Source organism: Panonychus citri, unplaced genomic scaffold, assembly GCF_014898815.1.
Source record: "Panonychus citri isolate SS breed McGregor unplaced genomic scaffold, ASM1489881v1 Contig00098, whole genome shotgun sequence".
Lineage (NCBI taxonomy): Eukaryota > Metazoa > Arthropoda > Arachnida > Trombidiformes > Tetranychidae > Panonychus > Panonychus citri.
Genome location: NW_026515503.1, coordinates 1 through 245,914, shown reverse-complemented (window position 1 = coordinate 245,914; position 245,914 = coordinate 1). Strand labels below are relative to the sequence as shown.

The window sequence follows — 245,914 nt, the reverse complement described above, 5'->3', positions numbered from 1 at the left end:
GAGAACGAGGAACCAATAACGAAGGAGAACCACCAGGAGCATCGGAGGGTTCAATTAAATCATTGTCCAACATTTCTTTAATGATTGTTTTAAATTCTTCACGACGTTTAATTGGACAACTATACGGCTTTTGATAAGGTACAGCTTGATTATCCAAATCAATATGAACTGGGCAAATTGAAGATGATACAGTTCCTAAATCATTTTTATGTTTGGAAAAGATATCTTGATAGAGATCGAAAAGATCTAATAATTGTTGTTCTTGTTCTTGATTTAAATCAGGATTAATTCGTGATTTGATTTTTTCCATAAGAGGGGTAATTTTGTGTTCATGATATTCTTTTTCAGTTAGAATATCGAGTTTAGCGATTATTGATTGAGGGAATTCTTTAAATTTAGCAGAATTAGTTGGCACGGAAATTAAGCTTTTAGTATGAGCGAGTTTGTTAGTGGAATTATTGATTGAGGAATCTAAGATGTAATCTGAGGAAGCATTGCCTGTGACTTTAATTGTCGATTCAATAATATGGTTAGTTTCAGCGGGGGTACAGAATCTAAAATAGAAATTCTGATTGGTTACTTCAGGAAGTTGGGTTTCTTTACTAATGATCTTAAATTGATCACCATCAGTTCAAATCTCATGAAGAAAAGATGCATAAATGCATTTCCAAAAGCAAAACTGGGTAAAGTTTTACAAACTTGAATTTTGATGATTCTTGATTCGTCCATGTCAGCGTGTTTGACGATTATAGGCGAAACCAGCAGCATCAACAAGAGAATTTGAGCAAATCCTTTGAGATATCGACCAATTGGAACACAATGAACATTGAGTTCCTGCGCCAGATATAATCGATTGCACAAGCGGAAGCACCAGTGTCGAGTAAAACTTTACCTTCTTTGAAAAGTTCTTTCGAGGGTTGACAAAGTTTCATATTAACTTGAGGCATATGTTCGATAGCGAAATTTCCAAGTTTTGTTATTTGAGGAGCATCTTTGGTAGTTGCGAAACTAACGGATCCATCACGAAGAGCACATTGAGCCGGTTCTCGTAACAATGGATTTGTCTCAGGGACTGAGGTGAAGTTCTGAATTTGTTGAGGAACTTGTTGTGGAAGTTGTTGATTAAGTTGTTGAGGAACTTGTTGATTCAACATTTCGGTAAAATTAGCAGGCAAAATAGCGGGAATATTATTCGGACGTTCGTTGGGTGAACTTTGTTGATTTTGATTTTGATTTTGTAATCGATGAGCAGTTTTACACTCATTGGTGTTGTGAGTTTTCGACTTATGGAAAGAACACCATTTTGATTTAATCTGTTGTTGATTATTGTTACGGTAATTTTGTTGAGGATTGTAATTATTGTTGTTACTATTATTACGGTTGTTGTTGTTGGATGAAGATGTGGATGTAGACTGACCATTGAAATTGGCACTTTTGAAAAGCTTATTATTCGGCTTGTTGTCGCTTTTATTAGCGTTGTTGTTGTCCCGTTTTGGACGATTGTCTTTTTGTTTTGCGACTTGATTGTCGAAATGTTTTCTCGTAAGAAAATTGAAGATCTTGGTTCGATCATCATTAATACCTAAAGTATATATATCATCGCGGATATACTTTGGTATGTGTTGAAGCACAAGAGAAAGAAAAACTCGATCATTAACATTACCTAATGATTTGTTCACTAATCGTTTCATATCTGAAAAGAATTTTTCAGGATGTTCTTCAGGATTGAATCTGCATTGTTGAAGTTCAAACTCAGCGGAGTATTGACTTTCAGGGGTTCGAAGTTTTTCGAATAAAGCGGATACATAAGAAGAATAATCATCGATTGATTCCAAATCAGTTGCTGATGACTTAATTTCATAAGCCATAGCTTTCTGAAGCAAACGGAGACGAGTCGGATCGTCGACATTTTCTTTAATAATCGATCTCGAGTTTTGTAAGCCATGAAAATTGATCTTCACCACGGGTGAATTCAGGAACATGGGGATCTTGTTTCAACTGTTTGAATATTTCTAAAGATTAGTAGCATTCAAAATTTCATTCAGGGTTGAATGGGATGTTGATTGTGAAGTTGAGACTGGAATTGGGTCAACTATATTTAAAATTGTTTTGATCTTTTGATAGATCCAAGAGATAACGGAATTTCTGACAATTCGTTATTTGTTAGGCCAAAGATTATTGATTCATCAGAACCAATGGTTTGGATGAAAGTTTGTATCTCACCTCGTTAATATCTTGATTACGGAATTCCAGAATCCAATCAGGATGGATTGATCCTTGATGTCACCAAATGTAAGATTAAGAACTTCTTCAGAAGTCAAATTTTCACCGAGCAACAGGAGATTAGTTTTAACCACTTCGGTTAATTTCTTCTGAGCCAGGGAACGTATTGGAATGGAAACATGCCATTGTTCAAATAGAAAATTTGTTTCATCGAAGTTAATATCTTTAAGAGATTTTTCATTAACACTAATAGCATTACGAGTAGATCTCTGAGGAAGGTGTGGAGTAGCTGGTGGGTGTTGAGATGAAGATTGAAGTTGTTGTGGAAGTACCGGTGTGGCATTGATGAGGTATCATCGGAAACTGAAGTGACTGTGGTGGATTACGAGGTCTACCAAGTCGTTTAGGTAATTTTTAGGAGCCATTTCGATTAGCACGTGAAGCACAGGTGAAACACAAGGAAATCTTGGGTAGTATGAGCTATGGGATGAATTGACTATCCTGCCTGGGTCGCCAATATTGTGGGGTTTAATCGTGAAAGTAGATAAATTGAACTGTGTTGAGTTCGTGGTGAGATGTGTATATCTCGTGGAGATTGAGAATTTCAATATTCTCAGCAACTTATGTGAAGTTGAAGGGGAATTCAGAAGATTAATCTGCCCACTTAATCAGATTGAACAGATTCTTTTAGGATAGCCAATACACTAACTCGTGTTACCGAAAATTTATCACTCAGTGATCACTAATTTTGAAATGGAACTAATTGAACTTCTTAAAGAACTTTTTATTAAACTGAATTAAGAAAACTTAACTATTTGATGGTCAAGAAAAACTTAATTGAAAACTTGAATAAGAGTAAATATTCAACTGGAATTGAATGAGTATTAGACTTAACAGAGTTATACCAAGCATTCAACTGTAAGAATTGGATGTAATTTTCAACTGAGGTTACAATTAGTTGAAAGGATGATTAAATGTGGATTAATTGGGGGTAACAAATTTGATTACAAATAGGGGAAAATCTTCTTAGAGATTAATTAAAATGAAACAAAATTAAATGATGAAATGGGTTAACATTATTATAATGGAGACACATTGGGCAGACAAATCATCTTTTGATAATCTGGGCTCTTGTTTTTTAACCAAGATAACAATGTAACAGGTTAAACAAAAGGATGAGGAAAAAGGTAACTTGGCTTAAATAAGCTGTAAGAAAAAAGAAAGCAAAAGAAAGAAGCAAAGAAAGAGAAAAGTTTTTCCTTTCTTAAAGTGACACTTTTTTGTGTTCTTAATTTTAACATAGAAAGAATAGGAAATTTTGGTTAAATAGGAAAATTAGTTAATTGTTAATCAAATATTCTTATAGGAATATAATTAATTAATTGGTTAACTAATTTTGATTTCATATAGAAATTCGGGATATTATTAATTCTAATTGGTTAATGAAAATTTGGTTAATTGTTAAATAGAAAAGGGATAATAAAAGTTTGTATTGTTGAATAGGAACTAAATTTGTTAATTGTTGAGTCTCAATTGTTGATGATTAAAAGTATATCACTTTAGTGATCAAAAACAATTAAGGTTGATTAATTAGAACAATTAAGCGAATGAGTAAATTGTTAATAAAAGCAAGTTAAAATGAGTAATGTAATTAAAGAAAAGATTAAATAAGCATAAATCGAGAATTCAAATCATTCTAGTGATCCAAAATTCTGGATTATCGGGGACACGTTTTATACCTTCACTACAAACCAGTTAATCACTTTCACTTTAAAATAGTTAATTTAGTTAATCTAAATCCAGTTAGAAACATTTATCTTAACTGATTAAGTGTTGAAAATCAAGATAAAATGTATCAGCACGTACAAACATGATTAACTAATTGCAAAATCATCCTCATTATGATAGACGTAAAATTAAATTGTTACCTGATTGATTTAAATGTTGATCAACAATTAAAACAAAAGGTGATTTCAAGTTAATTTCAATATGATTGATTGTTAATTTAATAAGATATTGATAATGATAAGGAATCAAATTTGTTAACCCATTAAAACAAATTGATTGTTGAACTTGATTTAGTAGAGATAATTTGTTTTTTTTCTCAATCATTAAACATCAATCAATTTAATGGTTCAAATTTGTATTGATTGTAAATTACTTTTGATTAAGATCATTTGAGAGTAAATTTGATTGTTTATCGCTAATTAAATTAAGTAGTAATTAAAAATCATCAATCGACAAATTGTTTATTTGTTTATTTGCTACTTTTGCCAAATTGTGTCAAAGAAAATGAAAAACTTCCTCAAGTTTAATTATATCTAATACGTTAGTTTAAATTAAATTAACACTAATTATCAATTTGATTCATGATCAGTTTGAAAATAGTTGTTGTCGTGAAACAATTTAGGTGAAAGTTAATTATTAACATGTAATTTTGTTTCTTCTCAATTTTAATCCAATTGAAACAATTTAAATTGTCAACATAATTTACTTGATCAGAAAAATAAAATTTTCCCAATTGTCAATTCACCTTGCGGGTAAATCTTGTTACCACTCATCATTTCAATTAATGTATTGTTGATGTAAACTAACAGTAAATCAAGTAAGAAGTTGAAAATGAAGATGAAGATAAGACTGAAAATGAGGATGAGGATGAGGATGAAGATGAAATTGAAAGTGTGCTCGTGGTGAAATTGAATTAAAATGACCTCACGTATTGTTAAGCATAAAAGATTAGGCAAGATAAGGATGATAAGTACAGTCCAGTTCTTGAACATGATGATGAAGATGAAGATGAAGATGAAACAGGTAATGAATACTATTTATTTCTCCATTATCTTCATCATCTTCATCATCCTCATCTCTTTTCCTCTCTAAGTTTAAATGATCAACCAGACATTAGTACACTGATCATCTTCCGGTCATCTTCAAAATCATCATCATCTTTTTATCAAATGTATCTTCTAACGACCTTTTCTCCCACTAAAAATAATAATATCATCAATATCAGTGCGAAGGCGATAAAGACTATGATGATGGCGATCATGATGATAACAATTTACGATTAGTAAATATTAATACAAAATTTAATCTCGATAATCAAAAGTCTAATATCCTCAGGGTAATTTACTATTATCTAAAATCGCGTTTAACTTAATCAATATATTAATATATAAATTGATTCTGATATTAATCAAATATTATAAGAAAATGATCTAATTGATTTTGGTTAATCAATTGTGATACATATTTGTTGCTGTTGTTGTTAATCTAAATTACAATTTGTTGCCCAATTAAGCATCATGATAATCAAAAAATGTTATGATACAATTTACTTTTGTTTTAATCTCTCAATGATTGTAAACATTGATTACCAATTAATCCACAACAAGTTTGACAAGTTTAATTATCTCTCATCATAATCAATTAATATTCACTTAATCATGACAGTTTCCATCAAACTAATTAGTTTAAATAAATGAATTTAAAATTAATAATAATATTTCTCATTCATGAGTTAATATTATCATTACATCACAAGATTAAGATTAAGATTAAAAAAAAGTTATCATGATAATATAATACATGATAACCGTTCTGGTTAAACATAGATACCACGATAATATCATGATATATATATTTACCGTTATTTTTAATCTTCTGTTGACTTTAAATTATTATTATTAATTTGTTTTCGTTGGTCACAATTTAATTTGATTAGTTTCAAGACTTTATAATCAAGATTATCATCTCATCATCATAGGAAATTGAAATTGAAAAAAGTTCAGCTTCATTCATTACCCAATCAGTTAATTTTAGTATTAACAATTAACTCATTTAACAATCAATGGAAATTTTTGTTTTTACAATTGATTAATTGTTGTTGTTTCAATTGGTCCATCCGGTTACATCTAAATTCATTATTATTAATAAGAGTTAATTTGAGTTAATTAGTTGTCTTAATGACACCTTAACAATTACGATCTGTAATTATTATATTAACTTTTATTGAGATTAATTGTTGATTAGCACTCTCATTGGGGCTAATCGATGGGATAATTAGTGTATTTAAATAATACATTACAATTATCTAATTGAATGGAGAAAAAAAAAGAAAATATCAAGTAACAATTAACTGACCACAATTAGATTTGATAATTGATCATCTAACACCAAAGTTAATCCGATAATCAATCAATATTGTTATTAAAATTATTCACACTCAATCAAATTACTATTAAATAGACTTTACAATCTTAAACCTAATTTCAACAATTTAAATTTAAAGATTATCATAAATTTTGTTAGAAATCATCATCATCAATAATAGACAGACAATTAATAAATTGTTACATTCAAACTTTAGATTAGCCAATTTAAATTATTACAATGAACAAAACATTACACAACTAACGAATCAGAGTAAAAAAAAATAAATAAACTTTCAGAATTAGTTTATTTTTCGTAACAATTAGACTAATCATCTTGTTTATCGTTTCCAATTTAAATTACCATAACAAAGTGAAAAGCAACAATTAAGGTAATTGTTGAACAAGAAACTGTATTTACATTTTATTTATATAAATTCAGGTAAGGAAAAAAAAAACGGAAAAGAATCTGCAAAAATCATTTGGCCTATCGCTTTAAGGCCTGGTCACTTAATGGTCAAAGCCTAAACAAGGTTGTCTGGTCTCTATTTATAAACAGAAAATTGACCATTTCAACCCAGAATCACGAGTAGTAAACAGTTTCACTTTCAAATGATTAAAGAAAAACAATCTAATTAACCTGAAAGATATCGACCCGAATTCAATAATAATAATAATAATATCGAAGATGAACAAAAAAAAACTCGAAACAATAACAAAACTTTTACTCGATAGTTAATTGTTGTTGTTGTTGTTTTAATGATACTAATTATCGACTTGTAATCAACTCTAATCTGTATAATCTTAATCTGCTTACCTTTTTACAATCAATCAAATCAATGGAATTAGATTGTTATTATTATTATTATTATTGATGATGAAGGTCATTTTACCGATAATCAAGGAATCGTATTAGATAATAGAATCAATTATTTTATCAACAACAGAAAAGTTAAATGTAAATAATAATCTTATCGGAAAGTAGGTCAACTTTTCATTTCATTTCCTATGATTAAACCTTACAATTTAAATCGTGATAATAACATTAAATCACAAAATTATTAATTCCTAATAATTAACTTCCGTACAAATATATATATATAAGATATGTATACTTGGAGTGTTTAACAAAAAGTCAATTATAACTGACCAATGGTCAATAAAGTACATGGATAGATGTAATTTAGTTTTGACCAGCATGAGTTAATTTAACTATTGTAAATGTAAATCAATTGATTAAGTTTGCTTGTTTACTACTACTACTACTATTGATTTATAATTAACCAAATGACCACAATTACAATTTACCTGACAACCTATTGACCGGAAAAGGTAAAGTTTTTTTTTATTAATTGAAATTGTTAATTTAATCACAGAAATTGAGATAATAAGTTTTAGAAACGTGATTTAAAATAACAATTGATTATTAGCTGTTCATTATTTGTTAAATTGTTGACAATTTAATACTCATTTAAACCCTGCGATTGACAAAAATTAAATTAGATGACAGTCTTTAAATGGTTAAGCCCATTGACTGATTGATTGATTGATTGATTGTTGTTGTTGTTTTCATTTTTCATTGTCAATTGTTTCAAATTGTGTTCATTTATTTTTAATCAAAATGTTATTTTAAAATCAAGTTCCCATGTTTTAATTTATGATCATGAAGAAACTGGATTAATTGATTGTTCATCGATTCATCTAATACAATTAATAGTAAATCCAAAACTTAAATACCTTTTTACTGATTATCTTCCTACTCTCATATTAAAAAAGGTATCACCAAATATTGTATTTAAACATCAATCTATTGGAAATTGTAAAAGAAAACCAATATTTAAGTTAATTGATCAGTTTATTAGTAACACACAAAATCAATTTACTAATTGTATTCATTTAAACGTTGGAAAATGTTGGATAAATTTAGTAGGAAGTTAATTTTGAATTTCGATCCCATGGTTGACTGATGGCGAAGATGATGAAAGGTATATAACTGAATCAATTTGTGTTCTCAATGAAAAGGAAGAGAAAAAAAAATAAGAGTTAAATTAAATTGTTACAATCAAGATAAATCTATTTTCTTTTATGAATTACTGTTATTCAATCAAATATTATCGACAGTTGATTTAATGATCGATCATCTCTCTCAAAATATTTTTTTCGTAAACACAATTTCATTGATAAACTCAACTGATTTTGATTATATTAATTGAATGAGCCAATGAAATAACACATTTCATATCATAATCTTATTTTAAACAAGATGATTAACAATAATTTAGATATAAATTAACAGCAATTATCTGCTCGATTGTTGTAACTGGATTATCATTGGCGATCAGGACTTAATAATCCTTGGAGATTACAAATTAAAAGCATCATTGTTGAGCAATTTTCAAGAAGATACTAAAAGAATAAGATTCAAAAATATCGGTTACATAATCAAATAGATTAATATCAAAGGGGATTAGAGATAATCTTACAATAAGGAAAGAGTAATCGTCCATGGTGAAACTATCACCAATCGAGAATCCGATTTGATGTCCATTTGAATCGATAAACATTTCTAGTAAATCCAAAGACTATAAATGGATTAGAATTTAAAATCTAATCTTCTAAATGATTTTATCGATTTAATATTGAAGGATAATTTACCTTTAATTTAGATCTTAAATTACTTTGATAGTTGATGATGATGATTTTATGATAACCATTGTAAGACAATTGAATCTGTAGGTTTGCAAGAAAATTAATCAATTTTATTAGATGATTAAAGGTGAAAAATTATCATGGATTGAATTTCGTTTACTTTATCAATCATTTTCGCTGCTAATAGAGAGGCGATTGCGATAGTAGCGATAGTATTGAAACCAAGTATTCCTAGACCTCGGTCGACAAAGGGCATTCCGAAAATAGCAAAATATGAATATAACAAGGCCAGGTTTCCGATGAAGGTCACTGTGTGATAGCCGACAAAGAAAATGTATCTCATTGAACGATTCCTCAATTCAAGGCTTGATAGTAAGGCTATTTGTCCAGAATAAAATGAGTAAGTTGATAAACTTTTACACGATTCCGATTTCATCATTGATTCGGTCACATCCCATGAAGTGTTCAGGCGACAATGATAATAGCAGATTAAGATTGTTATCCAAAAGGCCAACCATAAAACCCCTGGAACTATGAATACGACCCCATAAAAGAGCGTTAAAGTCCAAAAGATAAATATCGCTAATGATGTATACGATTCTTTGGTAATCGGGTTAGTGATTACGAAATAAATACCACAGGCTAACCATACTGAACTATTCGCTGTGGAGATTAGAGGAAACTGTCGAGATAAGTAGACGATCAATTTCTTGAACAACATCAGATGATCGGGAGAAATTTCCAATAATTGGGCTGACAACGTTTTCTGTTGAAAAGCTGAATCAATTTGATTGTACCAATCGATAGATTTTGATCTGATTGTGTGACATGCGAAGGCTCGAAAAAATCCAAGGCAAATGAATCCAACTAAACCAAGTATTCGAAAAGCATGTTCGTGACTTAGGCCGATAAAAAAGTCACCCAGTAAAATTTTGGTCAACTTATCATGGACCAAACTGGTTAAGCCTAATCGAAGTGTTGAAATTACACAAGAAACATCAACACTTATCGATAAAATTATGAATAATCTGTTATGATCAGATGAACATTTTGTATCATCTAAAATTAGCAACAATCGACCAGACATTTTGAAACGATTGAAACATTTTCTAGCCAACGAATCACTCACATCATCTGATGGCCATCCGATTATTAGATGAAATAATTTCATCAAATTACAACTTATCATGATTTCTATCTAATGAACAATTATCAATACACTTTATCCAAGTAAAAGTTCATATTATAATATCTAAGACATTTACATATGTAAGTTGAATGATATCACGATTATTGGTAAATCAATTAAATTTTCATTCTAATGTTGAGATGAAAGATTAGAGTTCATATACAGTAATATTTTTAGAAAATACTTCCAGGTACTAATTAATTAATAAAGAAATTGATTTAGAAATTTATTATTAATTTGTCGTTCCAAGAAAATCTTAATACAATTGAATTACAATGAAACATAATCTCTAAGGAAAACAAACTAATTATTGTTATAATTTACATTAAAGGAAATCGTTGAAAGTTAATTGTTATATTTAGATCTTCAATGTTTCAATATTAGACGTGTTAAATTTTCGTTAGTTTTAATTATTGTTTTACTCTGATAACAATCTATGTGTTAATATTGTTACAATTCAATAATGTAAATAGTTTGGATCGATTATTTTTTTTATCGATTTTGTATGAACTTTTCATCTTATAAGTTGATTATTTCCTAATGAAAATTTAAGATTTGTGGTCGATTACCAGTGAATATTCACTACCAATCGTCTCTGAGTTAATTTTATTCTATTTCGAGTAACTTTCGATAACATTGAGGAAAAATTCATTGGAACTGAAAAGTTCGTGAATGGAAAAATCCGATCAGAAGCTAACGCCATCTATTGAGGAGAAAATAGAGAAAAATATTCAAGTTGATTAAAAAACTTTTCGAAACTTTTATCAACTCGATTAATTGAATTGAAAATTCCGATCAAAATGTTCACTGTCTCGATTAATATACAGAGAAATTTGCAATTGTAGATTGTAAAGAATCAATAGTTTTAAGAATTAACCGATTTTATCTTCTATTAATTATATTCTATTAATTTTTTGTTGCGTTAATCAATTGTTCAATAGAGGAAAAGTATATAATTTTGAATAGAAATATAATAATGCTGAATTGAATGGAGATATATTTTTTCTTAAATAATTAATCATGCGAATTTTATTCAAGACGAAACTTTATGAACATATAATGGACTATAACATTGTAATTCTATTGTGATAAATGTTAGTTTCAAGATAATTGTGCGTCTTTTTTTCCCCATTCTGGATGATGATTGATGAAGTAAATTTATTTCGTTGATAACTTGTCAATTCTTTGAGTAATCATAAGTAAAGTTCTTTAGACAGTATTGCTATTTAATTACTATGTGAGATGGCTGGACTGTCGAAAGTGTTTCCAATGTAACATGATCATAATTACCAATAATCGATCGATAATTGACAATTTTTTCAATCATTTTAACGAAAGCAATCGATTGACTTATAACGGAAACACCAAACCATGTACCAAGAATACTGCCGACAAATATTAAATAGTCAGCCAGAGTTCGTTCAGGATAAGCTGCATAAATCGATTCTGGTAGAATAGGATCTATAAGAATAACAAGAGCTGAGTAACCAGCATTTTCGTGAGAAACATCGATATCAATTCTATAATTAATTGTTCGGCATTCATTATATTTCGCTCTCTCCTTACAGTCAAGAAGATCGCTTTCAGGTAATGTTGGTTCTGATCCAGAAAATTTCATATCATTTGGATAATAGTTGAAAGGTTGAACCGTTGCATGAAATAGACTGGGTTTCGGCGAGTTGAGCGTTTTCTGGTTTAAACAATGTCCTTGTGTATATGCTTTATTGTAATCACGACAGTGAGATTCATATGGTGAAGGTAATGATTTGATTGTGTATTTGGTGAAACCAATGTTTAGGATATTCATAACTCCCGATTGTATTTCGATCTGATGATATTTAGAAATTCCAACTTCTATTGGACTAATAGCTTCACTCAATCGTAATCCGAAAGATGTGAAATTGAAACCGATCACAATCTCACTAAGTACTGAAAGTGAGCTACTTAAATCATCTGTATGCACTTTCAAAAGGTCAGAACCGTTCAAACATGATATTCTCATGTAAATCATGTAAGAATTGAAATATGAGATAGCATTACAATACTTTTCTACTTGGTCATCTTTTTCCGTGGCTATTTTGATAAATTTAATAGCTTTTTTAGGATTGAATAATATTCCGTGGAGATCTCCAGCATCCAGAGAATTGGAAATTACCGAGCTAAATACTTTACTGTTTTGTTTAATTTTGGTAATATTACATTTTCCATTTGAATTCATTCCTGTTGATTGACATAATTTATCTAATAACTTTGGATTTTTTCTTTCAAACAATTCGTAGTTCAAAACGTTTGGAATTGGAATAGCAAAATCTATCGCTGGAAAGTCAATCAGTTCAGGTGAATAGAAAGCTGATTCACTGCGAATTTTAAATTTCAGGAAAGAATCAGTTAAATGATGTAACTGATAAAAGCAACCAGAAAAACATAGTACATAGAAAATCACTGATAATATCTTTACCAAACGCATTTTAATACATTAAAAGTAATAACTGATAAGAAAATGAATTAAATTAAATACTGAATACTGAATATCGAATATCAATCCATCAAGAACTCAGAGTAAATTCAATTCAATATGATGACTATTCAATTGCAAACAAACCTTTCAATCAATTGGAGTCGATAATTGATCTAAAGATAATCGTAAATGACCAACTCTGAATGACCATGAGATGAGTTAAATTTCAGTTAATTGAAAATCAACCTCTAGTCACATCTATAGAGTAACATTTAATTCAGTACATTTGATTAGAGTTAAGATGACATTAGATTACCATTAACTTACAATCAACTTCTTTGAAAAAATGAATTAAATTGTAATACACCAAATTCAATCTGAAATAATAAACTATTAATGTTTATTGACAATGAAAGATTAAAAAGTTTACATCATTAATCTGACAATTTTAAGCTAATCTCTCAATCCGGGTAGTGAATAATTTTTTCAATGAATCTTAATGTTAGAATCAATTGATTTATAACCGATATACCAAACCAAGTACTGAGAACACTTCCAACAAATATTACGTACTCGCTGAAAGTTTGCTTTGGGTGTTCAGTCATAATCGCATTGGGTGTATCAGGTTGTAAGGTGATTGCTAAGTATTGAAGATCAGAATACTCAGAACTCATATCAATGAACGTTTTATAATCGATTGATGAACATTCATTGTATCGAGATCTAGATAGACAGTCGAGGTAAACTTTCCTGGGTAGAGACGATTCATCAAACGAAAATTTCAAATGTCCAGGATGAAGACCGAAAGGTTGGACAGTCGCATGGAATAGACTTGCGTTTGGTGCGTTTAACATGGCATCATTCAAACACTGTTCCATTGTTACTTGTCTATTGTAGTCGACACAATGAGACTCATATGGTGATGGAAGTAAGTTTGTCGTATACTTGGTGAATTCAATTCGCATCAATGTGATCATCGAAGGTTTCAGATTGATTAGCTTATACCGATCGAATCTGCTATCGATTCCAATATTGGGATGGCTTAGGCGAATCCCGAAAAATGTAAGATTAACATTAAGTCCGATTGATGCAAAAATCGAATCCGTGTTGATCAGATCATTTGCTTTAACTTTAATTGGAATTGAATTATTCAAACACGAAAATCTCATGAATACTGTTAAAGAATTGAAGTATCGGTCAATCTTGCAATGATTTTCCACCAAATTTTCTTTTGGTCCACTAACTACGTAATTAAGAGCATCTTTTGCTGTATCTATTGAAAGTTTCGTAATATCTTCAACGGTTATTATGCTTTCAATAGCCGGACCCACGAGCCTTGATTTTTTGAAAAGATTTTCACAAATTTTGACATTTTTTTTACCACCAACGGTAATTTGATTACATATGTCGTTTAATCTGCTTGGATACTTGGCTCTGAATGCGGTAAAATTCAGTACACTTGGAATGGGTATAGCAAAATCTATCGCAGGCAACTCGATTTCTCGAGGAGCTTTGAACGATGTTTCAGTACGAATTTTGTATCGAAAATAATTATTACTTATATGATACAATTGATAAAAACAACCACAGAAACACAGAAGATAGAAAAGCGCAGATAATATTCTAATAAATCGCATCCTTAGACCAACGAATATATTTTAAAATTAACTAACAATTTACTTATTGTTAATATGTACCATTCTCATCGAGCAATAGCCATAGATTATGATCTTTTTCGTTAGTTTATTTGAACTCGAAGTAAAAATTTCAACCCATAGGGCCGAGCAACAATTGACCCATAAATCGATAAATCAAACTACACATCGAGTCAGAATTTAATAAGTCCATGGTGTACTTTAAATCCGATAATCTATTTGAATATTTGAATGTTCGAAATTTGAAATTTTATGTGGCCATTGTAGAATCGAATTGTTCATCTTGAAAAGGAAGTGAATTAAGTAACAATGTTGCCAAGTAATAGTTTCGATTGGAAAAGAGAAATGAAATAAAAGCTCCAAGAGAAAACAAGTAGAGAAATTGTAACTCTCTTTCTCTCCTTCGAGTTGATGATGAGTATGAAACTGAGTCAGACAGAATGAGCTCATGATGGAATCGAGATGATGATGATGATGACGACGATGAGAAAATGAGAAGATGAAATCCAGGTTTTCATCTTCTTCATTCATTTGGCAGAACAGTTCATGAGTTTATTGCAATTCTCGAATTCTGTTTGTGTTTATAAAAGATAAACTGAACTTTATTGTTTTCTTTTCAACTCTTACAAGTTCTTGAGTAAGATTCATATCTATTCAATTTACATGTATTGAAACAACACCAAGAAATAGTTTTTTATATCTAAAATTAACATCATGTAGTTTGGTTACAACTACAAAACTAATAATGTGATATTGCTCTCGATTCATTCATCATCATTATGAATTCATTAACAACTTATGTACATTATTATTACATTTTCTTGTTTCATTTATTATCTTCCATCAAATCCGACCTAATGAACAATTCGATCCAATTAAATGCCAAAAATGACACTTTCAATGTTGGAATATTAATGGTTAAAAGATACGAAAAAGATGCTGTTCGATTTGATCTTGTACATATTGGACCAGCGATTGACATTGCAAGAGAAAAGTGTCAAAGATACTATGATATTAATCTAATAACGAAAGAAGGTAAGTTCGAAACAAGTTCGAAATCAATACAGACAAATTTCATTTCGATTATTTATTCCATCATCAAGATTAGATTAATTAACTCATATTATCAATAAAGACATGACATAAATAAGAGAGAGATAACAAATATTCCAATAAGTTTTTTCATCATAAACTAGTAAACATAATTTAGAACATAATTAGAACTAATAGAAAACGTTTGACGGAAATAATAATAAATTCGATGGATCATCAATTTCCAATGCAATTAACAAGCTAACAAAGGAACATGATAGTAAATCAACTTAGTAATTGTTACAGTCTCTCTCTCACACAAAGTGTTAATTGTTTCGAGATTATAATTGCTTGAACGCATTGATAAACACACAAGAATAATCAACGATCAATGTTAGCAAATAATTAATCAAAATGTTTAAAGACAATTGAGAATCTATTGAAACATATTTGCGACATGAACGAATTGGAAAAGTTAATTTTACTCTATTTCCATTTACTGGATTAATTCAGTTAATGGGAGAGTAAAAAAGTTGCACTTTAAGCAGAATTGTAAGATTAATGTTATTGCATTAGAAAAATTAAATACTATTAGTAGGAAAGTCAAACAATCGCTTATTTAATTCCAACATAGTGGTAAAGTTAATCACTTAATAAAGATTATCACGAACTTTCAGTGGTGGATCAATAATTTCGAACTTCGAACTTGTAAAGTGCATCAAATATTAGATCGAAATTTACTCTCGAAGTGAACCAATAGGATAAGAACTAAAGTTTCATTGGTTTGATTCTATGGTAAATTGAGCTTATCATCACCTCGAGGCGATTAACTGATTGTTCATTGATCTTGTAATCTTCTTCTGACCTTGATATGAAAATTCGTACTGCAGAATTGTAGACAGAATCTCGAACTTGATTAATCTCATTTTCTTTTATGATATTATTATATTGAGAATTTTCATTTTTTTTCGAAGATTTTTATTACATTGAGTTTCGTTCAGTTGTGATATTTGATAAATATTGAATTCTTGGGATGATAATGAAGATTTAATGAAAAATTCATGTTCGAAAATCATAACGGTAAACAACTTTTCTTTTAAAGGTTATTATGATGGTACATGTAAGGAAAGAGAAGCAATTGGTCGAGCTTATGATCTATTGGAAAAATACAAGGATAATCTTGTTGGTTTCGTTGGACCAGCTTGTAGTAATGATCTTCAGGTAATCGAAAAATTATTCACAATTTAGGTTCATACGGATAATCGAGATATAAAAATGAAAACGAGAATAGAAATTCACACTTTTATAAACGAACTTGAATATCATATTTTATCTTGCAAGGTTCGAGTTCATCAATAATCCAATAGGATCTTTTATTTTTTCAGTAAGTTTATTTATTCTCATGGATCTGGAATCCATCATTAGTCGATAATAGTTCAGAGAATAACGGAAAATGAAACACTTGAGTGCAAATGATGTATCCCTGAAGTTATCATTATGAAGATAAACACCATGAATATGAACTTGAATCCTTGACAGAAAATACAGTTTAAACAAAACTAATACCATTTTCCCCTCTTTTGATCAACAATTGTTTTCTCGAACTTTTTTTCTCCCCCCAAAAACGATAAATATTATTTCTTATCCAAATACTAGTCGGTCTCTCAACTTGCCGCTTATAAACATATTCCAATATTAACTGGACTTGGGGATATAATTTTGAGCCACAGGTCAGATTTAAATTCACTGATACGACTCTCATACGATATGAAGGATAAGGCTCGAGCGATATTGGCATTTCTCGATTATTTTAAATGGTCAACTTTTGGCCTTGTCTACAGATACGGTGACGTTTATTACAATACTTTAGCCGATGTACTTTTGAAACTTCTTAAATGGCCTAAATATTCACATTTTAAATGCTCTTGTCGTGAGACTTATTTTCGTGATTCTGATAAAAATATTCTTACAAATATTGGTAAAGTATTGGAAAGGATGACCACTTGCTCTCGAAGTATAAATAATAATAAGTTACACCTTGATAATAATTAGAATAGAGGTCAACAAGTATAAAGATAATTAAATTTTATTCTCTTCTTCTTCTTCTTCTTCTTCTTGACAGTTATCATTATTTTGGGTGGAGATAAAGATGTTAGAACTATCTTATTGAAAGCTCATCAACAGGGAATGACTCAAGGAGATTATGTATTCATTTATCCAGAACTAATTGAAGCTGAAGCTCTTGGAAATATGAGTTGGTCTCGAGGAGTCGGTAAGTTAATTATCGTTCATTTATATATGTAAACATTTCAAACTTTGATATTTTCCTTTTCAATAATAATAATCAAATAAATAATTGATTCCTAATCGTAAGTCGATTACTTCAATTTATTATTATTACGGTTAGAAAACAAATCTCCACCTCTTACCCTTGACCCAAGGTGAATATTTGTTTATCTTGACCATAGATTAATGAATCGATATTTTTAATTATTCATCTGTATTCCCATTTGAATGACCATGTTTCTTAATATACAGGGTACTTACTATTACTTATTTTGTGTATTAGCTAATGAGAAATACAATTGAACTGGAAAGTTTATCAGTTTCCTAAAACAATATAAACTTTTCATTTGTAAATGAATGAAAAAAAAAACAGCACCAATATTGATCTAATTAAGATTAATCCATGGTCATTGTTTATTGATTGTTAAATAAATAATTACACCTAATCAGTTAATCTAATTGAAAAGTTGTCTCGTTTTCTAATCATTTAGAAGATGAATCGATTGGTTCACAATTAAAAATTGCTTATCAATCTCTTTTAATTGTAAGCCTTAATCAACCTCCGGGTGACCATTATAAAAACTTTTCCGATGAAGTTAAATCTCGAGCTGATCGTGATTACAATTATCAATACAATGAACAAGTGGTAAGAATTTAAATCCAACAGATTAACCATTAAAAACAATCAATGTAATCAGATTATGTGATTAACTCACAGTTAACCAATAACATTATCAATTAAATTGCTAATGTACTTGACAATCATTGATTACCATTGATAATCATATCCAACAAATGATTGAGATTAAATTTTAATGGAACAAAAAAAAACCAAATTTCTTTTCATTTCTGTTTAATTTGATTTGGTTCTTCAATCAATCAACAATTAAAGGTAAACTATTTTACTGCAAGTTTCCATGATTCAGTTCTACTTTTATGCCGAGCCATCAGGGAAACTTTGAATGACCATCAGAATCCCTATGATGGTCAACTTCTTGTCCAGCGAATGAGAAACTTAACTCTTAATGGTATTTCTGGAGATATAACCATAGATGATGAAGGTGATAGGATAGCTGATTATGCTCTTCTTGACCAGACCAATATTGATAATGGATTATTTGAGGTTCGTCTTGTTCATTTAATTAACTTTCCAATGTTTGACAATTAAATTACCTTTTATCCCATTTCCTTGATAATCTCTCCATCAGGTAAAACAATGATACAACAACCTTAATCTACTTTTCAAACATCATTACCCTGGATCAATGTTTATTTAATCTTTGAAAAAGGTTACATGAATACATACAGGGTGATTAACTAATTCTAACTTTGACTCAATTAACCTTTAATCTTCAGGTTGTTTTACGCTATTATGGGGCAACCAAAAAGTTCACCAAAGAGAAAGAAATTAAATGGCCTCCGGGTGAATTTGGTGTAAAACCAATGGACATTCCCGAGTGTGGATTCAATGGAGATACTTGTGACCAGGGTAATCAATTTTTGTCCAATTTTCCACAATTTTTCATACAATTAAAATGATTCTTTACACTTATTTTACTTAGATCTACCCTATTGGAATATATTGTTGACCATTTTCTTGATTATAATTACACTTATTCTTACAGCTTCTTTGTTCATCTATCGGTCAGTAGTGTGGTCATTCAGTTGAATTTAATTTCTCTTGACCTTTTCAATTTGAATCTAATCTGATTTACTTTTTTTTTCCTTCTTTCATTGGGTTTATCCTTTAATCGTATTAGTAAAGTCAAATTGGAAGCTGCTTTGGCTAATATGTCTTGGAAAGTTCGTTGGGAGGACATTATTCTAGACCATGGTCCACGACAATCGTTCATGAGTAAAATTACAACATCAAGTCAGGTAAATAATGAAACAATTGTTGATTAATGTTAATTTAATTTCGTGCTTGTTGGTTAATATTGTTATTATATATTCAGGGTGAATTAAATGAGATGCGTTGTAATGAAGGAAAAATCTTATGTGCCCATTACAAGGTATTTAATTTTCTGTTTGTTATCATTAACCTTTTCGTATGATGATTAACTTAATTGTTATCAGAGATTAATCGTAGATTTCCAATGGAGAGAAAGATAAAGTATCATCTTCATCTCTTTATATTCAAACAAGATATTCACCTTTATCTTTGTTAACCTCTAAATTGACCTTGTGGTAAATTAGATCTCAGATTAGATAAGATTAACCATTTACCTGTGAAAATTGCGTCACAATCACATTGGATTTGCATGCTTACCGAATACCTATCATGTGGACATTATCCTAACCCCTTTAATAGGCCCAAAAGGATTATAACTCTAACTTTTGGCTTGGCTTAGGGTAATCGGGTCGCCATTAAAAAACTTCCTTCTCAAAGGATTGAGGTCACCAGGGAGATTCTCATGGAATTGAAAATTGTAAGTAAAGGATGAATTAAATCCATTAATCCAATTGATATTCTATTAAAAATCACAATCGATTCTTGATAATTTGTTAACTTTTACCATCAAATGATCATTTGAAACAATTATCTTAATCTATCAAGAATTTGATTCAATCCATTCCAATTGAACTATTCAATCTAAAAGAATAAAAAATTTTCGAGTTGAAAATTCAATAAAGAAAATGATTTTCTTTTTTTTTCACCATCAGATCAGTAGATTTATCCAATATTTCACCAAGAATAATAATATTTCCAGGATATATTAGATTGTCTTTTCTTTGTCAACTCATTTTGAAATTAATCCTTGATCGATGTGTTGAAACTAATTTCCTGTAGATGGCTAACCAATAATTCATGGATATTGGGAAATTCAGTTGACTTATATCAATTCTCTTCTTCTTTTCTCAATGAATCTTCACTCTAGAATTAAGTGATTCTGGAATCATGAATTAGATTTTATTGATTACCATTCACAGATCTGATTAATTAATTTCTCTCTTCACTTTTCGCTTTTATAAAAAAAAATCTATTTTCTAGATCAGGGAGACTTCCCATGAGAATTTGGCTCGTTTCATTGGGGCTTGTATTGATGTTCCAAATGTAATCTTAACCGAATTCTGTCCCAAAGGCTCATTACGTGATTTATTGATGAACTTTTCTCTTAATTTGGATTGGATGTTTCGATTTTCCTTGATTAATGACATAATCGCTGGAATGTGTTACCTTCACAGTAGCGAGCACATTTACCATGGAAGATTAAAGTCGACTAATTGTTTAGTTGATTCTAGATTTTGTATCAAATTATCTGATTTTGGTTTGGAGAAACTTAGAATCGCAGCTTCATCAAACCCTTCATCTCATGAACATCAACATAATCAGAATAAATGTTCAATCAAGACAATATCTTCCAACACTGAGCCTCATCTAACTGTCTCAGTTGAAACAAATGGTATCATTTCCAGCGGTCATTCTGACCCTTACTCGATACTTTATCTATCACCTGATTTACTTAACAAGGACATTAATACTAAATCGAATCAAAACTCAACTAGAATAAATGATGTAGAAAAGGCTCGAAATAGGTGAGATTACATTCGACACATGCATATACATGGAATATTTTCATCGAACATTTTTCTTCACCTGATTCTTGACCATTCCTTTTGTCATCTCTCACTTACTAGAACTCGGTGTAGATGTTCAGAAGTTTCCAAGTACAAACTGAGACGTTGTTATGATTGCGTTTATCGAGGACAAAAGGCAGATGTTTACAGTTACTCGATTATATTACAAGAGATTATCACTCGATCATTTCCATTCCATCCTTATGTTTTATGTATGGACATTCAGAGTAAGTTGAGAAGATAAATCATCTCGAAAACAGCATAGTTATTACAGTTGAACTTTTCGTTTGAGTTTCTCATGAAAAATTGCTTGTCATTAATGTAAATCGTTGAATCTGATGAACTTTTTTATAGCAATCGCAAATAATGTTGTTCGTCACGATCTTAGACCGGATGTACCTCTCGATTTATGTGAAAATAAGGAGCTTTATCATCATATGGTTCGATGTTGGTCTCGTGAACCTCATTCAAGGCCTGATTTTAATCAGATTAAGCGAGAGATCAGGTTAATCGCTCGATTAAGTGGTCAGAATGATGATTCATTGGAAAATGTTACACTAACGGAGAAATTGTTACAAAGAATGGAACAATATGCAAATGAGTTGGAGTCCATAGTTGAACAAAGAACTGGAGAACTTGCTGAAGAGAAGAAGAAAACTGAAGAATTATTATATCAAATTCTACCAAGGTAAAAAAATAGTTCGAAAAATTTTCCAATATCGATTTTCATCTAATCAACTTTGTTTTCCACACTGAAATACTCAGGATAGTTGCGAATCAATTGAAAATCGGAGAGAGTGTCATTCCTGATTATTACGATTCTGTGACAGTTTATTTCAGTGATATCGTTGGATTTACAGCAATGTGTTCTGATAGCACTCCAATTGAAGTGGTCAATTTCCTTAACGATTTATATACCTGCTTTGATTCAATCATTTCCGATTATGATGTCTACAAGGTAACACGATGAGAACCTTTAACAATCAATTAGTTGATTAGACTTTCGTGCATAGATGTTATTTGCTATCATGATAATCAACTAATAATATCTCTTTAATTACTACGAAATTTTTTAAAGGTTGAAACAATAGGCGATGCATATATGGTTGTTTCCGGTTTACCTGAAAGAAATGGACCGGAACATGTTCGACAAATTGCTCGAATGTCCTTACAAATATTACGATCAGTTGATGGGTTCGTTATAAGACACAGAAAAGATGAGAAATTGAAACTTAGAATCGGGATACATTCAGGTAAACAAATTGCTCGAAATTTTATCCAACTGAATGATATCAATAAATGACCACTGGTCTCTTTTATTAGGTCCATGTTGTGCTGGTGTTGTCGGTAATAAGAGGCCAAGGTACTGTCTGTTTGGAGATACTATTAATACAGCGTCTCGAATGGAATCGACGGGAGAAGGTGAATAATCAAGTTCCAGTCAAATTAATTGATTTGGATCATCTTGTTAATTTATTTTTTATTTTTCTTCTTCATGTCAATGAATCTTTTAGCTTTGAAAATTCATATAAGTTCAGCAACGAAAATGCTTCTGGACAAATTCGAGCAATTTATCATAGCCGAAAGAGGAGATGTTATAATAAAAGGTAAAGGGATCATGAGAACCTATTGGCTTCTCCATGAAGAGATTCCGATTAATCAGCAACATGATACTCAGCAATCAATTAATGGTTGATAATTTATTCCTTTGAATAACTTATTCTAAAATATTATATCATTAATGTGTATCTACGGTAAAGCTAACAAGAAATGATTAAATCTTTTTTCTATTCTTATCAAAGTATAAATAGTTTTCTATTGAGAAATTCTGATAACGATAATTTCTTGGATTAAATTCAGACCTTATATTAGACTGTGACTTTTAGATTCACATAATTGGTGTTGATTTAGAGATAAATTTAGGTATTAGTTAGAAATCTAAAGTTAGTTAATTGTTATTATCGGTTGAGGTTTGAATGTTTAATTCGCACTTGATTTAAGCTTCAAAATTGATTGAAATTACTAATGGTGAAAGAATTTTCTGTTCACTAAGACTCATTCAATTCTGTGGTTTGAATTGTATCACCATGATAATCAGCTGAAAGAGAAGAATGAAGAAAATCGTAAGACCTTGTTGTTGAGAAAATATCAAATATCTGGATAAACTTATTAATCCATAGGACTTTGATAAAGATTATTAAGATTCTATTGGAATGTTAAACGTCACATTTTGTTAATGACAATTCTAATTGATAGATGGAAGAGAAAAGTATAAAATGAACGTTAATTGTTAAAATGAGAGATAAATTTACCGTTAAGTCAGTTGATGATCGGCGGTCGATCAAGTCTACTTACAGTGTTAATTGATTGACGTGTGTTGAAATATATATATAAGTCCAAGTCCGTGTTAACCGTTATCGTCATTCATTCATAATTGTAATACCAACAAAAGGGTTGAAAGAAAATGGGTAAATTAAAATCGCTGATTGAAATTCTGAAAGATTCTCATATGGAATTTTTTTACCTGGTGTTCATGTATGGATTAACGGTTCAATCAACTGTTGTAACTCAACTGATTGAGGATAAAATTTGTCTCAATCAATTTGGATTTAAATTAAACGATTGTCTTGATGATAAATCAGATAATAAAACTATGATTCTAAAACAAGCTTCGTTAATTACAAGCTATCGATCGCTGCTGAGTAAACTTCCATCAATAGCTACAACCCTGTTCGTAGGTTCATGGATTAATAACTATCCGAATCACTTAAAGTTCATTATTACCATGCCATGTATTTCCAGTATTCTTCAGATATTCATACTCATTGGAAATGTAATCTTTTTCAAATTGGGTGAGTATTTTGTTTTCACTTCCTTTCTCCTAATTTTGAATATCCAAGACTCGAAAAAAAAAATCAAAGTCGAAAAGTTTTGTTTACAACTTTAAGAAGTTGACATTGATTTGATTCATTGAATGATGATCAACTTTGATTGATAATATTGATCTGATTTTCACCTAATCAAGGTAGATATAAATTCAAATGCTTGGTAGGCTTAAATTATAATCACAAGGATTAGCTAATCAGCTAATCCAATCGTTCATTGAAATCACGTACTCTCTATGTTCAGAAATCTGCTAGGGGACAGATCATCAAAAGAATTACATAATTTTCGATATTTTTTGTTTAGATCCGAAAACCGTGTTAGTTGTTGACCTTTTACCTTGGATATTTGGTACAATCCGAAATACATTTATGGCCCTTCAAACTTACGTTGTATTGACTAATCCACCAGAGAAACGGATTATTAAATTTGCTTCCATTGATGTTGCCAGTTTAACAGGTATTTAGTTAATTGTTACAAATCAATTGAGAAGATTTTAATTTTAATTTGATTTTATATTTGTTTCATTTACTTTTGATTAGGGTCGATTGCTGGTCAGTACACTGGAGGTTGGATTCTTGATCAGAAACCTTGGTTTCCTAATCAACTTCACAATTATCTTGGAGTGTTCATCATCTCATTGACATTCAAGCTAATTGCTGTTTTATTTTTCATAATTAAAGTACCAACGGTTTACAGGTTGAATGAAAAACGAGCTAAAAGAATCCTGATCATGCGAAACATAATTTACCTATTAAAACACAGAAATCGTTGAAACCCAAAATCTGAGGAATACGAAGGTCCAGTTAAAGAATTTATTTCGAAAGTTTTTCAATCGATGCTCAGAAAAACTTTTCGGAACATTGATCAAAGAGCGTGAAGGTGGACGAAGAGAGGTACTACTGCTTTTGTCGGTGCTGAGATTGTTTTACATATCGAAATGTCTCTCCGAGGAAATATAACCTTCCAGTTTTCTCAAAAGGCTTATGGTTGGTCAAATTACGATTATTCAAGGTATCATGCAATCGTCAGGGTGATTCCAGCATTCATACAATTGGTTGGCCTCGAGTTTTCATTCAGAGACTTGGAGTATCTGATATAAACCTTGACTAATCGCAATCGTTTCCCATGCGGCTGAACAAACAATCACCGGCTCCTGGTTGGCCACCGGTGGTTTTATAGCTGCTACATTATCAGGGTGTTTTCACTCTGTTCAATGCCGCTGTCAGATCACTTCTTTGTAATGTTGTCGATCGAGATGAAGTTGGTGGGGTTTTCAGTATGTTATCGGTATTCAGTTCAATTCTACCCTGGGAACCGATTGGGTTCTCATCAGAGTTTTCAATGCAACTTTGACTTCCTATCCTGGTCTATGTTTCCATATGTGCCTGTGCCGCAATTATACCTTTCAGCGTTTTCCTTTGGGTCAAATTTAAAAGGCCACATTTGGTTAGTAAAATTTGGTCAGTCTGATGGGAGGACCAACAAAGAAACCAGAAAGTGATAACCCAAATTCGATTGGAAATGGAAATGTAGAAATGAGCGAGAAATCTCATGCTAATGATCTTGAAAATGGCAAGAAAATCGAACCCGATAAATATCAATATAATTAAATATAATCCTAAACTTCAGGAAATTTCATCAAGTGAAAGCCTCTTGGTTAAACATTACGGTGTCAATATCGTTTTCACGATACAACTGAGCATTTATTCAACTTCATTTAATCTCATCTCATCTTATATTATTCATCATTTAAATTGTTGCCCAACTCTCATTGTTATTATCACATATATCACACATAATAATTTTTGTTGAATATATTGAAGAAATATATACCTTGTTACTTATATTATTAATAATAAATTTCAAGATCAATAATTAATGGTGGTCTTTTTTTCACCTCAATCAAAGTTAATTCCTTGGCTCTAAGAGGTTATCTTTGTTATATGAGAATAAACAATTGAATTGATCAGATTAACTGACTAAAATTGCACTTGTAGCATGATAGTAACTTTCTGAACACGTTTTCTTTGGGAAACTGGATGACATCAAACGGGCAGGGTTTTGATAAAAACTTGAAATAAACGACGATTCAATTGGAATAAATGAACACGAGAGAAAACAGGTTCGAGAATCTCGATTGAAGATACATGTAAATCGATGAATTATTAATATATAAACAGATCAATATTCTGTTTATTGTAGTTATGTTCACAATCTCAAACGGGGAATTTTCGAATACTCAAAGGTAAAATGAGGCCTAAGATAAAACGATTTCAAAAGAATTGATAGAAAAGGGAAATACACGAATCTAAGATTTCAAATTGGTTATCATGTGGCTTCCAACGAAGATGATTTGAAATGAATCGTTCGTAGACCGATTTCGATAAATTTACCCAACCACCATAACGAATTCATTAAATCTTCAGATAAGATTAAATTCTTTGTTGTAAATTACGTATTTTCAAATAGTTCTTAGGAATTGACATGATCGATATACTAAAACTATGCAAGAAAATTCTTTACTCGTATTATAACAACTTAAGGATTAACAAGGAATCAGTAAATCAGATAAATAACAAATAATAAAGACGAGGAAATAATCATCTGGAACTATCATTATTCTGAATTAATCTAAACAAGATTAAAGTTCTGATCCTTCCTCTGAATTTGGGTTTAACCAAAGAGTAAAAACCAAGAGAGAGCACAGGAAGGAAAAACTATGAGGCAACATTTTTTTTGGTGTCGCGAGGTGGAGCCACTAGTAGATTTGAAAAGAAAGAGAGAAAAGAAAGAGAAACATAGTAAACTCAATGCAGAACTCAAATCTAATTGTTTTTAATGATTTTAACAATTTTTATAAATTAATTGAGTCTTAATAAGTTCTACAGTTGGGCGATTTCTTGAATTTCATAAGTTATGCTGTTATGTGTGGTTTTATTTACTTTTGTTCATTCTTAAGTATACACTTACACATACACTACATCTATACTGAGATAATAAATCAATTGAATGGAACATATTAGCTCTGATTTAAATTGATCTTAAAGGTCTGATTTATAAGATTTGTTTAAAAATTCCTAATTAATTCGATTAAGTTGAATTAAATCATAAACGAAACAGATATTTCCTAGAAAAGTGCGTTTAAGACTTTCGGGCTGATTATTGTTACCGATCGTAAAAATTTACCTAATTGTTCTTAAATATTCGACGATTTGATTTTAAAAAAACTTTATTGTCCAAGACTCGAGTAACAATTAACCGATCAGTGTCCTTAAATTGTGGACGAAGAGCATAAAACCATTAAGAATTAACTTAATTAATTTATAAAAATTGTTAAAATCATTAAAACAATTAGATTTGAGTTCTGCATTGAGTTTACTATGTTTCTCTTTCTTTTCTCTCTTTCTTTTCAACTCTACTAGTGGCTCCACCTCGCGACACCAAAAAAAATGTTGCCTCATAGTTTTTCTGTTATGTGCTGTCTCTTTCTCTCTACTCTTTGGGTTTAACTATCGAGTGCGTATGTTTGTTACCAGCGATTAATGTTGACAAAATAACGATTTTTAATAGCGAATGAAAATCATTCCAATAGTCATCAGAATTTAACGAATCAAATATGTATATTCTTTTAGACTTCCAAACAATTGCACCAAGAATCCAATGACATTTATTTTTATTCATAGGCACTAATATTATATCTCTATTTAGAGCCTGATTCTCTTGAATATGTCGGACGACAGCAGATTTAGCCAAGATTTTTGTGGCAGTTGCAATAGCAAAGTGTAAATTGAATCGAATACGAAAATAACTTCATGTGATTTCCAAACATTCGAATAATGAATAAGAAAATCGTTAATCACAGTATCATGAAGGAACTTTATACTTTCTACTTACTTTTTTCAAACAGGTAACATTCACGTTAGCTACTTTGAATGAAGTAGGTACTGATTCCTCTGTGTAAGCTGCTTCATCAGGTATCTGAAGAGTATTTGCTTCAATTTCATCCCTATTTAAGATTAATTATTAATTATTAAAGATTATTTTTATCATAGGTTATGTTAGGAATATCAGCGGAGTAGGTTAAGTTAGTATTTTAACTAGGCTGGGGGCTGTACAGCGGTAATTCAGTTCCGTTACATTATGTCGTATATATACTGAAGAGTTATGAGTCCATTGCACTAGGAAGAGAAATTCTATCCATATTATGCGAGGCGAATCGAGCCAAAACAGTCAAAAAATAGAATTGTTCATTTAACCTTGCAATGACATTGACTAGTATATTTGACATTGAAAATTATCTTGACTAAAATCGTCCACTTTTTGTACAAGTTACTACTCAAAACAACAAGACATTGGAATGGAGATTATAGTTTCAATCTTATTAAATTATTTTCATAACTCGTGAATGCTCTAATTAAGACATAAAGGGCTATTCAGCTATTTTCGCCGATGTTTTTTTTTGCGATTTTCTCAGCAACTAAGAGTCAAAGAGACTCAAAGAGAATTATATTTAATTCAACTTGTATCTTATGGGGTATTTTATGGGGGTTTCCGTTATATTTAATAGATTGTTGATTGATTAATTGATATTGCATTAAAGGGTGTAAAGAAAGTAACGTTCATGGGTTTAAGATGCGTGAATTGATAGCAGTCCATTTGATCAATTTATTTCTATCGTCTGATTTTTACTTTGAGTTAAGAAAATTTTAACGGCTAATTGAGGAGAAAATAAACAAACTAATTCAAGGCAATCGCGCAACGGGAAAAATTCATCCCTTTGAACGTTACTTTCTTTACACGCTGTAGTTTTAAACAAAATTTAATCGAACATTAACAAAACGAAAGTAATATATCTCGAACTATTTCTTACCAAGATTTAATTTTTTCAGAATAATGAATTTAGAGTTTTCATTTCTAAATCTTTAGATTAATCAAAATTTGAAAATTTTCTTCTAGGCCAAAATTTAAAGTCCATGATACTGAAATCGTTTTTACTATTGAGTCAATGGACATTTCTTATTTTCATGGTGAACTTTGAATTTTCTTAAGAAAAAGCTAGATATTCGAGTTCAATTTTTTCTCTGATTATAAATATTTAATTATTGAAAATTTAAACAATTAATATTACATTTATTAAAAACATTGACTTCTCCAGAACCAGTGAATTTTGTGGAATAATCAATATTTAATATTGGTTTAATTTTTCGTGCAAAACTTACTCATCATAATAATATATAGCAGATCAACTTCATTTTAATTATGTCTAGTAAATTTAGAACTTCAACTTCGATTCATCCGAAAATACGATGAGATTTTAGTCAATTTCTGAACTTTTTTCCGTACAATGTAAGAGAAATATAAGAGATTTTAGTCTGAAAATTGCTTTCTCATGCTCATAAGTGTATGGGGGGTTTTCATGGGGGTTTTTAAAAAAGATAGATGCTGATTTATGTGAAAGAAACCTAGATTTACATGTGTATATTTACATAATTTCACGTAAGAAAAAAAGAGTTTTGATAAATTAAATTAAACTTTTAAAAAGTTACTTTTTAAAGTTCAGTTGCCTTTAAAATAAATTCGGTGTTAAGTCCATGTTGCAATATTATATAATTAGTGATTGACTCTCAACCATTGACGTAAAGATAATGATTATGATAAAAGAAGAAGTGAAAAACAAAACACTCAACTAAGATTTACCTGAAGATAAAAAAGCAATAGTACAGTCAAGTACCTAAAACTGTCCAAATTTTTTTTAGAGCGGGCAATTCGAAAGGGTTAAAATCTAAAAATTATTTCGATTAAAAAAAATATTTAACTAATTTTAATTTCTAAGATAATGGAAATTAAATAAAATATTGATTTAATTGTTTTAGACCGATTTGATGAGTTTAATTGAAACAAAATAATTATTCTAATTAAAACAATAGGGACTCAGTCACTCAAAGTTTATTCACTTCAACTTCAACAAAGAGACAGAAAGAAAGATGCAGACATACACGTTTGCTGATGAAGATGCGAATGATAAAAGAGAAAGAAGATAAAAATCGATATTATTATTATTGCAATAATATTAGTGAAAAAGTGAATCAAACTAGATTTACAATATACAAGTGACTTGGTTTTTTCTGCTTCCTTTGCATTCTTATTATCATCAAGTGTTTGTGCGAGTATGGCATTGGAAGATATCTATAATATACATGCTACATAAAAAATAACTTTACTCGATAAACATACAGATATTAACCACCTCATCTCACTCACCTTATCAGCTAGAAAAAAGATACACAATGTTTACAATGAATGACAACAGTGATACAATTAACCAAATGCTTAATATAACTCACGAAACAATAAACTTACATAGTAAATAATTGTGGAAATACATTCACTCAGAATCAGATAGGCACAATGTTTTTACATGCATATCCTATCACTTTCTATCCCTTGATTTTTTACTTGGCATGACAGTTCAATAATTAAAAATCAGTAAATCAACATGAGATAACAAATTGATTAATGAAACACTTAACCACCAAGTAACTAATCTAACTGAAAAAATAACATTTTCATCAACTAGTCCATAAACATTTCATATTAATATAGCAATAGTATATAGACTATTATTATTAATAGAAAATTATAAATTGCTAAAATATTTATGATTCTGAATTTGAAAACCATGATCATGATAAATGTTCACTGAATTATCAATGAATCAAAACTGTTGAAAAAGTTTGAAACTTTTGCATCACCAAGAAAAACATGATTACGATAAAACTTATAATCTTGTACAAACTTGAATTTAATAACAACGTTTGATTTATTATCATCATCATTATCATCCCTTAAGCTTAATGACAAATTAATGTAAATATCTTATCAATATAAATACAAAGAATGAGATAAATATTACAATTCAAGGCTCAGAACTTTTTTCACTTAAACTCTCACACCTACAAAATGATCTTCCACCTTACTGTTAAACAATTAACATCTAATGATAACATGATAATTAAGTGGTAAATAGTTTGCACAATAATCATTTGGATAATGAGATAATATCATTTTAACAATGTTCACAGCAAGAGATTTTCCTTTTTATTCCCTTCTAGCATTGAATAACATTCACCATAGTATGTATACCTTAGCTTTTCCCACCATGATAATAATACCACTGAATTCTGGTGAAACTTGACTGTGAAAATATAATAATCATCTTGATATAATAACATGATAATTGACCTTTGTTGAAAAGAAAAGGTAATTTAGTTTTCACAGTTTTTTATATTGAACAATTATCATGATATTGTTATTTTTTTTGACTCCTCTTCATGATCATCATAAACTCATCATGATAATTATGATTATAATGCTCATCATAATGATGCTAATGATACCGATAGAAGTGAGATTTTTTTTCTACTTCCCTGTCTCTCTTTCTCACTCCCACCTCCCACCCTGTTAATAATGAATGAAATCCATTTTATGTTATCATCTTCATCATCATTATCTTCAACTGATGACATGCAATATCATCATTATTAATTGTTTGTTCACAGGGAATTTCATTGTTCTCATTGTCAATTAATGTTCATTTTCAGAGCATTTAACTTTTCTCTTCTCCTTTTATTGTTTTAGATTTTATTGTTTTTTGTTTCTTCAACAACTCAACATTGTTTTATTACAATAATGATTTACTTAATCATCACCAGTTTATCATGATGAGGTTAATGTTTTAATTAAATCATAAACATGATTAAAAATGGCATTTGATTTGAATTCTCAATGAAATCCTATTTGCAAAATCAATTGTGATCCTGTTTTCCTTTTAATCTTCCACTTATTCAACTAATTAATTAATTATGATGAGGATTATGATTTAAAGGTCTCACGTGACTTTAATTATCTTCAGTGAATGAATGAGTGGTGTTGTTGTTCATCATGAAAATCAGAATCGTGATTAGATAATGAACAATAATTTCCAACAATGGATTAGGAATTTTTTTCTTCTTCTCTTAAAATTTGATAGATTACAACAGATTAATTTGATCACGAAAATTGTTGATCTTCAATTAAAAGATAATCATGTTTACAATCCATATTCGCACAAAAATGTATATTATAATATAAGTAACATCTATGTAATTAAACAGTTATCCATGATTATTTGAATCGTTTTCTTTTCTTTTTTGCAATCAATATCGTTATCATAATGATAAGTTATCAAAAAGAAAGGTTATCATGAAATGCTGAGTAAAATTTTTCACGAATAACCAATTACTGAAGTAATATTTTTTGTTTCTCTCCTGTTGTTTGTTCATGAGATATTTTTGAATTTTAGAAACAAAAAATTGTGTTTATTTTGAAAATTCAGCTTTTAAAAATAATATTACTCTGAAAAAGTAACGTAAGTTGATTGTATTATTTTCATGATGATTATATTAAAGTTCACATTTCAATTTTAACTCTGAATTTTGGTTGGTATTTGTTTTACATTAAATAACTGAATAGTATTGCTGACTGGTCACTATTATTCTTGATGACCAGTACAGTGGTACATTAATACAATGGTTAATATTATCTCGGTGATATATAACTGAGTATATTTAAGCCAATGGTTGTGAATACATAAAATCCTCATGTGATTTCATCTGTTTCCATGATTACCCTGAATCTTTATGTACCTTCAACATTGTCTCTGAAAGTTTCTTTCGTTTTCTCAACTTATCATGATAAATATTTTCTCACCAAGATTCTTACCTTTATCGTCTTTAACTTTTTAACATGATAACAGAAATATTTTCATTCTATGTTCATGGCTACTCACTGGATATTATATCCCATGAAACTATTGATTATTTATGATAATAATAATGATAATGATCGATGAATCTTTTTTGATAGATTGTGTTTGTTTTGTCCCAAAGGGGAAGTGGGTAGGAAGAGGTTGAAGGTGGATTACCATAGATATTGATGGTAACTATTATTATCTAACGAGATAAAGATTAACCATTGAAATTGTTGTTACCAGGGGGAAGAAGAAGAAACCTAGAACCTTTTTTTCATAGCCTCAAGGTAAATATTTAAAGATTATTATGAATGAAGATAAAAAATGATTTTCTCTTTTAGTTTTTTTATACTCATTCTGAGATCTGACAATATGAGTTTCCGCTTATTCTCATGTTACATTATCAACAAGAATATTGTTGATACAATGACCTACATTGACCAATTCAAAGACAGAACAGTTTTTGACCTTACTTGTAATTCAATTTCAATTTTCAATGTTATCTGATATCATGAATCACTGATTCTTTTTGGTTATCCACTGAGATGAAAACTTATTATCATGATGATGAGTAGCAGGATAATATTACCTTGTTTCTGAACAGAAGTGAGATAATCTGTTGGATTATCATGGAAACAAATTCAACAATATGACAAAAAGATCAGAATCTCATTTATTTTATAAGATGAAGAAGAAAAAACTAGAAAAGATGATGAAAGCAACCAAGAAAAAGTTCTGAAAACATGGGATAAAGTTCATCTGAGTAATCGATGAGTAGAATAAAAAGAAACCAAAAATAAATTTAAAGGAAGAGAAATTTATCTTCCATTGAAGACACACAAGGTATTAAACCTTCTGGGTGTTTTCATTTCAATAGAAATTCTGATTTCTTCCTTTTTCTCTGCTCATCCATCATATCATCATCTCTAATATACGAGAAATCAAATTGATAATGGATAATAAATTCAATCAAAATTATTGGGAATTTCTCATATCTGTCACCATTTATCGAAGCACATTTCCAACGACTACCAATTTGCATAATTAATTGTCAGCATTTTCTTTTAACTCAACGATTTAAATAGTCAATGAACGCACAGATTGTAAATAAAAATCCAATTCAATGTCTATCGTAATCATCGCCATGATAATTTATGTATTATGTTTATTATCATTTTTATCTTGGCTCTCAATTCCCAGTTGTAATATGAATTTTGAAAGGTTAAAATTCAAAGTTAAATTGTTTATCATCATTCAAAGTAACGGATGTTCAAGATTTTATTAATTTCCGGTTTTATTAAGATTTTTTTCTCTTCTCATTATCGTGTTATTATTATTTCAAGTACTAGGAATTGGCATGGGAGGAGATAGATAAAAGTCATTCAATTCAAAGAAACTAATCCAATTGTTTCCATTAGTTAATATCAGATTGTTGTTGTTTTATGATGTTTATTGGGAGTGAATTATATTGAATGTTACTCATACTTTGTGAGTTTTTATTTTCTTTTTTAGTTTTTTTTATTCTTTTTCCAGATTTTCTATCTATTTTTACTCAATTTCATACTCATTCCAATCACGATTCCAGAATAAATCATTGAATCTTGTTATTAGTTACAATATAATACAATCAGATATACTCACTTGGTGTAGATCATGATGATCATGTAGATATGCCATGAATCTAATGATTTCTGAACAGTTTTGACATTTTTTTCGTCGCTCTCTCTTTCTCTTCATATCAAGTTGTCACCATTAAGATGGTAGATTGAATTAAGTTCACATTAGTCACTTGAATATCTACATGATATAAATGAAGGAACAATCCTTGAATTGTCAATTGATCGAAGTCTGAATTTATTTGATCTGAATATTTATTGATTTGGTTAGTAAATATAATTTAATTATCAATGAAAACCACTACACATTTACAACTACATGTAGATGGAATCAGCTTGAGCTGTGTTTTATCATAGTAACTCACCATGTTAGGTCATAGGTTGGGTTCGGTTAGGTTAGGATAATAGTTAAGATAATGATTCAGATGGTCGACCAAAAAGTAAACAATAATGATCAATATGTCCACCGTGACTAATCATTGAATAAATTCACCCTAATAATCATTGTCATAAACTTGATTGTTAATAGTAAAGATTGAATAGTCAATCTGTCTCTTAATTGTTCAACTGTCAATCCGGTTTGTATCATTTGATCATTTTATCTAATTGACAATCATTTATTAGTCACCTAAGACAATTTTTCATCATCAATCAACTCACTTTGCAAAAAAAAGGGATCATCAACACCCTAATGAGCATCACATTCAGTTGATCATCAATTCTGTAATATAACAAGAAGCTCAAAATAATACTTTCGCCTCCTTCATGATATTATTTTCTCCCTTTTTCTCTACTCTTCCACCTTCACTCTGGATTGATAGAAGCGATTGAGATATACACCATTATCTTCATCATTTTCCTTTTATGGAATTTTCTTCAATCGTCTTATATTCCTTCTCTTCATCATAATCATTTTACTTGCACTTTCAATCTCTGTCACCTTAACACAATCTCTCACACTCATCTCTTTTTAACAGCTATTATTTTCCACGCATCAGAAAATTAACTTAAATTATCATCATCGTCATCATAATCATCCTATTAACTGATTATACTGCAGAGTAATTAGTTTATTCATGATCGATTTTCAATCATGGCAATGATTATCGATTAATCAAGTAGCAAGGGTGTAGTCTGTATGTATTCAGACAGAGACAGTTTGATTATCATGATTAAAAATCAAAGAACAAAAATATCGTTAATCTGAGAAGATAATGAAGCCAATAAATTTTCATAATGTTACGCTGGCACAGGAATAAAATCTTCCTGGATTAGCTTATACCAGTTCCAACTTTTTCAACTTTAAATTGGTTGGAATGAGCTATCTTGGGTCCACTGGGTATCTCGACCACACTCTTAGATGAAGATTTAATTGTAATCGGCTATGGCCGATTATCACCATGAGCGAGAGCCGTATAAAATATTTAGAGAGACCTCATAAAATAATGATTTTTATGAATTTGATGCAAATAATAACCGTGATGAGATATATCATAAACTCAATTGAATGTGAACAATGAAAAATATAAATGACAATAGAAAATCCCAAGTAATAAAATTAGTAATGATGGAGTCAGAAAAGATGATAGAATTTATTTCTCTTTGTTTCAGATTCTCATAGAAATTGACATGAAAAGTTACTAAAAAATTGATTCCCATGATGATTTAAGTTTGAAAAGATACAAAACAAACATGTTATTCAGAATATTCCATAAGAAAGTCCAGCTCACTATTTCTCTTTCATCTTCATTCTCTTCTGGTGAATGAATTTTTACTCCGATAACATGAAATTTTCCTAGATCATGAACACCGAGCATTTTAAATTGCTGTAGACAGATAAATTGAGTTGTATTATTGCTCAAACTCTTAAACCATAGTGGTAGATATAAGATGATTATTATCCCATGAACTTTTTTCTTCCATGAAAGTTCGGAAGAAAGATGAGGATAAAAGGAAAAGTAAAGTTCTCATCCATGGTAGAAAAAAATAGAAAACCAGAAAAATCTAATGAACCGTTTTCAAGAAAAAAAATCTTGTATAGATACTTTTCATGCTATCGTCCCATTTCATTTCCATCCACAGTCGATAATGATATGGACATTGGACAATAACAGACATTAAGATTATCATTTGCACCAATCTCAATCTTTCAGCATTTCCATTTTCATTTTATCATGTAGGTGAATACACGGGGGAAATAATTTTCTTCATTCAAATTAAAGGTTCTGACACAAAGCTTGTACATACAGTTAGTAAAAGTTATATGCAATTCTGTAAACAGGGTGGGAAATGGGTATTCAGAGATGAGAAATAAACTGAACAAAAATGAAGAAAAAAAAAATCATTTAAGATTAAAAAGAAGCCAGAATAGAGATGAAAATTGAAAACGATAAAGACATTGATTTGATTAGATTAAGTATCATTATCGCTCATGACGATTACTACATCAGTTGGTAAATCATAATGATTATTACTATAAATGAGAAATCATAATATAATCTAATCATATTATTATCATTATTCATTCATTAATTTATTTTTTGATTCTTTTTCAAATTCATTTATCCTTCAACTGAATAAAAATGTTCATTGACTATGAAATTTCATTTTAAATCTCTTTATTTATCCCATTAGTTTAAGGGAAATGAAGGTGTGGTAGTTGAGAGAGAAAGAGAGAGAGAGAAAGAAAGAGAGAGAGAGAGAGAGAGAGAGAGAGAGAGAGAGAGAGAGAGAGAGAGAAAGTGAAGGTGGTGGAAATAGTGGAATGGGTGAAATGTAATATACTTGAGAAGAGGGTGGAAAGATAGTTCTAGAACTGATGGATTGAGTGCTAATGATGCTTTTGGTTCGATACCTCTGAGAATATGTTTCTTACCCTAAGAAAAAAAGAGACATTTTAAGTTGAAAAAAAAGTTTTCTCTCTCTCTCACTTTTTCTATTTACTTATTATGTACTTTGCATACCCTCTTCTCACTCTTTTGTGATAAACTCGAAGTTTCTCTCACCTAATGAATACCTCACTTGATATCTGAATACCTCACATACTCTTTCGCTCTCTCACTTTGAGAATAATATTAAATATCTCTCTCTCTCTCTCTCTCTCTTTGTGAATTTGAGTGAAATTTTGAGATTTTTTCTTTCTCTTTTTTTCTCAATCTCATGAATTAAAGTCTTTATGGGAATAATTTTATTCTATTGAATATGAGAAGTGGAAGAAAAAAGTTCTGTGATTGTTGTTTGAGTCAAATGATTAATTTCTAATGATTCTTGTATGTTATTCATTTGATTATCAGATTATTTTCTTAACAAATTATTCATTTAATTCTCATGGCGAATGTCGCTGGTTCCCTGAGACTCAGATGAAGTTAATGTCGATGTTTTTTACCAATTTATCTGTTCATGTTATTGTTTTCCACTCAAACACTTGTACTTCACAATTCGTATTCCAATTTATTCATTGTTTATCTGAGTTTCACCATGTAAAAAGTTAAACAGTTTTCATTTCACTCCCTACATGGGAATTGATTCTATTCTATTATAAATAATCTGATCTGTTTAGAACCTCGGAAAGGAGAGAGAGAGAAGACAAGAGCAAAACTAGAAAGAAAGAGATAAAAAAGAAGATTTTGTATCTTTTCAAAAGTTCCAAGTTTAGAGTGAAGAATCATCTTTACTCCCTTGATCAATTGAACTTTGAACAAGATAAAATGAATTTATGAATTCTATGGAGACTTTTAAATCTCGAATATATATCAGGAAAAGAGAGATAGAATGACAAATGTGTTCGAACGACTTAAAGCTTTAAATTCTAAAGATTTTATTGGAAACATTAGCGGCTTTTGTGCTCATTTGAATCATGAATTTCCGTATTGAGACTAAATTTATCTGAGAAAACTTGAAAGGAAACAATTTTTCCATCTCAATTTAGCTGGCAAAATAATTCTCATGGAAATCTAATTATCTCAAATTGAGAATCTGAATTGATATCTCAACGATAGATAGCAGGAGTTCAAGAAATAGCCTTTAGCATGAGACAAATACTGGAGTACACTTGAAAACTATTGACCAGCACAAACTTTATCATTGGTTATTTGGTTGTTTATTTCAAATTCATAAGATTGATTAAGATTAATTAAATCAGCCTGAACTTGATTAACCTTGTAGGTGATCACCAAGTCAGCTAATTGATAAATTCAATCAAATGAATCATTCATTATCCATGAGTATCATGTTTCATGATAGGAAAGGAGAATCAAAATAATATAAACAATAATTGCATTTGACATTCAGGGTGATTACTGATATTTGATATTATGAATGCTTTCTGATAAAAGTGCGACTAAATTTCAAACTTTCATCGTGTTTTTAATTCATTCGTATTCACATAAACAGGATTGGATTGAATTTCTTGATAATATCAAAAAAAAGAGAAATCGAGAAAAATTCTAAATGAATATCCTAGTTTGATCATAATCATATGAGCTAATTTTCACCTTTGTGCATAAATCAATTATCTTGCTAGAAGATAAGCTGAGGCTTCAACTCTAAATCATGGATACCATGAGAGTAACAATTTAATCAAATGCTCATCCATCAGGTTGTATCAAAATCAACTAGAAGTATTCAAAGGGATAAAATTCAGATTGAATTGAAATATTTTAGAATAGAAAAAGAGAACTTCTTTTCATATCTCTCTCTCTCTCTCTCTCTCTCTCTCTCTCTCTCTCTCTTTCTCTCTATTCAGGTAAGCCAATTGTTTACTCTGTTTTTTCACTTCCGGGTTTTCTCATCCTCCATCGCCTGTTTACATTTTTCAAAGGTTTACAATGAACTGAATAATAATGATAGTTGATAATTTTCTGAACACTTCGAGTATAAAATCACTTGGAACATTTTTCTTTCTTTTTTTTGTTTTTTCATCTTCTTCTTGATCCTGAGATGATGAACCATCAGAATGGTTCTCTCATCCAACTCATGATAAATTCAGGTTGTATTTATACTTCTTCTCTCTTTCTCTTTTTGTGTTCTCCCAGATATTGAATATTGGCAAGAGGAGATAAACCAAAATTTTATTCTTGACATTGAAGAGAAATAGACGAGAACAATTTTCTCTTGATTATTTCATTCCTTTTTTCAATATATCATCAATTCATCATTAATCCTGACGAAAAAATAGCATGAAATATATTGAAAGAGATAAGAAAGGTGGATGATTCTGAAGAAGATAAAGATGAGAAGTTGGGTTATTGATATTAGAACATGACAATGGAAAGAAAAAAAGTGATTAGTGATTTTTCTTTTTTCTACAAATCTTACATTCTTTTACTCATTTGATTTTATCTCATGCTGTTGATTCAGATTCGGTGATTGAAAAGTTCAATCATAAGCTCACAAGCTCTCATACCATCGTTATCAACATCCAAACACATACACATCTTGGTTTCCTTGTTGAATATAAATCTGTAGCTGAACAGACTCTATGATTATGAAGGTGATGGAAAAGGATAAAAGATGAAAAAATTCTGAAGGTCAACATCATCTCACAGGCACTCCAAACTCATCATTATCATCATGAAGTCTATAGATCTTTGTGAAAATGATGGAAAAATGAATAGCTTACTGATACTTATTGAGCGTATCCCAGATCATCAATCAGACTAAATCTTTATCAAGAGTTTTCTCTCCGTTGGAACTTTTCTTTTTCTTAATTCTTAAAATCTCATCTCATTCTCATGAAAGAAAAAAAATTACGATAAAGATGATCGAGAAGAAGATGCAACAAAAAAAGCTCTGTACTAATCTTATGTTCATCAAATGAAAACAGATTAAATTGTTGATTTAAAAACGTTGCCATCATTAGATTGTGCTAATTAAACTCTTATTGACTTTCCAGAAATCAAAGGGAAAGAATTGATGATTTTTAGAAGAAATTTAAACTCGAGTTGATTGTGAATGTTTAAAATTAGCGATAATGTTATCAAGTGATTAGCGTAGCAAATTTGGAAATGATTTATCATGTTTACTAAAATTGAATGAAAGCAATTTAATTAACATGATAAACTTGATGATAATTGTGATAAATTAAATGGATCACTCATTGAATTAGTCTCTGTTTATAATTCATCGTCTTGATACAACCTTTTCTTACCTGTGTATGAGTATAATAATTTACAATTGACTGAGCAAAATACACTTGAATATATACCCTAAGGGGATTTGGTAATTCTGAAGAAGATGATAAAAGAAGTATAAAAAAAAGAGAGAGAAGAAGAGAGGGAAAAAGTTGTTTCTGTTTATTTTTGTTCACTAATTTGTTCCCGAGTCATATACTACATACACAAGAGGTAATTCAACAATGATAACAGATTCTCAGAATTATCTGATTCAGCAATTACCATGAATGAACTTGAAGCTCGTATAATATTAGATAATTAGGTAACTTTAACCATTGTTGGTTTGATTGATGGTGAAACATTAACCCCTCCCACCTAAACTGAGTATGTGATTGTCATGATAAAGTTCAGGTATGAAAAGTTGATATGTACTTGAATATAAGCAAAAATAATCAGGTAATCAAGTTAATCATTTAGAAATCATATTTATCTTGTTACTTGAGACAACTGGAGGATTATGATCCAGATTATGAAAAAATTGATAATCATAATGTATTGGCTCAAATGGTGAGGGTAAAAAAGATTTAAACAATTGAAAATTCAAGAAAGTTCATGGCAAGTTCAGAGTTTTTCCAACTCTAAATTTATGAACATTGTGATGATGAGCTGGGAATGAATAAAAAGCTCATAAAAAAAGTATTATGATTATCATGACATATGAATTGTGGGGGAAATTTTGATGAGAAGAGAGAGATTATCTTAGAAAAGATAGAGATGAGTAGAAACTCGGAATAAGTCGATAGACTTGGAGAATAAATCAAAAGATTATCGGTCCCACAACCGAATGAACAAGAACTTTCAGGATTGCCAATTGATTCTCGGTGACACAAATCACTAAGTGATAACTGAATTGATTCTGAATTAAACAATTTTAATGGAAATTAAAAGAGAGCAATTATAACGTTAATCAAATGAAAGTTAAACAATCACTAATATGATGAAGAGAAAATTTGTTCTTTTAAGAGAACAACTTAATAGGGGGAAACACTAATTTTCGTTATTAAGAAAAACACAAAAGGGGAAAATTTGTCCGTTGTTAACGAGACTGATGATAAAGGGTTACAATGTATCTTTTAAGAGATGATATGAAGAAGATAAATGAAGATGAGACAACCTTTTGGTAATCTATGGTTAAACTTAAATAAGCTTGTAGGCTTTTTAACGCTAAAAGAAAAGATAAAAAGAAAGTAAAAAGAAAGAGATGGAGAAAGAGAAATTTGTTCTCTTACTTAAATGACCATTTTTTAGAGATCTTTAAGAGATACAAATTTAACATAGAAATTGGGTTAACCATAATAAGGGAAATACAATAAGAATTAAACATTAATTGTGGTAATTAGAGTTACACTTATAAGTGTCAAAGATACAACAATTTGGTTAATCAACAATTAATCTCAATTGTTAATCGAGAACATCAATGAATTCAATTGATAACTAAATTAAGAAAATAATTGAATGAGCAAATCATCGTAGTGATCAGAAAGAAAGACTGAGGATTTCAATTTTCTACCCTTCAGTCCCCAGAGTTTTGATTGAGAACCATCTTCAGAATTTCATTTCTGATTCGACGAGGATTTGATGATGATGATGGAGATGAAGATGAATTAGTAGATTCCTGTGGTGGCTTTTCCTTGGAATCCTGGGCTTGAGTGGAATTGGTTGATGGTGAATTAATTGAATTTGGATCTTGGGGTGGACTTGGAATAGTTTCTTTGGGTGGAGATTCAGGGTTTTCTTGGGAATTTTCAGCTGATGAGAATGATGGATCAGGGACAATTTCAACAAGTCTATTTGCGACTCTAGACAGAATTTCACTTGAGGTGTATAATAGTTTGGGAGCTTGTAATTTTCTTGCAGGATTTTCTTGGGTTGGATTAGATGAGATGATATTTGAGTCTTTGGAACTTGATGGAGTTGATGATAATGATGTTGCAGGGCTGACACAATTAAATGAATTGTATTCAGGGGTTTCACGGTGATGATAATAATAAGACCAGTTTTGAGGCCATGATGACTTATTAGAGTCGACTAGATCACTGAAAGTTTTATGAAGTTTAGAAACTTGAGAATGACGAACATAATATTTGATTGATTGATTATGAATTCCATGACCAGTAGCAGCAACTTTGACTTCGATTTCTTGCCAAAAGGCCATATATAGTCGCATTGAAGTCAGAGCTTCGACTGATGGGGAATGAGGTTTAGCGCGAATAACATAACCAGCGAAAATTAAAAATGAAATTAATGATAAAGAGGCAGGGGAAGTTCGATATGGAGAAAAATAGATTGTTACATCTCGGAACTTCGGACGAAGAAAATCAATTTCAGAGGGTGCGAGTTGGAGGCTTTGAAAAAGGGTTAATAGACCAGAACCAACGATTTGTTTTGCACAGGCCATATAAACGAGTACTTGATCTCTAACGGAGGCGATGTGTTTAGCAAATTTGAGATCATTTCTTTGGAGTCCATGAAATTGAGAGTCCATATAATCGATTTCTTTATAATGTACAAGAGTTTCGTACACAATTTCACAATGACCATCAATTATAACGATCCAAACGGGATGAGGGGCCATAACTGTGGTACCATCGAAGTTCAATCTCTTGATTCTTACGTAGGCAGCGTGAATAGCGTAAGTGTTAGAAGGGTTGGGATGAACTTTAATATTTTCTTCAATCAATTCTTGATGATTTGGTCTTAAATCTTCGATTTCTATTGTGGTTAAATGATTGAAAATATTCGAAGCTTTATTTCTTCGATTTTGTCGATATTCAAGTCGTTGAATATTTTTGGTTGATGAGAATTTATCAAGAACAACTAATTCTCTGAGAGAAATCGGGAACCATTCAGATATTTTAGATCGAACTAAATTTTGTTCTTCTTCTTCTAAACGAAGAAGTGGATTAATCGCTGTAAATGGATTAATTGGTTGACCAGCATCACTTGATAATGGTGGTGATGAGCGGGAAGATTGTAATCGAACCTTCCTTCAGCAACTTGAAGCCATTCCTCCGAATCATTTATAAGATAATGAGGAATAGATTTACGATCTGACCATGTTGTGGTTCGAGGTCGAGAAGGAGCGGGATCATAAGGGAGAATAGAAGGAATCCTAATTGTTGAGTTAATTCCTCTTCTTCTGAGAGAGGTTGAGTTGGATCTTTCGATTTTTGGAAACTTGTCCAAAATCCAAGTCGGAGGTTAGTATGGGAACGAATAGCGGAATTAGATAAGTAAGGATCATTTGGATTATCATCTCTCATTTGTAATAAACAAGCGTATAATTCATACTTTTGTTTAACATCAAATTCATGAGATGAATAAGTGATCTGAGGTTTAGGAGTAGTTTTAATATGAGGAGGAATAAAATTCATTAATCTTTTCGGGGCAATTAATGATAATTCCTTCATTGAGGAGCCTTTATGGAAAATTGAAATTGTATTTAAATCAATTTCTTCTCGAAACAAACCTAAACGACATTTACTTTCATGTTCATTTAATAATCCAGGGCTTAATTGTTTGAGACACAAAGTATAACGACAAGTGAATTTACATTCACGATAGTGAACATAATTTGTCGAGTAAGCGACTGAACTGTACGTTGGGTAATCATCTAGAGATGCGAACATTTTGATACATGAGGGGAAAAGACAAATAAACTTATTCGATTGTAAGATCGGAGTTAATTGTAGGATCTTAATTAGTTCTTGAGAAAAAATTACACAATTGGTACAATACCAATGTCGACAGAAATCACATTCTAAAGGATTAAGAACAATTTGCTCACAAAAGAAACATCTTATTTCTTGGATGAATGAATCTAATTGTTCATGATGAATGGACGATTTTGAAATACCTTTAGGTATCTTTGGCAAGGGAATATCATAAATTGATTTATCTTGATATAAATTTAAATAAAGTTTTTCTCTTATCATTTTCTGATATTGTCTCTGAATAGCTTTAAATTGATCTGATTTTATCTTAACTAATTGTTGGATATGTTTGAAATTTTCGATTGAAAATCGATCAGGTAATTCAGAGGTTGGAAGCGGAGCAGGAAATTCAAAAGGTTCACCAGGAAACTCATTTGGTTTAGGATAATGATTCGGATATTTAGACGAAGGCATAATTGCTGAAGTTTCAGAACGAATTACAATTTTACCTTTTTCTTGTTCCATCGATTGATTTGGTTGAATCATTTTCCTTTGTTTCGGGTGTGAACTAGCAATTGAATCTAGAGATTCTATTGAAATCGATCGTTTCAATGATGTTCCAGGATGAAGATGATCAAAGTTAAAGTTAACTGGTTTCAACAATGAATTCGGAGATTCAGTTGATGTGCTTGGAATCGGAGAATTGTGAACAACTGAAGTTGAATTGGATTTTGATGGTTGAACGATTGGTCTTTTAGGGTAATACACACACGGAACTTCAATGTTAAAATCAGGATCAAGTTGAGAAATCGGATTTTTGAAGACTTTCAGTTTGTAAGGTGATGGTTTTTGATCTGATGTGGGCGAAGAAATTTTTACACTGGTAGGTGTGGGCGATGGAGAAGCACTGATTGAGTTGACGATGATTAAGATGATATTTAATGAAAAGATGAGTTAACCGGCAGCTTTTAGAAGCAAAAATGGCTACACTCAAACTATTAGAGTGACCAAAATAGCTTAAGCTATTGAAACACTTAAGATAACACAAAGTGTTGAACTTATAATTGAGATTAAATTCAATATAATTCTGAGAATTTTTGAACAATTGATTAAAAGACTTTAAATCTGTAGATTTCTGGGTGAAAACTGAATAAAATTCAACTGAAAATTTAGAATTTTCAACAGAGAAAATGGAGACTAAAACAAAGACAATGTTAATTGAAGGTGACCAACGGGTTGAATGTAAGACAATGAAGAAAGGCGGGAGAGAAGAGCAAGTGACAGTAACGCCGTCACCGTGGGAAAATTTAAACTTAGAAAAGTTGACAAGATGAAAAGATTTAAATTGTAACAATTTCATCTCATTGTTTAGATTAGAATAATTAAGAGAATTAGAAAAATTTTCGAAATCATTATAGTGATTAAATTCAATAGTCGATGGAAAATTGATTGAATCAAAATGTTGATTTTCTTCATTAGTTGACAATTGGAAACATGCAAATAAGATGTAAACATGTTGGTCTTTAAATTGTTTACGAGTTAAAACTCGAGATTGATTATTAATTAATTGTTTGTTTTGATTGATAATCTGTTGATCAGCGGTCTGATATTTTCTTTTTGGTTTAAGACTAATTTGATTAGGATTATCATTAGAGTGATTAAGAGATGGATTTAGAGATTGATTGAGAGATTGATTGAGAGATTGATTAGTAAATTCTATTTCAGAATTTTCATTGGTTTCAATTGGAAAACTTTTTATGAAATCGTTTAAATTTGGATCATTATCTTCAGTAGAAAATGAATCTTCTTGGTTAATATTATAATTATTCTCAATATCACTAAGTGATTCTAGATAATTATCTGTTTCTAATTCTATCTCAGGAAAGTTAAAATCTTCTATTTCTAAATAAGAATCGGGATTGAAAAATTCATCTCTTAGAGATGCCATTTGGGAATTGATTTTACCTGAAAACCTTTTCGTGTTTGAAACGTTACAAGTAAATAATCCAAAGGATTGAATATCTAATAATAATAATGCACCTTTTTTAAGGCCACAGACCAAATGAGGACCATGATAACGATTCTTAAGTTTCTTTGAGATATTAGGATCTATTGATTCATTTTTCACCAAGAGAAAATCACCAATTTTATATGGAGATGGAGGATAGAGAGATTTAGTTCTATTGATTTGATAAAATTGTTGAGATTTTAGTCTCGCATAAGCAAGTTTACGAGCTTGAACAACATTCACAGGGGAATTGTGATTAAGAGATAAGTAGTTATCGAGAGGCTTATTGGGCTCACGGCCGAAAACTAAGAAGTAGGGACTAAATCTTGTGATCTTATGCACTGACGAGTTAATTGCATAGAGTGAAGCTTGTAGAGCGGGATTAAGATTTTTTGTACCTTTAGAACTAACATACGTTCGTAGACGTTCAGCAATTGTTCGATTGCATCTTTCTACTATTCCTTGAGATTGAGGATGATAGGCTGTACTTGTATCATGTTTGATTCCATGATGATTCATGAATTTTGCAAATTCATCTGATGTAAAATTAGAACCTAAATCGGTTTGAATATGAGTAGGAAACCGAAGATATGAAAGAATGGAGCGAGGAAATTGATAACTGTTGTAGCAGTTTGGTTAAGAGTTAATTTCGCGTAGACGAAACGGGATAATACGTCAACGATTACCAGGATGTACTTTTTAGAGTTACCAATTGTTATTGGTCCTTGAACGTCAAGTTCGAAACGTTCAAAAATTTCTAATGGAATTGGTTTTGCCGATGGATCCACGTAAATGACATTAGAGGGTTTGGCAAGATTACAAACCATACAATTTTCACATAACTTTTTAACCTCTTCATAGAGATATTTACACCAGAAACGACGAGCGATGTTGAGATAAGTTTTTTCTGTGGCGAAATGACCACCAAGAGTAGATTCGTGTTCCAATTTAAAAATCTCTATTAAGATAACAGGGTCAATTACGAGACGTGATCCAAAGGGAGTTCGATTATCTTTACGATACAATAGATTGTCTTTCAGCACATATCGTTTAGCTGCAACTGAATTCGGATCATTTAGTTGAATGATGATTGATTGAATGTCTGGATTTTCACTTTGCATTTTCGTATTTTCTCTTTCCATTGAGAAAATTCTTTTGGTGATGATTTTGATGAAGGATGAAGATGAGCAATTTCCGTAGAAGTTGAGTAAAGTAGGAGAGGAGGTTCTTTGAGTTGTTCATAATCGAATACTGGAGATTCGAACGAGAGATTTATAATATTGAGACCAATATCATAAGAGTGATGAACTTCAGGGTCTTCTACATATTCAATTAAGAAAATTTTATCTAAAATTCTTCTTCGGGATCGATTATCTTTCGGTGATCCCATTCAGATTGATAACGGGAGAAACAATCAGGGGGGTGAGTTGAACCTTTTTTGTATATAACAGTAAAGTTGTAGGCGGATAACATGATAGACCATCTTTGTAGTCTTGAGTTCTTAAAATTAATTTTAGTTAGTTGACAGAGAGCATGATGATCTGTCTCGATGAGAAAATGTTCACCATCTAAGTAGTGAGAGTATTTATATACACCAACGAGGATTGATAAAAGTTCTTTCTCAGACACTGAATAGTGTAATTGGTGCTTGAGAAGTTTTTGAGAGAAAAATGAAATGGGTAACCAATCTCTTACATTTTCAATTGGAGTTTCGGGGTCGAAATTTTCGGACTTATCGTCTTCCTGGAGGAGAATTCCACCAACAGCAACGTCGGAGGCGTCAACAGAGATTTTTCGGCGTAATTGAGGATTGAAATGCACCAATAGAGTTGTATTGATTAAAGATGATTTAAGAGAATCGAGAGCTTGTTTGTCAGCTGGGAGTATTTTAAATTTTCGTTCCTTTGAGATGAGACGATAAAGTGGAGCGGCGAGAGTTGAATAATTTCTGATGTACCTACTGAAATAGTTGTAACATCCTAAGAGGGATTGAAGTTCTCTGACGGTTCGAGGGTAACGTAGGTTGATTAAGGCTTGAACCTTTTTAGGGTCGGGTCGGATTCCATCACCGGAAACCAAGTGACCTAAGAGCAAAATTTCGGTTTGACCGAAGTGACACTTTTCGGGTTTAACTTTTAAGTTAAATTTTCGAAGTCTATCCATTACTTGTTTAGTATTTTCGAGTAGATCAGGAAAAGTTACACCAACGACCGGTATATCATCGAAATAACCGATGCAATGAATATACTGGAGACCTTCAAGAACTTTGTTCATGAATCTTTGAAAGATAAAGGGAGCACCAGCGAGACCCATTGGAAGTCGTTTGTATTGGTATTTGCCGTCGGGAGTGACGAAAGCAGTTTTTTCCCTTTCAGAGGGTGGAAGCTCAATTTGGTGATAACCTTGAGCCAAATCGAAAAGATTGAAGTATTTTCCACCACGGACGACTTCTAAACAATCGTCTATTCGAGGCATTGGATGTCTCGGAATTTTAGTTAGACGATTCAATAGACGATAATCAGTTACCATTCGATAGGAACCATCGGAACGAGGGACTAATAAAGAGGGAGCACCACCAAGAGCATCTGAAGGCTCTATCAAGTCATGATGTATCATTTCGTTAATTATGTCGCGAAAAACACCACGACGATGGATGTTGCAATTGTACGGTTTTGAAATGGTACAATTTGATCTTCGAGATCGATTTTTACGGGACAAACCGAGGAGGAACGAATCCAAGGTCATGTTTGTGAACAGAAAAATATCTTGATATTGATCAAACAAATCAAGAAGTTGTTGTTGTTGATCGGGAGAGAGATCGGGATTGATTCGCGATTTTATCTTTTCATAGAAAGGTTGAATTTTGATTTCATTAACTTCTTTTTCGTTAACGAGTTCGCAGCGCGCAATTAGGGAATTTTCAGGAAAGTTTTTAAAAATTTTATCATCATCACTAAGAGGATGAATGATATCGAAGGGATTATTATCTATTTTTTCTGAGTTAGAATCAGTTGGATTTGAGTCCAAGATGTAATCAAAATTGGCATTGCCGGTTACTTTAATTGATGTTTCAATAATAGCATCAGTTTCAGAGGGAGTACAAAAACGGAAAAAGAAATCAGGATTGGTTAATTCTGTAGAATTGGAATCTTCCTTGCAAGTTATGTTATACTCATTACCATCAGATATTAGATTCATGAAGTAAACATGCATGAAAGCATTTCCAAGGAGGAAAATTGGATCGAAATTTTCACAAATTTGAATCTTTATGATTCGCGATTTTTCCATGTTGGAGTGTTTAACAATCGCATAAGCAAATCCTAAAGAATCAACATAAGCACCTGAAGCTATACCCTTGAGACTACGATTGAACCGAATAACATGAACTTGAAGTTCAGCGGCCAATCGAGCATCAATAGCACAAGCGGATGAACCAGTATCTAATAATACTTTCCCTTCCATGACCATTTGTTTATCGGGTAAACAAAAGGACAAGTTAACTTGGGGCATATGCTCAATAGAGGTATTACCAAGTGAAGAGATTTGTTTTATATCTTTAGATATGGCGAAGCTAACGGGATGATTTCGCAGCGCATCTTGTATTGGTTCAGGATTAGCGGGAGTGAAAATTGGAGCGGGTTTGGGAACCTGATTGATTGGATTGATTATATTGGTTGGATTGGGTTGATTAATTGGGTTAATCTGATTATTGGGATTAACTATTGTTGTTAAATTGCTTGGAATAGCATTTTGTTGAGGAGCAGAAGATTTACCATAAGATTGATTTCTTGGTTGATAAACGGGTTTGATACCTGCAGCTTCTTGGGCACGACGATGAGCAAGTCGAACACAATTTTCAATTGTGTGATCGTCACCTTTACAGTATCTACACTGTTTAGTTACATCTTTAGATGTCGATGAATCATTTCTTTGTTGGTTCAATGGTTTTGGAGGGTAATTATTGTTAGTTGATTTTAAGAGTTTTGAGACTGTTTTGTCATAAGGTTTATCAGAAGGTTTTGAATTAGTTTTTTGTTTTTCTTTACCTTTGTAAACTTTGTGTTCAAAATGTTTACGGGTCAAAAAATTGAAGATTCGGGTTTTATCGTTGTTGATGCCAAGGGTGTAAAGGTCATCACGAAGATAACGGGGAATATGTTGAAGAATTTGGGAGAGAAGAATATTTTCGGGAACGGAACCAAAGGCCTTAGTGGTTAATCGTTTCATTTCACTAAAGAATTTTTCAGGGTGATCATCGAGATTATAACGGCATTGTTGTAATTCGAAATCGGCGGAATATTGACTCTCTGGAGTTTTCAAGTTTTCGAAAAGAGCGTCAACATATTTGTGATATTCAGAGATATCTTCAAGACCAATAGCACTAGTTTTCATTTCATGTGCCATCGACTTTTGTAGAAGTCTCAATCGCGTGTCATCGTCAATATTTTCTTTGGAAAGACGATCTTTGGTTTTCATTAACCAAGCGAATTGATCTTCACCGGAACGGAATTCAGGAACATGGGGATCTGGTTTAATTTGTTTCATTATTTCCAGAAATGATGCGGGAGTAAGAACATCATGAGAGTTAATTGAGGAAGTAGCATTGGAGATGGTTGGTTGAATAATAGAAGCACCATGAGAGTTTAGAACATTTTTCATTTTGTTCAAGGTACCAAGAGAAAGTGGGAGAGAGTAAAGTTGAGAGTGGTTGATGGAGAGAATGGTTTCATCATCTCTACCGATTGAGTTTATAAAGGTTTGAATTTCGGATTCAGAGATCCCTTGAATTCGAAAATCCAATAACCAATTTGGAACATATTGTTCCTTGACTTCATCGATGAGAACTTTTAATAATTCAGTAGAATTCACAGTTTCACCGATAAGAAGAAAATGAGTTGACACGATGTCAATGAGTTTTTTGTTAGCAAGAGAACGGATGGGAATTGGAACATTCCACTTTTCGAAAAGAATGAGAATCTCATTAAAGGTTATATCTCTAAGAGATCTTTGTTCTTCAGTAACAGTAGATGCACGGGTAGGGGGTCGAGGGTTGATTGGAGTGGTGAGATTCTCATTAAGAGATTGAGGTGGAATTGAGATTGGAGATTGAGGGACAATTGTATCGTCCTCAGTTTCAGATGGAAGATGAAGATGTCGAACTTTTGTCTTCGCGGCCTTCGCGGCGCGTGCAGCAGCAGCGCGAGCAATACCAGCAGTTTTCGCACGACGAGGAGCCATTATTACTGTTTATAGACAGAATACTTCAGGGGAAATTAAATCACTTAGAAGGAAGAAGAGTACAGAGAATACTTGACAATCCTGCCTGGGTCGCCAATTTGTGGGGGAAATTTTGATGAGAAGAGAGAGATTATCTTAGAAAAGATAGAGATGAGTAGAAACTCGGAATAAGTCGATAGACTTGGAGAATAAATCAAAAGATTATCGGTCCCACAACCGAATGAACAAGAACTTTCAGGATTGCCAATTGATTCTCGGTGACACAAATCACTAAGTGATAACTGAATTGATTCTGAATTAAACAATTTTAATGGAAATTAAAAGAGAGCAATTATAACGTTAATCAAATGAAAGTTAAACAATCACTAATATGATGAAGAGAAAATTTGTTCTTTTAAGAGAACAACTTAATAGGGGGAAACACTAATTTTCGTTATTAAGAAAAACACAAAAGGGGAAAATTTGTCCGTTGTTAACGAGACTGATGATAAAGGGTTACAATGTATCTTTTAAGAGATGATATGAAGAAGATAAATGAAGATGAGACAACCTTTGGTAATCTATGGTTAAACTTAAATAAGCTTGTAGGCTTTTAACGCTAAAAAAAGATAAAAAGTAAAAGAAAGAGATGGAGAAAGAGAATTTGTTCTCTTACTTAAATGACCATTTTTAGAGATCTTTAAGAGATACAAATTTAACATAGAAATTGGGTTAACCATAATAAGGAAATACAATAAGAATTAAACATTAATTGTGGTAATTAGAGTTACACTTATAAGTGTCAAAGATACAACAATTTGGTTAATCAACAATTAATCTCAATTGTTAATCGAGAACATCAATGAATTCAATTGATAACTAAATTAAGAAAATAATTGAATGAGCAAATCATCGTAGTGATCAGAAAGAAAGACTGAGGATTTCAATTTTCTACCCTTCAGAATGAATCTAAATTGAAACAAGATAAAAAACTCATTTCATGAGATGAACATGAAAAAATTATGATTCATTTTATATTCAATTTAAAGTTAGATGAGATTAAAGTTGATCAACAATCAACTTTTGATGGTGATTTCGTTGTGATTACAGTTTTTTATCATCAGATTTGATCCTTTGAACAATATTTACTGATTTAAAGTTCAATCAGTTAAACTCAGGAAACGGAAATCATCCAATAAGATCAGTAGGTGATGAAAAATTTCAAAATCACTTTCTACTTCATAAGAAAAAAAATAAGAACCATTATATTTACAGTCAGCCGATTTTTCATCATGATAGCAGTAGGAGTGAGTTTATTATTACATGGAATCATTTCATTATTATCATGCTCAATTAAATAACAATCATGAATTAGATTCATTGATTGAATTTATAAATTGAATACATTTCAATTGAATGACATAAAAACTTGAATTTTTGTTTGAAAATTCTAGCTACAAATGGAATGATCATCATTTCCGTTTCCACCGATAAACAATATCATCATCTTCTTGTGATATTGATGGTAATATGTTGTATAATAAATGTCACATTTTCAGAGTAAACAGTGAGAATATCTGAAATCAAGAAATATTTTCCATTTCAACTGAGCTTTAACTTATTGACAGGATATTCATGATTTGTATTATCATGAAAAAATTGCTGATAATAGGTTTGAATGTTTCCTTATGTGTGCATAAACCCTGAAGGTTGACGTTACTCGTATAACTGTGCATTCAAATTGACATAATTTCATTAGCCTTAAGGTGAGTTTCCTTTTCCGGAACATTGAGAGAAAGAAACAACAACATAATCACAATACATTATCATGGAAATATCAATGAATTCTAAAAGACTTTGATAACTTTTATCACCAATAAAGTTCAAATGATAACGTGTTTACTTTTCCTCTTCATGAATTACATTTGCATACCAAAGCAGTTTTCCAATCGGAATTGATTATCTCATTAAATTATCGTTGACAAAGCATAATTTTCAAATTGATCGTTTGACCAGAGCTCTAAGGAAGAGGAAAAGCTTCAAATTCCGGGTTATGAGAAAGTGTCGCTCGATAATGAATTTTTTTCTACCAATAAAATGTAATGAATATTAAACTCTAATTATTATTGTTTGACCAATGGTCAACTGATATTCACTTTATTGGCCAAGGAAAAGATGAGCATAAATTTTATTAAGCATAAACATGATAGTAATCAGGTAATACCTTCGAGTAGTTTTAGGGCGAAAGGGGTGGTCAAGATTTGTTTTCAAATCTCGATGTTTATGTATTATCCTTTTTATTGTCATTGTTATTGTCCATTATTGGTATAATAATAGTTAATACTGTTACCAATAAAAAGAGAATGTATTATCTGGATAGTAAAGATATTTCAAATATAAAGTGTATTCTCTTTAGCCGATTTTACTACTTCAATTAATTCAAGATAAATAATCAAATGAACGATAATAAACTTGACCCATTCAGTAGAGAAAGAGAGAGATGGACACAGAGGTTGACCAGTAAGAGAAAAATTTTCTTGAACAAAACAAAAAAGTTTCATACCGATTCTGTTAAGACGAATATTGTCAAATTCTGGTGATGAAACGTTGTAATGTTCACTCTGGTTCATTAATATAATCAAGTGATCGTTTCTTAATTTGTTACTTTATAAAAAAAACTTTTCTACATATTTGGGTTCATATTGAATCTCAGAGAATCAGTGAATTCCGAAAAAGTCAGAGTTTTAAAGAGCATTTTTCTTTTTTCCACCATTAATATCTCTTATTGTATGTTTGCCAATTCTCACGTAATCAGGATTCCCTGCTCCTTATCATTTTGATCATCATTATCTTCATCTTAATCATGAGTTTAATCTTGACGATGCTCAACTAACAAGTATATTCTTTGCTCGATGTTGCCAGAGTTTTTTATTTTCTCTCCTCAAACAGAAAATGGAAGAAAGAAAGGGAACTGAATCCATTTTTCTTCTCTTTTTATTCATCTTGAATCGACTGTTATTGTTACTCAGATTCATATATCTTATTATTATTTTATCAGTTTGCAAAGATTAGAAATAGAGGGAAAATAATGTTTATGAAAAAATTCATTTTTTGCTCTACTCTGAATTTCTATCATGATATCTTTTTCCATGAATATGTTATATGGATGATACAATCAATAGTGATAAATACTCAGGGTGTTCGATGAAAAGATGAGATATTTTTTTTTCTGTAACGAAATTTTCTCAGATATTTTTCCAAGAGACACAATTGAAATGTGATTCTTGATTCAATATATCAAATTCAAATTTTTCTAGTTGAGAACCAATTGTGAGTTTTCCTGATTTCCATGATTCTAAACTAGACAAATAGAACAAAATTGGAACACAAAAGATCAAAGGATAGAGAAAATGTTACTATCATAGTATTACACAAGAAAATGAATAATATCTGATCAATTTTACTTTGACATTCGAAGAGAAAAAAAATTATATTAATATATACACATAGAAATTACTGTTAATAAATTTTGTTTTTTGCTCTTTTTCTCATGTTATCTTTTTATACTCTCAGATTCTGATGGAATTAATCAAATTGAAAGAAATGAAAGACAATTCCCTGGGATTGAAGTTCTTCAAGGAAGTGAACCACCATCTAGGCCAATTGTCCATTGGACTAACCCCTTGTATAAACCTTATTTTGATACACTTCCGGAAGACAGAAATGTAACTGCACAGTTAGGAAAATCAACATTTCTCAAGTGCAGAATCAAACAAATAACTGACGAAACGGTAAGTCAATCATTTACACATAAGAACGATAATTAAATCAACTGAGAAAAAATATAATAATTATGATATTCAGTTGACGATTCAGTACATGATTCGGTTTATTTTGTTAGTTGGAATAATGTTTCAATGGTTATCCTTTTACCATTGATTTCCTGAACTCTTGGACACTCATTATGACGACTTAACATGATTAATAAATTACCATGTAAATATAATTGTAACTATGGTTAACTAACTAAATAATAGATTGACCAGTTGAGCAATCAATAGGAATCATGTTTAATTTAATTTAATCCATCAACACACAAGTACACAAGAAAAGTGACCATTTAAACTTTTCCATGCTTCTGATTTCTAAATGAATTAGGAATTGATGATAAGACAGAAAAGATAAATAAAGATTGAATATTAAATAATATATTCAACAATCGAGATATGCAACTTTGATTGGAATGATGATTTATCAGGAAATTTGATTAAAATCATCAATATCTCAGAAGTATTGGAATCAAAGAATGCAATTAGATCAGTAGATATTTTTACTTGAGTCGTTATATTGTTATCGCTATTGTTATTATTAATGAAAAGAAACAAAGTTGATGGAGAGAGAGAGAGAGAGAGAGAGAGAGAGAGAGAGAGAGAGAGAGATGAGTGAGTAGTGGACAATTGAGTAATGAAAGGATAACTGATTAACTGAGGTCAGTCATAGGGGAAAAACGTTGGAGAAAAAAACATGAGAAATCGATTACAACATTAAACTGAATTTCGAAGATGAAAAAGAAAAAAAGAGATGATATTCTTTCCTCTCTTTTTCATTTTGTGTGCAATAATAATACTCAATTCTAAATGTGGCCAATGAGAATGTTACTGTTCAACTGTAAATACCGATTGAAAAAAGAGACTCAGAAAAGAAGAATGGAGATATCGATCAGATAAGTTCCAGTGAGTAGATGGTGAGTTAGAGGAAAAGTCTATGTAAGATATAAAAGGTTATCCATTTCCTTTTTATCTGTACAAAGATGAAGATGAAGAGCGAAAAATTCTTGTTTTCATTGTAAGAAGAAAAAGAAGAATGAAATAAAAAGAAAAAAGTGGAAAAAAAGCAACGAGAAAAAACGATGAGAAATGAAGATGAAAAGATGATGTTGATGTGAAATGGAAAAATAAAATAATAGAATGACTTATATACCGTTATCATCATCATCATTGTTATCATCCTTTAACCAGGGAATCACCACGGACCCTCCCAATGAGAGAGGAAAATAACTCCATTATCTTGGTAACATGATTTGGGTGGACAGAGAGGAAGAGGATGATTTCAATTCGTTACGATTTACAAGTCATCTTCATCTTCATCTTCATCTCTCTCTTCCTTGCTATCACCCTCTTTACTTTTACTTTCTCTTTCACTATCGAGCGCAGAGTTTCACTCTTTTTTTATCCACCTCATGATGAAATTCCGATGGGCATGAACATGAAGGTGTAAAAAGAAGAGTGAGAAAATTTCCACCTTGATGAAAGTTATCGAACCAAGAATTGAACCCTTAACTCGATCAGCTGAACAATATCATCAATAGATGATAACAAATTCATTTGTATTCCAGTCTTAGTTTGTTTCCATGTTAATCTAATCTAATCTAATCTAATCCTCTATTCATTCAAAGTTTAGATTTAACCTCTCATGGTTATCTTGTATATGGTATCACTTAAATTACAATCAAGTTAATCATCAGACAGAGTAATAGTTATAACCTTATTTACTTAATAGATTAAATTTGATCAAATTTAATCAATCAGCGAAAGTTTTATGATAAAGTTAATTACATTTTGCAATTAAATTCATTACCAGTAAAATTATTCAGATTATCATTATGAGCAAGTAAACAAACACTCATTTAATTGCTTTAATGTTTTTACCGTTAATTATGATTATTAATGATCTAAATAGCTGTAAAATTGTCAATCTAATTGTCACTTTCGGTAATCATGTAATAATCAATGTTAATTGTAACGATAAAACATGAAAATAAAAGTTTTCAAATCCCTTACACAATAATCATGATAATGATCACAATATAATGTTCAATTGTTGAAAAAAAAGGCTGATAAATCAAAGTGTAATGTTTAAATTGCAATCAATAGAAGTGTATGAGTTGAGAGAGTGTGTATATTACCCACCGGTGGGAAAACAGTAACGAAAAAAGAAGAAGATGAAAAAATAAAAACAGAAAACGATTATTTTTTTCTTCATCTTCAAAATCCAATTTTATATCAACTATTATCACAATCTATTGTCCTATTATCCTCAATCCTATGCTCCATTTGAAACTCATGGTTATTACTATTGTTATCATCTTTATATATCTTCAGTATTCCCTGTAATCATCATCTCATGTTATTATTATTATTATTATTACAATAAACTCATTGAACAGTTGATTGTTGTTATTACACGACGACAATCAATGGGTTAAGGTTTAAGATTAACCTTAACGTTTTTAATGAATCAGTTGAATCTTTGTTCCGGTTTTCTGAATTTTCCCTCTCCAACTATTACTAATACTCTCCCTGAAATTTCAGGTTCATGTTTCTCACTTATTCTCTCTCTCTCTCTCTCTCTCTCTCTCTCTCTCTCTCTCTCTCTCTCTCTCTCTCTCTCTCTCTCTCTCTCTCTCTCTGTGTGTGTGTGTGTGTGTGTGTGTGTCTCACATATTCTCATCTTTATCCTTCGATCAACCTTTTACCTTCATGTTTACACATCAGTTGACTCATTTGTCTATTTATTTCTCTCGTTTCTATTTCTCTCTTTTTTCATTATTATCATTTTCCATTGGCTACCAATAAATATTGAAATCATTGATTCTTTTCAAATGCTCAACTAAAATGAATTTTCTCCCTTCCCCTTGACCCATGGCTTTACACTTTCACCCAGATCTCTCAATCTCAGATATTTGATAGTTTACTTGGTATGGTTTACTCTTGGAAATAGCTGTGTAGTATTTTCATTACCACCATGACCTTGTTGCGAAAATTGGTAGAACTTTTTTTTCTCCAAATTCAACATTCGAAATGAAAAAAAACTAACACAAACATTTGGTGTGTTTATTGTTGTGAACAAATAAACTTTGTATGTAACCTCAAGATGAAACCACCGAGAAAACAGAATCAACAATAGTATCGAATAGCTTCTTACCCAGTGATAAAGGAAACCAGAAATTGATAGAGAGAGAGAGAGAGAGAGAGAGAGAGAGAGAGAGAATAGTTCTAACCAAAAATATTATCTAACATTGAAAATGGAAATTGAAAAACAGAAAATTCTGGTTAGAATATATTTTCCTCAATAACCCGAATTCGTGTTAACAATATAAATACATATCTGTTATCAGGCTAATCTCTTTTCTATTATTTACTCAGCATGATTCGTATAAAAATTAATCGATAATATATTTATATATAAAATCGTTCTGTAAATATCTCAACGTAATCACCTCAATTTCATGATGATCGAAAGTAAAATCGCTCTATTAATTGAATATGAATTTCTTCTTATTCCTTTTCCCATCAAGCAATTATCGTCAGAATCGTTAGCTTTTTTCCTCTCAAGTGAACTCGTCGTTGACGTCCTTATTTGCTCATTTACTCTCACGATATTAGGTTTCAGGGCTGTGGACATTACGAATGTAATAAATGATTGTTCAAAATGAATAATGGTATTCATAGAGATTGAAGAGAAAAAACTTTTGGTTCTGTTTTTTTTCTCCAAACTCTCTTTGGATTTTTTATTCGCTCTCTTTTTTATATCTCTCTCACTCTCATGATAAATTCAGCGAAAAATTTTGATAAATTTTCTCATCATTTTTCATTCTATTCGAAAGGCCATTCAGGGTTAAAACTTTTTACTCTTTTTTCCTTTGATTCTTCTATTTCAACAGATATTCCATTTGTTAGATAAAATAATGACCGATTATAATTTTAGCAACACTCGACAACTTAGTTGTCACAATCTGGCTACAATATTGGCAAAATCCAACATGGAGACAAAAAGGCAAAATAGGCTCTAGACACGACTAAGTTGATTTTCTTGGGGATTAATAAATGGACTTTAATCACAGTCTCAAATACGAGTTTGGGTCAATTACAATTAGTCACTAATTAATATAACAATAGTTCAAGACGAGACTTTAAGTGTTAATTGATTCACAATTAGATACAATGTGTGGGGTAGAAACTTAACCTTCTGAGAAGGACAATCTTAATGAGAGGAAGAGAGACAATCCCAATGAGAGATTCACAAACAATAGATTGACACTAAACTTAGTTTAGGACCTTCAGTACTACTTAATTAAACAATCAATTAGAAGGTATTTATACCATGAAAAGGAAGAGGAGTGAGAGGTCAAGAAGGTGAGAAAGGAAACAAGCAACTAAGTTGCAACAACATCAACAGTGATTGTAACTAAGTTAAAAGAAAAGGGGTTGTTACAAAATTACACAACATCCTCCCCTTCTGAAATTAGACTAATTCCTCTTGACGGCCAGTGATATCGATGTTCAGAATTCGACCATCTTCAACAGGGCGATTGATTGGTAAGGCCACAAGTTCGGTCGGTTTGTAGCAAAGTTGGTGTTGCTTTAATTTCTTATCATCTTTGATAACTGTGTGATCGAATCTCAAAATAGGTCCAACTTTGCATCCCAATCTTGTTTCAATTGCGTTTCTTAAGGTAGCACCAGTTTCATTCAAATCGATTCCAGCGATTCTGATTTTTCTATCTCCATAAGTAACAGCGAACTTAGTTCTCGGGATTTTATGATCGACGGCACTTCGGATATTATTTGAATGACATGAAGTGATTGGTTTGATTTCCAATTTCTTGATCTTTTCTCGGAGAAAATTAATCTCTGATTTCAATGAACTAAGTTCATCACTTTGCTTTCGTCTTTTACTATCTTCTAGTTCTCTGAACTTCTTAACACAATCAGTTCGTTTATGCCTTTGATCTGAGATCAACATATTACAGTGAAGACAAAATTCTGGATTCATTCTACATCGATTAACATGATGAGAATAATATCGAGCGGCTACTCTTTCTTGACAATCAGGGCAAAATAGCAAAGGGTCAATAGATCTCAAACGTTTTCCAATTCTTTCTTCCTCCTTCTTTCGGTAAAGGAATGAATCGAATATTGATTCGACTACATTTCAATGGACATGGAAAACGAGATCCATCAGATTCTTTGTAAGCTCGAAGACATGGATGAGAACACATGAGACAATTGCAATTAGAACAAATCATTGGTCGTTTAGCGAGATTACAACAAATACAACATTCATAATCTTTGATTGTCTCTTGATCAATGAAAGAATCTGAACTAAGTTCATTCAGTTTAGAGGTCGTTTCAACAGCATTGTTCGAAACCCATTCAGAGATTGTCGGTTGAGTTCGAGGATTCGGTGGAACAGCAACATGTAAAATTTCCACTTCTCCATCTTGAGAATCAATAAGAGCATCAATTGGATCATTTCTAATAGGAACTGGATTCCATTCCAAGTCTTCTGGTCGTAATCGATACATGATGAATATGAACTGAGTTCAACACAGAAATTAGATGATCAACAATTGACTAAATTCACTCAAAATTTTCAATAGAAAATAAACAAAACTTGAACTAAGTTCAACACAATGAAGGTTAATTGATTAACAAAATTAATTAGTTGATAAATGAACTGAGTTCAAACACAATTTTCAATAGAAAATGAATTAGAAAAATGAACTAAGTTCAACAAGTCAAGTAACACAATTAATCAATTAAGGAAAAGGAAACTTAGTTTCACCAATGGCTCTTAACAACGGTTGTTATGGTTGGACAGTGGCGACTCTGGTGTAGGTGTCAATTAGCATAATTGATTGATGACAATTGATCCCATTGATTTAATTATTAAAATGTCCCAATTAAATTTTCCATAGGGATTGTCCCATTAAATTTTTCATAGGGATTGTCCCATTAAATTTTACGAAAATTAGAAAAGTTTGTTACCAAAAAAATAATAATAGTCCCAATTCATTACACAGGGAAAACGAGTAATGATTTAAACTTAGTTTAAATTAACAGCAATTTAATCACTGTCAAAGATATCCAAAATTATATCTCGAGGTACAGTTTCATCTAAGATGATTTCTTGATTTTCATCTTCAGATTCTGAATCAAATTTCCTGATTTTAACTTTTCGTTTCTTCTTAATCAACTGAGTTGATGAATTTCTCTCTTGAATTGTTTCATCCAAGTCAGCATGATAAGGTTTCATTCTTTTTACATGACAATCAATCACTTTAATAGGTCCATCCAAGTTAATTAATTCATAATTAACATCATTAAATTTTCGATTGATCTTATAGGGACCTCGGTATCGTTCCATGAATTTCTTTGAAATTCCTTTCTTGAGTATCGGTTGAGTAACACAAACCAAATCTCCAACAGCATATTTTGGTTCGATCATTTTCTTATCATAATAAGATTTTGATTTTTCTTGAGCCATCTCAATGTTTTCTTTTGCTTTTTCTCTAACTTTATCACGATTTGATAAATCATCTTCGATCTTAGATCTTTCACTTATCTTCGGTACCAGTTTTAATTTTCCTTGCCATGGTGATCGTGCTTCGATACCATGAACTAAATAAAACGGTGAAAATTTTGTTGATCGATGAGGGGTAGTGTTGTAAGCAAACATAACTTGATCAAGGTAAGAAGGCCAATTCTTTGGTTCTCCTTTAGTCAATATCGATATACTTGTTCCCAAGTAAGAATTAAATCTTTCAGTTTGTCCATCAGATTGTGGATGATATGGAGTAGTTGTTCTATGTTCAACTCCATAGAATTCTAAGAATTCCTTGAACTCTTCAGAGGTTAGATTAGTTCCTCGATCAGTGATCAAAACTTCAGGTAAACCAAATCTATAGAACCAATTACTCACTAACGCAGTTATCACATCCAAACTAGTGATTGTTTTCAACGGTACAGACACAGCAAATTTTGATAATCGATCATTTATCGCCAATACATACTTATATCCTTCTCCACTTCTTGAGAATTCAGCTAAGTCAAGGGAAATTTCTTGAAAGATTCTGTCAGGTCGTTTAATTGGTATCATGAAACCTTGGTTAGATTTCATATACGGTTTTCTTTTCTGACAAGCATCACATCTTTTAATGAAATCGTTTATATCGTGATCCATTTTCGGCCAGAACATTTGTTGCTTGAGTTTCTGAGAAACTTTATTCATACCCAAGTGTCCTTCTTCATGAGCTTCTTTCATGACTCTTTTTCTTAATGGCAATGGAATGTAAGGAAGTAGTTCTTTACCTCTTTTACGATATAACAAATCTTCAACAAGAACAAATCTTTTGTTCAATCGTTTCTTTTTCCTTTTGGAAATGGATTCATTATCAAATAATGATCTTATTTTCATCACAAACGGGTCACTTCTTTGTAGTTCTAAGAACTCACTTTCTTTTATATCAACACTTGATACAAAACATTCATCGTCGTTTTCTTCGTTATCGTCTTCATCTCTCGGTAATGGATAACGGGATACACAATCAGCGTCACCATGTAACTTTCCTGATTTGTATTTTACATCGAATTCAAATTCTTGCATTTTCAAACTCCAGCGAGTTAATCTCGGCGTTAACTTCTTAGAAGTCATGAACCAACACAATCCACAGTGGTCAGTTATTACACTAAACTTTCTTTGAAAGAGATAATGTCGCAATTTGATGATACTCCAAACAATCGCAAGACATTCTTTCTCTGTAACACCATAATTCTTTTCGGCAGGACTCAATGTTCGTGAGATATAACAAACAGGTTTCAGTTCGTTATCATCATTTCGTTGGTACATAACAGCACCGATCCCATAATCACAAGCATCAGTATGAAGTTCTACTTCACCTTCAGTTTTAAAACAAGCTAAGACCGGTTTCGACGTAATAGCTAATTTCAAATTATCAAATGCTTTTTGTTCCACTTCAGTCCAAACGAATTTTGCTTTATCCTTCAGCAAAACATGTAGTGGACGAGCTACTTCACTGAACTTTGGGATAAATCGTCTAAAATAGGAACACAATCCAACAAAACTTCTAATGTCAGTGACATTTCTTGGTTCTGAGAACGCAATCACAGTAGCAACATTGGCTTCACTTGGCGATATTCCATTCACCGAAATATTGTAGCCTAAATAGTCAATGTTATCAACACCAAATCTACATTTTTCACGTCTCAATTTAATGTTGTTTTCTCGTAATCGTTGCAAAACTTTTCTTAAGTTTTCATCATGTTCATCTTCTGTTTTTCCAAACACTAAAATATCGTCGAAGTAAATGTAACAATTTACATTATTCAAACCAGCAAGAACACGATTCATTGTTCTAACAGCAGTGGCCGGGGCATTCTTCAGTCCAAATGGCATTCGAAAATTCGAATAGTCCTTGAGAAACAACAAAGGCAGTTTTAGATTGATCTTCTTCTTTCATCTTTATATGCCAATACATCGCAGCAACGTCTAGCGATGAGAACTTGATACAACCTTCAAAATATCTAAAGTATCTTCGACTCTAGGTATTGGATAAGGATCGTTTGTTGTTATCTTATTCAATGCGATAATCTACAGAATCAGGTTGATCCACCTTTCTTGGCGACCAAAACAATTGGACTTGCCCAAGGACTTGTACTTGGTTTGATTATTCCTTGTTCCAACATTTCTTGAATCATTTCTGAGATCTTTTCTCTCAAAGAAACAGGGACTGGATAAGGTTTAGCATAAATAGGTGGATGATCACCAGTATTTATCTCATGAGTAACACCTTCTATCCATCCAACATCATTAACTGATTTAGCAAAAACATCATCGTAATCATTTAGATCAACTAAATTGATTTCATTTTGAACTAAGTTCAACGCTGTAGGCTCTTCACAGGAACTAAGTTCTCTTCAACAGATAACGGGTTATTCGTAACCTTCTTGTTCAGCTTAATCACATCTTTACCTGGCTTGGTAATGTATTGAACGTTTAGCAAACAAAACTTCAACACCATGTGATTCACAAAATCAGCTCAAGGATCAATGGACGGCTCATTCTCAACATTACAATGAATCTAATTGGAATCAACAGATCATCAACCTTCATCCAGCAGTTAGTGTAACCGAAAGGATAATCTTTGTTTCCATTAGCCATAGTTAACGGTCCAAACTTCCAAGGTAACAGTTTTAATTTTACAGTTCTCGGCAATCATCTCTCATCAAACTGATTTTCGCTCGGTGTCTAACAATGCTTCTCTAGTCACATTGTTAATGTCGACATTCAGAACAGGTAACTTTGCACCAAAGTTAAATTCAACAGCAGAGATTGTCTTGACACTCCATAAATCAATCGATGATAAAGACAATTCTGGTTCAGATTGACTCGATTCAGTTGAATCTTCAACATGGTCAATACAATTAACAGGATTCTTCCTGAACCTTTTCTCATACAATTCTTTCTTATTCGTCGCAACACGAATAGGGTCAAAAGTCGTTTACAGTTGTTAACAAATGTCCTTTCTCTAGACAATTGTAGCTGATTACATCCGATGGGTCTCGTCTCTTCATTCTTTCCATCGAATTTTCTTTATCTCGTTCCTTCGAACGTGAACGGTGATTCCCCTCCTTCTTAGAAGGATTTTTATCTCTAAGATTCTTAGTCAAAACTTCGTTGTCACTTATATTTCTTACATGAACGGCCAATATCTTCAATGATGATGTACTTCCAAGTACAGTTGACAATGCGTTCGATTCATAGGCAACATGCCTCTCAGCACATGAGTTATTATCGTTTTATCTGGTAACTGATCGTCATAGTCACGGCACAAAGATAACATATCATGAAAATACGTTGTCAGTTTTTCATTATATCCTTGTCTTCTTTGACTTATCTTCATCTGAAGATCCAATTTATCAGCATCTCTTACATATGTTTCTCTGAACATTTCCTTGAAATTTGCCCAAGTGTTTCTCCTCGATTCACACTCGGAAGGTAGATGCATATGTACCACTTTCTAGCATCACCTTTAAAACAATTTACAACACCTCTGACAAGATCTTCTCCTTGCCAATTATTCACGGATGCACAAAACTCATAATCGATCAACCAACTAGAAGCTTTCTCATTACTTCCATCAAACGTTGGGAAATCTTCAAATCTAAGATTTGGTCGAACTGAGTTCGCATGAAAATGTATTCATCGTTGAATACTCATTTGGTCGTCTTTGATTCGCACTTGAATCATAAGCTGTACTAGTTCCTTCTAGTCCATCGTCTTCTTGATTCGTTCTTGAACCATAAATTCTTTGATTCGCTCTTGAACCATCTCGATTCTCACTTGAACCGATATTCAGAAAGTTAGATCCACCGCCACCATGACCTTCTAAGAAGGTAGACTGAATCGGAACAGTCGATTCCAAATTAGTCACTTTCTTAGCGAGCAGACAAACTAGTCTTCATGGCGCTATCTGAACGATCCATTTTACTTTCCAACTTTTTCATATTCTCCTGAATAGAATTCAACATCTTCATGACCGCTTCCAAGGTCGTCTCTGCTTTAGCTCCTGTAGCACTCGTAGGAGTTAAAGGGTTCGTAAGAAGGTCCACTCTCTTCTCTTTGTCCATTTTAGTCGAAGCACTTTTCAACTAAGTTGATTCTCTGGTTTAGTTTCTTATACAACTGAGTTGTGTTGGTTGAGTTCTTTCAAACAAACACACAAAAGAGCACTTTCTTTTGTTCACTACGATTGAGCACTTTCAATCTATTTCAACTAAGTTGAATCAATATAACACAAGACAAAAAGATTGAGCACTTTCAATCAATTACAAATGACGAATGGGAATCAGCACTAACTTAACTGCGACTTTAAATAAGGAAGACTCACTCCTCCCTCACTTAAAATGAGCTACAGATCGATGAGGCATCTCCACCAAATGTTAGATAAAATAATGACCGATTATAATTTTAGCAACACTCGACAACTTAGTTGTCACAATCTGGCTACAATATTGGCAAAATCCAACATGGAGACAAAAAGGCAAAATAGGCTCTAGACACGACTAAGTTGATTTTCTTGGGGATTAATAAATGGACTTTAATCACAGTCTCAAATACGAGTTTGGGTCAATTACAATTAGTCACTAATTAATATAACAATAGTTCAAGACGAGACTTTAAGTGTTAATTGATTCACAATTAGATACAATGTGTGGGGTAGAAACTTAACCTTCTGAGAAGGACAATCTTAATGAGAGGAAGAGAGACAATCCCAATGAGAGATTCACAAACAATAGATTGACACTAAACTTAGTTTAGGACCTTCAGTACTACTTAATTAAACAATCAATTAGAAGGTATTTATACCATGAAAAGGAAGAGGAGTGAGAGGTCAAGAAGGTGAGGAAAGAAACAAGCAACTAAGTTGCAACAACATCAACAGTGATTGTAACTAAGTTAAAGAAAAGGGTTGTTACAAAATTACACAACACATTCATGTTTACGAACTGATTGATATTTTTCTTGTTAATGGTTTTCCGTGAAACTTAATCAGCTTATTACATTATATTGTTAAACTTATTATCATTATCATCAGTAAACTTGACTTGGTCATTTCAACTCATGGTACATGAAATTTAAAGTTTGAAACTATTTTCATGATTTCCTTGTTTAGTTTTTTCAGGGTAAACTCATTTTCAAGCGTTATCACAATCTAACAAAATAATCATTATCTCCAATGAGTCTTGGAGGAGAAACAATCAGAGAAGAGAGAAGATGATGATGATTGTTTACCCATGTTAAATGCCCTCCTCTCAATTACCTCCTACTTTCCTCGTTCTCTCAATCCTTGACCTTCTTGGTGCTTTTCTCTCGGAGAAGAAAAAAAAGATTAGAAAATATCATTATAAGAATTCTGATGAAATCCACCCTGTAATTGTTTTCAATTCCTTTTGACTTTTCTCTCTTGTTTTTGGTCAATTGATGCTGATGATGAGAAAGAGAAAGAGAAAGTAATTTATTCCTTCATGTTGGTGATCTCTAACATGGTGAATATACAGAATCTGGGAGGAACTTGAACAAACTCCACGAACAAGTTGAGGAAAATGGGAGTGAAAATAACACAATCAGTGGACGAGAAAGACAACAAACAATCAGCAGTCAAAGAAGATGATGAAAACAATTACCGATCTTAGTTTTAAGGGTTAATTTAAATTTTCCCGCTAATGGATTGAATCGTTTATCCAATTTCATTGGATGAATCCTTTCTTTCACTTTCATCTTATCGTTTTGTTTATCCCTCTCTCCCCCTTTCTTTTTCACTCTTCCTGATGACTAAGAGAATTGTTTTCTCTTTTATATCATTCCAATCACTCCCTGTGGCCATAATGATGATGACATCGTTTATCATGATTTCCTTGATTCCAGAATCACTTTGGTCCTGATAATGAAAGATGCTGAATAATTAGTTGTTCTTGTTGTTGTTTATTGTGTTGACAACATTTTCCCTGTCAGAATTAACATTTCCGTAACTTAGTCATTGAAAATTATACTCAAGATCATAATAGTGCAATTCTGGGCTAAAATATTGAACAATAATTGAACTTTATCTTCTTGTTAATCATTAGAACATGGAAAGTATGAAACCTGATCCAAATCAGAACCATGAGTATGATCATGATTCTGATTAACTGAAGAGACAAATTGAGAAAAAAAACTTTCTTCTTTTTCTTCATTAACTCATCAGAACTTTTTTTTTCATCATTCTCATGAACATTTCTTAAGATGATGTTAATAACTGGAGATAAATGATAATCTTTATCATCATCATCAGGATGAAAATGAATAATAACAACAACTGAATAAATGAATGAATGAATAAATTTCAAGGTGTTGATGATAATTACATGGAAAAGAAGGTTGAACGAATTTCTGATGATTCAAGAAATTCAACATTTATCTCTTTCCACGATAATTAACATGTTAATAAATCTTATAAAATTTCCAGAATTCTGTCAGCATGATAACATAGTCCAGAACTTTTCAACTCCACCCACAAGGTATAATTAGAATCCTTGAGCTATTCAAATGTTTCCATGTTTTTTTATCATTTATCATTAACAAAAAAATAAATTTCTACTAGTCTCTAGAGCTCCAACAGAGAGTCACATGAAAATGTTGAATCAACACCATGATATTATCATGTAATTAGATATAATCATTCAGTATCGATCTCATTACCTCAGTATAATTGAAGAATTGAATTTTTGAAAACCCATTCATCCACATGAGTTATAAAATCAGGTTAAGAATCAGATGAAAATGAATAGCAATAAAAAACACTGAAAGTAAAGGGTATTCAGAATATCAATAGATGATAGTTATTATCATTAACTATTAAGATTCATATCAAGATTCTTGGAATGAAAGTTATTTGTTTATCATTAACGAAAAATGATTAAATCATAATTAGAAGGAAGATTTTTTCTTTCTTACTTTCCTTCATATTCCAAGCTGAATGTTGAGCCATAGTTGTTTCCTTTGGAGAAAAAAAACTTTTTGTATTTCTAATTGTATCCACCATGCAGAAGGAACAATAATTTACTGAACATTGTCTCGCTTTTTTTGATTCATTATCATGATTCAGTGAATGAAATGAATGACATATTAAGATAAATATAAATGTAACACTTTGGCTGAACTAAAATGATACATAGAATTGGAAACTTAAGAGAAAATAATTTTTTTTCTCCTTCATTTTTCCTCATCTTTCATGATAATTATTATTCAAACAAAGTTGAAACTTTTTTTTCACTTCTTTCATTCTGAACACCCTGAAAATCAATTCACTATGAAACATGAGTAACTTTACTGGATAACATTATTAAGGAACTAACTATTCATGATGATTTTATTATTCAGTGGGAGTTAAATTGAGATGGAACAATGGAAAATACTTGCAACGAATACATCAAATTGCTATTTTCATATCTAATTGTTTTCACATTCATTGAAATATTTACCATGAATGAAATATTATCCATCATGATAAATATTTTCTCATAAACTTTTTTTGTTTTCATCTTTTTAATGATGATGAAAAATTAGTTTCTCTCTTTTACTCTCTCCAATTGAGTGAGTTTTAATTCATTGATTTTTTTATGAATCTATTAAAATGAGAAATCAATTCTCACTATCTGAATAATTAATCTCATCATTAACCAATATGATTAGCTGATCAAGTCAATTGTTATCAATTTACCAGAATCACTAATATCATTCTTAATGATCCACATTCTGATTTAATTGTGGCTTTTAAATTGGTTATATTATTATGAAAAAAGGCAAATTGTTGTAATTATAAATTGTTACAATATTAGCAGCTATTAATTCATGTGGTTATCAACCATTATCATTATTATTTCACAATTGAAATGATGATGATTATGATCATAAATACAAAATCAGCAACTAAACGCATGTAATCAGCAATTTAACCAACTCACAATTAACTAACTATAATGCTAATTTCAAAATTCATTCATTTGTGTATATTAATGATAATGATAATGGTTAACAATAAAAAATATCTGATTAACACCCAATGATAAATATAAAAAAGGATTGGATATTAATTTATAAGGCAAGAATTGAAAATCTTGATGGTAAAAATTTATGTCTTCAATTGGTGTTCCTGAGTTGATGATAATTTCATGATAACTCTGAGATTTTTTTTTCAAGTTCTAAATCAAGTGTGAATACCCACCTTGAATTGAAAGCAATTTAATGGTTGGTATCATGATGATCATCATGAACAAATGGAATCTCTTGAATCATTAATCTTGAAGCCAAAGGGAAGAAAGTAAAATGAAGGAAGATAAAGTGAATTAATAGCAATTGATATATTGGCCAATTGGATGATAATGATGATAAAGATAATTTTATAACCTATTTTCAGCCTTTATGTATTAATGGATTGAAGTGTAAAAGGTGTAAAAATTGTTGAGATGATAAAGAAAAAAAATAATGCTCAAAGAGGATTGAGATTAGTTGGTTGATTGTTGGTCTCCATCGAGATGGAAAAATTGATTTATCACTCTATTATCATGTAATTTATTTCATTAAATTATCCTGATTATGATCATATTCACCTCCCAGATAGTTATCATTAGATAATGATGATAATTACAGAGCAGCTTGGTAATTGATCAATATCTTTGTTGTTGTTTTCTTCTGATTTAAATACGATTCTGTTTGAATTATCATCATGACCAAAGAAATAGAGAAATATTTTATTAGTCTACTCAGTTCAAATTGTTATTGGCGATGTTTATATGTATTATAATATATCAAATCTTTGGGAATTGATAATCATGTCCAAAAATTTTCGTAAATAATAGAATGATGAATATTGGTTCGTGTGAGTCTGTTAGCTGAATAGGGAGGGTATTTGAGTGGGTGGGTGTTGAAAAGAAGAAGCAAAACTTGACATCATTAATCTTATTCCAAGACAAAGTTTATAAATGAAATAAGTTCATGTGTGTGTGTGAAATATAATACTACTATTCAGTGAGTTATGACAATAGTGTAATAAATTGTTCACGAGCTGTACCTTCCCTTATTCATTCCGCCTTTTTCCTTTCCTTTTCTAGTATAATGTTCAAGACTCAACTCGAATCTTTTGATTTTGGAAATAACTTTCAACTTATAAAAAAGTAGCAATCATTTTCTTCTTGTATTCTGTTGAATACCTCTTAGCATTTTTTTCATCATTTTTTTGCTCTCTCCCTCTTTTTCTTTGTAATTCTCTTTACTAAAATAAAAAGACGATTCTATTTCAGTGAAATTTCAGAATTCTCAATTTTGTTCTTATTTATTTTTTGCCTTTTCTAATTGCATTCTTTATAACTATACATACACATTGATACAAATTCTACTGAGATAAACGTTACTCTTTTTTACCTGATAAATCAAAAAATAAGGATATTTTTAAAAAAATCCTTAAGCAGCTTCAATAGTAAATCTTTCATGATTTGATATTCTAACCTTATAATAGTTTCAAGAGCAATCGCCATGTTCTGAGGTCAAATTTCATTAAGTTTGCGGACAAGATTTGTTATAAGACTCGATAAACAAAATTATTAAAAGAAATACTGGTCGGATGGCTGCGAATCTATTAAGTTTCCGCCAAAATTTTCGAAAGGCGAATAAGTTTTTCTAACAATGAATTTGAAAGATTTTTTGATTAATTTAATAAATTATCAAGAACTTCAAGTTTTTGTTCCTTTTGGATTGGTCGACGGACTTTACTCATGACCAAATAACTAAAATGTTATGAAACAAAGCCACCTCGGTGAGAAATTGCACGATGAAAATCAAATGTGGCCCTGTTAAATAATCCCAACATGGAGCAATATCTGCTGATAATGCTACCTATTCTATTCCACGATAATACTAGACCTCATAAAGTGACGATAGTTGCCCGCTTTTTGAAAGGAAAAGAAATAGTTTAATAAAATATCAAGGAGAAGAATAGATCAAGTAATTGTTTTGTTTTCTACCTGAATGTCACCTTGTGCATTAAGAAATATTCTATCTGAGAAACTTAATTGTAAGCAAGCAGAAGTAGTTGATTTGAATAAAATCCATTATCTTGTGCTACCTAAATAGTAAACTAAGCGATTATTCAGTATTTTAGCCGCCCGTGTGAGGGAACTATTCAATTCTGATTAAAAAAACTCAGTAAATTAACTTCCTTTAACCTCTTTTCAAAAAAAACAGTAAACACACAGTACCGAAATCTTTCTTTCTCTCTTACACAAAACAGTAGTTAGAAAAAGGTAGACTCTGGACCAAGTTATGCTTCTGGACCAGAGTCAAGTGATGATTTTAAATCAAGTGAGTTTTCTGGACCAGGGGGTTCTGAACCAAGTGAGGCTTCTGGATCAGAATTTTTTGAATAATTTTTTTTGAGCATTTTTTTTAGCGGTAAATTTAAATTGAAATTTTTATTGAAATGATGATGAGTTTATGCAAATAGCTATACAATGAAATCAAGGCCTCTTCCTCGGCCATCGGGGTGAAACCATTGAGTTTTTACACCTAGTTCTGTCCCCATTTTGCGAATCACCCAATCAATGAATGAAAGTTCATTATCTTGATTTTCATTCTGCGATATTTTTAGAGCAGTTTTCAATGACCAATTTTCTGCGTACAATTTCGCATTTTTAGCCGCTTCTTGATTGAATTGGTCATCGATTTCAACACACAGTTGAATCAAACTATCAATCCTTGAATTAAGGTGATGGGTAATTTGTGTAGCTCGCCCGTTTATTAATCTTTCCATCGCATATTTTGAGACTTTTTTAACGATGAATTTCTTTCGATCACTCAGTGAGTGGGACATCTCAAGTAATGAGAAGATCAGGTCAATCTTATGTGTTACCAGTCCCCTTTGATTCAAAAAATCCCTGAAATAAGTACAATATATATGAAGTTAATTAAAAACAATATCATAGACATGAGAGTAGTAATAAAACTGCCCGGTCTGGGACAAAAAGAGCGCGAAAATCACCAGACCGGGAATAATTAATGACAATTCATTTGATTACTTTGATCAATTAATCACAAATGATTAACTTTTAATTGATGATTTCACAAAAAACACAAATCACTGGAGGGCAATGGTATTAATACCAACTGATTTTTTTGATTTTTTGGTAACAAGGACATCATGACATTGAATTAATACGAACTTCAGGGCTTCAATTTCCTCTTTAGAGAGAATATTTTTGCCAGGTGAGTTTGATGAGAGTGAAGCAATGATGCGCTGTAATTTTCGTGTCAGCGGTCTCGCTCCAAATGCAAACCTGGAGAAAGAGAAGATTAGAGCGATTATCACAAGGAAGTTTCAATCAACACATAATATCACAAATAGCTTACCTGTTGTTTTTAATGACCATTTTTTCACAATTTAATTATTAGAACTGAATGAATAAAATGAATTGAATGTGATGATGATGATTCTATCTCTAGAAAGTGACTACAACTGAAACTAAATTACAATTGACTCTAAGATCGTCTTTTTTCTTCAATACAGTTTTTCTTAAGAAAACATTAACTAAACAGATGTCATTGATGAATTGCAGAAACTGTCAAAAGACAAAAGATATAACATAGAAGTGTTAAATTTTTTCCTCAACATCCTGTTTGGTCCAATATTCTCTTTTGTTTATTCTAAAATATTAGTCAGCGAAGAGCACAAAACTTTCGAGAAGCAGAAACCATCAGACGACATAGACGAGTGTTTAGACCATTGTTTATTAATTATTCATCTTTTGATGCTCGTCTCGAAACATTCACTAGGTGGCCGCTAGGTCATCCAATAGTACCTTCGAGAATGGCTGAAGCTGGTTTCATCCACAATGGTAATTTTCTATTCTACTTTTAAGATATTCTATAAGAACCTAAATTATATTTTTTTTCTTCAAATAAACAATAGGGTATACTGATGTTACTATTTGTTTTCATTGTGGCCACTGTATTTCTAATTGGGATGCTGATGATGACCCATGGATAGAGCATGTTAATGGATCACCACTATGTGCCTATATTTATCTAAAGAGAGGGAATCAATGTATCGAAGCCAGGCAAAGTTTATATATGTCTTCAAGACCTTTAATCCACCACCAAGACCTTCATCAGATTTATCGAGATATACATGTAAAGTATGTCTTGATAATGAGGTTGGTCTTGTATTCTCCCCCTGTGACCATGCAGTTGCATGTTTTGAATGTGCTATTTCTTTAGTTAGATGTCCTTTATGTAGGTGTCCAATAATTAGGGCTGTCCGGACACATTTCATTGATTAATTATTTAACTGACATTTTTCAACTGAGAAATCAATTTTTACTCCTCATTTCTTCTAATTAATTGCTGTAATCATTGTTTTGACCATTTATATTTACATTTAATTAAAAGTGATTTAACTTTCAATAAATCAAGTGTCATATTTAATTGGTTTCAGTCTGGTGATTTTCGCGCTCTTTTTGTCCCAGACCGGGCCACACAATTAAGCCAAATTAATCACAATTAAGTGCTGATAAGTTACAATTAACCACAATTAAGCCAAATTAACTACAATTAAGTGCTGATAAGTCACAAGCAACCACAATTAAGCCAAATTAACTACAATTAAGTGCTGATAAGTTACAATTAACCACAATTAAGCCTAATTAACTACAATTAAGTGCTGATAAGTCACAATTAACCACAATTAAGCCAAATTAACTACAATTAAGTGCTGATAAGTCACAATTAACCACATTCAGGACCGTGCATGTGGTATTTTCAGTAAAGTGAGCACATCATTACAATCTGAAGAAATTTTTTAACGATTTGAAATGCGCGCCTAAATTGTGATTGACTCAAAAGATGGCGACACTTTATAATTAACTTACTTTTTTTCACCAGAAGATGGCAGCACTTCTGTGATTTTCATTTATCATCATTTATCTTCCAAATGGATGATGATTTTTTTATTCTGTTCGAAAACAAATGTCCAGAAAACTCATGTCTTCATGATCATCATGAAAAGTTCATTCAGAATATCCTAAATTCAGTGTCAACTGAATTCTTATGTTCTCGGACGTAACTATTGTTGTGCAACTACAAGTATATATAAAGGAAGGGTTTCTATGTAAAATCAAGTATTCCTTGTCTTGATGTTAGATCGAAAAGATCCTGAATAGTCAAAGCGAATACCTCTAGGGACAATTAGGTTTAATTCTTGCTGATAACCAGTTATCTATTCATCTTCAGCTGTTACCTGATACCTGTTACCTGTTACCTGATACCTGTTACCTGATACCTGATACCTGATACCTGATACCTGATACCTGATACCTGATACCTGTTATTTTGGACCTTATTCCTATTAATCATAATAGATCTATTTATAATGGTGAGTATTACTAATATTATACTATACATTTATACTATTTGTATAGGGATCACTAGAGTTCTTTATTTTCTTTAGGTTATCATCATACCACTTGATTCCTCAACATATCTTAGTGACCCAAGGAAGTTTTTATTGTTTTCTATTCTTAAGTAGATGCTGGAAAAATCTGAAAAAACGTTTTTTACGAATATTTCTGATGAAAATGATTAACGTAAATTTTTTGAAAAAAGAAATTTTACAAAAAATGATTAACATGAATTTTTGGAAAAAAAAATGAATATGACTTTTTGAAAAAAAAATAATTAATAGAAATTTTGAAAAATGATTAACATAAATTTAATTATCAACAACATTGATTCCATGTTCTTTAACATAATCCATATGTTTCTTCATATATTGGACAATATTTAGTGAACATCTTGTGTTAGAATGAGAATGGAGATAACATGGTTGTTTTAGTTGGTCAATAAGTTTATACGAAGCACCATACGTTCCGTTGATATTAATTAGAGGGATATTGAATTTATTCAATACAATTTCTGCTTCAACTGATCGAACGGCTACAATTAATTTTGATTTGTTTCTGCAAGCTCTATAAAAAGTAACACATAGAGCTTCCAATTCATCATAACTTAAACCATTGGTGAATCCATTATATTTTAATCCGTGATGGTACTTTTCGAGGTATTGTATTTGTTTTTCCTCTTTAGGTGTTGGTTTACATTCACAAGTTTTACCGACTTTCACATGAATTAAATGATCATCACCGTACATTGCAACCTCTTGTGGATGATAAGTACCATTAACATAGATACCTTGAGTATCGAAATAAGCACAAATATATTCCATGTTGACTGTTCAAAGTTTGAATGACAAATGAACTTGTGTTCACTTGATCATCTCTATTTATACTGTAGTTTGACGAGTGAGCAGAAAAGTTTCGGATCGGACTGAGCAAATCGAGTGAGTGCAGCGACATCTAGTGACGTGTTGAGTAAATCATCAGCAGTAACTAATCCTAGGTTGAATAAATAACACTTTTCAGGCTCGACTTTATTACCTCTTATTGCTGTGAATTTATGTTCTAATAAATTCTCTTCAGTTGTTAATAAAGATAATATGTATAAGTCAATTAACTGTTTGATAGGTAGATCCTTGGATAACAAAAATAGAGCAGCAGGAACAAATGGTGTAACTTCTCTCCAGAAATCCATTGGAGTTAGAACATAAGAATCTTTTTTCATTATTTTTAATGTCTCACTCCCGATTCTCTTGATTTGCACGTCATAGAAAAAAGCTTGTTCATTACGTAAATCGTTGTTGTTGTAGAAATTAAATACAAATTTAAATTCTGATGGTGTTAACGATATTCCGAATTTAGTTGGTGAACTATTATAACTATAACGTATATCCAGTCGATTACACTTTTCACTTCGAGAAATTTTAAAGATGATTGGACCATTAAAAATTCTATGTGTTCTCCAGATTACACAACCCATTTTTGATGTTTACTCTTCAAAGTTCAAATGATAAATGAACTTTCATTTACTTGAACCTCTCTATTTATAGTGATTTGATTCTGTCCATGAACTGCGCAATCGCAGTTTCAATTTGTTCGACACTTTTCGCGCCAACAATTACAATTGATCCAGTATGAAAGTACATGATCGTTAGTCCATTGAGTTTTGTATATATTGGAGGGAATAATTCAGGTTCATAACTTGTATCTTTTTTACAATATATTTGTTTCAGTTTTTCAGTATTAAATCTAACTGAATTATAACTTGATGCTGTTATATTAGATATTCTGATAAATGTTATTTCACGATCAGGAAATGTTTCCATTAATGTCAGAATAGTCATAGGTAAACTTTTGAATCCAGTGGCTGTAATTTTCCTGATGCAAAAACCAGCAGCACACCATTATCAGTTCGTATAACCTGAGCATTGAATTTTTTCTTTCGATTTGTATTGTCGACTTTGATATCTATTGGTCCAATTGACCATATTGAAACTATATTATCAATCCGATAATCAGGCCAGATTGATTTGGTCATATTTAATATTATCAAAAAATATTGCACGGAATATTAGTAGTAAAATGACTGCTAAAATTATGAAAATGATAATTCGTAAAATCATGTTATGTTTCATGGAGATCATCGTATCGAATGAGCTGACTACCGTCAGCTCATCCTCTTTTATACTTATTTTCGTTTTCATTTCAAAACTCGCGCCAAAAAAAAATAGCACTAAAAAATTCATCAAAAAAAATTTGGTCTAGATCGGACACTTTGGTCTGGATCGGACACTTTGGTCTGGATCGGACATATTGGTCTGGATCGGACATATTGGTCTGGATCGGACATATTGGTCTGGATCGGACAATTGGCCTGGAGCCGGTCTTATTATAACTACTATTAAATCTTATCAATTTGGTCTAAAAAAATGAAAATTAATAATTTCACTTCAAGTTCAGATTGTTACGAGGATTATAATTCATAATTATTTGTGTTTAGTATTTTTTTAATCAAAATAATTGATTAATTTCAACCCTTTCGAATGACCCGCTCTACAAATCGTTGTCAACATGATGGGTCATTTTGAAAGGCATCACTGTACTCTGTTTGTGATAATTTTTACTATTGTCAATTTGTACTGTTGTAATTATGTCGTTTGCTATTATTAAACATCATTGTTTCAATATTGTGATTCCTTTTCCGTTGAAAAAGTTAGGAATCAGTAAAAGCATACATGTACTATGACACTGAATTCAAGACTCACAACTTCTGAATAGTTATCATCATTATTTTTTCCAATTTCTAAAAAAGATGAAATTAATGGCGCAATTAGTTTAGATAGCTTTAATTTAAAGTTCCTTTGGTTTAAAATTCAATTCTCAAGTTATTACAATAAATTTATGAGCTTCACAAACTCAATCTACTATCGCAAGGTAAAGTTTTTTGTTGCCATTTTACATTTTCCAAGTTTCTATTTTTAGTTTTAATCATTATTATGCTCACAATGATTATTCAATTACATGAATGAATTGATTTCATCTGATCCAAGGGAATCAAATTAATAAACATTTAGAATGATCCTGAGTAATTGAAACCATTCTAAGTTTCATAAATTAGTGAAAATATTTAATGAAAATTCTTGGTCAAATATTAATTTCAAATTTTATATTATCAAGGGTATTCATTATGACTGAAACTTCATATATCAGATTATCATTGAAGTATCTCCAGAACTCTGATTGTTTCATTGTTATTGATATCAAGATTGAACACCCACGCCCATGGATCTAATAATCTATTTCATGATTGTAAGAGAAACTTGCAAATAATAGCAGATAGAACTTTCAAAGGTATAAGCAAATATGTACCATTTTGAACTTAGTGTTCTATGTATTTGTCTATCAAGAGGATTGTCTCTTCCATATCATTCTGAACATGGTGATGCTACCTGAGAATCAATGAATCGATGAGTAGATTGTATTTTCGTTTTCTTTATCTAATGTTCATATTCATTGTCTCTACCTGATTATTTGCTTCAATCATCATCTAAAACTGCTTCTCTCTATCTCAGAGAAACTCAATATCATTAGAAGAAGAATATCACATTTTCTCATCTTCCTTATCATCATCTTTGATTCTCTATCACTCCTTTACATCTCAATAGTCTAATGTATCCCAATGGGATTGAACTCTAAGGAAGGAAAAAAATTGTCTTCCATGGTGAGAGGACTCAAGGCCCATCAGGAATACTCATTGTTATCGATATTATCTCATGCTCATCTTAGTTGATTATTTGATTTTTTTTTACTTCTTCAGTCATTAGACAAGTTCAATAACATTGGAACCATTGGACTTAATGATCACTTGATTGACTGGTTGTAAATTTTTTCGACTCATTCATAGTAATTACCGTTCTCATTGTTACTAATCATGTTACTCAATTAAATTAATTACCATTGTTGTTAAAGAATACAAATCTTTCTTATAATAACATTACATGTTTACTGTTAGACGGTTTGATTGATTAAGGTATCATCATCCTCATTAAATTAACTTAATCGTTTAGACTCATTGGATTAATTTTTATTATTTTATTTCAAAAATGTTTTCACTCGACAAATATTATATATCATTATCTCACTCCCAATCCTCTTCCACCTCCTCCCATGAACAAAATCCCACTGTGAGTCTTTAATGTTGATCAAACAAAAATATTAATTTGATTGGTTGGACAGTAAATCATATTCCAGTTGAATTACTTTGAATCACATTGATACATTTAACTTTAGCTATTAGTAGATTGGTCAAAATTGGTTGATTGTGATTAAATGAAAACTAATAATGAAAGGAAACTAATAATATCTTATCGATAGACAGAAATAAAGACACAAGAGAGAGAAAGAGTAAAAGTCGTAATAACTGTATGATTGATATTTTGGACAATTGAACGGGTCAATGGTCAACATGGATTATAACCAAAGGCCTTGATTGTAATATACTTTCACTTGATCCATGGTCAACTTTTAAATGCTATGAAAACGTAAACGAGTCCAATAGATGAGATGGAAAAAAAACTTTTCTGCTTAATTGGTATGTCAATTTAATTAGTCTACTATTAGACAATAGGTATGAGCAAACAAACTGAGCTGCACAAGTTTTAATTGGATTGGAACTATTTTAAATTCAATGTGAATCAATTAAATTAGAAAAGTTGATCAATAATCAGATGATTTATAAGTCCAATGATTGAAATAAGAAGCAAATTTCATCATGAATTTTAAGAAGCTCCCATTTGTTTATCAATTGAATTCTTATTTATCAAATTTTAACATGTAAACAACATGAGTTGAAGTAGAAATCGATATTGTACCTTTGAAATCTCTCGAGTTATTGTTTAAGCCTCGAACAAGGTGAGAATACATTATAATAAAAAGTTCTTGATGGGGAAATAAGAGGTTAGAATTTTCTAACTTGTAAGATAGAAATTCAATTTGAATGGAAAATAATCCTTTTCTTTCGTCTCTTTCTCTCATCAATTGTTCTGTCGAAGCTGAACAATTCAAACTGCTCATTTTCATCTCTTTTTCTCTTCGATTTTCTTGAATACCCTCCCAACCATTTACACACAAAGCATATGCTACACACCTTTTGACATCTCCCTTGAGCTAAACAACAACATCTTCAACTTCAATTAATGAAACGATGTTGATCCTAATTTAAAATAAACATTATCAACCAAACAATTATCATTACATTTGTTATTATACCAACACAATTGAATACTCATCAATTGTAATCACAATTGAACTCAACTTGATCATTAAAAGTTTTCAGGTAATAATCATCATAGAATTGATTAAAATGATGAAACTTTGAATGGATTCATTTTCATCTTTCTTATAATACATTTAAATCAGTTCTCGGTTAAATTTATAATACCAAACAAATTGACCTAATTTAACCAAGGAAAATGTTAATCTTCATTTAATATTTATCCTTGTAAGCAACAAATATATAAACGCAAAAAAAAGGATGCAACTGATGAGGATGCTAGAGGATGAAGATGATAAATAAACATGTTAATAACTTGATGATAAATAACAATTTTATTCATACTCATTTAACATTATATACATTATAATAATACCAATATAATATAATGGCTACAAACTTAATGACAAGATATTATTTATCTGATAATCTGAGTCAATTCTGAGCATTTCATCCAGAAGCTATCTCCTGATAATGATGATGATGATGATAAAAAAAAGTAATAATAGTTATAGTTAATGATGATGAGAGGAGCAAAAAAAGTCTTACATAAAATAGTGAATCTTATGGATGGAATCCAGAAATTCTGAATGAATATTATTCTGAATCCTTTTGAGAATCATCATGAAAAAAAAGTGAAATAAATAATATCCGAAAACAAAGACTAGTTAACAATAACATTGATCAGTTAGTGACTTGTGATTGTTAGTTTAGTTGATTAGTTGATCATCATCATAATAATAATATATGGATGAACCTTAAGAATTAAGAATCAGAGTCATTATCGTATTTTTTTCATCATCATCATCATCAACAGGGAAACTTTCAATTCACTGGAACCTAAATATCATAGAGACGATCAAGAATTATCTTCTTTATCATTATAATCATGAGACAAATAAGACACATCAGGAAAAGGAATTCTCTGAATACTAACTTTGATTCAGTGTTGGAACTTTTTTTTCTCAATCTTTGGCACTGATTCATAAACCCTCGACATGAGCATTAAACTGCTGTTACATTGAACCAGAATATATGAGATTCTGAAGATAACATTTTTCTTAGTAGATTTTTGCATTTTCTTGACAACTTATTTTAACAAATTAATATCATCATTGTAAGTAAATTTTGTTGTCAAAAGAACCTAAATAGGAACCCGAAGATCGACTAAACTAAGGAAACGGAGACTTTGAATTTAAGCACTTGAGTAATTAGATTTTATTGAATGTAAGGTAAATCAGAAACTGTAATTAAATGGGTTGAAAGGTAAAGGGGTTAAACTTAATTGAACGTAAAGGTGAATCACAAAATTAGAGGTTTAACATATTTAAATCAAACACTTAATTGGACTGAGGACCTTAGTCCAAGGGCTTGATTTATATATGTGAAGGGTTAATCCCTAGACAATTAGATAAGAGTTAAATAGCATGTGATTGAATGATTAAATGGGGGAAGTTAAATAAGATGACGTAATACATTAGTAATCCCCTTACAGAGCCCCCAGCTTGATGTTGCTTCCGGGTGACAAATATAAAGAACCATGAAATTTTGACATCCTGGTATGTCTGAATTGAAATGGTTCCATAATGCCGCGGAATCAACGTCTAATTTGTATTCTTCTTCTTATGAATTTATCAAAAATTGATAAATTGATCTCATTATACGGGGCTCTTAAATTTTCCACTCCATCGCAATAATTGTCTTCGTCAAATGATCTAGCTGGTTTTCCCATTGGTCGCTTTCTTATCTCGAACGGCCAATCTCCAATACGTTCCATAATCTTTTTAATCAGACTCGACATTTGTCTATTGTAACCATAATCAACATGAGGATAAGGATTCATGTACATTGGATTCGCAATCGATTCTCTATGAGCTTCTTCAAATTTTTCTTGATCCACTAGATAAGATAACATCGTGAAACCTGCATCAACAATAGGTGAATGTTGACCTTCTTGGATGACTAATCCGAAAAGGCTAAAGATGATATATTTCAACGCAATCGATGTTGTATCGTAAACACATCGATAATATGTGTTCACATCTCTTATCTTAGGTCTTATCAGTTCCCAATCACGTTGACTAAATCCCATGGAAATGAAGTCATTTACTCCACCAGCTACACAGATAATATCTTGTTCTTTCAAGATTGCTAAAACTTTTCTTTTTGTTATCGGCCAAGTATCACATCCTTTTGTATGTTCATATGACACGCCGTGAAAAATTGTTCCATCACCAATTGCATCTTTGGGATATCTGACCATATCATTGAATAATTGATTGCCTTCTTGATCAACGATTCCAATCCAAATCGGTAAAGATTTAGGTCCAATTATCGTTTTAATATCAGACTTTTCAATATCTATTCCACACACTCTGATGTTTTCACTTTTGAGTCTTCGATTTGTATCCATGATTCGTTGCTTATGAATGCAAGTTGAAAGATTGAAGATTTGATCAGGATTGCTTTTCTTTACTAACCATTCAAGCTTTTAGCTCTTTCTTCTTATCTTGTTTTTTCTAGTCCCAATTGGCTTTCTTTTTCCCATCTTTTCGGCGTTTAATCATCTTTTTCTTCTGCTCTGATGTTAACTTTGGATCGTTTCTTAAATCATCAATTGTTAATCTTATCTTGGGTCTACCTTTGACTGCTGTTTCTCCTGGACCGATACCTTCATTGATTTCTTTGTGAATTGGTTGATGTTGAAGAAGGTCCTCTTCGTCGTTCCAATCAATTTCCATATCAACAGTTGGGTAACCAACTTTAGCTGCAACAGCATAGTGATCCCATGATCCCCATTCTGGCTGTTTTCTACTTGATCTCTTTAGATGTTGATGGTTCAGGATCTTTCGATTGACTTGAATTCGATTCATGATCTTGACTTGAGTAAATAAGCTCTTCATCTTTCTGCTCGTAAAAATCGACTGGACTTGAACTAGTAGTTGCACGAGGTCCTTGTGCTTCTTCTAGTCTTTGTCTTTTCTCAAATGGTTCATCTTGACTTGATTTTCGTTTACCATATTGAATAGTTACTAAATCAGGATATTGAACAATGAGACGAGCATCAAATGCTTTACAATAATCGTTCACATTTACCAATGGATTTTCAGGGCTTTCTAAAGGTGGAATCACTGCAACTTTATCCTTTTCTTTAATCTGTTCAAGATTTGATCTGATGTAGGCAAGGATCGAATTGACCTTAAATGTTCACCTTGACATATTTGAATATGTCTGAGCATTTCATAATAGTTTCCTTTCTTGACAGAAAAGTTTCTACAATGAACTTGAAATTCACTAAAACTTTCACTTCATCACTGTTGATTGCTTGAACTTTAGAAAGGTTACTTCCTAAACATGAGACACAATCGAATCTTTTACCTTCCATATTGTCGAGGTCAGGGTTGGGTTACCATTACGAAAATTGAAGATGAAACTTAACAATTTGATACAATATTTACAATAAAACTCTTTGCAGTTCTCACATTTATATGGATTTACAGGGACATGGTCGCAAAATTTACATGAAATTGCGATCAGGTATCTTTCTGTGTCTTTCTTTGGTAATTCAGAGAAGATTAATCCATGAAAGAAATTTTCAATTCCAATGGTTGACAATCTTTTTCCGACGAATTTGTTGAGCTTTTCTCTGATTAATAATTCCAATGTCTTTTTAGGAACTTTCCAAAATTGAGATAATTCGTCCATCTTTTCTTTGGCTTTTTCAAGCTTAACTCTTTCCTTCTTGTTCTCAACAAGGTTGAGATGTTGTTCTTTTCGAAAAAGGTCCTCTTCCTCAATTAGAAACAATTATCTCTTGTTGGTTAATTGTGATGAAAATGTTGATCACTGATTTAACACTAAATCTAAGGTGTTAGTTGTCACTAGGATTTACACGGAAATTTGTGATTTACACGGGAGAATTGGATTTACACGGAAATTTGTTATATCGGGACACAGTAGCTTATAAAGGGACAATTTAAATTTTCACGGAAATTTGTTCAAACTATTGAACAAATGAATTGTTGATCACTTGATCAATTAGAATTGGGTGAGAGGTCCTTTCGCCCTTTTCTTAATTGAATCAAATTTCACCAAATTAACAAAATTAAAGGTTAAAAACATAATTAATCAATTGTAACAATTTGAACAATGACAAACCAGAACACAAAATGGCCGATACAATGGCGTCTCAATTGTTTCAAAGGGTTGAGTGAGCACGTTGAGGGAGTCGATAACGTGACAAAGGTTAATCTTAGTCACCCCCTGGTGTTAATTTACTCATTTGTGTTTAGCTTTTTCTCTGATGTTAGATTTGGTTTGTGTCCATTTGTTTAATTAATTAATTAATTAATTAGTTGATTCAGTTAATTAATTTTGAGGTCAGAGGTCCTTTGACCACAAAATTAATTACTGAACAAGGTGCCTGAAAGTGTTAATGTATATGGGTTAGTAAAATTTTCTAAACGGATTTTCAATTATTCTTTTCTCTTTTCTTTTCTAAAGAGAAAATTTTTCTTCTATTTATTCTAAGTGCTTTTTGTTAGTAACTAATGATTAGTCTTAATTAGAATGAGAATTAAATGAACTTGAAATGAATTGGAATGAGGTCCTTATTCCTTTTCACTTCGAAATCATTTGAATTTGATTTCGTTTTCGAGTTCTTGTGGTCATTTCATGTGACTGTTGATACACTTTCTTTTTGTATGTTCTTTTCTTTTGCACTGTCTGTTCACTTGTTTCTCTTAATGAATCACAGTTTTCACTTTGTTCACTTGATTGTTCACATGGATGATTTATCTCGTCACTTTTAAGTTGATCTTTGTTGATTTCACTGTTTTCTTTTTGCGGTAGTTGTTGTGGGTTAGGAATTAGGTTTTCCTTTTCTTTCTCATTATTAGCGTTTCCAAGCTTCTCCTCTGTTTCTTTACTTTCGTTGTTAGCTTCTTCAAGCTTCTCATTAGTTTCTTCGATTTCACTTTGCTCGATTTCTGTGTCACTATCGTTCCAATTAATTACCTTTGAAACTTCAACCTTTTCTTTTTGGTCTCGTTGGGGTGGTGATTGTTCATTAGAGGAAGAAGGTCCTCCTTCCTCTTGATGTTCAATCCTTTCTTCCATCGACTTGGTTGACGGGTGTTTGTTCAAAAGGGATTGATAGTTGTTCGGAAGTCTTCCCACTATCTTCTTGATTCTTTCATAATTGAACGTTTTTATCTTCTTTGTATAAACACAAATCAATTTCGCTGTTGAATCATATGTATCAAGTACGATGTATTTACCAGTGAATTTTTGTTTCATAAATGATGGTCCAACTGTATACGGAACAGGTTTGACTCTTGCCAAATCGCCTCTTTTCAAATTTGGTTCTTTTTGTGTTAAGTTTCTTTCGTTTGCTGATTGTTCAGATTTATCGTTCAGAACTTCTTTCGCTTTCTCTCTTGACCCAATAATATCATTATCTTTGTATAATGGTGTTATTTCAAATCTGTTGTGTAGGAGTGAGCGAGGCTCGTAATTGTAAAGAAGTTGAAATGGTGACTTGCCAATATCAGTTTTTATCGAATTGTTATAGCTGAACATGAGGGTCTGCAAATGAATATCCCATTCATGAGCTCTTTCTGTGTACAGTGCCATTCTCGTTTTTATTTCTCGATTCAATCGTTCCACTAGACCATTTGTTTGCGGATGATAGGGTGATGAGTTTATTAGTTGTATTTGGTTTAATTCAGCGAATCTTTTCAGCTCTTTTGATGTAAAAATTTTCCCATTATCTGTTTGTAGTATTTTCATTCTACCAAATTGATTTATGATTGACTCTAAAGGTTTATTACATCTGAACTGTTACCTTTCTTGAAGGGCTTCGCCATTCCATATCTTGTCAATGAATCGACCGCAACAAGTACAACTGTGTTACCTGTTGTTGATGGTGTGAACGGTCCGATCATATCCATCTGAACTCTTTCCATTGGGTAATCAGCGACTTTCATTCCTTTCGCTTTACCTTCTTTATATGTTTTTGACTTGTATTGTTGACATTTTTCACATGAAGCAATTTTCTGTTGAATAATTTCATTCATTTCAGGGAACCAGAAATCTAATTTTATCTTTTGAATTGTCGGCTTAAAACCAAAATGTCCCGCCTCAATCGCTTCATGATATTGTTTAAATACTTGATCGATGAGTGAATCTGGAAGATAGAATCTTGATGATCCATCTTTCTTGAGTTTAAACAATATTCCATCTCGAATTTCGTATTGTCTTTTCAATCGACCTTCTTCGATTTCTTCCTTTATTAACTTTGCTCTAGTATCCTTTTCTTGTTCTCGTTTCAATTCAGATTCTGTTTCTTTTCGAACTTTTGGTTGTTTTATCGCTGCGATAAAATGTTTCTGTTGTTGGGAATCTAAATAATCGAATTCTCGGATGAATCTCAAGAGGACCTTTTGAGTTTCATCTTCGATTATTTTGTTTTCTTCTTTCAGTTCCATGTCTTCGATTATCACATCGTCTTTTTCACAGTTAACGAAATTTAAATATTTATCGAAATGATCATCTGTCATTTCGCCTTTTTGTCTGTGAGCCCATTCGTTTGATCTCGAAAAACAATCTGCTGGATGATGTTCACCTTTCAGATATTGTACTTCGAAATCAAATTCGGAAAGATCATGTTGCCATCTCATGATTCTTGGGACTTTAAATTGTGTGTTTTTGAGCTCGCATAGAGCATGATGATCAGATTTAACAATGAACTTTTTATGTCTCAGGAAATGTGCGAACTTTCGGCAAGCATAGACAACAGCGGCACATTCTTTTTCAGTGGTTTGCCAGCTATACATATATTTCTGCAACTTACAGCCGAAAAAGTATACTGGATTCCATGTACCTTCGTCATCTTTTTGTGCCAATATTCCACCAATTGCGACTGCTGATGCATCGACTAATACAGTTGTTTCTCTTTCAGGATAGAAGTGAGTTAATAAGCATTTCTTTGTTAATGCTTCTTTTAGTTGTTTCCAGCTTTTCAAAGTTTCTCCTTCCAATTTAATCGGGATTCCTTTGTACTTTTTCTTTACCAGTTCTTGTAATGGAGCTGCGATTTTTGCATAGTTTTCTATGAATCTCGAGAAATAGTTGAACAATCCAAGGTGAGATCTGATCTGATTCTGAGAACTCGGAGGATTGAGGGCCTTAATCCTCTCGATTTTCTTAGGATCAGGTCTGATTGTTTTACCGGATACCATGTGACCTAAACAGATAATTTCTGTTGCTCCAACTTGAAGTTTTTCGACTCGATTCTTAAAGCCAAATATTTTTAGAGCGCCAATAACTTTTCTCATATTATCACAAAGTTGATCTATTGTTTTTCCATATATAACAATATCATCAAAATATCCAAAGCAGCATGTGTACTTCAGCTCTCCAAGAACTTTATTGATTACTTCTTGAAAGTAAGATGGTGCGTCAGCCAATCCCATCGGTAATCTTTTGTATCTGTAACAACCATCTTCTGTTACAAAGCTCGTTTTATCTCTCTCTTCTTCCGGAATTTCCAACTGATAGTACCCTTGACATAGATCTAATACCGTAAAATATTTGTTACCTTTGAGTTGATTTATAGCATCGTCTATGTTAGGCATTGGGAATTTTCTTTTCTGAATTAATTTGTTCAATTCTACATATGATGTTACCATTCGCCATGTTCCATTTGGTTTTGGTACCACAAATGCTGGAGCTCCTCCACCAACATCTGAATCTTCGATTATCCTTTTTTTGAACTCTTTGATTATTTTTCTTATCTCTTCTCTCATCTTCTCACTTGATCGAAATGGTTTACTCTTGGGTATTGGATTGTTACCAATATCAATTTTGAACTTTGTGAATTCTGCTGGGACACATCCGAGGTCAAATTTACTTGAGGAAAAAGAGCCTCTTTCCTCTAGTAACACTTGATAAATTTGCAGTTTTTCACTTTCACTTAGTTCTTTGTTTATTTGTTGATATAATTTGTTGTCGAGATTTTGAAGATTTTCAGGTAAATCAATATTTGTGTCTTGAAATTCTTCAATTTTATTGATTAAAAATGGTGAATCTTCTGAATAATGTTCATTGAAAAAGTTGATGTAATTTACTCTTATTACGTTGATTTGAGGTAATTTCACTTGTTTGTTGATTAATGAGTTTACTTTGTTCACTATTGTTTAATTGAGTGTCATCACTTGATTCGGATGAGTAACGAGGTCCTTGTTACTCATTTGATGAAGTTGATTCAAATCGTAATTTGTGCATACCAATTGGTCAATAATAGTTGAATCTTGTAAATTTGGTACATCAATTTTAATCTATATTCTTGATTTAAATTAATATGTTTTAATGAATAGGGTTTTCCTAATCCATTAGCAACAATAATTAATTGAGTCGCTTTGATTATATTTTCACCAAGCAGGATGTCATTGAAAGATCAATGACATAAGCTGCTACCAATTTAGGTTCATTACCATTATACACTTTTAATGGTACAAACCATTCACATTGAATCACTTTTTGATTTGCTGATTGGAATTGTAGCTTATAAGGGTAAGCGAACAGGGCGAGTTTAACAGCGAGGTCCTTGCTTATTAAACTCGTGCACGCTCCTGTATCAAACATTCCCTCGATTTGAACTTGATTAATTGAAAATTTAATCATAGGGTGTCTTACTTTTTCCGATGACTTGTTTTTGTTGGCGATTAGACGTTGTATTAACACTTCCTTCGCTTAATTGCTCTTCGACTTCCACGTTGTTAGCTTGTTTAAGCTCAGGTTTATTCTGTTGATCTCTTTGGTCTCTTTTCAGGATATTTCGTCCAACAATCTTCAGAATTATGTGAGGTTGCTTTACAATGCTCACAATTTTTTGTTTTCTCATTTGACTTGGGTGAATTCTGGTTTGATCGCCAGTTATCATTACCTTGAGAAGGTCGTGACCTTGATGGATAACCTCTTGACTTCTTTTGTTCTTTTGCCAATGACCTATTACCTTGCTTTTATTTTCTCGATTTCCAAATCAGTTATCTCTGGAATGATTTCATTCTGTATATAATAAGGGATTGATGATAACATTGCGATTGCTAATGTTTCATTAGTAGCTGAAGGATAGATAATTTTTAAAGAAGTTTCAATTCGTTTAAAGTGATCGCGTGGATCTGTTTTAGGATCATATCGTTTTTGTACCACGTTGTAAATAGCTTCTGCTTTTTCACTTGCCGTTATCGTTGAATTGGTTAGTTTTTGTTTCCATTCTTCATATTCAATGAATGGTGAATCGTTTCTCAGTTTTTCTGCTCGATCACGTGCTTCATTTTCGAGAAGGACTGTAATGTGATCAATCCAAGTTTGTTTAGAGGGATCTAAGGTCCTCAGATCGTACTCTAAACACTTGAGAAAATCAGTAAATGTTTGCCTTTCTCTATTTGGCCAATTTCGTTTATTGATTCGCTTCAATGCTTGTTGTTGAGCGAGGGTTAATTGTCTCTCTTTTTCTTGAAGATTGAATTTTTCCAACGCTTCCGACATTGAGATATTTTCCATCATTGAATAGTTATTCGCCAATAACGAAGCAAACGCTGGAGATAATCCCAGATCATCTTCAAGTTGTCTTTTGGTGTATTTTCTTAACTGATCAATTGAATAGATTTTCTCTTTTAACAATGTAGCGAGCGATGTATAATCCAATCCAAGTTTTCTCAGAATTAGACCATCTTGCCATTTAATCTTGTATTCTCTTTTTGAATTTATTTCGAAGGGACCATTTATCTCTTCTCCATCGTTTTGATACATTTCTTGTATCACTTGAGCTTCCCAAATTTCTTTCTGAAGCATATTTTCGGTTTTCTGATCAGGACTTTTGATTCCCCAATCCAGAGCTATTCCACTTAGCTCATTTCGAGTAATCTTTTCACTCACTGTAGTTTTAGGGTATGTTGTTGTTTTTGTTGGCGAGTCTTCAATCATGTTGATTACTTTATTTTACCCTTTTCACTTAATTTATCACACAGTTTATAGTTGATTTTTACACAAATCTAATCGAAGTTGATTGTTGTGGGGTGAAAGGTCCTCTCACCCTGCGACAATTTAACTTGAAGTACTTTCACGGAAACGGAAACTAAGGCTTGTTAGAGTTTATAAGCTTCTTAGCTTTTTTAGGCGTTTCTTAGTTGATGATGTGGCCACAAAGAAAGTCACTTAGTTCTCACTTAGATTAGCAGAGGCATCTCCACCAATGTGTAAGTAAATTTTGTTGTCAAAAGAACCTAAATAGGAACCCGAAGATCGACTAAACTAAGGAAACGGAGACTTTGAATTTAAGCACTTGAGTAATTAGATTTTATTGAATGTAAGGTAAATCAGAAACTGTAATTAAATGGGTTGAAAGGTAAAGGGGTTAAACTTAATTGAACGTAAAGGTGAATCACAAAATTAGAGGTTTAACATATTTAAATCAAACACTTAATTGGACTGAGGACCTTAGTCCAAGGGCTTGATTTATATATGTGAAGGGTTAATCCCTAGACAATTAGATAAGAGTTAAATAGCATGTGATTGAATGATTAAATGGGGGAAGTTAAATAAGATGACGTAATACATTAGTAATCCCCTTACAATCATCATCTTATTATTATTACATGAATGATAATTATGCTAATCAATTGATTCTCATTATCTGTTGCCAAAAAGAGAGATGAGATTGTCTCATGGATTCATCATGGATTCAGTGTTAATATCCTATGTTATCATGAACATTGTTGTTCTTGTTATCTTTGTTATCATATTCTGATTGCATCTTATTTATATTACATTGAAAATCAATAATAGTCAAAATGATATCATGGTGACATTTATATTCAGTTACAATTTTTGTTTTTCTTTCGCTTTTTTCAACTTATCACCAATAATATTGATCCGGAAATGGAAATGATGAATTTTTTTTTGTTTCATATTCATGGATATTCAGATGAGGGTACAGATGAGGGTACAGAAAACATGACGTATAATGAGATTTGTTGATTTATTTACAATTGAGAAAAGGTAACATATTAATACTATTTAATTGTCACCAATTATTTTCCATGAAAAATGATTGAAAATAAATCTTTAGAGCTCTTTAAATGTGATAGGAAATTATTTTGTTCTAAATCAGAACAATCTGATTCATTTTTCTTTGACATTCAGTTTGTCAACTTTGAGAACTCTAGAAGGTATTCAAATCTATTAGAGTTTTTTGTCATGTCAGTTTTTTCCTAAGTCGTGATTAAATCTCATCACATGTTCTGATGATCATTATTTATCTTTTTCGTTTCCAGATGAAAATAATCAGTTCGAAAATTTCTATTCAACAAAAGAGATCGAAAATAAAGAACAATCAATTCAGAATTTCGAATAATTTTTTGCCTTTTCTCTTAATATTCTCATCGTAATAATATAATCTCATTATGCTAATTATCATGATTCTCTTTATTATCTTATTATCTCATCGACAAAAAAGTTTTTCCAACTTTATAATGAGAAAGTATATCAAAAAGTTCGAGTTTGTGAACAACTTTTTCTATTAATATTGTTGAGGATTTTCTCTAATATCTTTTGTGGAATAGGCGGGAAGCATTGGGAGTTTGAAAAATTCCATTTTCGTCTGGACATTTGTAACATAATCTTACGAGCTGATGTATTGATCAAATCCATATCACGAAGAGTTGGAAACAGGAGTGAATGAATTGGAAATTATCAGTCAATTTCTTTTCGTTTCAATTGAAAGATCATAATATTTTTTTCTGCTTCTCTATCCAATTTCATATTTCATGTTCTATCCTTCGACTATTATCATTCAGTTCGAGTCAGTGACCTCGAAACGAGGTAGCATAGAGAAAGAGGGAAAATATCACAAATTCTCATCATCATTTCTCAGTATTATCTGTTTATCATATTCGTATGTTTCTTATCTCCTCAGTACATTGAATATTTTTCAAGTAACATCATCATGAGAATATTATTATTTTTTCTGGACTGTATCATGTCATGGTTACAATGGTCAGTTTGTGATAGAGTGTAAAAAAAGAAACCGGAATAAGCGAAAGATAACATTTACTTTGGAAGAATTTACTTTCACTTACTCTCTCTCTCTCTCTCTCTCTCTCTCTCTCTCTCTCTCTCTCTCTCTCTCTCTCTCACTCATTCTTTTCTTCAGGAAGGAAAAGAGAAAAAAATTTCCTATTCTGATTCCAATGTAAATGATATTCAGCTTATTCTCATTCTTCCTGGTTCCTGATTCTATTTAACTTATATCCTCCTATTGTACCAGAATGATGATGATGACCCGTGATGTTATTCATTGGTAAAATTTTCTCATCCTTTCTTCAAATGATGAATTCATATTCAGTTCATATTTACACAAATTTCTATCTGGATGGTTAATATTGAATAATAATAGTTTTGATTTTGTCGCCCAGAATGAGACTAATTACCATTAGCTTGCCGACTAATCAAGCTTTTGTTAATTTCATGGCTTATTCAGAAGGGTAGGCTAACAGTTTCCATGAAGTTTGAGAAGGTGTCATGGGATTGAAGGTCAATCTGATCAAGAATTAAGTCAAAGGCTCGATACTGAAGAAGAAAGTTTTTTAAAGGAAAAACTCATGGATGATTTATTCAGAGAAAGGAAGAAATAAATTTAAGATGAACTGAAGCAAAGTCTACAAACTTACAGGATTGATATTAATCTGAACTTTTAGCTGAGTTCATGATTGGATCATGATATTGTTTCAATATCTGTCTTTTTCAATCAATTTGAAAACTTCAATCCCATCTGAATCAAATGAATCAATTGTTTATTTACTTGTGTGTTTTCATGTAATAGTAACAATCAGTAAAATGTAACAAAACCTAACCAATTGTTGTTATCGTTTTTTCATCATGAATTTCAACCATGAACATTGAATATTGCTCATTCATAATGATGATATCGTTGTTGATGAAGTAGAAGAAAAAAGAACAATTTTTTCTTCTTCTTTTCTTTTATTCATTTTGAAAATGACTTGAAATTTTTGCCTCGATAGTTTATCATAGTAAGAATCTGTATGAATAATTTTCCATTCGGATGAATTTTTCCAATGTTACCACTCGATAAGATATTAATAAAACCCTTTCTATGTTGGTCTGTGGTTATCTCACGATTAGATGATACTGAATACAATAAGATACTTTCCTGTTACACCCTGAAATCTACTCAGTAGTTTTCTATGATATTGACCATGAAGGAAAGTGAAACAATCCTTGAGTAGGATTTTCCAGGATAAATCATGAGGTTTCTGTTTCTTTTTCTCATTAATTACTGATCTTATCTTTAGTTTTATTCCAGGACTCAAGAATCTTTCTCATTGTACAAATGAGATAGATTCATTTTCCATGAGAAATTATTATCACCATGTCTTATCCTCTCTCTCTCTCTCTCTCTTTCAATATTCTGGCTTTTGAGTAATCGAAAAAAGAGCTTTACTTTCAAGATTATTTTCTTTTCTTTTCGAATAAAAAAGAAAGAGAAAAATTCGCACAAACAAATACTATTATTATCGAATTTTGTGAGATGATGAACCATTTTTCATTCGATTTTTTTTTCTTTTTCATCAGTCTTCTCATCTCTTTTCTTATTCATTCTTTGTTTTCTCTCGAACCTCTTGACGAAAAGAGTAATTGTCCATTCTATTTCGATTCGAGACTTACCATTATTTATTATAATCTACACTCGGTCGAGGTGGTAATAACAATGCTCACTTAAACTACATATCTTCCTATTCATCATCCTTATCATCATTATTTTGGCTTAAATTCACTCATAAGATTTTTGGTTAATAAAACAACAATGGCTAATCTTGTGATGAAATTGGAATCAAAAGTGAAAATTCAATAAATTATCTTGAGTTTTCATCTCTTTTTCTCATAATGGATTCTCAAGTTTATTAACATTCTAAACCAATTACAATTGGTAATCATGAACAACCAACCTGATTATCCATTGAGCCAACAGAGTTCACATAAACACCAGAACCTGATAGTTTTGAACAGTAAAATCAGTAAAAAATCAATTCAATAAACATAAATCGACAGAATAAATAAAAACAAATCAGACTAAATTTGTGAATATCCATAAGTCAAACTTCAAGTTTATCGTTGAGTTTTCAGCAAATCTAAAAGATAATAACTGTTGATTGAATTGCAGAAAACTTTTAGTAATCAAATGCAACTCTAAATGATTAGTTTATGCAAATTAATTCTGCTCAAAAATCAGAGTTAATTAAATCATTTTAATGATGTGTTTTAATTAGAGCTTGAAAAATATCGTTGCAATTTAGTTGATTATTCAATAGACGATCCAAACAATACCATGATATTGATCATGAGTCTAAATGAAAGTGACAGAAATGATCGTATAATCAAAAGGTTGATAATTGAATAAAGATGATAAACAATAATCAAGATGAACAAAAAGTGATGCTGATTATCATCATGTTGGATGAGCTTCAATGATGAAGATAAACTTCATCCTCTTTCTTTTTTATCTTCTATGGTTTTAACAACTGATGATAAGAGGAAGAAAAAAAAGTTCATCTGATAATCTGCTTTCATTTTCTTCTCTTTATCATTAATATTATCTGAGTTTGGAGAAAGTTATCAGCTGTTGGGAAAATAATCTTACATCAGAATAAATCCTAATCTTTAATAACTCGAAAAATGCATTGTGCTCGATTCCCATCTTGATGGTCAATTCTACTACTGACCAGTGTAAGAAGATGATACATTTTTCATTCGATATTAAAGCGCGTCCAGAATTTACGAATAAAAGAAAATTTATTCGATTACATATTCTAACCACATAGTTGGTATTCTTATTTTCCACTTTTCGAGAGAAAAAAACCAAAAAAAAAAGTTCTAACAATAAGTGACTTCGATACTTTATTATCTATCATCATGAAGATAATGATGATGACGGTCAAACCTCTTAATCTTATATACGGTGATAGTATGACATATGTTAGGAGATAATCTCATAATAGGTCAACTTTTTTTGCCTCTTTCGCTTCAATGAACTTTCATCCAAGGAAAATGTTGATATTATATCCGAGTAAAGATTCAAAGGAGATAAATATCATGTCCAGTGTCCGTTTCAACCACTTGGTTACTCCCTTTCTCTGATAGCTCCGTTTTGGAAATGACCATTTCACTTGACATAATTTTTTGTCCAAAGCATTTGAAACATAATCATCTCTCTTATTAGTCTCAATTAATATTTCTGATTGTTGACATTACCGTTATTATTATCGCTGTTATTATTACAGCGCAATCCTTGTTATCATTAACAACATCATCATCATTTATAATAATATTATTATTATTTGTATCTTTTATGATTAAGGGGAAATAATAAAAATTTTCACTTGAATAACTTTTCACCCAATACAAAATGCCCATGTTAATTGTTGGATATTAACTGTGATCAATATTACAATCATACAATTAACCAATTGAGTAAATATATTTAACCATCAATATTTATCATAACATTTATTGCTCAAGTTAATCAGTGACAATGTACATTAATCAAGTATTTACTTTATTATGAAAAAAAATGATCAATCAATTGATTAGATTGAGAGTAATGATAAAAATTTATATTTATCTTATATTTACACTTTTGGTATCTTATTAATTTATAATATTTAATCATTTGATTAAGTTAATTCTGGTTATTTGATTTTTTTTCTTCATGTTTTCATGATTAATTTGATTGTTGATAATGGATTGCAATGATTTAGGTGTGGGTTAGTCTATTGGCCAGCAAGTAATTTGATATCAATTGAAGGATTCATGTTCATCATGATACAATTGAACAGTTTGAATTGGTTACTTGTAATTGGTTTTATTGTTATCATCATGGTAGTGGTGATGATACAGAATTAACTGAATCATTTGTTAAGAATTTTCTATTCTATTTCAGAATGATGATAATTCCAAATGTTCCAAGTTGAATGTTCCCTCTCAGAGTTCATGCTGAGATTTTCATCTTCTATCTCACCATGTTCATAAAAACTATCTCCATGTTCAGATCTATCAATTGAATTAATTTCTCACTCCTTTTTTCACATTCATAATCATATTTGACTCAATTGTTAACAATGATCATGATGAAAGAAGGTAAAAACTCATGAAATTGACATGAAATCATCAATTTCAACCTTATCAGCATGAAATTATCATGGATTGTTATAAACTCAGTATGAAGCTTTTGCTCCCTTTTCAATCAATCTCGTGAAACGATTTCCAATTCACAATCTAAATTGTTCAAGATTGATTATTGATCAAAATAATTGTTGATAAAAAAATTTTTGATTAAAATGAGAAACAATTGTTTAACCAATTTACTGAATACGATGAAATTTAATATTAATGATAAAAGTGATAATCAAGTGAACCAGAGTAAACCAATTAATCAGACTATCTGTTCAATAGGAATCAAAGTGAATGTGATTATTATCATTAATCTTTTCAATTCCGTTAATAAAATGTCAATCAACTTCATCTATCAACCATTAATCTCATATCTTTTCATTCAGAGGATTTTAGTAATTTTCTCAGGCTTTTTTCCAATACCCAATCTTCAGAATCTGTGGTTCCCTCGTAAATATATTTTAATAGTTACTTTTGATTTTGGGTTATTGGTTATCATCATCATCTTCAATGAGAGAGAGAGACTTAGTTTCTTCTGAAGGAAATGTTTCTCCATTCATGATGATTGGTATAAGAGGACGGAAGAATAAGAAGTTCTAAAAAAAGTTCTGAACCTAAAAGAATTTTTCGAAAAGAAAAAATTTCTTTCTCTCTCTTCCTTTTTCCTGATAATATCAGGGTAACCTTTTTATTCACCAATATCAAAGTCAATTTCATCAGAGAATATTATTGTTATTACTACAGTATAAAGCCCAAAGGGAAATTCATGATGACGAAAAAAATAATTCGAATACGAAAAAAATTTTTATGCTGGAACTTTTTTATTCTCGAAACAAACTTATCTCGATTTTTGTCATTCTAAATGCTTGAGAGTCAATCAAAGTTTTTCTTTGAATTAAATCAACGTCGAAAAAGTAAATTGTATCGCTAATTGTTGATGAAGAGTAACTAATATTTTCACAATAGAATTGATCACAAACTAATATTCATTCATTATACGAATTCGCTTAAATAATGATAATTATCATGAAGCTAATCTTAATCTGCACTCTAATGGTCTATAATGAGCAACTAATTGTTATTGTATCAACTCTCAATTTCATGGTTTCCTTTTAGATTATAACTAAATTGAAGGGTAGCCTTTTAGCTCATCTGATTCAATTATTTTCTTATTTTCTTAATCACAATTAACTGAAACAATTTAATTATTTTCTTAATTCACTTTAATTAACTTTAGTTTAATCACAATTTAACGACAATTAGTTGATTATGGGTTGTGTTTAATCACAAGTTCAATGTATTGACTTCAACCGTTTTTTGACTATTGTCATTTTCTAAGTAAATGGTTAACTAGACTATCGTCGCGACATAACCTTATGGGTTTACCATTTATGGAAGTTGTTTTATAACTAAAGTTACCATTTTCCCAAGGGTTCAAAATGTGAGCTTATCACTAATGAGATAAGACTTTGCCTTTGACTCAATTAATAATTTCCTTTTGTAAACTGAAGTTAAAAAGTAAGACAAAAATCTTCCTCTTTCTTTTTCTCTTCGAAAAACCAATTTTATCTTCTCTGTCTTTTTCATTATCTTCTCTTTCTTTTTGTCTTTAAAAATTCATGTTGATTGAATTAACAGCAGAGATAAAGTTTTACAATGAAAACGTTAAGATCACTCTAGTGAAATTAATAATTATAATTGTACTTTACTCTCTAAGTTTAATTAGATTCAATTTTCTTGATTTTGTTTTTATCAGTTTTAATTACAATTGTAATTTGATTATATCATTCAACTAAAGTTTCAGTTAACCAATTTCAATTTTCAATAAACTTAATTACATGCTTACTCACATTGTCAGAATCCTGAATTCGAATCTTAATTATAATCTGTGTTGTGTGGGACAGATTGGAATTTCTTGATTGTTGTGAACGTTACTTAAGTAAATTCATTTGGAACTTTCAATATTAATCGTTAGATTAATCTTTAATCCTTTCGGATAATCAATAATCATTTCTTACCCTGTGATCTTTAGATCTAATTCAATACGAATTACCTTTGTTTCTCATTCTTATTACTTAAGATTTCCTTTTAATAAGTTTTCTTATTAAATTTTCCTCACACTTGGCGAGGTCGCCAGGATTCTGTCTTTGTGTGTTTACAGTGAAAGTGTAAAAGTTTTTGATTAACATTTTCTTCTTACCTAATGGTAATAACTCGTTCTGGTGCTGGAATTGAATTGACAATTTCTCGATCTTTAACTAATCGTCATAGACGCTCTTCGTTGCCAATAATTCCAATTGAAACAACTTCATCTTTAGATCAAAGTGTTGAGAACTCAAGTTCACCTTTTCATCGACATTCATCATCCAATTTACCGTCAGTAAATCCTCGAGTTAATAACATGGCTACAATAACTGAATTGGACATTCAAGGTTATAAGGAATTACTCACTCATTTTGGATTGCGAACAATTCCAACAAACAGTTTCGTTAAAAAGCGATGTTATGAGGTAATTAGAACTAATTATCTGATACTTGGTGAGTCATTAACAAATGATTTAATTGATACACTTCCGGTCGATGAAGTAAAAGAAGTTATTGCTCCCGATTGGGTTATTATTTTTCGAAACTTAAACATTTTGGAAAGTGAAATACAAGCTGTAATTAATCGTATTGGGCGAGATGAGTCAGTAATCTGTAATGCTACTGAAGATGAATTGAAAAGTATTGGTTTACCTATTGGTACTATTCATAAAATCGCTCAAGCGATTGATCATGTTGGTGAACAATCAACTCTAGTTGATCAAGGTCCAACTCGACCCAATTCCCCAGTTCAATCTTCAAACGATGTTAATCAATTTAAAACGTTAATTGATGCTGTCGCTTTAGCTATGACTAAAGATCCAAAAGTTACTGAATTTTCGAAAAACGAAGACATGAGAGAATGGATTAACAAGACTATCAATAAATTGAGTCTTGAAAAATGCGATGATGAGACACGATTACGTTGTTTCAAGAAAGGTTTAGCACATGAACTTCTACATATCGCTAATCGAATTGATTCTGAGATTACCGATTATCATGAATACATTACCGCTCTTCGTGAAAGGCTTAATATTCCGGCTTTAAATGCAAATGATGCTTTTAAATTACGAAATCTTAAATACGATTTTTCCGTTCCACCTCAAGTTTTTATGAATATCGCAAGAGAAACAATGGAGAAAGTGAAAGGAAAAATGAATAACAAAGCTTTTCTGTTCGATCTTTTAAATCATCTTCCTGAAGAAGTTACTAAAGAGATTTATCGTAATGGACACAATGATGATGAGCAAAAGATAATGAACACTTTGTTCCTTCATTTTCATGAACATGAGACAAAGAAGAAAAAGAATCGCGAAGAAAAAGCTAGAGCTTTATCAACTTCCAACTCCACTCGAAAAGTTGGAAATGGTGGAAATAATGAACATGGCCAGAAACCGAATCCACGTTATCGAACAAGTTACAAGGATTTGACTTGTCATATTTGCCAAGAGAAAGGTCATATTGCTCCCAATTGTCCACAACGTAAGAAAGGGATGGGAAGAAAAGAATCATCAACTTCCTCAGCTCCAGCCAAAGCTTCTGAGGCAAAGACAGTTAATACTGCTGTTCAACCTATTGGTGATCCTCAAATCTCTGCCCTGAGGGAATAAGTATTCCAACTTCCTTTAGTTACGTTATAAGACAAGATGTTAATGCCCCATTCTTACTAATAAAGGTGATCCTTTACTTGAGTATATGTCTCTTTGTACCCTTAATATTGAATCTCCACTTCGTCGACCGATTAATACTTATAGAGTTCTAGTTGATACTGGAGCTACTGCCTCTGTGCTTGATCATAATCTTGCACGAAAATTTGGAGTCAATATTGTTCCACAATCAACTCCGATTTACGGAATTTCAGGAACAACTCAATCTCTTGGATTTGCTTATGCAGCAGTTAAACATCCAGGAATCGAAGGATTTCGAGTAATTAAAATTACTATTGTTGATGAATTTCAACCAATTTTCCTTTTAGAAATACTTTCATTCATTTGTTTTATATGAAAATTGATTCAAATGGATATGAACATTACGTTTACGCTCATGAAACACCTCATGGTGATTGTTTCGATGCTAATTTTCGCTTTCGCTTTTGTACAATTGAAGAGACGAATTCAATTTTACATCCCTCTCTTCGTATACCATTGGATCTAGATAAAGATTCTCATTCAGAACGACCATGTAAAATTCTTAAGGAACACGAAAATTCATTTCTTATGAAAATTGGTGGATTACAGTTAAAATCTTATCAACCAGTTCTAACAATTTCGGAAAACAATTTAACTTTTCAAGAGAAAGTTTTGTTGCAAATTAATAGTGATTTATCCAAAGATAAAAAGAAAGATTTGGTTAATCTGTTCACTAAATATGAACATGTTTTTAGTAAAGGAAAACGTGATCTTGGATTTGTACCTAATGATGTTTGTCCAGTAAAAATCGATATTGGTGATAATGTGATACCTTATCAAAAACCTTATCCAGCTAATAAAGAACGAAGATTGGCTTTTAAGCAAGTGATGGATGAACTTTTATCTGCTGATATAATTGAGCCTTCAGAAGCTGATGGAGGTTCACCCGCTCTTTTGGTTCCGAGACCTAACGGTACTCCGCGATTGGTAATTGACTTTCGTCAAGTTAATCGAATCACTAGATTTGCAGCCCAACCAATGCCTCGAATCGATGATATTATGGAAGCAGTTCGTGGTACCAAATACTTCAATATGTTTGATTTGGCTCAAGGTTACCATCAAATTGAATTGCCCAAAGGTGAAAGAGAAAAAACTGTTTTCGTTACACCTGATGCTAAATATCAATATAAACGACTTCCAATGGGCTTAGCTGGTGCTCCATTCATATTTCAAAATATGATCAACAAAGTTTTGGATGGTTTACAATTAAAGAATTGTATTGGTTATTTTGACGATGTTCCGGTACTTGGACAAACTTGGGAAGAATTACTCAAGCAAACCGAAATTGTTCTTGAGAGATTTTCTAAATACAACCTAAAGGTAAAGTTAGAAAAATGCAAATTTGGTTACACTGAAATCCCGTTACTTGGTCATTTGGTCAATGGCGAAGGGATTAGACCTGATCCAAAGAAGGTCGAAGCTCTTAAACGATTGCCTTATCCTAAAACGACGAAACAACTACAATCCATACTTGGATGTTACAATTATTTTTCTCGATACATTAAAAATTATTCGACTCTCGCTGCTCCATTATATCGAATAATATCTAAACAGAGAAAGTTTCAATTACTTCCTGAAGATAAAAAGGCTTTAGACACCTTGAAAAATTCATTGATTACAACAACAATGTTGGTACATTTCGATCCCGAGATGAGAAGGAAGATTTCTGTTGACGCATCAAATTTCGCTGTTGGTGGAATTCTGTTACAGGAAGATCGAAATTCACCTGATTACTCTAAAGAGACTCCGATTGAGAACGTTAAAGATTGGCTTCCGATTTCGTTCTTCAGCCAAAAATTACAAAAACATCAAATTAATTATTCAGTCTCTGAAAAAGAGTTATATGCTGTTCTTGTTGGTGTTGAAAAATATAAACATTACCTGGAAGGTGAAGAGTTTATAGTTGAAACTGATCATCATGCGCTTTGTACGATAACAAAAGTAAATTTTAAAAACGCACGATTACAACGCTGGTCTATTATGTTATCACAATATAAGTTCAAAGTGATATACAAAAAAGGCTCATTACATGCTCCCGATTGTCTCTCTAGAGTGCAAACAGAATGGGAACATAGAAAGATAATTGACCCTGAAGAAGAATATCTTGAAAAAGTTTATTCAATAACAAATTTGTTGAATGTCGATAGAGAAATTTACGATTTTGGTCTGAACGTGGTAAATTTTGCTTTGGAAAATCCATCTTTGGATATTGGATCTCCACCGATTCTACTTTTTACTGTTGAAACTGATACTTTACGTGAAAAGATTTTGAATTTTCAAAGCAAAGATATTGATTGTCAAACAATTATCGATCAGCTTAAGAATGGTAATCAATCGATTATGAAGAAATACATTTTAAAAAATCACTTGCTTCATCGAAAATCTATTGATGATGATGCTCCAACAAAAGTAATAATCAATCATGAGATACTTAAGCAACTTTTTGAATTCTATCATTCGTCGCAAACTGGTGGACATTTCGGCCCCGAGAAAACTTTTCTTGCAATATCTATACGATATTATATGAAAAATTTGTTTCATGCGATAGTTCAACTTTGTAATAATTGTGAAACTTGTTCGGTTTCAAAACCAACATCAATTATTTATGTTGAACCAAGTTCCAAACCTATTCCTGAGAATAACTTTGAGCGATTGGAATTAGATGCACAAGGACCAATTACTATTGGAAACACTAAACGAATAATCTTAGTATTGGTAGATACATTATCTAGATTTGTTTATGCTAAATCTTATCGAGATCAAACCGCTACAACTGTTATCAAGTTTCTTGATCAATTCTTCAACTTATTTGGTCAACCGAAAGTCATTCAAACTGATCGTGGTACAAATTTCCTATCGGAAAAGTGTCATCAATATTTAATGAATTTAAATATCAAACATGAAATTTCTACTCCATATCATCCGCAGTCACAAGGAATTGTTGAACGAGCTAATCGAACGATAGCTGAACGGTTAAGAACATTAGTTACTGAACATGGAACTAATAATTTCGATAAAAGTTTGGAACGTTCGCTTTATGCTATCAATACATCTGTACATAAAATTACGAGATTTTCTCCTTACTTTCTTGTCTTTGGACAACAACCAAGAGATTCACTTGATAATCACTTGGAATTGGATAGAAAATCAATTTTATCTCAAGCTAAAGCTAAGAAAATCGCATACGCTCGATTGAAAGCTCAACAAAATTATCAGATTGACAGAATAAGAAGATTACATCAACGACCTCCTTATCGAATTGGTGAGTTCATTTGGTTAAAAAATGAATCAAAATCGAAAGACATTTCAAAGAAACTTCTACCACGTTACCATGGACCGTATATGATTTATGGTATGAAAAAAGGATCATTATTGTTATTGAATCCGAATTCAGAAGAATTTGATTTGTTTACTGCTAATGTCATGAATTCAAAATTGTTCAGAGGAGAGTTGAGTGAAAGCATGAAAAGATTGAGAGATCATTATTTCAACATTGAATCAAATCATTGGTTAGAACCAGAAAATTTGGATCATGTTAAATTAACTAATAACGATAATCAAAATAATTCGGATCAAATGGTTTCTTCCAACTTACCCAATGTCATTGGAAATGATAATAGTCTTCATAATGAGTCAATTGAGTCCAATGAATCTGTTGATTCCATTCCAATTAATGAACAAATTGACGATAATACACAAACAAATCAATCTGATGATTTTCATTTAAACAAGAGGAAAACATATAACACCGCTGATCGACTAATTAGTCAACAACAAGTTATCGATTCATCAAATAACAATCAAAGACTCACTAGAGCGAAATATAAACAAAATCAATCAAGTAATTTAACTTTTGTTAATTTTTGTTATGTTAACCCGATCACATTTACTTCAGAAGCAAATGATCACAAAAGTAAATTGATAACCAAAGTTGATTTAACTCTTGTTAATTATTCAAATGATCGCAGAAATTTTCTCACCACTCAAGTGATTGCAAATTGTTTTCATAAGTCATCATCTTTCTTGAGAAAACAGAGAAAAGAAGATCTCACTTTTATCTTCCAATTATCTTCTTTACTTAACCAGTTCAAAGTCGTCTTTGGTCAACTTAACATCACTCAAGTGTTTCAATTATTTCAACTTTTTACTCAAATTTTTAATTCTTACCTTCATCAAATCTCATCCATTTATTTGTTACAATCTCATCACCAAAATTATTCATATTTCAGTGAATTCATTTTACTTGTAAAGTTTTACTTGTGTAAAAGTGGAAAAGTGATTGATTTAACTAAAGTTATGGAACCAACAAAATCTCCAAATTCAACTGATTCTGTTACGAAAAAGTTAACAACTTTGATTTTTCGTATTGATGAAGATGGTAATGAAGTTCCTGTTCCTGATCCAGTTACTCAATTAACTGAAGTTTCTGATAATCGTGGTGAAAATCCAAGTGAAGATAATGATGTTATCTTAATTCCTAATGAATCATGGAAAGATTTTGCACCTATCGGTTATAAATTAGTTCCAATTGTTGTTCCAAGAAAATCTGTTCCAACAAGTGAACCAATGGAAGCTGAGGTTAAATCATCTCAACGATCTCCAACTTCTTCTCTTGATTCTGTCTTTAAAGACTTTACTTTGGATTCTTCTCAATCATCATCTTCAGATGAAATCGATATCTCGATTGATCCAAGTTATGTTGAGCCTCCGACAAATAAACGTCGATTTTTTCCTTCGGCTTCAAAACAACCGCTTGAATCTTTTAGATTAGAAGATGAATATTTGGCTTATGAGAATCGAAAAAGACAAAGTTCTCCACCAACCGAAAGGTATGGAAAAAGAAGATCATCTTCTTCATCATCAACTTCTACCCAAACAAAAGAACAGTTTTCATCTCAAAGTCGAGTCGATAGACAAACTCAACACCCTATTAATCCTGTTCCTTTGGATTTCGATCCATATGCACCTTCAACTTCATCCGGAATTTATGTACCAAGATATCAATCGAAACCAGTTTCGAGTAATCGATCTAATGACAAAAATAAGTCGATGGATAATCTTGTAACTGCACAAACTTATCGGTCATCAATGAACAATGAAGTTCAACAACTACAAGTTGAATTGAAAATGACCACTTCTTCACCTAATCACCATCGTGGTTATGACCAAGAAAGTAAAAATCAACCTAAAGGTAATAAATATCGATATCCACCTCCTCCATCTATGTCGAATACTTTTCGTCATGAAAGACCTTGTCCTTACCCTGGACCGAAAGATTATCCATGGCCTCCGAACATGTTTCCAGCTCCTATTCCCACTGATGTGAGACCAGATTATATGTCAAAGGAAAAGTTTTTCGAGGTTCGAGCTGAAGCAGAAAAAGAAGCTCTCAAGTTAAAAGAGAAAAAGATTAAATATTGTCGACTAATCTTAGAAAAGATTTATCATAATCTCATTTCTTCACCTGAAGTTTACAAGATAAAAACTGATAATATTCCTAAAGGATTACCTTTATCAAAGGTCATTCTTGAAGAGATTCATGAACTTTTACCAACTATAAGTTGTAACCTTTGTGAGCATATATCAATCGAACCAATAATTTGTTCCTCATGTAATCAATGGTATTGTTCTCAATGTGTTTTCTGGTTAAGACAAACTATTGTTACTCTTGGTTTTTCTCCCCCTGATCATCAAACTAAAGCTGCTTGCATTACAATCAATTGTATTGTAAAATTTGTTCCAAAAAATGATTATCCAAAATTCACTAAAGTGCCTTCATCATCTTCATTGGAACGATACAATTCAGCTTTACTAATCTGTCGTCGTAATTGTTGTGGTGAACAATTGAAAACTACTGAGTTTCTCAAACATGAATCAAGTTGTAGACGAGGATTAATCGATGAAGAATACGAGTTCAATCTCAAAGATAAATTCAAATATGGAGAAACAATCAAAGAGTTTAACAATTTACCAAAATCAATTTCATCATTTTTACCTCCTCATTTGAAAAAAGCTATAGCTTCATCACATGCTCTTCCAAAAAGTCAAACTCATCCAGAGCGATATGAGGAAAAGTTTAAACGTTATGCTTACGTTTTGATTGAACGGGATAATAATCCTAATGATCCTCTTCTTGCTCCTAATTATATTAGAAATTTCATTCCTAATCTTGGAACGAGTTTAACTAATCTTACTTATAGTAGATGGAAAGATCCAGAAGAGCCGATTTATGAAGGAGAAGAATGGGTTGAAAGCTTGGGCTTCGATCCAATTTATGGTAAAAAACCGAAACCAGATGATTTCATCAAACCCCGAACCATTTTTAGTTATTCAGTTCCTGATTATCTCATCAGAGCATCGGCTGAATGGGCTACTCGTGCTTATGGAACACCTAGACCATCACGAACTTATCAAGAGATACCAAGAAAGTATTACGATCCAGGATTACCATTTATCCGTATTGATGTTTTTTCCTTGGTAGAAAATGATACAGCTGAAACTCTCATGAGAATCATTCCTAAAAGATTTCCATCAATGAGAGAAATTCAAAGAACAACTAATAACAATTATCGGGAAAGAAGATCGTCATCATCATCAACATCATCATCAACGAGCAACTCAGGTTTCGCTCATTTACAAGCAATTAAATACAAGGAATCAATTGAAGTATTTAATAAATTAACTCATATTCAAATTCCAACTCTTCCTGATGATTATGCTGAGAAGATTAAGATCAACACCGAAAAACATGAAAATCCTGATTTGGTCTTTTCTATTAATATGGCTTATGCTGGTGTCTATGAACAATATCAAGTTCAACAAGGACTGAGAGAAAAGACTAGACAACGACCAATTTGGATTGTAATTGTTAATGGTCATCAACAAATCATCTATGAAAGTTTCGTTAGATATTCATCTAATATTCATTTAGAAACTCATCATCATGGTGTTCGTTATAGCGACTTAAAACATGCTAAGAATCTTCAATCAATTCGTGACCAAGTGATTCCTTATCTAGTGATATGTGAACAATTAGTTGGTACTAATCTAATCATGCAACTAACAGCTCTTGGTCTCCAAAAGGATGAAATCGATCTTCTCAGACCTAAGATGAGGGAAATTACCCAATTCTTTTCACCTTATTATGAAACTCCATGCTCATTGAGCTTAATAGCCTTCCTTGTTTTCAAGGGATTCACCATTAAAAGTGGACCACATTCACCCGCTGTTGAAGCAATAGTTTCATGTCAACTTTACATGGCCTTTTGGCAAGAGATTGAAAGAAAATGTGGATTCATTGGTGATGGTATTCATAATAAGAATCAAGATTCAACATGTAACAATCGACGAGTCGCTAGAGTTTTCGATATTTACTCAACAAGAGTTAAAGAAAAGAAAGCCGAATGGCCTAAAAATTGGAATTATTTTACTCACTATGGACCTAAAGGTGAACCTTTTTACGATTATGATAAATGTGCTGTACCAACGGAGGAAAATCCACTTCCACTTCCAGAAGATTTTGGAATTCATGTTAGTGAAGTAGATCCAGGAACAGATGAATGGAATCAAACAAACAATCAAATTATTCCATATAATCGTAACAATGGTGGTCAATCAAATACTCAATTAATTGAACAGAAGAGTAATCCTAATCAAAAACTGGGGCACTGAAGGGTAGCCTTTTAGCTCATCTGATTCAATTATTTTCTTATTTTCTTAATCACAATTAACTGAAACAATTTAATTATTTTCTTAATTCACTTTAATTAACTTTAGTTTAATCACAATTTAACGACAATTAGTTGATTATGGGTTGTGTTTAATCACAAGTTCAATGTATTGACTTCAACCGTTTTTTGACTATTGTCATTTTCTAAGTAAATGGTTAACTAGACTATCGTCGCGACATAACCTTATGGGTTTACCATTTATGGAAGTTGTTTTTGTATAACTAAAGTTACCATTTTCCCAAGGGTTCAAAATGTGAGCTTATCACTAATGAGATAAGACTTTTGCCTTTGACTCAATTAATAATTTCCTTTTGTAAACTGAAGTTAAAAAGTAAGACAAAAATCTTCCTCTTTCTTTTTCTCTTCGAAAAACCAATTTTATCTTCTCTGTCTTTTCATTATCTTCTTTCTTTTTGTCTTTAAAAATTCATGTTGATTGAATTAACAGCAGAGATAAAGTTTTACAATGAAAACGTTAAGATCACTCTAGTGAAATTAATAATTATAATTGTACTTTACTCTCTAAGTTTAATTAGATTCAATTTTCTTGATTTTGTTTTATCAGTTTTAATTACAATTGTAATTTGATTATATCATTCAACTAAAGTTTCAGTTAACCAATTTCAATTTTCAATAAACTTAATTACATGCTTACTCACATTGTCAGAATCCTGAATTCGAATCTTAATTATAATCTGTGTTGTGGACAGATTGGAATTCTTGATTGTTGTGAACGTTACTTAAGTAAATTCATTTGGAACTTTCAATATTAATCGTTAGATTAATCTTTAATCCTTTCGGATAATCAATAATCATTTCTTACCCTGTGATCTTTAGATCTAATTCAATACGAATTACCTTTGTTTCTCATTCTTATTACTTAAGATTTCCTTTTAATAAGTTTTCTTATTAAATTTTCCTCACAAAATAATTAATCCAAAATCATCATGATAAAAATTAATAGATTTCAATGAGAAATGTTAATCTAAATGTTTAATGTTTTCACAACCGTTAATTGTACAACAAGAAAAGCTAATTGTTAAAGATTAGAACTAACTAACTAATTAATTGTTTACAATTATCTTTTCTAATTAAAAAGGTTTCCTGGGTTCGTCAAAAGGATCTACATATTATCTCCGCTGGACCTTACATATATACTTCAGATCAACGGTTCGAGCCGAAGCACGTTGAGAATACCGATGAATGGTATCTCCATATAAAGTATATCCAAACAGAGGACACTGGTACCTACGAATGTCAGATCAGCACGGAGCCGAAAAAAAGTTTACCCTTTTACCTTAGTGTTATTGGTAAGTTAATCGTTTCGAGTTGTATCAATTTTTCAAGTTCCGTTTTCGATAATATCTTTGCTTTGTCAATTCTTAGCATTCTCAGCAACTATTATTATTATTATCTGAATATCAATCATACATTTTCATGAGCAACGATGATAACATAATTATGATAACATTTTCTTGTCTGTTATTAAATTATCAATGAGTTTGCCTTGATTATCAACATGAAATTGAATCAATTCCTAATTTGATAATAATAACAATGAAGAGGAATATAAATAAAATTAGATTAGATTTAGATGAATCTGAATTAGTGAGAGTTATCAAATTAATCTATTAATAAGTTTATTAATATTTAGAAACTTTTTTTTCATTCGACAAATTAATTTAATTAATTCCTCGATCTAATTTGAACTAATTTAATCCATTGAAAGTTGTTTAGCTTTAATTATCGTTGAACAATTTGAGCAAATTTTTTTTTTCAGTAAAAGATATTAATTATTATCATAATATTACTTGGATAGGGGACTAATTATAGTTAGCTAATTAGCAGAAGCATTTTTTTTATTGAAACATTGTTTGGTTTGTGTTAATTAGATTAACCAATTGAATAATTAACACTTGATTCTGATGATGATAATAATAATTAATGGGAAGGAGGAATTAAAATTAAATCAATAATTTGTTTCAATGGTTTCAAAGTTTAATTTACCTTTGGGGTTAAATTGAATCTGTAAATGTTGAACTAATTTTACTAATTGTTGTTTACCTTTTTCGTTTAATTTAATCATCCATTTGATTGTAGAAGCTAAATCAGAGATATTGGGAGGACCATCAACCTATTATCAATCAAAGGATACAATTAATTTAACCTGTATAATTAATCAAACAGCATCACCACCAATGTTTGTTTACTGGTTTAAGGATAATCAAGTTTTAGGCTTTCAAAGTCAAACTGTTAATCCATCAGATTCACGGGTTAAAGTGTCAACAATTAAAGGTCCAATTACGATTAGTACACTTGAAATTCATAATTCCCGTTCATCTGATTCTGGTAATTATTCTTGCCGACCAGTACCACAATACGCTGATCCGGCCAACATAACGGTAAATGTGCTTAATGGTGATAATCCAGCGGCGATGCAACATTCAAATCATTTTTATAAATCAAATCAACAATTTAATCAACATACACTTCTAATGGTTGGTTTAATCAGCTCAAGTTGTACTTGGTGGTATTGGATCACATTTCATGGTGTTTTCAGTTGATTCATTTGCAATTATATCATCAACATCATCAACAAAATACCAGCTAGTTAATACTAAATGATGATGATCATCATCATCATCATGAACATAAACATGGTCATTATTATGATTCACAAGGAATCTTGTTATTATGGTGATAATGATGATCATTATTAGGCATCGTCATCAAAATGATTATGATGATGATTAAGGAAGAGGTAAAAATAACTGATAAATTGTATTGGTCATCTTGGAAACTTATATGATGATGATGGCCAGTATTCAGCTTCCAACTCGAATAAATTGTTTCGTATATAAAAGTGACCTCTACATAATTATTAGATCTTATTGGAAGATGGCAATTTTTTTATCTTCATCATCATCATCCTCGAAATTTGCTCCAAATTGTTATCATTTCTTTTTCATTTTTCTTCCTTGAATTATGATAACTTTCAATTCCCGATTCTCGATTCCGATATCTTCCACTGGCCATGGTCACTTCATCATCTGATCAACTTGTATTCTCTAAACCTTCAGGGCTTATTGACTTTTTTTTATATACTTTGACTTGAAATTTTTCCTCATGATGATGATGATTATTAACTGGACTTGGTGATGGTCAATCTTCAGGATGATGATCAAAATAATGATGAACTTTTTTTTTCCTTCTCCATGTTGGTGGGGAAAAAAAGGAATTAATTTACTCTGTGCCTTTTAAATCAACAATTTTCTGTCTACTTAAAGATTAATTAACAATTTAAATGTAAAATTATAAATATAAATCAACTAATTAATGAATAATTAATTGATAATCCATTGGAAATTCATTTGTATTTGATAACAATTAATGATTCATTTGATAGTGAAAATTTTGGCAAAAATTGGCAAAATCATTTGTCTCTAAGCAATTGTAATCTTCTAATTGTAAAATAACAATTAATCAATGAAGAAAACATCTCACAATAAATGATTAAACTTTTTACTTAATTAACATTTTGTTCAATAATTTTTTATTTATCAAACGAAATTCAACTCAGATTAAAAATCGATTTTTAGTTCGATTAATAGTTTGTTTTCTTTTTCTTAAATCGATTTGAACGCCTGGTCATTTATTCAGTTTAATTTTAGTTTTGATTTTCATTCTTGTGATTAATTGTTACTCTTTTATGTTTAATAGAAATTTTCTTAATCGAACTTGTTTTATCGGCTACTACAATCAACGGTGTTCCATCAAAATGTCCAACAATCCAGAGCCCAAAGTGATCAGTATCTCACCAATTGGCTCTTCTGGATCAGCTTATCTTAAACCGATCAGATTAAATTATACACTTGTAAGTAGATTTAATTGTTTTGTTGGTTAATTAATTGATGTAATTGTTTCTGTTTTAATCAATTTTTTAGGATGGTAACAAACAATTAGCTTGGGATTGTGTCAAAGCTCATGACAGTGTTGGAATCATATTGTTTAATAAGGATAGAAAAAAATTAATTTATGTTAAGCAATTTAGACCTTCATTGATTATCTCATCAGCGAAAAATTTTGACCTGGAAAAGGGGACAATTGAAGTTGACCCAGCAATTAATGGATACACTTTGGAAATGTGTGCCGGGATCATTGATAAACCAGGTAATTAGTTGATACAATTTTGAAAATAATCGGTCTTTAAAATGATGAATTCTGTTAATAAATTTTGTTTGTTTTGGTTTTTTTTTGTCTTTAGGTTTAACCATTGAACAAATTGCCAAGGAAGAGGTTCTTGAGGAAACGGGTTATGATATTCCCGTTAGGTTAGATTTTTGATTAATTCGCAATAATCAATCTATTATCTATTGGTTAATCAATAACTGATTATATTCTTATTTCTCTTTTTTATTTAGTTCTCTTCAATTTGTCTGTTCGTCACGTTCCAGTGTTGGATTACAGGCTTCACTTCATGCTATTTATTTCGCCGAAGTCACGTGAGATTTTTTTCTCTTTCTTTCTCTCTCTCATTAATTAAACCCAAGTGATTATCGTGTTTAGCTTTAATTGGCTCTAATTACAAGAATTTCTTTACACTTTCTATTTTACCTTTTCCAGTGATTCACAACAAAAAACACTCGGAGGTGGAATAGACAATGAAAGAATTGAAGTTGTTGAGTAAGTTAATTGATTTGGAAAATTTTCTTTTCTTTTTTCTTTGAAATTTAATTCGTTTAAACCAATTCATTCTCTCATTTTCTTAAACTATTAGGTTAACAATTGAAGAATCAAGGAAATTACTTTGGTGCCATGATCGGGATTCACCTTATTCACGACCTGCTCATATGCTTTTAGGCTTATCCTGGTTTCTTCTTGAACATTATCCCAAAAACTATTCATCATAATTATAAGATTAACAGATGAAGTTCAATTACTAAAATCAATTCAACAACTTTAATGATTTTGATTTTCTGATGAGCACTTGACCATTTATTTTAAACAGAAACATTTAGCTTAAAATTTTACTTGAATATTTTCAAATACCGTTAATTGTTTACCATGATTAAAACAAATTCCTAATCAATTTGATTCAAAAGATTCACTTTAACTCTTGAAACTAATTCCAATTTTCGGGAAAATCGAAAATCGATTTCGTTTCATTTTTAAAATCGATCTTTGGTTCGATTATTCTCAACAAGGTCAACACAAACTGTCAACAAACTGTTTTCCTTTTCAATTGATTTTCCTGTTTAAATTAGTTAATTAAAATGACCTGTGATGACAAAAGCTCAGGGGATAAACCCTGTTGTAAAGGTAAACAAGCTAAATTGGTGACCATCGATCAGGTAAGTTACCTAAAAATTACGATTTAATTTCAATTGATGTTGATTTTGATTTTGTTTCTCTCCTTCGGTTGTTTTTGATTTGATTTTTTTAATTTCTTTCTCCAATTTAGTTACCTTTATATGGTAATCCATACCCACCAATGGATAAAATAGAAACTGGTGAACGAGGAATGATTGAAGAAGGAATTGGAACCGTTCGAGTTGCTATAATGGAGAATCTTAAATTTCTTGATGGTTTCACTGGTCGAGCAAAGGAAATTTTTGAAACAGCCAAAGCTCATTCAATGACCACACTTGATTATATTACCGATGAAACCAACACTGTGCCCAAAGCATTGGCAATTACTGGCAGCGGATTATTTGGCCTTCTTTTAGCATCTAGACGAGGTTTCTTCAAGAAATTACTCTACACATCAGCTGGTGTTGGAATCGCTACCGGAGTTTGTTATCCAAAACAATCGGAAGACATTTTAGATTTAGCTGGTTATGTTGTTAAAACTAATTACGAGAAAATTGTTGCAGCAGCGAAATCATCATCTGAATCACCTCCTTCCAAAGAGAATTAGTTCCAATCAAATTTCCAGAACAATTAACAACAATCAATCACTTTAAATCTCAAGCAAACTACAACAATAACAAAATGATGAGATGTTAATACAAGTAGAAAAGCTTAAAGATTAACCAATCATCTCGATTTTGTGTAAATTCAGTTAAAAAAAATATTTCGTTTACAATAATTGTAATCAACCGATTGTGTAAAAATTAAAGGAAAACTAAATTTAATTGAAATTTATTCTCATGTTTCAGTTTACCAGAATTGACCCAAATTCACTTTTAATTCAACAACGAAAACAAAACATTATTAACCACTAGAATAAATTGTGATCTAAGTGGAAAATTATTTATTCTAAATTTCCATTTCCACCAATTAACTAATTAACTAATTCACTCGGTTGATTAACCCAAATGATTAAAACGAAATTACCGCTCAATTTGTTTCTTCGCTTCTCCATAGATGGAGCTGTTTATTTTCTTCCGGTTCCGTTGAAAGAAAATTTTTCTTGGTTAAATTGAATCGGTTATTTTTGGTAATTAAATTAATTTAGTTTTTGTTTTCTAAATTGTTCTCTTTTTAGTTAACAAAGTTAATTTAATTATTTAGGATGGCTAAGTCAAAGAATCACACCAATCACAATCAAAGTAAGTTCTTAAATCTTATATTAATTGTTATTCAAAATCTTGATTCTATTTTGTGTTCTTTATTAACTAAATGTCTTTTTTTTCTTTTGGTTGTTTTCTCATTTGATTGTTTTCCTGTTTTTTTGCCTTGGTGTTTTAACTTGTAGATCGTAAAGATCACAGAAATGGTATCAAAAAGCCCAAACGATTCAGAAAGGAATCAATGAAAGGAGTATGTTGATGATTTGGATTCTTTTTTCAACTCTTTTTCTACATGTGGTTTTCTGTTTGTATTAACTGTGGATTTTGTTCTTTTTTCTCTTATTCTTTTTCTCTCTCAGGTTTGCCAAAAACTTCTTCGTAATCTTAGGTACGCTCGTAATAAGAATAAGACAAAAGCTGAACTTGCAGCTATTCGTTTAAAGAGAGGAATCGATCAACCTAAGCAGAAAACAGTAGTTAAAACCGTGGCACCAACACAGGCTGTTCCAGCTAAAGCATAGATTGTTTTCAATATTTCTTCTGAATCTTTACACAAACTGTAAAACACCAAAATATAAATTAATTTTCTCGATTCGTAAAATAAATCACTATGATTCGAGAATGTTAAACCTTTTTCCATTCTAAATTTATTTCCGTTATCATCGATTAAATGAAAACAAACTTACCGCGATTCTTTTCTCTTTATCCCCTTACCCCACCAGATGTCACTCTCTCCGAATTTCCTGTTCCGTTGAGTTGAATCATTTGCCATTTTCTTTGTTTCCAAAACAATTTGTTTTTCTTTATTTGGTTATCAACTTTTACTTTCAATTTTCTAACAATTGGAATTTAATTAGCTTTTCGATGATGAAGTATAAAATTTTGATCCATTTAACTCTTAAGTAAATTGTTGTGATTCTGTGGTCATGGGATTGTGTATCTGTCGTGATTGGCTTCTTAAGGAACGAAGCTCATTTACACCTGTCAGAGATTCTGATGAGCGCGCCAACCCTAAAGGGGATCGTTTCTTTCCTTTTAGGTCTTCCCTTCCGACAACCACCACCGCCACTGTCTGTACAACATCTCAAGTGAACACTAGCCAGCCCATTGAGAGAATTAATTCCAATAATCATGCTACAGTTGATGAAGACCGTAGTCTTGGTGGGGAAATTTCCTATAATAAGATCTCAGTGAGAGAGCCGTTGTCAAAGGTATTGGCGGAACGAGCCATTCTTGAGCATCATTATAATGAGGTTGACGGGGAAGGGGAGTCATGTTTTTATGAAGAAATCGCTGGTGCCACAAACACTTCTGTCACATCGACCATTGATGATGGTAAATTGGGAAGACAGTCAAGTGATGAAGCGGATGTAATAACTGACCCTGGTTATGAGGTTGTCAATTTTCATCAGCATAAAAGTGAACCTTGTTACGCTGTTATAGATAAAAGCCTTAACAATTCTGGTGATGATGAAGTTGAATCAGCAGTTATCTCCGTCCAAGGGAAATCTATTGAAAGAAGACAATCGGATGATGAAGATTATTCAACAGCTGATCCTGGTTATGAAGTTGTCAATTTCCATCAACAAACAAGTGAACCATGTTATGCAGTTATAGATAAAAGCGTCAATAGTTCTGGAGATGGTGAGATTGGTTCTGCTATAGTTTCAGTTGCAGGAAAACCAATTGATAGAAGGCCTGTGATGATGAAGATTATTCAACAGCTGATCCTGGTTATGAGGTTGTCAATTTTCATCAGAAAAAGAGTGAGCCCTGTTATGCAGTTATAGATAAAAATGTCAACAATTCAGGGGATAGTGAAACTGGATCAGCAATTATATCCGTTCCTGGTAAACCAATGGAAAGGAGACAATCAGATGATGAAGACTACTTAATAGCTGATCCTGGTTACGAAGTAATTAATTCTCAGAAAAGTGAGCCCTGTTATGCAGTTATTGATAAGAACATCAATCGACCAGAAGTTAATAGACCTTCGAAGTCACCGGTCACTTCACCTGTACATATTGTTAAAGTAACTCGACAGTCGACTGATGATGATGAAGATTCAATCGCTGACCCTGGTTACGAAGTGATCAACGCCCATCAACAAAAAAGTGAACCTTGTTATGCTGTTATTGATAAAAATCCTAATACAAGTTCAAGTGCAAATCAAACCTCAATTACAACTACTAGACCTTTAAATTCATCGAATGTCTCTACTGTACATAGAATTAAAGTTACGCGACAATCGACGGAAGATGATTATGATGATGATGCATTTGCTGATCCAGGCTATGAAGTAATCAATTCTCATCAATCTAAAGGTGAACCATGTTATGCGGTCATCGATAAAATTACAAACAGTTCTGGTCCAAATTCAATTGGTGGACCTTCAAAATCATCATCGATTTCTCCAAATGTACAGATAGAAAAGTTAATAAGACAATCGACCGATGATGATGACGATTTATTTGCTGATCCCGGTTATGAAGTAATCAACAATCACCATAAGAAAAGTGAACCTTGTTGATTGTTATTTCAAACAAAAACATTATAAATTGTCAACTGTTCTGTATTTTTGGTTTTGCATCGAGCTTTAATCATCAATAACAACGTTTCGGATACAATATGTTGTGATCATGAGGCCAACTTTAAATCATAACCGAACTTTTTTGTATAATTATCTTTTACACATCATTTTTTTCTAAATCCAATCTAACGGATTAATGTTTGCTATCAAAAATGATTATTCATGCATATAAATTGTATCATTCATCTTTTTTTTGTCACAATTTTTGGTTGTTTGTAATTTTTTTTGTATTTATTTGGGTGTTTGTTTGAATCAGGACAATATTAATGGTTGATGATGATCCCAGAGAGATAGAAGGAAAAACATAAGACTAGTGAAGTAACAATTTATGTTTGCTTGATGTTGGTGTGCAAAAAGTGTTGAAAAGAGAAAATGAAGAGAAAGTAGAAGAAGAAAAGTGGAAGAAGATGACAAGAAGATATTACATGTATTCAGAGTTAATCTCTGTCCCATTGTAACGTCAATAGTTTAGAGGACAAAGAAGAAAAGAGAAATCAGTGAATTGGTGAGATACTGATGATACATGTTAATGATGATGGTGGTGATGATGTCGATGAAGACCTAACATAGTAAGTAAAGAGAGAGAGAGAGAGAGAGAGAGGGAAGGAGGGAGATGAAGATAACACAGGATTAAAGGAGTGAAACTTAATTCTTGACATCCCAAGGAGCAATTTAACAATTTGTAATAATACAATAAAACTCCTTCAAAATAAAACTTTTCAGAAAAAAACACAATCATCTTCAAACAGATAATGAAATCAGTGAATTATAATGTTCCATATTGCGTTTGAGAATATCCGAACAAGGTCCAAGGAGCCTTTCGAATCGAGCTCGATCAAGTTTGACACATTTTAGTGGTCCACTGGCAACTACGGTAGCAGCTCGAGGTCGATCCAAAAGTAAAGCGATCTCACCGAAATACTTTCCTGGTCCAAGCCTACTCACTTCGGTTTGGGGTTCATTGTCTACTCGACGTTGGTACACAATCGCTGTACCATCTTCAATAATGTAGAAATCATCTCCAGGTTGACCTTGTTCAACGATAACTTCACCGTCAGTATAAATTACTGGTTGCAGAGCATCAGCTATGGTCAATTTTTCCCATTTATCAAGACTCTCTGTTCCGATCATCATAGTAGGTGGTGATTCAACAAAAGTTCACCGGTTGATTAAAGATGAAATAGTGATTGATGGAATAATCAAATACGATGATTATTTAAAAGTGACCATGGCGATGATGATGATTGTTTGATGTGAAGGTGAAATGAAAAATAAAGATAAGAACAATTAAAACAATAGAACAAATCAAAAAAATTAAACACTCTCATATTTTATATCTTTCATCATTTAAGTATCGTTTTTTCCTGCTGTTTATCATCATCATTTTTTCATTCTTTCTGATAACTTACCAAACAGGGAAATCTTGTTCAAGAATTCTTCGTACAATTTCCTCTTTCTAATAGTACTTCCCATAAGGATACGTCGATATGTGTCTCTATCAATGGCCCATAATTTACAATCTACTTTGGCTCTGACTGTAGCTGCTCTTGGTGTTCCATAGATAAGAGCTAATTCACCAAAGCTTCCGCCTTCAATGATGGTTATTACTAGGTTATTGTTGACAAATACCTAAGAAGGAAAGATAAATTAAATAAGAGAGAAAATGTTACATCAATAAAAGCCAAAGACATCGATGATGTTACGAAAAAAAACTTAAGGTAACTATGGAAGTGAAAAGTAATGGAAAGGAAAAATATTGAGTAATATGATTTTTTGACCTGAATCAATGAGTAAAAGTCAAAATCTGAAATCATGTAGAGAAAATCGCATCTGAATAAAATCAATCAGTTGGATTTTAAGGAGAAATAAAACTTTCAAAGAGAAAAGAATAAACTAAACGACGGAAGAGAAAAGAAATTGGTATGGAAATGGATTGGAGAATAATCAGAATAGGGAGAGAGGGGAAGAAAAGAAGAAGAGAATTGAAGATGAATGTGATTACAGTAAACAAAAAGAGAAAGAGAAAGAGAGGGCATGAGAAAAGAGAATTAGAAAGACAGAGAAAGGAAATAAAAAAGACAGAAAAGAGAAGAAGAAAAATAAGAGTGAGACTGAGACGTCCTTGGATAATCATGGTTGTTTTTGGTGGAAAGAAAGAGAAAAGGAAAGAGATAAATAGAGGGAGAGAGAGAGAGAGAGAGAGAGAAAGATGCAACATTGAAGGTAAGAAATATCTCATTGGAGCTTTATAAACACAAGTACACAACACAATCCACAATGCAAATGGTACTTAATCTCTCAATTAAATTAATTGATTCCAATCAATTTACCTCGACTTCACCCTCATCAATGATATAAAAATTGTCTCCTTCATCTCCTTGTTTAATTATGATTTCATCTTGTTTATGAACAACAGGAAACATCGCATCAAATATTTCGCTTCTCTCTCCTTCATCCAGATGCTTAAAAAGTACATTCTTTTCAATGGCTTTTGAGAGAGCAGCCATTGTTTTGTAGTCTTTGGGAACAACCTGGTTGATAGTGTTGATAATCATGATGATGGTGATAATTTTGACGGCGGTATGGAGATGATGATCGTCATGATGATATGTTGATATTATCGATGAATGAACCATGAAGGAGAAATACAAGTGAAGAGAGAAAAGCAAAAAAAAGTGAAAAGAGAAAGAGAAAGAGAAAAGAGAAAAAAGAAAGTTACAATTAATGATGTGGTGGTAGTTAAATGGAATAAATGTCAACTAGAAAATAACAATTAAAGAAACAAAAAGAATCAAATCAAAGACAAATTAATAACGTTAATCAGGTCAAATTAGAGGACGAATATTTCACTAAACAGAGAAAGATATGTTTAGATGAGCAAATTCGTTGAAAAAATGAAAATGAAATTATCATTTTTCTCTTCTCTTGTATTATTATTCAGCTTGATGACCGGAGATGATTAATGATCAATGAATAGACAATCAGGAACACAATTAAATATTATTCTTTTATAGTGATAGCCTTGCTTGTTTCTTTCTCTGTTTTCATTAAGATGAGTGTTTATAAAGATAGAGAGGGAGATATTTCTCTGGGTATTAACCATGTTAACAGTTCCAACCTTTTTAACATAAGTTGTAGCATCTTCTTCAGAATATGTTTCAGCGCTTACAGCACCACGTCGAGTCCTTTGAGCAATTGTTGGGACTGGGGATACATCGTCTTCCCTTTCATCACCGGGAGGTGAGATTGGTGCTTTATTCTGTTGCTGCTGTTGACGGTGAAGAATTGATTCCTCCTGTGATGATAACAATCCGATAGAAGATGAGGTTGAAACAGAAGATGTAGATGCAGATGGAATTTTACATTTAGAATATTGGCCGTCCATGATTAAGAGGGAAAGAGAGAAAGAGAGAGAGAGAGAGAAATGATTATTTATACACAGAATATAAAAGAGAATAGAATTGTAACAACGAAAGAGGAAAGGAAAGAGAAGAGAAGAAAGAGAAACCAGAAAATGGTGGTTGGTATTAAGGTTAGTTAATAATTGAATGTATGTAAGGTACTGATAGAGAGAAATGAAAGAGAGATAGAGAGAGAGAGAGAAAGTGGAAGTTGTGGTTTTGTATGGTTAGAGATTGGAAGAGAGAGAGAGAGAGAAGGAGAAAGAGAGACAAGGTGAGATGAGATGAGAAAAAGAGAGACACATATAAATATTGATGATGGCGATGATGATGAGGTTAAATTAATGAGAAATAATTAAAACAGAATATTAAATAAAATAGAAAAAAAAACAAGAGCAAAAAAAGAAAATAAGAGAAAAATTAACCAATGTAACTAAACATTGGATACCCTGTTTATTTGGGTAACAGGGTCAACTGAATAGTTAGAAAGCTAAATGGTATTTCTTACATAGAAAATGAAATATTGAAACAGAGGAAGATAAGAAAGAGAAAAAGAAAGAGAAGATTTTTCATCTTCTTCAGTAGATTGAGAAAAAAATAAGGTTAACTTTTGGCAACATAAACCATTTTTTTTCCTCTAACATCTTAACATTAATGAAGATAATAATGTAAGAGAAGATGATATTTTCTGTCTTTCTTTTGGGTTCCAAACTCTTGTTTCCTTCATGTTCTCTCTTTCTTACATTATTTTCATAGTTGTCTCAAAGTATTGGTCCTCTAATTATGTACCAATAGAAGAAAAAAGAAAGAAAGGAAGAGAGAGAGAGAGAATCTTGAAAATAGAAAAGGGAGAGACACACAGTATATATGAAGAGAATTTTGGGTTATTTTATCGACAGAGAAAAAAGACAGAGAGAAATTTTGAAAAATGGGAGAATAGAAGAAAAAAAAGGAAAGAAATTAATCAGAGAATAAGAGGAATAGGAAGAGAAAGAGAAGAGAAAAGAAAATGGGTGAAAGAGAGAGAAACAAAATACTGACCTTTTCCAATTTTTGGAAATATTCTCGGAGAAATTTAATTGGATTCTCTGGACGAGATACACATAAACTAACGATACATTCTTTCAGAATTCCTTGGATATTATGTCGCTGAACATAAGCCTCACACTCTCGGCGACTTGCTTCCTCTTCCATCATGTAAATATCAGAGAAAGTGAGAGAGAGATGAAAACACGAACAATAATCAACAATATTAGAATATGAGCTTTTTATTTTTCTTCATATCAACAACTACGTTTCCATCTCACCCTCTCTCTCTCTCTCTTTCTTTCTCTTTCTCTCTTTCGACCTTTCTGTCTGCAATATTTTCTCCTTTCTTTTCTTCTCTTACATTTACATTCTATTCTTTTATTCAATTTCTTTCTATTTTCCTGTCTTCCTTTTAATTCTCTTTCTTCCTTCTCTCTCAATCTCTCTCATGCTTCTGCTCAATTATTTTATCTCCATGATTATCCAGTTACTCTTGAGAATTTATTCTTTCCCTTTCTCTCTCTCTCTCTCTTTCTCTTTGGCTCCGAGTTTGAATCAACAGTTTCGTTGAAAATCAATCAATAAATCGTTGAGCTGATTAGTTTTTTTCTTCTTCTTCTTTTAAATTGTGATCGTTTACTTGATTAATTTTCTTAAATTGAGTTTTCAGTTAATCAGATTTTTAACCTTTCCAATTTTTCTTGATTCTCTTTTGTTTACACATTAATTAGTTTTTCTCTTAATTGTTTACTTTAAATTGTAATTTTGTTAACAATCTACGTCACTAGAGTTTCAGATTATGTTAGAACGTTAATCAGCCCAGTTGATTACGTTGATTAGAATATCGAAAATTATTGAAATCATTTGATTTTCTATTAATATCACAATTGATCAACAACAATCGGTTGAGGTCCAAGGAGAATTGAAATTTTCTTAATTCTCAGAAATTAAACTAATTGTTACTCTTGATAACTTTTCTCAAGATTGAGGCTGAAAATTAACTCGCGATAATTTACTAATTGGATGAATTATTTTAAATTATGATAACCTTGCTGGAAGCTTTTTCTTTTTACAATTTGTTTAAATTGAGAAGAAAGTGTAAAGAGATCGGGCAATCAGTTAATTGTAAATGATTTAGAGGACAATGATTATTGTGAAAGAAAAGTAATTAAATTTCTGTACGAAAGTTTAAGAAAATATTCAATCAAGGGAATTTTAATCAGCATAGGAATCGTCAAGGGATTATCACAATTTAAATCGAGTTCTGTCTTAATTTGGGAGTATCAACATGCAAACATGGAAATTAATTAATTGTTGTTACATAAATGGATAATATTAGAAAAGAAAGTCATAAGAATAAATTGTTAATTCTATCAACTTAATTTTCCATTCTCAATTTTTGGCATAAAAAGGAAACAATTTAACTGTTATGATTTGTTACTTAATGAATTTAAATCATCAAATTAAACACTCGTAATCAAATAGAAACATTGATTCCTAATAGAAATTAATTAAATGTAATAAGATAAACTTTGTTTTTGTAATGATACTTCAAGAAAAATGAAAGAGTCAAATCACTAATTAAAAAGTTTCCTCTAATTTGATGAGCGTAAACATTTCTTTATATTAAAATAATGTAATTGTAATAAGTTACTAGAATAATATATTTAATCATTCACAACAATTAAATATATTAAACATTCAGTAAGATAATACAAAAACATTGGAAGGATGAAAATTTTCTGACGATGATTAGATAAATCAAATTAGAAAACTATGCCTGATGAATCGGTGGTGTGTATGGATGAGAGAGAGAGAGTTAGATTTTGGATGATTAATGGAAAATTACAGATGATGAGTGGTATTGACTCTGGACAGCGCTGGTTTGCGACCTGATTTGGCGAGAGCGAAACTTGGTTCTGAGAAACCTTTTCCAACCATGAAGGTTGTCGATCGACGTGTTTTTTTGAGAGCGGGAGGAGTTAAGGCTAAATCGATACCAGTTGATTGGATGTTACCATTGTTGATATCAACGAGAACTGTTGATTTCCGTGGTCGTGTCACTCTACGGACGCTTGTTGTTCGGCAAAGCATTCGAGCTCTTCTCGGTTCAGGTATTGGTGAATCTTCAATTGATCCTGATAATGATGAGGCTGGAGATTGTGGGATAGACCGACGATATGGAGGAGCAGTGTTGTTGATTACCACGGGTGAAAACGCTCTAGATGATCGGGTTATTGGTGTACTCATAGATGGCTGTTGATTTGACTTTTGGCAACTTTCCTTTGATCTTTCATCGTGAACCTGAGAGATGGCAGCTCGTAAAATTTTCGATTGTTGAGGTTGTTGACGATAACTGATAGCTAATTGTTCCAATTTTTCGAGTGATTCTATTTGTGGACGGTTCATCATTCGATAAATATCACTGCATATATTAAGTATTTCACCGCCAAAGTAAAGTTTACAAATGGTTGTCCAAGGACTAAGAGTTTTGATGTTGAATAAAAAGCTAACCCCGATCTCTCCTTTCTCGTGAAAAGTGAAAAATGGATAAATGTTTTCACCATAAGGCATCGAATCGTGTCCCAATGCTCTACCAGCTCGAGCGATTAATTTTCTTTTCACTTGTTTACTCTCATCGTCGTTTTGTCTCATAATTTCGGCTAATTTTTGAAGTGATGCGAGTTGCTTGTCATTTTCGTAAACAATACTATCAATTGAAGGATGATAAACAGGAATTGATGTTGGCGAGGTATAAGCACTTGACATGCCTGACGGTGATTTATTTGCTGCAGGTTGATTTGCAGGACGAGTATGATTAAGATGATTACCAAATTCACTTTCAGAATCCATGTCCATTTGCTTGGATCCGCCACTTCGACGAACCGCAACAACGGCAAGATATTCTGATCTTTGTGTGTTAACCGATGATCGTGTTGTGGGTGTTGATGTGATCATCTTTTTGGCTGAACCATTATTTGTTTTTGCTGCTGCTTCTACAAGGACATGTCTATAAATTTGCTGGTATAAACCAAGGTTTTCTTCACCGAAAAATTTGAGACAAATGAGAGTCCATGGGGTAAGATCAGGAGTATCGAAAAGTAGAGTAACACCAATGTCATGATCTTCATGAAAGGTAAAAAAAGGCCGCACACTTGCTTTGTTAGGAAGCTCATCTCGTCCAAGAGTAACTCTAAATCGCTCATAAAGATTAGAAGCAGTTTTACTACTCAAAGGTCCTCCTGATTCCAGGATTGAGAGTAAATTTTTAGTAGCCTCTAATTGTGCTGGTCGATCAAAAAGAATACTTTGAGCAACGACTAAATTTGGCTCTAATGGTGAGCCTTCTTGAGAATCATAAGTAGCTGATTCAAAGCCAGAAGAATCTTGAGTTGATTGTGAAAGTGGAATCGATGATCCAGTTGATTGTCTGGTAGTTCCAGTCGATTGTTTTCGACCTCTTTTTGACTTTGATACACTCGAAGTCGCAGCGGGTTTTGATTTAGGGGTAATTCTTGGTTTGGAAACACGACCACTTCTGGTCCTAACAACTTGTAAACTATTAATGTCAACAATGGCATCACCTTCATTCAACTTATACTAGAAAAGAAAAATTAAAGAATAGAAAAAAAAGTTAATTAGAAAAAAAAACAAGAATCACAAAAACTGAAAACAAAGAAAACAAAATAAATAGAATAGAAAAAGAAAAAACAACAAAAATCTTACCCGATCTTCCAAAGAGTCAATTAATCTCGTGAATTGATTGTAATTATTTTCTTTCGCATGCTGAAGGGAACTCATAGTGTTAGAATTAAAAACATGCAATCCAATTAATAAAAGAAAATTAAATCTAAATTAAAAACAATTAAAAGAGAGAACAGAAAATCTTGAGAAAAAAAAGAGAAAGAAAATTTTACCGCCAAAAAGAATCACGTGTCTGGTTGACAATCGAACATCGATTCAAGTGAATGTATCGAAAGTTAATTACAATTAAAACCGAACCGAATTAAAAAGTCGAAGAAGAACAATTAACTTTATTGAAAACTATTAATTGTAGTAATTAATTAGTCAAAACTTTCTAATTGAACGACTTTTAAAAAAGGGAAAAGATCATTTCAGTTAATTTGTTTTCGGCAATTTAATAAATCATGAGACGAATTGTTTTTGTTTAATTAATGTTATTGGCAATTTATTTAAAATATCATATTGACACTCGCAGAGTGAATGATGATTATTTAAAGAAAAAAACGGTTTCTGAAATTAAGTTGATTGTTGACTTGAGCATTTTATGGTTTTTCCTTTGATTATGATTCCTCTATTACAATTGACCAGTGTGACTACAGTTAATTAACAATTAAGTCAATCGGTTTAAAGAATTAGACATTAATTCATTAAATTGATTGTACAGAATTAGAAAACAAGGGATTTTTCTCTGATGATTTTGATTTATTTTAACAAAGTTAATCTTTTAAAGGGTGAAAATCAGCTAATTGTTTGTGTGGTTTAAAAAAAATAACATTGATGATAATTTATGTTGATGAAGTGATGGTGATGATGAAGATGAAATCAGGATGATGATGAGGTTTTTGTTTGTTAATGAATGATGATGAGTTTGAAACATGAGAGTTTAATTCAGATAATCCAGCTACCATTTTGTTGATTGTTTATTAAAAAAAGTTTTACCAAATGATGATTTATGTAATTAAATGGTTAACATTTACCACCATCCTTGGGGCTCGGACCAAGAGTCGCTGCTTGGCCATGAGGGTTCAGACCATGAGGGTTCAGGCCAGGCTTGGACGGTCTTCTTGATGACTCTGTTGTGTTTGTCATTGTGAGGATTAAAGGGAGAGATTAAGATTAGGATTAGGATTGTTCAATGGAGGCTAATCGAGTTTTCTTCGGACATCTTGAAATACTTACGGAACTGGAACTGGGAGTGGGAGTGGAATGGGGAAGATGTACTTTTTCTTGGATTTAAGGAGAAGGGCAAGAGCGGCGAGTTTCTTGATTTTCATGAGTTTCCTTCGTGAGGCCTCATTTCCTGATGGAGCGAAAGTAACAAGGATGATCATGATGGCGGCGATCAAGAGACAGATTGTGATTGAACGCATTCTGTGTTATAAATGGTAAGAAGAAGAGGAAGAACAAGATAATTAGAGAGAATCCCAAAGAAATGAGAGAAAAAATTAAAAAGAGAGAAAGAAAAGTTTTCGAATCACATTCAATTCACTGAATTAGAACTAAATGAACACAAATCACGAATGTCAAGAGTAATCCAAAGTTGTGGTGGTAATAATTATGTTTAGATTAACACAGAGTAACAATTAGTGAATTGAATATTGATTGAAACACTTTCATTATCTTAATCTTACTTGATGTTGGTTGTAAGAGGTTATCCTTTTGGAGATGAAACTAAAACAAGTTGTTGATTGTTGTTTGTAAAACTTGAGATGATTGAATGGTGATGTTGATCAAGTGGTCATCACTTTTATACCCAAAATTTGAGTCGGAAGGATCAACCCAGAGAGAGAGAGAGAGAGAGAGAGAGAGAGAGAGAGAGAGAGAGAGAAAGTAAATTAGGTCTAACGGTAAATGATTTAAGGGGGAAGATCATCAAGAGATGAAAGGTGAAAAGGGATGAGAGAGGTTACTGGTGGTGGAGATCATGATGACGAACCTCCTCCTCCTTCTTGTTTTTTTCATCTTCTTGGACTTTCCATCCCTTAGTTCAAGTTTTCTGCGTCTTTCACCCTCAGGCCATTTTATTTTCTTACTTCTGGATCAGGTAAATGTTATTTTCTTTTCTGCGGAAGTAGGTTATATATTATCTATCGCCATGATACTGTTTATATATTCAGCTTCACTTAAATCACGAATAACAATTTGGGCGAAAAAGATTCTCAATAAGAATAAGCTATAAAAGAAGAAGAAATCAAAAAGAAAGAAGAAAATTTACCCTCAGGCTATTTTATATTTTCTCTTTCTTTTCATCCTTTTACTTTCTCACCTTTTTCTTTCACCATCAACATGAATATTCAGCTAATCGTTATTCCTTAAAGATGAACAAATCACTTTCACCTTTTGCTCAACATTCCAATGACATCTAATTGGGATCAAATCAGTTGATCATGTCAATGATTAGCAATAAATCAAATTAATCTCGATGAAAACCCAAAGAGAAACACAGAAAAAGATGAAAATTCCTAAATCAGCTGATTGAACTCTCCAAACTTAATCTCATTTCTCTTGATTAACCGGAAGAAAATGAAGATGATTTAATACTCGAAACTTTTTAATCTCCCATTTATGTTAATTGTTGTTAACATTTATCATTCCAATTCCATAAAATCAGTTTAATCAACACTAATTAGAAACAATTTAACAAGAAGAAGTTCAATCAAAATCAAACATAATGTGAATTCATTTTTGCCCTTTTTTAATTGTCCTTCTTTTCCCCAATATACTTGATTGTGATTAACTTACGAGAATTGATCAGCAATTAACAAGCTATTCCAATCTCTTAATCTTTTTTTCATCAAAATTAACTGACTAATTGTTATTAGCTCAATAAAACAATCAAGATTGTCAAACTATGAACATTGTATTCACTTATTGAATGGAGGATAATATTATTACAATTAAACCGATCAATTAAATCAATTGATTGTAAGTAAATATTTGGAAAGATTATCAAATTGTGAACGTTAATTAAAACTGACCAAAAGTTAATCCAATTTAAGAACCAAATCTAATCAATTAGCTTCATCTTAATCCATACCAATTGATTAGATTCAATAGTTGATTGTTTTTTAATTCTCATTTTAATTTCATACTTATTTACAATCTAAAATTGACAATTAACTTTACTAAGAATATACAAATTGTTGTAAATTAATTGTTACTCTGACAAAGAAATGTAAATGTTTGTAGATCTTAAAATACAATCATAACCACAAATATAATCAAAAGTAAATTAAATGACAGTTAATTATAATAATAAGTGGATAGTTAATGTAATCAGAAAATAAAAAAGTTCTACAATCAAAGTTAATCATCTTCTCATTAACTTCATCACTATTTCCACAATTTAAATCATTAAAATGTCTTCTCTCATAAATGTAATCTAACCCGAAGCATATCCAACAATTAACTAACTACTATTTAAGATTGAAATTTAATTTGCAACATTATTCCAGTTGATTAAGTGATGAAGATGATGAGGAAGCTGAAAAATTAGCAAACCTATTGGATTAATAAACAATTTAAGTTGATTAACTCAATCAAGATCAGTGAATGTGAACGTTGATTAAAAATCATTTAATCAAATTACTAAAATTAACAGTTAATTTAATCAACAATCATTAATGAAATATTAGATTATTCATTGTTTATCATGAGATGAGAGTTAATTATTATTATTATTGTTTAAATTGTACTTTGATTGTGATTAACCCGAAATAACATTCAAACTGTTAATTGTTAATGATTATCAAGATTGTTTTTTGTTTAGTTAAATTGACTTTAAACTTTAATGATGTTTAACTTTAATTTGATTAATTGTACAACTCGATAATTGACCAATTAAATGATGGACATTTTTGATTAACAACCACAAACATAAATTATCAGCAATTAATTGTCAGCCAAGTTTAAGATAATTATTGTTCTAGTTTACACTAATTGTTGGCAAGTTTTTGCTCCATAATTAAGAGATAATAATCAACAACGAAACTCAATTAATTGGTGAATTATGATTTAAATGATGTAATAACATTGATAATTAATTGAATAATTAAATAAAATAAAATTATTTCCCAACAATATCAAATTAAACTCTCACATTGATTCAAAGCCGGAATCAAGTTTAACAATTAAATTAATACATTAAATTAGTTTGTGTGTGTTTCTCGTTGGAGGAATAATTGTTTTAAATTGTTTAACCTTAATCAACGTTAGTTAACTGATTTAATTTCTCATCTTGCTCAAGGCTAATTCGCACAGGTAAATAAGTAATTGAATAACTTTCATCATCTTAATCGTTATCTTCATCAGCCCAGAGGAAGTACATTTCCACTTCCGGCTGACCGAGTGTGATCATCATTTAAGGAATCATCATCATGATTGTCTGTTAATTGTTACAATTTAAAGTGACACATTTGATGGTTTATACCTGACCTGGCCTGGTTTACAATTTGGTTAAATTAATTATCACACATAGAGTGCTGATTATAATGATGATCATTTAATGCCAATCAAATAAATTGAATTGTTTCATCAACTACAATCAACTAATCAGAATATATTTTCTGATTCTCATTCCGTAACCTTTAACAATTTAACCAATAACAATCATCTTAATCATAATAATAAACATTCAGATCAATAATTTAAATTGTGGTTGTAAACAATTACACAATCAATTAATGATCAGGGTAAGAAAACAGGAAGGTATTTATGTCCAAATCATCAACAATTGATTAATAAGTTAAGGTTAGTTAATCTTAATCATTTGATTTCCTTCTTGCTGATCAAATTGTTGCTGTTGTTGTCGTAGTTGATTGTAATCACTAAAATGGATTAATCAAATTTGATTGACATTCAATGTGGTATTATAATTATATCGCATCTGAAAAGTTAATTGTTTCCTCTTACTGGAAATCCGGAGAAATGTTAATTGTCGTTCCTGTAATTTAACAATAATCATCGTGATTATCATTTCTATCAGCCTCCATTTAACCAAATTAGTTGATTGTTAACCAAGAAAAACAATCTTAAATCAAACAATTAATATCAATCGCGCTCATCTCTTAATTTAACTTTTCTTTTCACCAGCAATAACGAAACAATTAAAGTCTCTTATCACGATTAGTGATAAAAAGTAATTAAATAACAATTTGATCCTGTAAATGATCATCTTGAATCAAGATTCTTGATGATAAATATGATAATTTAACCTTTAACCTCGTTGATTGTGATTTTAATTTAGTTGCAATTGTCCAATTGCACAAAACGAATGACTCTGGTAAAGAAAAGACAATCAAGATAGAATCAGAAATTAGAAATGATTTACAATTAAGAATAGAAAAATAGAATTGAATTAAGAAGAAAACAACTAAATTAACAAGTTATGTATCTTTTTGTTTTCTTTACAATTCAATATGATTTAGTAAATTGTTTTCTTCGTGGGAAATGATTAAATTGTTGTCACGAAAAATTTGATTAAACTTTTTCAATTGGAAAACGAGTTGGAATTAAATTAAATTTCGTATTATAACAACACCATCATCTCTCATTAATCGGGTTCCAAATCAAGTTATGTTAATCATCCTCTTCCTCTCACTTTCTTCCAGTGACCTAATTGTTTGTAATTTGTTTGTTAATTAACAATAATAATGACAAGTGCAGAACAAAAAAAAAGAGAATTTTTTTTAAATTTCTTTGATTAGTTACTTTTAGTTCTAAGCGGTGGCGCTTTGGTTGTTCTCTTTTCCTCTTTGTTTTTGTTTACATTTTTCTCTCGTTGATTTTTTTTTAATTTTCAATCTCATAGCAAATTAGTATTTCTTTTTTTGTGTCATCAAGGATCGCTTTTTGTCAAAATGTCGATTCAACAGAGACCAGTATCTGAACTAATTCGAGGCTCTGATTTTCCAGAGGATGAGCCTAAAAAACGTTCACGAGAAGATTTTAAAAAGGAAAAGGAATTGGAGGAATTGCGGAAAGCGGGTACAGTTCCAGCTCTTGTCGATGAAGATGGTAAAGACATTAACCCTCACATTCCACAGTATATTTCCATCACCCCTTGGTACTATGGCTCTTCTGGACCAACATTAAAACATCAGCGACCACAAGATGAAAATGCATCCAAGATTGCTCGTGTTGATGAATGGTACCAACGAGGAACAACAAACAAAATTGCTACCAAGTATAGACCTGGAGCTTGTGAGAACTGTGGAGCCATGGGACATGATCGAAAATCTTGTTTCGAAAAGCCAAGGAAGATTCCAGCCAAAGTATCGGGGATTGTTACAGCTCCAGATGACGTCGAGGTAGCTAAACTTAATTTAGATTATGATGGAAAAGAGATCGGTGGAATGGCTATCGTCCTCAGATGTACAAAGCCGTTGTTGATGAATACGAAAAACTTGAAGAGGCAAAAAAAATACTAAAAGAAGAGAAATTAAAAGAAGAATTGGTCGAAAAAGAGGTAACCGAATCTAAAGAAAAAGGGGATTCGGATTCTGATTCCGATGAAGAAGATAAATACGCCGATCATATTGATATGCCTGGTACAAAAGTAGATTCTAAACAAAGAATTACTGTGAGAAATCTTAGAATCAGAGAGGACACAGCCAAATACCTTCGAAATTTAGATCCTGATTCTGCTTATTATGATCCGAAAACTCGTTCCATGAGAGACAATCCTTATAAAAATACATCAAAAGATCCTTCTGATCTTCCTTATGCTGGTGAAAATTATGTTCGATTTTCAGGTGATGCTGTTAAAGTCGCACAAACTCAATTATTCGCTTGGCAGGCTCGAGATAAAGGTGTTGATATTCACCTTCAGGCCGAACCAACAAAAATGGAAATCACTCGCAGAGAGCACCAAACCCAAAAGACTAAACATAAAACTTCAATAAAACAAAGCATCTTAGAGAAATATGGCGGAGAGGAATATCTTCAATCACCACCGGCCGAATTGGTTTATGGACAATCAGAGAGATACGTTGAATATTCTCGCGACGGAAAACCTAAAATCGAACCACCGAAGACGATAATTCGATCTAAATACGAGGAAGATGTTTATCCAAATAATCATACATCCGTTTGGGGCTCTTTTTATAACGTCAAGACTCAAAAATGGGGCTACAAATGTTGTCATGCGACAGTTAAAAACGCTTATTGTGTCGGATCAGCTGGAATTTCTAATGATGATTTAATTAAAGAAAATTTAATTCACGGTATGGATAAAGTGGAAAAGAAAAAAGAATCATCTACGCAAGAATCATCATCTGAAGACCGAACAACGGATGAGACAACAAATGACAATGACCCCAAATTGGTTATTAGTAAACAACGATGGTCAGAATTGGGACACAAGAAAAGGAAACGAGGAAATAATTTATTCCCCGTGGAAGATGGAGAGATGATAGATGATCGTAAAAGACCATACAATTCAATGAGTGCTTCTTATGAACCCACTGAGGAGGAAATTGAAGAATACAGAAGACAAAAGGGTCGAGAAGATGATCCGATGTATAAATATATTAATAAAAAATAAACTTTGACAAGGGAGCGATCAACATGATCGCTAAGTTTATACAATTCTCTCTCTCTCTCTCTCTCTCTCTCTCTCTCTCCTTGTAGCGCTTCAGGTTTTTCTTGAATGTTTGCATCAAAAAACGTGAATCGATTGTGTGATTATCTTCTCCATCACTTGATTATCATCATTACCTTTCAATCAAAAATTTAGTGGCCTTACAATTAAAGATAATCAATAGAATCTAATCCATCTCGAGTGGTCATCAAGCCTCAACATTGATCTTGAATGGTCAGACATCATTATCTGAATTGTTTCATAATTGTAAGTCAATTGTTGATTATTCCATAGGAATTGGTCAATACAATCGTATTGACCATTGATGAGAGATAATTATCGACACCATCATTTATTTTCGTTAATTGCTGGAAAGAAGTAAACAATTAGCATGACTAAATCATTTGATTTCCTTATTATTACAATCCTTTTTGATTGATTAACTTAATTAATATAACCTGGATGTTGATTAATATACATGATACGGATAAGATATTTGGCAAATCATTGGTCATGATTGAAGTTTAATTTTTTGGTTATTACAAACGGTGAATAAATCATAAACAATTTAGTGTCTAGTTAATTGTTGTACAATTAGTAAATTAACTGCAAGTATTAAATTAGTAAAATACAAAAATAATCATCCAATAATCAAATGAGGTACAATTAAAGTTGTTAATGTAATTGATTGGAAAGATCTACAATTAACTAACTGTGCTGATAATAAATCACCAATTGTATTCAAATTAAAATAATGAAAATATAAATTATTTTTAACTTGATTGAGTTGTTTACAAATTGTTTTAAATCAATTGAATTCATGATACAATTTTTGATGATAATGTTAAAATTTTCAAATGATTTTGATAGATTGAAAATCAAATTGTTTAGATTAATTGTAAATTGGCAGATTAATCAACTGTTTTATGATGAATTGTAAACAATTCTTAATAATAATAATAATCTTTTGGCCTAAATCAATGAGGAAATGAGGTGTTCATTAAATAGAGATGATTAAAATTTGTTATTAATTTAGTAGATATTGATTACCATTTTTGTATTGATTAAATTGGTAAGCAAATATCACAAACACCAGTTGATTTAATTGTTATTGATGAGATTTCTTGTAAATAATAATCAATGATCATTTCTTTATATCAACTTTTACACTTTCACGTAATAACGATGGACTTAATTGCTTGAAAAACTGACCCATTTTATATTCAGGTTACATTAAATTTTGAAAACTGTAAGAAATTAAGATATAAGAGAAAGAGAAAGTAATTAATAATTAGTGAGAAAGATAAACAATGGATCAATTATTAATCAATCAACTAAGTTTAACCTTCCTGGTTTGATGAACAGGAAAGACTAAACTTGAACTTACCTGAATTACAATTGAACTTCAGATTTGACGGAAAAGATTAACATCTTTAATTGTAGATAAATTGTTGATAATGATAAAGGCAAACCAATAGTTAAACAACATAATGTGACCATTAGTTGGGTGATGATGTTAACAATTGAGAGAAAAAAAAATCATCCGAATGTCCAATAGAAAGAAAACAATTTACCTATCAGGTAATTGTTAATACAATTGAAACAATCAAATAAATCTTTTTCCTGGATGAATCGATAATTAATCAGCAACAATTAATAAATAATCTTTTCCATTCCCTGTTAATCTTTTCCTTTTCAGTCCAGTTATTAATGATGATTAAATAGTAGTTAATTACATAAACATCTCAAATCATGATTATCTCATATTTAAGGTATATATAATTGTTTCAACTTAACTGGTTAATTGTTCACATCATTCACATATCAGGTTATCCAAAATAAAATTTGATAGAGATCGAGGGTAACACCTTAAGGGCCTTAATGATGGCGATGATTACAGATGACCAGTAGTAGTAATTGAAGAAATGAAATGTCGTTACATTAATCATTACATCTTAATGAAAACGATTTCATCTCAATTCTTTAAATTAAATACCAACCAACTGACCAAATGGAATAAAACAAAAATAAATAAACATTTACCTTTAAGTACATAAAAGATTAACAATTAACCAAAATTAAAAGAAAAAAAAGAGAATAGAAAACAGAATAACAAATATCCCACCAAGAGAAAAAGGGGTTTACTTTTCCTTCTTTGTTGGTCTATTTCTAATTAAAGAACATTTTCAATTTGATTAAATGATTGATGGCGAATTAATGAAGAGAAGATAAAAAAATACTAATTAATATTCTAATTGCTAGAAAAGAATAAGAAAATTAATTAATTCTAATGAGAGAGAAAAGAAAACAAAGAAGGAGAAAAATCAACTTCCCTCTCTTTTTCCCTATGGATACAAATCGAAACGATAATAGATAATCAGGTAATCGATATCTGATTTTTTCTTCAACAATCAACAATTGAACAAGTAACTGTTGACCCACCCAAGGCTGGTGAAGTTCGGGTCAAAATTGTTTCCTCCGGAGTTTGTCACACTGATTATTATACTCTATCTGGATTAGATCCTGAAGGAAAATTTCCCTGTATCATGGGGCACGAGGGAGCAGGTAATTCTATTCATTTTTCCATCAACAAGTTAACCTTGTTTTCTTTTACCTATCACCTTACTTAACCTTATGTACTTCCTTTCTCAAGGTGCTTAATTACGATCAAGTTTTATGTTATTTCATCATTTCTGGTTAACTGACATGACAATCAACTTTTCGTTTACTTTTTTGTTCGTATCGAAATCTTAATTTCAATTTATCTGATTGATTAAGATTATGAGATTAATTGTTTATCCATTCAAACCAATTTCGGTCGAGAACGATGATGTAGATGAGTTGATGATGTCGGTGAAGGTGATGATGAGGATGAAGAAGAAGATGAAGTCACTGCAGTCACCGTTGAGGGTGAAGATGAAGGTGATGATGTTGTCGATGATGAGGATGACGAAAAAATTTAAAATTTTTTTCTAAAAAATTTCTTCTTAAAAACTGAGAAAATTAACAAAGACAAAAGGATTAAACCAAAGATTAACTATTTACTTAAAAGCTTTATTGTGATGAAGATGAGGGACAATCAGTTTAACTTTTCCCAGAGAATTTGATTAGTTACTTTTGGTTCTAAGCGGTGGCGCTTGATGGTTGTTCTCTTTTCGTCTTTGTTTTTGTTTACATTTTTCTCTCGTTGATTTTTTTAGGAACAGCCTATTCGACCAGAAATCTCTGGTCATATAGTCCCCGAGCCTAAATAACCAGAGAGAAAAGTTTAATCAGTTTTCAACTCTAATTAGTGAATTCTTATTTAATTAATGAAAAGTGATCAATTAAATAGTAAAAAAAGAAATACTAGTGAAATAATTAACAATCGTTTCAGAAAATTCAGTTTTCTTTTTCATGAGAAAATATCTCATGTGGTATCAGTGCTTCTGGATTTTGATCTCAAAATTTGCCTTTAACTGAATTAACATTGGATTCAATTCATTAAGACTTGATCCCATTTCTGGCTGTTTAGGCTTAACCATTTTTAATTTTCAATCTCACAGTTAATTATTATTTCTTTTTTTGTGTCAACAAGGATCGTTTTTTGATTTTCGGTGTCAAAATGTCGATTCAACAGAGACCAGTTTCTCAACTAATTCGAGGCTCTGATTTTCCCGAGGATGTGCCTAAAAAACGTTCACGAGAAGATTTTAAAAAGGAAAAGGAATTGGAGGAATTAAGGAAAGCGGGTACAGTTCCAGCTCTTGTCGATGAAGATGGTAAAGACATTAACCCTCACATCCCACAGTATATTTCAATCACCCCTTGGTACTATGGCTCTTCTGGACCAACATTAAAACATCAGCGACCACAAGATGAAAATAAATCCAAGATTGCTCGTGTTGATGAATGGTACCAACGAGGAACAACAAACAAAATTACAACCAATTATAGACCTGGAGCTTGTGAGAACTGTGGAGCCATGGGACATAATCGAAAATCTTGTTTCAAGAAGCCAAGGAAGATTCCAGCCAAAGTATCGGGGATTGTTACAGCTCCAGATGACGTCGAGGTAGCTAAACTTAATTTAGATTATGATGGCAAAAGAGATCGGTGGAATGGGTATCGTCCTCAGATGTACAAAGCCGTTGTTGATGAATATGAAAAACTTGAAGAGGCTAAAAAAACTCTTAAAGAAAAAGGGGATTCGGATTCTGATTCCGATGAAGAAGATAAATACGCCGATCATATTGATATGCCTGGTACAAAAGTCGATTCCAAACAAAGAATTACTGTGCGAAATCTTAGAATCAGAGAGGACACAGCCAAATACCTTCGAAATTTAGATCCTGATTCGGCTTATTATGATCCGAAAACTCGTTCCATGAGAGACAATCCTTATAAAAATACATCGAAGAATTCAACTGATCTTCCTTACGCTGGTGAAAACTATGTTCGACATTCAGCTGATGCCGTTAAAGTTGGACAAGCTCAATTATTCGCTTGGCAGGCTCGAGATAAAGGTGTCGATATTCACCTTCAGGCCGAACCAACAGCAATGGAAATAATTCGCAGAGAGCACCAAATCCAAAAGACTAAACATAAAACTTCAATAAAACAAAGAATCTTAGAGAAATATGGTGGAGAGGAATATCTACAATCACCACCGGCCGAATTGGTTTATGGACAATCAGAGAGATACGTTGAATATTCTCGAGACGGAAAACCAAAAATCGAACCACCGAAGACCATAATTAGTTCTAGATACGAGGAAGATGTTCATCCAAATAATCACAAATCCGTTTGGGGCTCTTTTTATAACGTCAAGACTCAAAAATGGGGCTACAAATGTTGTCATGTAACAATGAAAAACGCTTATTGCGTTGGATCTGCTGGAATCTCTTATTAATTCAACTTAACTGGTTAATTGTTCACATCATTCACATATCAGGTTATCCAAAATAAAATTTGATAGAGATCGAGGGTAACACCTTAAGGGCCTTAATGATGGCGATGATTACAGATGACCAGTAGTAGTAATTGAAGAAATGAAATGTCGTTACATTAATCATTACATCTTAATGAAAACGATTTCATCTCAATTCTTTAAATTAAATACCAACCAACTGACCAAATGGAATAAAACAAAAATAAATAAACATTTACCTTTAAGTACATAAAAGATTAACAATTAACCAAAATTAAAAGAAAAAAAGAGAATAGAAAGAGAATAACAAATATCCACCAAGAGAAAAAGGGTTTACTTTTCCTTCTTTGTTGATCTATTTCTAATTAAAGAACATTTTCAATTTGATTAAATGATTGATGGCGAATTAATGAAGAGAAGAACAAAAAAATACTAATTAATATTATTAATTGCTAGAAAAGAATAAGAAAATTCTAATGAGAGAGAAAAGAAAACAAAGAAGGAGAAAAATCAACTTCCCTCTCTTTCCCTATGGATACAAATCGAAACGATAATAGATAATCAGATAATCGATATCTGATTTTTTCTTCTTCAACAATCAACTTTAATTTCTCTTTCTCTTTAATTACACTATTATGTAATCAGCTTGTTCCATGTCAATCCAAGGTTAACCGGTGAGTGAATTACCTGCAACTATTGTTTGATGAGAAAATAACAGAGAAAAGAAAATAATATCTCTTTGTATCTATTCAATCAAAAAGATCCAATGGTTTGTAACTGGATCACTTTTTTTTCTCATTGTCAAGTTTACTCATTTTTGTTTTTTCTTTTTCTCTGTTGATTGTTGATTAAATTGTTTCTCCATTTGTACTCTTTACAATTTGTATTACCATCGAAACGTGAATCTCAGCCGGATTTTAGTACTTCGTGCAAAAAGACCATGAAAATAATTGATTGAGTTATTACATAAAAAGCTTTTCTCTTTTTATCCTTGAATTAGTCAAATCTTTTCTACTTTGGATTAACGTGACGTTTATTGTGGTGACTCTTTTTCTGCTTTGCTTTTCTCTTTTTTGATTAAATCATTTAATTTACTTTGGTGCTTTTAATTGTTTGTCTTAATCTAATTTATATAACATGAGTTCAACTGTTGGAAAGGTAAGAATAATATTTTTCTATTTAGAATATTTTCTCTAAATTTTGTTCTTTTCTTTTTTGTTTTCGTTAAGTAGAATTTATTTTTGTTCTTTTTTCTTTTTAATTTCTTTGTTCTCAACAGCCTATCAACTGTAAAGCTGCTGTTGCTTGGGCTGCAAATGAACCTTTGACAATTGAACAAGTAACTGTTGACCCACCCAAGGCTGGTGAAGTTCGGGTCAAAATTGTTTCCTCCGGAGTTTGTCACACTGATTATTATACTCTATCTGGATTAGATCCTGAAGGAAAATTTCCCTGTATCATGGGGCACGAGGGAGCAGGTAATTCTATTCATTTTTCCATCAACAAGTTAACCTTGTTTTCTTTTACCTATCACCTTACTTAACCTTATGTACTTCCTTTCTCAAGGTGCTTAATTACGATCAAGTTTTATGTTATTTCATCATTTCTGGTTAACTGACATGACAATCAACTTTTCGTTTACTTTTTTGTTCGTATCGAAATCTTAATTTCAATTTATCTGATTGATGATTAGTTAGTCAGATGATTAACACCATGGGGCTTAAACTTAATCTTATTGAGGAGATTTAAAGTGTACAATCAATCAATTTATTCATGATCATCTTTTTAATTGTTTTCTCAATTCAACCTCAATTCTAAAGTGAAAGTTTAATGTTTCATTATGATTATTGATTAACAACTTTTTTTTTTGGGTTTTTCTTTTCATTTTCTAGGTGTTGTTGAAAGTGTCGGCGAGGGAGTTACCAGTCTTGTTCCTGGTGATCATGTCATTCCGTGTTACACTCCCAGTGTCGAGAATGTAAATTCTGTAAAAATCCGAAAACTAATCTCTGCCAGAAAATCAGAGTCACTCAAGGCCAAGGAGTTATGCCTGATGGTACCTCTCGTTTTACCTGCAACGGTGTAACTGTTTTCCACTTTATGGGAACATCAACTTTTAGCGAATTTACTGTTCTACCTGAGATCGCCTGTGCTAAGATCAATAAAACGGCATCGTTAGAGAAAGTTGGTCTCTTAGGTTGTGGTATCCCCACCGGTTATGGAGCTGTCTTGAACACCGCTGATGTTGAACCAGGAAGCATCTGTGCAGTCTGGGGTCTCGGTGCTGTTGGTTTAGCCGTTGGTATCGGTTGTAAGGCTCGTCAAGCCTCACGTGTTATCGGAATCGATATCAACCCGAGTAAATTTGAAGCCGCTCGAGAGTTTGGTTTTACTGAATTTATCAATCCTCTTGACCACAAAGATAAAACTATTCAACAAGTACTTTTTGACCTTACAGACGGTGGACCAGATTATACATTTGAGTGTATTGGTAATATTCATACCATGAGAGCAGCTCTTGAATCGGCTCACAAAGGTTGGGGTGTCTCAGTGATCATCGGTGTTGCCGCTTCAGGTAAAGAAATAAGTACTCGACCATTTCAACTGGTAACTGGACGAACATGGAAAGGAACCGCTTTCGGAGGTTGGAAAAGCCGTGACGCTGTTCCTAAATTAGTGGAAGATTATCTTTCAGGTATTCTGAAGGTAGATGAGTTCATTACTGAAGTACTGCCACTTGAACAGATTAACGAAGCCTTTACCTTAATGAAAGAAGGAAAAGTTTTACGAGCGATGGTAAAACTAAATTAATTCTCACCTGATTTTAATTATATTTGTACCAGTTCACAATATTTTTCCAATCAAACCTGAAATTATAATTTTTCTTGAGATAATCTGTTATTATCATTGAAATTTATCACCAGAAAATCCTCCTATCGTGATAATGTGACGTTGTCATGATAAATTCACACTCAAACAATCAATTGGTTTTAAGTGCACGTTATTTTTGCCTAGCGAACTCTTTTGATTGATAGTCAATTGATCTCAATTGATTATCACTGATTAATTGGTAATAGTACCGGTGAGATAAAGATAATTAATAATAAATGAAGGTAACTAATTGTTCATCAAATCAAAGTTATCAATTTATTAATTAGCGCTTTTATTTATGGCAGGTTTGGACGTATTGTTTTGCTTTTTTGATTAACTTTGTTTTGTGTGTTTTAACATAAATTAATTTGAACAATCTACTAATTTTTTGTCTTTACAATTCCAACCAATTGTGTGGTTTAGGTGTGTAATCATTATGCTTTAATTGTAAATAATTAAGCAATCGGTGTATTTACTTTATCCAACTCATCTAATCATAATTTGTTTCTCCCTCTCAACTTGATTAACTTATAACAAAAATCTCATGAAAAGATGAAAGAAGATGAAAAATTAATATTAATCATCAACATCATTAATTTGTGTGAATGTAAATATAGAAAGAAAAGAAAGAGGAAATAATACAAACTCACAAAAATCTAATATATAAATATAGAAATTAAAAGTTGAGAGAGAAAAGAAGATGATTAAGATTATGAGAGATTAATTGTTTATCCATTCAAACCAATTCCGGTCGAGAACGATGATGTAGATGAGTTGATGATGTCGGTGAAGGTGATGATGAGGATGAAGAAGAAGATGAAGTCACTGCAGTCACCGTTGAGGGTGAAGATGAAGGTGATGATGTTGTCGATGATGAGGATGACGACAAAGGGGGAGGAGAAGATGATGATGGTAGAGATGATGAAGATGAAGATAATGATAAAGGTCCAGCAACGGTTGAAGTGATAACAGTTGTAGTTGGTGTTGTTGTTGTTGTTGTTGTTGAATTGACTGTTGTCGTAGATGAGATTGAACTAGTGTCAATTGATTGGGTTAATTGTTGATCGTTGCTAATAACCAAATCGTTATTAACAACGTTATTATTAATAATTACACTATTAACATTATTTGATTGATTAACGATAATATTATTATTACTACTTAAACTGTTATTATGACTATAATTGTTACTGTTGATACTTGAATTACCAATTGAACCTCTTGAGGTGAATGAAGTCATTTCTAAATTATCACAATCAACATTTTCTGTGGGACGGAAAGCGGTGAGATTGACCAGTGTTGATGAACTTTGTCGTCGATTAGTTGACATGGATCGGTTAATTGTATCTAAAATGGTCGCTGGTCCGGTTACATGGTGAGCCGATGCTGTTTGCGGATACAATTGATTTGGGATCGTACATGAGATACGAGTTAAAAGATGACATCGTTCAAATTCATTGAACGATCGGTCATTTAAATGTCCACTTCGATTGCTTCGACCACCTATTGTTAATAAAAAGATAACCAATAAAAAATTATTAATAAACAAAGTTAATTGTTGATCAAAAGTTTGATTGGGAAAATAATAAAGAATCGGAAATGGGATTGGCAATCAAATTATCTCTCTCTCTCTCATTATTATTAAACTACTTTGATTAAATGTCAAGATAAACAACTATTAAAACATTGAATTGATTTTGCATTTTCAATGCGAATCAAAATTGATGATGATTAAATAGATTGGGGAAAATTAAAATAGTCAAATAATATGATTAAAAATCAATCTGATTTACTTGCTCTTCCTTTTTTTTCAAACTCTAAGGTGTGGATAATCAAAGATAATTAAAAATTGATATAGTTTGCTAATAACGATTGGAATAATTTTTTGTCAATTGGATTAAATCATCAACAGTTACATGACTTAACTTTTCTGATTATTATTAAATCCAAATTAAGATTAACATTAGAAAAAATGTCTGAATATTTTGATTATGCTAAAGGCTTGAAGATTAAGTATTTTAAATTAGAAACGTTCAACTATTAGTATCGAAAGAGCAAAAATAATAAAGATCTGATTCGAACTACATTTTCGAGACGAAAAGGTTAATCGATCTCACGGTTTAAATAGCTGCCTTTCGATTTCTGATTTAGTTTTTGCGATACTTTAATCAACCCTTTTTCGAGTCATCTTTAAACTGTATCAGAGAAAAGGTTATCAACTGATTATCATGATGGTTAATTGCTTTTTGGTTATAATTTGGACAGAAAATCAAGTTGAAGAACAAGAAAAATGAACAAAAAAGTCTGTTTTTTTTGTTGAGACTCATTAATATAAACCAATTGTGATCAGCAATTAATACCTGCGGCTGTCAAAACTTGATGAATAAATAGTTAAGACTAGATTAGCACAACTGAATGACTCAATTAAGATAATTTAAATAACATCAAATGATGACTAACATGATAGTCTGATTGAAAACTGATAGTATTTGATTGGAGATCAAAGGGATTGGTAAATAAAACTGACCTCCGCGATTTCGGGAATCATAAGGATATCGCTCTTGGATAGGTCGACCCCGACAAGATGATGGAACTGAATTGAGTGGCCTCATCATCAACTCTTCTTGATTAATCTCTTCTTGACAAGCTTGTCCCGACGAACAACCTTCACGACATCGAGTCTTGAAACGATTCCAGGCCGATAAAATAGCCGATTTAAAGGTGTGAAAGCTCAATGGTTTACCAATAACTGAACAATATTGTGGATTAGTTTCACCAAATGAGGTAATTAGAGGTGATACATAAATGGGATATCCAATTGGTTGATCACAAGATGAGTTTATTATATTTCTTAGCGCTTGTTTAGCATTTTGAATTGAACCTCTTTCATTGTTACGATTTCGGAGGTAAACTAATTCTTGTTGCTGTCCAGCCCAAAGACCACGGACGCATTCACGATTAACCTAAGGAAATGAACATAAATTAGTACTTAAATATTTATTGAATAAGATGAACAATAATTTACCTTAATCACTCGAAAACTAAGATGTCTAATATTGAGCATAATGATTTTATATTGATTGGTACCATCTTCGTAAACATGGCGTAGGGCCAGAAGAGAGGATACATTGGATAGGAGAGCATTTCGCCAAATAGGATCGGCCTCATGGGAAATGACCCAATTTTGACGATAATTGGTAATTGAAGCCCATAGAACAATATTATCATCGTATTCGTCTGTGGATAGAAAGTGATCTGCGTGAAGTTTAACTGCCATTCTGACACTTGGAGCGATCACTTTTTTCAGTAAATCAATGTCTTTGAAAACCCATTCGTCACGCGGAGACGTTATCCTAAAGTCACCTTTGAACAACGAGTGTAATCCATAAAGTAAGAATTCAACTGTATTGAATGAATTATTGTGAGATGCGGTGCTCAAGGCTCGACGAGCTAAAAGCGAAAGAGCGAAACAAAGAGAGACAACGGCTTCTTTATCTTGAACATCTTCGATCACATTTTTTCGCTTGGTGAGACAATGATTGATCCAATTTAAGTAGACATGACAGAAACTGGCACGATTTATTCCTGAGGCACGGAAATCATAATCTTCATCAACGGAGAGATTAAATATTGGATCTAAATCGACAAAGTCACGATCATTTGTTAGGCCATCAATGGTTTCACGGATATCATCATTTCGCAGCCAAGTTTCCAGTTTAGAACCAATTATTGTGTAATAAATAAGAGACTTGACATAATAAGTAATCAACGCTTTTCGTAATTCAAATGGTTGAAGCATAGAGATTGCTGAATTATCCGAGATTGAGTATCCTTCGAGAACATATTTAGAATGAGTTACCTCCCAGGCCAACCAACGTTGATTAAACGCGGCATTTACTGAAAGCATTGACGGTAAATGACCAGGTTCACAGCAGCAACAACCCTCATCATCGTTGACCGGTTCACTGATTGCTTCAACTTCCCGTTGTTGACAGTAAGTTCCTCTAAATTCAAGACCACGAACTTGAAAGGTAACTAAACCATTTCCCAGTTCAATAATATGAACCAAACAATTAAGATTATCACTAGCGAGGACGAAACAATCACCTTGCGATACTTGACCCCATCTACCAAGAGCAAGATCACCAAAAAGAGAGTGTTGGAGAGATCGAGTTAAATGTTCATAAAAAATGGAATTTAAATTATTATCATCACTACCGATGATACTTCGTTCCAATTGATTGACCAGACGAGTATTTGAATAATCGATTCTTTTTGTATTGTAATCCCTTTCCCAGAATTTAACTGGCCTTACATAAGAGCAAAGGAAAATAGCACTTCCCAGAACAGGTTCTAATGGTGAAGATAAGATGGATGATAGAATGGCCTGAATGAAGAGCATCCCCGAATGAGGAACCGAAAATGGTTGAGCAAATGCATGGAAAGCTGAGCCCCACGAAATTTGCCAGGGAGCAACATAAGTGACCACAAAACGGATTTTAAGAAGAAGCTCAGTGAATTTAAGGTAAATTGTTGAGAAAACAGCATAATTAACCAGGAATGGCTCTCGAAGGTAGGAAAGGTCGTAATGAAAGGTTAACCATGTGAAGAGTAAAATGAAATGATTATGAGATGAGTCATTGTAAGTTGATCGAATTGACTTGAAAGCACAAATAACCATGAGCAGTGTTCCCGAACTGTATGAGATGAAAGAGGGAAAATGAACAATTAACAAAATGCAAAAAGAATTAAACTAAATTTGATAAGTGCGATACTTACTAAACACCATATTTATTGATTATCTCTGGGGTATCTTTGGTCAGAATGCTGAGAAAGACACAAGGATAAATTGCATTTCTCTCAATGAACCCGAGCCAACATTGGAACTTCTCAAACCACATTAATTGCGCTTCATCTTTGACCTCATATTGATCATATTCTTTAGGCTTCAAAATTGGTGAGGCAAAAAATTGCCAAGGTAACTCTTTACGGAAATGGGTGAAAATGTAATGTAACAAGAAGCCCCATGAAACGGCCAGAATTCCCAATGACATCTGAACGTAAGGTTGAAGAGTGAAGATGGTGCTGACATGAATTGCAAAGAAAATTATTGTCATCAAAATTGCAAGAATTATATCATTTTCCAAACGAATTAACAATGTTTTCTCTAATTTCCCTGGTAGTGGATCTACATATTCTTTTTCAAAGGGATCACATTCTTCTTCTTCTTCTTGTCGACCTTCGGGATCATCTGTTGAACTATTGTTTCCACTGCCTGAACATCGACGTCCGTTTATTTTAGAACGACGATTGAATGAAAGTCTATCACATATTAAATATTTACGAATCAAAGTGTAAACAACTGTTGGATCACTGGTTTGTCGACTCATGAAATATGCAAAAAAGACGAGGAGACCACAGAAAACAGAGAAAAGAACATCATAATCGTGATATGTTAGTCCAATTGCTGCTCTTCGTCGACTGGTAACTCGAAGTAAAGATGTTAAAGCAATTGCATAAAGAACTAGGACAATTACAACACTTCGAATGATACAATAACAGGCTGACGTTAGTCCCATGGTGAAAGCGGTTCCTCCGAAAATGTGAATGTCAATTTGCTCCATAAGATACATGAGAAAGGTATTAATTTGAGGTAAGAGTCCAAACGAAAAGATGATTGGAAATGAGAGGATAAACATTTTGGCTCCTTCTTCAATGGTCCGAATTACCGAAGGATCCAATAAGTTGAAATCGTAAAATTTTAACGAATAAGATAAATTGTGATCCAAATAGTAACGAGAGAGTAAAATTATTGAGCAAACAATTGAAAAATAAATTGGACGACTGTAAATGATAATACGATTATAACCATGGGCTGGTGATGCTGCATCGGGTTGGACACTTTTCAAAAGTGTATATTGAGATGAACAGATAACTAAGCAAAATATGAATAACCAGAGATCAGTGAAAAAACCTTTCTCAATAATTATCGAGCCCAAAACAGCAACCAGAACGGCTAGAAATATTGAAGAAAATAGTTCAAATAAAGTTAAACTACGATCTAGGAGAGTAAGTAAATTTAACCGATCAAAACGGATCTTAACGTATCTCCATCGCATACAAGGTGGAATCCAAAGTTTATAATATTGTTTGGGTTTTGCTGGCGAAATGAAATCATTGTATCGTATCGGGAGTCGGAATGAAAGGTTAGCGTATTCGGGACTATTAAGATTGGTTGAGAAGCTAACGTGACGTTCAGAAGCGATGACTATGTTGGGACTTGAACCAAATCGCGGGTTAATAGACATAGGGAATGAGATTGCATCTAAAAGTTGGAAGAAAAAGAGACGAAAAAAACAAATCAGTATATTTAAAGAAGGGAAAATAAACAAAATTGAGAGATGGAAAAGTATTCGGGTTAAATCAAATTAGATAAACAAAAAATTTTCATGTCTCAATCTTTTTCAAACTGTTGAAAGATTTACTTGGCTCTGTAAACATTGAATTGATACTCGGTGATCTTAAGAATTGTGTTTCCAATTGTGGAGAAAAGGTATTAGTAATTGAGCATTTTTCTCCTATTGCGAGCCGCTGGTGTTGAGTATTGTCTTTAGGACTATTTTCGGGATGAGTGTTTCCCATCACAGTTAATGAATCAGATGATTTTGAAGATTTAGATGAATCAGATGCCCATTTATCAACATTTGACCTTTTCACCGAGGAAATGCCTGAGGCTGAAGGGACAGGGTCAGAGAAATAAGGTTTGTTATCATTGGACATCAATCCTTTAGCTGTTCCGTCACTATTTTCATCGAAAATGTATGTTAACCAATTACCACATTCATCCTAGAAGAGAAAAGAGAGAGAGAGAGAGAGAGCAATTGAGAACATGATTCAGTAAGAGTAAAGAATTTAAAAAACAAATGATTGAAAACGAACCTGAAAAAAATGAACAGCACCGGAAGAATTATCATCATTACTCTTGGCTAAATGGGTTCCGGGTGTTGCTAAGATTCTGGCTAGTAAATAGCTTGGTGGTCCATCATTTGACTTAATTGAAGCTGACGATGAAGGAACCATTGCTTGACTTGTTGATGGAGATGAGGTTAGATCTCCAGTAACCCCCAAAGATTGGTAGACAACAACAGAAGCTCCTGACGTGGTTGCCCCATGATCTGAATCACTTGTTGTCCTATTCACTGATTTACCGGAGCTACGAGTATAAGAAATTGTTACTAAAGGTCTTTCCGTTGAACCTCGATTACTACGATTGGATAAACTGTGCTCATGTTGACCAGCAGTACCATTATTATGTACGAAAATATCACAAGCTTTTGAAGTGTCCGATGAAGTCTCAATGTTGAGGGTTTTACTGGTATCATCGAAGGACTGATAACATATACTACTTTTATCACCTTCTTTATCATCAATTTTATCTGCACCATCGGTGATGCCTTCTTCTTCTTCATCATCATCATTGGGGCTTGTGGCCTCTTCTTCAATAACATATTCACCTGAGTCAAAGAGGTGATGAAGATAAGCATTTACAAATTTTATCAGTGTAAACATGGAAGCGATTATGAGACAGTAGAGAGACCATATGATTACATGATCCGAGGGATAAAGATAACTTTTAACACAAAGCTCTATGGCCAAGGGAAGACATAATAACAATAACCAAATGTAAAGGTGAAAAAGGTTAGAGAAATGTGATTGCTTCTGGTCATAATACCATCCACCGGTGAGACTAGCCCAAACTCCTTGTCGTAATATGGACAATAATTGGCTTCCCATGTTAAATTATTCCTCTATGATGTGATGGCTGAAGATATGAAAAAAAAAGATCACCACTGAAATAGGAAACAATTTAGATGAGAAGAAAAGTAAAACAATAGAAGAGAAGAAGAAAAATCAAAACAAAATGATGACTAAAAGTGTTTCGTCCTTTTGTAATCGCCTTTTGCATATAATTATCACATAATCAGAACCAAGGTGAATTGTATTTCCATGAAATGATCCAAATCAATGAGATAGAAAAATTTAAGAATCAAGAAATTGGTAAATTCAGCTTATGATAGAAATCAAAATCTCCAACAGTTTCAATCATCCAATAAGTAATTTCATTATCATCCTGATTATTATAACTTTGGCTTGATATTAACACCGATGATTTTGTTTTATCATCATCAGGAAAATTGAAACAATCAACAGGAAAAAAAAGAATCCCGGCTTTCTGATGTTACAATGATAATGATTATTTTCTGTTGTTGTTGTTGACAAAGGAAAAGCTTAGATAATCAATCATTTTACCAAATTGATTAACAATTATGATATAATCACCACAGGAGAAATAGGGAGAGAACAAGTCAAGTATTACCATTAATGAACGATTAAATTGTTCAATCCAAAGGTGAAAATAAGCTGAAGAGTGTGTGAGACTACAGGAGCAGATCAATTATAAAATCATAGATGATGATGATGTTCATTACAAGAGAATAGAAAAAAAAGAGAAAAAAAATTTTCTTTTCTACAAATTGATTATCACAATGTTACGATTTATAACCTTTAACACATTAACAATTTGATGATACAAGTAATCAACTTTTCTGTAACCAAGGAAGAAAATTGAATATTAAATTTGATTACAATTAATCTGGTTGAGTGGTTAATTGTTATTAAAAAGAAACCAACTCAACATCAACAGAAATGAAAACAGTGACAGAAAAAAATAGAAAACTGATCACATGGAGCAAGAAAGAGAAAAAAGAAAGAAAAAGGGGAGGAGCTTATCCAGTGGAGATTTATGTTTACCATGTGTAAGAATCTCAAGTGTGATTGAAATTTGTTGTTGTTTTTAATTGTTTTTCTTTTTTAATTTAATTTAGTTAATTTGAATGATTGATTGGTCAAAATGGTCTCGACAATCGGTGCGAGGTTACAATTAACTCTTTGTCTAATCAAACCCGATATAACTCCGATCGCTTGTAAAACAATTGTTAGTTTTTTTCTTATGTTGATTTTTAATTTGTTGATTTGATTTAATTGTTTTGTTTTTTAACTTTTTATTTGGTTTAATTTGTGCTTTTTGATTGTTCTAGGATCTCAGAAATCTAATTTGCAGAAAAGGATTTTACTTTATTCGATCTCGATGTTGCAAATTGGATCAAGCTGATGCTGAGAGTTTCTATCATCAACATAAAGGTAAACCTCGTTGAGATTGATTCGGATCGTAATTGTTGGTGAATTAACAATTTTTGATTATTAGATAAATTTTTCTTCCATCGTTTGGTTACCTTTATGTCAAGTGGACCCATTTGGGCTCATATTTTGGCTCATCCCAATGCTATTAAACACTGGAGATCCATCATGGGACCAACAAAGGTTTACAGGTATAAAAATCTTTGTGATTAATTTTCATTCCAATTGATTGATTGTTTAAATATATTGATTTCTTTTTTATTAATAACACTTTCTAGAGCAGTTTATGAAGCACCAAATACGATCCGTGGCTTATATGGATTAACAGATACAAGAAATGCCGTTCATGGCTCCGATTCTGAAGATTCAGCTCTTGAAGAGATCGCTTTTTACTTTAAAGATTTTTCAATTGACCAGTGGAGACAAAAAGAGGAAAATTTTTTCATCAATCGATCAAAGTTAATTACATTTGATCCAATTTATTGTGTCCACGAATTGAAAGGAGAAAATAGAATGGAAAATGCTAATTAAAACATTTACTCGAAACTATTGAACAAACAACTTAAAAAGTAAATTCGACGACTGTAAATGATGATACCATTAAGAGCAATTAAATTGCTTTAAGAAAAATTTAGAAATACACTTTATAATAAGCTAAATTTGCAATAAAAAAGCGAAAATGTTAATTTTACTTACCATTAATCAATTGGAATTAAAAATTAATTAATTTCTCCGTTTGGAGAAAATGAGCTCCATCTATGAGTCGATGTTTGAGTTAATTGGAAATTCTTTTCTGTTAGATTTTTATTGTTGATGCTTCTCGATATTGTTCAGTTAATTGTTTCTCATTATTGGTTAATTATGTTAACCGGATTAACGTTTAATTTAATTGAGTTTATTTGTTGGTGAATAGATTGACTTTTGGTAGATTATCCAAGTGTTGGAATTTAGTGGAAATGATCGAATGGTTTGATGTTATTTGTTTCCTTCTCTCTGGATGATGTCCAACTTGAGTCCGATTTCCAATCAACAACATCTCAATATCATCACTTACCTTTGATAGATTTTCTCATTTGCTCTCTTATTCAATTTTTATTTTGGTTGATCGAAATTTTAATTCATCTAATTGATTTGTTGTTCGTGATTAATTTGTGTTTTTTTTCTTTAAATCGAACGTATGAATCCGCCTGATATTTCTTCGGACTGTTTGTCTGATGAAGATGAAGATGAATTTGAAAGGGAAAACAATTCACATAGAGAATTGAAAGAAACAGAGGAATATGCAAATTGTGAGGACAAATCTAGTGGAGATAATGGAGAGGATAATCAACTGATTGACAAGCCAAATAGTTCACCCAATCAGAAAGAAACCAGTGATAATCCTGCTGATGATTTACCAATTCAACACGATGAACATTTAATCAAAGATATTGCTCAGTTTGATAATTACAAAAATCAACTTTACAAGCATCCATTGTATCCACTTTTAGGTAATATTAACATTCAACTTGTGCCTTTGTTCATTCATATGAATTTAATTTCTCGTTGATTGGTCAACTAGTCAACCATTCTAATTGTCTATTTCTTACAATTGCAGCTCTATTGTTGGAGAAATGTGAAATTGCAACAGCGACATTAGGTGTTAATGATGAACCATTTGCTTCCGGAGAAACATTTAATAGTGAATTAAGAGCAGCAATAGAAAGTAAACTTGGTGATGAGGGATTAATTTTAGGTGAAAATCCTGAAGTGGATAATCTGGTCAGTTTAAAATCTTTGCTCTGTCATGTGTTTGTTTATATTCAAATTGTTTGATTGATTATATTAACAATCATTGAGATCATTTATTTTGTTTGCTTTTTCGTACTTGTAGATGATCAAAGCAATTCAAGTTCTTAGGATCCACTTACTGGAGCTGGAAAAAGTTCAAGATTTATGTAAAGACTTCTGTTTCAGATACATCAATTGCTTGCGAACTAAAATGAATTCAGAAAATCTATTACGTGGAACATCAAGTTTACATGGTTCCTTTGATAATTCTTCCTGCTCTTCGTCTTCATCAGATGAATGTTCCTCTGGTCCTTCAAATTATTCCTTCAATGATCCCAGTAACTCAGTGCCAACTGGTAATTTACCAAACGAGATAATGACAATTAGAAAATTAATCTGATAATCTTATGTTTTTTTTCTCTTTTCCATCAATTGTTACAATTAACAGATTTTCAAACAGCAATTGCACAAGATCTCACAAAAAACAAACAAACACATCAACAAAATCAATCGAAATATAAACAACAACAATCTGAAGAGAAAACCAAAGATCCAGATAAAGAGAAATCAACGGAAAATCAACCTCAAGATAATGGAGCAAATAAACCTTTAAATTTAACTTATCGAATCGACAGTGGCACCGAAGGTGACCTCAGTGATGAGGCTTCGAATGTTGCTCAAAAGCGAAACCAGAAAAGAGGAATTCTACCAAAACAAGCGACTTCGGTAATGCGATCTTGGCTATTCCAACACATTGTGGTAAGAATATCAGTTAATCATTTGTACATCAAGTGATTATCATGAAAATATCTCATTAATTTCTCTATTATTAACTAAACAATTAGCATCCATATCCAACCGAAGACGAAAAACGATCGATTGCAGCTCAAACAAATTTAACTCTTCTCCAAGTGAACAATTGGTTTATCAATGCACGAAGAAGGATCTTACAACCGATGCTCGATTCTGCAAATATAAATAACAACAGTACAAGTGAAACGAATCCAGAGATAAACAATTCAAGTAACACTGGTAATCAATCAATAAACATGAAGGAAACAAATTCGGTGAAAAAGTTAAAAACTTCCAATGGAACCAAAAGTTCACAAAAAAATTGGTCTCTTCCAATTTCCAATACAATTGACAAAGTCTCAGGATCAACTGAACAATCAACGACAACAACCTCAACACGATATTTAAGTTGAAATTGAATCAGTAATTAACCAAAATTAATTTAATTCTAATTTACCACCGATCATGTATTCTAATATATTAACCAAATCTCAAAGATGATACTCATTTAGGACTCAGAACAGTTAATTGTTAACAAAAAGAGAAACAATTAACTTGTTCAAGTGTTTGTGTTCAAATTGAAAACACAATTTTTATCTAATGTACCATTTCATTAATAGTCAACTAATCAATACTCTTCTTTGTTTTTAGTCTTAATTATTCAATTTAATCATTTATCACCATTGATATGGATGCATCACTTTAATCATCTTCTTCATCTGTACAAAGTTAAATCCCAAAAACGAAATTAAATCTTCAAACTCCATTCCAATGAATTGAAATAAAGAGAAAAAATTGAAAATTCTAACTGAATTAACTTATTGAATTGGTTTACATTTAATCATATCAAAAATAGATTCTCTGGATTAGTTGATGATACAAAAATTTGTTGAGTTGTTGATGTTTAAGAATTAGAAATATATAAATTAAAGATGAACGATGTTGGTTAATTAGGTGATTTAATTGTCGATCTCCTTTGTGTTCCGAGGATTAATTGTTCATCATCAACTATCGGTTCGTCGTTTATATCAATTGTTTGTATATTATAATCTCCTTCACCTGATTGTTGAGAAATTGTTGTTGGTGTTGATGATGGACGTGAACGAGAATTTGAATCATGATGATTAATTAAACCATGATCACGATTCATGTGATAATATTCCCTTGATTTAGGACAATCAACATTATACCACCAATCACAAACTCGATACAATTGATTGAATAAAGTTTCATTTGGACAAGTAAATGTATGATGGCGACCATTAGATTCACATAGATGCCAAACCTAAATGAACATAAGAAAAAGTTTTTTAATTAGATTGCGATGATAATCAACTGAGTGTCTTCGTACATACCTGGCAATTTGATTGAACATCAGCATAATAACCAGCATAGATTTTATTGGAACATCGAAAATCAGAAACAGAATAATTATCATCATAAATGCTCCAATTGTTTCCTAATTTTTTCAGGGAAATAATTGTCGTTAATCATCAACAATTAAGGCACTTTGAGTGGCTAATTCTTACCTGAGTTGTCAATTGTCTTGTGGAAATTACTTAAAACAAGTTCATCGTCTTCGCCATCAGTTTCTGTTACATCTTCATCTTCTAAATTCATATTATCTGAATATTTAATTTCTCCGGTTGGTATTTCATCTGGTAAATCATCAACGTAATCAAGATTGTCTTCTAATGGTTCCATTAAATTGCTTCGTTCAGAATGAAAATTATAATATTGGTGAGCTGATGATTCTGGATGATGAGTGAAGTAACTGTCCATCTCAGGTGACCAATGGTCATAATGATCAGGAGAAACTGAATGGATTAATGAATCAGTTGTAGGTGATTGTTGTAGATCTTCAGCTTTTTTGGTCAATTGATTAAGTAATTTTGAAGTTTGAGGTAAATTTAAATCACTTTTTTGATAGTCAATTAGTTGAATGGAATCTAAACAGTTGAGAATTAAAAGAATATGGAAAAAATTAAACATTGAGAAATTCATGTTGTCCAGTGTAACGATAACTTCAAAATGAAAGAAAAAGTAATTTAATCAATGAAGATGCTTTAAGGAAAATCAAAAGTTAATTGTTGATAAACTGATGAATTAAAATTTCGAGTGAAAACTAAACCAAATTGTTTGAATTGTAATTATTTTCTATTGTATTTAGTTTGTCAGGGTAACACCTAATTGTAATTAAAACCACAGGTAATTTCCGTTCAAATTAACTTACATTAATTAGAATTGAACTTTACCTTGACTTAACTTTCACTTTTTTGATTCGGTTAAAACATTCAATTGATTCAATGGTTCGTGTTAATTGGGTTGAAGATCAATTAATTTCGGACAGTTAATGATGAATGGAAAATTTTTACAAACATTTCATATTGTTGATTGTTTCGAAAATTTAAATATCACTTAATTGTTTGATAGATGGCAGAGAAAAGATGAAAGGTTGTTGAGTCTATTTTACAATGTTGATCCTTCGGCACAATTGATTTAATTTTCCGACCAACTATTTGAATTGCTATTGGTGTAAGTCGATAATCGTTTCATCATAGAACTGCAATTACATGGATAGATATTAATTACATCAAATAGAAACAAGGAAACTAATCAAACATGATTGAAGTTTTGAGATGATTGAAAAGGGAAAGATTGATTATTATCCAATGAACAACTTGACTGGATGAGCTTTTTGTTTCATCTTCTTCAATATGATTCGATTAAGAACAAATTTTGATTGTTACATGTTTATCGTGGTCAATATAATACCTTTTCTGTTTAGAATAGCGATCAATTAATTTCTTTACTTGACAAATATGATGAAGAAGTCTTTCATTTTCCATTCTATACTCGTCTATCCTTTGGCTAAGTTTGGCACATTTAATTTTGTAAGAATTATCATCATAATCGGACAGTTCAGGATTTGATTTACTCTGGTCAGTTCCAAGTTCTTGTTTTATGTTAATGTCCATTATGAGTGAATCAAAATTAGATCAGGATTTTGGCGAAACCATGAAACTCAACTTTCTCTCTTCTAGACCAAAACAGAAATCAATCTGGATGTAGAGAGAAACCGGACGGAAATACCCTTCAAATTAAAGTTCTAATTGAATAAAACCTATTTGAACAAAGGAAAAAAAGAGACACAAAGGTTAACAAATTAAAAAGAATTAATAAATCAAAACATTAATCGGACAAAAAATGTAATTCCTCAAATTAATCCATCAATTAAGAAAAAAGGTAAACATCAGATGAAAAAAGTAAACAAAATGAGAAAAGAATTTTTTCAATTTTCTATTCTCACAGACAGATGGCGCTCTCATCGCTATTCTTTTATCACTAAATTTGAATTGAGAATTTAATTTAATCATGTTGCCTAATTAGTAATTTAATGTTTCTCTCCATTAATTGTTTTATTTGACATTTCGAATAGTTTATTAATTAGAGAGCTAGTTGGCTGTATTTTCTTTGAGATAATTGAAGTCATTTATTGATGGAAAATAAAATCTCAGCTGATGTTATGTTCTCATCACGTGATAATCTACACATGGTTTACCTTTGAATGGAAAATTTTTTGTTGTTTTTTTTACAATTTAATTATCTTTTTCTTTAATTAGTTATTGTGGTTTGTTTAAATATTGGGAATTAGTTTTTTTTGTGTATGTTGAGAATGTTTCCAATCAATTGCTGGCGAATTGGTGGATGTCTTTTTTCTCGACAATTGTTTTTTTCATCTTCCATTAACAGTAAACTCAACTATTCAACAACGAAAACATCAACCATCCTTACAGATGATAAATTAACTGGCCAATTTTATCAAAGTTCATTTGATTCATTTGAAACGATGATAAAAGATGAAAATCTTTACGCTGAAAGTTGTATTTTACTTGAGGATACAACAAAAAAATTAGAGTTTATTTCTAAAGGTTTGATGGAGCAGATTTTAGACTCTCCGATTGACAAAATTTACAAATATTGTCTTAAATCTCATCGATATTGTTTAATTAAACTGAATGATTATTCAATGTTTTTCAAGAAGAATAAGAAAAATTTTCTCCATCAATCATTTCCAGTTAACTCGAGAGTATTCACCATTTTACCAAGTCAATTCATCACTGATAATTTGGAAAAGGAACCAGAAATGATACCCGATCTATTGAATAATCGTCAATCTTGGTGGAAATTGATCAATTCAACAATTCAAGAAGAAAGTGATTCATTCATAGATACATTGGCCAATAGTGTTATCCTTAATGAATTAGAAACAAAATTGAGATTTTTTCTCAACAATCAACTAAGCGAGTTGATTTGTGATGGACCTTTCAATCAACTGAGATTATCGCCTTTTGGTTCATCCGTAAATGGATTTGGTTGGAACCAAAGTGATTTAGATTTATTTTTATCACCCCAGTCATCACCTAGAATTCAAGATAATGTTTATGGTTTAAATTTAGTATCCAGTAAGACGATGGTCGGTGATAAACTGGACACACAAAGAATTTTAAACATTGTAACTGGATATTTAAAGGATTTTGTCCCCGGTGTCCAGAATGTCGCACCCATACTTATGGCTCGAGTGCCAATAATCAAATTTGCTTCGACTTCATGTGGACTGGATGGAGATTTAACATTTTTTCCTGATTCCAGGGACAGTGGAATCGACATTGCTCATGTTCTCCATGAATTTTCTCGGCTTGACATTCGAGTGATCAAGTTGGTGGTATTTACTAAATTATGGGCAATGCAACAAATTATCACTCGATCGGCTCCTGGTGTTTGGATCAACAGTTTTGGCCTGATGATGTTGGTTGTTCACTTTTTACAAATTCGATCTCCTCCTCTTTTACCACCAATCAGTCAACTTAATGTGATTTACGATCCATATCAAGCTCGCACCAGTACCAAAAAAACCAATGACCTGACCTATGATGAGACAACACCTTTCATGACCTTGTTGACTGAATTTCTCCATCACTTGGCAACCTTTGACTTCGATAATTATGGCTGCAATGTAATGGACGGATTAGTGGTCACTAAGCCAACTTCTAGTCCACTTTACATTGAAAATCCAACCCATAGGCATCTAAATGTTTGTAAAAATATTACAAAAAATGAATTAACTAAATTAATTTTGATTGCCAATGCATCTCATAGCAGTTTATGTAAAGGAAACCATGTTAGTCAATTACTGAAGCCATTTTCAAGAAAATCAATCAATGTAGAAGATTTTTTCAAAGAAGATTAAATTTCTTACAAACCGAGATGAATTCTGAAAAATTATTATGTGGAACCTCAAGTTTACATGGTTCCTCTGGTCGTTCAAATCATTCCTTCAATGATTCTAGTAGCTCAGCGTCAACTGGTAATTTATCAAACGAGATAATGACAATTAGAAAGTTGACCTGGTCAAGTGATGCTTCGAATGCTCAAAATGAAACCAGAAAAAAATGAATTCTAATTATATCCAACCGAAGACGAGAAACGATCGATTGCAGCTCAAACAAATTTAACTCTTCTCCAAGTGAACAATTGGTTTATCAATGCACGAAGAAGGATCTTACAACCGATGCTCGATTCTGCAAATATAAATAACAACAGTACAAGTGAAACGAATCCAGAGATAAACAATTCAAGTAACACTGGTAATCAATCAATAAACATGAAGGAAACAAATTCGGTGAAAAAGTTAAAAACTTCCAATGGAACCAAAAGTTCACAAAAAAATTGGTCTCTTCCAATTTCCAATACAATTGACAAAGTCTCAGGATCAACTGAATTCAAACTCTTAGTTTGGTTTATCAGTCCAATCCCAACTTATTAACACACAAAAGATGGAAATGAAGTCCAACTACAATTAGCCTGCATGGATAAATTATGAGAATTTCTGACGAAATTTTCAAAATATCAAAACAAATAAATAAATAAAAACTTCGTTTCTAGCAGTTAACTCATGAGATAGTTGGGTAAACATTTAAGGTAATCAATAGATTTACGAGATTGGTTTGGCATGAAATAAAAATTTATCAAAATATTTTCTCTATTCTTTGAATATCTTCTGAGTGAGTTCTGAGATTTTGATGAAACCAAAATCTTAATCTTTGAAATCCTATCTACATGTAAGTCATTTCTCGGCTATCATAAAGATAACATGTAGCCACTCGTATCGATTTTAAAACTTTGTAACTCGTTTACTGCAAAACGATTTAATTAAACAAGAAAATTCTTTTTTCTGAGCCTTCATGCAGTAATGGACAATCATGATTTTGATTTTCAAGAATTTAATGCGAAAACTCGTCTTAATATTAGAATTAAAGAGAAAAGTCTCAAAAATCTACTCCACAGGTTAGTACACAAATGACTAAATCTATAAGCTTATCAACCTTTTCTTTGAACTCTAATTAAAATTTCTAACTAACGATAATCAATTTCTCGATGAACACCTTTGGTGATTATGGTATCAAATTGTTATCTGTGTTCAAGTTGTGTGAATTAGTATAAAGCGTAAATGGATATGCAAATAAGCAATAACAATACTCAGGTATGAAAGTGAATATCTATTGTCACCAATTCAATCCCACCTTCAACCTCCGCCTCATCATTATCATCATTTCATGCATCGTCCGGTTTATATTACTTTCTGGTTACTTACTCTCGAGTCTACAATTAACTATTCATCTCATAACAATTATAAGTTAAATAATTGCAAAAGCTCAAAGATTTTGAATAAAGATGAAGATGATGGATAAATAAAGAGAGAGAGAGAGAGAGAGAGAGCGATTTACTTGGTTTAACTTTCTTTTACCATCTCAACCAGGGTGAGAGTTTTTCCCTGAGAAATCATCAGCTCACATGGAATTACATTCAGACAATAATCTGATTCATGAAATTCATGAAAAAAAGTTATTATTTACTTAGTACACTAATTGATAACTTAATCTTACCTGTGAACTATTTGTATGTAGTGAAACCATTTAGCTCATAGTAAAAGTGAATCTGATTCGGACTCTAATTGTCAGAGAGGGAATTTAATTATTTTAAAGTCAACTGACCATCATCAGCATCATACTTACCATGATGAGAAGAGGATGACGAGACAAGGAGGAGATGATCCCTTCATCTTGTCATCTCTTCATCCTCCTTAGATGTTGGTGTTTAGTGTTACCTGTTTTTTGGCAAAAAAATCTTACATTAGGTTACCATTGAATGAATTGTTTGTTATACATTTTTTTTTCTTACCTTGATTGTTGATTTTGTATTGTTTAAGTTTACATTGAGCTTTGTGTCTTTAAACTGATTGTTGTTTATCTGGTTGTTTGTTGAATGATTTTTATATTTATGGATCAGTGATTATCTCAAACTTTTAAATAATCTTGAGAGATGAGTGAGAGGAGATCGTCAATGTTTACGCCATTGATTCATCATCGATTGTGTGATAATCAATCTCATGTGAGCTCAACAAATCAAATTTCATTTTAATTGCTAATCAAAAAGCTGATTTACTTTCTAAGAAATCAGTGAATTAACTTGAATTAGGTGGAGTCGGAAGATGAAAGTTTAAGAAAGCAAATTGTCAGGGCGAAATCAATTCGTAACTGTGAAACTGAGCTGAACAATTTATTCTCAATTTTTGGCGAAAATATTATTTCCAAGCTAATTATCAATTTCTCTCAATGAATTTCCATTGTATCGCTTTTTTTCAATACTTTTCTCAGGTTTTACTTGGTTATTAAAGTTAATTTTCAGAGCAATTTATCGACACATTAATGGAAATCATTGTTAACAATTTAAATTCTAATCACCTTTTTTTCTTGCCAACAATCAATATTAAGGTAATGTAATCAATTTACATTTCCAACAAGAAGAGTAATAAAGTTTTATCATGATTTTGTGGTAAATATTGTTAATAATAATTCTAGATAATCGTTAAGAAAGTTTTTAGGAGTCACAATTGAGATGACAATTAGTTAACCATGAAAAATACTCATGATTTACCTGAAAAGGTAACAATATATTGAGAAAGTGGTAAATTATTTGTCATCATTGATGTTGGAAAGGAGGAAAACTAAAGCTAAACTTTAAGGAGTCAAACGGTGGGAAGAGGATGACAATCAATTGACAGAGAGGGAAGATGATGATGATGATTGTTACAATCAATAGGGTGGAAAAAAATTTAACCACTTAAATGTTGTTGTTGTAATAATCAACCAGCCATGGTTAATAATGGTTACCTCAAATTTAATTGTGAGTTTAACAGATGATGATGATGATGGAAAGACAAATGATCCTTTGATTATTGATTAGCTAAATGATTAAGATTTCAATTGTTTTTCTTGATTTACTTTCAATTTCACTTTTTGATTAGTTGATTACACTTTAAATAACTTTTTTCTTCTTCTGGTACTTCAATTAATCAACAGTTTTCAAGGTAAATTGTGTTCAATACAAGATTACACAAGAAAATCGTGATTATAATAATATAATAATGTACCTTTAGTTAATTTTGATCCATGTACATGATTGTTGATTGTGATAATAATAATGATAATGTTGATCATCATCATCAAGTTGACCTGTCAATCAATAAGTTGAACCTTTAGATGACCAATCAAACTGTAAATTGAATTGATGAGATTTCAACATTTTCTAAATACTAATTTAGTTGAAATAAATTTCTCATTTCATGTAACTCAATTGAACACAATTAAGGTAAGAATAAAAGTTGATTAAATTGCGATCAGATTAACTATCAAATCTTTTCACACCTAAAAAAAATTCTGATATTTTTGCCGACATCAAAATTTCAGGTTCATCATTAAATTGATCAACAGTTTTGTGGTGATGATTATCATTAAACTGAATTAGATTAACGTCAATCTAATCAATCCTTTCAATTTAAATATCATGATAATGATTAGATTATAATTCATCATTAACAACAACAATTGACAAGGTCATTGAAACAATTTAACCTTATCAACAGGTTAATCTGCTAGTCAATTTATTAATTATCTTTGGAGAGTTTGAATTAATTGCTGTTTATATTATCACCGTTCAGTTGATTGTTTATCTACTCCAAAGATTTGACCCAAATTTTGTGGTCATTGTTAAATTGTTGAGCCATTTGATTAGCGAGAGTGTAATTTAATTCTGTAAAATGATCGGAGATTAATTAACTCTGATGATAATGATACGAAACTTTTATCATCTGTTTACATCATTTGGTTGACCCTGAGTTTTTTGTTTTGACAATTTCTGTCTACCTTGATGGGAGGATGAAAGGTTGGGGTGGGAGAGAGAGAGAGAGAGAGAGAGAGAGAGGGGAAGATAGTGAGACGAGTGAGCTCTTTGTGTAAAAGGTGAAAGTTTGTCCTTTGGGTGGGAGTTGAGATGATAAAGTAACAGTGATAAACAAAAGCAATTGCCTTGGGGGTGAAGACACGATATTCAATATTCATGGTTGGATGAATTTCCGTTTGTCTCTTTCACCAATGAGTCAGAGTCACAGGTAAAAATACCCTTAGGGATTTCCGGTGGTGACGATGATGATGATGAGGGAGATAATTATTGAATAGTAAGAGAAGACTCTGAAAACAGGATAGAGAAAGAAAGAGAAAATATTATGACCATTTTCTTCATTCATCCCACCCACTTTTCTTTTATTTTCCATTCATATTTTATCTTTTCCATTCTTTTACAATCGATTGGTAACATTTCCGTTTCCTGATGATGAAATTGAAAGATAGAGTCTATTCAACTTTCTCCCTCTCTCCCTCTCTCCTCTCTCTCTCTCTCTTTTGTTTTTGTTTCATATTTCTGGTACTATGGTTACTCGAAAGGTTTTAGAGTCCAAGGTCAGTTCGGTTAGAATTTAATAATTAGGTTAAATTGTGATAATAATCAAGAGATGGTCAAAAGGGAAAGATGATGATGGTGATGATAAGTTTACCTGGAGCACTTTTCTCAATGATAACATTTGGTCAGTTGATTAAACATAGAGTGATGATGTAATAATAATAGTAAAGTGATTTCATTGTCCAAAGGGATGGGACTCATATTATTATTGAACTTGTTCCGGAAGCAGATTGTCACCTTAATTATTTTATCACATTTCCTTCCGTCTCCTCCCTTTCCACCTTCGTATCATCACCATCATCATGATAATAATCAACTTAATTACATTAATAATAACAGTTATTTTTTTACAAACAAGTAAAAAAAAATTTCGTCACATTTTTTGTCTACAATAAAAATAAATGTTATTAACAATTTAATTGCAAGTGATACAAATTAATATGATATAACAATCAAAGACAATGACTTATGTTAAGTGTTTAAAGCCCTCAAGTACTGGTCAACATTCAACGTGATGGTGACCAGAAATGAAATGATCGGTACATAGTATATTCTGTTAATGGCTGAATGAGTTAATTGAGTCTCTTTTATTTCAGTTGATGAAGATGATGGTTCAATGGTCAAGGTCAAACTTACATGATTCAAGAGAAAGGAGAAAGAAAGAGGAAATTTTCTGACCAGTCAATGACCTAATCATATTTCCCTTTTATCTTAAACAATTGGAAGATTGTTCTGATATCTCATCAATTTCATGATAATCGATTAAATTTTCATCATGATGAACATCATCATCACATCATGAGAGGGGCAACATTGATTTTGATTACTTTCTTTCAAGAAAATTCATCTTCCTTTAATTGTTACACACTAATCTAATTGTAATCATCATCATCATCTATTCAAATGAAAAGGAAGCAAGAAAAAACTTTCCTATTCATTTATTACTTGAGATATTGAAAGTGTTTCATCAACAACTGAATTATGGTGATGAGTTTCTGAATTGGTAATGAATTAGTTTCAACAATGAACATCAGGATGATGGAGATGATGAATAAAAGACACAGGTAGAGATTTGAGATAAGTAAGAAAAGGATAAGATGATTGTACAGGTAAGAAAAAAGGAGGAGTAAAATAAGGTAAATGAATGGAAACTGAAATTATCTCTGAATAGGAATGATAATAATAATCAAGAAAATAAGATGTTCCACCAGCAGAAGTTCAATATGAAATCACGCAATTCTTAAGGTCACTTTTCATTCATTCATAAATCTCATCTTCTATTCATATTAGAAAAGGTAAAAATTTCATCAGCATCCATCCAGAAACCTTATTGTTACTATTCAATGAGTTATCATCATCATCTTTATTATGAATTACTTTTCCTTTCATTTCTTTTCTACGATCATCATTATCATCATCTCATCACAATCAACATTGTAATTTACATTGAAAGATAAATAGGAAAAGTCCATAAGAGTAACGGTCACTTACTCTTACGAAAGCATCAGTTATCTAATCACAATGATAATCAAAAGTATCCACAATTTTAACTCTAATAACATCCAACGTCACAACAAAGATGATATTCTAAATCAACTGACCAATGTCCAGGATGAAGATGAAGAGGAGGAGGACAAGAAGGTGGACATTTAAAACAACAATCACAGAGAAAACTTTTAATCTTCTTAGATCCTTTTGTTAGAACAGGTAAAAGGACATTGTCCTCATCTTCAACTTTCATGATAATTTTTGACTTGTTAAATATTATTAGAATTTACTTACGGAAACAACAACAATCAACTCTCCCTCTCTATCTCTCTCTCTCTCTCTCTCTGGCAAATCTCTTGTCATCATCATCACTCTTTGTGACTACCTGTCTTTACAAGATAAACTTGTCCATCTCAATCAGTGTCCAACAGTAGTTATTAACTTAATAATCATCATCATTATCGTTATTAAAAGACAGGTAGAAACAATAAAAATAAACCAACGTAGTTATATTATCGTTAGACCAGAACTTTGTCATTTTCATACCAAAACGTACACAAATTTTCAAGCATATACATTTAATCACCAAGTTAATCATCTCCATGATAATTAAGTGTAAGATGTTCAACTTAATTTTCCAGGTAAAAGTTTTTGTCTCTAAATATCTTATAGCAATCAAATGATTTACACTTTGATTTGATTGGAATTTTTTTCTTACTTCTTCATTTTTATTCAAAATACTATCAGGGTTAATTTATCATGAATGTGCCAATGATTATCATGTTATTGTGGTGGTGATGAGGATGCTAATTATGATGGTAAGCTAATAACCTGTTATAATTATGGAATCGGTTTTGTATCATCATCATCATGTTTGATTAAATGTTTGATTTACATATGTGATAATTACAAGCTAATGAATCAATTCTAGATTCAGTTTCAATCATGAAATGTTTCATTTGAGAGATAATTTCATGAGGAATTGAGGAAATATTCAGAACTGTTGGTTGCATGTTTGTAAATGGATTAGGTGATGACACAAGTTCTGGTCAAGAGAAATGAACTTTTTAGATATTCATTTTTCATCAATGAATTTCTAATAAACTGACCATTTGTAAGTATTACAATTAACTAATTATACCCGGAAATTAGGGGTCAAATTACGTGTGTCTACAGCTATTGTATTGATCTGTTAATTGTCATCAACATGCAACAATTAAAGTCTCCAATCTATTATTTTTAGTGGTAAAAAAAATCCATTCAATAATTTAATTAGCATGAGATGAATAATCAATTTCTGTTGATTGAATATAATATTTTTTATTTTGTTATCCGATTTAACAATTAACTTAATTGTCTTGATAAAAAATGGAAACATTTACTTGTTGTTGGACAAGTAATTTCGTAACAATTAACCATTTAACTCAATATAATTAATTGATTGCTAACGGTGGTTAAAGACAAATAGATTGGTATGTGAATTGATTGTTAATGTTATCTACTGATGGTGATAAATTGTTTTTAATCAATCAACAATCAAGAATTAAATCAATGAGGAACCAGTGGATGTTTCAATCGGATAGACTTGATTCAAATCTAATTGTATTATTTACAGATGATTAAAGAGGAGGAAGATAACAGGTAAGTAATGAAGACAAGGATGATAACACTGATGATGATGATGATTAACAATCAATTGTTACAATTAGTTAACACGCAATAAATTCATTGGAGATTGGATCAGATTCTTGTGGTGAAATTCATGTAACCGTAAATTCAATTGAATAAAATTTTTCATTCATTTTTTGTTCATCATCAAGTTAATCACCAAAATCAATGTCACAAGTAATCAATTGATTAATTTGATTGTTTGGAGACCATTTTTTTGCTTTCCTGGTTAAATTCAATTGTTTCAAGTTCAATGTCTGATCAGTGGTTCTAATTAACTGTAAATTGTTGCAATAAACATTTAGATTTAATTAATTTCGTTTAATTGTTTTCAGTTTTCATTGAGTTTTGAAAAATTAGCAACAAATTTAATTTAATTTACTTGATTATCATTTTAATTAGTTACTATTAATGTTTAAAGGCTGAGTATTAATAACGTAATTAAATTTGATTTGGTTTGGTTTCTTTTTTCAATTTAATTGAAAAAAAATATTTTAGTTAATTGAATGAGAAAAAAAAACTTTCCAAATTATTAATTGTTTACGATTGTAATTAAATATTACAATTGATTATATTGTATATGATTAGTTTCAGGTTACAATGATTAGGTTGTAATTGATTATGAGATAATGATAATTAATACACTAACAATCAAGAGTAAATTAAATGTATGATTAATAATAACAACAATTTAAACTCCAATGAATTAATGATGACCAAACAATCAAATACCAAATATATTATGAACAACAATCAATACTCAATCTTAACAATGTCACATAATCAAGACAATTATTATATTATTACATCAGATTGTTAATCAATTGCCAAGCAAATCACAAAAATTACATCATGACAATCAACCTAAATAATAATAACAACATTAAATCAGGTTAATCAAAGGCTTAATTGTAATCAACTGACCAATCCTAATGGTGAAGGGACAAAAAAAGGTTAGTCAAAAAAAAATGATTAAGTCTTAATTGTTACATAATTTAAGTCAATGTCATCAAGATAACCTTGAAATTGTGATTAAGATGGTGAGCCCATAGATTGGTTATCTCAATTAATGATTAATCTAATTGTGATTTACAATTTTCATGATTAGATTAAAAAAAGACTAGAAAATGCTAACCAACTATTACAATACAATTTTAATTTACTTTAGGTGATTTATTAATCGTGACCAGGAAGGGATTAACATGATGATATACTAATCATCAGCATCATCATCATGATAATGTTGATAATGAATAGGACGATTTAATCAACATCGAAACGTTGATAAAAAAATTCAAACCTTATCATTAATTGTTAGCTTAATTTGTTAACCACGAGAAAAAGCCTAAAAATTTACTATTAAAAACTGAGCTTAATTAAGCCTCAATGTATACAATTAACGTGATAATTAATATAATTGGGAAGTTCGTTATCAAGTGATTAAGATCTAGTTAAACAATAATATTTGATTGTAATCCGATGTGTGATTAACTTTATTGATTGTATCACTTTTTTAATCCGATAAATCAATATTTACTATTTAGGTTTATGTAGGCTTGATTGTTGGCATTTAACCAACAATCAATTTCATTGAGTATAATGATTAACACCTTAGCACGATGTTGATCAAATAATATTACTAATCATTAAAATAATAACTTGATATCTCAATGGTCAATCTTTATGTTGAACCGGAAATTTGATTGACAGTTTTGATAATATTTAAATTGTTGATTGAATTGATTAGGAATAGCAATGTAATATAATTTTGGTAATAAAATAATAACAATTAAGTTAATTGTCACCATGTTAAATTGTTTCGGATTCTTTCTGTCGGCAAATCGGATTCAAAAGTCGTTCCAGGTCAAAAGGTGATTATTATTATTCAATATCGATTGAATTTCTCATCATTTTCGGTATCGTTTTGGAATCTGAATCAGTGACGATTAATTGATTCATGGGAATCGATTGAATTTCATCGTATCATTATTGTTAATTAACGGATTATCTTTAACTGTTGTTTTCTTAATTGTTGTTATCATGTAGATTGAGCCAATAAGGTGATTCTCATGTGCTTAATTTTGTCACAATTAATCAAATCATCAATTGAAACTATTTTTTTATTTATCCCAAATCGATGATTAAGATTGAGGATTACAATCAAAAGTTAATTGTATGTTTAAAGATTAACCAGTAAAGCTAATGAAAGAAAAATTATCTTTATTCTCAATGGTTAATCATCTTGTAATCAACGTGATTAACTTAATTCTCACATTCAATTCCTATGTCATCAATGTTTTCTAACTGACTGATCTCTTTCAAGGTGTTTCCTTTGTTATTTTTTTCCTCCATCCAATTTATCATCATCATATAATCATCTCAATTATCATTGATGATAAGATGATGAAAAGAAGAGAGAAGAAGAAAAAAGTTCTTGGCAAACATTTTCTTATTCAGTTCCACAAGATTGAATTCATTTCCATTGAATTTCTCAAAATAATGTTTCCTTCCTTCATCCTCATGAAGATCATCATAATCACTATGTTGTCAATGTGCTGAACGAGCACCAGAAAACAAACACATACAAAAATATACGAAACAAAATGATGAAAAAAAATTAAGTTCATCATTGAGATGAACTTGATTGTTTCCAATGTTCATTTGAAATTTATGATCACTATTAACAAAACGTGCTAATCAAATATTTAGATAATTACTTGATGCAAATTAAAACCTAATTCATGTAATTCAGTTGAAACCATGATTGTAATATCATTAAAATGAGCAAAGTAATCGTTAGCCTAAAGGCTTAAATCAATGTGCAACTGTTTGATTGTTGATGATTATTTAAATTAACACACACAATTTACACAATTGATTAACTGTATTATCCAATGTATTATTAATTCAAAACCCGTATATGATTAAATTTACCTTGTTGTAATTGTATTAATATCATGAATCTGTTTATAATTTAAGGTAACTAAACCTGGAAAAGTGATTTGATTATCATTGATAATCATTATCATCACCATTAAGTCAATTTATAAATTGTATCGGTTTCAATTTAAATGATGATGATTAAAGTGTTTACCATGAAAATAATTGACAATTTTCTGACAAGATTTTCAACTGATTTAAATATCATGATTCTGATGAAAGTTTTTCTTGTTTATAAAATATCGTATATGAAAAATTATCATTTACATTTCATATTAACTTGAATGGTCAGAATTGTTTTCTCATTCTTGACCATTGATTGACCCCTTCAATTGGCTTAAAGTGAAACAATCTCCATAAGAAAATGATTCCAACAAAGGAAATCATTTTCATGGTGTTTTCTGGTTATAATCATAATATTATCATCGGTATGAAACTGGATTCATATCATTCATTGAGTAAATATATTTGTGATTTAATGATAAGGTTAATGCATAAGAAAATTGGAAGAAAAAAAAACTTTCATTTTCTTTTGGAAAACTTTTTCATCTTCTTCTACCATGTATTCATATGTATACAGGGTAATATTTAATGACTAATGCAATATCACGGTTACCTGTAAAGACTTTCATGCTCTCTCATATTTAAGGTAAGTTGAAAGTCTACCTGATGAAAAGGTAATAACAATTAACTATGAATTTCAGGTGGATGATTTGTTTGGATGAGCGAGAGAAAAAAATTTCCACCACTATGTTAAGAAATAGGAAATCTATTGGGTTGAAATGAGTATAATTTGATAATCATGATGCTAATTTGTGCAAACAATCAAATTTGATTTGCATTATTATCATATAATCATCATCATTCTAATTCTAATCATCTTAAATTGATAGTTCAATGATGCAGAAATGATTAGATATCATTTATTTACCTGGATCCAAATTCAGTGGTGAAAAAAATGGAATCGTTTTTTATATACCTTCTTCTTGTTAGGTGATGAAGATGATGTATTATCATCATCATCATCATTTAATCATATTCTTTTCCATCACCATTGGGTGATGATGATTAAGGGAAACAATTAAAGATACGAAACTTTGTAAAGAAGAAAAAAATTCCAATTGAAATGATAGCAGAAAATGTAATGGATTTTGTTACCTGTTGAAACTTTTTCTTCACCAAGGTATCATTTGCATCCATTGGAATGATACCTTTTCATGATGATAGTGATAAACTATCATTATCTTCATCATCTGCTAGTTAATTCATTCTACTTGCAAAGTTTCATCTTCTTTGACATTGACTTTTTGGTCAGTTTGTACCAATGTTGATTAATGTCCAGTGGGTGTTTTTATTTTCATCTCAATGCTTTTTTCATGGTAACTTTTTGCTTCGTTGAGTCAATTGATGGTTATTATTATTCTGGTTTGCTTTTTTCAGGAATATGAATCATCATTGAAATGGTCAAGTAAAAATGGGAGGAGAAGGGAGAGAGAGAGAGAGAGAAAGATTCAAGGCTTTAGGAGAGGAAGGAGGATGAAAATAAGGATGAGGATGCTGATGATGTCGGGGAAAAGGAGAGTCCAGTGTCCAACCTGAACTTGACCAGTGGTTGATCATTATTTTTTTGTAGCTTTCTACTTGGTGATGACACGAAATGTTTTTTGTTATCTTCATTGGTCAACGAAAATTAATTGTTAACGTTGGTCATTATCATTAATATAAGTATCATTATCATCTTAATTATTTCATATATATTTTTTTGCTACTCTTGATGTTGATGATTAACTTGATACTGTTACAGGTTCGTGATGGTTTTATAACAACGGAAAGCAATTACTTCAAGTCTCACAATAACAATAACAAAAAGATGAGGATGAAGATTAAGATGAAGACAGGTTAAGGTGACAGTAGAAAGACAAATGAATTATATAATGATGACAATAAAGATGAGGATGAAAAATGGATTATCTTAAATCTTTTTCAAAGAATTAAAATCCTTCTAACCTTTACTTTAATCTGAATCATCTTAGGAATGAAGTAATTAAACAAGAAAAACAATTTTTCTTTACCAAATTTAAATCACTGGATTAAAATTAATTCACTAAACATGAAAAACTTTTAATTCAATGTTAATTGTTTCATTATTTAATCATTTAAATTAATAATAAAAACCCGAACCGGATAAACATGAAACTTGTTGAGTTACTTGTTGCTTGTTGATTAAATTTCATTGGGAACAAATTAATTCACAATTTAAAAAGGTAAATAAGTTAATCAACTAGCAGAAAATTTAATTAAGTTGTTGATCATCTAGGAAATTTTTCCAACAAACTCTATTTACCTATTGGAAGGGTCAACAGGTTAGAAGCTAAGAAAAGAGGCCAACTAATGGACTCTATAGAGTGGGTCAAGATTTGGGATTTTGATTGAACACGATAACGATTAGTACATAATACTAATCATTATTTTGCCCCATAGAAAGAGATTGATAAGTCAGTGAGAAAAAAAAATGATCATGAAGATGAAGTTACCTGGTGATCCATCATCAACATGATGTAATAACAAAGATGTTGACTGAGCCTCCTCATCATCATCATTATCATTTACCTCTCATAGGAATAGTCATAATTTTGGTCCAGGGATAGAAAAAAAAATGTTCTAAATTGACCTTAGGTCAGTTTCTTGTTCTTCTTTTAATCGGTCGAATCGCCAATCTAACCAATGTTATTGTTGGTTTTAGTGTTTTTCTTAACTTTTCATTTTTCTTTTATCACCTTGATCAGCTAATTTAATTATGCACCAATTGTTACATTGATTATCAAAGCATTAATTGTTCATCATTTACATAAATTATTAATTAATGAACACAATGATTAACTGTTACTGTTGATTTCATGATGGTTACCATTTTTACCTTTTCTTTTATATAATATAAACAAGATATTTTTGCTTATTAAAAAAAAGTTATAATGTTTTTCATGATTGAATTTGTGTGTTACCTGAATTTTCACGTTTTTTTCAGTCTTCTTCAAATCCTACCTGTATCATGTAGTATAATAGGTAGGTCAGAACATTGTTTCTTGCTGATTTACCAATGATAAGAGATGGTTAATGAAGATGAGGATGAAAACAGTAAAGTTTATCCTCATCTCTCTTTCTCTCTCTCGTTTAGCTCGAAAAAAATCAACTTTTTGTTTCTCATAATAAAAGAATCACGGTTACCTGTAATTTTTTATCTTCTCTGACTTTGAACAGGTAAAAAAGAAAAGGAAGATGAAGATGAAGAAAGAGAAAAGATCTACCAGGAAAGAGATGATGATGATAAAAGATGAGCATGAAAAAGTATCATCATATTGAGATTATGATGTTTATTTGCACATTCATCTATTAATCTGATAGAAACACAGGTATTTATTACATATCATTGGAAGAATAACAAATACCTATGAAGAAAAAAGGATAAAATGATGACAAGAAAGAAGAAAATAAATCATCAAAAGAGATGGAGAAAAAGGAGAGAAAAAGAATACCAAAAAGGTCCACATAGAGCGAATTCCAGGTCGAAAGATCAAACAGCGCTTTACAAGTTCGATGTTGATAAAAGAAACACATAAGTTCTAACGGGAATTAACCTTATCAAACTGAAGATGAGGATGAAAAAGTTTTTGAGAAAATTGTCATTGGCCTTTTGCTACAATTTCGCAATGTAACATAAGCACAAAGAATATGAAAGAAAAACTTTTCAAATGTAAGAAGAGAAAGAGAAGAGAGAGAGAGAGAGAGAGAGAGAGAGAGAGAGAGAGATGATGATGATGATGATGGAGATGGAGATGAAGATGAAGACAGAAGGGAGGATGGGGAGTGAGAGAAAGAGAGAGAAAAACAGGTTTTATCTTCCTTCATCATCTTCTCTTTTCCTGTCTTCCCATTTTTTTGTTATGTTTTCGCATTGAATGTTGACTGGGAACAGAAAAAAAAATCTCCAACCATAACAATAGTTCAGTTGCCAGTAAGTGTAGGCACAGTTAAGGTGTATTGTGTTTTTACCTGGATTTATTTACCTGTACAATTTCAAGAAGAGTTGAGATGTGTAATAGTAATGGATGGAGTTTAATGAACATCAACCTTTGAAAAATCAAAACGGAATAATTGATAAACACTATTAGTATTTAACAACGAGCAACAATTAAGTTCTCAACTTTTTTTTCCGGTGAAAAATGTGAATTAAAGTTAACATGTTACAATTAGATGCGAAATTGTCTTCAATTAAATCATCAACATTATCATCATCATCATCACCAGTAAATTGTATTAAAATGAAACCAATTAAAGTGCCAATGTTTTCATCGTCTTCATCTTTATCATCATCTTTTTGTGTCATGAAAAGTGCTCTAAGTGTCATTGGATTAATAGTTACTCGTTACCTTTTATTGTCCATTTGGATAATCTCATTGTCACCTAATCTATTAATAACATTATTCCTTGGGATTAATTTAATCTGTCCAACAGTAATTTCATCGCCATCATCAATTCCTAATTCACTTGCCGATAATAATTTCCCTCCAAGATTTACCACCTCTCCTGGTGCCGGTGGAAGCGGAGGTGCGAGTGGATCGGAGATTGTGATTCGTGTAAAGGAAGGTCCATCTTCCTTGAATAAGGAGATTTACCGATTGACCGGTGAAGATCCTGATGGTGATCCTTTAACCTTTGGTGTTCTTGGTACCATTGGTGAGGATATACTCAAAATAGATAATGACAAATCTTCATCTTCGGCCACGATTTACCTGAGAAAAGAGCTTGACCGTGAGACCAGAGACTCTTACTCGCTGGTTCTTACCTTGACAGATGGTAAATTAGGTAAAGGAAACTATGTAAGTAGAAAACGAAAAAAAAAATTTTCTCTTCCTTCATTTTCCCAGAGACTTTTACCTTTTTTTTGCCTCCTTCTCATCACCTTGACCATCAGGTCTTCAGGTTCAATCAATTGGTCAGTTTGAGTTATCATCTTAACGGAAATGTAGACTAAATAATCAAACAAATAGTCATAACAATTAACTTGCAATCGATTCTTAAATCATTGGTAACATTGAGTTGACTTTGTATTGAGTTGTTGTTGTTTTCACCTTCACGATTACTTGATCATCATCATTTCCACTTTCATGTTAATTATTACAATTTAATCATGTTGATTGTTACAAATTTTGTTCATCTTCATCTGGTTCATTAACTGTTGTTGATTAACTGATTGTCAACCGGTTGATTATGATAAACATTTTTTTCTTTCAGTTACTTGTACTTTTGAATTGTTAATTGTTACTGTTTTAATGGTCCATTTAATTTAGGAATCACTTTTTAATCAAGTTAATTGTTACGTTAATTATGTCTTTTGATTTAAAATGATAAGGAAGATAATTTAATTTTTTGAAAGATAAAAATATCACAATTTACATAACCTAAATTGATTAACAATCAATGAGTTAATTATTTTATCTACTGTTGAGATTTAAATCAATAATCAACTCTTTCTTATAGTTTAACTGTGATAATAATGATAATTGTTACAACAATTAATAGACAAAAATAAATCACCTAATTTAATAAATCGAGACAAATTCAAGAGTCACAATTAACTAATCATCCTTGCATTAAATTTAGATCTGATAGTTGATTAAGACAAATATTTAACTTGAGTAAAAGTTATTGGGTTACTTGGTTAGTTAATTTGATTATTTGATTAACACACAAACTCGTTAATCAATTGAATTACCGACCACAATAACGTTAATTACCAATAATAATATGTGATAATCATGATTAAAGTATTAGTGATAATCTAATCACGTTCAAATTGTAACTGTTTACATGTTAATTGTTGGTCCATAATAAGAACACTAATACAATATCAATAATCATTTGTAAATCGTGATTAAATATTGATGGAGAAACAGTTAATTATTCAATTAATTTCTTCGCAATCAATATCAACAAAAAAATGAACACAATTAAAAAAAATAAGACCAAAGTGTTTGATCAGCAAAAGGGAAAAAAACTTTTTCCAAACTTTTCAGAACTTTGGTTTAACTTTAAAAAACTTCGAGAACATGATAATATTTGATCATCATGTTCGTTTACAATAACAATCAAATCGTCTGAACAACAATTAACTAACCAAATTGAAGAATAATTTTAATTGTTGTGAAGATAATTGAATATTCTGTAAGGTGTCATGAGCTTGGATCAAAGGTGGATCAAAGTGTTTGTGTATTCAAATTAATGATCAAAATGATGACCGAACCTCTTTATTTATGGTATTAGGCGTTTCTCATCATCATCTTAATCACAATTATTAAATTGTTGGAAATGCTTTTCATCCCTAATCAACATGTTACACATTTTAAATTCATTATCATGATAAAGTAAATTGTTTATTCATCTAATCATTTATACTCATCAAGTTAATTGTGATTTATAAAAATAATCACAAGAATATGTTAACTTGATTTACCTTTTCGCGATTTGTAACAATTAAACTAATTATAAACTTTTCCTTTGTTTCTTATTTACTTTCAAATTGCTAATCATTTAATTTCATTGTGATATTAACAATCTTGTTGTTTGATTATATTTGTTTTCAATGGTAATTAATTAACTTTGTCATTATGAATAATTTATTGGATTAATAAATTATCTTAATACTATTAATCTTATCCAATTAATTAATTCCCTTTCTTACCTGTTGATTGTTATCATTGTGAAATTTTTTCATCATCAAATTGTAACAAAACTTTTGAATACTATTAATGGTTTACAACATTTACAATTAGTTAATTGTTTGATATTTACTTTAAAGTTCAATAGACTCTTATATTGTAGTAGCAATTGTTTCATTCAACAATTAAACTAATGTTGATTAGTGGATTAATATTTACATTTACAATTTGAATAATCTTCCGTATCCTTAACGGTAACAATTAATTATATTAATCAAGTCTAAATGTTTCAATTTAATTAAACAAAATTTAGATTAGGATGTTAATATTAATAGATGGGAGTTTGTTAATTGTTTCATTAATCAAGATGATTATATATTAATAATTTTAAACCAAATGATGATGATTAAGTTAATCAACTTGACAGAAATTGATTCAATTGAGTTTAAATTTAAACCAAGAAACCTTTTAATTTAATTGTAAATTATAAACTGTGCTAATTGTTAATTGCTGGTGAAGATGAGAAAAACAATAAAATCTAATTCTCATAGTAAGTTAATTAAATATTAATTGTGACAAGTTAACAAAGAGGATAGGTAACAATTAAATCTAACTGTAAATACTAATCATGTATTAAAAATTACTCTCAACAAGTAATCAAATCAATTTACAATTTAATGATTGTTGAAATTTATATACTTTCCAATGTTAACATTGACAATAAATTTTGAATTGAAAGCAGGTAATTAAATCCTTTCTGATTAACTAATTGTTACAACTTGTTATTAAGGATTGTTGGCAATTTGTTTAAATAGTTGTTACAATTTAATTAAAACCTAAATTGAGTAACTAAATATATTTAAGGTTGAATAATAATGTTGAAAATGTTGGAAAAAAGTTTTTTTAACTGAATTAAATTTGATTGTAAATTGATTGTTGGTTGTGAGGAAGATGAAATGATGAAAAAGTGAGAAGTAGGAAGAGAGAGAGAGATGATGATGATGATGATGAAAAGTACCTGTTACTTTTTATCCTTTTTCATAATAATGAATCTGAATAAAAGAGATTGATGAAAAAAAGAAAATGAATTTCTGAATTAGGTGTGAATCTTACCTGCGGATATTTCATCACATTTATCATGATCATCAAAGTGACTCATTGATGATGGAGGAGGATGAAGAAGAGGATTGGATGAGGTTTCCATGAAATGACCTGGAAAATATTGAATCCAATGTTTAAATAGTTGCTTCTGATGATGAAGATGATGATGATGATGATCAAGTCAAGCCTGGTTACCTTAACCATGATAATAATTGTGATGATGATGAAAAAGTATCAATCAATGAAGTCACTTTGTCTTTTGAAATAGTAAACTTATCATCATGTTGATCATCTTCAAGATCCATCAAACTGAAAACATGGATTCCTATTCAGTTGAACACAATCATTACCATTATCATGGTTACTATTTTTTTTTGTATTTCTTTCATTCTGATTTTTTGATGAACTTTTTCTCATTCATTCTCAGAGTCTCTTCATTTTTTATTTCATGATTCTAGGCCAGGAACATCATACGCTCATCCATCATCATCTTTATCATCCATTTCATCATTATCGTCATCTGAAAGTTATCATGAAAATTATTCCAATCAAATATATAAATCAGATTCTTGAAAATTTTCTGATTCATTTCATGACGATTTCTGCTGAGTTTTTTATTCATTTCATCAGAATTTGAGTTTATCTTTTTTTCTAACAATTCAATTTGTTGATTAAACTTAATAGTTTTATCATCTAACTGAATCAACTAATTAGTTTGATTGTTTCCAATGAAAATACCTTAAAAATGATAACTTATTTTTTCAGGTTGATTAAGCAATTTAATTGCTAATTGATTTAGTTTGCTCTTGAATTAGATGATATTTGTTATTGTTAGTTGATTGTTGGTTTAAGTTTGGATTTCAATTGTTTTATGATTAATTGTTAACCTCCTTTTCATCATTATTAACAAATTAAGGTTGGGTAATCAGTAATTGATAATAATAATCATCATGTTAAATTTTAATCATGATTGTTAATAATGAGAAAATTAACTTTTTTTTCATATTATTGTTTGAAACCCAAAATTAAATCAAAAGTAATCAATTTTAATCTAAATCAAACCAACTCATCATTTGATTTTTTTTATCTTTCTCATTATCACAAAAACTGATTAATCTTAATCACTTTCAAGGTAAATTGTTGAAAAAAAAACAGTTACAATTAAAATACAATCAACTCAATACTTACAATAAATGTTACCTTTGATTAAACGTAAAATCGTTTCAGTTAATTGTTGGTGATTTATGAATAAATTGCAAAACTTAATCATTGACCATTTCTCTCACTTTAATTTAATTGTTGATTAACCTAATTGCCAATTTTTATCCTATTGTTTTCGGCTTATATTCATATCTCATTCTAATAAGTGTTTATGAACTTTTTTTAATTACTATTAATGAGCAAAAAATGAATTAATTTCTCACATTTAGATACTAATTTACTATTAATTAATTTAATCAACAGATAACTAAATCTATGTTAATCATTGTCGAGGATATTAACGATAATGAACCAGTCTTCAGGCCTTTTCGGACAACGGTCAGTTTATCTGAGAAAACTCGACCTGGAATAGTTGAAACAGTTGAAGCATTTGACCAAGATGAAGGACGATTTGGTCAAGTATTGTATCAGCTTCAGGTAAATATAATTAACTTTCAATTAAATCCAACAACTGTCAAAAAAAAAACAAACAATTAACATCAAAACTCAAAAAAAATCAGCGTTGGTCAAGTTTTTCTGCGCTTCAACGTCCAGTCTATTGACACGAATATTATAATTATGATGATGACCAACACTGTTTTTTTCTGCATCATCATCATTATCATCACCTTTGTCTCTCTCATTATCATAATTTGCATCCAATTTACAATTCTCACCCTGAAAATACACTGAATCAGATTCTGTCTACTTTTATATTGGTCAAGTTGTTGTTGTTTTTGTCCTCATCTGAAAAAAATCATTACCATTTTCATCATGATTCAGTTGTTTCATTTAGGACAAATTAGCTAATAATAACTGAGAAATATGAATGATATGAGAGAGTGGGAGATAATTTCAGAAAAGGATACTTGGTGTGTCGGTCATTAGGTGACCGATGGCACAAACTAAAACCAATTGTCCAAATTGATCTAATCTCAAGTATCTGAGAAAGTTTCATAGATTCAACAATAAGAGAAGATGATTAAACCAACAAAGATAATTACCTGTTGATATCAGAATAATTCATCTCCTTGTTGCTTTTATATAAAAATGATCGGTAAAAGTTAAGAGGCTCATAAAGAAACATGAGTTCCCATGAGAATTAAAACTTGAACGCCTTAATAATAATCCATTATCAGAGATAATCAGTTAATCCAGTTCTGTCAATTTGTTTAGAAGACAAAAACTTCTAGATTTATCATTGATAATGATCGTTATTTAAACTCAACAGGTAGATAGTAAATAAAGATACTAATAACAATGGTGAAATTAGAAATTCAATCCACCTACACATAAGTTTCATTTATTTGAACAATTAAAACTGTGATTATTATTCTGAGTACAGAATCATCATCATCATCATCATCATGTATAATCATGATGATTAAAGTTAATTGCTCTTTAAAATCAAAGGTAAAAGGAGAGGGAAAAGTTTCCACCATGAGGATAACATTTTTCACTATTTTTTGAAAGTTGAATTTTCTTAACCAGAAACTGGCATATTCCCACCACTACCACCACCACCACCGCCTCCTCATCCTCCTCCCTCGCTTTCTCTCCCTGTCTTTGTGTGGTTGACATTGGGGTAACCTAAAGAAGATAATGATTGAAGTAGTTACATGATAATGAACTTTGAATTCTCACACCACAGTTATAATCCTAATCAAGGTAAATTATCAAGTCTCGTGTATTTAACTTTGAAAAGAATCAGCTAATTATCAATGATAATGGTAAACATGATGAGGAATATAATTTAATCAAGATTATCTTAATAATTTGTATTATTATCATTCTAATTTAAGAAAATTTTACATAATTATTTAATTAAGTTCTTGTTATTCACTTTTTTTACTGTTGTTCTGTTTCAAATGTGACAAGACTTTTTTTTCTTGATACTTTTTTATCCTCATCATAATCTTTTAAAGGATAATCATATTTACCTTGTGAAAATTGTGATTCTTATGAGAAACAATCAAAGATTTTGAGGATAAATGTTACGATTAAATTGATTATAATCTCTCAACATGAGATTTGATCAAAAATCTAGTTCATTCAATATGAATTAAGTACAACAATTAACTTAATTGTCTGAACATTATGGTAAATGTATGATAATATTTACATTTCGATTAGTAACCAAAACTAATATTCATAATAATCAAACAATAAGAAAACAATTTAACTAATCACTTCCTGATCTTGTTAAAATAACAAATCAATTTAATTGTTATCATTATTTATTAAATTAAAAAACATTATCATTACCATATAATCATCTTAATCAGTTGATTACTATTATCAATGATACAGTAAATTGTTGCTAATACTTTTCAACTTGTAACAACAATTAAATTGAATAATAATATTATTACAACAAATCCTTTAATGATAAGGATTAAATTGATAATCAGATTGAAAAATTTATTTATTTTTTTTGATCAAATCAAAAAAAATATAAAATATTTATGATTACAATTAACTCCCACATACACACACACACAATACAATGATGAATGGAGTTAATTGTCAAGGGATTGATTATGATTTGTTTACATGTAAATGATCAACAATTTAAATATCCACATCTTCTTGAAGCAACATGATAATATTATGTACATAATAATTAATAACTAAATTTGATTGTTATTAATATCAATTCGTGGCTCAATATATATATATTAATACGCCCTCACAGATGATGATTAAATTTGATTGTTAATGATTAATAGTAAACCACATTATATGATATTAATAAACAACTTCCGCACCTTTAACCTTATTTTAAGGGTTAAATTTTGATCATCTCTTAATTACAACAATTAATTAATAAACATCATCTCACATATTCACATTTATATATATTGACCAATATGAGGTATAAATAAATTAGCTAATAAATTTACTGGTCATTATTTATTACTGGACTTAGAAGTATATTGAATTGAAACCAATTGAAATTGATTGATTAACTTTGGATAATAATAATTGATTGATTTGAGAGAGAGAGAAAACATGAAACAATATATTAACAACAATAAGATTGATGTGATTAAATTTAGGTTAAGGATTGAGAAGATAAATGTAACTTTCATCTTGACCAATAGGTTGACCTTTGAAAATTTACTAATTCCCATGAATTGGAAAACTCATAAAATAAGCAAAAGGAACCACAAAGATGTTAAAACCAAGAAACTGACCAATGACCTTTTTTTTCCTTGTGGCGATTTATATTATTATAGTTATTACTCTTATCGTTTCTGTGCTTTGTGTGTAGTACATGTCTAAGGTGAAAAGGTGAGAGGTTGTGAAGAGATGTTGATGTCCAGTGAGAAAAGATAAAGGTATCAGTGGGAGGGTCAGTTATGTATCATCGTCCCAGTTACACCATTTATCTGTGGTATCCAACGTTATTTATTGAGGTCACCAGGTAGTTTCGGGGGTAGAGGTCAACATACTGTTTTCTATTTAAAGGTCAATTGGATTTTAACGGTTATCGGATAATCTAAGTCTATGGAGATTTTAATTTCCATTTTGTTTTTCTTGTTTCTCTTCAATCATTAAAACTGATTAAATTATTTTCTTCTAACTGTAACAATCAGTTGATTTTTAAACAGCAATTAATATTTGTATCACTGTTAAAACCATTAGGAATACTTTTCGTTACCAATTAACTTTTGGAAAGTGAACAATTTAAATTGCTAATGTCACATAGTTGTTGTTGTTGTTGATAATAATTTAATACTAATCACCAATACCAAAGCGTGTCAATTAATCATTATCAATATCAAAGTTAATCATAACTTTATTTATCTTATTATTTATGATTAACTAATGATAATTTACTCTTCTTCTCTATCAGCAATCATTTGTTAAATGATGTGAAAATTGTTTCCATCATCATCATTTATCATTAACGATATTTAAAGTTAATCATTATTATAATTTAGAGTTTGGTGTTTTTTTTATTACTTTCGTTGAGCCAACAATTTAATTCTTAGGTTAATCCAATTCGTTGAGTATTTTTTATGTTTGCTGTTACCTTTGAATTCATTGTTGCTTCAAATCGCAAAGGTAATAATAAGGATAATATCAATTCCATTGCATTTTTCTATTATGATTGTTATTATTATTATCCAAGTTACAACTATAATATAATAACTTGATGATAATGATAATTATCATGATAATAGGTTGGGTGAGTGCCAAGAATTTGATGGTTTTCTAACCAGAATAAGAAAAAAACATTGGAGCGCAAAAGTTTTTAACGATTTCGTTGGAACGCAAAGGAGAAACTTTTTTTCTTCTTTTCTTTCCGATTTTTTAAATATTCAACTTAAATTGTGGTTCTTTTCACATACACATGAATAGTAGAGAAAAAAAATCGAGGATAAATTGTTCATCTCTAGATTGATCATCATCTTGATCAGTCAACTGAAAAATGGTAACAATTAAGGTTTAAAACCATTAATTTAGTCAAGAAATTTAATTACAATCAATTGTCTTATTTTCTGGCAAAATTTTTGGATACTAAACTAATCTAATTTACAATTGATGTTAATTTTTTGTTTTTTACTACAATTTTGTTTGATTCTTTTAACAATCAACTTAATTTTTCATAATTTTTACACACAAATTAACTAAATCAACTAATTGTTATCCAATATTTTTCTTCAGGAAATCGACAAGGACAATGGACCAAAGACATTTTCAATTGAAACCGTTGAAGGTAAAGGAGTGATTAGTTTGGTTGGTGATTTAGATTATGAGAGACGATCATTATATCAATTGAAGATCTTAGCAATCGTAAGTAACAATTAACTAAATCATCTTGAAAATTGTATCGCGCTTTAATTTAACTCGTAATTGTTACCGTTACAATGTTGATTAGGTTAAGAAATCAAATTGATATCCATAATATAATAATAGTAACACATTAAAGGTAAACAACGATTCGCCCACTAAATTGTTAACAGTTAATTCAACAGATTAACAACAAAGAAAAGGAAAGGCAATTCATTCATTCATTTATTTATTATTATAAATTTAATGATGATCAACCTTAACAGCAACAATTTAACCAGTTAATTGTTGACTGAGAGGTAAGAAGAAGAAAAAAATTATACTCACAAATACCTTTAAGTGTTTGATCAACGTTAATCCAATGAGGTCAAAACTCAATCTCCTTAATTGTTGTTGTTTAAATCCAATTGTTTCTTGGATATATCTCAATATAACATATACATAATATGGATCAACATCTATTATTTTACCTTCATCTTCATCTAAAATAAACAATATACTTTTCATCCTCATCTCTTCAACTCTCCCATTCCTTTATCATCATTTTGTTTCTCTTTCATTTCCATCATCATCATCATCATGGATTACAATAAATAACAATTTACTTTTGCATGATAATTAACAAAAGTATCCTCATCATCATTAGAGTCAACAATCAACTCTTTAATCAGGTTTTATCGTTGATTCTGTTGTTGTTTTTGTTGATTATCATGGATTAATTAAAATCTAATTGTTAAGATAATGAGAGAGTGATGATGATGATGAGCGAGAAATTCATTGAAATTAATTTACAATTGAAAGTTGCCAATAAGCCAAGGTTGAATTGTAATTGTTTAAAATGTTGCTTGATTTGGTTAATTGTTGACCATCAATTGAAAGTGTAAATTGTTTATATTATTATTATTATTATGTGAGTGTCTTATTGTTGTTGGTGTTTTTTTTTCATCATCATTAATTACAATTAACAGATTTTATCAAACAATTAAATTGAAGGAAAAACAATCAACATTGATCAGTAACAACAATAAACAACAACAACAACAGTAATGATTAACCTTTAATCACGTCTAATTATACCGATTGACCTTTAATAACAATTAATTATTTTCAAAGCTTAAATTAATATAACATTTCAAAGTAGATCAGAACTTTTTTTTTTCGTATCTTCTTCATTTCAATCAACATGATGTAATCTTTGAATTGAATCAAATATTGTTAATAGATTAAGAATCGATATCTAATCCAGTCATGGATGAAGATGAGCTCGTGGGAGGATTAAGGTAAACATTGAGAATGATAAAGGTGAGAATAATTTTCTTGACCTGAAAGACAATCAATCAATCAAACAATCAACCAGCCAATTGATTTTAAAATGGTTACAATCATTGACTCTCACATGAATTCTGGTTGATGTTGTTGTTAAGGTTATTCAATAATCAATTGATAATTCCCATGATGATTAAGATTCTGTAGAGATGAACAAGGTAAAAGTAATCAACTGTGATCTTTAATTGTATCTTGATTAAATTGTTGCTAATTTAACCAATTCATTTGGTGTGTAGTTAAGAAAGTAAATATAGCAAAAATTTGAGATGAATTTTTCTTTAAAAAAAAAATAAGATGAGGATGAAGATGAACAATCAATATAATAATAATGAGTAAATACTTTTTCCTGTCCTAAAAATATAATCCAACTAACCTCTTACTGTTATTATAACATTATTGTTGATAGTTTATCTAATTATCATGAAGATTCTGACGGGAATCTGAACAAAATTTGATTCATTCAATTATTGGATGTTACTCTTAACAATCAACAATTATCATCTAATCAGGTAAACAGATACAAGTAACTTGATTCATTGCAATTATTAGACAGTAAAAGATATGAAAAAAAAGTAGAAGAAAAAAAAAGTTAATTGTAGTTATCGTATCATGATCATGAATAAAACATTATAATCAAAGTGGAAAATTATTTGATTGTTGTTGTTGTTGTTTTCTTTAACTATTGGTGAGTATTTTGATTACAATCATATTGATCATCATCTTATTTTAAGGTTATCATGAATTCATTATCATGATTGCTTGAAATATACATTACATGATAGTGATAGTTGAAAGGAAAACATTGAATCCGATAATGTTATCAATAGATTATGATTAAGGTTTTTTGAATAACCAATTAAGGTAATTGTGAACTGGCGATTGATTTGATTATTGATTAGTTACTTGTTGTTGTTGGGATGATGAGTTAACATTATGGTTTCATTGGTTGATTGTTTCCGGTTTCATCTTTCTCTTGACCAATTGGTTAATATTGATTTTAAATTAACAATTATATCAGTTGAAATTAAAGTAATCAAAAAGTTTATCATATGACTTTATCTTAGGATTTTTATTAATTTGATTGAGTTTTTTTTCAAAGATTATGATGAAAGGGAAGTTGAATAGCCGGAAATGGTCAGTCTGAACTATTTACCTCGTTGTTTACCTTTCATGTAAATTGTGAAACAATTGTCAGGAAAAAAAAAGAGGTAAATTAATTGTTCAGCAATCACAATTAACTGTCAAATTGTCAATAAGATACAAAGGGTCATCATCATGATGAAGCTGTAAATTAGTTAACAATTATCATACATAATAATTTAGATTTGATTGTTAAGTATCAGTTTATTCATTTGAATTGGAAAGTTAATCATATGCAATTAAGATAAATGGTCAATCTTGATTTTTGTCAACCAAATTAACATAATCACTACCGCGAAACAATTTTATGATTAAACATCATTAAACTAATCATGATGACCCAAAGAATCAAAGAAATGTAAATCAAGATGAGATGAAATTGTTAAAATGAAATGAAAACTAATGATGATAATTATGAAGATAAGTAAGTTCTAGATGATCAGGAGAATAGAGAAAAATAATATAAGAAATGAAAGATGAGGATGAAGATGAAGATGAGGATGAGGATGATGAGAAGACCATTTAACCTGATTGAAGTAATAAAATGATTGTAATGGTTACAATTAGAGTTTTTTTATTCTTCACTTGATTGTGAAGCCTTTTAGTGGGCCAAGTTTGACCCACACTTAAATGTTCATTGTTTTCATCTTCTTCCTCTCATCATCATCACCATCTTTCATTTTCTCTTTCTTTTTCATCTTTCCTCATCATTTATTTTTCTTCATCTTCTCGCTGCTTTTTTAATTCACCATTTTTAATCCAATTCAACAGTTTCTCCTAAAAATGAATATAAGGTTTGGTTAATTTGATGCTTCTTTTTTTGTTCATCCATTTCTGATTTTATATTGTTGATGGTGATGAAGATGAGGATGAAAATGAACTGAGAGAGAGAGAGAGAGAGAGAGAGAGAGAGAGAGAGAGAGAGAGCAAAAAATGATAAAAAAAACGATGAAGGATAAAATTCAATGTGAAAAGTAATATTATTATTCTGGATGAAACGGTTGAAGATCATCAACAGTTAATAAAATTCACTATTAACATTGGTCAGTTTCATTTGATTCACTTTAACACCAATGACCACACCTTTAGTTGAGCTGGAAACATAAAGTGACCTCAAATTATTTAACACAATTTTTTGTTTCTCTCTCTCTCTTTCAATTCTATTGGTAATTGTTACTTGTTAAATATAATTATTATCGTCAAGTATTGACGATGATGATAGCGATGATAATAATGACCTGAAAACGGCAACAAATGATAATAACGTTGCAAATGATATGTAATAAAAGAGCTAAATTTGATACATTTAAATAAATTATATCTTACCGGTGAATCTGATCTGCCAATCAAGTGTTACTTATATTGTATTAAATTTCACACTCAATCTAATTGTTAAACTTGTAAATCGATAAGTTGATAATTTAACATAGTCAATTAGCACGCAAATTATAATTTCCACCTTTTTGATTTCAAATTAAATTTTATTTACTGTTTATTGATTGGTTTAGGATCGAGCGATTGAAGGTGATCGACACACTGCAACGGCCACTTTATTGGTTCGAGTTGAAGATGCTGAAGATAATCCGCCGATATTTACTTTTGTTCCTTCGGTGACCAGAATCCCTGAGAATTTAGCTCCCGGTTCGGAGGTTCTTCGGGTTATCGCTGTTGATGGTGATCGTGGTGTTAACAATGCGGTCACTTATCGGATTATTCGTGGTGGTCGAGGTTTATTTTCAATTAATCCTTCAACTGGAGCGGTAACGGTAGATGGTACACTTGATAGGGAAGAGTCAATTCGCCGTGGGTCAGGTAATAGTGCTTATATATTGGAAATCGCTGCAACCGAGGTAACGGTGGCAGTGTTTCCGCCTCCCTCTGTTTCAACGGAAGTAACCATTATATTAACTGATGTGAATGATGAGAAACCCGTTTTCAAGTCGGATTCTTATACGGTTGAGATAAGTGAAAATGCTCAATCAGATATGCCGGTTAAATTCATTGGGGTTGGTGAGATACCTCAAGTATATGATTATGATCAAGGTAACAATGGTACCTTTATATTAACCTTGGAAGGTGAATCTGCATCCGCTTTTGAGGTTACTCCAAGTGAGGCGACCAATGAGGCCACTTTTGTTATTCGTGTTAAAGATCCGATCTCATTGGATTATGAGACAACCAAGTCAATGACATTCAATCTAATCGCAAGAGAAAAAGTTTATTCAACTGAATCACCTCGATCATCAACAGTTCCCGTAACGGTTAATATAAAAGATGCCAATGATAATTTTCCCAATTTTGATCGTGAACTTTATCGAGCATCGATTCCAGAAAACGCTGTTAAAGGTACGGTTGTCACTCAATTACAGGCAACTGATGTTGACTCGGGTAATTATGGTACTTCTGGTATTCGATATACTGAACTTTCTGGTGAATTGTCGTCGAAGCTTTCACTCGATCCAGTTACGGGAACGATCACATTGGCCACTTCTGAACACGGGCTAGATCGTGAGATTTTATCTCAATATTATATCACAGCGGAGGCTCGTGATAACGAGGGAACAGGCAATCGAAACACTGTACAAATACTGCTGACAATCGAGGATGTTAACGATAATAAGCCTCGATTCATGGAGGACCGATACGAGGCTCGAATATACGAAAATGAGGGTTCGTTTGTGAGTCCAGTGATTATTCGTGCGGTTGATGCTGATGCACAGGGAACACCAAACTCACAGATCCGCTATCTAATCGTTGATGGTGTTTACAAAGATAATTTCACTATTGACTCGCGTTCAGGTCGATTAAAGGTTAAAGAACCTTTGGACTTTGAGCTGATCAAACAGCCGATGGGTGAAACGAAAAACGTTTCACTTATAATTCGTGCTTCTGATCTGGGAAGTCCCTCACTTTTCAGCGACACTGAGTTGACCATCATTGTTTACGATAAGAATGATAATTCACCAATTTTCCAACGAGCTTCATACACAAAGTCAATTCCTGAAGATATTCGTGATGGTTCAATGGTGGTGCAAGTTAAGGCGATTGATGGTGACCATTCACCAACAAATTCCAGGGTTTTTTACAGAATCAGTTCTGGATCACAGGATAAATTTGTCATTGATCCAGATTCTGGACTGGTTTCAGTTGCCGCTGGTGCCAATCTGGATCCAGATCGGTCCAATCCAAAGCAAAACACTTATGCTCTTGTTGTCACTGCTCTTGATGGTAACTTTGGCCGAGATCAGAAACAATCCCAGGTCATTGTGAATATAACGGTTGTTGATGTGAATAATAAGCCACCAAGTTTCATTGAACCAGGAATTGTTTCAGTTCCAGAAGATGCACCAATAGGTTTTTTTGTTACCCGAGTAACGGGTAAAGATGCTGATGATCGTCCACTCCTCCGATATTCAATTGATTACATGTTAAGTGAAGCTCGTAATCAAGCTGGATCATCAGTTGATTGGAATACGTTTAAAGAATGTTTCACAATTAATTCATTAGACGGAACAATTAGAGTTAATAAGGAATTGGATAGGGAAACTTGGGATCAAGTTAAATTATATTTAATTGTTGAAGATTTAGCTGCAGTTACGCCCGGTCAACGTGCTTCCGGTAAGTCTTTTCCTATTCAATCATAATCATCAAGTTAATTAACTTAATTTACATGTTGTTAATTCATCATTCACTTAGCAAGTTCATCGACTCTTTTGTTGATCTAAATCATTTTTATCAATGACCACTTGATGTACATCATGTTGACCAATTCAATTGATGATAATTTGAAACAAAAAATTGATTACAATTAGTTAACTGGAAAAACTTTTATTTACATTTACCTTTAGCTTACTTAACGATCAAAATTGCCGATGTCAATGATAATCGACCTGTTTTCCTGAAGGAACTATTTACCGGAGCCATAACTGAAAATGCCGCTATTGGAACACCAATTCTAACGGTAAAAGCGGATGATTACGATTTGAATAAAACGGTGACCTATTCATTGGAAGGTCGTAAAGAATTGCTTGATTTGATTGATATCTCATCTCGATCAGGGGATATTATGGTAAAGGGTAAAATTGATCGTGAAACATATTCATGGATAAATTGTACAGTTCGAGCGACCGATGGTGGACCATCTCCTTTATCAACAGTTTCCAAAGTTTCGATTCAAGTTTTCGATGAGAACGACAATAATCCAGTTTTCGATGGTAACAATCAACTGACCTTCACGGCATCGGAAGATTCACCTCTTGGCTCCTTAGTGGCCCAAGTAACGGCTCACGACGATGATATCGGTCTCTATGGTAAAGTAACTTATCTCCTGGATGCTTCATCTTCCCATGGTAAATTCAAAATCGATAGAGATACGGTGAGTACAATTTAATTAATTCGTATTGAACTAATTTCGTCCCTTTTCAAAAAGTTCTGAGTCTTTGAAAGCATTCAAATAGGAATTGGAATTGAAATTGAAATTTCATTTTCTATAAATAATTAAATTGACTTTTTAATTGAAATTTCTAAACTTTAATTGTTTTCTCGGTGATCATGATTCCTAATGTGTATCTCATGTTGATTTAATGATGATGATGATTGTGATTATGGTATTATAATAATAAAGACAAACACGATTCAAATTATTTTCATCTCTCACCAAACTTTATGATTTAGTTATGAAATTCAAGTGAATCAATTTAAAGTCAATTTTCATCAAATTAAATTGCCAAGTATCATGAATGGACTGATAGTGATGGTAATAGTTGACCCTGATTAAATTAAAAAAAGAAATAGTTCTGATGAATTGTTATCATTTAAATGTTAGTTAATCACGATGTAATTTAGTCTAAACCCCTTTTTCTCATTGACAATCAAGATTATCAACTCTATTAGATTGTTAATTGTTACAATCAAATTTCATTGCAATTCTAATCTAAGCTAAACTCCCAATCCCTTTAGCCCATTTTATTATTACTGTGAACAAGTAATCAAATAATCATTATCATTATCATCATTCTCATAATCATAATCATCTTAATCGTTATTATTTTAACCATTTAATGTAATAAATAGCCCCACAGTCGGTAATTAGATATAATTATCATCACTTGTGAGGTTTTATTAATAACATATTGATAACATAATCATGATAATCTTAAGGTAAATTTTAAGGTTCAGTAAATGGAAAAGATAATTGAAACTAATCATAATTGTGGACAACAATTAAGAGTCAATCCTTTTTTTTTGTTCTGCCTTAAATTGATCAGGAAAATCATTGTAAACATGATTAACTTTTTATTATTATTTTCATCATTTCTCCTTAATCCTAATCTGGTCTTTTATTGATATTTTTTTACTGAATAGGGATCAATCATTGTGGCCAATAAACTGGATCGTGAAGAAATGAGTTCTTATAATCTGTTAATCCAAGCAGTTGATAATTATGAATATGGTTTTGTTACTGGAGAATCAAGAAAAGCTTTTCAACAAATAACAATCACAATAAGTGATGTAAACGATGAGACTCCATTCATCTCAATACCCTCAGGGTGTTCAATTACAAATGAGTTTTTACCTCTTCGAGATACGATTACTTTAATCACGGCAACAGATAAAGATGATCCATCAACACCGAATGGTCGGATTAAATTTACAATAATCGATGGTAATGAGAATGGACTTTTTGATATCGAACCAGTAAAGATTAGTGGTAATCCCTCATTACCGCTTTTAGCACGATCTTTACGATCTTCACCCTCAAGATTATCAGCAAGATCTTCACAATTATCATCCGATTCATCATCTTTATCGCCTCTCCAACAACTACCTGGTATCAGTCCAATATCAGAAGCTTCGGCACGAATTATCAGTGCTAATTCACTTCGAGCTCGAGTTGGTAATTACTCATTAAAGGTCAAAGTGGAAGATTCTGGGTCACCTTCGCGTTACTCAATCGCCTCGATACCGATCTGCATTAGCGATGTTAATGATCGATCACCAAACTTTATCTATCCACCGGTTAATCATACAATCAGATTACCAGAAAATTCAACAATCGGATCACCAGTGATCGAGATTAAAGCAACTGATGATGATTATGGTCTTAATTCAATAGTTAATTACAAATTGCGAGAATTGCCCAATGGCCATTGGAAAACATTTAAAATCGATAAGCAATCAGGTAAAAATATCAAATTAATTCCTCCAATCAAACTAATCCTCATAATGGCAAACCCAAAGTATTATTATTATTTTAATCAACCATTAGCATAACAATTATAATTATTATCATGATGATGAATATAATTTAGTATTTGGTTAATTTTATCTGTTGATAATGTTACTCTATTAAGATAATAATGGTAATCGCAATTTATTTGATTTGGTTTACGCCCTCACAATACGTGATTTAGATTTAAATCATAATCATCTTACCTTGTCTAATTTTCATGATAATTATAATCATAATCAACTCACTTTGTTTATCATGAACTTTTTTAGAGAGAGAGAGAGAGATTGACAAATCAACTTGTTAACCATCCTAACAATTTAGCCCAAACAATTAACTCATCACGTTTTAACCTTTTCTCTTTAATCTCTATTTCAACAACAATTAATCTGATTAATTGTCAACATGATAATCAAATTCCCACTAGCTCAAGGTTATAGTTCATGTTTCCGGTTAAATTAGATTGGTATTGTTGTTTTTTTAATTGTCTTTGCTTGTTGTTGTTTCCAATTGAGGTTATCATTGATTAAAAAGTTTGAAATTAATTGAATTAATCATGATTAAACTAATTATTCTTATTCTTTTTAACTCTCATCAGGTTTAATTACTTTGATTAAAACATTGGACCGTGAACGTCAACGAATCTATGAACTTCGAGTTGAAGCTTACGATCTTGGTGAACCAACATCGCTATCAACTGATTTAGATATAACCATTTTAATCACCAATGTTGACGATTATGAACCAGAATTTACTGAGGACAATTTTCATGTTTCATTCACTGAAAACACTTTACCCGGAATTGAATCATTCAAAATTTTACCAACAATCGATAAAGATGAGATGGATGATCCCAATGAACCAGGAGTTAAATCAATTCCTTGTTATTATATTGTTGGTAAGTATTTATTACTATTATTTACACAATCAACAAATCAATAAACTACCAAATTGATTACCAGTTGTTAAGATTTAACAATAAAAATTGTTCATCTCTTGAAAACTGGAAAACTCATTTAACATAATGGATTCAGTGGCTTCTTCTTGTTTTATTTACAATATTTAATCATCTTGATAACAATTTAAAATTCAACAGGCAGCATTCATACACATGACATGTAACATACAATTTAAAAAGGAATCACTAATTATCACAATCAAATTTGATTGCTAAATTATTAGTATTCACTATGAGCAGGGTTAAAAGTCAATTGTTGTTGGCCTGGTAAATTTATAACCATTATTATTTTACCAACAATTAAAACAAAAGGATCCAAAGGTTGGGTTGGGTTAACCTTTTTCTGCTTTGTTTGTTTATTACCATTTAATTTATCAGCCTCATCACCATAATAATTAGGATCAAGTTTTCATGATTAATAAATTAAAGGGGTTAATATGATAAATTGTAATACAATCCAACAGGTAGATGGATACTGGATGAATTGAAATCATGATTTGTTTTATATTGATTATCATGAATTTTGATTAAACTTGGTAATCTCATTGAATAGTTATAACTATCTGGAAAATAAAATTGATATTGTAATCCTGTTATTGCAACAGTTAGTCCAATGATCAAGATTAATCAAATTGGCGCTTTGTATTTTATTGATTCAGGTTTAATTGTTTCCTCGTGATAGATTGATTGTTAATTAATCTGTTTTCTAATTGTTTCTTTGATGTTTCTATCCATTTTCAGGAGGTAATGATGATGGCATCTTCAAACTGGACATTCTAACCCACCAGTTAACTGTTACTCGACCATTGGATCGAGAAACTAAATCAACTTATTCCTTAATTGTTCAAGCAACTAATGATTGTCTAAAGGAGCCAAAGAAGATTGATAAATTTGATCCTAGAGATAATTCATTAATTCAAGTGACGATAACAATTAAGGATGTTAATGATAATCCACCTAAATTCGTGAAGCCCATTTTCACCGGAGGAGTTACAACTGAAGCCGATTTTGGTACAATTTTCATGTCTGTTAAGGTAAATAAAGATTAATAATTAACCACCAATCGATTTGTTTGACTAATTAAGTCTCGATTGTTTAATTAACTGCTTCCTTTCTGTTTAATTGTCTTAAGGCTGTTGATTCTGACGATGGGGCCAATGCTGTTGTCTATTATTACATCTCTGGTCCCCAAAGACGCAAATTATCAATTGGATTAGAAACAATTAAAGATGATCCCTTCTTAATTAATCGTAAAACCGGCGAGATTGGATTAAATTTTGATCCGAGAAAAGATATGAAAGGTTACTTTGAATTCCAAGTGACTGCAAATGACTCCAAGGGATTATCAGATACAGCGAAAGTGAAGGTAAGTCTAATTACTTTAGAAATTTACTTATTCAGTAATTAAGAGCAAAAAGAACAAAACGAAAATCTAATTAACTAATTGTTGCATTTTATTTTCCACAACTATTTAGATTTACTTATTACGTGAGGATCAAAGGGTTCGTTTCGTGTTACGATTAACACCATCCGAGTTAAGGGAAAGATTGGAAAAGTTCAGAGAGTAAGTGTCATTAAATTAATTGCGAAACAATTGTTCTCAATTAATCTAATAATCGTATTCAAAAGTTAATCAAAGTTGTGAAGAAAAACTTTTCAATTGTTTCGATCTAAGTTCATCTATCTTTTCATTCACAAATATGAGATGATCAAAACAAAAGAAATGTAATGAATATTGAATGAGGAAAGAAACTCAAAACTAATATAATATAAGAAGATGATATTGATTGTTAATCATAATTAACAATCTATTAACATAATAGTCTTGATGATAATCATGATAACGATTAAATAATAATCATAATTCATACGCTAGGTGTGGTATTGGTAAGAAAGGCGAGTCAACATGATGAAAATGAAGATTATGAAGATGAGTGTGAAGATGTTTCATTTTTTTGGAAAACTTTAATTACTATGATTTACAACTGATTAACTTTTTCCTCTCGAGGTCAATACGATTTAATTATGATCAGATTATCATTTGAAAATCTTAATTTGATTTTTCTCTTGCGATTGTTACTTATATTTACAGTGTTCTAAGTAATATAACTGGAGCAATCGTCAATGTTGACAATTACAAATTTCACTCAAATGGTGATGGAATCGTTGATAAATTAAAGTAAGTCATTTCTTTTAATTGTTGACTTTGGATGATTAACTAATTGCTTTAATTGCTCTATCCACAGAACTGACCTTTACCTTCATTTTGTTGATCCCAATGATAATTCAATCATGGATGTGAACAATGTATTGAAATTAATTGATAAAAACATTGATTATCTTGATCAATTGTATAAAGATTTCAATGTTTTAGTTAGTGAGGTAAGTAATTAACTTAATTGTTTCATGTTGTTAATTGTTACCGATCAGGCAACAAAAAACTTTTACCTGAGTTTTGAAAAAAACTAAACAATAACAACAGTAATCAGTTAATTAAGGTTAAATTATTTAAAAGTATAATCAATACACTTTTAACCAATATAATTGTAAAAATATCACACAATCAGCACAATTAACAATCAATCAAAGTCAAATTGTTTCAATTTTGATAATTTAACATTTGCTTGTCCATTTACTGAACAATTTGCAAATTACTGACCATTGATTGTTGGGTTACTATTAATATTTAAATACAGTTGTAGTAATAAAATTAACTAAAGCTAAAAAGAAAACCATTTTACTGATTGACAATTAACTAATTGTATGTGTTAATTATTTTTCTATTTACAGCCCTCACAGAATCGTGAAGAAGTGCTAACATTTGATGATCAATTAAAAGCTTGTTTAATTAGTTCAACGGCGTTTTTATTACTTCTGTTGATGCTGGTTACCTGTTTGTGTATCAATCAACGGAATAGGTAAAAGAGAAAAATATTTACAATCAATTAATTGTTTGAACAATTTGTTTGTTTAGAATTAACTTTTTTTCTAATCCTTGAAACATTTCCCTTGATTACCGATAATCAATCAGGTACGAGAGACGATTGAAAGCAGCAACTACAACGGCATTTGGCCATCGAGATCCACAATTGAATCGGACTAATGTTCCAAACACGAATATTCATGCAGACGAAGGTTCCAATCCAATTTGGATGACAGGTTATGATAATGAATGGTTCAAAGATGATGAACAAATGAGGTAAATAATAGTAATCATAATAATCACAATTAAATTACAATCATTCATCAGAAAGTAATCATAATAATCGTAATCATTACCAATCATGATGATACCTTTTCTTTTCGTTAACTTTGTTTTTTGTATCAATTTTTTTTCTCTCTTCTCTCTCAATCTAAATTGATTATTAATTTCTCATTTACTGGGTTAATCATTTTCACGATTACAATTTCTTTACTCTTCTCCTTGATTATTTATCATGAAGATGCCTGATAATTGTTGATGATTTAGATTCATGATCAAGGGAAAAGTTTCCTTTAACTTCAGCACTAATTTTATATTTTAGTTTTCCATGTATTGTATTGTATTGGTAAACTTTTAGTTCAATTAGTATTTAAATTATTCATCAGGGTGTTTGATTGTTATGTTATTGATTGAATTTAGCTCGTAATTGTGTTTGCAATTGAAGATTTTAACTGAAATTAATTGATTGTTTTGCTTTAGTCACAATTCAAATGGTGGTAACTCTCTTGATGAAAACGCTGTTTCTGAAGGATCGGGAATCGGTGGTACTGGTGATGGTCTTTCAGCTAATGGTGTTCACATGAACGGACCTTTAACACCAACTGATTCATTGAATGAATCACACCCTGGAACTGGATCAGAATCATCGACCAACGATAAGTCAGCCCTTTGTCGGGGTGTAACAGCGGGTCGATTAACACCACAAAATATAACACTTCCCTCGGCAGCATCGGGAAGGATAAATAATAATAACAAGAAAAATTCAAATCAACGAAGTGCTGGTCAACCGATGGGTAAAAATTGTCTCAATGGCTCCGTTGTTGTCTCATCTAATGGCCATGTCAATTCAATAGGACGAGGAGGAGGTGTAGGTATGAATGGAGGCAATGGATCAATCGGCGGGGGCAAACGGAACGGGAATCATTTGTCTTGCAAGAACTCAATCAATACCGTTTATATTTCGTCACCGTATTCGGACACATCTCAATACCACTCCAATCAAATCGGTGGCAACAATTTAAGCATAATTAATTTAGAAACTACTGAATTGTAAAACTGTAAATTTCTTGATTTAGTATCATAATTAATATTTGAACGTAAATGAAAAATACTCCATCATCTTGACCATCATCATCATCATCATCATCATCATCAATCAATTGGATGTGGATCATCATCATCAACTAATTGTTAATAATAAGCAATTAACTTTTCTATAGTTAATATTGTTAACCTTTTCTAAGTCATATTCATATCTTAATTGTTTGACATATTGTGATTAAGTCTTGATTGAATTAATTACTTACCATTGATCCTTTGATGATTAGTTGATAATTTTGTAATTTCGTAATCTCATCTGTAATATTAATCTCTCATCATTGCCAAAGATTGGACAGGATTAATTATTAATATAAATATTTTCTGTACAATATCAATATTTTTATTATAATACTTAATTACTTTTTCTAAATGTAATAATATTAAATAATTCAATACTAATCATCCTTCAGGCCAATCACAGCTACAAGCAATTAATCAAATTTGTATCTTAACTATTTTTGATTTTTTGATGCGAACAATTAATTTTTTAACTTTTGTAGCAATTGTGCCAATTATGATTAAAAATGAGTTAAAAAGCTATCATGATATTGAAATAAACTCAACACAATATCTCAAATTCACTTAATTGTTGCTACTGCAGTATATTTGAGCAACGTACTTGTTATATGTAGCAATTATTAAATTACTTTCACATGATCAAAAATCAATAATTCCTGATCCAGGAAGACAGATTCTTACCCTTATCCTCAGCTGATTCAATTCCCATGCTCAAAAGGGCTTACCTTGAATTAAGTATAACGATTAAACAATTTAATTAAACAAATTCCTAATCAATTTTGGTAACATTTATAATGTTACATTGTTCATAGGCGTTCACTATTGTATCTCATATGCGGAATTAATTAGTGAATTAGAGAGATAAAATTATTTTCTTAGTAATTGCGAGTTTGACTTTGAATCGTTCGCATTCAAATCTTTACATTAGTTTTGTGAACTTTAATCGAGAAATAATGTTTAATTCACTTGTTTCGTCATTCATTTTCTTTCTTAATTATGTTAATGGATATTCAGATGGTTATTCATGTCCTCATCTAAATATATCAGTTGAAGAATCATTCAAGACAAATAACATATTCAAAGATTTGGATTTGGATAAAACTCAACAAAGTGATAAGTTAAAGTTCATTCCAATTCATTATTCCAGGCAAGTTGATTGTGGCAACAATTTCACCATAGAGGAGACGTTATTTCCACCAGAAGTTGAAATCAATATCACTTCGAGTCCATTTGATGAAAGTCTATTCTCATTCATAATGATTGGACCTGTGAAACCAATTCCACGACAAAGTTATCAATATTACATTGGCTGATAACTAACATTCCAGGTAATCATCTTAAAAATGGAACCACGTTTGCATCTTATCTGAGTCCAACTCCAATAGCATTTCAAGGTCCCTATCGATATGATTTCATGGTCTATCGTCAATCAAGATACCTCAAAATTGAACCAGAAGAGATCATCAGAAATCTATTCGCTGTCACTCCTTGGGCCATAAAATGGACTAATAGGTCCTATCGCTGGTAACTTTCTTTATGAGGCTATTCCAAGTGACAAAAGTCTTCTTAGTTAGTTCATCACTTTATGATATCGAACTCATACTTTCTTTTGTATTTCTGGCAATCAACAAGAGTGACTGTTGATCGCTTTTGAATATCAAAATTTTATGACTCTGATTATACAAGGACTGTATGGACTTGGGTTTTAGTTAATGGAAATGAATGAATTTTAACAAAACTAATATTTATTTGAATTATGTTGGTGTCGATTATTTGAATTCACAATTTAGAATAAAATATTTATCAATTAATAGTGACCAGAGCTCATTCATCAACCCATTCAGTAACTTTTCAGTGTTTTATCTTAAATGAAAAATGGTTTAAATTGGAATCCAAAAGATTCTTATGTAACATTTAACCTTAATCCAACCTTTGAATCGCTAGTTGTCCACACCATCTATATCATTATCTTTGTTGTCATTTAATTTAATCCGTTCGGAACTAAAAAAACACATTTCATAGTCAAAAGGCGATTTGTTAGATGAAGTTATCTCAATCAACTTAACCTATGCCTTTCACCTTTGCATATGTCTAATTATCTATTGTATAAGCTTATCATCAACAGGTAAATTTCCATCTTGTAATAATTGAATGAATTGAAACACTAAAGAGTCTATAATAGAGAGTAAAGGTCACTTTATGGACAACGTGAACGATGAGCTACATTTTCACTTTTTATCATTGACTGGTTACACTCTTTTCTTTTTTATATTTGAGATCGCTTGATGAGTAACATTATTCTTATTGGCAAGTTCTTGTTGTCGATTAGAATCTAACTCAGTTAGAATATTCAATTTATCACTATTTATAAGTGTAATCACCATGAGGTAATATGGTGATTAACATCAAATGAAAAGCGTTAATTTCAGTTACGAGAGATGTCGCCTTATGTCAAAAAAACAACTCAAGTGGATACACAATTTTTATCACTCCTAATAAACTTTAATTAAATAAACTTTACCTGTGAATTTTGTGATAATATTGTTCATCTTATCACAAGGATCAAGTTGATACCAAAATTAAGAAAGTTCAACATTTACGATAGTTTTTTACTACTAAAACTGATACTTTTATTGCGTCGTAATAACTTCAATTATTTTTGTTTCTTGGTAAGTTTTGTTGATAATACGAGAAAAATTTCTTTTCTCTATCTCTCATTCTTTGAATAGATTGAAATTCTAATTTATTTTTATTTTCTTTTGTCATACATAATGAGCTAACCATTTTTGGACCTTCGGAAAATCAAACTAACCGCTCAATCAGTCTAATTTGGAAATTTCTATTTGGGATTTGTTTTGGACTTTTGTCCATTAGGATTAAATGGACTTTTGTCTACTGTGACTAAATCTTATTCTATCATTATATTCAACCTCAGGGGAGAAATTTTGTTATTGTTTTTCTTTTTCTATTTATCCTTGCCCCTATCCCTTTTCCTCATCCCTTGTAATGTACCGGAAACGATGAATTCAAATTCATCGAGCCTCCCCTAAGGTCGCTGTCAAAGCTTAAAATAAAATAGTACAACTCAAGTGGGTATATTACTGTAGTTAATTTAAACAGCTTTCGAACAGATTTATAACAATTAACAATAAGATCAAAATTTAGTTTAATTATTCATAATCATTGAAGTTATATTGTGACTTTTGCTGGATTCGTCGAGACTGTTTCAATAAAGAAATAATTACCAGCAACTGGACTGTTTAAGCCATGATCATGGGCATATTCGCGCACATTAAACTTGGCTCGGATTATATTTTGAGGGCGAGGTTCCATTAAACCGTTGGACTGTTTATAGACCAAAAAAGCGTATCGATGAGGCTCAGCAATCGATAAATACCCAGGGGGCTCATAAAAAGATGCCACATTTCCTGAATCAATATCACTGCCATGAACATTCAACATCATCCAGTGAATGTATGATCGACCTACTGGTGAAGTTCGTGTTGGAAAATCGACTTCAAGCATAATAACCGTGTAGTTGTTACTCGACTCGGCAACATAACTTATGGTAGGAGGGAGAAAAGCGTCTGTAACGGATAACAATGTTCCACAAGAAACTTGTTTCTTTCCGTAAGTTACCGTTATAAAGCCCATTCCATCACTGGGTGGACTTAAATTCAGGTCCTTAAATATCTCTCCGTTACGAAAAGCGTCTTCTACATTTTGTGTACTATTACCACACATTTGACTAATCGGCTGGACACTTGAAGTAATTGCTACAATTAAAACGATCACAAGTTCAATATGGATCATTGTTGAGTTTAATCTTCGTCACCAAATGAAAAAACTGATCAATACTTGCCAACGTGTCTTGATAACTAAAAGCTTTTATTTTAGTGTTAAATTGTCATACAGAAACAGGAGGTGCCCATTATATTTAATCAACTGTTATATTTTCATCCTTAACCTTTAATTGTTATTTAATGAGATACATGATATGAAATACATGAGGATGTAAATTTAATTCTAGCTGAACAAAAGTGTTTATCAAATTTTAGCTTCTTGTTAATGATCAGCTTATCCGAATTTCAAGTTAGAACCGATTTAAGATTAGTTTTCATTTTTGATCATATTTGCATTATTTTTTGTAACGAATTTTGTTCAAAATTGGAGATTTTTGATTGTTAATTGTTCAATTGGATCGCCGTTTCTTCTGTTAATTTTACTACCGAAAAAGATCTTCGAGTGTCTGAATATTCAAAAATATTAACTGGCTCAACCTTTGACGATCCAGTGTCAACAACTATTGAAATATCAATAATAATAACAAGCGGGAACAAACTTTCTTACGAAAGTTTGTTAAGGTTGTTTGCCAGACCCGTGGTTTAGTGAAATGGGCATCGTTTTTTAATTGAAAAATTCAAAACTAAATTTCTTTTTCTTTCTCTCTTTCTCTTTTTCTCTCCTCTGTCTTTCTCTTTCTCTTTCTCTCTCGTCTCTTTCTTTCTCTCTTTCTCTTTCTCTTTCTCTTTCTTTTTCTCTTTCTCTTTCTCTTTCTCTTTTTCTCTCCTCTCTCTCTCTCTCTCTCTTTCTCTTTCTCTCTCGTCTCTTTCTCTCTCGTCTCTTTCTTTCTCTCTTTCTCTTTCTCTCTCTCTCTTTCTCTTTCTCTTTCTTTTTGAAATGCGCGCTTTAAAAAAGCTTATCTGCGCATGCGTACATAAAAATCTTTGAGGCAGAATTTCTCATGAACGGCTACTCAGATTTTGATCGTACTATTTTTCCGTTTTGTAGGATTTTTGGCTGAATTTTTTGATACCTTAACCTCTCATAGAATCCTTGTAGCTTGAGCGTAATCTTTACCCAAAATTTCGACAAATCTTATTCAAGAATGTAGAAGATTAACAAATCATTATCAAAGGATTGGACAATAAACTTGACTCTTACATTGAAAATAATCTTAATTTATTTTTACTAATTGTTAGTAGTATCGGTGGGTCAGCTTTATCGTTACTGTTCGTTGGGTTCACTGAATAATCGTATTGTTGGGGGTAAAGATACATTTTGAATATTTCGTTAGTGTTTCCAGTTTTTCAGAAAAATATAAACTAGAAGTTTTATTGTTGATGCATTCGGCTTATCTGGACCATTTGATCAGTTTTGCACGGCTTCGTTAAAGAAATTACCTGCGAGTGGTCCCGAGAGTCTGTTTTGTATAGCAAAGGAAGTGACTTGGAAGTTTGATCGTTCTTGCAATGTTACATAGGTTTTTCTCGAGGCCACTTCCTTCGGTTGACGATAAATCAAAAACACATATCGATGAGCTCCTTTATTCGGTGTCGGTGCGGGTGGTAAATATTTGGCCAAAGTAGTGCCTGTTTTCATATTGTTTCCCTTGATGTTAACGACCAACCAATGGAGTATCGACCTGGACGTGGCATTTCTCGGAGTTGGAGCATCAGGATCGACCATCATAAAAGTGAACAATTTTTTATCAGCACCTTTCTTTTTACCTGCCGGGTCGAAAGTAACTTGTGGTTCCTTCATTGTAGCCTTTTTCGTTAAATACGCTCCACATGTCACTTTGTCAGAATTCGGGTATTTAAGAGGAATGAACTGAATGTTATCATATATTTGAGTCTCGTCCAAATCCAAGTCTCTGATTATTTTATTTTCCCTGAAAGACTCTTCCACCGATTCATATCGATATGGACAACGAAAATAGTTATGTTGCGATTGAACATTGATAATATTGACAAGGAAAAAAATGAACAACTTAAAAAAGGGACTAAACATTATTTCTTGATACAACTTAACAATTAACAATTGATTCAATTATGCAAATGAGAAAGACTTGAAGTCACACTACCTTAAATAGTCACTAGATGAACGACTGATTATCCTTAAAAATAACAGAAGTATTTAAATGACATTGATTGTAACGATTAAAATAAAGACAATTTAGTTCAATCTACCGGTTGATTGTGCATAAATAACTAATTATCTCAGATTTTTGTTCTTATAAAATGTATCTTTTATACAAATTAACCATTACCATAAAGAATAGAGTGCAATCAATTGGTTTGCAATTTCAATACTTGATTATCTTAATCGAGACTTATTAGTAATTAGTAAAATGAGGCGAATAATAACCAATGGTTAATAACAATTAAAAGAAATTTTATCCATAGAAATCAACATGATCAGAATCGATTCCATATGAAATTGAAGGTATCGAATCAAGTATTAAAATTGGTTAGCATTTTAGGTTGATTATCAATATTCATGAGGCTGTTCAAATAAGACTTATTGAGAGACCCAACGATGAGCTCTAATTATTAACTAATAGTAACGAGCGTTACTAAGATCTCAGGGTAAGATGAGTTCGTAGAGTTCTTAATAAGATCAGGTCGATAATTTTTAATTGGGTTATAAGTTTCAACTTTGGCATCGAACGGAAAAATGAACTGATCGATTTTTCTGTGACAATACTCGTTTATAACGTTATTATTTCTCACTCTAAAGAGAAATAACCGTCAATTTTAATTTAACCAACGTGAGGGCTTGAATTTAAATTCATTCTAATCATCATATTTAATGATAAAGTGTCATGTTTAATTAGTTTGCTTGATGTAGGAAGAATTTAACTGCGACGAAGTCAAAATTTGTTTCTAATTTACAAATTTTGAAATTCGTTAATGAATTGTTCAATTGCACTGGTACGTTTGTTGGTTTAGTCTTAATGCCAATGAGCTGAAACGGCCTTTTTTTAAATTGTTTGAAATGAACAGAATTTATCGAGATAAAAATTAAATTTATTTATTATTAATATTTAGAATCACGGTAATTTTATTGGAGATTTAGTTGTATTCAGTGAGGGTGTTGTTGTCTCAAGAAAATAATTACCAGCGGTTGGACCAGATAAATTTCGTTCTTTCGCGTATTGGGAGACATTGAAATTAGTTCGTTGTAGAGGTACAAGGCCCATTTCCATATTACCATCGGGCTGTTGATAGATCAGAAAAACGTATCGATGAGCTCCTGAACCTGGAGGTGGTCCAGGTGAAATATAAAACTTGACTTCCTTCCCTGAAGCAATCTTATCTCCAGGAATGTCAATTATCACCCAGTGAACAGCAGATCGAGCTAATGGGCTGCGACTTGAAGGCACATCGGGATCCAGCATAAGAAAAGTGTAATTCTTGCTCGAATCAGCAACGAAGTCTATTGAAGGAGGAAGCATGGTCTCTGTAACGGATAAGAATGTTCCACAAGAAACTTGTTTATTTCCGTAAGTTACTCGTATAAAACCCATTCCATCGCTGGGTGGATTTAGATCCAGGTCCTTAAATATCTCTCCGTTACGAAAAGCGTCTTCTACATTTTGTGTACTATTACCACACGTTTCACTAATCGGTTGGACACTTGAAGTAATTGCTAAGATTAAAACGATCACAAGTTCAATATGGATCATTGTTGAGTTTAATCTTCGTCACCAAATGAAAATGAACTAATTCTTTGTCTATATTCCACAATCACCTGAGCTTTTATATCTGTGTTGGTTGTCGTACATGAGTGGTGGGTGATGTTTAGTTTGCATTACCCTCTAATTATTATTTGATTAACGGCAGGTTCCGAATGTTATTTAATTAGAGTGTTTATCAATGTAAAGTTTATCGTTGATTTACCCAATTTTAATTAGATAATCAAATAAATAATATTGATTAGTTTATGAACAATTTTAAAATAGATTTTAAACCGCTGAAAGTTCAAAGTACGTAATTAAAGAAAATTTGATTAACTAAATTCAATATAAAACTAAAGGATGACAATATAACAGTTGATTAAATATAATGGCTGCCTCATGTTTCTGTGTGACAATTAACACTAAAATAAAAGCCTCTACTTAACAAAATGCGTTGGCAAGTATTGATCAGCCATTTTCACTTTGTGACAGCGTTTAAACTTGAAAGTTTACTTTGAAAAAAGTTGCAATACTAATTGAACTAAAAGTTTACCAATACATGGAAAACTGAATCTGGAAATAATCACCCGCGGATGAGGTTGCACGATAATGGATAATAAATCCTTCAATAGAAGTCGAACTTTTTTTTGTAATTGTCCCAAATAACTTGAATTTGTGTAGAGCTTTGTGGTACAACTGCAATTATGTTCGGTGCGTCTTTGGGTTTCTTCAACATGCTAGTTCGAATCAGATGAAATTTATCGGAAACGGATCTATAATCTGAATTGTTAAAACTGCCATAACTCTGAATCGATATTTCGAGTCAGGTACAAGACCAGAAACAGTTTGTGTTGTTATCAAGGTGCGATATCTTCAGACAGAGTGTTCCATGTACTTTTGGGACCCGATTCTTTGTACTGAAGTTTGAAAAATGAAACAGGTAAACTCGTTTTGTTGGAAAGTTCCCAATAAACCATAACCGAATAATCTGATAACCTGTTGACTTTAGGTTTACTTGGCGGTATCATTGGTTTACCATGACGTTTCCTTCCTCTTCCTCTCTCTCTTTCTTTACTATTGTTTTCTCCACCTCCATTGGGTTTAAATATATCATCTAGAATAGAGATTGTACTGATTCTTTTGATTAATTGATTTATCGGCTTCTGAAATTCTTGAATTATCCAAAGATTCACGTGAAAGTAAAACTTTAACATGAGAAAGAGAATAAGTTGATTTGTAATCATTGTTCAGTTCGTTTGAAGCGAAACACTGAAAGATTCCTGAATGGATTGATGAACGGCATTGGTCACTATTAATTCGGTATGTTGCTCGTTAATTGTTACTCCAGGTATATGTTCAATTGATAATGAAGGTGATAATTGTGATTGTTTTTAAAGTTTACCATTAAAAACCAATCAATTTCTGGTTTGGAATTACCTGTTGATTGACATTCAAGAGTAAAGTTTTTCCTTCGTCTACTTTAACATTTTGTAAACTTTTCACGAATCGAGGTGTACTTTGAACATCAACAATGGCACTTGTCTCGATTGAAATATCATCCATTGATGCTCTACAAATGTAAATTCCCGAGTCACTTTCGTCGATTGAAGTTAAAACTAGATTACCAGCTATCTTTCGATACTTTTTCGAATCACTGATAACTTTCTCTCCGCCACCATCTCTTTTTTTCAACCAATTTATTTTCGGTAATGATTTGATTCCTTGAGCGACACATTCTAATGTTATATTTGTTCCCATAACAGCTTTTGTTAAATTTGCTGGAAAAACAGTGAACTGGACAATGTTTTTGGTACTTATGATAAATGATTGTGAGTTAGTTGTTATATTGATAGCTTATTATTAGATTATACTAGATTATTAGCTTAGATTATTTAGCTCATTTTTAATTACCTCTTTTCTCTATACCATTTAACGGATGAATTCAGTCTGCTTGAATAGTCGATGGCTTGATGGCCAAATGCCATTGAAATGGCATTGATGTTGCTGCTTTCAATCATCTCTCGCACCCAATTGATTATCGGATATCAAGGGAAATTTTTCAAGGATTAATAAAGTTCATTCTAAATAATAAATTCAAACACATTCTTAAGTTTCACAATGCCTTATATCAATATGCATCTAATCTAATCTACGAATTCTAGCTAACTTTAAATTGAAATAATATTCAACAGCAAAGTTTATAAACTGAAACAATTTAACTGACATAAATTGGAGAAAAAGAAGAAGAGGATGAATAAAGATAGAATCTTATAACTAATTTATAAAAAAATTTCGAATTAAAACCATTTTTGTTTATAATCTCTCGAATTATCTCTACATTATCGGAAAAAAACTATAAGCCTTTTTTCTGAATGGTTAACATTCTATTCAGTTTTCAGTTTTAAATGATCATCACCTATGATGCAGCTACATGATTTTCGAATTGAAACTATTTAAGATTTCTATTCTCTGAAATATCTCTTAATATTGAATTATTAAACTGTTAGCTTTTTCAGATAGATACCATTCTATTTAGTTTTCCGTCTTAAATGATCATAACCTATGATGTATCTACATAATTACACAATTATTTAATTACTTTACTATACAAATCACTATCTACACAAATGTATCACAAAATGAAGATAAACATTCCAATGGATTGTGAAACTTGCTAAAATATAAAATTTACGGAATCTAACTAACTGTGACGCGAAATAATATTCAACAGTCAAGCTTGTAAAACTAAAACAGTTTAACTGAAATTAATTGGTCAGAACAAGAAATGAAAAGCCTAATAGAAATAAAATTTTTATAACCGATTGTAAAATTTTTTTGAATTAAAAAAAAAAAGTTAAGTAATCTCATGATTTGGTTATCGTCTAAATGATAACCATTTAATCTCAAATTTAATTTATTTAACGAGATTCAAACTGGGCTCGAACCGTCAAACTCAAATATTGTTTATACAACAATGATTTTAACGATGAGCCAGTCTTAACTTTAGACTAGTGTTAAAGCTTTCTCATGAACACTTTCCTATTATTTAACGTTTGAAATTTCGAAATATTTAAAGATACAAACGTCTTTCTAAGCCTGAAATTTTTTAATGACCTAATTTTTCTATTATTGAATGAATTTATAATTGATTGAATTAAACCAAAAGCATTAACTTTTCCAGACTTATTGAATTCGATTAGTTTAAAAAATCAAACAAAGCTAATGATCATATCAATGCACTGCCAAATGAAATCAATATTTTATAATGCTATTAATATTATGAATTTTTATCTAAATCATTAGGTGCTGATCATATGAATTGAATGCTATTACATTTGAGACAGTTAGTTAAAATATACGAAATTTACAAGATTTAAATTCAGACTAATCATATCACTTAACTGTTTTCATCTGAAATTACCAGCTTTATTCGTTATACATTTCTGGTTAATGATTTTGCTTTATGATTGTTGATTAATTGTGATTATGATTACTTTAAATTACCTCATTAAATGAGGCGCATTTGTTCATCATCTTTAAACCAAAATAACATACGATGCTAATATCTTCCATAAGACCAGACAATTGTGGTGCAGGAAATACATCGAGTTTAATTATCCAAGAAGCATTTCATCTCTCGACGAAAAGCATTAAAAGGGACAAATCGGTAGATTCCTGAGTCCGATAGACGAGAGTCGCAATTTGGATTAAAAGATTACTAGGACTTGTTAACAAATATCGATCTAATAAAAGAGCAAGCAAAATGATAAAAGGCTTAATATTGGATGTTGATGTAAAATTAAAATCGATTTCTAATAGTTTAGTAAAAAACAATTTATTAATAATTGTTTTATGAGAAAATTTTATTTACAATGGCGAAGATTTCAATAAAACTATTTACATTTAAAATATTGAGATTCTTTTAGAAAATATTGGTTGACAAAAATATTAGTTAAAAAAGTTGTAGAAAAAAAAGTTGATTGTAATTAACAAGTACTTTGCATAATCAGCAAAGGTGGTTTACTATTATTGATATGGTTGATTGTACCATTGTAAGAATTGATTTGAGATTCATTTGTATGATTTCCATTCTTGATCATATTTGTATTATTAGTGTTAACATATTCTGTTCGAGATTTTTCTCTTCCAGAGATCCATTTAATCGGAAGAGCTTAACGATCTATGATTAGAGAGATGAGAGGATCTCTCAGGCACTGGGGGTGGTTGTGATTGTGGCGATAATGGAGATTTTTGATTGTTAATTGTTCCATTGGATCGTCGTTTCTTTCTTTCCAATGTTCCATCAAGTTTCGTAAAACTGCTACTTTTTGAATGAATTCGAGCATTTAGTGAACATTTAAGATGTTCTTCGCTTTTGAAAGTTGATCTTCGACGTTCCAATGTACTTGGTACATGATGCTCATTTTGATTTTCGTACAAATATTTACGTTGTAAACTGTTATGAGACGAAGCAGTTGCGATCAGTTTCACTCCGGCATCGGTTTCGAAACATTTTTTTCTACTTTTTCTTGACCAACTGCCAGTTCGACCACCGACCCCATAAGGTGATTCTTCACAAAAAGAGTCAATCATATAAGTGCGAGTTTGATAATTGTTTCTTTTCTCGTTGATTTCTTGATTATAATCAATTGGAAAATGATCAATGCTCACTGAAGCTGTAACATTATTGCTACTTGATTTATCGCAATGAGAACCGATAATATCGTTTTCCCTTTTATATTCATCAAATGATTGATTCGTCCGGTGATGATGGTGATGATGATGATTATGAATAAGTAGAGATGAATTATTTAGATCACCATTAGTAAGCTGAGGAGTTGGTATTGATCCATTGTCTTTTTTGCGTTGAGGACTTTGTTTATATCGACCTGCACATTGGACAATACAGCAAACAATGAATACCGATAAAGCAAACGCACCAATACAACCAACAATTAGTAAAAATAAATGATAATTATTTTCAATGTGAGAGTCGAGATTTTTGTCCAATCCTTTGATAACGGTAATTATTTCAGTGGTTGTCGACACTGGATCGTCAAAGGTTGAGCCAGTTAATATTTTTGAATATTCAGAGACACCGGCAGAGTTGAAAACTTGCAATTTAAACTCATAAGATGTTGCCGGTGATAATTGTGATACAATATGATTGAATTTAGTTGATTTGGTTGGTAAAGTGATCTGGAAATAATCACCCGCGGATGAGGTTGCACGATAATGGATAATAAATCCTTCAATAGAAGTCGAACTTTCTTTGTAATTGTCCCAAATGACTTGAATTTGTGTAGAGCTTTGTGGTACAACTGCAATTATGTTCGGTGCGTCTTTGGGTTTCTTCAACATGCTAGTTCGAATCAGATGAAATTTATCGGAAACGGGACTTTCTCTATAATCTGAATTGTTAAAAACTGCCATAACTCTGAATCGATATTTCGAGTCAGGTACAAGACCAGAAACAGTTTGTGTTGTTATCCAAGGTGCGATATCTTCAGACAGAGTGTTCCATGTACTTTTGGGACCCGATTCTTTGTACTGAAGTTTGAAAAATGAAACAGGTAAACTCGTTTTGTTGGAAAGTTCCCAATAAACCATAACCGAATAATCTGATAACCTGTTGACTTTAGGTTTACTTAGGTATCATTGGTTTACCATGACGTTTCCTTCCTCTTCTCTCTCTCTTTCTTTACTATTGTTTCTCCACCTCCATTGGGTTTAAATATATCATCTAGAATAGAGATTGTACTCGGATTCTTTTGATTAATTGATTTATCGGCTTCTGAAATTCTTGAATTATCCAAAGATTCAGCTCGTGAAAGTAAAACTTTAACATGAGAAAGAGAATAAGTTGATTTGTAATCATTGTTCAGTTCGTTTGAAGCGAAACACTGAAAGATTCCCGAATGGATTGATGAACGGGCATTGGTCACTATTAATTCGGTATGTTGCTCGTTAATTGTTACTCCAGGTATATGTTCAATTGATAATGAAGGTGATAATTGTGATTGTGGTTTGGTTAAAAGTTTACCATTAAAAAACCAATCAATTTCTGGTTTGGGATTACCTGTTGATTGACATTCGTCATTCATTGAATTAGTTAATGAAAATTTTGATAAACCCATTTCTCTTCGATTTCCAAAACTATTAATAATAATTAAAGTCATTGATAGTATTATAATATATGATATACAGCCACGGACATTAAGTTTCGTACACTTTCAATTAAAGTTGCGCATAGAGTTGGTTATCTAATCAATTTTATTTATCAATTTCATTTAATCAAAATCTTGTTGGAAAACCATCTTGCTCTATTACAATTTTACGGCCACAATGATCAGATTGATTAACATAACTTTCGTTATAACGACAGTTTCTAGGCCTTTTGACTAGTTTTATTCCATCTTTCTCACTACTGAAACAACATTCGTCAACGAAGATACACTTCGTCCAATCGAACGATTCGTGAACCATTGCGAACTCAACTCTTCGTTGACGATGTTGAGTCTTAAGCTTAGGCTTTGTAGCCGCATGGTGAGTCTTATAGCCTTCTGATCTCAAAAACCTATTGACCGTTCGGGGCGTTACAATTGAATCTAATTCGTTGTTAATTTTAGTAGAGGGTTTAAACGGATCTTCGATCGTTTTCAAAAGAATCGACTCTTTTAGATGGCCATTCAATATGAAAGGCCTCTTACAGTTAGAGTAAAATGTGTTCAAATGTCCACGTTGATTGTATCTCATCCTCCATCCTTGAACCGTTGATGCTGGTAAGTCCAGTTCACTAGCTATCTCTCTGACACTGAAACCTTGTGATGTTAAATCGATGATTTTTAAACGCAGATCATTTTCTAGAGCCCTGGGCATCACTTCAAGATTTAATTTAAACTAAATTAACCAAAACAAAACAAATCAAAATGTAAATAAACCTAATAATCAACAATAGATTATGAAATTTTATCAATTTTGATTAGATAACCAACTCTATGCGCAACTTTAATTGAAAGTGTACGAAACTTAATGTCCGTGGCTGTATATAATTCACCGTATCCGGTTGCGACTATCGTCTCTCAAAACTCTTAAAATATAAATGCATTTCTAGTTTGCTGTAAAAAAATTTATTAATAATCGCTTAATGAGAAAATTTTTCATTCACAATGGTGAATATTTCGATAAAAATATTTAAATTTGAAATATTGAGATTCTCCTAGAAAATATTGATTCGCAATGATCCAATCGTGGTCATTATGACTACTTTTACACTTTGGTACTATGTTAACCCCATTTTGCCCCGATTTTATTAGTAACAACCTGATGAGAAAAATGCTTCAAGAACTAGAAAATGTTCATTCTAAACAGATCAATTAAAACACATTCTGCAGTTAAATTTATTAGAAAACAGTGAATCGGACAATATTTTTGGCACTTGCGTTAGGTAGGTGGATTGGATCAGTATCTTCCATGAGATCAGACCACTGTTGAGCAGAAAATACATTAGTCACTGGATGATTTACATTGATAGCATAATTGGCAGTCATCAATCAGTTGACATGAATATTTAATATTTTGAATGAAAATTTAGTCGTATTTAATTTAAAATTAAACAATTGAAATTATAACTAAGCATGTAATTAGATTTTATTTATCTGAAATCATAAATTTCATTGGTCATACATGGATTCATCTTTACAAAACCGTTTTGAACAACCAATTTTCATAGAAAAATCCAATATCTTGGTAATGAACGTGAAAGGAAATAAAACAAAAAACCGTTTGTTTTATCTCTAATAAAGTTAATTAAATGTTTTTGTTTCAATAAAAGAAGTTAAATAAAGAAAAGAAATTATCGGAAAATAATTTACCCAGTAAATGAGAAATTAACAAGCAATTCAGATTGAGAGAAAAGAGAAAAAATTGGAAAACAAAGTTAGCAAAACGAAAACTTATCATCATGATTGAATGAGGATAGAATCTTAAAACTAATTTATAGAAAATTTTGAAACTATTTAAGATTTCTATTCTCTCGAATATCTCTTAATATTGAAAAATTGAAATATTGGAAAAACTGTTAGCTTTTTTCTAGATAGATACCATTCTATTTAGTTTTCCGTCTTAAATGATCATAACCTATGATGTATCTACATAATTACACAATTATTTAATTACTTTACTATACAAATCACTATCTGCATAAATGTGTACACAAATGAAGATAAACATTCCAATGGATTGCAAAGAAACTTGCTAAAATATAAAATTTACGGAATCTAACTAACTGTGACGCGAAATAATATTCAACAGTCAAGCTTGTAAAACTAAAACAGTTTAACTGAAATTAATTGGTCAGAACAAGAAATGAAAAGCCTAATAGAAATAAAATTTTTATAACCGATTGTAAAATTTTTGAATTAAACAAAAAAGAAGTTAAGTAATCTCATGATTTGGTTATCGTCTAAATGATAACCATTTAATCTCAAATTTAATTTATTTAACGAGATTCAAACTGGGCTCGAACCGTCAAACTCAAATATTGTTTATACAACAATGATTTTAACGATGAGCCAGTCTTAACTTTAGACTAGTGTTAAAGCTTTCTCATGAACACTTTCCTATTATTTACCGTTTGAAATTTATTTTCGGTAATGATCTTATTCATTGAGCGACGAATTCTAATGTTATATTTGTTCCCATGACCGCTTTTGTTAAATTTGCTGGAAAAACAGTGAACAGGACAATGTTTTTGGCACTTTCACTTTCCAGAGTCCGATGGACGAGAATCGCTAATTTGTATTAATAGATTACTAGGATTTGTTAACAAATATTGATCTAATAAAAGAGCGAGCAAAATGATAAAAGGCTTAATATTGGCTGTTGATGTAAAATTAAAATCGATTTCTGGTTTAGTAAAAAAACAATTTATTAATAATTTCTTTATGAGAAAATTTTATTTACAATGGCGAAGATTTCAATAAAACTATTTACATTTAAAATATTGAGATTCTTTTAGAAAATATTGGTTGACAAAAATATTAGTTAAAAAAGTTGTAGAAAAAAAAGTTGATTGTAATTAACAAGTACTTTGCATAATCAGCAAAGGTGGTTTACTATTGTTGATATGGTTGATTGTACCATTGTAAGAATTGATTTGAGATTCATTTGTATGGTTTCCATTCTTGATCATATTTGTATTATTAGTGTTAACATATTCTGTTCGAGATTTTTTTCTCTTCTCCAGAGATCCATTTAATCGTGAAGAGCTCAACGATCTATGATTAGAAAGATGAGATGATCTCTCAGGCACTGGGGGTGGTTGTGATTGTGGCGATAATGGTGATTTTTGATTGTTAATTGTTCCATTGGATCGTCGTTTCTTTCTTTCCAATGTTCCATCAAGTTTCGTAAAACTGCTACTTTTTGAATGAATTCGAGCATTTAGTGAACATTTAAGATGTTCTTCGCTTTTGAAAGTTGATCTTCGACGTTCCAATGTACTTGGTACATGATGCTCATTTTGATTTTCGTACAAATATTTACGTTGTAAACTGTTATGAGACGAAGCAGTTGCGATCAGTTTCACTCCGGCATCGGTTTCGAAACATTTTTTTCTACTTTTTCTTGACCAACTGCCAGTTCGACCACCGACACCATAAGGTGATTCTTCACAAAAGAGTCAATCATATAAGTGCGAGTTTGATAATTGTTTCTTTTCTCGTTGATTTCTTGATTATAATCAATTGAAAATGATCAATGCTCACTGAAGCTGTAACATTATTGCTACTTGATTTATCGCAATGAGAACCGATAATATCGTTTTCCCTTTTATATTCATCAAATGATTCGTCCGGTGATGATGGTGATGATGATGATTATGAATAAGTAGAGATGAATTATTTAGATCACCATTAGTAAGCTGAGGAGTTGGTATTGATCCATTGTCTTTTTTGCGTTGAGGACTTTGTTTATATCGACCTGCACATTGGACAATACAGCAAACAATGAATACCGATAAAGCAAACGCACCAATACCCCCAACAATTAGTAAAAATAAATGATAATTATTTTCAATGTGAGAGTCGAGATTTTTGTCCAATCCTTTGATAACGGTAATTATTTCAGTGGTTGTCGACACTGGATCGTCAAAGGTTGAGCCAGTTAATATTTTTGAATATTCAGAGACACCGGCAGAGTTGAAAACTTGCAATTTAAACTCATAAGATGTTGCTGGTGATAATTGTGATACAATATGATTGAATTTAGTTGATTTGGTTGGTAAAGTGATCTGGAAATAATCACCCGCGGATGAGGTTGCACGATAATGGATAATAAATCCTTCAATCGAAGTCGAACTTTCTTTGTAATTGTCCCAAATAACTTGAATTTGTGTAGAGCTTTGTGGTACAACTGCAATTATGTTCGGTGCGTCGTTTCTTCAACATGCTAGTTCGAATCAGATGAAATTTATCGAAACGGACTTTCTATAATCTGAATTGTTAAAACTGCCATAACTCTGAATCGATATTTCGAGTCAGGTACAAGACCAGAAACAGTTTGTGTTGTTATCCAAGGTGCGATATCTTCAGACAGAGTGTTCCATGTACTTTTGGGACCCGATTCTTTGTACTGAAGTTTGAAAAATGAAACAGGTAAACTCGTTTTGTTGGAAAGTTCCCAATAAACCATAACCGAATAATCTGATAACCTGTTGACTTTAGGTTTACTTGGCGGTATCATTGGTTTACCATGACGTTTCCTTCCTCTTCTCTCTTTCTTTACTATTGTTTCTCCACCTCCATTGGGTTTAAATATATCATCTAGAATAGAGATTGTACTCGGATTCTTTTGATTAATTGATTTATCGGCTTCTGAAATTCTTGAATTATCCAAAGATTCAGCTCGTGAAAGTAAAACTTTAACATGAGAAAGAGAATAAGTTGATTTGTAATCATTGTTCAGTTCGTTTGAAGCAAAACACTGAAAGATTCCCGAATGGATTGATGAACGGGCATTGGTCACTATTAATTCAGTATGTTGCTCGTTAATTGTTACTCCAGGTATATGTTCAATTGATAATGAAGGTGATAATTGTGATTGTGGTTTGGTTAAAAGTTTACCATTAAAAAACCAATCAATTTCTGGTTTGGGATTACCTGTTGATTGACATTCGTCATTCATTGAATTAGTTAATGAAAATTATGATAAACCCATTTCTCTTCGATTTCCAAAACTATTAATAATAATAATAGTCATTGATAGTATTATAATATATGATATAGCCACGGACATTAAGTTTCGTACACTTTCAATTAAAGTTGCATAGAGTTGGTTATCTAATCAATTTTATTTATCAATTTCATTTAATCAAAATCTTGTTGGAAAACCATCTTGCTCTATTACAATTTTACAGCCACAATGATCAGATTGATTAACATAACTTTCGTTATAACGACAGTTTCTAGGCCTTTTGACTAGTTTTATTCCATCTTTCTCACTACTGAAACAACATTCGTCAACGAAGATACACTTCGTCCAATCGAACGATTCGTGAACCATTGCGAACTCAACTCTTCGTTGACGATGTTGAGTCTTGCTTAGGCTTTGTAGCCGCATGGTGAGTCTTATAGCCTTCTGATCTCAAAACCTATTGACCGTTCGCGTTACAATTGAATCTAATTCGTTGTTAATTTTAGTAGAGGGTTTAAACGGATCTTCGATCGTTTTCAAAAGAATCGACTTTTAGATGGCCATTCAATGAAAGGCCTCTTACAGTTAGAGTAAAATGTGTTCAAATGTCCACGTTGATTGTATCTCATCCTCCATCCTTGAACCGTTGATGCTGGTAAGTCCAGTTCACTAGCTATCTCTCTGACACTGAAACCTTGTGATGTTAAATCGATGATTTTAAACGCAGATCATTTTCTAGAGCCCTGGGCATCAAGATTTAATTTAAACTAAATTAACTAAAACAAAACAAATCAAAATGTAAATAAACCTAATAATCAACAATAGATTATGAAATTTTATCAATTTTGATTAGATAACCAACTCTATGCGCAACTTTAATTGAAAGTGTACGAAACTTAATGTCCGTGGCTTATATAATTCACTGTATCCGGTTGCGACTATCGTCTCTCAAAACTCTTAAAATATAAATGCATTTCTAGTTTGCTGTAAAAAAATTTATTAATAATCGCTTAATGAGAAAATTTTTCATTCACAATGGTGAATATTTCGATAAAAATATTTAAATTTGAAATATTGAGATTCTCCTAGAAAATATTGATTCGCAATGATCCAATCGTGGTCATTATGACTACTTTTACACTTTGGTACTATGTTAACCCCATTTTGCCCCGATTTTATTAGTAACAACCTGATGAGAAAAATGCTTCAAGAACTAGAAAATGTTCATTCTAAACAGATCAATTAAAACACATTCTGCAGTTAAATTTTTTAGAAAACAGTGAATCGGACAATATTTTTGGAACTTTCGTTAGGTAGGTGGATTGGATCAGTATCTTCCATGAGATCTGACCACTGTTGAGCAGAAAATACATTAGTCACTGGATGATTTACATTGATAGCATAATTGGCAGTCATCAATCAGTTGACATGAATATTTAATATTTTGAATGAAAATTTAGTTGTATTTAATTTAAAATTAATCAATTAAAATTATAACTAAGCATGTAATTAGATTTTATTTATCTGAAATTATAAATTTCATTGGTCATGCATGGATTCATCTTTTACAAAACTGTTTTTAAAAACCAATTTTTCATAGAAAAAACCCAATATCTTGGTAATGAACGTGAAAGGGAAATAAAACGAAAAAACCGTTTGTTTTATCTCTAATAAAGTTAAGTTAATGTTTTTGTTTCAATAAAAAGAAGTTAATAAATAATCAAAGAGAAGAGTAAAGAAATTATCGGAAAATAATTTACCCAGTAAATGAGAAATTAACAAGCAATTCAGAATGAGAGAGAAGAGAGAATAAATTGGCACAAAAACAAAGTTAACAAAACGAAAACTTATCATCATGATTGAATAAGGATAGAATCTTAAAACTAATTTATAGAAAATTTTCGAATTGAAACTATTTAAGATTTCTATTCTCTCGAAATATCTCTTAATATTGAAAAAATTCGAAATAATGGAAAAAACTGTTAGCTTTTTTTCTAGATAGATACCATTCTATTTAGTTTTCCGTATTAAATGATCATAACCTATGATGTATCTACATAATTACACAATTATTTAATTACTTTACTATACAAATCACTATCTGCATAAATGTGTATCACAAAATGAAGATAAACATTCCAATGGATTGCAAAGAAACTTGCTAAAATATAAAATTTACGGAATCTAACTAACTGTGACGCGAAATAATATTCAACAGTCAAGCTTGTAAAACTAAAACAGTTTAACTGAAATTAATTGGTCAGAACAAGAAATGAAAAGCCTAATAGAAATAAAATTTTTATAACCGATTGTAAAATTTTTTTGAATTAAACAAAAAAGAAGATAAGTAATCTCATGATTTGGTTATCGTCTAAATGATAACCATTTAATCTCAAATTTAATTTATTTAACGAGATTCAAACTGGGCTCGAACCGTCAAACTCAAATATTGTTTATACAACAATGATTTTAACGGTGAGCCAGTCTTAACTTTAGACTAGTGTTAAAGCTTTCTCATGAACACTTTCCTATTATTTACCGTTTGAAATTTATTTTTGGTAATGATCTTATTCCTTGAGCGACACATTCTAATGTTATATTTGTTCCCATGACAGCTTTTGTTGAATTTGCTGGAAAAACAGTGAACTAGACAATGTTTTTGGCACTTTCACTTTCCAGAGTCCGATAGACGAGAATCGCTAATTTGTATTAATAGATTACGAGGACTTGTTCACAAATAACGATTTAATAAAAGAGCGAGCAAAATAATAATAGGTGTAATATTGTCTGTTGGTGTAAAATGCAAATCAATTTCTAATAGTTTAGTGTGCACAATTTATTAATAATTGTTTTATGAGAAAATTTTATTTACAATGGCGAAGATTTCAATAAAACTATTTACATTTAAAATATTGAGATTCTTTTAGAAAATATTGGTTGACAAAAATATTAGTTAAAAAAGTTGTAGAAAAAAAAGTTGATTGTAATTAACAAGTACTTTGCATAATCAGCAAAGGTGGTTTACTATTGTTGATATGGTTGATTGTACCATTGTAAGAATTGATTTGAGATTCATTTGTATGGTTTCCATTCTTGATCATATTTGTATTATTAGTGTTAACATATTCTGTTCGAGATTTTTTCTTTCCAGAGATCCATTTAATCGGGAAGAGCTTAACGATCTATGATTAGAGAGATGAGAGGATCTCTCAGGCACTGGGGGTGGTTGTGATTGTGGCGATAATGGAGATTTTTGATTGTTAATTGTTCCATTGGATCGTCGTTTTTTCTTTCCAATGTTCCATCAAGTTTCGTAAAACTGCTACTTTTGAATGAATTCGAGCATTTAGTGAACATTTAAGATGTTCTTCGCTTTTGAAAGTTGATTCGACGTTCCAATGTACTTGGTACATGATGCTCATTTTGATTTTACAAATATTTACGTTGTAAACTGTTATGAGACGAAGCAGTTGCGATCAGTTTCACTCCGGCATCGGTTTCGAAACATTTTTTCTACTTTTCTTGACCAACTGCCAGTTCGACCACCGACCCCATAAGGTGATTCTTCACAAAAGAGTCAATCATATAAGTGAGTTTGATAATTGTTTCTTTTCTCGTTGATTTCTTGATTATAATCAATTGAAAATGATCAATGCTCACTGAAGCTGTAACATTATTGCTACTTGATTTATCGCAATGAGAACCGATAATATCGTTTTCCTTTTATATTCATCAAATGATTGATTCGTCCGGTGATGATGGTGATGATGATTATGAATAAGTAGAGATGAATTATTTAGATCACCATTAGTAAGCTGAGGAGTTGGTATTGATCCATTGTCTTTTTGCGTTGAGGACTTTGTTTATATCGACACATTGGACAATACAGCAAACAATGAATACCGATAAAGCAAACGCACCAATACAACCAACAATTAGTAAAATAAATGATAATTATTTTCAATGTGAGAGTCGAGATTTTGTCCAACTTTGATAACGGTAATTATTTCAGTGGTTGTCGACACTGGATCGTCAAAGGTTGAGCCAGTTAATTTTTTGAATATTCAGAGACACCGGCAGAGTTGAAAACTTGCAATTTAAACTCATAAGATGTTGCCGGTGATAATTGTGATACAATATGATTGAATTTAGTTGATTTGGTTGGTAAAGTGATCTGGAAATAATCACCGCGGATGAGGTTGCACGATAATGGATAATAAATCCTTCAATAGAAGTCGAACTTTCTTTGTAATTGTCCCAAATGACTTGAATTTGTGTAGAGCTTTGTGGTACAACTGCAATTATGTTCGGTGCGTCTTTGGGTCTTCAACATGCTAGTTCGAATCAGATGAAATTTATCGGAAACGGACTTTCTATAATCTGAATTGTTAAAACTGCCATAACTCTGAATCGATATTTCGAGTCAGGTACAAGACCAGAAACAGTTTGTGTTGTTATCCAGGTGCGATATCTTCAGACAGAGTTCCATGTACTTTTGGGACCCGATTCTTTGTACTGAAGTTTGAAAATGAAACAGGTAAACTCGTTTTGTTGGAAAGTTCCCAATAAACCATAACCGAATAATCTGATAACCTGTTGACTTTAGGTTTACTTGGCGGTATCATTGGTTTACCATGACGTTTCCTTCCTCTTCCTCTCTCTCTTTCTTTACTATTGTTTTCTCCACCTCCATTGGGTTTAAATATATCATCTAGAATAGAGATTGTACTCGGATTCTTTTGATTAATTGATTTATCGGCTTCTGAAATTCTTGAATTATCCAAAGATTCAGCTCGTGAAAGTAAAACTTTAACATGAGAAAGAGAATAAGTTGATTTGTAATCATTGTTCAGTTCGTTTGAAGCGAAACACTGAAAGATTCCCGAATGGATTGATGAACGGGCATTGGTCACTATTAATTCGGTATGTTGCTCGTTAATTGTTACTCCAGGTATATGTTCAATTGATAATGAAGGTGATAATTGTGATTGTGGTTTGGTTAAAAGTTTACCATTAAAAAACCAATCAATTTCTGGTTTGGGATTACCTGTTGATTGACATTCAAGAGTAAAGTTTTTCCCTTCGTCTACTTTAACATTTTGTAAACTTTTCACGAATCGAGGTGTACTTTGAACATCAACAATGGCACTTGTCTCGATTGAAATATCATCCATTGATGCTCTACAAATGTAAATTCCCGAGTCACTTTCGTCGATTGAAGTTAAAACTAGATTACCAGCTATCTTTCGATACTTTTTCGAATCACTGATAACTTTTTCTCCGCCGCCATCTCTTTTTTTCAACCAATTTATTTTCGGTAATGATCTTATTCCTTGAGCGACACATTCTAATGTTACATTTGTTCCCATAACAGCTTTTGTTAAATTTGCTGGAAAAACAGTGAACTGGACAATGTTTTTGGCACTTTCGTTAGGTAGGTGGATTGAATCAGTATCTTCCATGAGATCAGACCATTGTTGAGCAGAAAATACATTAAGTTTTATTGTCCAAGAAGCATTTCGTCTCTCTTGAAGGAAAGCGTTAAAAGCGACACATCGGTAGATTCCAGAGTCCGATGGACGAGAGTCGATAATTTGTAGATTACCAGAACTTGTTAACAAATAATGATCTATTTAAAGAGACAAGTAAGATGATAAAAGATGTAATTAACTATTGGCTGTTTATATAAAATGTAAAATGTAAATTTGTATTACCATCGGATCTTTTAATCAAAGTCTGATTGAAATAATATTCCATTATGGCAGTTGGAATACTTTTAGGCTTTTTACATGGTATCACAGCCGTGTTTCCTTGTATAATGTTGATTTCCTGGTCAGATTGGGCGTCAAAATCATTTAAAAAGGTGATTATCACCTTAGCAGGTTCACTGATTATTGTTTCTCCATTAAAAGTTGATTTACATTGGAAAAATCTTGATTTAAACAGCTTTTGTGATAATGATTGAAAGGGAAGATTTTCACTATTTCTGGGAACTTCTCTTGACAAAGAAATGATCAGTTCATTTTTGTCAATTTTAAATCTTTGATTAACTTCAGTCTCCATGGAATTAGTTATTGGTAAACCATCAACTAACCAGTCAATTGTGGCCAATGGTGAGGTGATACATTTTAAAATTGCTTCATTGTCCATATAAGAAATCATTTCCGACTGCACCTCAACTGTGAGACCTCGTTGAGAATTGGTGTTTCTTAGGCGACGAGAAACAGTTAAGGGTAACAGGAAATGAGTAACAATCAACCATAACCACAATTGAAGATCCATTTCTTTAATTACCGAATCAACTGTAATTCACACAAAAAGAGAAAATGTAAGAATATAAATATAAATATAAATAAGAATGAGAATCAAAAATTAAGAGACAAAAAAAGAGACAAATGATGAGGATAAAAACAGAAAAAGTAAGAAAAGAAAGAGTCAATAAGAAAATGAAAACTTAAACAGAGAGAAAAAGAGAAAGAGAAAAAAAAAGAAAGCAAGTGAAAGAATGTAAAAAGTTAACACAATGAACTCTTATAGAGAAAGAGAAACAATTACAAAGAGACAAAGTTTAAAAAGAAAATGTGACGAATTTGACAAACTCACCTAGTCAGTATTCCAAGACAATTAGATGCGAAAGTTGATTGGGTTAATTTAGAAAAGAAATTAAAAAGGAGAAAGTGACAATCAATTAATCATTTGAAAGTCTTAATGAGTAACTTGTTGTTAACCAGATTCTCTCTCTGGTCGTTTCTTATTTTCAAAACTTCATCTGTGGTCCCGAAGGAAACTCAAGAGCGGGTCAATTGAATTCGCCGAGTGACTGACCTTTAATATCTTGACTATTGTTTAACTAATACAATTATTGTAATTGCGGTAATTTTGCTGAATCAATTTTACTTCCGATTCTTTTTTTTTTCGTCATATCTTCAATTATTTTATTCACTACAAAAGATTTTATCATATTCTTTATGTTTGTTTACTAAATTGTCAACTTATTTTGTCACTTCTTCATATTCGTAAGTGTTTTTTTCCTCATTTTCATGATTGAATGGACAATTTTCACTTCTCGAAAAGGTATTAACTCGTGTTTACATTAAATGCGATTCTTTTCGCTTCCAATTGATCGATGAAAAGCTTAAAGGTTAAAACCCACTTTACCTTAGAGCGAAAAAAAGTTCTTATTAACCTCCTACAACCCACTTTTCGATTCTCTCTCACTCTCACTCTCTCTCTCTTTTCGAACTTTTTTATATTCGACTAAAGTGAAAGTACATTAACTTTAATTCATTCGTTCATCGTTCTTTCAATCGATTATTTCAATTTTTGTAGGTGAATTTAGAGAAAAAGTGAGAGAGAAAAAAAGATCAAACAATGGCTCATATGATTCTCACTCTGACAGTTACTTTAATCTTCTTTCTATTACAAACTGGTAAGAATTAAATTCAAATTCGCTTTCTCTCAATTAGTGATTTACGATTTAATTGATTTGGATTTTTGTGCTTTTGTGATGACCATTAGATTTATCGGTGTCCAGAAAACCCAAAGGATCTAATAAGAGATGTGTCCTCAAAGAGATGGACAGACAGGCAGAGATTGTCTTTGTTTTCGGCCGTCGAGATGTTTATTTACCCAAAAATCCAACAGAAATGGTTCCTCATTGCAAGTAAGTTAATCTAATCTAATTCTCTTTAATTGTCATTAATTAGCTCTCCCGAAATTCCCAATTGATTAAACATAAAAGTGCCAAAATCTTATTCTTATATACCATTGGATCTCAATCAGATTCTGTTTATCACTGAATCGTAGTAAATTTTACTCGTAAATTTGATAATAATCATTTCTCTTAATTGTTGATTTAAAACTGATTTTTTCTTTTACTAATTATCCTAATTAAGGGAAGAGTTCGATGCTGAAGATTTCGTCAAATCATATTCTCGTCGATGCTTAAAACCTTTACCTCGTCAAATTATCGGTGTTATATTAATGGGTAATTATCTTAATTGTTACGATTACATTATTGTTTATCTGTTGGTTAACTAATCAACTAATTGTTTTGCTAATTACTCTTTACAGGAGCATCACAGGTAATTAAACAAAGATGTACACCAGAGGGGACTAAAGGTAAACATAGATCACATTAAATGATTAAACAATTAAGTAGCATTCAGATCGTAATCATTGATTAGCTTTATCATTAGTTAATTGTTTAAACCGAGATAAAAATTAATTGTTATCATTTAACTGTCAAGGTTATGATTGAAAAGTTAAGTCTACTGGTTAATAACAATAATAATAATCTAACAGGTTAATCAGTGATCCATAATAATTGATTTAAGTTGATAACATTTCCCGGTTAAACAGATAAAATTGATTAACTATCGTAACAATTAGTTGGTGGTGATTTTTAACAATTTAACCATCAAAGTTCAAATTGACTGAAACAATTTGATCGATCGTTATGAATCAAAGTGAAAGTAACAATTTACGTTTAGGTTAAGAAAAAGGAAAATCAATTAACCAAATCAATTTCGTCAATAACAAATCTCAATGAACAATTTAATGTATTGATAATTACCAGCAATCAACAACTTGATACAAAATGATACTTACGAACATGCAACCATTACATTTAATTGTAGACAATTCTAATTGTTGGGTAACCATTTTATTCAACAATTTGACGTAACTTTTTTTTTCATCCTTTTCCAGAATATCTGAGTCACTATGATTGTATTTACAATACGATTCCTCATCTCCACGATTGTATGGACCAACTAGTGGTCAGTTTACATGAGATCACGAAGAAACCGGTGGAAGAGCGGATTCCACAGGCTTGTTGCTCTTTCAGTCGATATATTTCATGTTCGGTGAAACCAGTTCGAAAAATGTGTCCCAAAGATCCAACAGCGGAAGATTATGTGGCCGTTAAGATGATTAAAGGTAAACAATCGTGAATCAAATTTGATGGAAAATCAATAATTTGTTTCAATTGAGACTAATTTTGTTCACCTCTTAAATCAATCAACAGGTTATGCTAGTGAGGTTTTGGACATGGTCTGCCAGGGATATGATCTTGGCGGTGAGAAATGTAATAAGATCACATTGCCCGATGGCGGTTTTAAAGATGAATCAGGTCAACTTTTGGTTGCAGTTCGAAATGTTACCGATCGTCCTCATTCAATAATACCACCCTTTATGGACATTTTCACCACAAATTAGGTCATTTTAAGGGAGGACGGAAAAGTTTGCATGAGTTTTATCATTTGGAAGAGGAAGAAGAGGAAGAGAGAGTGAAAAGAAGAGTCGAAATCGAAAGTGAAATTAAATATTATTATTACATTCAAATGGTCACTCAAAAAGTCAACAACAATTAATGAACACAATCAATTTTAATTGTATTACCTTAGCTTAGTTTTTTGTTCATTTGTTTAATTTTCTAATGCAAGGTTGTTCCCAAACCACCGTTAATCAAGTGAATTGAATTGCAATCCAATTGTTTATTTTTTCTCAATACAAACTCTTCATTCATTAAATCACCATCATCATCATGCAAAAATTTACGATTCATTGAGTATCTTTTTTTGTAAGTGTTTTTTTTTTCAACAGTTTTGTCAATATTTTTGCACTTTTCAAAATTTCAAAGTTCACTCACTGATTATATTATCAAATATAATAAAATTTTTCTTCTCTTTTTCGATAAATATAAATAATTGTTGATTAATTTGCTTCCTTGAACAGAGTTGACACTTTATCGCGACTTTTATTTGGAAAAAAAATAAAACTTTTTTTTTATCTTTTCCATCGTCAGGTCAAGATGTGTTTGAGATGGTTCACTAATTCTAATCGCGATTAACTAATCATGATAATAAACCTGCTGGTTAGTTGATCGTCAACAAGAGTGAGAGTGATTTAAGAGATTTATTGAGAATTACTTTTAATTACTGTGTCAGAAAATTTTTCTATCACCTAATATAATTGAATAGAGAGAAAGTGAGAGAAAGTTAATGGTTGAAATAAATTGACACCAATTTACAGAATTAAAGGTCAACAACTTAAGGTCAATGGGGATAAATTTGATTTTCATCTTAAAAATTGTGAAAATCTAAAGAACAATTAAGTTAATCGATTTTACCATTAATCGTATCAACCAGTTAATCTCATTAGAATTGGTCATGTGCCTCATCAGCTGATTGTTCATTTTGAAAAGGAAAATATTTCAGAATCAATCATTTGTTTATTTGTTTTCGTTTTATTTTCTTGCTAAAAGGTAATTGATTTTGTACTTCGAACCGTTTTTTAATCATGTCCAGTGATCATCCATCTGATTGTGTTGGAATTGATAGCGATCAGGCCGGTAAAGCTCCAGGATGTGCTGGTTGTCCCAATGCTGAGATTTGTTCATCGACTAAACCTCAAGTTGATGAATCGGCTCAATTGCTTCAAATCGAGAGGAGATTAAGATCAATCAATCATATTATCTTGATTATCTCGGGTAAAGGTGGTGTTGGTAAAAGTACATTCTCATCAATTTTATCGCGTTTTCTGGCCTCCAATGAAACGATTAACGTTGGATTATTGGATATTGACATTTGTGGTCCATCGATACCTCGAGCTATGGGTTTAGAGGGTGAACAGGTTCACATGTCGGCCGATGGTTGGTCACCTATTTTCGTCCAAGATAATTTGGCCGTTATGTCTTCCGGGTTTCTTCTTGGTTCTCTTGAAGATGCTGTCATTTGGCGAGGACCCAAAAAGAATGGACTAATCAAACAGTTTCTCTCTGATGTCGATTGGCCTCCTCTTGATTATCTTATTATCGACACTCCACCGGGAACTTCGGACGAGCATCTTTCAATTGTTTCTTACCTTAAAAAGTGTTCCAACCTGAGAGGTGCTCTCATTGTGACCACACCTCAAGAAGCGGCTCTTCTAGATGTTCGTAAGCAGATTGATTTCACACGGAAAGTTGGCCTACCGATCATCGGACTCATTGAGAATATGTCACATTTTGTTTGCTCTTCATGTTCAAAGGAATCTTTTATCTTCAAGCCAACATCGGGTGGAGTTAAATCATTAACAGAATCAACTAACATTCAACTTCTCACTTCAATTCCAATTGATCCGATTATTGGAAAATCCATTGACCTGGGAATCGCTTGTTGGGATGAGAATAATAAATCACCCGCAGTCAATGCCTATCGAACTCTAAGCAGAAAAATAATCAACATGTTCCCGGTTTAGAAAATTGATTTAGTTTCGTTTTCTTTTACTATTACAATAAGAGAGTGCAAATAGTTACAAATAATGGTCAATAAATATTCACATTGGCTTTTTGATTAACCTTTTTTCTTTTTACGTTTTTGCAACAATTTAAACCTTTTCGAATTGGGTGTTTGTCGCAAAATTTGATTCGATATTTACACGAATAATTTAATTATCAAGTGTTAGCTTTTTTTATGTGTAAAAAAGGAGGAAAGTTGACCATTTCTCGTTTTACTAATCATCGTCACTTGAAGCATATTTATCGTAGATATTTCTTGTGGACTTTTGTCCCTTTTTCCAATTGAGAAGAAAATCCGTCATCGACTTATCGTCCAGGCCACTTTGTTTTTCCAATCCTTCAAGATCGTTCATTAGTTGTTCCCTTTGTTCTCTGATATTTTTCAATTCCTCTTCATCTTGAACAATTGCTCGATTCATTTGATTAATTGCCTCACAAATATCATCAGACAATTGTTTAATAGCATCTTCGGTTGCTTTAGAACTGGGAGTTCTTGGAAGATAATAGGGAATGGATGAAGAAATTGAGCTTTTATAACTGGTTGATGGTAAATCTAATTTAGTCATTAAATCGTTGAGCTGATTGTTTGGCTGATGATCTCGATTTGTAGAGCCAATCGAAAAACCAACACCTTTACGAATTTGTTCCTTCTCCCAAAGGTCAATTTCATCTTCAGAATCATCACTATCATCGATATCTCGATTTCTATTATTATATGTATCTTTATCCTCTTCTTGAGCTTGAATGAAAGCTTCTTTAGTTCTCTCTCTTTCAATTGCTTCTCTATCAACAGCGAAATCAATCCTATCATCTTCATCTTCATCGTCATCGTCATTATCACCTTCCTCTTCGTAAACTGGTTGCTCATCATCCATATGACCCAAGGCAATTCTTTCCGCTGCTGTCTCTTCTTCCACCGAGATGAAATCTTCGATTGTATTATCAATCTTCATCTTCTTACGATCTTCCTCACGCTTTTTTCTAGCATCATAAATTTCTTTGGCAGAAGGAAATTGTCCCTCTCTCATTGGTTTGAATTGATGACTTGAAATCTCCTTAAAATGAATATTTTTCCTGTAATTTTAGATGAAATAGAATCAAGATTAACTTTACTTTCAGGGTGTTTTCTTTTGTAAAAAAGGAAGAAGATACTTACTCTTTGGGTGTTGGTGGAAGATCTGAGGTTTCAATCTCTGATTTTTCATCTTCTTTGCTTCTTTGATTAAAAGAGAAAAATGGTTCACTATTTGATAGTTTATCGGATCTTTTGGTTTCCTCTAATTTCTCCTCTTTTCTTTTCTCTTTTTTTCTCTTTTCATCTGTTTGGCAATTCGTCTACTATAAGCTGACTTCTTAACCTGGAATACATCAGCATCCTCTTCATCATCACCAAAGCTCAATTTTAATTTCACCTTTGCTTCAAATTTTTTCTCTCCCGCAGCAGATTGAGATGAAGGTTTAAGAACAGAAGAAGATGCAGGCTCATCAGGTAAGACAGCAATTCCACCGGTACCACCATCATCACGTACTCTTTGAAATTCACCAGTATTTTGAGATTGTTTTAAAATGTCAATTTTTTCATCAACCGGCTTAACATTAGTTATCGTCCTACTCTCATCATCTTCATCCGAGTCATTTCGGGTAACTCGAACATTAATTTTACTTTTGGGTTTTTTAAAAAGTGACATCAGTCTGAAAGGTAATACTGATCTTAAAGAGTATAAAAAAAAGGCGAGTAACACACAATATTAAATAAAAAGAAAAATCAAAGAAGAAGATGAAATCAATTAATAAAAATAATGAAAAAAGGATAAAAAAAAATATTCTCAACCAATCAAGTCAAGTATAAACATTGATTCTTTCAAGAATGACAGCAATTCATGATGGTCACAAACATCGATAGGTGAATATAGTTAGTTAACGGTCTCAGGGTAATTAATTAGCGTAAAAATTGAGTCCACAATCAGTAGTAATTAAGCAAATTAGTTTAAGGCCGAAAAAAATAAAAACAATGTTACATTTAAATTCAGTTCTTGTTGCTAAGCAACCAAAGTGTTTACATCGAGAGAAACGCCATCTATTTATTTTGGTGGAAAATAAAAAGTTCAGGAAAATACAAAAGAAGAAAAATTTTGAGTATGTTGGATTTTGACAAACGTGGAAAAGAATTAAAATTTAAAAGTTAATAATTTGAATCGATTGTAACATGAAAACATTTCCTTCTCATTCGGGAACATTCCTGGGAACAGTCACATTTCCTCCAACAGAACTTGGGGCAAGTGTTTTCTTTTTTCGTCAAGTCGAAATTAAAAGCACAAGAAAGTTTCGTTCGTTTCGCCTTTTTGTACCATGGCCTTCGTTTCCTGGCCCGTTTTCTTACTCGTTTCCGAACGATATTCATGGAGTTGACCTGAACCGGCTGGACACTCGTTGATTTATTTTCTTCTATTTGTTTACATGGTTCAATCGCTTCGATCCATTGGCCATAAGATGTCACTTTTTCAATCTGATTGTTATTCTCACCTTGACCAACTAAATTGACTTGATTAACTAAACCAACTGAATCAGTTGAATCAATAGAATCAAAGTTCATGAAAAAATTATCCTCAACATTATCAGGAACCAATGCCAATTGTTTATCCGTTGATTGGTTATAAGATATTGGTGGTGATATCGAGGATGATGAAGAGTATTTTAATTGTTTGTTTCCATTATTATTAAAACTCTCGGTGATTAATGGTAACTGGAGTAATTCTAATTGTTCAATCAAGTTTAAAGCATAACAATCATCAGCCATTGATGATCCATTGTAAATTAAATCATATAATGATTTTAATCCGTCACAATTGAAACTTTGTAATCTCATCTGTTCACAACCATTAACAAAATCACCACAAAATTTATTCAAATAATCAAATTTAGGTGAAACATTTTGTAAAATAATTTTATGAAAATATAAACTATTTCCTTGACAATCAATTAAAAGATAATCTTTCTCACAATTAAGTCTCTTAATTTCATCAATTAAAATTTCTACAACTCGAGGCACAGCTAATTTAATAGCAACTTTCATAGACATTGTGACAATTAACTTGACCTGGAATCAACTGATTAACAATTAACTTCCCTTTGACAGTCAACCCATATTTAAGGTTACTAATGATAATCATCTTAACGGTAAACAACACTTGATTGTTAAAGTGGAAGAAGATTAAAACAATTAATAAACTAACAAAAATTTACAATTTACTTGAAAAAAGTACAATTAAAATACAACAATCTAATTGATGACTGGCGTTAAATCAATCAATTTAAGTTCAGTGTGATCAATATCAAGTAATGCAAATAATTACCAAGATGATAATTGCTAATTACGATATGAAAATCAACAATTGTTTGGTTAATTTACCTTCACCCCCTTGATCAACAATCAAAGTGTATCATTAACTTTAGATTGTTGATTAAATTGTTATAAGTTGAACATAAATTGTAGAGTTAAGAAAAAAAAAGACAATCAAATTGGTCAATCGGTAACGAAAGTAAATCGATCGATTCAATTAACTTAACAACAATCAATATTCAATTCACTCGTTACCCGGTAACCATTTGGATCGATGAAATTTAGTTAAATCATAACAAATCAATCACAATTATAATTATGAGCTTATGGTCATTTCAATTTGTAATCAAAGTTAAATCTCAAATGTTGATTTGTCTTTGATAATTTGTTAATTGTTTGTCTTAACAAAAAACGAGCTTATTTAAATAGCAATGCTTGTGATTAACTGATTAATTGGTAAAGTGTTTAGCTATTATTGTGGACAATTAATCTAACAATGTAAGTTAATCTTTCTTGTTATTTTGATACATTTATTTTGTTCTTGATCTTAATTGTTTGCTTAATCTACTATTGAAAAAGGTATTCAAATGAGGAAGCAGTAGTTAATGATGACGATTGTGTTGACAATCAATCAATTGTTGATTCTAATCAATCAAGTGTTGAAGTGGACTCAACATCAGCATCACCATCAACAGCAACAATTAATCAGCCCTCAGGCTATAATTGTTCAGAAACCAGTGAGGTTGCCAAAAAAGAGGCTAATCTATTGGCTAATCTAATCGGACGAAGTGGATTAACTGATTGTGATGTTGATTGTCAATCTAAAGATAACAATAACAACTTAAGTACTTTTGATATGTGGATGGACATGGATGAGATTGATTTAGAAGTAGAGAATCAGGATAATTCAATTAAATCAGTTCAATCATCATCAAAAGAGACAATTAAATCGACTAATCAGTCAAATCAAATTGATATTGATGCTAATTGTTCATCTAATCATTTGGATAAAGTGAAACATGAAATGAATATTAATTTACGAGATGAATGTGCGCAAATCAACAATTCAATTAACTCAGGAGATGATTTATTATCACTGGTTGATTCTTAATTATTAACAATTAACTAAATTGTGATCAACTTTCAACTCTGCAACTTTTGTTTACTTAATAATTGTAATCAAAATCTTCTAATTGGTTACCTAATATATTTTGCTTATTACTGTCAATGAATTGTGAATGTTAATTGTTTCATGGCTGGTGTTTAATTCAAATTTGGTGAAATAAATGAATTCTCATTGACAAATTTTCATTGTGAGAAATTGAATTGTAATTAAATTATTAATGAGTTGACAATTATTACAACATAATTGAATTAGAAAGAGAGATAGAGAGAGAAAAGTCAAAAACATAAAGCAAAAGGTTGAAACATTGAAGGTGGGAAGTGACAAAATAAACATTTACGGCTTGGTTTCAAATAATCAAATTAAATTGTGATTTAATTTGCAACCTCGAGGTGAAAGTTGAAGGTTTTGTCGGAATGACCTTGAAAAAGAAATGAAATCAAGAGAAAGATGTAACTGTTGATTGTAATCAAGTGTTAGTGTTAATCATAGAAATGAATGGTGATTGGTTTCGTTTTGGTTTTTCCTTTTTTTCTCTCATTTCCTTTTCCTATCCACCAGAATCAAAGATGATAATTATGTTAATTAAGATGATGATGAAGGCAAAATGATGATGAGTTTATGGTAAAACTAAAGGCAAAAATGATGTGAATCAAAAATTGAAGATGCAGGAGAGATGAGCAAAACCAGCGAGAATACATTTTACAGTTTAATCTCATCATTAATTGGAGTTAATGATAATTGTTGAAGTTAACAAGATTGTTGATTGACTAGACAGGTTTGTCCGAGCGAGTTAATTATAAATCTGGGAAAGTGAAATATTAGTTTATCGCCAATTGCAATTAGCGGGAAATATTGATCCGCATTTTCTTGGTGTCTTAATTCAGCGTTTCTATCTTCGTTTTTGTTAATTGTTTCTCCTTTTTGATACAATTTGAAATAATTGTAACACTAATTTTTGATTTATGATGATGAAGGTGGGTGATGATTTCTTTAAATATGAATGAATAACAATAAATGGGAATAATTTCAACATTGTTTTCAATTCTCCAAGTGATTAATCTAATCATTATTAAACTGGTGATAAATTTTGGTTTCTTGAATTTGTCAATTTGCTGATTGTTCCTGTTGATTTTTTTGTGTTAAACTGTTGCAATGGGACAGTTAATATGAAGTAAAACATATTCAGAAAATCAACTAATTTTGACAATTAACTGAATTCAATTGGAGGGGTAGTTGTGTTTCTGTGCGTTCCAGGTGAAGGTTAAATTGTTGCAAGTTTATCTGGAAGTACTTGATTGAATGAAATAAAATTTACGGGATTTTATCCGGATAACAATCAGTTAGTAATCAAATTGTAAAATCAAAAAATAATAATAACCATTGATCACAATTAACTATGTGTTTAGTTGGGATTATGTTGTTGCTTGGATAAAGTTTGATGTGTTTAGATCATCACCTTTTAGAAGATGTTTGAATTTCAAGCCAGAAAAGCGATGAATATTGCAGATTAATCTGTTCCATCAAAATTATCGCAATTATGATTCGCTTTTTGTTGAGCATAATCAGGAAACAATGACAACTGATAATTATTAAAATTGGACGAATACGAAAGAGAGTTTGTTTAAAAATGGTAACTAAAACATGGAAAATCCAATGAATGTGGCATTTGTTTTGGTTTTTCAGTAATTAAAAGAATCTGGAACTGATTTTTTAACGTTAATGATGGAAAATGAAGATAACAATTAGATGAATTGATGAAATTTTTGAGTATATGAACGTTGCTATGTTGCCTTTTCGACCGGGTGATTGATTAATTTCCTAGATTAAATCCAAAGGTTTTCAATTGGATAACAGTTGAACAAAACTAGTTGGAAAAACGCCTTTTCTATCGGGGTCACCTTCGACTACTCCTTCCATCCAGTCATCATCATCAGTCTTTTCACTTAAAATTAAAATTATTTCACCTTCTTTGAATGTTAATTCATCATCTCTTTCAGCTTCACAATCATAAAGTGCTTGACATCTACGAATGCGACCTGTTGCAATGTCAGTTCGTTGCTATTGATTGAATTTCAACAAAAATAAAAAATAGAGATTATAAGAAAGTTGGACTAAGTATTTAAATCGTAATTGTAAAAAATCAGATTGGTACCTTTCTTGGAGGTGGTACAGGTAAACTACGTGCAACTAGTTCAGAATCAATTGTTGTCACTGTTGGTTGTATTGATGGTGGTGATATCGAAGTTAGTTTTTCAATTGATTGGCCATTGCTTAATCTACGATTTGATTGTTTGGATGTTTGAATTGGTGTTGTACCAGTTTTTACCGACAATTTACTCTCTAAATCTCTTAAATTACCCGACGAACCTGAAGAAAGTTGAGAAAAAATAGATAAAATTAGCAAGTGTGTACATGGAAACACTAAAGAAAATGTTAATTAATTACCATAGAGGTAACCGTGGTGAGGTGATCTAATCGACGGAGGACCAATGGTTGTTGATCGATTTAAAGCTTGTGAGGTGGAAAGGGGAGATGGTACATTGATTGGAGAGGGTTTTAAGGAAGATGGAGCTTTGGTTTCGGAGGAAGGGTCGTTTTTAAATGTAACTGCAAGTTCAGCCGAAATATCTTTCCACTGAGTAACTTTCTGCATAAGTGCACTAGTATCACTGGTCGCCCTTGAGTGTAGATAAAGACGTCCAGCTCGAGAAATTGACATTTTACCATCAGATGAAGATGGAGATTTGGATGAGGCTACAGAGGAGGGAGATTCATTTTGGTTGGCGGTGGTAATAGCAGTAGAGGTAGAATGTGATTCATTGGGTTTTTCTTCAACTGAGTATTGTCCTTGTCGTGTAGACACTAAACTGGTTGTTGGGGTGGTAATTGAAGAGGTTGTTGTTGTTACTTTGGGTGCTTTTGGTGCTTTCTTTTTTATACTTCCACTGTTACCAAATAATGAGATTATCTTTCCTTTACCTGGTGTGTGTTTGAGGTCTTGATTAGTTGTAGTTGAGGTTAATGTTGATGTTAAAGGTGATTCACTGCCAGCAGCACTTGATGGACGTGAACGATTTATGAAACTAGAGGGAAGTTGAAACTGTGGTTGGTGACTTGTTGGCTGTTGGGGTGTAAAAGGGAAATGAGAAAACAACAATTAGTAATCAGAAATCAATACAATGTATTAAAAAAATTGAATATTAGACCATATTGATATGGAAGTAAAAAAGTCTATTTACAGAGAAAATAAAAGGTAAAAGCAAAAGCAAATATTGTATTTAAAAAAAAACGATCGGAAAAAAAGACAATCAAAATAATGGAGAAGCAAATTTGGTGACAAAAAAATTGTTTGATTGATTTGTGTTGTTTGTGTTAGTTGAGGAGATTAATTACCAGATTAGTATAATCAATTTTTAATTGTGGTAGATGTTCAACGGACAATGACTGATCCAGGGAGGAAAATAAACACACTTCTTCATCTTCATCATCATCTTCACCTTCTCGCTTTGAGGTCAACTCACTCGACGCTCTGTTTGGTGAACTAATAACAAGATCAGCAGTTGTTGAGCCATTTAAAAATAATCGTCTAATATCAGTGTTTGTGTTACTATTGTCATCAGAAAATAACCATTCGTAGCATTGTTTGGTCATTAACTGAACACATTATAGTGGGACACAGTTAGTTTAATATGATGAATTATGATGGACAATTAAATGAGGAAACAATTTAAATTGTTGTAACAGGTTGTTGTTTGGTTGAGGGTTTTGTTTTGTGGGTAAAGGAAAAGGAGACAAGTATTTTTAGTGTTATAAATGAAAAGCAAGTTAGTTCAAAGGTAAAAGTGACGAATGACAGTTACTACAATTAAAACAGAATTGGAAATAATCAAATTAAGAGTACAAGCTTACCTTTTCATCAATAATATCCTCATCACTAAAATCTGTTAAAATATCTTCCATGGGTACCGATGGAAGACCCCAGTCAGTGTTAACATTTTCGAATAAATTTTTCTTGTTAGCATTAGCATGTTCCAACTGTTGATTAAAAAGGATAATATAATATAATAGATGAAAATTATACATAAATAGGGAGAAAGGGAGAGATGTAGAAAATACTCACCAATTCGATTAGATTAGAAAGCTCCTTTTCTTTAGCTAATTGTAGAGGTGTTTTACCTTCGTTGTTTTTAATTGAAGGATTAGCTCCACATCGGAGTAATATTTTCATACATTCACTTTGGTTATGAAGGACACAATAGTGTAAAGGTGTGTTACCTTGTCGATTTTTAATATTTAGATCGGCATTATTTTGTGCCAAAAAGTCAATTATGTGAAGGGATGTACCATCTTCTCGAGAAATGGCAATATGAAGACTCGCTTCACTATTACCGGTGAAACTGGGCAAGGTCCAGTTAAGGTTACCACCTTCAACGAATACTTGTAACACTTGGTAAATGTTTCGAGATAAAATTGCTTGTTCAAGATCATTTTTAAGATCGTTAACATCACCACTACAGGAACGAAGGGCAAACTTTTTATCAACATATTTGGTTCGTATAAAATCAAATCGTTCATCCATTGAACTGGTTGGTTGTAGTTTTCTAGTTGGATCTAAAATGGCTTCCATTATATCATTGAAACCAGCATTGGACATGACTCGAGCAAGTAAAAGCTGAGAGGTTCCAATATTATCAAGGGTCAATGATTGAACTCTAGAAATATGGACACCTAGATCACGATGGATTCCGGAACATTCAATACAAAGGACAACACCAAAATTGGTAGATAACCAGGTTGGATCTTTGGTAGATGCACAATCGACACACTTTTCATTGCCAGGAAGTTTGAGAACTTGATTTATTACACTTTGTCTCAATTCAATTAACGATTGAGAAGCATGATTACCCGATCGGTAAGATCCTCCCATAAGAGATGAACTGTCCAGTGAGACGGGAGCAGAATCGAATTCCTTTTTCAAAGCATTCTCTTTGCTGTTCAATAAAACCGAGATCCAGGCCTCACATTCATTTTCGTCTTCCGCTTGAAATCGATAGGTACGATCACAAGAAACTAGATCAAAAAATTTCTTCTCATCGGGAACGGGTTTAACCTGACAGGTTAAAAGGTTCACTTTGGTTGGTGCTTTCGATTCATCGGAATGATGGACATAAAGATAACCATCTTTAACTTCACACCGTCGTTTAAACCAAACTTTAACTTTCATTTTACCTTCAGATTTTTTCAAAAGGTAACCAAGCTTGTAGACACCATAATTTTTGTTCCCTTGAATTTGATGGAGAGTATAACCGCCTCGACTTTCACGACGATCAACAGTTGATGTACCCGAATGACTTAATTGGTTAAAGGTAATGTTGTTTAGATCCTTTGATTGTTGTCCATCAATAGAAGGAGAAGTTGATCGTAGAAGAGTTCGAAGTTCAATTAGACTTTTTCTCTCTTCGTCTCGTCGTTGTTTAATTGTTTGTAAATTACTGGAAAGCTCAGCGATGTAGTAATTAAAATGTTCGATAGTCTTAAGGCCATCCTGGAAGTAGCTCGTTTGAGCATGATAATAGTCGATTAGGTGGGATAACAATTCAACACTTGTTTTGGTCTTAATTTCATTCACTTTGATTAAATACTCGCATAAAGTGAGTTGTAAAAGTTTTCTCTCTTTGTCACATTCTTCATCTACATGTGAACTGTCACTTTTAAAATGTCCAGATTCTTTAGCTTGAGATTTTTTCTCTTTTTCAATTTTGGCCAATTTTGATTCATAATCTCGATAAGCCTTATCAAAAGGCTTCTTTAGATCTCCTTTAGCTCCTTTCAAATCCCCTTTAAGAATATTTTCCAAAGGAAACATGACAATATTTTTCATACTTTGCATCAAAGTTCCCAACAAATTTGACAATTCTTTGGTAACAATGGCGAATTTTTTGAATGCAGCTCCAATCTCAAATTCATTGTCTTTAAACTCGGCATTTTCACCCAACTTATCCAATACCTTAGAAAGGTAAACTTCATTATCACAGTGAGCTGGAAGAGTGAAGAAGTAAAAAAGAAGATTAAGAGAAAAAAAAACATCATTAATGGTGAAAGAAACAAAATATAATCAAATTTTAAAAAAGAAACATTAACTCAAACAGGAACAGAAAGAAAAGACAAAATTGAATTATTTGAGTTCAATCAGATGATTCGGATAATTTTCACTCGCGTCAACTTACAATTACCACTGTTATGAATCGCTTTCAGAGCTTTCTTCATTTTCATCAATCCCTCTCTGTCAGAGTCCAGCATCTAAATAAAAAGAAGAAGAAGATACAATTAAAATCAATTATACACTAATAAACATAGAGAAACCAATCAGGTTTATTATTAGTTACATTAGAAGCTTTTTTGGCAATAGCTTCATGTTTACACTTAGTATCCTATCTTCATCTCATACTCTTTCATCTTCTGATTTAACTTACATTTTCATTTTGAATAATATCCATGTATTTTTCAACAAATTTGATAACCACCATTTCTGATGAATTAAAAATTTGTGTTAAATCTTTTTGCATCTGTTGTTCACTGTTGAGAAAGAAATAAAAAGAATAGAATATATTAATAAAAAGAGAATAGAAAAAAAAATGAAAAAGAAAAAATTAGTAAGAGAGATACAAGAACAAAATCGCATTACAATACACATATCATGTTAAATATACTTATTACAATTGTAATAAATACTTTACAAGTAAAGGACAAACGAGAGAATATAATTTACATTAAGAATAATAGAACAGAAATTGTTAAATCATCGTAATTAGATAATAAATTTAGACCAAATTAACAATAGGAATAAGTAGATGCGAGAAAAGGTGTAATATCCACAATGAGACCGCTTACCTCATGTTTCTTACTTGAAGATGATTTGGAATCCCTTTGGATTAGATTAAAGTAGGATAACAATTAATCACTTGTAAAATAAAGACTATCCACTAAATTGGATAAATATCAAAACTATCATTTAATTTAATCGAAAATTGTCAAATCAATTACATGTTTAGTTTAGTGTTTACACAAAAATGTCAATGATTTTAATTTCTGTCTACATTTAGACCCGAACGACTTTGGCTCCATCTTTTGTTATTTTTTGTTATTCTTTTTTCGTGTGAGTTTGAAAACTTTTCAAATTGAAACTTGATTGTCAATCGAAATTAATTTAATCTCTTTTTGAGTGATTAACTTAAATTCGAGTGATTATTATGGGTAATTTTTACCCATAACTCGAAAATCACTTGAGTTGAGTTTTTTTACGTTCTCTTTCAGATTCTTGTGGTTGTTAATGTTTTCTGATTTCTTTTCTCAATAGTTATAGATTTAGGTAACAATTAGTGTAAATCAGTTTTATGAATTAACTTTTGTCTCCATTGTTGATCATTAAGGTTTAACAGGTTTGGTTAAGATTCATTTTAATTAGTATAATTTCAGCTGGTAACTGGTTTTGTTTTGTTTTGTTTTTCTCTCTCACTTTAAGTGTTAATCATTTTGTCAAATCAGCTGATGATTTAGGAGATTTTTAATTTTCCTATGGATTGAGTTAATTGTTGTGATTTTTTCTTTCTAAATCTGAGAACAATTAAATGTTCATTGAGACATTTTCTTTTGATAACAATTTCATCTAATTTGATGTTTACTTTTTCCAATATCTCAATAACTTCATCCGGTTGATTCTCTTGGCTTAATAAGAGATAAATTAATCCATCATCAGCAATTACATTGATTATTGTTTCGATAAATTTGTCAATCACTCGACGACCTTTGATTCCTCCAGCCCATGATTTGGTCAATAAATTGTCACTTTCAATCTAAAAAGAAATAAACAAAAACAATTAGAATATCGTAAGAAAAAATTTTCAATCAATTAAGCTTAATTGTTGCTCATTCTCTCACCTCACAATCATCTGTAGGCACATAAGGTGGATTGAAGACAATTAAATCAACATTAGATTGTAATCGATGTTCCAATGAATCAATTAAATTGGTTAACACAATTTCAGGTGAATAAATGAGATTATTGAGGTTAAATGTTTCTTTACAAGCGATACCAGCATTCGGATTAACATCAGTACAACTGAAAAGATTATCACCAGGATTAGTTTTCTTGTTAATCAACAGCAACAATTATACTTAATTGTGAATAGAAATGTAAACAATTACTAACATGAAGTAAGAAAAGCCATTGACACCAAGGTGTTTACTTAAAGCCGACGTAATAATCCCCGAACCAACACCGATCTCCAAACAAATAGTAGGTCTTTAGAAGACAAATAAACAGTTAATGAGAGAAACAATTAAATTGTGATGAAACTGATACAACAATTAAACACTTACCTTGCATCTTTAATTAATTGTAAATCTTTTTCCAAGCCATCTAACAATAAGAAACTATCTTCTGATGGCTCATAAACAAATCCATTGGCAGTTGAATAAAACGGAGTTTCCATTGGATTTAATCAATTTAATCGATCACCAGTCACCAGTGGATCTTTAATTGTCACCAGTAGAGGAACAATTTATAAATCAAAGGAAAAGAATTGAAAAAAACAAGTCAACAATTAGTAGAGAAACAATTTCACCAACAAAAACAATTCTCATCAACTGTTACCTTGACGACAACAATTTGAGAGGGATTAATGTTGAGATTAACTTTAATTGTGAACACCAAATTCACGGGAATTTAAATTAATTTCAATTGGAAAGTGAATTCAGTTAACATTGATTAACCTTTTGTTTTTAATTGTGATCAAGAGGAAGAAGGAGAAGAAAAAAACTCAAAGGTAATTTAAAGATTGGTGAAGAATTGAAACAAAATTGATTGTTCATCTTTCACTGTTCATGTTTTAAATTGTTCCATGGTTGTTGAGCTCCAGTGATTAATTTGTTAACAATTTAATCTAAATTGTTTCAATAACAGAATCTCATCTTTTTACTTTGCTGGTTTCCAATTGTTGCAAATGTTGTTCATCTGGTTGTTAGAGCTCATGAGTGATGTTGACACTTGTTACAGAACATGAATTCTAAGTGATTGTTTCATTTTCCCTTTTAGACACAAAATTGTTAACAATTAAATGGTTAACCAATTTTACCATTTTTAATTTATTTCCACAATTTAACCATGTTCTCTTTTAGTTTAATTAACTGTGGTAATTTAATCTATCCTAAGATGAGATGGACTTTTCTTATTGTTTGTCTATTCCAGTCATCTTTTGGCTTTCAGGTGAAACATTTGCCTATGTTAATGCCCAATGTTCAGCCAACTCAGGTAAGATTTTCACCTTAATTTAATTAATTTAATTGTTTCAATTACCTTTAAGTTATTTCAGATTCTTTCCTTCACCAATTCCTTACCATATCATTAATTTAATCACCTTTTTTGTCAATTAAATGTTCCATTCTAATTTCTATAATTCTCCATATTGTTGGATAGCCAATATTTACCTTTAACCAGCATCATTTTTTATTCTCTTTCCAATTACTTAACCTTTTCTATGTCATTTATAATCGATGATTATTGATTGATTATCTTTACAATTTGTGTAAATGTCTGTGGTGAATTAATTTTTAATTGTTTATCCATAAAAATCTAATAGAAATGAAACAAAATATTCTAAAGCTCTTTGACCTTTTATGCTCTGCTGGTCATGAGTTTCTTAAGTTGTGGATCATTTTTAATAACAAGCAGCCATTTTCTTTTTAATTTTCTTCTATTTAATTTTGTTCTTTTTTCTTTTTTTTAACAGAAAGACACCTATTTGTGTACAGCATTTAAAATGCCCCAAAAAGAGACCGAATATGTGATTGAATTTCTTCCAAATGCCACCATGGCCACAGCTCATCATATCTTAATCTATGGGTGTAAAGTGCCGGGTTATTATGAGAGAGATACTCCTCGAGCTGTTTGGGATTGTGGTGAAATGTCCAGTTCTTCGGGCACTCAATCAGCATATCGACGATCATCTGTCTGTTCTGGAGCTTCATCAATCATTTATGCTTGGGCTATGGATGCACCGGAACTTATATTACCTCAATCGGTTGGATTTAAGGTTGGAAAAGGGACCGACATCAATTTCCTAGTATTACAAGTCCATTATGCTCATGTCGATAAATTTATTGCCGGGGAAACCGATTCATCGGGTATAACACTTTCCATGGTTCCAGGTCATGCCAATATTGTCACCAAACGAGCTGGAGTCCTGCTCCTTGGGACCAGTGGTCTGATTCCGGCAAATTCATATGAACACATGGAAACAACTTGTACCATCTCTCAACCCATTGAATTACACCCATTCGCTTTTCGTACCCATACCCATAAATTGGGTAAAGTTGTGTCAGGTTGGTTTGTGCGAGATGGAAATTGGCAATTAATCGGTAAACATGACCCTCAAAAACCACAGGTAACAATCAATTTAATCTTGATCAATTCTCCACTTCATTCATCATCCGTATCCTGTTATTATCATTTCAAAATGTCAAATTTTCTATCTGTTTTGTTTCCATGTTACCTTGTTATCTTGTTAATCAAATCACTTGTCAAAAATATAATAGAAAAGAGAGAAAAAAAATCCCAACAATCAAAGTTGTTAACAACCATTTAATAGATACAATTAACTCAATAATCTCTCTCTCTCTTTTTCTATTAGATGTTTTATCCAATTTCTGAAGAATCGATTGTCATCAAACAAGGTGATATTGTCGCAGCTCGATGTACAATGGATAATTATTTACCTTTTATGGTCTCAATTGGATCTACCGGTGATGATGAGATGTGTAACTTTTACCTAATGTATTGGGTTGATGGAGATGATGAATTGCATCGTAAATATTGTTTCTCCCCTGGTCCACCCCTTTACTATTGGTCCACTGATCCTTTGTTACAGGGTAAAATCTCAAATGCTGTTGATCGAATGGCAAGTGAATTATAAGGAAACTAATCAACTTTAAGATAATTAAACGTAAACCTTGTCATCTCATATCAAATGCAATTCGTGATGAAGGAGAAACGAATCAAAAACAACAGAGACTGAGAAATTAACAAAGAATCATGACAATCATCATTCCAAGTCAACTAAATTTAATCATGAAAATTTATTCTTCCTCTTCTTATTGAAAACAAATTTCCTGAAACGACCTTAATCCAGTTCCATTCCATGACAATTTACTAAATCACCTGAATCTATCTAAGTACCTGAATAAGAAAAGGAGACATTTAACAAAAAATACATTCGTAATTCATCAAAATTCACTAATTATAGTCCAATAATCATCTTCAGAAAATATAATCAACCAGAAGTGAATAATTTAACCACTTTACTGCACAATTAACAATTTAACACTTGATCATTACAATAGATCATTTTTTTTCCTGTTGAAATTTAATCAAAAGACTGAATCAAGTAAACTGTTAATGGTTATCCAAGTAAGTGGATTAAAATTATTTGATGAGGAAAAAAATCATTCATCAACTTAATTGTTATCACTCATCTTAACAATAATTTAATTGTAATTTTCCCACCAGAGCGAAACTTTTAACTTTTCATCAATGTCAAATCAACCTGACCAATCATATTTATTTAATTATTTATTTAATTGTTTATTTTAATTGTAATTTATTGTGATTACTTCGTTATTTTATTTTCCCGATTGTTGTGTTCATATCGATATGTTTTAATTTTAGCTTGAAAAATTAACTCTGCTGATTTAATATTAATTGTACAAAAAACTGTTTCATATTTTTCGGATAATTGTTATCATCATCTTCCTGTTAACAGTTAATCATTATAAAGTTATCAATCTTCTGAATAAATGGTTAATAATCAACAACTGATTTATTAATTTTTCAGTTACACAATATAACGAAATTAAAGATAATCGTACAATTAAAATACAAAAATTAACAATAAACGTAAATGATATTAATTGAAATGATAAGAAAAAGAAATTACAATCAAAGAAAAGTGATTAAAATTTGTGACTGATTTAGAAGAGAAAGAAAATCAAAAATATGACAAAAATTAAAGAAATTGATTTAGTTAATTGAAGGATAATTGGTAATCAAACTGCTTGGTAATTATTGTTTTCCATGTTGAGTTGATTAAACTTTTTGTTTGCTATAGCTTGTTTACTTTTACATGATTAATTGGTTGATTGTAGTTAATCAAATATCACAATCCATTGATCAAAATTTACAATAATCCAAATAATCAAAAAAGTTTCAAGGTGAGTATGAAAATTTGTGACCTCTCATCATCTAAACAAGTAATTAACTTTTAGATTAAGCAAATTTTTGAGAGAAAAAAAAACTCCTTAAATTACAATTTAATTAATTATCACTTGATCACTTGATTTAGTCCCATGAAACGTGAATATTAAACATTGGTTGCTCGTCACATCAGCTACAATTGAATTAACGATCAAAATAAGTGATTCAGCCTCTCGACAATTTATCATTTGCTTTGAATGGTCAAGGTAAGTGAGTTAATTGTCCAAAAAAATTGTAGCCTCATCATGGTAAATGTTTAAGTTAATCAAAAGGTAATTTCTTTGTTCATTCTAACAGGTAAATCAATCATTTGAAGATTAACAGATTATTGGTCCGATGAAATTAAGGTTGCGTTGTTTCGTAGGTAACGAACAGTTTTGAGGTCCGAATGAGTGGCCAGAAAGTAGGACATGATTATGATGAAAAATGTTATCGTGATGCTGAATATGAGTGAAGTTTTATTATGTTGACTCTCGAAGGAAATATATTTTTTCTGAAGAACTGCCATTCGTTGGTGTATATGGAGTTGCTGTTGCTTCTTCGAGTCTTGTTCATCTTCACGGGCCTTGAAATGGACTCGATGGACTTTCTTTTTCTCACCAGTTGAGCTTTTGTTAATTTTACAGGTAATACAATGAGATTTGATCAATTGTTTATTTTCTTCATCCTGATTGCACCATAGATTGTAAAATTCTGAACCAGTCATTGATTTTACAGTAACGGGTTGACTTTCAATCAAAATTTTGTCAATTTTATTATTTCGGACGATACCTTCGAGTCCAATCAATCGGACAAGATTAACTTTAAATGTTGATTTGGGTAAAATTAATCCAATTGCAGGGGTCACTCGGTATTTTAGGCTATTGTTGGACTTGATTTTAAAGGCAATCACCTTATCACAGATATTATGGATTAACAGTTGACTTGACAAATGTTCATTATCCAAGTTATCAGAAAATATTAACTGATTTGGTTCAATGATCAAGTAGGTTTGGTTCATTTCTGGTGCTTCTTGTGTAACTTCAATAGCTGTTGTTTTGATTAAATTGTCATTTGCTTTCTCATCATACATATTTGTTGGATTGATATAAGTTTTACCCTCGGTTTCTTTATCAGGTATCGACATCTCTGTAAATATTGAGACAATCTTGTCAATTTGCTGATTATTTAATTCATCAGCTTTCAACAGCATTTCCTCCAGTTTGGGAGCACCTTTAGGAGAGTAACGATAATCTCGAGTACATGATCCACCCAGGAAATCAGGTAAATTATTCTCATCGACATAATCAAAAATTTGTGGTCCTTTGCCGAATTTGATGATTCCCATGTTCTCCTTTGGTACCAAGGAAAGGGCAACCTTTTGGATGGCGTTTAAATACCAGGGAAGATTATAGATGAGGACATACTTGATGGAATAGGGAAAGTAATTGGTTCCAGTGTCGGTGAAATATTTCAAAAAGGTCCAATCAATACTTGAAGTAGAAGCACCAGTAAGGTCAAAGATCATACCGATACCATTTCCATTAGTGAAAGAATCCATTTTATCCAGCAAATGGATTACATATTGTCGAAGAATATTTTCCATCTCTGGTATCTTTCGATACTTAGAAACACGAAGATAGACAACAGGGTGACCTTCCCTGTCACATTCATAAGGAAAAAGTAAACTGCTAGTGAAAATTTCAACAGGGAAATTATAATCTTTCATTGATCTCAGGTTCATTTCTTTTCTCCAACAAAGAGCAGCTCTTAACGCCTTATAACCAAGATCAACTTTCCTTTTAGAAATCAATAAAAATCTCTTCACAAACCAATCATCATTCAACACTCGCTTATAATCAGTCTCATCGAATAAATCTGTAAAATAAAAAAGAAATAAAACCAAAGATAATCACAACACAATTACCAAAAAACAGAAACAAAATAGAAAACAAAATGGACCAGAAAAAAAAGAAAACAAGAATAGAATAGAAAACAAATAAACGTCACCAAAGGGATAAACAAGCAAAACGATAGTAATCAAATTAATCGGAATCCGAAAAGAAGGCCAATCAAATGAGACGGAAGAGAAATAATGAAACAATTTACTTAATAAATTAACCAAAATAACTGACCTGGATCTTTTCTGTAATCATCTTCAATAGATTGGCGAATCTGTTTAACTGCTTCACCACTTCGATTGGTCCTTTCCTTGTTGTTGTTGGACATAATTCCCAAAAGAAAACACAGAGAGAACAACAAGTAGAATATAAAGAAAAGGAAAACACTTTTCTCAAAAGTCACTGTTCAAATGAATCAACATTAGAATTGAAATTGAGTAATTAACAAAAAGAAAATGAAAAAATAAAGAAACAAAACAAAAATTGAGGAAAAAAATGGTTCCTCAATCTCATTAAGAACAAGGTAACATCAGGATGAAACGAAAGTCACAAGATGTTCGGCTTAGCATTTCCACTTTCAGCTTATTCTTTTCGGCTTGAGATTCGCGGCTCACTATTCCATGCACATGTTACCTCATTCAGCTTGAGTGTCAACATGGAGTTTAAATGATTGTTATTGTTGTTTAATTGTTGCCATTTAAATTCAGTGATGTGATTAGAGTGTCACATTTATGAATTTATCAAAATGATTGACAAA

The 245,914-nt window shown here is 31.3% G+C and overlaps 26 protein-coding genes and 4 pseudogenes across 30 annotated transcripts; 16 read left to right on the top strand and 14 right to left on the bottom strand.

Moving 5' to 3' along the window:
- The first annotated feature begins 14,861 nt into the window (after positions 1–14,861).
- On the top strand, positions 14,862–23,015 carry LOC128388377 (atrial natriuretic peptide receptor 2-like). Its single transcript, XM_053347764.1, has 18 exons — positions 14,862–15,360; positions 16,460–16,578; positions 17,014–17,371; positions 17,480–17,629; positions 18,135–18,289; positions 18,536–18,766; positions 19,000–19,132; positions 19,206–19,287; positions 19,404–19,521; positions 19,599–19,655; positions 19,995–20,072; positions 20,636–21,180; positions 21,283–21,449; positions 21,577–21,910; positions 21,988–22,180; positions 22,301–22,475; positions 22,546–22,644; positions 22,737–23,015. Exons 1-18 carry the CDS (start codon positions 15,105–15,107, stop codon positions 22,916–22,918), a joined length of 3,432 nt encoding a protein of 1,143 aa, XP_053203739.1. The 5' UTR covers positions 14,862–15,104; the 3' UTR covers positions 22,919–23,015.
- Positions 23,016–23,146: 131 nt separating this feature from the next.
- LOC128388378 (uncharacterized) lies at positions 23,147–25,983 on the top strand (annotated as a pseudogene).
- Positions 25,984–112,065: 86,082 nt separating this feature from the next.
- On the top strand, positions 112,066–113,517 carry LOC128388406 (uridine diphosphate glucose pyrophosphatase NUDT14-like). Its single transcript, XM_053347791.1, has 6 exons — positions 112,066–112,302; positions 112,373–112,598; positions 112,693–112,759; positions 112,850–112,930; positions 113,052–113,111; positions 113,206–113,517. Exons 1-6 carry the CDS (start codon positions 112,138–112,140, stop codon positions 113,336–113,338), a joined length of 732 nt encoding a protein of 243 aa, XP_053203766.1. The 5' UTR covers positions 112,066–112,137; the 3' UTR covers positions 113,339–113,517.
- Positions 113,518–113,613: 96 nt separating this feature from the next.
- Positions 113,614–115,195, top strand: LOC128388407 (MICOS complex subunit MIC27-like). The gene is made up of 3 exons (XM_053347792.1): positions 113,614–113,779; positions 113,890–114,979; positions 115,126–115,195. The coding sequence occupies exons 1-2, from the start codon at positions 113,702–113,704 to the stop codon at positions 114,343–114,345; spliced, it is 534 nt and encodes a 177-aa protein (XP_053203767.1). The 5' UTR covers positions 113,614–113,701; the 3' UTR covers positions 114,346–114,979; positions 115,126–115,195.
- A 277-nt stretch (positions 115,196–115,472) lies between these two features.
- Positions 115,473–117,732, top strand: LOC128388408 (uncharacterized). The gene is made up of 2 exons (XM_053347793.1): positions 115,473–116,598; positions 116,637–117,732. Exons 1-2 carry the CDS (start codon positions 115,867–115,869, stop codon positions 117,468–117,470), a joined length of 1,566 nt encoding a protein of 521 aa, XP_053203768.1. The 5' UTR covers positions 115,473–115,866; the 3' UTR covers positions 117,471–117,732.
- On the bottom strand, positions 117,733–122,262 carry LOC128388404 (cAMP-dependent protein kinase regulatory subunit-like). Its single transcript, XM_053347790.1, has 5 exons — positions 121,973–122,262; positions 120,649–120,825; positions 119,861–120,061; positions 118,940–119,159; positions 117,733–118,648 (listed from the first exon to the last, which is right to left on the bottom strand). Exons 1-5 carry the CDS (start codon positions 122,126–122,128, stop codon positions 118,272–118,274), a joined length of 1,131 nt encoding a protein of 376 aa, XP_053203765.1. The 5' UTR covers positions 122,129–122,262; the 3' UTR covers positions 117,733–118,271.
- Positions 122,263–123,147: 885 nt separating this feature from the next.
- On the bottom strand, positions 123,148–125,872 carry LOC128388403 (uncharacterized). The gene is made up of 2 exons (XM_053347789.1): positions 125,687–125,872; positions 123,148–125,560 (listed from the first exon to the last, which is right to left on the bottom strand). Exons 1-2 carry the CDS (start codon positions 125,759–125,761, stop codon positions 123,806–123,808), a joined length of 1,830 nt encoding a protein of 609 aa, XP_053203764.1. The 5' UTR covers positions 125,762–125,872; the 3' UTR covers positions 123,148–123,805.
- Positions 125,873–131,450: 5,578 nt separating this feature from the next.
- On the top strand, positions 131,451–133,291 carry LOC128388384 (pre-mRNA-splicing factor SLU7-like). Its single transcript, XM_053347769.1, is given in 2 exon segments — positions 131,451–132,037; positions 132,040–133,291. Coding segments are annotated over 2 exon segments (1,683 nt in total). The 5' UTR covers positions 131,451–131,562; the 3' UTR covers positions 133,248–133,291.
- Positions 133,292–136,812: 3,521 nt separating this feature from the next.
- Positions 136,813–138,424, top strand: LOC128388388 (pre-mRNA-splicing factor SLU7-like). Its single transcript, XM_053347772.1, has one exon. The coding sequence runs from the start codon at positions 136,888–136,890 to the stop codon at positions 138,172–138,174; it is 1,287 nt and encodes a 428-aa protein (XP_053203747.1). The 5' UTR covers positions 136,813–136,887; the 3' UTR covers positions 138,175–138,424.
- Positions 138,425–138,848: 424 nt separating this feature from the next.
- LOC128388389 (alcohol dehydrogenase class-3-like) lies at positions 138,849–141,176 on the top strand. The gene is given in 4 exon segments (XM_053347773.1): positions 138,849–139,350; positions 139,472–139,670; positions 140,085–140,156; positions 140,159–141,176. Coding segments are annotated over 4 exon segments (1,137 nt in total). The 5' UTR covers positions 138,849–139,329; the 3' UTR covers positions 141,004–141,176.
- Positions 141,177–141,313: 137 nt separating this feature from the next.
- On the bottom strand, positions 141,314–149,766 carry LOC128388383 (pecanex-like protein 1). The gene is made up of 6 exons (XM_053347768.1): positions 148,003–149,766; positions 147,549–147,909; positions 145,843–147,388; positions 144,089–145,760; positions 143,591–144,026; positions 141,314–142,566 (listed from the first exon to the last, which is right to left on the bottom strand). The coding sequence occupies exons 1-6, from the start codon at positions 148,855–148,857 to the stop codon at positions 141,800–141,802; spliced, it is 5,637 nt and encodes a 1,878-aa protein (XP_053203743.1). The 5' UTR covers positions 148,858–149,766; the 3' UTR covers positions 141,314–141,799.
- Positions 149,767–149,860: 94 nt separating this feature from the next.
- On the top strand, positions 149,861–150,963 carry LOC128388391 (nucleoside diphosphate kinase 6-like). The gene is made up of 4 exons (XM_053347775.1): positions 149,861–150,058; positions 150,162–150,264; positions 150,329–150,452; positions 150,540–150,963. Exons 1-4 carry the CDS (start codon positions 149,975–149,977, stop codon positions 150,790–150,792), a joined length of 564 nt encoding a protein of 187 aa, XP_053203750.1. The 5' UTR covers positions 149,861–149,974; the 3' UTR covers positions 150,793–150,963.
- A 121-nt stretch (positions 150,964–151,084) lies between these two features.
- LOC128388387 (homeobox protein Meis3-like) lies at positions 151,085–153,631 on the top strand. The gene is made up of 5 exons (XM_053347771.1): positions 151,085–151,751; positions 151,859–152,022; positions 152,135–152,387; positions 152,480–152,790; positions 152,877–153,631. The coding sequence occupies exons 1-5, from the start codon at positions 151,439–151,441 to the stop codon at positions 153,234–153,236; spliced, it is 1,401 nt and encodes a 466-aa protein (XP_053203746.1). The 5' UTR covers positions 151,085–151,438; the 3' UTR covers positions 153,237–153,631.
- Positions 153,632–153,636: 5 nt separating this feature from the next.
- Positions 153,637–156,085, bottom strand: LOC128388390 (uncharacterized). The gene is made up of 5 exons (XM_053347774.1): positions 155,599–156,085; positions 155,203–155,386; positions 154,353–154,772; positions 154,179–154,282; positions 153,637–154,108 (listed from the first exon to the last, which is right to left on the bottom strand). Exons 2-5 carry the CDS (start codon positions 155,207–155,209, stop codon positions 153,770–153,772), a joined length of 870 nt encoding a protein of 289 aa, XP_053203749.1. The 5' UTR covers positions 155,210–155,386; positions 155,599–156,085; the 3' UTR covers positions 153,637–153,769.
- Positions 156,086–156,164: 79 nt separating this feature from the next.
- Positions 156,165–158,090, top strand: LOC128388385 (poly(A) RNA polymerase, mitochondrial-like). Its single transcript, XM_053347770.1, has one exon. The coding sequence runs from the start codon at positions 156,491–156,493 to the stop codon at positions 158,072–158,074; it is 1,584 nt and encodes a 527-aa protein (XP_053203745.1). The 5' UTR covers positions 156,165–156,490; the 3' UTR covers positions 158,075–158,090.
- Positions 158,091–172,734: 14,644 nt separating this feature from the next.
- LOC128388375 (cadherin-23-like) lies at positions 172,735–197,126 on the top strand. Its single transcript, XM_053347763.1, has 15 exons — positions 172,735–173,654; positions 178,059–178,232; positions 182,469–182,597; positions 186,569–188,678; positions 188,909–189,435; positions 190,425–191,241; positions 191,888–192,187; positions 192,989–193,281; positions 193,380–193,613; positions 193,723–193,811; positions 194,340–194,426; positions 194,494–194,629; positions 195,038–195,165; positions 195,279–195,446; positions 195,930–197,126. Exons 1-15 carry the CDS (start codon positions 173,016–173,018, stop codon positions 196,501–196,503), a joined length of 6,405 nt encoding a protein of 2,134 aa, XP_053203738.1. The 5' UTR covers positions 172,735–173,015; the 3' UTR covers positions 196,504–197,126.
- A 2,631-nt stretch (positions 197,127–199,757) lies between these two features.
- On the bottom strand, positions 199,758–200,913 carry LOC128388382 (protein D2-like). The gene has a single exon (XM_053347767.1). The coding sequence runs from the start codon at positions 200,379–200,381 to the stop codon at positions 199,758–199,760; it is 624 nt and encodes a 207-aa protein (XP_053203742.1). The 5' UTR covers positions 200,382–200,913.
- An 806-nt stretch (positions 200,914–201,719) lies between these two features.
- Positions 201,720–202,361, bottom strand: LOC128388381 (protein D1-like). Its single transcript, XM_053347766.1, has one exon. The coding sequence runs from the start codon at positions 202,359–202,361 to the stop codon at positions 201,720–201,722; it is 642 nt and encodes a 213-aa protein (XP_053203741.1).
- Positions 202,362–203,403: 1,042 nt separating this feature from the next.
- On the bottom strand, positions 203,404–204,039 carry LOC128388380 (protein D2-like). The gene has a single exon (XM_053347765.1). The coding sequence runs from the start codon at positions 204,037–204,039 to the stop codon at positions 203,404–203,406; it is 636 nt and encodes a 211-aa protein (XP_053203740.1).
- Positions 204,040–208,010: 3,971 nt separating this feature from the next.
- On the bottom strand, positions 208,011–210,167 carry LOC128388379 (interference hedgehog-like; annotated as a pseudogene).
- A 2,790-nt stretch (positions 210,168–212,957) lies between these two features.
- Positions 212,958–215,230, bottom strand: LOC128388394 (interference hedgehog-like; annotated as a pseudogene).
- Positions 215,231–218,064: 2,834 nt separating this feature from the next.
- LOC128388393 (cell adhesion molecule-related/down-regulated by oncogenes-like) lies at positions 218,065–222,096 on the bottom strand (annotated as a pseudogene).
- A 124-nt stretch (positions 222,097–222,220) lies between these two features.
- On the top strand, positions 222,221–224,820 carry LOC128388400 (uncharacterized). 3 transcript variants are annotated; one of them, XM_053347785.1, is made up of 7 exons: positions 222,221–222,239; positions 222,553–222,652; positions 222,742–222,886; positions 223,119–223,210; positions 223,297–223,344; positions 223,933–224,163; positions 224,252–224,820. In XM_053347785.1, exons 2-7 carry the CDS (start codon positions 222,595–222,597, stop codon positions 224,440–224,442), a joined length of 765 nt encoding a protein of 254 aa, XP_053203760.1. In that variant the 5' UTR covers positions 222,221–222,239; positions 222,553–222,594; the 3' UTR covers positions 224,443–224,820. The 3 variants fall into 3 exon arrangements, with proteins under 3 accessions (XP_053203760.1, XP_053203759.1, XP_053203758.1); XM_053347784.1 differs by lacking the exon at positions 222,221–222,239 and adding an exon at positions 222,279–222,297; XM_053347783.1 differs by lacking the exon at positions 222,221–222,239 and having other exon boundaries at positions 222,493–222,652.
- A 579-nt stretch (positions 224,821–225,399) lies between these two features.
- LOC128388399 (cytosolic Fe-S cluster assembly factor nubp1-like) lies at positions 225,400–226,563 on the top strand. Its single transcript, XM_053347781.1, has one exon. The coding sequence runs from the start codon at positions 225,526–225,528 to the stop codon at positions 226,462–226,464; it is 939 nt and encodes a 312-aa protein (XP_053203756.1). The 5' UTR covers positions 225,400–225,525; the 3' UTR covers positions 226,465–226,563.
- LOC128388397 (PAX3- and PAX7-binding protein 1-like) lies at positions 226,453–228,490 on the bottom strand. The gene is given in 3 exon segments (XM_053347779.1): positions 226,453–227,578; positions 227,661–227,799; positions 227,802–228,490. Coding segments are annotated over 3 exon segments (1,389 nt in total). The 5' UTR covers positions 228,193–228,490; the 3' UTR covers positions 226,453–226,719.
- Positions 228,491–230,174: 1,684 nt separating this feature from the next.
- LOC128388402 (uncharacterized) lies at positions 230,175–231,012 on the top strand. Its single transcript, XM_053347788.1, has 2 exons — positions 230,175–230,342; positions 230,424–231,012. Coding segments are annotated over exons 1-2 (534 nt in total). The 5' UTR covers positions 230,175–230,340; the 3' UTR covers positions 230,956–231,012.
- A 137-nt stretch (positions 231,013–231,149) lies between these two features.
- On the bottom strand, positions 231,150–238,259 carry LOC128388392 (arfGAP with SH3 domain, ANK repeat and PH domain-containing protein-like). Of its 2 annotated transcripts, XM_053347776.1 has the most exons (9): positions 237,862–238,259; positions 237,444–237,546; positions 237,198–237,270; positions 235,091–237,009; positions 234,880–235,005; positions 234,364–234,624; positions 233,416–234,091; positions 233,123–233,337; positions 231,150–233,028 (listed from the first exon to the last, which is right to left on the bottom strand). In XM_053347776.1, the coding sequence occupies exons 1-9, from the start codon at positions 237,864–237,866 to the stop codon at positions 232,810–232,812; spliced, it is 3,597 nt and encodes a 1,198-aa protein (XP_053203751.1). In that variant the 5' UTR covers positions 237,867–238,259; the 3' UTR covers positions 231,150–232,809. The 2 variants fall into 2 exon arrangements, with proteins under 2 accessions (XP_053203751.1, XP_053203752.1); XM_053347777.1 differs by lacking the exon at positions 234,364–234,624.
- A 136-nt stretch (positions 238,260–238,395) lies between these two features.
- On the bottom strand, positions 238,396–239,960 carry LOC128388401 (methyltransferase N6AMT1-like). 2 transcript variants are annotated; one of them, XM_053347786.1, is made up of 5 exons: positions 239,624–239,960; positions 239,350–239,503; positions 239,180–239,272; positions 238,909–239,089; positions 238,396–238,823 (listed from the first exon to the last, which is right to left on the bottom strand). In XM_053347786.1, exons 2-5 carry the CDS (start codon positions 239,460–239,462, stop codon positions 238,524–238,526), a joined length of 687 nt encoding a protein of 228 aa, XP_053203761.1. In that variant the 5' UTR covers positions 239,463–239,503; positions 239,624–239,960; the 3' UTR covers positions 238,396–238,523. The 2 variants fall into 2 exon arrangements, with proteins under 2 accessions (XP_053203761.1, XP_053203762.1); XM_053347787.1 differs by having other exon boundaries at positions 239,743–239,960.
- Positions 239,961–239,987: 27 nt separating this feature from the next.
- On the top strand, positions 239,988–242,191 carry LOC128388398 (peptidylglycine alpha-hydroxylating monooxygenase-like). Its single transcript, XM_053347780.1, has 3 exons — positions 239,988–240,280; positions 240,759–241,412; positions 241,659–242,191. Exons 1-3 carry the CDS (start codon positions 240,134–240,136, stop codon positions 241,938–241,940), a joined length of 1,083 nt encoding a protein of 360 aa, XP_053203755.1. The 5' UTR covers positions 239,988–240,133; the 3' UTR covers positions 241,941–242,191.
- A 633-nt stretch (positions 242,192–242,824) lies between these two features.
- Positions 242,825–245,701, bottom strand: LOC128388395 (motile sperm domain-containing protein 2-like). The gene is made up of 2 exons (XM_053347778.1): positions 245,392–245,701; positions 242,825–245,134 (listed from the first exon to the last, which is right to left on the bottom strand). Exons 1-2 carry the CDS (start codon positions 245,483–245,485, stop codon positions 243,603–243,605), a joined length of 1,626 nt encoding a protein of 541 aa, XP_053203753.1. The 5' UTR covers positions 245,486–245,701; the 3' UTR covers positions 242,825–243,602.
- Positions 245,702–245,914: the final 213 nt, after the last annotated feature.

What these genes read in the sequence shown, in the direction of transcription:
- LOC128388377 (XM_053347764.1), top strand. Translation starts at nt 15,105, where the DNA reads ATGAATTCATTAACAACTTATGTACATTATTATTACATTTTCTTGTTT. An exon ending in GCTTCTTTGTTCATCTATCG is followed by an intron (nt 19,288 to 19,403) that starts GTCAGTAGTGTG and finishes TAATCGTATTAG; the next exon opens with TAAAGTCAAATTGGAAGCTG. An exon ending in TAGAATCGGGATACATTCAG is followed by an intron (nt 22,476 to 22,545) that starts GTAAACAAATTG and finishes CTCTTTTATTAG; the next exon opens with GTCCATGTTGTGCTGGTGTT.
- LOC128388406 (XM_053347791.1), top strand. Translation starts at nt 112,138, where the DNA reads ATGTTTAATAGAAATTTTCTTAATCGAACTTGTTTTATCGGCTACTAC. An exon ending in ATTTATTTCGCCGAAGTCAC is followed by an intron (nt 112,931 to 113,051) that starts GTGAGATTTTTT and finishes TACCTTTTCCAG; the next exon opens with TGATTCACAACAAAAAACAC. An exon ending in GAAAGAATTGAAGTTGTTGA is followed by an intron (nt 113,112 to 113,205) that starts GTAAGTTAATTG and finishes TTAAACTATTAG; the next exon opens with GTTAACAATTGAAGAATCAA.
- LOC128388407 (XM_053347792.1), top strand. Translation starts at nt 113,702, where the DNA reads ATGACCTGTGATGACAAAAGCTCAGGGGATAAACCCTGTTGTAAAGGT. An exon ending in AATTGGTGACCATCGATCAG is followed by an intron (nt 113,780 to 113,889) that starts GTAAGTTACCTA and finishes TCTCCAATTTAG; the next exon opens with TTACCTTTATATGGTAATCC.
- LOC128388408 (XM_053347793.1), top strand. Translation starts at nt 115,867, where the DNA reads ATGGGATTGTGTATCTGTCGTGATTGGCTTCTTAAGGAACGAAGCTCA. An exon ending in GAGATGGTGAGATTGGTTCT is followed by an intron (nt 116,599 to 116,636) that starts GCTATAGTTTCA and finishes AATTGATAGAAG; the next exon opens with GCCTGTGATGATGAAGATTA.
- LOC128388404 (XM_053347790.1), bottom strand. Translation starts at nt 122,128, where the DNA reads ATGATGGAAGAGGAAGCAAGTCGCCGAGAGTGTGAGGCTTATGTTCAG. An exon ending in CTACAACTTATGTTAAAAAG is followed by an intron (nt 120,062 to 120,648) that starts GTTGGAACTGTT and finishes ACTATCAACCAG; the next exon opens with GTTGTTCCCAAAGACTACAA. An exon ending in GAACAAGATTTCCCTGTTTG is followed by an intron (nt 118,649 to 118,939) that starts GTAAGTTATCAG and finishes TGATCGGAACAG; the next exon opens with AGAGTCTTGATAAATGGGAA.
- LOC128388403 (XM_053347789.1), bottom strand. Translation starts at nt 125,761, where the DNA reads ATGAGTTCCCTTCAGCATGCGAAAGAAAATAATTACAATCAATTCACG. An exon ending in TTGACTCTTTGGAAGATCGG is followed by an intron (nt 125,561 to 125,686) that starts GTAAGATTTTTG and finishes TTTCTTTTCTAG; the next exon opens with TATAAGTTGAATGAAGGTGA.
- LOC128388388 (XM_053347772.1), top strand. Translation starts at nt 136,888, where the DNA reads ATGTCGATTCAACAGAGACCAGTTTCTCAACTAATTCGAGGCTCTGAT.
- LOC128388383 (XM_053347768.1), bottom strand. Translation starts at nt 148,857, where the DNA reads ATGGGAAGCCAATTATTGTCCATATTACGACAAGGAGTTTGGGCTAGT. An exon ending in GTGCTGTTCATTTTTTTCAG is followed by an intron (nt 147,910 to 148,002) that starts GTTCGTTTTCAA and finishes TTTCTCTTCTAG; the next exon opens with GATGAATGTGGTAATTGGTT. An exon ending in TTAGTTTTCGAGTGATTAAG is followed by an intron (nt 144,027 to 144,088) that starts GTAAATTATTGT and finishes TCATTTCCTTAG; the next exon opens with GTTAATCGTGAATGCGTCCG.
- LOC128388391 (XM_053347775.1), top strand. Translation starts at nt 149,975, where the DNA reads ATGGTCTCGACAATCGGTGCGAGGTTACAATTAACTCTTTGTCTAATC. An exon ending in TTTCTATCATCAACATAAAG is followed by an intron (nt 150,265 to 150,328) that starts GTAAACCTCGTT and finishes TTTGATTATTAG; the next exon opens with ATAAATTTTTCTTCCATCGT. An exon ending in GGACCAACAAAGGTTTACAG is followed by an intron (nt 150,453 to 150,539) that starts GTATAAAAATCT and finishes AACACTTTCTAG; the next exon opens with AGCAGTTTATGAAGCACCAA.
- LOC128388387 (XM_053347771.1), top strand. Translation starts at nt 151,439, where the DNA reads ATGAATCCGCCTGATATTTCTTCGGACTGTTTGTCTGATGAAGATGAA. An exon ending in TCCATTGTATCCACTTTTAG is followed by an intron (nt 151,752 to 151,858) that starts GTAATATTAACA and finishes TTACAATTGCAG; the next exon opens with CTCTATTGTTGGAGAAATGT. An exon ending in CAGTAACTCAGTGCCAACTG is followed by an intron (nt 152,388 to 152,479) that starts GTAATTTACCAA and finishes TACAATTAACAG; the next exon opens with ATTTTCAAACAGCAATTGCA.
- LOC128388390 (XM_053347774.1), bottom strand. An exon ending in CAAGACAATTGACAACTCAG is followed by an intron (nt 154,283 to 154,352) that starts GTAAGAATTAGC and finishes TGAAAAAATTAG; the next exon opens with GAAACAATTGGAGCATTTAT. An exon ending in ATGTTCAATCAAATTGCCAG is followed by an intron (nt 154,109 to 154,178) that starts GTATGTACGAAG and finishes ATGTTCATTTAG; the next exon opens with GTTTGGCATCTATGTGAATC.
- LOC128388385 (XM_053347770.1), top strand. Translation starts at nt 156,491, where the DNA reads ATGTTGAGAATGTTTCCAATCAATTGCTGGCGAATTGGTGGATGTCTT.
- LOC128388375 (XM_053347763.1), top strand. Translation starts at nt 173,016, where the DNA reads ATGTTACAATTAGATGCGAAATTGTCTTCAATTAAATCATCAACATTA. An exon ending in AAGTATTGTATCAGCTTCAG is followed by an intron (nt 178,233 to 182,468) that starts GTAAATATAATT and finishes ATTTTTCTTCAG; the next exon opens with GAAATCGACAAGGACAATGG. An exon ending in GGAATCGTTGATAAATTAAA is followed by an intron (nt 194,427 to 194,493) that starts GTAAGTCATTTC and finishes CTCTATCCACAG; the next exon opens with AACTGACCTTTACCTTCATT.
- LOC128388382 (XM_053347767.1), bottom strand. Translation starts at nt 200,381, where the DNA reads ATGATCCATATTGAACTTGTGATCGTTTTAATTGTAGCAATTACTTCA.
- LOC128388381 (XM_053347766.1), bottom strand. Translation starts at nt 202,361, where the DNA reads ATGTTTAGTCCCTTTTTTAAGTTGTTCATTTTTTTCCTTGTCAATATT.
- LOC128388380 (XM_053347765.1), bottom strand. Translation starts at nt 204,039, where the DNA reads ATGATCCATATTGAACTTGTGATCGTTTTAATCTTAGCAATTACTTCA.
- LOC128388400 (XM_053347785.1), top strand. Translation starts at nt 222,595, where the DNA reads ATGGCTCATATGATTCTCACTCTGACAGTTACTTTAATCTTCTTTCTA. An exon ending in TATCGGTGTTATATTAATGG is followed by an intron (nt 223,211 to 223,296) that starts GTAATTATCTTA and finishes TACTCTTTACAG; the next exon opens with GAGCATCACAGGTAATTAAA. An exon ending in GGCCGTTAAGATGATTAAAG is followed by an intron (nt 224,164 to 224,251) that starts GTAAACAATCGT and finishes ATCAATCAACAG; the next exon opens with GTTATGCTAGTGAGGTTTTG.
- LOC128388399 (XM_053347781.1), top strand. Translation starts at nt 225,526, where the DNA reads ATGTCCAGTGATCATCCATCTGATTGTGTTGGAATTGATAGCGATCAG.
- LOC128388392 (XM_053347776.1), bottom strand. An exon ending in TTTCTAATCTAATCGAATTG is followed by an intron (nt 235,006 to 235,090) that starts GTGAGTATTTTC and finishes TTTAATCAACAG; the next exon opens with TTGGAACATGCTAATGCTAA. An exon ending in CTGTACCACCTCCAAGAAAG is followed by an intron (nt 233,029 to 233,122) that starts GTACCAATCTGA and finishes TTCAATCAATAG; the next exon opens with CAACGAACTGACATTGCAAC.
- LOC128388401 (XM_053347786.1), bottom strand. Translation starts at nt 239,462, where the DNA reads ATGGAAACTCCGTTTTATTCAACTGCCAATGGATTTGTTTATGAGCCA. An exon ending in CAATTAATTAAAGATGCAAG is followed by an intron (nt 239,273 to 239,349) that starts GTAAGTGTTTAA and finishes TGTCTTCTAAAG; the next exon opens with ACCTACTATTTGTTTGGAGA. An exon ending in TGCCTACAGATGATTGTGAG is followed by an intron (nt 238,824 to 238,908) that starts GTGAGAGAATGA and finishes ATTTCTTTTTAG; the next exon opens with ATTGAAAGTGACAATTTATT.
- LOC128388398 (XM_053347780.1), top strand. Translation starts at nt 240,134, where the DNA reads ATGTTCTCTTTTAGTTTAATTAACTGTGGTAATTTAATCTATCCTAAG. An exon ending in CCAATGTTCAGCCAACTCAG is followed by an intron (nt 240,281 to 240,758) that starts GTAAGATTTTCA and finishes TTTTTTTAACAG; the next exon opens with AAAGACACCTATTTGTGTAC. An exon ending in ATGACCCTCAAAAACCACAG is followed by an intron (nt 241,413 to 241,658) that starts GTAACAATCAAT and finishes TTTTTCTATTAG; the next exon opens with ATGTTTTATCCAATTTCTGA.
- LOC128388395 (XM_053347778.1), bottom strand. Translation starts at nt 245,485, where the DNA reads ATGTCCAACAACAACAAGGAAAGGACCAATCGAAGTGGTGAAGCAGTT. An exon ending in TGATTACAGAAAAGATCCAG is followed by an intron (nt 245,135 to 245,391) that starts GTCAGTTATTTT and finishes TTTATTTTACAG; the next exon opens with ATTTATTCGATGAGACTGAT.